General features: G+C 39.5%; 7 protein-coding genes and 1 long non-coding RNA gene across 8 annotated transcripts; 4 read left to right on the top strand and 4 right to left on the bottom strand.

The window, feature by feature from the left end:
* Positions 1-19,080: 19,080 nt before the first annotated feature.
* On the bottom strand, positions 19,081-43,471 carry ipmka (inositol polyphosphate multikinase a). The gene is made up of 6 exons (XM_056272464.1): positions 43,083-43,471; positions 40,920-41,005; positions 37,508-37,604; positions 35,341-35,513; positions 25,752-25,833; positions 19,081-20,219 (listed from the first exon to the last, which is right to left on the bottom strand). Exons 1-6 carry the CDS (start codon positions 43,303-43,305, stop codon positions 19,705-19,707), a joined length of 1,176 nt encoding a protein of 391 aa, XP_056128439.1. The 5' UTR covers positions 43,306-43,471; the 3' UTR covers positions 19,081-19,704.
* Positions 43,472-44,607: 1,136 nt separating this feature from the next.
* Positions 44,608-47,671, bottom strand: cisd1 (CDGSH iron sulfur domain 1). Its single transcript, XM_056272468.1, has 3 exons — positions 47,516-47,671; positions 46,657-46,862; positions 44,608-44,801 (listed from the first exon to the last, which is right to left on the bottom strand). The coding sequence occupies exons 1-3, from the start codon at positions 47,541-47,543 to the stop codon at positions 44,712-44,714; spliced, it is 324 nt and encodes a 107-aa protein (XP_056128443.1). The 5' UTR covers positions 47,544-47,671; the 3' UTR covers positions 44,608-44,711.
* A 569-nt stretch (positions 47,672-48,240) lies between these two features.
* polr1b (RNA polymerase I subunit B) lies at positions 48,241-64,543 on the top strand. The gene is made up of 15 exons (XM_056272436.1): positions 48,241-48,457; positions 48,571-48,738; positions 50,643-50,789; positions 50,882-51,014; positions 51,100-51,236; positions 52,600-52,823; positions 55,186-55,357; positions 56,070-56,238; positions 56,356-56,637; positions 57,971-58,104; positions 58,205-58,375; positions 60,656-60,812; positions 60,947-61,143; positions 61,226-61,476; positions 63,250-64,543. The coding sequence occupies exons 1-15, from the start codon at positions 48,284-48,286 to the stop codon at positions 64,130-64,132; spliced, it is 3,399 nt and encodes a 1,132-aa protein (XP_056128411.1). The 5' UTR covers positions 48,241-48,283; the 3' UTR covers positions 64,133-64,543.
* A 2,726-nt stretch (positions 64,544-67,269) lies between these two features.
* Positions 67,270-74,954, bottom strand: nanp (N-acetylneuraminic acid phosphatase). The gene is made up of 2 exons (XM_056272452.1): positions 74,798-74,954; positions 67,270-68,037 (listed from the first exon to the last, which is right to left on the bottom strand). The coding sequence occupies exons 1-2, from the start codon at positions 74,897-74,899 to the stop codon at positions 67,393-67,395; spliced, it is 747 nt and encodes a 248-aa protein (XP_056128427.1). The 5' UTR covers positions 74,900-74,954; the 3' UTR covers positions 67,270-67,392.
* A 60,766-nt stretch (positions 74,955-135,720) lies between these two features.
* On the top strand, positions 135,721-138,793 carry LOC130106379 (cytochrome P450 1B1). Its single transcript, XM_056272466.1, has 2 exons — positions 135,721-136,922; positions 138,148-138,793. The coding sequence occupies exons 1-2, from the start codon at positions 135,931-135,933 to the stop codon at positions 138,743-138,745; spliced, it is 1,590 nt and encodes a 529-aa protein (XP_056128441.1). The 5' UTR covers positions 135,721-135,930; the 3' UTR covers positions 138,746-138,793.
* A 25,298-nt stretch (positions 138,794-164,091) lies between these two features.
* Positions 164,092-207,927, bottom strand: LOC130106368 (regulator of microtubule dynamics protein 2). The gene is given in 13 exon segments (XM_056272453.1): positions 164,092-164,302; positions 164,399-164,479; positions 167,355-167,408; positions 173,452-173,550; positions 174,499-174,564; positions 174,566-174,577; positions 175,291-175,366; positions 190,473-190,533; positions 193,977-194,079; positions 195,315-195,489; positions 205,179-205,606; positions 207,163-207,250; positions 207,838-207,927. Coding segments are annotated over 11 exon segments (1,197 nt in total). The 5' UTR covers positions 205,601-205,606; positions 207,163-207,250; positions 207,838-207,927; the 3' UTR covers positions 164,092-164,254.
* A 22,358-nt stretch (positions 207,928-230,285) lies between these two features.
* On the top strand, positions 230,286-268,420 carry LOC130106369 (uncharacterized). Its single transcript, XR_008809710.1, has 2 exons — positions 230,286-230,495; positions 268,200-268,420. It is a non-coding gene; the product is annotated as an uncharacterized LOC130106369 (long non-coding RNA).
* Positions 268,421-268,519: 99 nt separating this feature from the next.
* Positions 268,520-279,589, top strand: cdc42ep3 (CDC42 effector protein (Rho GTPase binding) 3). Its single transcript, XM_056272465.1, has 2 exons — positions 268,520-268,699; positions 277,991-279,589. The coding sequence occupies exon 2, from the start codon at positions 278,192-278,194 to the stop codon at positions 279,095-279,097; it is 906 nt and encodes a 301-aa protein (XP_056128440.1). The 5' UTR covers positions 268,520-268,699; positions 277,991-278,191; the 3' UTR covers positions 279,098-279,589.
* The last annotated feature ends 8,769 nt before the right edge of the window (positions 279,590-288,358 follow it).

Here is a 288,358-nt window from a genome sequence, read left to right as displayed (position 1 = left end):
ATAAAGGCTGATGTGATCTTGCTTCAGGAAACGCACACAGATTTGCAGAACCAGTCACAGTGGTTTAGCGACTGGAAGTGGTTTAACGATTGGAAGGGCACAAATGTTAGTACAGGGGTTGCAATTTTTTTTTCAGAGTTTTTAGATAATACCAGGAAGAATATTACAAGTAGATGTTATTTTAGGTGACACAATTTTTTCTCTGTTTAATGCTCCAAATGATGGCCAGGAGCATATTACTCTTTTTGAAAAAGAGTATCAGATGCGTTATCGGACTGTCCCTGGGGGTAATATTATTATATTGGGGAGTGATTTTAAATGGCACTTTAAATCAGCAATTGGATAGGAATAATAATGAACCACATCCTCCTTCAGCTAAGACTAAGTATCAGGGACGTGCACAGGGGGGTTGCTCAGGTTGCCCGGGCAACTGCCCATATGCCCTTCTCACTCAAGTTGCCCTTCCGAGAAAAAAATTAAATCGTACAATGGATGCAGAATTTCACGTAGGCCTAGATTTAAAAAAAAATCGCAAAGCCTCATTCACTTCCATTCGGGCACCGAAAGTGAAAGTCAGTATGAAGGGCAAACGCTGCACGCGACCATAGACTGCACGCGACCCGCGTAGGGCCACGCAAATTACTTAAGGCCACGCCTCCATCTCGTGTCATAGTCATAGCGCGCCGTCAAATGTGTGGCTACAACATCCACGACAAAATGAAGCGAAACTATCCTTCTGGTCACGAAAAGAGGAAGAAGAAAAAAACCATGAGAGTGAATCGCGGGAACAACAATCAGGTAAACTTGTGTTCTCTCCTCTCTAAGTTTGATGTCAGCAAAGTTTGATGTTTTTCGGTCTTGCTAACCTAGCTGGGCAGGCAGTGCATCTCTTGGATCACTTTGTGGCTGACAAAAGTGAGAGTAAAATACAATTATTTATTACGTTTGATTTTGATAAACGACAAAGTGCAACAGTGTTTGTTTACTGCAGCTCGGAAAACATAACCGCGTCGCGTGTGTTATCGTGCGTTCATATGCGCGTGCACGAAATGAAACTCGCATTTTTCAAGCAGAAATATGTGGAGACCAGACATACTGTACCATACATGCACGTGAATGATGGCACTCCCAATCAAAGTACACATTATACTTTTAAAACAAGACACTGATTATCTAGTCTCAGTGTAGTTAAAAACTCTAAACAACTGCACTAATTATGCAAGATAGAAAGCAATGTATTGACAATTTGACATTGATTGACTATTGATTTATAGGCTATATTGAATTTAAAATGTTGATTAGCTGGACATACTGGTCAATATGGATGCACATCCCTCAGTAAATAATAACCATAAATCAAGAATTGCTTCAACATGCATAATAAAAAATAAAAAAATCATACTGATGCCGTAAATGCCCATGTAGAAAGAACCAAAGTTAATCCCAAAAGCCAAAGCTCAGGGTTATAATTTATTATTTTCTTCTTATTTATGTTTACGTTAATATTCACTTACTTAATAATATTCACTTATTATCTTAACATTCTATAGAAAATACTCTATTCAATAAATATTGTGTGTTTGAACCTCATTCTGTTCTATATTGTTGTACTTATTCTTTGACTGTTTTGTTTAAAGGAGGGAGGATTGTATTGGGAGCGCTGAAGTGTCAGGTGTGACTGTGGCAATGGCAAATGGTTTACATAGCTCACGACATCACAGGTCAGGTAGAGGGCCCCTTAGCAGAATTTTGCTTAGGGCCCCAGGGAGGTCAGGATCGGCACTGGGTGTAGCAGTCGATTCTGTTCCTTACCGGAATTCCTGTTCCCTTTACGCAATCATATTACAAATCATGCGTAGTTGCCCAGATTAGCAAAAAGCACAATTGAATGTACGGGAAGCCAAAAGGTTAAAAAAGGATTGTATTTTTTCCGAAATCTAAGCGTTTAAAAAAAAAAATTTATTAGAAGCGAGTTTTTCCCCATCTGTCAATTCAATCCAGATTATTTATTTAAAAAAAAAAAAATAATAATAATTAAAAAACAATAAACAATAATATGAGGAACTCTTTTTCTCATGTGTATTTTGGTGACATTTAACATATTGTTAATACATTTTGTATACTGTTTACAAAGTTGTATATCATAAACCTGTCATCTTTGACGTTTGCAATCTTTATAAATAATAATAAGACCATAATATGAGGCATTGCGTTTGGACATAAACACGATCAGATAAGGCAATTTGTATGGGTAAAATTCAACTGAATATATTCCTTCATATAGCCCGTGAGTTTTGGGGGCTAGTGCCCTTTTTTCAGGTCAGAGCAACTGCCCCACAAAATTCCTGTGCACGTCCCTGCTAAGTATACTACTTAAAAGTATAGTTGACCATTATAATTTTGTCAAGTTGTGAAGAGATGCATTTACTGGGCATAGACAGTATACTTGGATGAAACTGAACTCAAATAATACAGTATGTCTGGCGCTAGACTTAATAATTTTTCTACTGAAGCATGTAATAGGGGAACGTTTTTTTAAAATTCTATTTCGCCTACTTTTCTCTCAGAACATCATTATATTTCTATGGCTGTTTCTGTTGAGTCCACTAAATCTAATAAATCACTCTGGCACTTTGATAACATCAGGTTACTTCAGGACCACTGCTTTATTCATACAAGAGTGCATACCTATAGACTTAACATATAATATGCAAGTGCATGCCGTCACCGGTTTCACAAATTCACGTTTTTGAATTTTACACACAGATAACATTTTTCAAAAGTTTTCAAAACTTGCACCTTGGAACCTATTTCGAAGTTTGCGTTCTCGAGCCACCAAACACTGTTGTCATGCAAATGAACGGCCAGAACACATTAAACGTTTTCTGTTTTCAGTTAAAGCGGTGTTGTGTAAGCGGCCCTTAAGTTAATAACTAATAATCTTACAACGGAAGTGAATCAATCAAAAACTAACTTTAGCTGGACAATAACTTTATTCTAGAGCTGCTGTAAAGCCAAAACAATCTCTGTTACTTTAATTTCCTATTATCACTGTAAAGCTGCTTTGAAGCAATCTATACTGTTAAAAACGCTATATAAATGAAGGTGACTTGACTTTTCACCTTTTTTGGAATGCTTGGAGAGAGGAGAGAGTCAATTTCCCATCTTTAAGTCAATGGTAGTATGTGGGCAAGGTGCAGATTAAAACACTTTGTCAGCAGTTTACTGCACATACCAGAGGTGCCCTAGTAGAGAACATGAAAGCCTTTGAACAAGAAATCCTTGGACAAAGCAGACATAGTGCCACAGGATTCATTTCCCCTGAGTCTTTTGAAAGGAATACATTTCTACGCAGCTTAGTGGAAGAACAAGGCAAAACTGCCCTTTTAAGGGCAAGGTTCACCTGTCTAAATGATATGGATTCTCCTACTGCTTTTTTCTTTGGACTTGAAAAAAGCCAAGAGCGTATCAATCTTCATTAACTGAAACTCCCAGATGGAAGAGTATCAACAACACAAACTGAAATTAATGAATTTGCTATTTATTTTTATGAAGATATATCATTCAGAGCCATGTGATGGAGAAGAAACTGACGTACTTGTGAGTGATTTACCACAATTATCAAAGAAGGACAAGATGGATCTTGAGAGCCTTTTGACAACTGAACTTTCACCTGGTTTGGATGGTCTTTCAGAAGAGTTTTATAAGGCTTAATAATCTGGCAGATTCAATGCTTTGGCATAAGTTTACAGTGTTAGATCCCCCTAAAGAACTGCTTTTAAAGGTTAAAAATGCATTATTTGATTTCTTTTGGACTGGCCATCATTGGTTTTCTCATGGGGTGCTCTATCTTCCCGTTGCAGAGGGAGGTCAAGGCCTTTTACATGTTGAATAAAAAATTGCAGCAATGAGACTACACCCATCGTAACAACTGCTGCACTGCTCTGATGGTATGCCGTGTATATTCCTAAAGATCTTGGAGGAACAGACCTTGACAAAGAGTTATTTTTAAATGAGAAGCCTTATGTTGAAAATATGTAAACATTTTCTCTTTTAAAATTCTATGTATCAATTTTTCAATCACGGAGTTTGTTAAATTTCTCAAGAGTGGGTGATCAAAATTATGGATGTGCAGAACCTTTGTTTTTTAACCCTCGTTTTAAGCTAAAGCCTCCACTATCAGGTTCTGTAATTAAAATGTTTTTGAATTCTGGAATAACTAGAGTTATGCATCTGCATAATATAACAAAAGGTCAGTGGCGAATGGCTCAGTCACTTGCTGACCAGGTTGGGATTAGGTCAGTAAGAATAGTGGAAGGGGTAGTTAATAGCTTTAAAAGCCCAGTATTCACCTCCTTTATAGATTCTGTTCTAATTAATGACTTGTTATCCAAGAACTTTCCGGCATTAAAAGTTGTCCTATAAAAATGTGGAAATTGAAGAGAACAGTGAGGTTTTATTGTTAGTGCGGTTTGAATTTTGGGATTTCCAAAGTAAGAAAACGGTTTATCATAGTTTTGCTTAATCGGCACACTTTGGACAGTTGAAGAAAATGATATACACAAAATGGAGAACTTACATTTCTGTGCCCAGAGATGTGAATCCCTCATGGAGGCTGTTGTACAAGCCTCCTATTCCTTAATAATGTGAGGATCTTAAGTGGAGAATATACTTCCCAGAGTGTTGGCTACAAATGTTTTTTCTAAATTTAATGATGGTTTTGCCTGAATATTCTTTCTGTAAGGCTTCTGACGCTGCTTACTTTATTTCGTGAGTGTCCAAGACTGGTTCCACTTTTTGTACTTTTAGAAAAACGAATTATGAAATCGGAATTTTCTTTAACAGGTTGCTATTGAGTTTGCAAATTAGAAACAAACTGATAATGTACTTTTTTTTCTAAATGAGGTGGGGTGTGAGAGATGCTTTAGTGACATTGCGCGAGGAATATGTTTTTTAATTGGTAATTATTTATTTAGTTAGTTAGTTTTGTATATTAGCTCTGTAATGTTTTGGAAAATTGTGTAAATTAAAAGGGCTTTAAAAGTCAAGTCTCTCTCTCTCTCTTTCTCTTTCCATCCTATCTCACGTTCCCTCCTTCTCTCCCTCCAATCCATTTCCCATTTAAAGTGTCCTGGAATCATCCTGCAAATGTCAATTAATAGACAAATAGATTTCATCTCCTCTTTCGCACTCCTGCAGTCACGGTGAATGAATTTGACCTTTCCATCCTCTCCATGGTGATATAGTTTGATGTTTTGGTATTATTTTATTTTTTAGGACTTGCAGGGATGTTTAACAGTGTATGTTGCTTCAGGTTGTCCTTTCAGAATTTTACAGACATGAATGCTTTGAATTAAATATATAAACAGATGTGCTTCAACATCTTCAGATAACTTTACTTCAGAATAAATGTTATCCTTACTAGATGTTTATTACTCTAACAAAAAATAATGTCTTCATGTTTTTGTGACAGATGCCATTTCATGACAGAGATTTTCTTATATTTGCTCAGATTGATGCCAAAAATTAAATGTTATCCTCACTAGATGTTTATTACACTAACAAAAAATAATGTCTTCATGTTTTTGTGACAGATGCCATTTCATGACCGAGATTTTCTTATATTTGCTCAGATTGATGCCAAAAATTAAATGTTATCCTCACTAGATGTTTATTACTCTAACAAAAAAATAATGTCTTTATGTCTTTGTGACAGATGCCATTTCATGACAGATATTTTCTTATTTGCTCAGATTGATACCAAAAATTGCATTATTATAAACATGCAAGAAAAAAAAGCCAAATATTTAAATTGCCATAAGGACAAAATATACTCTTTACTAAAAAATATTGCAAAATAAATGAAATTATAGAAAAGAAAATTCATCCAAAAAGTGTACAAAAAGTTAATAATAAACGTGACCAGAATCCAAGGGAATGAAACTGAAAAATTCAAAGGGAGATGCTTGATGAATTGTTTGGGCATGGAATTAATTCGATTTCTTTCTTTTTTTTTTCAAATTAAATATAATTAGAGAACATTCAGGACATAACACCCATGGCGTGTGCCTTTCTTGAGTTACTGCTCTCTTCATGCTCTTGGTCTGTTCAATGATAAGAGCTGCTTTACAAACCACTCACTTGCATATTCGCGAATGACATCTAACTCACACCTAAACAAAGCTGCTCTGTAGAAATGAGGAAATGAAGTTCAACGTGAATCCGTCAATCTGAAAACATACAGACAAATGTTGGAACAAAATGACCATACCTTGTACAATAACAATCATATATATATATATATATATATAAATATATAAACTGATGAGCCAGAACATTATGACTAGTCCCAAGTAATGCGAATATGGCTGACCATCTCCTAACAATGTCACATATTAAGCTCTGGGTAGATTTGATGGTGAGCAAACAATCATTTCTCATAATCAACGTGTTTGATGTAGGAGAAATGGACAGGGATAAATATCTAAGCTACTTTGACATGAGCCAAATTATTATGGCAAGGCGACTGGGTGTGAATATCTCTGAAACGCCATGGATTGTGTGTTCCTCCCAGTCTGCTGTATTGAGAATTTACCAAGGAAGGAACAAACTACAAACCGGTGACAGGGTGTTGAGCACCCAAGGCTCATCAATGCACAAAGGCAACGAAAGCTATGCCGCCTGGTCCAAGTCAAGAGAAGGTCTTAGTCAGATAATGACCCCTGTCCACCGTCGAAAGTGCCCACAATGGGCACACGAGCCCATCGCTCGTGTGCCCATTGTGGGCACTTTCGACGGTGGACAGATGCTGGACCTTGGAGCTGTGGACAAAGGTAGTCTGGTCTGATGAGTCCCGTTTTCTTTTACATCACTTGGACAGCCGTATATGTGTGCGCCATTTACCTTGGTAAGTGATGGCACCCGGATGCACTGTGGGACGACAAGAAACCGGTGGAGGGAGTGTGATGCTCTGAGCAATGTTCTGCTGGGAAACCTTGGGTCCGGCCATTCATGTGGAAGTAAACTTGACACGTGCCACCCACCTAAACATTGTTACAGACCAGGTATACCCCTTCATGACAATGGTGTTCCCTGGTGGAAGTGGCCTCTTTCTGCAATATAATACACCCTGCCACACTGCATACATTGTTCAGGAATGGTTTGAGGAACATGATGAAGAGTTCAAGGTGTTGCCCTGGCCTCCAAATTCTCCAGATCTCAATCCAAATGAACATCTGTGGGATGTGCTGGAGCAACAAATTCGATCCACGGCGGCTCCACCTCTCAACCTACAGGACTTACAGCAACTAACATCTTGGTGCCAAATACCAGAGGACACCTTCAGGGGTCTTGTAGAGTCCATGCCTCGGTGGGTCGTGCTGTTTTGGCTTAGCTTTAAAACACAAGCTCTGTCATATTCTGGCAATGTTTCTGAAGATGTTTGCTTGCTGTTAACTTGGACATATCGCCTGCCTGATTCTCCTCCTTGCTTCTCCCTTGGACCAGACGCTTTATGAACTTATTATCTGGTTTTCGACTATTGCCTGGACTGTGATTATTCTCTATTCTAGTGAGTTGAGTCTGGGGCCCCGTCCACACTACTGCGTTTTCGTTTAAAAACGGAGACCTTTTGCTACGTTTGCACCTTCCGTCCACACTAAAACGGCAAATACGGAGATCCAAAACGGAGAAGTTTAGAAACGCTGCCGATCCGTTTTTCGTTTTGAATCTCCGGAGGGCGTTTTAGTGTAGACGGGTCAAAACGGAGGACTTTAGAAACGATGACGTAGTAGAGGCTCACGCTCGGCTCTATGATTGGGTGTCATCAGTCATGGCGTATATCTTTGCTAGCAGCTGTTGTACAAGTAAATTCTGCATTTTACAACGCTATAACTGCCTACATGCGCCGGAGTCAAGCTATTTATTCGAGCGATCTGTGACAATTCCCGTGTGCAGCGGCGGCGTTGACCGTACATGGAGCGTCGGTTTGGGGTTAACCCAGAGCATGGTGGGATAATTTTATCAATGAAGTTGTGTTTACACCGGCACGCGCATGCCCAGTGTTGGTGAATGGTCACGTGATCCGCGTTTTCAGTCGTTTTAATGTGGACGGAGATCAATTCTAATACGCAGCTAAAACGCTGGTGTGGACGGAGATCGTATTCGTTTTAATTATCAGTTTCTAAACTAAAACGCAGTAGTGTGGATGGGGCCTGGCCCTGAGCTCTACGGCTCGTTGTCAGTTCTTTGAACCTAATTAATAAAGATTATTGATTGGGTCCTTCATCACCAGAAACCTGACATCAGGTTCTTTAAATAGTTTGCCAGGTCTTCTTAGGTAAATGGAAAACCTAATAAAATAGGTTGTTCCACATTATTAAGCAAGTCAGTTATCATGCAATATGGGAAAGGATTTTTCTGAAGATAAAAAGCATGAAATAGTGCAATGTCTTGCAAAAGGCATAAAAACAACTAATATTTTACTAAAACTGAATCGAGATTATCGAACTGTCAAAAGATTTGATTTAGAGCACTAAATAACTCGGTCAGATAAAGGCTTATTAAGGAAAGTATCTGTCAAACAAATTAATTGTATTAAAAGGGCAGCTGTAAAAAGCCACTGTTGAGCAGAAAACATTTTGAAGCTACTGGTGTCTCTGTCTGGAGTCCCAAGAACCTCTCCATGCAGGCTGGAGGTTGTGCATAAAGTTGCATTTCAGCCAAAGCTCACAAATGTTCAACTATTTTCAAGAGATCGAGTTTCTCCACCTGTTCTGATACCTTGACCTCAGTTGACCTTAGTGACCTAAGAAAGTCAAAACAGCAGATCATCTCAGTAATTGAATTTCTTGCTTCCTTATCTTTCCTTTGCTTCATTCACCTTGGCTTTCCTCATTATTGTAATGTAGAAAAGAGAAATGCTTACATTTTGCTTCTTTCATGTTTACCCTTGCCCTGACTCTTCCAGTATAATAACCATAAAATCACATCATATGTAAAATCCATTAAGCTTCCATGTTTTACAGTCCTGAGTGGCATCTCAATCCGCAGAAGTCCGAGTCACTCACAATGCTCTGGTTGAAATGATTGACATATTTGACCTTTTTTGTTTTGTTTATGTTTGTCCTTGGAAGCAATAATGTAATTTGATTATGGAGACAGCCTATGAACAAAATGCAGAAATTGTAGCTTTTCTGCTGTGTGGTTATAATAACCCAACTAGTAAGATTTCTATCAAACACTGTTGAAAACCTCAAGGCTGTTCTGAAAATAAAAAAGGGCATTGAATTATATTTGTATAGTATGTTAAGGTTCAAGAGTTATTGAAAAGAAAATCCAAACAAGCATCTACATGAATATTATTCAATCCGAATGCAACTAGAATATAATATAGGACTATCAACGAGAGCTAATATTATTCAACCTCAGAACGACATTTATATAACTCAAAAGACTCAACAAAGAAGATACAGAACAGCACAAAACAGCTCTAATAAGTCATCCTTCATAATCTTTAACAAGAATTTCATGTGACAATGCCATTGAAATGCACTACAAAAAAAAAAAAAAAAACTGCCCTGGATTAAGCTGAGGTTAACTGTCTTGCTCAAGGGCGCATTGTCATTGCTAACAAATCACTCTTTTTAAAAATAATCAAACCACCAATGATCTGGTTTCCAACCCTGAGACTTAAAGGGTTAGTTCACCCAAAAAAATTAAAATTATTTCATTAATTACTAACCCTCATGTCGTTCCAAACCTGTGAGACTTTCGTTCATCTTCAGATCCACTTTATTGTGAACCACTTCATTTACAAAATATGAATCTCCAACGCACGTTCACACAATGCCTGCTCTAGAGTGAACACAACACGCTTGCATTATTAATATTTTCTAAATAATGTTGTAAATTATTAAATTTTTTTTTTATGCAAACAAAGTACTCGCTTTGCTTCATAAAATTGAGCTTTAACCACTGGAGTTACATGGATTACTTTAATGATGTCTTTACTACCTTTCTGGGGCTGGAAAGTGGTAGTTGCGTAGCTGTCAATGGAGGGACAGAAATCTCTCAGTTCTTTAAAAAACATCTTCATTTTGTTCTGAAGATGAACGAAAGTCATCGTTATACATTCATCAAACTGAAGATCTACAAATAATATCAATCCAGAGACCCGGAGAACCAAACATAAGCAAAGATGTCCACCGGCTTGTTAAGATTATGCATTGAGAAACTTTTCCATTGGTCTCATTCTCTATATAATAAAGACTAATAAAGATGCATTAAGAGCATGTCAAACCTCAGTGGTTATCATGCTTTTAAAAGCCTGTTTTTTTTTTTTTTTTTTTTTTTTTTTTTTAGTCAAACTCAATTCAGTTTAGATTTTTAAGAGCACTTCACAGCAGACAGCATTATGTGTTTTATATACTGGAACTAGTAAAGGTTTGTCTGAACCATAAAACATGAATCCTGTTGAACATACATTTACATTTACATTTTTACATTACATTTATTCATTTAGCTGACGCTTTTATCCAAAGCGACTTACAATTGCTATATATGTCAGAGGTCGCACGCCTCTGGAGCAACTAGGGGTTAAGTGTCTTGCTCAGGGACACATTGGTGTCTCATAGTGGATTCGAACCCGGGTCTCTCACACCAAAGGCATGTGTCTTATCCACTGCACCATCACCACCCCATACTGTATACTGTATCTGCTGAAAGTACAGGCAGAAATATATGTCTATATATTCTTTCTCTTTTTTTTTTTTACAGAAATTATCCAAATGCTATGTTTGCAAATCTTCAACGACAGGCATGTGCCACCTGTCACAGGCAAATAAACATGTAGGCTAAGTAAAAACACAAAAAAATATCCAAGGTAATTTAATGTGTTTATTAACTTAACATTAATTCATATATGTATTGCTCAAGATCATAAAGGCTACAGCACCATAGCGAATACTGTTGGACAAAATCATTTTTATTTATTTTTTATTAATCGTGATCTTCGACACTGATTCTTAAAATATGCCTACTAAAAAGTACACATTCTATAGAGTGGTGAATCTACATCCTCAAGATAAAATAAGACATTTACCGTCCTGAGTTTGCAGTGCGTATTGATTAAAAGGGTGTGTACCGTGTAATAACGGCAAGAAAATATATTTTTCCTATTGTGCTAACTTTGCGAGTCACTAACAAACAAATCTTAATAACGATTCAGGAACAACAGACTAATTAAAGTGTAATTTTGGCAATTTTCAACCTGCTTGGTATTGTTATTATGTCAGACGTATATGTAAATTAACAATGTTTACTCGTTTTCCATGTTACCTGAACCGAGAAATTCACTTTTATTTGTCAGCAAAAGTCTGCCGTGTGACTTTTGACAGCTCCAGGGTTTCCGTAAAAAAAGAATATACTTCCGCATTTTTCATTACATCTCCCACGGACAGTCAGATCGAAATGGTTTTCAACAGAAAGAACAATTATTGTAAGTAAGGGTAGGTTGACAATTGAAAATGGTATCTTCCCCCTTTAACTGCCTGCTCGACCAAATGGTTGAGCACATTTTGAGTCACTATATTTCATTGAGAGGAGTACCTAAATTAACTCAAGCTGATTGGGCCATCTCTACCATCTGGTTGAGGTATGTTATGCCAAAAAAATCCACTAGATGTCACAGTGTTAATCAAAAGGCACTTGTCACAACACTTCTTCTAACATGGATGTCAGAAACAAATAAATCAATCCTGCCATGTGAGCTGTTCTTGGTGAAATTTTGCAAGGTAAGCATATTTTTTGGACATATTACAATGTAAGAGCCCTAACTTTACACAATTATGTTACTTGGTGCCATGAAAAAACTTAAAAAGTATGTTTTTAATAATTTTTCAAAAACGTGCTCAACCAAAAGGTTTGTCACATTATGGTAAACGTAGAAAAGCTAAGCTAATGTTTTCAGATCATCCATTTCTGCAGTCAGAATGGACTATTTGCTGAGAAATATAAACTTCTGATCATTCATAGCTATGAATATGACACAGCTATTGTTATTTCTTCATGAATATACTGAGATATTTCTTAAGTATGTCTTTTTTGCCACTTTTGGATATTTTTTGAAGTAAATATAATGAATTCATAGAATTAATGTGTGGAAATCATAATTATCAGAGGCAATTACTTCTTAAATGCCAAATGCTGGTGTACGAACATTACTAAAATTGTAAAAGATCGTTATTTGTTTGTTTGTTGTTGTTTTTTTTTTGTTTTTTTTTACAATTACTAGATGGATGTCAACAGTATGCCAATATATTGGCAATAAACCAGACAAGTGGGGTTTTAAAGTCTTCTGCAGAGCCAGTTCATCTAGCATCATCCATGACCTGCTGATGTATCAAGGGGCATCCACATTCTTCAATGTCGCCCTCAGTGAGAAGGAGCAGATGCTACCTTTAGGAGCCAAAGTGGTGACAACACTATGTAAAACTATACAACAGCCACCTCTTTATGTTGTTTTCTTTGACAACTTTTTTACAAGCTTTAAATTGGCCAAGACCCTGCAAACCTCCGTCCGACCAAACCCCACTGGTGGAGCTCCTTTGATGACAGATCTGACAGAGCTGATTAAGAGAGGACGTGGGTCTTATGACTACAGGTCTGCTGAAGGGGTGATTGCAGTAAAATGGTTTGACAACAAATGTGTCAACCTTTTGAGCAATGCCAGTGGGATCATGCCTCTTTCAGCTGTCAAACGGTGGTGCAAAGAGTCCAAGGAACTCCCGTGTCCCATGTCCCGTGTCCATCACTCATCCCTGCTTACAATGAGCATATGGGAGCATATGGATGGGATTGATCTTTCTGACATGCTGGTACACTTGTACAAGACCTCAGCCAAGTCAAAGAGATGGCACATTCCCCTCTTTGGTTACATCATTGATCTGTCCATTGCAAACTCCTGGCTGGGGGGGGGGGGTGCACTCGTTCAGGAAGCACTCGTGCTGTTGCACCATTTCACATCTAAGAGATGTTGCTGAAATGTTTTACAATCCCTAGTGTTTTTTATTGTTTGAAGGATTGTTTCTAATGTTGGCTTACATCATTGCTGGTTTACAAAGAAATGTTAATTTATCTAAAAAAAGACAGAAAAATAAAATCCTGTTGCACTACCACACTTGACGGTGTGTTTCTTGAAACATAAAAGCTTAAAATGCCATTATATTACTATCTTTTGCTATTTTTATGTTTTTGTTTAAGAATGCAGAAAGAATGTAATTTCTTTGGTTTTGTTACTTTTAGTTATTTGTGTTATTTATTTTTGTTTATTGTTAAAAAACAAGAAAACGTCTCAGGTTACGACTGTAACCTCTGTTCCCTGAGAACAGGGAACGAGACACTGCGTTGATGACGCTTTGGGGAACGCCCAAAAGGCGTGACAGGTGTCTGAAATCACTATCAAATCACGGCAATCATGTTGACCGGCGACAGCCCGTGAATCATTAGCGTGAATGATTAACTTGGGACCTGGAAATATAAAAGGGCGCCTTGCAAACATGACAATCCTCTTCCGTCTGAATGGACTTTTTGGTAGGCAGGCCCCGAGGCATGGCAGGAAGACGCTGCCTCTTACAGTCGTAGAGGCCGTAACCTGAGACGTTCCCTTTCGAAAGGGAACTCGCACTGCGTCGATGAGTTGACGCTTTAGTGAACGATATACCCACGCCGCCATGCTAAGGGGAGTGCATGCCCACTGGCAGTGACACTGTCAGAAATAGCAAATTCAAATGAAAAGCCGGAACAATTCACCCAGTGGTGTAGTTTTTCAGTCGGCATTGCGTATACCCACTTCTAAATCCCCTCTGATGCGCATCATTTAGTTGCTAATCCAATCTCGTGAATAAAAAAAACACCCAGATCAGGGTCGTACCCCTAATATTAACTCTAATTTGTTGCTGCAATGATTCTCCCATCGCGACGGTAACTGACCTTTCTCATCTGATCTGCTGCAACACTCAAACACCCGCTCGTCAATGTCAAAATGTTTGAGACCAATCAAAGCATGCAGGATTTTTAGTTCACAGAAGCGCGAGCCGAGCGCGAATCCCAACGCGACGCTTGTCTTCAGTTAACGATCATACAGTGCGAGATAAGATGCAAGTAGCTAAAATATACGGCTGGTTTTCGATAGAAGTCTTAAATGACCGACAGAAATAATCAGTTTGATCAAAGACAGTGGAAATTATAAGCTCAATTTAACAACACAAGCACCCTATTAAATATATTGCCATTATTATTTTATAAATATATTTGTATAACGTTTCCTCGAATGTTTTCGACTTTTCAGTTTGTATCACTCCGCTTGTCTGTGTTTGCGCAACTTGCATCATTAAGCCAGAAGGCGGCGACAAGTGACTGTCTTTATGAGTGAGCAATTGAACCATTAATTAAATGAACAGATTAGTCCAAAAACATTGATTAATTTAGGAAAGAAAAGTAGCTGAAACTGGAACTGATTCTCTTAAGAATCTGATCAAATACTTCATGCTTTTAAAGCTACTGTTGTCCATTTTTTTGGCCATCAAAACACCTTAAAATGCTCATGTCGAGATCAGGAAAATCAAAATTTTCTCGGGGGGGGGGGCATGCCCCCCAACCCCCCTAGCAATATAATTTATGGGACCTGGGTATTTAGAAAACCCTACGTATGGCCCTGATATGCAAGAATACTAGTGATTCTACACTCACCGGCCACTTTATTAGGTACACCTGTCCAACTGCTCGTTAACACTTAATTTCTAAGCAGCCAATCACATGGCGGCAACTCAGTGCATTTAGGCATGTAGACATGGTCAAGACAATCTCCTGCAGTTCAAACCGAGCATCAGTATGGGGAAGAAAGTTGATTTGAGTGACTTTGAACGTGGCATGATTGTTGGTGCCAGAAGGGCTGGTCTGAGTATTTCAGAAACTGCTAATCTACTGGGATTTTCACGCACAACCATCTCTAGGGTTTACAGAGAATGGTCCGAAAAAGAAAAAACATCCAGTGAGCGGCAGTTCTGTGGGCGGAAATGCCTTGTTGATGCCAGAGGTCAGAGGAGAATGGCCAGACTGGTTCGAGCTGATAGAAGGGCAACAGTGACTGAAATAACCACTCGTTACAACCGAGGTATGCAGCAAAGCATTTGTGAAGCCACAACACGCACAACCTTGAGGCGGATGGGCTACAACAGCAGAAGACTCCACCGGGTACCACTCATCTCCACTACAAATAGGAAAAAGAGGCTACAATTTGCAAGAGCTCACCAAAATTGAACAGTTGAAGACTGGAAAAATGTTGCCTGGTCTGATGAGTCTCGATTTCTGTTAAGACATTCAGATGTTAGAGTCAGAATTTGGCGTAAACAGAATGAGAACATGGAACCATCATGCCTTGTTACCACTGTGCAGGCTGGTGGTGGTGGTGTAATGGTGTGGGGGATGTTTTCCTGGCACACTTTAGGCCCCTTAGTGCCAATTGGGCATCGTTTAAATGCCACGGCCTACCTGAGCATTGTTTCTGACCATGTCCATCCCTTTATGGCCACCATGTACCCATCCTCTGATGGCTACTTCCACCATGTCACAAAGCTCTAATCATTTCAAATTGGTTTCTTGAACATGACAATGAGTTCACTGTACTAAAATGGCCTCCACAGTCACCAGATCTCAACCCAATAGAGCATCTTTGGGATGTGGTGGAACGGGAGATTCGCATCATGGATGTGCAGCCGACAAATCTGCGGCAACTGTGTGATGCCATCATGTCAATATGGACCAAACTCCCTGAGGAATGCTTCCAGCACCTTGTTGAATCTATGCCACGAAGAATTGAGGCAGTTCTGAAGGCAAAAGGGGGTCCAACCCGTTACTAGCATGGGGTACCTAATAAAGTGGCCGGTGAGTGTATATGTTCTATTGTATTCATTATATTCTATATTCTATAGTCTTGCATATTCAATACTAATGCAAGACTAGTCTTACATGTCACTGTTTATTTTTTACAGTCTATGTTTATAACACAGAGTGTTCATCCTTTGCTGGGATGCTTAAAAAAATATTGGGGGCATAAATTAAGAGTATACCCACTTCTCCAGGCACCACTACATCACTGAATTCACCCTCAGGTCACACTGGGCTGTCAGTGACAGCATTCCCTATACGGTCATAGCCCAAGTTATATGTTCCACAGGAAAACCACCATAAACACTGTCGCCTCTGGCTTGCTTAGTTGGGGACACTTAACATTCAACAATATTGTTGATCTGATTGTACTGTTGCTATTTTATGAGAACTGAACTGAGCTGGACGATTACATATTTTTTTTTGCAGAACTGCTTCAGATGAAATTAAGTAATTTAGAAGCAAAATGTTCCTGTTGTTGTTGACTTTTTTTGTTTTATGTTGCAATGAGTTTCAACATGCGTACACACAAAGGACAAACAATGTACTGTACGTAAATATGACAACACAAAAACACACATTATGAAAAATCACAAAATCAAATGACAAATAAAAAAGGATGCCTAAGGTCTGATATGATTTTCATGGCTTTGCTAAGGCATCTGGTTTGGTAAATTTGTTCTAGACCTATCAGAAACTTTCCTGAGCAAACTATTTTGTTCCACTGTGACATTTCTAAAACCAACAGGTGGCAAAAACGTCTTGAAAGAGTCAGTTGATTGCATCTGAATCCTCCACTTACTGAATTTATCAGAGAGGTTATTTAATCAATCAACATCGTTATTCAATCAATATCAAGTAGCCTACTTATTACCTCCAGTAATAGATTATTTAATAGGCTATAGCCTATTATATGATGGATTGGGAAATATACATTAACCTTGATTAAAGTGTGGAGACTCCAAATCAAATCATGTCAGTAAATTTCTTAAGAGAAAACGCCAAATGATCGATAAATGCTTAGTAATGTCACTCTTCATTCCAGTCCACGAAGGAATAATATGCATTCAACATTGACCACTTTAAGAGCACATTTACTGTATATATGCTGCTTGTACAAACATCCAATAGGGGGAATGTCTATAGTGTTTCAGTAAAATAAGTCATACTTACTTATAAATGTTTACAAACATTTTGAAGAACTTGGGTGAAAGATCAAAATGAATTAGGGTTTGGCATTGCTTTGATTCACAGAATAAATTATTTGGATGCACATGTTTGAGCACTATGAGATAAAGCTTGTCATTTTAATAAATAATCAATTCCAGTTTTAATTAGTTTCTCTCTTTTCCTCCTGTCCTTAATCTCAATCCGCCATATATTGATTACCTTCATTACAAATCACACAAACGCTCCCAGCATGATCAATGGACATACCAACACACAATACTGAAATAATAAAGCCCGTCCAGAATATGTGCAAGTAAAACTGTTTTCTCAAGCCCGCCCCAGTCTCGTGTTCATCTCAACTAAACTCCCACAAGTGTCATAGACATAGATCCCAAAGCAAGAGCTCTTTCAGATCAACACATAGAAAGCAATATAATAACCACAACATCTGCACAGCTATGTCATGGAATGCTTTCGTTTTCCACTGAATTTCTTACCCAGATCTGATGCCAATGGATGGAGTTTTGAGTTTTCACCATTTCCAGTCTTTCAATCTGTGCGGCCACACAGGAGCCACAGCACCACCAAATGAAAATGTGGGGAAGTACACACAGACTATAACACAGGCAGAACATATAAACATCAAATGTATGTATGACATGTATGATTTATTAATTCAGAGCTGTGTGGAAAAACATATGAAATGCGTTCCATGTACACAAATGCGTTTCAAACACTTTGAACGTGCTTTGAGATCAAAAGGTGAAAAAAGAAATTAAAAAATATTGTCAGCTGCTAGAAAGTGAGATCTTAAGGCAATAATTTTTTTTTTTAAAAATGTTAAACCTATTTAATGGATGCCTCAGAGCTGAGCGTTTCTGGGGGCATTTGCTGGGAAATTGCTTCTTCCAATTATATTTCAAATTACACTCAAATTAGGAAAAATGAAAAATCCCTCCTGTTTAAAGAAGAACAGGAGGACAGAATGACACCGAGAAAACTGTAAATGAAGAACCGCAGCAGGACAGCAGCTCAATAACGGTGTGCTTATCCACATGACATGATGCACTTCACTTCAGATACTCATTTATTTGTCTGTTTTAATTATTTTTAAACAACATTATATAATTATTACGCCGCTAACGTCTTTGTCTTGACTTGCTTGATCAACTGTAAGTATTAAAAAGCAATGTGGTGTTTTTGCACATCACATCAGTACAAATAATGAGTTCAGAAGAGCATTAAAATAATAGTTTTTTGGTCCTGTAAACATTCACATAAGCAATCGGTTTCTCATTGTTGCTTCATCTACATTAAAACTGAAAGGATCTCAAGAAATAACACTCTGGGTTTGTCCAATCACGGAGCAGTTTGGGAGAAGTGTTGCTCATGTGAAAGACGGTTTATGGATAATAGCAAACTGTTACGGGAGAGATGAAAACCCAGAGCAACCATTAGAGAAAACTATAAGTCAGTGAAGAATCTGAAGCTTTCTGCAAAGCTAAATTCGTCCACCATAATTATTAAAGCATAAGAGAACAATCAAGTGTCGGTAGAACACTTTGGGCTACAGATATATTTATTCCAAATTTGACTTTTGAACAATTTACAAAGAGTTCTGATATTTTGGACATTTGGGGTAAAAAAAAAAAAGTCAAATGAAAAGTAGCTTTAAATGCTATTAAAAAGAAATTCAATTGGATCTTATCAACAAAGAATGTCAGCAGCATAAAATCAGTATGCGTCTGATATTTCTTTACGGTTCACATCATTTTGAGTTCTGCACTTTTAATGTCACTTAAAAAAATAGCAGAAGCTGCATGATTGCAGGCATAACCTACCTTAAAGCTGAAATATTAATGACTGCTCATTGCTTATTCTGTTTTATTCAGCAATACTGAAAGAATACCCATTTTCTCTGTTAACAAGCCTTAGCTGTGATTTAAAAAAAAAAAAACACACACATTTTGCATTTTGTTGTATGATTTCAACTTTATATGAAAAGCATTTAACATGTTCTTGGGAAGCTTTCTTATTTTTAAACAATACAAAAAAAACTATATATATATTAAGATTCATTGTTTTTACAGATTCAAAATGATTTGCACATATTTGTAAAAAATTAAATAAATTCCTTTTTTTAAAAGGTACACCAACGTGGATATTTTTGGCAGTAAGAGAAGGTAAACATACAATAAAATCGAACTAGAATTTACTTTGGAATTAGAAGAGCATTTTTAGAATAAAAACATCAAAAGTTGCATCAGAAGTATAGCGTCATCAGTAACTCACGTTGTGTGTTTTGATAAAATAATCATAATTGTTTATTTATGATTTTTTTTCCTGAGGTATATCTATAATTTTAGTAAATTATTTAGTTGTTGACAAACGTGACAGCCTTTTTTATCCAGAAGTTTTGAGCTCTGAAAGTTACAGTATGTTTTCATTGTACGATTAAATCTTATCTCAAAATAGAAAAAATGCCTCCAAATATATAACCCAATTTTCCAAATTCATTTAAAACAACAGATAGAAATATCAGACCAGCGAGAGAGAGAGAGAGAGAGAGAGATGGACTCTCTCAGGAGGTCAGATGTCAGTCTTTAGTATTTGTTCTAAAGTAGAGAGAAGGTTCCTCAGGCCGTACATGTATCCCTCATCCGGACTGTTGCTCGGAAATACATGAGCAAAATCGATCATCTTCACCTCCACTGCCTCCTCCTGTCCAAACTGTTTCTTCTCCCCTATTCCAATTTCCTCATGTTCCTCTTCTACACTTCCTGCACACATTCCGTTAGCGTTGGTCTCACAGCAGTACGGATGACTGTGTGTTAAACTGCCCTGAACGATCAGAGCCTCGTGGGGTTTGTTACAGTTGCTCTGTGGCTCCCCCTGCTGATGTCCAGTTCCTGTCTCAGCTCGCTTGTGTTTCCATCCGTTGACTGTGCGAGGAGAGCCTTCATACACCAGCAGCAGAGAGCTGGCGTAGAAATGCAGCTGAGTTTGACCCTCAAACCAGCGGAGAATGCTTCGGATTTTAGAGATGATCAGGCAAACTGCATGCCTCTGTAAGTCTTCACCATTATGGAAGAATCTAGTCAGGCCTGAGGGAAGAAAATTCATAGATTCATTTTTGAGTTTTGAGACTACATGATCATATACATTTTCCAGTCAAGTCACATCAAATCACTGGGAGCCAATTTTAGAGCTGAACATAATATTACATCCCAGGACATATTTTCTTTTGATTTGTGTAAATTAGTAATAATAATAAGAGTGTTCTGAAACTGATACAGGATATAAATTGTTATATTGTGTTTTTTTGGGGGGTGTTTTTCTCTCTCTCTTTCTCTCTCACTCTCTATCTTGCAGTGCTCCAAATTAACATCATCTGCCTTTCCTCAGTAAGCGCGTGGATTGGATCCTGAAAGAAGGAAGTGGGGATAAGAGTGGAGAGGAGCAAAGCACAAGGATTCCCACCTTTCGAGGGAACTCGAACTTGAGGAAACTCGAACTGCGTATGAAGCATGAATAAAACTATTCCAATCCTGATTGGCGTTGCGTCATGACATAACATGTGACGGCATACACAGAAGCTACAAAGGGACGCCGGCACACAACAGAGTTAGCTTTTTGCTCTTCAGCAAGCGCTCTGTGTCAAACTGTCTGTCCTATTTGGTGTTGTTTACTTACTTTAACTTACTTTATTTTATTTATAAAGCACTTTACAACTGCACCTGCAGACCAAAGTGCTGTACAATCATAATAATGTTTGTCCCGTAAGAACTTCAAATAAAGATTCTGTTTGCCGAGGCAGCGCATAGATTTAAGGTCTGCATTGCAATACAGAATCTGGCTCGGATCTCGCGTTTGCCAAGGCAGCGCGTAGATTACGGGTCTACTCTGGAATAAAGAATCGGTGTGTGATTGTGATACGGTTTGGGTGCCTGGCATGCACAGTCAGCTCCTGAGGGGGCTGGCTGCGTTCATTAAGAAATATCTTGACACGCACAGCCGTGTGTTTTCGGGTGTTTCAGCCTTGCGCCTGTTGACTTTTTTCTCGAGAGATGAAAGCCAAATATATTGTTGTGCCGAGGGGGGCGTGGTTCAACGAGGTCTGCAACGGGAGAGAGTAAGTAGGTCAAGTGCAAATGACAAACACCTGTGTCTTGTTTCATTAATTGGCATGGAGAGACAGGATAAAAGCCACCAGGAAATGGATACAGTAAGAGAGACTGGACTGGGACTTCGTGCGTGTCTGAGAACTGAGTGACTGGAAACCCAAGTGCTGCAGTGAAAGAGTTTATTTATTTTTATTTGTGCAGAGCGCAACCTTTTGTTGATGATTTCTTTGAATTACTTTAATAAAACGCAAAAGTCTCAGTCAGCTTACCCCGTCTTCTTCCTTCCTCACACTGAAATCATCACAATAGGCTATATGCACGCATAAGTTCCGCATTTGACGCAAGGCTGCTCTTCAGTTTCCGGTTGGGGAGATTTAAAGCGGAGGAAAACCGAGGAAAACGGGATTATGGCAGAGTCTTCAAAATTTACTGTCCTCTCGTCTTTGAAACGAAACTTTAATACGTTTAGATGTAATTTTATATATAGTTATGTTTATTTAATATAATAAACAAAGAAGCATAAACAAAATGAGGGGTGTCTGTTTTGTCTGTTTTTGTGACTAACGTTTCTTTAGTATAGCAATAGAGTATAAAAACCAATATAAATTCTCGGTATAGCATTGGACTCTACGATCGGCGGAAGTAATCCAGCATCCTTAGACCTTCACCAGAAATACCGTCGTGCATAGAGCCCATTGTGAACGACTTGAATCTCGCGTTTGCCGAGGCAGAACATAGATTACGGGTCTGCAATAAAAAGGTCACACGCAATCTGTGAAATAATACTGTTCGGCTCATGAGGGTGCTGGTTCTGTTCATTGAGAAATATCTTGACACGTACAGCCGTGAGCTGCCAGGTGTTTCAGCCTCGTGCCTGTTGACTTTCTTCTCGAGGGATGAAAGCCAAATATATTGTAATAGCTCGAATCTCGCGTTTGCCGAGGCAGCGTGTAGATTACGAGACTGTATAAATAAATATTAAAACAGTATTGTCTGGTGATTATGGCTGCCTTTAATTCTATGGAATTAAAATGATGGAAAATGATCTCTGACTTCGAGAAGTTCGATATTTCAATTCAGCCTACCATTCAGACCGTGTTTCACTTGTCTTTTGAATGACTGCATTTAATTCTGAGGAATTAAAATGATGGAATATTATCTGACTTTGATAAGTTAGATATTTTTATTTAGCCTACCATTCAGAACAGAAGGAGAGTGTCGCTTCTAGAAGTCCCCCTCAGAGAGCTTGGGACTCTAAGCGGCGCTCTCGCCCACAGCCTCCTGAGAAGACGGATCTGAGGACCGTCCTTCAGGCGAGGAAGGTGTCGGGAAAGAGGTCCTAACTTATGTGAGACCTTGGAGGGCCGCCAGAGAGAGAGCGATCGAGATCCCCTCTCTCGTCGGGCCCTCAGGAAACTGGTGTCAGCATCCCGCCGCCAGTGGCGCTTCGGGACACATCAGTTTCCAGCAAACACACGCTGCTCTGTCTGCCCCTCAAGCTTGCGGCCAGGCAGCACTCGCGTCCGCACACCGAGAGTCATTTTCGATTATCATGAAGTGTATCATGAAGGGCTCTTACAAGACACTCGACACCAGCCCCGAGGGTTGGTTCCCTTGCGGGATTTTGTCGAGGCATGGCAATGTCTCCCCAATGTATCTCCATGAGTCAGGGTCGGGTGTTAGAACAGGTAGTTCACTCCCTGCTGGTAAAAGAGGCCATATAACATGTTCCTCCACCAGACAGGGAGTTCGGGTTCTACAGCCGGTACTTCATAGTTCCAAAGAAGAATGGAGGGTTGTCCAATATTAGATCTAAGATATCTGAACCGGTCTCTGAGGAGATTCAGGTTCAAGATGCTCACTATTCCTATTATCCTAAGCCAAATCAGATCCGAGGACTGGTTTGTCACGATAGACCTAAAAGACGCATACTTCCACCTCTCAATCCTTCCATCTCACAGGAAGTTCCTGAGGTTCAATATCGGTACCAATATCGGGTTCTTCCATTCGGCCTAGCACTCTCCCCTCGCTGGCAGTTCGGCATCGAGATGTCGTCCTTTGCCACATCCAAGCTTGGGGTTGAGACTTAACACGAGAAAGAGCTGTGTTGACACCCGCCCAGCGGACTACATTCGGGGGTGGGGTGGGACTCGACTACGATGCGGGCACGAATGTCTCATGCACGTATCGAGTCCATCCTGGCCATGGTGACCAGGATAAAGCTAGGCTGCGCCATCACTGTAAAACAGTTTCAGAGACTGTTGGGGCTCATGGCAGCTGCATCCAACGTGATACCTTTTGGCCTGCTGCACATGAAGGCCCATCAGTGGTGGTTGAAAACCAAGGGGTTTTCCCCAAGGGAAAATCTCTGTATGATCAAGGTTACGTGCAGATGCCCTCATTTCCTGTCCATATGGAAGAAACCTTGGTTCCTGTCCGAAGGCCCAGTGTGGGGAGCGCCATGTCGCCGGAAAACCGTTTCGACAGACGCATCCCTCACTGTCTGGGGCGCGGTCATGGACAGACGCTTTTCGAGAGGTCTGTGGCAGGAATGGCACCATTCATGGCATATAAATTGCCTGGAAATGCTGGAGGTCTTCAGGGCTCTAAGGAGATTCCTCCCAGACCTCAGGGGTCACCACGTTCTGATACGGTCAGACAATGTGTCGGTGGTCTCCTACTTGATTCATCAGGGGGGGCTGAGATTGCACCCTCTATCCAGATTGGCGCATCAGATCCTTCTGTGGTCCCAGGGGACACTGTTATCTCTCAGAGCAATGCACGTCCCAGGGGACCAGAATCAGAGAGCAGACATCCTGTCGAGGCAGGGGCTGAGGCCCAGGAAATGGAGACTTCACACCGAGGTGGTGAAGTCGATATGCAAGAGGTTCGGCCCAGTGTAAGTGGATTTGTTCGCGTTTCGAGCGACGTCCCACTGTGGTTTTCTTTCAGCCACCCAGCCGGACTGGGGTTGAATGCCTATCAGGTGCGCAGCTTGCCTCCACCTTCGGCCGAAAGGGCTCATTCAACCAGAGGCATGGCGTCCTCTAGAGCCCTCCTTTCAGGGGCCCCGATCCAAGAAGTATGCGATGCAGCAGGATGGGCCAACCCTCATACTTTTATCAGATTCTTTAGCCTGGACATTCCTTCTACGGCAGGCACTCTAGTGCTCTCGTCCTAAGTGTGCCTGTGCGCAGCTTCAAACTGGGACATGCAGGGCTCGTTGTGGCATAATGGGTACTCGTTCCCCAAAGTGTCGTATCGACGCTGTTCGAGTTCCCTCGAAAGGGAACTTTGGGGAATGCCCCCAGCCTAGCGCGACTGAAGCATGAATGAAACTATTCCAATCCTGATTGGCATTGCGTCATGACGTAACATGTGACGGCATACACGGAAGCTACAAAGGAACGCCGGCACACAACAGAGTTAGCTTTTGCGATGAAGCAAGTTGCTCCCAGGCAGGGGAAGGCGTGGTGGAGGGACGCAGTGTCTCATTCCCTTCTCAGGGAACAAGGGTTAAAGTCGTAACCCGAGACGTTTTGTTCTTCCCTTAGTAAGATTTTGTCTTTTTTTGTTTGTTATGTTGGCGCAGCCCTCTCCTGAAGCTTTTTGTTGTTATAAAGTTTTTGTTAAGTATTTATCTGCTGTGGTTATTAGTGCTGGAAAAATCAAGATCAAAGATGGCTGTAAAAATAAATCTGAATTGTTTATCCTTTTGATCTCCCACACAGCAACACAGTGTCGGCCCAGGTCTGGGCCACATCTGGTACATGTAGATTCAATGCGTACCAGATGTCCAGATGTGGGCCGGATCTGGGGCCTCATTTATAACCATTGTGCATGCACAAAACAGGCCCTGAAAGAGGCTTACACCACTTCCGACGCATAAGTTGTGATTTATAAAAACAATCTTGACAGGAAAAGTTGCGCACCTGCATGCAAACTCTGACCCATGCGTAGGAACATTTTGGAGACAGAGCAGTTAGAAGTCCTAAGTCCTAATTTCCTAATAAATAGAAATATTTGTAGTGGATGCGATGCTTTTGAACACTTTTCCTGTGGCATGCTGTGTTTTAACTACAGCGACGATTGCTTAGCGCATGATAATAGCAGAACTCATTGTCTGAGAAAATATTTTCGCGCAAATAATGATCAATAATGCACAACTTAAGGCCTATCTGTTTCCATTAAAAATATAAAGCAACGAAAAATACCATTTGGCCAGTGGAAAAGATTGAGAAACACTTTCTCTTAATCTCTCTATATATAAACACAATATATACTGTATATATAATAATGAAAAAACAACCATGATATAGATAGATAGATAGATAGATAGATAGATAGATAGATAGATAGATAGATAGATAGATAGATAGATAGATAGATAGATAGATAGAGCTGAATTGTTATTTATTTGTTTGTTTGATATCCCAGGCCTGGAAATTTCCATGTGCTTTGCATACATAACATAAATAAAATAAAGTTAAAAACATGAAATTGGAGTCAGACCATTTTTAATGGTGTCCTTTCCAAGACTGCGTCCATAAAACTGGTCAAGAGTAATGTAACCGTCTGAATTGATCTGGTACACCTGAGGTGAGAAGATGAGAAAGAAGAAGATCAGAGGAGATCCATCAGAGATTTTACAATAAAGAAAAATATGAAAATATGCTTCAAAACATAGTGACCTGCCTTGCTGTCTAGACTTTAGCATTAATGCACCACAAATGTAAATGCTGTCTACATAGGCATCTCACTAGGTTTTAGAACAGCACTGGAGAAACTCGCATGCATACAGATTTAAAACTGTGATGAGCCTCACTGGATGGATCCTTACAGCCCGCCAACACTTCAAAACAAATGAAACAGACTGAAATAACATGGAAAGCAAGAACAAGAGAGAGAGCGAAAAGGAAGGAGAGGGTGACAGCAGCTGGCAAATATTTCCCAGCCTAGAGACACTGAAACCAATTAGGTGCAAAAAACCAAGTACGCAGAAACCAGAGAGAAAGGATGATAAACTGAGGGAGGGTCTGGAGGAAGGAAACACTGAACAGAGGAAACGAGATGGAGACTTCACACTTAATGGAACTCACAAAAACTGTCAATAATAAACATTGCAATCTAAAATGCATTGCAACAACAGCATCAATTCTACAATGGACTTGTTGACCTGACTCTTTTCCAGGGTCATTTTTCTGTCCTTGCTGTAAAAAGAATATGGCACAGTCAATCATACTGTATGGAGCTACCCGGTGTGACGTAATTGGCAAAATGTCATTTTGCTTTTCATTTATCATGGTTGGTTTAAACCTTGCAACACCTACTGGCTGTATATTATACCACACAATCTGATTGCCCAGGTCAGTGGGTTTTCTAAATTGTTGATGCCAAAGACCCCCAAATATGATGATCCAAAAATATAAAAGGCAACTATATTATATAGCTATATTTTCATGCATAAAGACCCACTTATACTGTGTGAGAAAATATTAAGTATTATATTATAAAGACAACGTTTTCAAATTTAATTTGCTTTTTTATTGTCATAGTACCACAATAAATTACACAAATATTATTTGGAAAATATTTAATTTGTATTAAGTTAAGTTTCAAACTGTTTCAATTAAACTAACTTTTATAGCACTATTCAGAATAGATAATTTTCACAAGCAGTTTTACAGAGAACAGTGGCAAGGAAAAACTATATCACACAGATATAACACTGTACAGACTATTGCCAGACTATTATCATTAATGACACAGACATGCAGTGAATGTGCTGTTGGTGTATGTCATGTACAGACAGACAGTAGCCTAATAATCGTGGTCTTTCCAATATAATAAAAAATATCACTGTATTTAAAGGATGTAATTTGAAGGAAATAACTTTCTTTGAAAAGTATTTTATACAAATTTGATGTAGCCTAATTATTCTAAACCAATACAAGGATACTGAATTATTTTTAGCAATGTAATGTGATGGAACAATATTAGTCCAGTCATTTTAAGCCAAAATGGGGGTCAACCTTGAACAAATTGCAACAGAAGCAAACTCAACTGATTTTGTATCCTCAATATGTCCTGAGTAAGGAAAAAAAAAGCCCCGAAGAATCCCATTAGGGGAAAGTTTAGAAAAAGACCCAAATATATCCCATTCATACGCCTATTCATTCTTTTTCTCACGTGAAAAGGGTACAAATTTTAACCGAAAATCACTGAGTTGATTACTTTGTTAACATTTGAAGTTAGATTTCATCCTAAAATTGTGTGTAGTGTGTACGCAAAAGTTTGCATACACACAAAAGTTTTCAGATTTATAAAACTATGTTCACACCAGAACCTGTGCAAAAAACCCAGTCAGCGAAAGATTGTGTGTATGCATCTCCACCACGTCTCCTCCCCGAAATAACCACATATTAGGCTTACTATGTCTAGTTTTACTATGCATAATATCATCTGCATATGCATATCCCCAGCCAAGAAGTGATACCATGTTTAACAGTAGTACAAGACATTTTGAAAATATGAGATACAGACTATAAATGTCAGTTGTTCCATCACATTACATTGCTAAAAATCATTCAGTATCCTTGTATTGTTTTAGAATAATTAGGCTACATCAAATTTGTATAAAATACTTTTCAAAGAAAGTTATTTCCTTCAAATTACATCATTTAAATACAGTGGTATTTTTCAATGTTGGAAAGACCACGATTATTAGGCTACTGTCTGTCTGACAGACACCAACTGCATGTCAACGGCACACTCGCTTCATTTCTGTGTTATTAATGATAATCAAAGAACAAAAGACAAAGTGAAAGTCACTCACTGCTCTTGACTGAATAGCGTTTTTTGCTTTAATTAGCTTTAAAGGATTAATCTATATTCAATTTATAATTTATGCAGCAAAGACTGTGTTTATTAAATGCAGTTAATGCACAGACAAAGGATATATTCAATTTCTGTATATTCACCTGTTAGACCTACCTTAAAGTCTTAAACATGGGTCAAAAACAATGAAAACAATAGCTTTTTTGTGCATTTTAGCAGGGCAGGTAAAGATCTAAACCAGCCTGCCTTAGAGTTGAACCCAGATGCTATATTAAAGGCTCAGCTAAATGTGACATTTGTTACAATGGGTAAAGTGAAGATTGTTTTAAGTTCACTTAAATTAAAGGTTGTTATATTTTTTAAGCCTATTAAATGTTAAAAATTATAGCTCGTAATTATACTGTAATGTTGAATGACTTTTAATGGCTAAAATTGAAGGAAAAAAAACTATCCATTTAATAGAGACATCAGTATGGGTTGGTATCAGTGATTCATAGTGCTTAGTAAAAAGATCCCATTAAACATTTTTAAATACTTTAATGTTGTTTCTACATTATTTTGGAGATTCTGGGCCCTATTTTAACGATCTAAGCGCTTGGTCTAAAGGGTGTGTGTGTGTGTGTGTGTGTGTGTGTGTGCAAGTGCACTTAAATATGAAAATATGCATGTAAATGCTATCTACATAGGCATCTCACTAGGTTTTTGAACAGCACTGGAGAAACTCTCATGGATACAGACTTAAAACTGTGATGAGCCTCACTGGAGCCTCACTGTGTGTGCAAGTGCACTTAGTCCGAATCCACTTTTGCTAGTTTAACGACGGGAAAAATGGTTGGCTAGCCCGGCGCATGGTCTAAAAGGGTTGTCCCTATTCTCTTAATGAGAAATGGGTGCGTTTTGGGCGTAACGTGCAATAAACCAATCAGAGTCTCATCTCCCATTCCCTTTAAAAGCCAGTTGCGCTCACGCCATGGCGGATTCGCTATTTCTGAATGCTTCTCCAGAGAGCAAACATATTGTACCATATTTTTATGTATACAATATTAATCTTTTACATTGTAATCCTTTTATTTTTAATATTTGGCATGTTTGTGTGCTGCTGCAAACCCTGTGTGTGTAATACGCAGAGTGTACGCGCGTTGTGCACCCGCCTATAGCACATTACTAACGTGCCCTTTAAATAAAAAAACATTAGACCAGGTTTTTGTTGGTCAATGGCGCAGTCTATTTCAGTTGCCTCAAAGTAGCAACGCGCCAACCAGAGCTGTAAAGTCCAGGTTCAGAAAGTAAAAGTCCTCCTCAGTATTTTGTTCCAATCCCCGGGATTTGCTAATTAGCACAATTTTTCAGCCAGGAGATAGAACTAATTGTTCAAAGAACTAAGAGTTCATGGGTGGAATAAACATATGGCAGGACTTTTATTTTCTGACCCCTGGACTTTATACCTCTGGCGCCAACAATGCGCCTGAACACACCTCGTTTTCAGACCAGCGCACACATGGGCGCAAATGCATTTGCTATTTAAACAACGTGGGGTAGGACGTGAAAATGCATCGGGCTGAAACTAGCAAAACACACTTGTGTCGCGCCGGGTGTATGATAGCGCCCTAAATGTTAAAGTATTACAATATAAAAATATATTAAAAACCTTAATGTTAAGTGTGATGAATCGCGATTGATTGCAGTAAATGCGCAATTAGTATTTTTTTTTAATCGATTGACAGCACTACAAAAAATAAACTGGCAAGGAAGCAGAGTTGAACTCTTTTTGTTTTTGTAAAATTATATTCAAATTTGCATTTATTTATTTATTTAAAAAATTGGGAAAGTCCACACAATTAAATAATCTCAATTAATCTCATGATTGCCAGTCTCTAGAAAGCATAGTGCCATTCTGCAAATGTTTTTTTTATAGATATTTTCCTCAGATCCACTAGCACTCAATACTAGAACATGAATATGTCACATTGGGCTAGGCAATTTAACTATTTATAAACAAATCAAAGATCGTAATCCACAAAACCCAGGAATCACAGGAGTACATACAAACATAACAGCTTTGACTTCAACTCAAAAGACAATGCAGGACAATGAACTGAACAAAACTCAGGGCTTAAATACACACGACTAATTGACAAACTTAACCAGTACCAGGTGTGCAACATAATTAGAAATCATGAAATGAAGAGCGGGAATGAGGGGAACAAAGGAAACCGGAACAGAACACAGGAAAACAAGGTGATACAAACTTAGAGGCTGTTTAGATGACACCGTTTTCAACTAAACACTTTTTATGCACTTTGGCTATTCATTTGTATGACAAAGTGCAAGTTTTTGAAAACGATACCATTATTGTCTCCGTGAAAACTACAAAAACGTCAATTTGTGAAAACGATTATGTCATGTGCATGCGTATTACCAAAATCCACTTGAAAGTCAAGCCTGCAAGGTTAGCAAACAAATGCATAATGCCTGCTAACGCTGTGGTACGCAGGGAAGTAGACAAGAGGCTGTTTGTTTGAATGGATGTCAATGGAGGAGAGGCTTCACTATGCTGTATAAACCACTTTTGTGTGGAAATAGCTTATTTAATAAATTGACAGCCCATCGGCTAATCTTCAACATGTTTGCTCTTATTAAAGATTAGTTTTAAATTGATCTATTTTAAGAGTTTACACTGAAAAAAAAAAAGCTGTTTTATGAGAAGTCATGGACAATTGTGCGACAGGTATGATTCAGTTTATTAATTTCATTCATTTCTCAGCACTTCTCACTCATTTTCGGTGTTTTACTGTCGCACAACTCTAAATGAAATTCAATAACATCAAGGCTGTAATGTGATTGGTTATCAAGTCACATGTGACCCAAGTTAGCCATTACGCTTTCTCCAATGGTAGAGCCACGGACCTTCATATCTCCCAATAAAAAGACCATCTCTGGTATTACCATAGACAGTATAAGAAGTGGACAGAGCCATCTCATTGGAACTCAGTTGAGACAGTTGAAGCCCATTTTTAGCGATTTTTGAGCACTTCCGTTCCTGACGCGCAGACTCAAACCGACTCAAACTAAGCTTGATGACGTGAGCAACCTGTCTGACAGACGTTAATCTTCTAGTAGCTGTGCGCAGTGGCGCCTCCAGAAATTTTTTATAGGGGTGGCCAGATGGGGCCACTTAAAATCTTGGGGTGGCACACCAACAATAAACCATAATTTCAGAATTGTATTCTACTGTTGTAGTAAACCGGCCTGTAGAAAACTATCAGAAAGACTTAAGGAAACTCCTACTGATATACTTTGGTTTATTGTGTTATATTCAATGTTAGCTTACTAATGATATTAGTAGGGCCCTACTAATATATATTATATTAGATATAATGATATATATATATATATATATATCATTATATATAATATAATATATATTAGTAGGGCCCTACTAATATCAGGGGTGGAACGGTACACAGAAGTCACGGTTCGGTTCATACCTCGGTTCAGACATCACGGTTCGGTACGATTTCGGTACAATGGAGGGAAAAGCAAAACAAAAATGCAGAAGGCATCGTATTTTTTAAATAAGTTTTATTAATAAAGGCATAGAACCAGTTTATTTGTAGTGCACTGACAATAGTCTTATATAATTAGTTTATTAATTAAATTAATAAAAAAACAAAAAGACCTTGCGATATGTTTGGTAATTGTACCAGAATTAATTTAAAATTAATTTGCTATATTTCAGATCAATATATTTGTTTTCCTTAATTTTAATTAACATTATTAATTAACAATGTAACATTATTCTCATCTGAATTATAAATAATTGATTTATGTATAAAATAATACTACCATTAAAAACACATTAGATTTTCTTTTTTAATCAATGTAGAATGTGTAAGATTAGTGCTCCGAGGACAAGAAATGAAAACCAATGCAATATGATGAATGTCCAAAAGATGATGGGACTCACACACTGTTTTGAAATGGAGTTGGATAAATATGTTTTACTTTTAAAACAGTGTGTGTGTGTGATTTTGGTTGGGTGACAGTTGTAGGTTACAGTTTGACAAGAGTTTACAGTGTGACAAAAGCACAATGCTGTGTTTTATTGCGAGTGTACACAAATATAAGTAAACACTTTGCAGGTTTAATGATCTGTATGAACAAAATGACGGAGTATGTTTTTTTATGTTTCCACTGTTCGATCTCTCTCTCTCTCTCTCTCTCTCTCTCTCTCTCTCTCTCTCTCTCTCTCTCTCTCTCTCTCTCTCTCTCTCTCTCTCTCTCTCTCTCTCTCTCTCTCTCTCTCTCACACACACACACACACACACACATAGTTCGATCGCGGCCGTGCCTCTACGCACACACACTCCAGCATTGCAATCTTGACATCGCAGCCTGTTCATTATGCGGTCACGCCAAACGCGAATAGAGCGTCAAATTCGCGTCTAGTTCGACGCTAGTCCAAAGCGAATAGGACGCGCGTATAAAGCCAACGTTTGAAGTGAACGCGCGTTCAGAGCTAAGCCGATGGTACAGATTATGTGTCCCTAAAGAACCCGCGTATCTAACAGTAGTTCCGCATTACATTAATTAATTTGCACGCGAGTTTTATTTATTTTTATACCGTGTATTCTCCGTGTAAATTCGTGCACCGAACCGTGACGCCCGTACCGTTTCGGTTCAATACGAATACATGTACCGTTCCACCCCTAATATATATATATATATATATAAGGGCCCTTGCCCCGTGGCAAATTTCCAGATACTTACATAATTGTGATGAATTTAATCCTTTTTAAGTTATTATTTTGCAGTGTAAGATTACAGTTAACACCTTTAAATATTACATAAATGTACTATGATTTTTTTAATAAACTTAATGAGTGTATAAATCAGCAGCAAAAAGTAATTCTTGAAAAAATCTGCACAGTAATTTTATAAAATCTAAACATGTTAATAAAAACTAATTACTATTAGTCCTCTTATAAAATTCAATCAGGCAATCATACATTTCACAATTTTATATTTATATATTAATGTCAAGAATTCAGAAGTGCATATATAGCCTACACTACAAAGAAATAATATACAATTAAATGATGCTTATTTCAAATGTATTGAGCAGGCTAGGTATAACAAAATATATTGGCTTTTAATAATATTTCAGTGCGCAAACCGATGATAACATGAAAAACAGAGCGCACACAGCGTGTATGCGCATCTCGGGTGCAGAATGATGTGCTCAAAGCAACATGGTGACTCTATGTGTGCAGCGCTGCGCTGCATAAGTGCGCATTTAAAAGTTCACGTCACAAAGCGAAGAAATGTCGAGCGCACAAATCCTAGTGCGATTTGTTCCTTTGTTTCAGTTTTATTCCAGTTATTGTGCGTTTGATGCCGATTCATAGTCCTTGTGATGTGTGTGTGATGATCTAGCAAGCACACGGTAGAGTCGTTTAAAAACAACAAACTCCAACAAAATAAAGTAATTTTATGCAAATCTACAGCCTTGTATCTACAGATCATGCATTATAATGAGAATATATAATTTGGAGAGAGTTTTACCGTGCATCCAAGAGGCGCGCGCGCTGTTTGAATATGAATGGAGAATGATTGACAGCCGCAGAGGAGGGAAAACTAGTTTCCGTATATACTTTAATGATGTAAATAGACTTCTGTCCCTCACATTAAGCTATGAAATGACTTCAGATGACTTTGTCACCCTGACGTAAAAAAAAGCGGGAGGCGCCGAAAAGCGCGCTGTTTGCATCCCTGCTTGTCAAAACGTGGCAAAGACGCATCAAAAAGCTGCTGTAACAGTAGCTATACTGTAACCATTTGGCACTTAAAAAGCACGTCACGACACATAATGCCCCGTCTTCTTTTACTAAAGAATATTTTTGACTTATTTATGAAATGCATAACTGATGCTACTAAAATTTATTCTGGCCGTTGGGGTGGCCAGGAGTCGGCCAGGGGTGGCCATGGCCACCCCTGGCCACCCCCTTGCGGCGCCATTGGCTGTGCGTGAAAATTGCCAACGTTAATCTTGCAGAGACGGGGAACTTGAGAAAAGAGTTCTTTGGCGTGAGTGAGCAGGAGTAAGTATTCCGTTGCTTTTATGGACTCTTTATATATGGGCTTCTCCCTTGACGGGACGTCCCCCCGATTGCCTGCGAGCTTCTCCTCCTGTCTGTACGGTAATTTCTGTACAGTGCGACAGAGAGTCGAGTGCTTATGACGCAATCGTTAGCCTATTTTTACTAAATCTGTTTCTACGGGGCCATAATGTAACATAGAAGGTAATGGAGCCCTTTATACATTGTCGTGTTTCTTTAGAAATAAATAATGGACAAATGGAGTCTTTAAACGCCTCAGATGTAAAGTTATTCGCTGTCAAAGTGACGCCAAAATGAATGGGAGTCAATGGAAATGCTAACGCAAGTGAAGTTCTGCTACAAGATGGCGGCACCCGGCCGGCTTCAACTTCCGGTCGATGGATTACCCCCTTGGGTATTACGTGTTCAGTCTATAGGCACATAGTGTTTCTTTACAAAGTGACATCGCCAACTACTGGACTGGCAGCATTTAATTGTTTTTGTGGATCCGTGTGAACAGGGAGCATTTTGACAACGTTGTCGTCTGTACAAAGAAAAACGCAATGGAAAAACATTTCCGTTTTTAGTATATTGTTGTCTTGTAAACGTTCCCTAATAGTCCATAAAACAGAACATAAACCTGACAGAATAATCCAATGAAAGGTCGGTCACTGACAATCCATGCAGTCAATGAGCATAAAATGTCACTGTTTGTATCATGATAAATGCATCAGGGCCAGAAGATCTTTAGACTCAATGATGGAATTAATTTGATCTCTCTATCTCTTCTAATGTGCCCTTCTTCACAGTGCAGCACAATGAGGTGCAGAGAGCAAAAGCAGAGGAGTGTGTGTAACTGACCACTGGTTTCATCAAAATCTTATCATCAAATGTCTTATCAGTATTCCTCAGAGGGAATTAACCGAGTGTCTGGATAAGCTCTGGATATCGATCATGCCTTAAGACAGCAGACGGGGATTTCTGTTCTGCAGCATTGAAAGCGAACCAAGAGCCCTCAGGTGATCTGAAGCTTAATATTGTGTTTATGAACTCTCACAGTTTGTAATAAGGAAATCAGATACTAAGGGGAGTATACGGAGATAAAACAAGAGCCTGCATAATGAGTATAAGGAAAGTTAACAAATCACACACGCATGCTGTCTCACCCTCATTCCCAGTAACAGGAATCCGATCTCTTCCATCAGAGGATACTTGCTAATCTGCTCTTCACGTTTTTCTAGTGACGCAAACGGGTCGTAACTTCTCTTCCCCATCTTCACATCCATGATGCAGGGCCGTAAGAACCTCTTCGTCACATCCTCCAGTTTCAGATACAGCTCTGAGATATGAGAGATAAAAAAGACACGGTTTTGTGCATTTGATGAGACAATGACAGCCAGTGTTGTTTTAGTACATCTATTCTTATGGTGGCAGACAAGTTTTCTGTTAAGTATTCTACATTGTTGTAGTAAATTCTGTTGATTTGTCACCAAGATGGCTAACACGGTTTAAAATGACAAATGACGTGTGATAGTCTTGAAACCATAATGTTAAACCGATATACATACATACACTAGGCCTACTGTTCAATACACAAAGGTCGATAAGACTATTTCATGTTTTTTTAAGGAACCCAAGAAGCTAATAAAAGTATATTCTAAGAAATTTCTGCTAATGTTCCCATTAAGTTATGAAAACGTTATTTCTGAATGTTCCCTGAATGTTCCGTTTTTTTTAAATGTTTTTTTTTTTTTTTAAATCTTCGTTACACGAATGTAAAGGGAACATTCTGTTTTATATTTTTGCAAACATTATGAGAACATTGCTTTTGAATGTAGTAGTAGTAGTAATATTTAAAAAATGTTTATGTTTTTGTGCTAACATTTAAAAAAAAATATTAAAGGCCTGATAACTTTGATCGAACATCACTGGAAGAACTTTCAGAGAACCTTGACAGAACGTTAGCCAGAGTAAGGCCGCATTTATTTGGTCAGTAATATACAGAAAAATGTGAAATATTATTACAGTTTAAAATAAATGTTTTCTATTTAATATATTGTAACATGCTATATAGTCCTGTGATTGCAAAGCTGAATTTTCAGCATCATTGACATCCAGTCTTCATTGTCACATGATCCTTCAGAAATCATTCTAATATGATGATTTGCTGCTCAAAAAACATTTCTTATTATTGTCATCAATGTTGAAAACAGTTGTGCTGCTTCATATTTTTGTGGAAACCATTTCATGATTAATTTATGAATAGAAAGTTTAAAAGAACAGCATTTATTTGAAACAGAAATATTTTGTTACAATGTAAAAGTCATTACTGTAAGTTTTGATCAATTTAAATGCACCATTGCTGAATAAAAGTAGGCTATTAATTTAAAAAAACAACATTTGAATATATGTTACGTAAAAATGTAAAAACGTAAAAAAAAAAAAATAAAAAAAAAAAAAAGATTATTGCTAAGTTATTATATAATTTAAACTGCAGGCCCAACTAGAGTTGCCGAGTCCAGGAAAACCATTAAAAAATATATTCTACTTCAGTGTCTGAATGCCTCAACTGATTTCTACAATCACACACTGTACCTTTAAGTGATGTTTCAGAGGCCAAGCCTCCACGATCAGTCAATTATTTCTGACAAGTTCTTTTTCAGTGCTGTCAACTGACACAGTATTTATGGTGTCATCACTGGGATGGCCACTCACAAACACAAGGAAGCAGACAGAGAGAACAGCAGTGTAAAGTCCAATGATAAACTGAACACTCCTTTAATGTTCATATACTACATACAGACTAAACAAACACTGTAAAGCACTTGTACTTTGGACACATGGCAAAATGCATAATGATGATAAGAGCATTTTAATAAGCTAACAAAAAAAAAATACCACTGCTGGATGACACCCCATATACCACATACCAAACCATCTATCAATTATTAACTCATTAGCAACCCTCTAAATTCGCCAAACATAGATAACACTAACTAGAGCTGACCTTCAAGCTTGACTGCTAAAGGAACCATTTTAATGGACATGATTGCTGAGTTCAACCGTGTGACACAACACGTCATTAGTAATTTAAAGTCAATATGAAATTGCATATGACCTTGCATTTGATCAATGTTCCTTGTGCATGATTCATCTGTGCATATTATTCCAAAATAAAACAAATGTTTGCCTTCATAATCTTATCAAAACGTAACAACTTGCTCCACCCCTGTTCAATATCCTATTTTGTTCTTAAATACATACGATTATGGAAGTAAAATGGGTTGCAGATGTTATTTCACATTGACATCTTGATATGAAAACTTATCTCACCATGTGGCGACTCCCGTGGCGCCCATGTGCCGTAGAACCTGGGAAGATGTTGTTGCAGGTCCAGTAGTCTTGTGTCTGTGCAGTCTTTGGCATATACCTGCAGGAAAAAAAAGTGACATGTGCCTTTACTCTGAAACCAGTAGTGTAACTATTAGTAAATTGGTAAGATTAGTTGGTAAGAATTTTTTTTTTGTTTTTAATGTTTTTAAAAAAGAAATTTATTTTGCCCACCAAGGCTGCATTCATTTGATTAAAAATACAGTAAAAACAATGCATTCTCATCCCAAGGCGTCATGCTGACGCTTTTTCCAAAGTGTCTACATCCGACGCACATGGCACCCTTTAGCGTCAATATAACACGCTTCGGTTATGGGTAGGTTTAGGTCTGGGGGGGTAGTGTTAGGGTTAGACCACTAGGAGGCGCCATATATCTGCGTCTCATATTGACGCTAAAGGTTGCCATGTGCGTTGGATATAGACGCTTTGGCAAAAGCGTCAGTATATGACGCCTTGGGATGAGACCGGGCTGGTAAAAACAGTATAATATTGTGAAATATTATTACAATTTAAAAGTTTTGTATTTGATTATACTTATATATATATATATATATATATACAGTATATACACTCACCGGCCACTTTATTAAGTACCCCATGCTAGTAACGGGTTGGACCCCCTTTTGCCTTCAGAACTGCCTCAATTCTTCGTGGCATAGATTCAACAAGGTGCTGGAAGCATTCCTCAGGGAGTTTGGTCCATATTGACATGATGGCATCACACAGTTGCCGCAGACTTGTCGGCTGCACATCCATGATGCGAATCTCCCGTTCCACCACATCCCAAAGATGCTCTATTGGGTTGAGATCTGGTGACTGTGGAGGCCATTTTAGTACAGTGAACTCATTGTCATGTTCAAGAAACCAATTTGAAATGATTAGAGCTTTGTGACATGGTGGAAGTAGCCATCAGAGGATGGGTACATGGTGGCCATAAAGGGATGGCCATGGTCAGAAACAATGCTCAGGTAGGCCATGGCATTTAAACGATGCCCAATTGGCACTAAGGGGCCTAAAGTGTGCCAGGAACACATCCCCCACACCATTACACCACCACCACCAGCCTGCACAGTGGTAACAAGGCATGATGGTTCCATGTTCTCATTCTGTTTACGCCAAATTCTGACTCTAACATCTGAATGCCTCAACAGAAATCGAGACTCATCAGACCAGGCAACATTTTTCCAGTCTTCAACTGTTCAATTTTGGTGAGCTCTTGCAAATTGTAGCCTCTTTTTCCTATTTGTAGTGGAGATGAGTGGTACCCGGTGGAGTCTTCTGCTGTTGTAGCCCATCCGCCTCAAGGTTGTGCGTGTTGTGGCTTCACAAATGCTTTGCTGCATACCTCGGTTGTAACGAGTGGTTATTTCAGTCACTGTTGCCCTTCTATCAGCTCGAACCAGTCTGGCCATTCTCCTCTGACCTCTGGCATCAACAAGGCATTTCCGCCCACAGAACTGCCGCTCACTGGATGTTTTTTCTTTTTCGGACCATTCTCTGTAAACCCTAGAGATGGTTGTGCGTGAAAATCCCAGTAGATTAGCAGTTTCTGAAATACTCAGACCAGCCCTTCTGGCACCAACAATCATGCCACGTTCAAAGTCACTCAAATCAACTTTCTTCCCCATACTGATGCTCGGTTTGAACTGCAGGAGATTGTCTTCTTCTTCTTCTTCTTTAAGAGTTTTATGGCGGTTGGCAAACCAGCTAAAAAGGTGCATTTACCGCCACCAACTGGACAGGAGTGTGAAGCGTCAATAGCGTTAAGCAACTTATCAAAAAAAAAAAAAAAAAAAAAAAAAAAAAAAAAAAAAAATCTATTTAACTATATCCTGTCAACCAATCCTGTTTCCCTTAGATATCTTATTAAAGCACTATACACCCTTTTAGGAGATTGTCTTGACCATGTCTACATGCCTAAATGCACTGAGTTGCCGCCATGTGATTGGCTGCTTAGAAATTAAGTGTTAACGAGCAGTTGGACAGGTGTACCTAATAAAGTGGCCGGTGAGTGTATATATTCCTATAATGTCAAAGCTGAATTTCCAGGATCATTACTCCAGGCTTCAGTGTCACATGATCCTTCAGAAATCATTCTAATGCTGATTTGCTGCTCAAAAAACCTTTCTTATTATTATCTATGTTGGAAAACAGTTGTGCTGCTTAACATTAACTATTCATTCAGGATTCTTTGATGATTAAATAGATATCCTTTGTAACTTTATAAATGTTTTTACTGTCACTTCTGATCAAGTAAATGCATCCTTGCTGAATAAAAGTAGGGCTGTCACAATTATTCCTCGATTAAATTAAGGTAGGCTACTTGATAAGACAAAAATTTATTGCAATTTACCTGTGTTGATTAACCGGGAAAGTACCGGAGGTGGCACATTCCAAGGATGAGAATCCATGAAAAGCATGATTAGACGGGTTTTATAAGCCTGCACAATATATTTAAATAGGGTTGGGTACCGAAAGCCGGTGCCAATAGGGAACCGGTTCCGACGTAAACGGTAGTAACCAGACCGAATAAGAAGGACAATTTCGGTGCCTGACTTAATTAGGCACACACGCGCACACACGCACAGTCTTCTGTCTCGCATGCGCGCTCTTGCTCGCAAGGTTTGGCTGCATTTCACGTGTAAAATTACGCGTCAGAACGCCCTCTGGGTGTGCCGATAGTCTGAATGAGTAAGAGTGAAGCACCATGATTTTATTTACATGCATGTAGGTTATGTGTTTCTCAGAGCCGCTTCGTTCACAGTAAATGCCGCTCAACACAAAACCAGTCTCTGCATGTGCTGTTTGTTTGGGTTTCCAATAACGTGCGTTTGGGAACACATACTTACTGGTGTGCTTTGAGTTTCATATTGAAGTGTTGCACCGTTATCATTTACATGCGTGGAGCGCGTCTCAGCAGCTTGGCTAACAGACTCCAGCATATGCTGTGAGTTTGGGTTGCTTATAACATTCATCTGGCAATGCAACGTGCACCATTTCACCAGATTTGTAACATAAACCTATGCCAACGCAGGAGAACATGTTGTACGTCTATTTATATTACCACAAAAAAAAAAATCCAATTGTCAAAATAATCGACCGATTACTTGATTATCTTCTTAGTGACAACCCTAAATAAAAGTATTAATATCTTTTTTAAAAATATTACTGACCTCAACCTTCGGGACAGTATTTATTTTAATGGAGTGAAACGTGTTAGTTACTGTATTGTGCTTGGCTGTCAAGAGTCTTTTCTAGTATTCAGGGTGTTATTTTGTTTTAGGTTTGTCCCTCTGACATTATTTGCATGCAACTGTCGCTGCTGTATAGATATTGGACTGTGGATTTAAATTACCTGTGTGTAGAAGTGCATCTCCCGTGGGCCTCTCGGAGGAGGTTGTAGCTGCTTCAGAATTGTTCCATCAGGATGCTGCAGAACACCTGTGCAATTATAGTGAACCAAACACTGAAAACCTGTCGGCACTTTATCATCATGACAACTTGTGACTATTTTGAGTGCGAATGCTTTTATGGCAGCCGGGAAAACATCTGAAGGCAAAAATTAGGAAAGAATAAAGCCACATAAATGACACTATAAGAATTAGCTATATTAAGTGCCAACAAACTCAGGATTTAATAAACAGGCTACCTAAAGGGGTGACAAGAAGTTGCAGCTGATAAGTGAACATTTTTGTTTTTGCTTTGAAGCATGTAACTAGGGTTGGGTTTCAAAAATCGATTCCAATTCTGAAATCAGATACTTAAGGTTAGGCATCGGATACTTGTAATGAAATTGAAATTTCGATTCTGCTTATCGATTCCTGTGTGCGCATTTTAAAGTGATTTCAAACCATTTTCAAGCAAGAAGACACGGAAGAGAAGTCAATTCGGCACTTGCTCCGCGTGCACATCCAAAGCAAGCGCATAAAGCTGCCTTTCATAGTGCGTGATACCGAATTGAGTTCTCGTACACGTCTTCTTGCACTTGAACGCACAAATACAACTACATTATGTCAAAGTATCCAAAATAAACACAGTCGGTTTTGTCCTAAGTGAACGTAAACAGTTGAGAAAGAAAACGCATGTGTAACAGTTAGGGACTACCAAAAAGTTTCAGCGGAAACAGCTATTTCCGGTTTCGGGCCGAAATGGTTTTGGAGTGACCGAAATAATTATATTATCTCACCAATTCATTCATTTTATTAAAATACAATAAAAAAACGTAATATTATGAAATATTATTACAATTTAAAATAACTGTTTTCTATTTTAATATATTTGAAAATTGTATTTATTCCAGTCATGGCAGGACCAATTTTTCAGCATCATTACTCCAGTCTTCAGTGTCACATGATCAGAAATAATTATATGTTGATTTGGTGCTCAAGATTCAAGAAACAGGTCTTATTATTATCCATGTTGAAAACAGTTGTGCTGATTAAAATGTTGGTGGAAACCTAATAAAATAAAATAAAATCAGGATTCTTTGATAAATAGAACTTTCAAAAGAACCGCATTTATTTAGAATACAATTATTTTGTAATAAAAAATAGGCCTATATATATTTTTTTTTTAATATATATTTTCTCCTTAAACAATATTGGAAAATGATGGTAGGTGATACAGAATTGTCATTTTGGAGTGATCTATTCCTTTAACACAAGAAAAGACAAAGTGCTGACCACTGGCAATCTGACAATCCATCAGATAACAGCTCACATCTCATTCAATCAGAAAATCCCCATGACAGAGCCACAAATGACACATAAGAGTTACTACAACAGAGGAAATGATGTCATCTGACTGTTAGCAGAGAGAAGGTTATTGTTTCTTTTCATAGAAATCACCATGACGATATCCCATGTTAAACAAATGTGACAACAAATCCTGTGACCCTTTAATAAACTATAATTAGTTATCTAATACTTTTAACACATATTACTCAACCAACTCTGTTAGGAAAACCTGTGCAAAGTCCTCCACAGGTCACAAGTAAATTTACTCTCAGAAAGAAAATGTTCTTTAAAGAAACGTGTACATGATTCCTATAGGAATTTATATAATAATTTATAGCAACAGTCCTACAAGATCCTAAAATGTCCTATATACCATTAGGAAAGTAATTCAAAGAAAATATTTTAGGATTGGAAAATTCCTATAGATCAATCTCCGGTTTCCTTTATTATTCCAACATTATTCCACAAAAGACTCATGTAGGAATTACAATTGATCCAGTAGGATGCCATTTGATTATTATAGGATTGGTGTATAAAATTATAAAATTGGTTTGATACTTATAGCCTAGGTCTTGTAAAAACTTTTTGATAATGGGTGTTCATAATCCAATCCAAACAGTAATTTAGCCTATATGATGATATCCAATAGTCCAAATATCAAACAACTTAAGACTCTGATATTCACATTCCTTCATCAATCCCTACAACCTAAAAAACATTAATACAGCATTTCTAAGAAACATGATGACTAAGAACTTTACAGAAGTTAATAATAAACTGACCAGTGTTATTGATCCCCCATTTATGCCCGGCCACCTGATGAGAAAAGGGCACGCATCCATCCAAGAGCACCTGCTTTACTGACTCTTTCTTTTTATTGTCTTTTTCCAGTTTTTCCAGCGTTCGAGCTGATGAGTCCATGATTTGACCATCTGCAGACACGTTCAGCGTGAACTTATCCAAGTTGAACGGAAACTGGAAAAACTTCTGTAAATGATTTTCCATATCTGACAGTTTTTCTATTAATTAAAAATCAAAACGTCTCTTTCATCTGATCAGATAGGCGTCTGGAGCCCCGAATGTTTTCGTTCATTCACTCGTCTTTAGTTTTTATCTACACTACCGGAGCGCGACGCGTCGTTCGGGTTGTTGAATGAGTCGTGACGTGAGCACGCAGTCCACCAATCAAAGTTGGCGTACTCACAGGTTGCGTTCTGGTTCCCGAATGGGACGTGACGTCAGCACGCAGTCCACCAATCAAAGTCGGTGTTCTCACAGGTTGCGTTCTAGCTTCCCGTCCGCGCTATTTTTAATTGTAGAAGTTTCTAATTTTGACTCCGCTAATGGCTTTAACTAAATTTCACACTTCAAACTCTTTATTTAAACATCAAAACCGCAATCTAAAGAGGGGATTTAAAAGAATGCAATGATTTCCAATTGCTTTAAGTCGTTGATCAGCAAGAATTGCATTTTATTCAAGCGATAAACTGAAAAAAAAAATCAGTCTCAGAAAGTCAGTTTGACATTGTTTATTAAACATCAAACTTGTGCAGTGTACTTTTCTGAGAGAGAGAGAGAGAGAGAGGGGGGGTGTGTGAGAGAGAGAGAGAGAGAGAGAGAGAGAGAGAGAGAGAGAGAGAGAGAGAGAGAGAGAGAGAGAGAGAGAGAGAGAGAGAGAGAGAGAGAAATACAACAGAAAATGTTCATCAAAACATGATTTTGCTTCATGTAACATTTTCTCTTCTGCTATAGAAATATATCTAGCCTTTCCACAAGCAGAGGCAAATATAGCCAAGTACCGAATTAGATTTTAAATGACATAAAATAGTACCTATCCGATTCAGTGACATCTGATTCAAAAATAGAGAGATTAGAGGAGAGTGTCACTTTAAATACATAAAATGTCAGTGATCAGTTAAGGTCACATCATGTGAAGTTTAACAGGCAACACACACACACACACAAAGCAAATGAGAAGGTGGGTATTTGGTTTCCATACACATTTCACATTCATATGTAAAACAAACAAAGATTCAGTTCAAACTCAGACTAATGTGTTTTTATTCAAGTTTTAATCTGTAGTGCATCTACAGTAATGTAACCAGTGTTCAAGCACATAAACATGTTTAGGAGATTTTGGCTAAGCCAGAAATCTGTACATCAGTCATCCCATAAAGTCTAAGCAGATAAAAAGAGAAAATAGATATGAAAATAGTATGTATTGCTCTATGGTATTGCTTAACAACAACCCCAGAAAGCTGGAATCTGTCAAGCATACACTATATGATTAAACACACAAACACGGGATAATATAATCACACTTTTAATCCCAGCAGCCCCGACCACACATGTAAAGCGAAGACACATAATCTCTATCGCGGAGAAGGGACTTTCATGAACAGTGGAATTGCTCAGGCCTCCTTGCGTTTTATGATCAGAGGACCAACGTTGTCTCCCGTTTCCTGATTGTGTTTCGCATGTGCGCCATCACAGTATGGAAACTGTAAGAAAGAGACCAGAGAAAACATTTCATTACAGATGTGTTACAACAAGTTTGATGTCACTGAATCTCACGGCTCGTGTGACCAAAATGTGACCATCACCACAAGGCTCGTTGCGTTAGTCTGTTACCGGTGTTACGCGGTGTTCGGCCGTACACCGATTACATTAGTTGGCCACTGCAGCACCGTCCCCACTGTCGTTTTGCCTTTCTTATAGAAATAAAAACCATTTCGTTTAGTTGGACAACGGACGGTACAATTATAAACTAAAAGTGAGATAACCGATAAGACGATGGCGGAGGATTTGGAGTGCAACTGTACCTGAGCATCATTGACAAATCTGTTATCTTGGAAAATGTTCAATCAGTCCCTTTCAGGCAAGTCATATCACTCAGCAGCCATTTTTGAAACGCCAGTTATTTCAGTCATACAAGTGCAGCTCCTGTCTCTTTAAATGGGAAAACATCAAATTCTCCAAAGCTGATCACCAAGCTTAATTCAATTTCATCTGACAACTGTCTCATAAATGTTGTTTCTTATGCTCATATAACATTAAAAAAGCTTATTTTTCAGGCTAGACTGGCCAATGCGCATGTGCAGTCATAAGCGCGCGTCTCAAAACACTGATGCTGCATCCGAAATCGAATACTTCCCTACTATATAGCATGCGAAAAACGGTACGCCAAAAGAGTAGTATGTGTGAATACATAGTATTGGATAAACAGTAGGCAAAAAGTCCCAGGATGACCTACTACTTCTGGCGAAATTCTGAAGTCACTTTACTGATTCTGGACACTTTACTATCCCACAGGAGAGGATTTGTGAATGGAGGAAAAGCAACTAGGGGTGTAACAATATATCGCGTCACAATATATCGCAATACAAAAATGCAACAATATGTATCGTGGATAGTGACAGTATTTATTGTGTATAGTTCACCCAAAATAAAAATTACTCTGTAATTTTTAAAATAATTTTAAAAAAAGTCAAGTTTTCAGTTTTAGTGTCAGTACTACATTAAACTATAATGTTGAATATAATGTATATGGGAATATTTGTGGGTCCTGATAATGCCAAATGTCTTGTTACCAGTAAAAGTGGCCTACATTATTTTAAATATATCTAGTCAGACAGTGACAGAGTGCAAGCATATTCGTCTAAAATAATTCTGTATTCATCTTCAGAATTATGAATATTTTGAATCTGGTGCAACCATTGTCCTGTGCATTGGGTTACCGGCACCAAGTCCAAGCCTATTCATTTACACCCACAATGTAATATCAAATTTAGCATTTTAATCAACAGTACATTTTTATATAGAACATATTTTCTAACAATTTTTACTTTAAAACATGACTTTTTTTCCCTTTAGATGAAATGGATGTTTTCCCCTCCTGCTGCCTTTGATGTTCCTGTGGCTCCAGAATAATGAGCTCGTGGAATTTAAGAATTTAAGATTCAGGTGACTGACAAAAAAAAAAGGATTCAGGAACCTAGTACTCATAAATAAAGACAATGACAGATTGCAAGTGACCTGTTGCAGGTGCAGGTTAATGGCAGTTGGACCCGCCCCGCCCCCCCGTATGATCAAAATGGGAATGCTAACAGACAGGTTCAAGATAAACACCTCCTTGAATCAATCACGCCCAGATGTACATGTATTATACGTATGTACATAATAAACATTTCTCCTTATTTCATGAAAGTTGGTTTCAGATGGCATCAGGAAGAGACATTTAATTTCAGTTTCTCCAGGAGGAACTTGCTTTTGAAAATGGGCAGAACCTCCACACTCACATTTCTGATTCTACTGTTTCTCTATTTTAACAGTCAATGGTTCAAAGTTCTTTCTCACCTTTTTGGATCTCCAGCACCGACAGTACACGGCTTTGTCGGCCAGGTCCTCAATATCAAACGCATGCACCACTTTGGGGTTGTCTTTTTGCAGATCAAGGTTCACTTTAGGTTTCACACATTTGGTTTTGTTGAAAAATGTTTGGTAGATGAGGATTCCCACTGCTGCAGCTCCAAACGTCACAGACACTGCAGTGATGATCTCAGCTAGAGGAGGACAGAATTAACAGATCTTACCATACAGACATTCTACTGCGATTATGCTTGCATAAGATTAAAGAATAATAATAATAAAATGTTACAAATATGTCCAAATACTTAAAAATAATATAAATAATGCATTAATATGGCTACTTACATTAATCATATAAAATGTAGGCTATAAAAAAAATCCACAGATTCTACAAGCCTTTTAGTCCAATAACAATATTATTATTGTTATTTAAACTTAACGTTACATAAAATTGCTACTAAATAGTGTACGTTGTTCTGTGACTCCAATAACATCACAATGACAAATCTAATGAATCTGTATTAAATAAATAGTCATTGTAACCAAATCCATGTTAGTCAAATTGAAACAATATATAGAAACCTGATACGAACAGAGATAACGTTAGTTTATTAGATTCTCAACTACACAGCGAGCAAAAGCAAACACAGATACATCCAGAGACGCTCAAAACAACTTCATGAAATGTGTTTGTGAATCACATCTTGAAAATGTCCGTTTATTCCATTAGTTTTTTTACTGCTAAATTCAGAAAATAAACAAACACGCACAGCATGAGCAAAATAGCACATTTCTACAACACTTCTACAAAAACACCTTTGTATAACATCTTCAATAAGATCTTTACCTTTATGGGAGGAGATTGACGCGCTCATGTTTAATTATTACTGTTTGTATTATTTATTATTATTGTTTGCTCATAATTTAAAGATCTTCAAGCGTCCTCAAGGCCAAGTGGAGAGTTCAATAAGCTTAACTGAGCGCTGTATTTACGCAAAATGTGAGTTACTGCGCATAAGTAGGACTTTTACTTTGACATCCCCTTCAGTTCGAGCATGTGCGCGGTGAAAGGTGATCACACGCCAAAACGAACCCTCATTCCAAAAGAAAAGTATCTGTGATTTCAATGTGAAATGATTTCAACAAAATTTCTATTACGTTTTATTTCGTTTTCTATATAAAATAATGGCAGTATTTTCATAGAATGAACATTGATAGTTTTAAAAGCCAAGCTCTGAAAAAGACAGAAAGTTAGTTATACTATTTATAATATAATATTTATGGTTAAACAATTAATTATAAAATACTCTTAATAAGAAAACAAAACACATATAATGTTTGATGATGTTGTGTACTACTGCATTTGAAAGAGAAGGAAGGAGTTTTAAGGAAGAATTGCGTTATGTAGGATATCGAGAATAAGTTATATCCTAAATCATGGTCCAAATGCGGGGGGGGGGGGGAAATAATGCAATCGTGAGATTTATTAGGATCAGGGGATTAAAATAGGAGAAATATATAATAAAATACTCTTATTTTGAAGTTGTGTAGCAGGAAGTTATGCGCTCTACAGCCGAGATCACGTTGACAAACACACACGTGTGTGCGCAGCAATATGGATCTCTCCAAGTGGTGTAATCTAAAGTCCGAACCGAGTTTAAAGAATTTGACAGAGGCAGGGTTCGGAGTCCCGAAAGACAAACAGCACGTTCCCGTGCAGGAGCTCGTGAAGGCGCACATTGAGTCATTTGATCAGGCAGTTACTGATGGATTATGTCGGGTTGTGGAGGTGAGGTGCAGACATATGCTTATGCATGTGTCTGCACATACAGTAGATGCATATTCTCTATAGACATTAACATGCAAGTGCTGGCTATACAGGTAACATATGTTTGTGTTTAGGCCATTCCTCCTTTGGAGTTCTTGTACAAGGGAAACAGAGTCAGCCTGTCTTTTGTGGAGGCCATCATTCACACGCCAGCGGTTCCTAAAGGAGGAATCAGTCGAGATCTGCGGATGTTCCCTGCCGAGTGCAGAGGCAGGCGCTGTACATACAGGGGGAAGCTAGTGGTAAGCCTGAGGGTTGAATATGAGTAAATATGGTGAATTGATTATAACACGATATATTGTTACACACACACACACACACACATACACATACATATATATATATATATATATATATATATATATATATATATATATATATATATATATATATATGTGTGTGTGTGTGTGTGCAACAATATATTGTGTCACAATATATCGCAATATAACAATATGTATTGTGGTATAGTATATAAAAAGTTTTAGTGTCAGTACTACATTAAACTACTATATATAATGTTGTATATAATGTATAATGCAATAGCCAGGGGAATATTTGTGGGTCCTGATAATGCCGAATGTCTTGTTACCAGTAAAAAGTGGCCTACATTATTTTAAATATATCTAGTCAGTGACAGAGTGCAAGCATATTCGTCTAAAATAATTATGTATTTTCAGCTTCAGAATAATTCCGAATGAACTTTTGACAGGAAAATACAACAGAGAATATAATTTACACGTAGTGCGTCACTTCTACGTGGTAATCATTAGGGGTGGAACGGTACACAGAAGTCACGGTTCGATTCATACCTCGGTTCAGACATCACGGTTCGGTACGATTTCGGTACAATGGAGGGAAAAGCAAAACAAAAATGCAGAAGGCATTGTATTTTTTAAATAAGTTTTATTAATAAAGGCATAGAACCAGTTTATTTGTAGTGCACTGACAATTGTTTTATATAATTAGTTTATTAATTAAATTAATAAAAAGACAAAAAGACATTGCGATATGTTTGGTAATTGTACCTGAATTAATTTAAAATTATTTTGCTATATTTCAGATCAATATATTTGTTTTCCTTAATTTTAATTAACATTATTAATTGACAATGTAACATTATTCTCATCTGAATTATAAATAATTGATTTCTGTATAAAATAATACTACCATTACACATTCGATTTTCTTTTTTTAATCAATGTGTAAGATTAGTGCTCCGAGGACAAGAAATGAAAACCAATGTAATATGACGAATGTCCAAAAGATGGGACCCACAGACTGTTTTGAAATGGAGTTGTATAAATATGTTTTGCTTTTAAAACTGTGTGTGTGTGTGTGTGTGTGTGATTTTGGTTGGGTGACAGTTGTAGGTTACAGTTTGACAAGAGTTTACAGTGTGACAAAAGCACAATGTTGTGTTTTGTTGCGAGTGTACACAAATATAAGTAAACACTTTGCAGGTTTAATGATCTGTATGAACAAAATGACGGAGTATGTTTTTTTATGTTTCCACTGTTCGATCGCGCGCCTCTCTCTCTCTCTCTCTCACACACACACACACACACACACACACACACACACACACTCCAGTATTGCAATCTTGACATCGCAGCCTGTCCATTATGCGGTCACGGTCACACCAAACGCGAATAGAGCGTCAAATTCGCGTCTAGTTCGACGCTAGTCCAAAGCGAATAGGACGCGCGTATAAAGCCAACGTTTGAAGTGAACGCGCGTTCAGAGCTAAGCCGATGGTACATATTATGTGTCCCTAAAGAACCCGCGTATCTAACAGTAGTTCCGCATTACAGTTTTATTTATTTTTATACCGTGTATTCTCCGTGTAAATTCGTGCACCGAACCGTGACGCCCGTACCGTTTCGGTTCGATACGAATACATGTACCGTTCCACCCCTAGTAATCATAGTAACTAAATCCATGTCATGATGGGGTTTGGCATCACGACGGTTTTGCTTCTAGGTGGACAGTTAAATCCTGGAAATCCTATAGAATTCAACCAATCAGATGTTCAGCCAACGGTTATTTCTAAGGCTGAGACTAGTTAGGTCACTGCTTGATATCCAGTCTGGGTCCTGGAGCCAAGCCAGTTGACGACCACTGATCTCAGTGTTTTGTGTTTTCACAGGCTGACGTGAGCTGGTCTGTTGATGGCGTTCCCAAAGGAATCATCAAACAGTCTTTGGGACAGGTGCCGATCATGGTCAAATCGAAACTCTGCAACCTTCACGGTCTCTCACCCAAAGAACTCATAAAGCATCACGAAGAAGCTGAGGTATAAATCACACGTCACAGAACTGCATGTAACGCCACCATCATACTGTTGTCTTTTGGGTAAAATAACACTTAGTCTTGTTTTACCGGTAGGAAATGGGTGGTTATTTTGTGGTGAATGGCATAGAGAAGGTGATTCGTCTTTTGATCATGCCGAGGAGGAACTATCCCATCGCTATATCAAGACCAAAGTTTAAGAGCAGAGGACAGGGCTACACTCAGTACGGTGAGTGCTGCATCTTTTCCAGAATGAATAATTGAAATAGGATGTATGAAATACGCAGATTGACTTCGGTATTAACTGTGTGCAGGTATTTCAATGCACTGTGTAAAGGACGAACACACAGCCATTAATATGAATCTACACTACCTGGAAAATGGAACAGTGATGGTGAATTTCATTTACCAGAAAGAGCTGTTCTTTCTTCCCTTGGGCTTTGCGCTGAAGGTAAAAGAAAATAGTTTTTTATTTTTTATAAACTCTCCAAATCATCCTAAAGGTGTTTATTTTGTGATAATAACCAGTTGACATTACCCTACTTATTACCATGTTTATTATTATATGACCTGATTTCACAGACAGGGCTTGGATTAAGCCAGGAATAAGGCCTTAGGTAAATTAGGGCATTTAAGTAGCTTTTATAAATGTGCCTTTAAAAAAAAACATTACTGGTGTGTCTCTTGAGACAAAACAACGGCCCTGATATATTTTAAGATGCGTCAATGAAGGCTTGAATTTTGGTGCAGGATTGTGGGTATTGAGCATAATTTTACTCATTCCCACAGGTTTCGCACTTATAAGGCGGGAAATTCGCACAATAATTTATCAATTAGCTTGTTGGTTGAATACGCAAATTAATCCACACAGTTTGTTAGATTCATTTAGTCATTTTTTGCGTTCTGTTCTTGTTTACTTGTCTTTTTTGTAAATTATATTCAAGGTTGAAATCAAGCTTCCTTGTGCTGTGTGTAAACCATAGACTGTAAAAAAATAGGTGTAAACCCATACACATCAAAATGACCTCATTGTAAACACACAAATACATAGTGAGCATACATTTAGGTGAGATAAATGTAACTACCCCCTCAAATGACACCCACCCTCCCCATTTCCAAATTGAAAATCAGGACCTGCATTAAAGGGATAGTTCACCCAAAAATGAAAATTAAGTCATTAATTACTCACCCTCATGTTGTTTCATCCCCGTAAGACCTTCGTTCATCTTCGGAACACAAATGAAGATATTTTTGATTAAATTTGAGAGCTGGATCACTCCTCCATAGGCTTCTTAAGGGATAGAAACTTGACGGCCCAGAAAGTCATTGAAGAAAATGTTAAAATAGTCCAAGTGACTACAGTGGCTCAACTAAAAGTTTATCAAGCGACGAGAATACTTTTTGTGCCGAAAAACAAACAAAAATAACGACTTTATTCGACTCTCCTTTTCTTCCTTGTGGGCCTGAGACGAGAGTTCAAGAGATTTCCACGACGCATGCGCGAGAACTGAGAAGAGGACGTTCTTCTTCTACTACTTCTTGTTCAGTTCTCGCGCATGCGTCGTGGAAATCCCCCCCCCCCCCCTTTCCCCCTCAAACAAAAAAAATTCCCCCCCCCCCCATGAGAATAATCTAAGGGGGATTTCCCCCCCATTTTCCAAAATGAAATTCAGGCCCGATTATACAAACATATTTGACCAGCTCGACTGACCAATCAGATTTTCCAGAGAGTGGTGTAATATTTAGGTACTGGTGCAGGTGCATAATCACTTTTGAATTTAATGTTTCAAATGCCTTTCCTTTCACCTCAAAAGGCTCTAGTGGAGTTCTCAGATTACCAGATCTACCAGGAGCTGATTAAAGGTCGAGAGGAGAACTCTTTCTTTAAGAGCTGTATCTCCGAAATTCTGCGTATGGTCATGGACCAGGGCTGCACAACTAAAGCCAAGGTGCTCAGTTACCTAGGCGAGCGTTTCCGGGTCAAACTCGACCTCCCAGAGTGGTTCACTCACGAGCAGTGTGCTCAGTTCCTGTTAGAGTAAGTCCTAGGTGTTACAGAACCTACACTTGTTTTTTGTTGTTTTTTGCCATTTTGTTGATGTACAGTGCTGGTCAGAATTATTTGCCCCCTTGGTAAATATGATCAAAGATGGCTGTAAAAAGTAAATCTGCATTGTTAATCTTTTTGATATTTTATATAAAAAAAAAAAAAGCAAAAATCTAAACTTTCATTGAAGTAAAATAATTGAAAGTGGGGGGAAAATCACATTATGAAATAAATGTTTTTCTCCAAAATATGTTGGGAACAATTATTTGCCCCCTTTTATTAAATACTTTTTGCAACCTCCTTTTTCCAAGATAACAGCTCTGAATCTTTTCCTATAATGCCAGTATTTTGGCAAACACTTAATATTGGTGTTGGTTCTGGTCCTAATATGATCCTGGACATCTTGTTCAGATATCATCATGGATTCGATCAAATACCAACAGATAAAAAATCAAAACCTGACAACCTCTGCTAGAAATCTTATAACGGGCCGTAGTTGGATCTTCCATCAGGACAGTGATCCAAAAACAAACATCGTAATCAAAACAAAAAGGGGTCACTGAGCACAAAACCAAGCATCTGCAATGGCCATCCCAGTCCTCTGACCTGGAGAGAAGAAGCGCCAACATGGATCTGGGAATCTGAAGGATCTGGAGAGATTCTGTATGGAGGAATGGTCTCTGATCTCTTGTCAGGTGTTCTCCAAACTCATCAGGCATTCTAGGAGAAGACTCAGAGGTGTTATCTTGGAAAAATTAGGTTGCAAAAAGTATGTAATAAAAGGGGGCAAATAATTGTTCCCAATGTGTTTTGGAGAAAAACATTTATTTCATAATGTGATTTTTTCCCCCCCACTTTCAATTATTTTACTTCAATGAAAGGTTAGATTTTTGCTATTTTTTAAAATAAAATATCAAAAGGATAAACAATGCAGATTTATTTTTTTACAGCCATCTTTGATCATATTTACCAAGGGGGCAAATAATTCTGTTAAAATAATATTTTTTACTTTAATAATATCAGTAAATTTAGTAGGGATGTCCCGATCAGGTTTTTTTGCCCTCGAGTCAGAGTCCGAGTCATTTGAAAACATTAAAACATAAAAAAAGAATAAAGAAGAGCGAAAAAAAAACAGATCCAGGATATTTCTTATTTTTTATTTAATTCACCTTATTTTAACATTCAACAACTGTTAACAAACCGAGCACTTCTGTGAGGTAGCTTGAACAATCAAGTAATAAATAACATAAAATCTTCACTTTTGGACTTTAGTGCAACAGTAAATATAGAAAAAGTCTAATATAAAAACAAATAGCACCTCAACTTAAAATACCCGGCAGGCATGTAAACAAAAAATAAAAAGTCTTTTTTTTTAATAATGAGAATATATATATATATACATTAGGGTTGTAACAGTTCACAAAATTCGCGGTTCGATACGATACAGCAAAAAGAAAGAAATGCCAGAGAAATTTCCTATTTATTAAAAGAAACTATTTTTAAATAAGTTTGAGTTTTCCTACATCTTGAAACTTTCAGGTTTATAAATGGGGGTAATCTTTGAAGGATGAACAAATAATGTTTTGGTAATCACATTAAAAATAACATTTAAATATATATTTATATAATATTTGAATTTTGAAGTGCAACATTAAATCTATGTTCATTCACGGCACAATGTTTCTCCTGGTTCCCACGTCAGCGCTTTTTGATCTGATAGAGATCTACGGTTAATAACGGAGAAATTTGAATGCTTCTCACTAGATCTCTCAGCGATGTTATTACTTCAGTGGCGAATTCAAATGTTTTCTTCACTGGATCTCTCAGCACAGTGTCGCCTGATCTCGCGCTGCACAGATGTTGCTGGTCCGAACTGATAAACGGTCCGTTAAGCACAATATAATGAGTAGCGCAGTTTCGTTCCGCTTTCATTACGTTCGCCATTTGATGTTGCGCAACGTTGCGCCAGCGCGGATTTTGTTAGCAGAAAAATGGTCCTAGGAATCGTTTGGTTTGTATGCGTACCGAACCGGAAGCCTCGTACCGAAACGGTTCAATAATTATGAATACATGTACCGTTACACCCCTAATTTACATATATCCGAGTCCTGATCAGGAGGTAACGTCCGATTCCGATCGAGTCTGAAACCACGTGATCGGGCCTGATTTCCGATCGCGTGATCAGATCGGGACATTCCTAAAATTTAGAATTTTTTTCGTGTTTTTTATGTGAGATCTGTTGGAAGTAGAGCTGCATGATATGGCAAAAGATAATAATTGCATTTCAAAATTTATACACATCAACAAATTCCATGAAATGTGGCATTTTACAGTGTTATTCTTCTGTTTGCAGTGAATGTCTGTGTATTCACCTAAAGTCAAATGTGGAGAAGTTCTACGTGTTGTGCATGATGACACGGAAGCTCTTCAGCTTTGCCAAACAGGAGTGTATGGAGGAGAACCCTGACAGTCTGATGTTCCAGGAAGTTCTCACACCAGGCCAGCTCTACCTCATGTTCATGAAAGTAAGATCACCTTTATCATCTGCTCACATGTCTTTCTTGCACACTCCTTTCATGAACGCTACCATTCAAATGTTTGGGGTTGGTGAGATTTTTCAAATGCTTTTGACTATGCTCAAGGCTGCATTTATTTGATCAAGAAATATTGTTACAATTCAAAATAGCTATTTTAAAATGTAATTTATTCATGTAATGGCAAAGCTGAATTTTCAGCACCATTACGCCAGTCTTCAGTGTCACATGATCCTTCTGTAATCGGTTAATACACTGATTTGGTGCTCAGGAAACATTTATTATCATCAATGTTAAAAACAGTTGTGATGCGTAATATTTTTGTGTAAACTGATGCATTTTTTTTTCTCCAGGATTCTTTGTTGAATAGAAAGTTTGAAAGAACATTTATTTCAAAAAGAAACCTTATAAATGTGACATTCTAACGGTGACTCCACATGCTCAATCGGGCAAAAACAAGCTCCGACAGATGCCAGCAAACTGATCCGACAAAACCAGACAGTGTCTATTGCCGTCTGTCATGTGTTGTGTGAAATTGGCCTTTACTGAATAAAAGCCTTAATTTGCCCTCCCCCCGAAAAAACTACCAACCCCAAACTTTTAAACAGCAGTGTGTATAGCTGCAAGTGCAAAATGCAGCACATTACAACAACAACAAAAAAACAAAATAAAAAATCCCAATGCTGTACTGAATGTTCCTTAGGAGAAAATGGCAGGCTGGCTGGTGTCGTTTAAACGGGTCTTGGAAAAGAAAAGTGAAAGACTGGGAGAGCTGACCACAAATGGTTTAACCAAAATCTTCAACATGGCTACAGATCTCACCAGTGCCTTCGAGTATATGTTAGCCACAGGAAACCTCCAGTCCAAGACAGGTATGAAACTGGTATTGTAAACTTGCCACATTAATACAGAATGAAGTCACAGAACTGATGTGCGGTCACAGGCTTTCCATGTGCATCAATAGATGACATTTGTCTTTTTAACCCCAGGTCTGGGCATGCTGCAGAACAGCGGACTGTGTGTCGTGGCGGATAAGCTGAACTACATCCGTTACCTGTCTCATTTTCGCTGTGTGCATAGAGGAGCCGCCTTCGCTAAGATGAGGACCACGAGTGTGCGGAAGCTGCTGCCAGAGTCTTGGGGTTTCCTGTGTCCGGTACACACTCCTGACGGAGAACCGTGCGGCCTCATGAACCACCTGACAGCCCAATGTGAGATTGTGGCACAGGTGTATCCCACAACCACCCTGCCTGCCCTGCTCTGCTCTCTGGGTAAATAACATCTTATCATTGTTAAACAAGATCCTCACTTGGCTCTAGCAAAATGCCTATAATTAGGACTGGCGGACTACATGGTTAGTCAAAATATAAAACCAAAATCTTAATATAGTTGGTGCAATTATCAATTTGCAAAGACTGTGATTTAATTAAATAAATAAGTGCGCTGCATGTTTCAGAGTGAAGCATGGCACTGTTTTTACAAGCGAGCAGCTCATAATCCAGTATTTTCAGTGTCTCAGAGTGGCTCTGTTCACAGTAAATGCAGCTCTGCACAAAATAAACTGCATCTCCTCTGAGTTTGGGTCATGCATAACATGCAATTTGGAACACATGTACCAACCATCTTCACAAAGAACTTCAAAATTTTGTCAACAAAAGAAAAAAAAAAGAAAAGCTCTATGGTTTAAAGTCTGAACATAAATAAATTAAGACCATAATTATTGTATTGTAATTTTAGTTACAATACAGTACTACAAAATAAAATTGTTTACTTTTTTTTTACTGTAAATTATTTATTATTTTGTCTATTTTTATTTAGTAAGATAGTTGGATAAGAATCATTGTAAAAAAATGTGTATATATATATATATATATATATATATATATATATATATACACATATTTGTGTGTGTGTGTGTATAGTTATTTAACAGCTTGAAAGGGCTTAAAAAAAAGCTTTTTAAACGCAATTGCAATTTTTAAACTATTACATTGTTTTCCCCAAATCGTGCAGCCCTATCTATAATATCCTGCGAAGACTTCAGATGACGCAAACTCTGAATCAACATGTACCAATGCTACATTTTTCTAAATGTCATAATGTAATAATTTAAGGCAGAAAAAATGAGCTCATTGAAGTAATGAATACTTGTTTTTTAACAAATGATTGTTTAATTTAATACATTTTTAGCTAACTGTGATTTTGTATATGTACATTTCTGAAATGCATAACTTAGACAGTTACCTCTGATAACAGATCACTCTAAATGTACATTTATTCATTTAGCTGACGCTTTTATCCAAAGCGACTTACAATTGCTATATATGTCAGAGGTCGCACGCCTCTGGAGCAACTAGGGGTTAAGTGTCTTGCTCAGGGACACATTGGTGTCTCACAGTGGATTTGAACCCGGGTCTCTCACACCAAAGACATGTGTCTTATCCACTGCGCCATCACCACCCCAAATTGTAATGTGGAATAATGCATTTTCTGTAAAGCTGCTTTTGAAACGATGTGTATTGTGAAAAGCGCTATACAAATAAATGTGAAGTGAATTGAATATCCAATTCAATTGGATATTAAAACTATTTTATCTATCACCAGGTGTGACTGCTGTAGATGGTAGCCCCAGTCAGCCTTATTCAGACTGTTATCCTGTCATACTGGACGGGGCCATGATTGGCTGGGTTGAAAAAGAAGTGGCGCCCTCCGTCATCGAATCTCTCCGCAGATTTAAGGTGGGAAATGATTTAGTTTCTTTTTGTATTTTTCTTATCCTTGATCAATTTATGTTGAGGGTTTTTATCATATAAATTTGAACATTTGTGTCATCTGCAGGTGCTGAGAGAGAAAAAAGTGCCACCCTGGACTGAGATTGTTCTGGTTCCTCAGACGGGTAAAGCCAGTTTGTACCCAGGCCTCCATCTGTTCACCACACCCTGTCGCATGGTGCGGCCTGTCCGAAACCTTGGCCTGGGCAAACAGGAGCTTATTGGCACTTTTGAACAGGTGAGAAAGTTGTTGTAGAAAAGTTGTTGAAACTCAAGTACCACTGATAATCAGTGGAAACCTGTGTGGTTGGCTTGAAGTAATGAATACTTGTTTGTTAACAAATGATTGTTTAAGTTAATACACTTTTAGCTAACTGTGATTTTGTATATGTACATTTCTGAAATACATAACTTAGACCAGGGGTCGGCAACCCAAAATGTTGAAAGAGCCATATTGGACCCAAAAAAAAAAAAAAAAATCTGTCTGGAGCCGCAAAAAATTAAAAGCTTTATATAAGCCTTATAATGAAGGCAACACATGCTGTAAGTGTTATATTATCTTTATTAGTATCAAAATGATAAGTAGGCTACAAATTAGAGCTTAGATCGGGCCCAAAAAATCAAGCCCGGCCCGGCCCGACACATTAAACGTAATTATGAGCCCGATTTTAACCCGACCATTTTTTAATGCGTGGGTCGTTATAACTGACGTTCTCAACTTTCTTTCTCCCGCCCGCAACATTTATGTTTTGTCCCGCTCCCGCCCGCAAATACACTTTTTTCTGTACCTCCAAATACTTTCAAGTTAGCCTACGTGTCGCCACCATACATCCTCCTGATAAATTATTTGTTATTAAAGCATTAAAACACAAACCACTGTTAATTTAACATAAAAGCAAGCAGTTTACTATGCGTGCATGGTTTGCCATGACTGAATGCGCGCAAAGCGCGCTCTCTTAATAATTCCTAAAAAGCTGACAGTTCATCGCGATCTCACACATCTCTGTTATTATCAATGAAGCTGACTGCACAATGAATCTTTCATAATATCCACACTTTGTTCGTTATAATTAAAGGATTTGCCAGCATACAGAATTCAGCACTGAACAAAAACGTCAGTTTTGAGCGGTGAGGGGAGTCTATCTTAAATGCTTCTGATTGGCCATTGCGTTCAAGAAATCAACACATATGTCTGTGATTGGCTATATCGCTCAACGCTGCAAACACGTTATGAATAGAAATTCTGGCCTATAAATCGTTTCTATTTTGTTTTAGTACAGTGAGTGCATTACCGCCCGCGCTCGCACTCGGCCATCAAATCTAGTCCCGCGCCGCACTCTATTGCGTTGGGAGTGCTCAGCTATCTTTCTCTTTTTCCGCTTGGGATCCATGGCCCATGACACACCCGCTGGTTTGTTTGTTTGTTTGTCAGCCACCGGTCTAGCATCACGCCGATCTGACAGACACGTGTGTCACAGTCTATGACGTAAATTCTTCGTTGACAGAAATGTTGAAATTAAATATTTATTATACACATTTTTACAACGTTGAAAAACTTTAAGAATATTTGTCAGGTTTTTCCTCCTACATAAATTATATTAAAACAAAAAATATTTTTTCCATTTTCAAATTTTTGAAAAAGCTCCAGGGAGCCACTAGGGCGGCGCTTATGAGCCGCGGGTTGCCGACCTATGACTTAGACAGTTACCTCTGATAACCTAGTATACAGTAACAGTACAGTAACCTAGTAACAGAAGTCCTATATACTTCCTTTGAACATTTTTTTTACTTGGCACATACCTTCAGCCTGTTCTGATTTAGCATGTCCTAGACCCCAAATAAATAAAAAATTGTGCTTGAATGTTTAAATTGACAAGGCTTAAAAACGTCCAAATGATAAACTTTCATGATGATGCAGCACTTGCCCAATCGGGACAGTGACAGTTCTGTCAACTCTTGGCCATCGGGCAGTCCTTATTGTCGAGACCTGCATTTAGATCTAGCGTGTCAGTTGTTCACGTGTTAGCCTCTTTCTTTCTCTCACAGTGAGTGTGAGAGAAAGCGATAGAGGGCGCTCTCAACCAAGCAAAGTAAAGCTCAGCAGGCAATGAAATTATATCTGAGCTAAACTCATTTTTTTTCTTCTAACTCAAACACAGATGACTGAAATCGTGCAATTTACTAGCCATTGGCTAATTAAATACAGTTTTTTGTCATCTAGAATGAAATTTGGTCGCCTATGCAAGTGATTTACTCGCATTGTAAAGGGTTGTTGTAGTTCTTTCCCTCACTAAAGCAGTTAAGTACCTTTGTCTTTTTGTCCAATTTTGAATGACTTTTTTGCTTCAAATCAACGTTTGTAATGTTGTGATTTACCTCGTAGCTGGTTGGTTTGTTTCTTCACTGATAACTCTAACTAAGACTCTTTTAAAATCCTCATGGGACAAATACTTCTGGAACCAAAGCCACTGGAAAAAAAAAAGTGGGCTTGCAGTTCATCACTCTTTACTGTTTTCAGGTGTACCTGAATGTGGGCATCTTTGAGGAAGAGTTAGAGGAGGGAGTGACCACACATCAAGAGCTGTTTCCTCACAGCATGTTGAGCGTGGTTGCAGAATTCATCCCTTACTCTGATCACAACCAGAGCCCCAGAAACATGTACCAGTGCCAGATGAGTAAGACTTCCTCACTTCCTTTTTGTTTTTGATGGATTATATCTAAATTACTACTTTCTGTCATAACATGTCTACAAATATCATAAAACAAATGAACTATGGGCTGCAACTTACTTGACATCATCCTGTCTTAGGTAAACAGACCATGGGCTTCCCACTGCATGCGTACCAGGAACGATCCGACAATAAACTGTACCGTCTCCAGACCCCCCAGAGTCCTCTGGTCAGACCCGCGATGTACGACCACTACAACATGGACAATTACCCTATTGGCACAAACGCAATAGTGGCTGTCATTTCTTACTCTGGCTACGATATGGAAGATGCTATGGTAAGCATAGTTTCCCATTGGTACATTCCGAAACGTTCTTTTGCATTTGTTAATATTGTTCATCCTTTTTAACTTTCTCCAGATCGTCAATAAGTCCTCATGGGAGCGTGGCTTTGCTCATGGTTTTATTTATAAGACCGATGTCATAGATCTGAACAAAAAGGTCAAAGGTGAAGACAGCATTGTGTTTGGGGTAAAGCCAGGGGACACCGCATTACTGGGCAAACTGGATGCAGATGGATTGCCATTTATTGGCTCCGTGCTGAAGTATGGAGACCCTTACTACAGCTACATCAATCTCAATACCGGCCAGAGTCGTGTTATCTTTTTCAAGTAAGACATCACTGTAGTTAATTTTACTCTATTTCAGGTGTATTTTAATATTGTTTTTTATACTTTTATAGCATGTATTAATATTTTGAATATAGCATTTATACTTATTTACAAATAATACAGATATATATTTTAATTTTTGGTTTTAGTAATTTTATTATGTGCTTTTGTAATTTTTATTAGTTTTTTATATATATAAATAATATATATATATATATATTTATATATATATATATAATTTTTTTTAGCTATAACTTATATAGTTTTAGTAATTTAGTACTTCAACTGAAAATTATTTTATATTAGTTAGTTGTCAAAGCAACCAAGTTTTTATTTATTTTTTAAAATATTTAAAATTTAATAAAAAAAACAGGGTTTAAAAGTTTAACAATAACAACACTTCTCTAATGTGACAGAAATACTATTAGTCGACAACGTGCGAAACAATTTCAATTATTAAAAAATATATATATATTTGCAATTGTTTATGGTAATATTGGTAACATTCGTTAAAAAAAAAACATTCACAAAATAATCAGTCACAAAAGAAATTCACCAAAAAACTACTTTCTAGTTTATCCTTCTGAAAAACTAATATTTTTGTCTTGTGGACAAGATTAACACTGCTTTACTGACATAGCCAAGTACTGCTCAAATTTTACTGAGGAAATGTTAAAAACTGTTATATTATTAGGGCTGGGATAAACGATTATCTTTTAAACCATTAATCTAGCGATTTTTTTTTTTTTTTGATGCATCGATTAATCTAACGATTTTTTTTTCCAGTCCGATTCGATTTCGATTCACTTTGATTATCGATTATCTCCCCATTAATTGACAAATAGCACTTTATACATGTTGATTTACATATCTGAATAAAAAAAAAAACATGAATTCCTTAACATTGCAATATATGTTTATTGCTCTTAAAATTCCAAAATAAAAGACTATATAAGTGCAAAGTAATGCATTCTTATTTTTGTAACATTCTCATTTTCCACTAGATATGTTCCTCTATATCTCATCAGCAATTTCGATTTCGGCACGCTCTGCGGCAGCTGAGCACTAAGGAGCGAATGTACAGTGAAGTGACATCACTGCCAGATTCAAACTGTGCTGAGCCAAAGACGGACGCGCTCAGCGCTTGTCATCATAGGCTGTATCACAACTGTTCAGTGTTTTTAACCACGTTTATTTTAGGTTTCAGACATTTAAATACATTTAATTTATAGTAAAACAATACATTTATAGTTTTTCCCAGTTCACCGGCCACTTACTTTCATGTATTTCGGGAGAAACTGATGAATTCACGTGCTGTAATAAATCCAACAGACAGGAATCTCGGAACTGCGGCCCAAACAAAAACATGACGGCGACATCTCTCGCATGCATTGTGCGTGCGTGCCGCCTTGCACTTCTGAAAGTCTGAGGAGCCACTCGTGTTGCTATACTACTCTCCGGCGCCGCCGTCTTTGTTTTGGGTCTGACGAATCGACGCGAATATTTTGCGTCGATGTATTTTTATTATATAATTTTATTTCAATCTACTTATTTGATATTTTGTATTATAATGTTTAGTGCAATGTAAAGACTACTGCAGATTTGTTTTCTCGTTTTTTTTTTTTTTGTCCTAGAATAAATTGTGAGAATATTTAATCAAAAACCCATTGACTTCAGGATAATGGAACCTGAAGTACTCAAATACTAACCTGGTTTTGGCCCATCATCCCTGCAGCATTGATTATTGATTTCTGAACACCTATTTCTCCTCAGGTACCAGGAGAGCAGCATAGTGGACAATATCAAGGTGTGCAGCAATGACACCGGCACTGGCCGTTTCAAGTACATTTGCATCACAAACCGCATTCCCAGGAACCCCACCATTGGTGATAAGTTCGCCAGCAGACACGGTCAGAAAGGAATCTTGAGCCGCCTGTGGCCCGCGGAGGACATGCCCTTCACCGAGAGCGGCATGAGCCCGGACATCCTGTTCAACCCTCATGGCTTCCCCTCCAGAATGACCATCGGGATGCTCATCGAGAGCATGGCTGGAAAATCTGCGTCTCTCCATGGCCTGTCTCACGACGCCACACCCTTCAAGTTCTCAGAGGAAAGCTCTGCGTTGGAGCACTTTGGCGAGATGCTGAAAGCCGCGGGATACAACTTCTACGGAACAGAGCGGCTCTACTCCGGCATCAGCGGCTTGGAGCTCGAGGCAGACATCTTCATCGGGGTGGTTTACTACCAGCGCTTGCGTCACATGGTCTCTGACAAGTTCCAGGTGAGAACTACGGGAGCGAGAGATAAAGTGACCAATCAGCCGCTGGGAGGGAGGAACGTGCAGGGAGGAATCCGGTTCGGAGAGATGGAACGGGATGCTTTGCTGGCTCACGGGACGTCGTTTCTGCTTCACGACCGGCTGTTTAACTGCTCAGATCGCTCCGTGGCGCAAGTTTGCATAGATTGCGGCAGCCTGCTGTCGCCGCTTCTGGAAAAACCCCCTCCTCATTGGTCAACTACACGGCATCGGGAAACATACTGCTTGTTGTGCAATAAGAGCGACTCTATTGAGACTGTGTCCGTTCCTTATGTGTTCAGATACTTCTTAGCAGAGCTTGCAGCAATGAACATTAAAGTCAAATTAGAAGTCAAGTAAAACTGTTGGACTGTATTCAGTTTCTCCGCATATGTGGAAAATAAAGTGCCTGACAGTATAATGTGAAGAAAAAGGGTAAAATGCTTTATTCGCTTGAGTGTTTGTCTCATTTGTATAATAAAATGCGTCTGTATGAGTGGCCATCAACAATATTTCCTTATCAATTGCAATTAGCACCAATGTGGACTGTTTTCATATCAATAGCAATAAGCACTTATGTGGACTATATTCATTTTTCAAGGTCATGCATATGTATTGGAGTTTATTTGGTTCTATTCACTTTTTTGTTTTTTTGAGGAAGCACAAACCCACCCCGATTAATTGTTCGTAATTACTAATATTACGATTTATTCGTTTTATTTAGTAACATTTTAATTATTTCATTAAAGTTTTCATGTCTGAATAATTACACTGATTTAAGTCTTGCATGCTTTAATTACCTTATGGGTTTGAAACTGATTCATTAAAAGAAAACACCAACAGAGTAATTTGTTAGTAAAGCAGACTACACTCCATTGTTGCTCTGTAGCAGTCGAGGTACACAGTTGTGATAGAATCTCTTGATCATGAAGTAAGGATGTGTTATATCTCCAATGTTTACGCCCAGAGGGAACAGAAAATGGGAGAAAAGGTAAAGTCACTGGGGAGTGGTCTGAAAGAAGAAGAGGTAATATATCAGCATTATCAATTAATGTGATACAAGGGATACGAGCAGATAATGAATGCATGAATAGGATTTGTGGCGAGCTGATCTCACTGTTCTCAATCGCCATATATCACACACGTTGACCTGTTTTATAAAATCATTTAACAACTTTGAAGAGGCTAAATCAGTGAGATATTTTAGACCTATCGACTATAATGCACAACATTGAAGTCAACGCCCATCACAAGCAGTGTTGGGGGTAACTCATTACAAGTAACTTGAGTTACGTAATCAGATTACTTTTTCAAGTAACTAGTAAAGTAACGCATTACTTTTAAAATGTACAACAAAATATCTGAGTTACTTTTTCTAATAAGTAACGCAAGTTACTTTGTTTTCCCCTTTATTGACTGACAGCTCTTCTGTCCTAATGTTGAGACAAATCGAAGTGCAGAGGCGTTGTGTGTAAACATGATGGTTATTATAGTTCTAGATTAAATGGATTTACTCATCTCACTTGCACAAAAAAGATTCAATATTCCTCAAAATGAATAAAATCAGTGAAATGCAGAATCAGAACACTATGCAAACCTCCAATACCTAAATATGTTAAATAAAACATAAATTTTTATAAATGTAATCTTTATTGACCAAAGTACTTGCTTCTGACTTCCGATTTTTCAGTTAAACCATAAGCAAAAATGACTATAGATTTTTTTATATGTTTTCATTGGTAAAGTAAGTGTTAAATTTGTTACTGAACACTACTGTACTCTACTGTACAGGAGTAAATCTGCATTTCCTTCAGTCTGAGGCTTATTATTTCACTTTTGGTGTGAAAGGGTCTTTACATTTGCCCAAAAATATATCTTTTTTGGTATAAAAAAACAAGCCCAGCCCAGGTGGAAAAAAAGTAACGCAAAAGTAACGTAACACATTACTTTTCTAAAAAAGTAACTAAGTAACGCAATAAGTTACTTTTTAAGGGAGTAACGCAATATTGTAACGCATTACTTTTCAAAGTAACTTTCCCCAACACTGATCACAAGATAGTCATTAAAACTTAGTATCATACGAACAAGCAGTTAATGGAACGCACTATCGTATTCATTAGGGGCATATACTCAGAAAAAAGCGCATTTAATATAGGACCATGTACAGAGGACACAAGTACTGTGACCATCTGCATCACTCTTAGAACAATGTATGGAAATGGGAAGGCGCCAATACCAATATCAGAACCCCCTTATTTTTCTGCCAGAAACTAGTTATTTTAGTTTATAAAGTTTTAAATAAGGATATTTTTTCTTACAAAAACCCATCGCTTTTATCAGAAGGTCTTTATTAACCCCCTGGTGTCGTATGGATTACTTTTATAATGGATGGATGCAATTTTTTGGACTTCAAAATCAGGACTGCCATTCACTACCACTATAAAGCTTGGAAGAACAATGATATTTCTTTTTTTATGTAACTCGGTGTTCATCTGAAAGAAGATAGACATATACACCTAAGATGTCTTGAGGGGATAATTTAAATTTTAGGGTGAACTATCCCTTTAAGTTCAGGAATCGGATACTTATAAAATTAAAATTCCTCTTATCGATTCCTTTGTGTGCATTTTAATATGATTTTAAACCATTCAAGTGCAAGAAGACCCGCACACTGTTTTCTGTGCTGCACATACAGCCAAAGCGTGTGCGCACAGAAAAAGTTATTTTAATGTGATTTTAAACCATTCAAGTGCAATAAGACTCGCGCTCTGTTTTCTGTGCTGTGCACACATCCAAAGCGCGCACACAGAAAGCCGCCTCTGAATAGTGCGCAATACTAGTTCTCTAGCACTTAAACGGACAAATACACAAAAATGTCAAAATATTCTCATAAACGCGTGCAGTTATGTCTTAAGATAACGTAAACGGTTCACAGAAAACGCATAACAGTATATTAATTGAATCCATCTTAAAGTGATAGCAGCCTAAAATTCTTGCTGCCATCTCTATAATAACGTTAATCAAACAACAAAAGATAAAGAGAAAACGTACATTTTATTTATTAAGTGCAGTGTTATTTTACATTTGATTACAGTGTCTGTACCTGAATAGCTGAAAATCTTAAAACACTTTATTTCAATCGTATCTCCATTCAGTTGTATTCATTTGTGCGCTTTTTTGAGTGTGTACTTGTATTTAAATAATGCTTGAAATTTATATTAGATAGTTGTTTTTTGCTACAATTAAATGTTTTTCAATAAGACAAAAAATAAATGTGAATGATTTTTTTTTACCTTATTGGAATTGAACTTAGAAATCGATAAGCAGAATCGGAAAGGGGAATCGCTAAAATACCCAACCCTAATTATAAATAGAGGCAGAACAACATTACTGTAAAAACAGCATGCTTCTTGTCATGTTAAATTTAAATTTGACTTCATTAAAAATATCTTCATTTGTGCTCCAAAGATGAATGAACGTCTTATGGGATTGGAATTAAATGAGAGTGAGTAATTGATGACAGGATTTTAATTTTGGAGTGAACTATCCTTTAAAAACTTTTTACCTCACATGAGTCATCACATTTTTCAAGTGCATCTTTAGGTCTACATTTGTAGACATCATTTCAACATCAGTTCAGCTAGAACATCATTCAGATTCAGTACACTAGGTATAGTGTAGTCTGGAGTCACAGAGCCCTGCGGGAGAGATTTACAGTCACTGTTTATCCATACGGTTGCTCGCACTCCTGCATTAACGCCTCCCTGGATGTCAGTACTGAGAGAATCTCCCACCATGATGCAGTCCTGTGGCAGAACTCCCACAGACTTGAAGCAGTGAGTGAAGATGGAGTGCGCCGGTTTCTGCTCAGGATGATCTCCTCCGACAACCACCACATTAAAGAGACCCTCGCATCTCACAGCTTCGATCTTCTCCCACTGCGTCTGACTATCGCCGTTGGTGAGCAGAAGCAGTTTGTAATTTTTCCGCAGTTCTTCCAGGAGAGATCGAATCTCAGGAGACAGAGTCAGCGCCTGTAAACGTGTGTTCTTCCATGTGTAGTAGCAACTGTTGGCCAGATCCGGATCAGGATCTGTGCCCTGCGTCTCCTGTAGGGCTTCATACCAGTGATGGATCCTCACACTATCTATTGTTTTTCCGTCTGATGGGTCGAACGATTCGTGATGAAGCTTTCGTGAATAGCATTCACAGATGTCTCTGATGTGGATTTCCTGCACAGGTGTCGACTTTAGCAGCTCATACACCTGAATAAAGAGCACAGCGTAAATCATAAAATCTACATCTTTTTTAAACAAAATAAGTACAATTTGAATATTATTTAGTTTCTTTTTTAATTAAAAGACATTACAGTCTTAAGTGTTGAGTAAGTGTCCAAATAATTTTTTAAAACAACATCATTAAAAAAAAAGTCCATATTTAGGTCCACATATGTAGACATAATTTCAACATCAGTCAGATTCAGTACACAAAAGGCCAAAAGAGCCTTTTAGAAACAGCTCTACTCAGCAAAGGTCTCACACTACTAGACCAGGGGCCTCATGTACAAAGACTTGCGTTGAATTCATACTAAAACATTGCGTACGGACAAAGCTGTAAATGTGCGTACGCACAAAAAAAAGCAGATGTAGGCTATGAATCTCTGCGTACGAAGGATCCCACGTATATTCTCTTTGTACATCCCAATTAACGTAAAATTAGCGCACATGCACGAGCACAACGCCCCACCCAGTCTCCTCCCCCAATTAAATTAATTTAAATATGGTAATTAGTCCAATTTGGTAAAAGAAACCTGCAAGAACATGGCTAAAGCAAGCAAGAAACGAAATTTCACTGAAAATGTCTTCTATGTGAATATATAGTAAAGTGTAATTTATTCCTGTGATCAAAGCTGAATTTTCAGCATCATTTCTCCAGTCTTCAGTGTCACATGATCCTTCAGAAATCACTCTAATATGATGATTTGATGATCAAGAAACATTTTTGAGTATTATCAGTGTTGAAAACAGGTGTGCTTCTGCTTCATATTTTCGTGGAAACCGTGATATAGTATTTTCAGGATTCTTTAATGAATAAAAACTTAAATCAAACAGATATAGAAATCTTATAATCTTTTGTAACATTATAAATGCATTTACTCTCACTTTTAAACTAATTCAATGTGTCCTTGCTGAATAAAAATATTACTTTCTTTTTTTATCTTTACTGACCGAATTAATGAAGTTTATTTTTTATTCCTTAAGCCAACGCTGCCATTGCTAGACGGGTTGTATCAATTTGGACATGCTTTATATATGTTCTTACTTAATTGCATAATAGAATATTTTAATAAAACTCGTGTGACAATAATATGTCAAATAATTTATCAATTACAAATTATAAGCAATATCTGACAGCTGGTGGTGCGATAGAACAATTCGTAGTGTAATGTTTGCCACTTCACTTTATTGCCTCTATGAGTCGCCAACGGACAAAAATCACGACAAATATGCGTACGCCAGACATGAAGTTTACTTGGAGGAACGCACATTCTTACGTTAATTTCACTGTTAGTACATCTGGCCGTGAACGTGAAAGCTGACGTACGCCATGTTTTTGTGCATACGCAGTGTTGATACATGAGGCCCCATGTGATTGAGTTTGTGTCCCAGCCTTCTTGATATTGGTCTTTCTGACCATTTTGCTGTATTTTTCAAACTGGGTTTATTATTTTTTAATCAATTGATTAGACCGTATATGCAACTGCAGTTGCTTCATCTTTCACTAAATTGGGCTAAAAATGTTTGGATGATGAAATTTCACAGCTTAATAAATTGGATTTATTTGCTCCTCTTACGTTTTAGTAAATTTATTCCCTCTTGGCCAACTTTTACAAGCTCTAGGTATTAAGTATCATTCTTATGCCGATGACACACTGATCTATTATTCATTGTAAACAAGGTCAAAGTGAGGCTGTCTTGGAGGGCTAATCATTTTCTTTGTCTAAACACAGTATAAAGAGTGATAAAACTGAGGTCCATAAGGCTGGCCAAACACCTCTTACCATTGAGCATTCTGGCATTGAGTAAAAATTGAGGTAATCTTTGATTCTTCATTGACATTTGACATCATGTACTGAATGTTGAAAAGACACTTTTTTTTCCTTAGACTATTGCAAAATTGCGTCCCATGCTATCCCTGTCAGTTGCAGTAAAGCTAATCAATATATTTGTTTTTTCCCCCGTATTGATTACTGTAATGTGCTTCGTACTGGAGTTTCTAGCATACTCTAAATAAGCTACAGTATGGTAGAAATTCTGCAGAGAGAATTTTAACTAGGACCAAAGTTAATCATATTATATGGAGACTAGAGATCATATTACTCCCATTTTGAAATCATTGCACTTGCTACCGGGTAAATTTAGAGTTGATTTTAAAGTTCTTATGCTCACAAATAAAGCACTTCACGGTCTGGCTCCGGTGTATTTATCTCAGCTTTTTACACCATATATCTCAAACCGAAATCTTCGCTCTTCTCAGCATTGTCTTTTGGTTGTCCATCAAACCATCAGAGACAAACCAGTTGTCCATCAGAGCTTTTTCTATATTTGCTCCCAGGTTTTGATTTTGCTTCCAGTTGAAATTCAGGAAGCACAGTCTCTTTGAATTTTTAAAACATATTTGGAAACATATTAAGTTGGCTTATTGTTGTTTGTGGTAAACATTGTTGATTTCTTGTTGTTTTAATACACCTATGAAGTATTGTTGATTTAGTATTGTTCCTTGTATTTCTACCTTGTAAAGCGCTTTGAGAAGCTCCTTTGTTTGGAGGCACTATAGAAAATAAAGTTATTATTATTATCATCACCCTCATAGTATTACCATGGTACGTGTCCAAAAAACATGGTAATGGTACTACTTTGATTGATATACTGTATACCAGAGCTCGAAAGTGAGGGGGGCTGGGGGGATCTCTCTTATAACATTGGACTGAATTTCCTGGACTGAAAATATATCCTATATATTTTTTTTTTTTATCAATAAAAACAGCTGTTCTTTTGAAGGCTGTGCTACGGGGAAAGCTAATAGCTATAACTGCACAACTTAACAGAGTTAGAAAAGAGAAGTATGAAAAATTTATGAATACTTTGAAAGAGTTAGAAAATAAATTTAAGAGTAAAAGAGAATTAAATACACAAAAACAGATAACTGAAGTAAAAACACAAATAGAAGATTTACTTAATCAAGAAGTAGAGAAAAAGGCAAGATACGTCAAGCAAAGTTATTATGAACTTGGTCCCAAGTCAGCAAAGTTACTTTGCTGGATACGGATACTGCAATTCACAAAATTAAAAACCCAATATCACAGAAAATTGAAACTAAGCCTGAGGAGATTGAAAAGATTTTTAGAGAATACTATCAAAAACTCTATTCACAAGAAGAGACCGTGAATAAGCCGTACATAAGGGATTTCCTGTATTAGATTTACCTAGCATTGGGGAGATAGATTTCACTAGAAGAATTAAATAAGACGCTGGGAAAAATGAAGACTAATAAAACTCCGGGTGGTGATGGGTTTCCTGCGGAGTGGTACAGAAAATTTCTTGACAAACTGAACCCAATTATATTAAGATCTTTCAACTGGACGATAAAGGAGGGTCGCATACCACCATCTTGAAAAGAGGCCATTGTGTCTTTGATTCCCAAGGAGGGGAAAGATCAGGGGCGTAATTTGTGGGGGGGATGGGGGGGATATAACCCCCCCAATATTTAAATCTATGCATTACAACCCCCCCATTATTTATACCATGATCACAATATCAGGAGGCATACCCAAACTTCAACCCCCCCAATGTTCAAACCAAATCTACGCCCTTGGGAAAGATAGAGACGATTGTGTGAATTACAGACCCATATCCATTTTGCACGTGGACTATAAATTGTATACTTAAATTATTGCTAAAAGACTGGAATCATTTGTTACACAATTGATTGATGAGGACCAAAGTGGGTTCATTCCAGGTAGACAGGATAATATTAGAAGAACTTTACACATACTCGGAAAAATGAATAGAGAAAAATCGAGTGCAGCTCTAATAAGCCTGGATGCTGAAAAGGCATTCGATAGGGTGGGGTGGGAATTCCTATACCAGACGCTGGAAAGATTTGGATTTAATCAAGATTCAATAAATTTTATTAGGGCAATTTACCAACAGCCTACCGCCAGAATCAAAGTGAATGGGTCTCTAATAGAGCGTTTCTATTTGAGCAGAGGAACGAGGCAAGGTTGTTGTTTAAGCCCCATCCTCTTTGCTCTGTATATTGAACCACTGGCACAGGCCATTAGACAAGAGGAGGGATTAAAGGGTATCACTATGGGACAAATGGAGCACAAAATTGGACTATTTGCTGACGATGTTATGCTATACTTGCATGATTTGGATTCCTCTCTCCCTAAACTTTTGGAGGTAATTGAACAGTTTCATGTTTGCTGCTCTGGTTATAAACTAAATATCACAAAAACTCAAATTATTCACTTTAATTACTCTCCAGGAGAAATAAATTACAAATAAATTAAATGTAAATTGGAAAACAAAAACACTGAAATATTTAGGTATAATCACAACAAAAAAAACCTGAGCTGCTATATAAAGCAAACTATAACCCAATAAATGATAACATAAAAAAAGATTTGGAGAGGTGGTCGACCTACCCGCTAGATTTTAGTAGCAGAATAAATGTAATAAAAATGAATATTCTGCCAAGGCTCCTGTATCTGTTCCAGTCGCTACCAGTGGAAATACCACTTCAACAATTTGCACAATGGGACAAAATGGTGTCAAGGTTCATATGGGGAGGAAAACGCCCCAGAATACGTTTCTCTACTTTGCATCTGCCAAAAGAGAAAGGAGGAATGGCTCTGCCAAACTTAAAACTGTACTTTCAAGCTGCACAACTACGACCTTTGTGCCTTTGGTGTGATAACTCTTATATTGCACGATGGAAAGATATTGAGACTTATGTACCAGATTATAATGTTCAAACCCTGATGGGAGAGGAAGGCCTAGATGACACTCTAAAGAAGGGTCTGAATCCTATAGTTATATTTTCCCTTGGGATCTGATTAAGCAATTGAAACTTAAAAATGATCAAAAAATACTGAGATGGATTGCACTGGATAACAGATTTAAGCTGGTTATTTATGACAGTACGTTTAAAGATTGGATGAATAAGGGCCTGACAGCTCTCTGCATAGCTATCGAAAACAACAAGATGAAGAGTTTTCAGAAGCTAAAGGATAGTTTTGATCTAAATAACCAGGATCTATTCAGATACTTACAGCTGAGAGATTACTACTGCAAAGAAATTAAGGGGTTTTCTTCTGACATGGTAAACCCTCTTATTGAAATAATGTGTGGGGCTTATCAACAAAAGACCAATAAGATTGTGTCTAAACTCTATCAGAGTCTGATGGAGAACTTGAAAAACACTACTATGTAAAAGCAAAATGGGAATGTGAATTAAAGGTCGTCCTCACGGTGGAGGAATGGTATCAAGCATGTTGCCTACTCCAGACCTCCACCAACTCCCAACAGTGGAGAGAATTTAATTGGAAGTGTTTTATGAGGTTTTTCATCACTCCTTATTTGAAGAGTAAACAACTTGGGATACCTCAAGACTGTTGGAGGGACTGTGGTAGTAGGGACGCAAACCACGCCCACATCTTCTGGACATGTCCTAAAATTCAACCATTTTGGTCTATCGTTAATAATCCTTTACAGAACGTGTTGGGGTACAATATCCCAAAGGAATGTAAAGTTATGTTTCTCGGAAACATCACAGAAAGTGTGCGGAAGGAGGACATTTATTTATCCAAGATTTTATTATCTGCGGCCCGAAAGGCTATTACTAAATTTTGGCTCAAATCGAACATCCCAGATCTACAGCAATGGATAAGTTTAATTCAAAGTATTTTTATAATGGAAAAATTACTATAAGGTTAAGAGAGTCAGCATTTAAAGAAAAATGGAGAAAATGGACCCATTTTCTGGCCCTAGAATCTGCATAACTGTTCTTCCCAATACAACTATATACTGTATGTTAAGTTTATGTGATTCTACTGATTGGGTTTCTGGTAAATGTATGCAAAAGATGGTAGACGTATTGTAAATGTAAGGTTTATTGAACAGTGATTCCGATGAGTAACTAGACTTATTTTTGTTTCAATTGTACAAGGTACCTCCTCCTTGGCCTCCTCTGATTTTGTTCAATGTATGTTATTTATTTTATTTTACTTTTTCCCTTTTTGTTTTAATGTTGTTGACATAAAACTCTAATAAAAATTGAAAGTATAAAAAAAAAGGCTGTTCTTTAAAGTCTCCCTGTGGTGAAAATCAAGATTTTAATATTGTTTATAATATGTCTAGTATTTAATGTAATTTAAGATAAACCATGTGTAAATTTACAAAGTCAATATCATTGCTGAGTATTTTCTCCTTAAAACTCCAGTGAATCAAAGACAGTTGAAATCGCAGGTGTTTCTGACGTCGCAAACTACTTTGTAACCAATCACGACCACCTGTGATCATCAACGAGTGGATCTCTGAGCTGGTGTGAGTGAGTGGAGGCGGGGCTAATTAGCATATTCATAGAAATGCGTATACTAAATGAGGCAAGGGTGTAGAGTTACATTTAAGGCATGAAGAATTTTTTTCCAAGGAAAACATAATTTTGATGATCAAAGATGAGTTTTAAGGGAGACAATAATTGACTACAAGAGGGACGTTAAGCCTTTTAAATAAATAGTTTGTTATACATGCATTCAAATAAATATGTATATTTTGTAAGCCTATAGATTTGCACCAAAACAAAAATCTTATGGTGGGGACTTGATCCAATTCAACCACTGCATACTTCGGAGTACATCAATGAATTACCTATGTCAAAAACATAGAAACAGTACCAGAAATATTGTCAGCTGTTCCTTAAAGGTGTCAGTTTGAGCATTATTCATATTCATGCATTTACCTTCTGAATGGCAATTCGTCCTGCGCCAGCTGTGTCGACCAGCGTATTATCCAAGTCGAATATAATCGATAAAACTCCTCGACTTTCCATCATATTAGACATAAACCTCCGATATTGACTACAGTCAGTTCCGAACACGCGGAACTCCGGCTACTGACGTCAGACATGTATTGTGACGCAGCACTCAATTTGCATCATGGGAGATGCAGTTCCCAAGGGGAAAAAATGTCGGTTGCATTTAAACCTCTATGATTTAAACTGGTAAGAATGTTAGTCATATTTTTTAAAGACTGTTTATAACTTATGCAAGTCAGTTACATAAAAACATTTAACTGGAAAAGGCATACAATCAGTATGTAGGCTATCTAGTATTGGTGGTGGTTTGTTTGTTTTTTCTTCATTTATTTATTTATTTATTTTTTACTAAATTGATCATTCAAATCATAGGCGGAGTTTGGGGGGGGCTAGGGGGGGCACTGCCCCCCCAGACCAGAGCCAATTAATGCCTGCCTTGTGCTTTGAAAAAAAAAAAAAATACTGTATTCATATTTTCTCATTTTATTTGTCTTATCTTATCATTTTTGCGGGTATAATGAGTAAGTTAAGGCTAAATTATTTTTAATTACTGTATTGAAAAAGAAGCTAATTTTCTCACGACTGGCGGATCTCAAAGTATCGCGGTAAGTGAGGAATTTCCTGTGTGTTTTTCGCGTACAGACACGTCCGTTCACATGGATCCCCAAAAAGGACTAAACCGCTGTATTATTCATGCCAGGCCGACTCTCCATGAGAGGATAAAGAACAGGCTGCGGTTGACGATGGGAGCAGCCAGGTTTTCTTCTCTTGCGATCCTTCACATCGAAAGCGACATTACGGCCAAGCTCTCACCTGAGACCATTATCGACGCAGGACGCAAAAAAACGAAAATTACTGTTGCACTAGTCTGAGCAATATCTAGGTCTGTAAGTTTTATTTCTCTGCCAAATAACTGCTTAAGATGGAGAAAAACTCAACACACTGCTTTCAATATGCTGTTCAATATGTTTCAAAAGTGGAGAGTAGGCTATGTGACCGTTAATTTTTCCCGTGTCTCAATGTTTTAAATGTTTCATGAAATGGCTACAACAAAATGCGAAATAACTTTTTTTTTTTTAATCGCTCTCATTGCCACAATTGTGTTTCAAACGTGGAGAGTAGGCTATTGTGTGACTGTTCATTTTTCCCGTGTCTCAAAATGTTTTAAATGTTTCATGAAGTACAATAAAATGCGAAATATAACTTTAATCACTCTCATTGCCACAATGTGTTTTGAAAAAAGGAAAGAAAAGAAAAACTAAAAATCTTTTTGTTTTGGTTGAAGATAATATTTTAACAGTGCAAAAGTGGTCCACATTTCATTTATCCTAATTGTGTCCGAACGACAATGATTGCTACATGAATGAATGAATGAATGCTACAATGATTTTTTTTTTTTTGCCCCCCCTGGCTCGAATGTCAAACTCCGCCTATGATTCAAATTACGGTATTTCGTGTGATTGAGATTTATTCGCCCGTTTTATAAAAATCATTGATGTTAAAATGACAAATGTAGGCTATAAGCTAGTAAAATTTAATTGCAAAAGCTGCATTCTGCAATATAAGTTAATATTTATATTTATCCTTGAGAAAAAAGACACATGGCAGTATGCTAATATAGCACAGGACAGTAATCAGGTGGAAAATCTGAGCGGCAGCTGAATCTCGCAAGACGTGCGAGTTGGCAACTATGAATGAGGTTACGTGAAAACTTTGGTTTGTTCTCAATAAACATGCTCTTTTTCAGGTTCTTATCAGATTACACGTGCTGGCATTTGAAGAAGAAAAAAGAACACACCTGTGTGTCTGAACGTAACCTAGCCTATGTAGCCTATCTGTCTAATGTAGTGTAGGCTACGTGTGAGTGAGCTATAGGCTTCAGTTGCCTTTCATCTTAACCATGTGACAAGTTACTGTTTTTTACGATGTAGCCTACTCTTAGCCAGGGCAGATATATAGGCCTACTAATTATAAAAGTCTAAAACCGTCGCACAAATGCAAATTGTCTACTAAAATCTTTTTTTTTTTTTTTTTTTTTTTTTTTTTTTTTAAAGAAAAAGAAACACTAAATATAATACAAATGTTTAAATATACATATTTTACTTCTCACAGTTGAAGACTTTTTGCCAATGTGTAGCCTATGTTTACTAATAACAAATATATTTTTCACTATAACACTTCTTTTCAACCCAAAATACAAAAAAAGGAAATAATTAAACATAATTTTGGAGCAATTGAGATGCAATCACAACCATGGCCACATGAGGGCATCATTATAGCGGAGTGAACACTTAAATTCAACCACATCACTACAACTCTGTCCAGGCTAGACTGAAACTTGTGGCTCTGTTAGTTATTGGATTGAAGGCTGTTCTCTACTGTAAAACAAAACTGAATGCCTTCCTATCACAACATCTGTATGTAGCAACCGTAGCGACCGTATCGTTGAGAATGAAAGCAGAAACTTTGGGAAATCATTCAGAAACTCTGAAATAGCACCTAAAGATGCATGAGAATCGTTTCATTATTTACTCGTCCTCAAGTTGTTCCAAAGTCATATATGCTGATATTGTTTTTGTGAAACACAAAATGGGAACATGAGGAATCATGAATATATATATATATATATATATATTTATTTACAAATTTATATAGGCTATTATTAATTTTGAGGACATTGAGGACAGCATGACACATTATATAATTTGCAATCATCTTGCAATATCTACATTGGTAAGAAATTAGGTATGTTTATCTATCACATTAGCTGCGTTAATTATACATTGTCGCATAATTATACGTTCAAAGCCACGTAATGTTCACAGAGAGAAGCAAGTTGCAGCCAGCAGTGCAGAATACCCATCATTCTATTTATCAGCATTTTCTCAGTGCAAACTCATCTCACCTCATATGGCCTCGCTACAATTTGACTTTCCCCCCTCTAGGCTCAGCATGCACACACCTTCAGGGCTCTTCACTCACCACGAGGAACGTTTACTGTTCTCACATTGAGTATTTGTGGTTTGTTCTTTATTTTACAAGGCTGAATTGCATGATCAGCCTTACATCATAAGCCGTGGCCCATGAAGTATTTAGAAACTTAAACCACAATTTAAAATAAATGCATTTCATTGCAGTAGAATATCAAACCACAATGGAATTCATTTTAAATGGTAAGTTCACCCAGAAATCTAAATTATGTCATTACTCACCCTCATGTCGTTCCAAACCCTTAAGCCCTTCGTTCATCTTCGGAACACGAATTAAGATTTCTGATGAAATCCGAGATGTTTCTGAACTATTTAAAGACAGCAATGTCATTGCAACTTTCAATGCCCAGAAAGGTTAGTAAAGACATCATTAAAATTGTCCATGTGACCACAGTGGACTAAAATTGTCCATGTAACCTTAAGCAACAATAATTATTTTTGGTTATATTTCTTTAACCCATTCAGACCCTGCGTTGTCAGCCCTTTTTTTTTTTTTTTTTTTTTTTTACTTCTGGAGCATTTCATCTAGTTTAAAGCCTGCAGTCCATTATATTGGACGTTTTTCATCCAATCAAATGGCAGTAAAGCTCTGTATGTAGTAACTATTACTACATTGAAGAGAAGCATGGCAGCACTTCACTCCAAACACAGAAGCAAGCTATTGGTTCTTGCATTTTCTATGGTTTTATTTACATTTTTTTAAAATTTTGTATTTCATAGTTTCTGTGTAAAATAGAAAGATTGAACTTATTAATTAAAGTTAAAAATCGATTGTAGAATTGCAAGTTTTAAATCAGGATTTTTTCAAATGTGTCTGTCCATTAGAATGGACAGTGGGTTCGAAAGCCTGTTACTGAAATCACATTTTCAGTAATGCTGATTGAAATTTCTTATATAAAAAAAAATCTATATCAAAGTACCGATACATTTTTAAAACTTTTTCATATGCAGAATATACAGTTCTTGAAATGCTTGAACACACTGTAAAAAAATTGCTGTAGTTATGCAGCTGTTTGCCAGTAACTTACTGTAGATTTAAATTGATGTATATTTACTGGCAACAGTTTGTTCAAAGTTAAATGAACATTAACAAGTCTTTGTCTTTACAGAATAAAATTATAAAATAACAATCTAATGCAAAGCATTCTGGGAACCAGAAATCTTCTTCAACCTTTTTCTGTTTTTTTTTTTCCTTCAGATTTTGGTTCCCAGAATGCTTTGCATGAGGCTGTTATTTTAGTTTTATTCTGTAAAGATAAAGACTCGTTAATGTTTAATGTTCATTTAACTTTGAACAAACTGTTACCAGTAAATAACATCAATTTAAAACTACAGTAAGTTACTGGCAAGCAGCTGCCAGTAATACTGTAATTTCTACAGATTTTTTTTACAGTGTATAGCTGATGGAAATATCTCAGATGTTGACTTTATGTGGAGTGATGAGAAAGATGGAGATGTAAGAAAAATATCTGTATTTAAAACTTTATAAAGTAAAGGCTTGAGGGTGAGTAAATCATGGGCTAATTTAAATTTTTGGGTGAACTATCCCTTTAAAGGTATAGTTCACCCAAAAATTATATTTGTCATCACTTACTCACCCTCATGTTGTTCCAAACCTGTATGAGTTTCTTTATTCTGCTGAACACAAAATAAGATATAAAGAACATTTGACAGTATCAGTGACTTCCATAGTATTTTTTTCCTATTATATATTTTCCTAATAACTACATATTATATTATTATTATATAATATTATCATTATTATTAATTATTTTGAAAATTACAATAATATTTAGCAGTAATGTAGCAATACAGATATTACAGTACAATACTGTATAATTAATTACAGCAGAACCGGACCAAATTACGAAATACAGTAAAAATACAGTAAAGTACTATTTTGTAGTTTACAGTACTGATCTTGTGCACTGTAAAGTGAATTACACTACAGTTACTTACTGGAAATCGAAATACAGTAACTTGCTGGCAACCGTGCTGCCAGTAATGTACTGTAAAAATACAAGAACACCGTTAACAGAGAAATTGTTTCAAAGATGCACACAGGAAATGACTCTAACGTGAATGCATTGATTGATTCCTATGTTTATTTTGTTATGAATAAACAAATGTGCGATCTATGAAGCAAAAACCTTACAATTAAAGTTGAAATGTTATAATGTTCAAGTTTTTGATCTAAAAAAAGAAAGATGCACACAGAAAATTACTCTAATATGACCATATCGATTGATTTGAATATATTTAGTTTGTTACAAATAATGTGCAATCTGTAAAACAAAAACCTCAAAATTAAAGTTGAAATGGTATACTGCTGAAACTTTTTTGACTTTGAGAAAAAGCTTAAAGTATAGACCAACAATTTTTATGTTTATTAATTTATTTCATGGTGGTACATTTTTGGGAAGTAGGCTACACCTGTTTTGACCTGACGTCCATTGAAATGGACAAAAAAAAAATTACAATTAAAGCCAACAATTTATTTATTTATTTTTTCATTTGATCTCATTTATTGAAGCCTCGTGAGCTGGGAAAATGTAATTTTATATTTTTCAGAAACTTGAAACATAATTCAGGTCTGAAGGGGTTAAGATTGTTATATTTCCCCTAAGGCAGGGACTTAATCAATGCGAGCTTATGACCCGCGCTTACTGGGAATTCCTTGTTGATATTGCATATTGTCATGCTGTTGTATCATGTGATATATAGCTGGTTACGAATTTCAAGTAGCTTGAAAGACTTTAAGAAAGACTTTAAGATTATTGTTTGGATTAATAATTATATTTGGCATTTGATTTTTCGTTCCTGGGACTGCCGAGGCCTGACCTGTAGACCTGTAATGATCCTTCCACAGGTTCACCTACAGAAACTTTGTTACGACTTTTACTATCTCCAGATGGTCAAGTTTGATCGAGCTTATGACCCGCGCTTACTGGGAATTCCTCGTTGATGGGAAACAGTTTCAATCCCCAGTACCGATCACAGAGCGGGGTTCAGCGGGTTACCCGCGCCTCTCGGCGCAGGGTAGGCACACGCTGATCCGCCCATTGTGGCGCGCGTGCAGCCCCGAAACATCTAAGGGCATCACAGACCTGTTATTGCTCCATCTCGCGTGGCTGAACGCCACTTGTCCCTCTAAGAAGTTGGACGCCGACCGCTCGGGGCCGCGTAACTAGTTAGCATGCAGGAGTCTTGTTCGTTATCGGAATGAACCAGACAAATTGCTCCACCAACTAAGAACAGCCATGAACCACCACCCACAGAATCGAGAAAGAGCTATCAATCTGTCAATTCTTTCCGTGTCCGGGCTGGGTGAGCTTTCCCGTGTTGAGTCAAATTAAGCCGCAGGCTCCACTCCTGTTGGTGCCCTTCCGTCAATTCCTTTAAGTTTCAGCTTTGCAACCATACTCCCCCCGGAACCCAAAGACTCGTGGTTTCCCGCACGCTGCCCGGCGGGTCATGGGAATAATTGGATCGCGGGTCGGCATCGTTTACAGTCGGAACTACAACGGTATCTGATCGTCTTCGAACCTCAGACTTTCATTCTTGAATAATGAAAACATTCTTGGCAAATGCTTTCGCTCTCGTCCGTCATTATATTACGACTTTATTCAACAATTTCTTCTCATCTGTGTCAGTCTCTTACGCTGTTGACTCAGTAAACACAGTGCAGCGCTTCCGGGTTCTACGTCAGAACGCCGGCTCACCATTGGCCAGCTCCTGCGTCAGCATCACACACATGTGTCGTGGTGCTCACCTGAACAGAGTTGGCCAATGGTGAGCCGGCGTTGCAATGAAGTTGCTGCCTAGGGATGGTTCAGAAAGCTCTCAGATTTCATCAAAAATATCTTAATTCGTGTTCCAAAGATGAAAGAAGGTCTTACGGGTTAGAAACGACATGAGAGCGAGTAATTAATGACAAAATTTAAATTTTGGGGTGAACTAACCCTTTAAAGCACACTTTTCAAACAAAATATTCCCTCCCTAACCAACCGAACAAACAAATGTATAAATAAATTAAGTTATTGATTAGCTACGTGACCTACCTCATAAATGAGCACTATTACTCACTAATTCGTTAATCAGAGTTTCTTTTTAGTTAATAGCGGTTATTAGAATGGTATTATAGAGAGCGGGGCACAACCTAACACTTTTTGACTTTCTCGGTTTGTGTAAATCCACTTGGGATTCAGAGAATTTTTTTCCCCCATAATTTCACACGTCTAGTACAATTATGTGGTTTTGTTTCATTAATACAGTGTATACTTTTTTCTTAATATACCCCAAAAGAATGGAAGTGAAATGTGACCCACATGTGTGCCCCATATGGGGCATGTTGTGACATATGAGGGGCATGTAACATGACCAAATGAAAGCTTAAAATGTTATCTGATCTAATAAAAAAAAATATACAAGACAAACTATGTTGTCAATAAAATACAATTATTAACTTTTTCATACAAAATAATGGCATTTTTTAATAATTAAAAATAAACAAATTTTTGTGTTTGACAACAAACACAGCAAAACACAGCTACACAGCTTAGTACACAACATAATAATAATGAATAATTTCTGAACATTTACAGAATTTACAGTCTTTATGCACATTGTTCTCAAGGTTTCTCAATAGAATTCAAAAAGTATAGAATAGAATAGCATAGTTCTAATAGGGGCACATTGTAACACAGTGTTACAATGTTCCCCACCTGTGCAACTGGGATTTAAACCCTGCCAGTGTCTTCTGATGGTTAGATCAGCATTAAAGAGCTATCTCAACTGTTAAATAACAGATATACGATTAAATAAAATAATATCAGATTTGTTTCATTTTAAATAAACACAAAAAACAGAGATGAAAAATTAACTTAAGTAAGAAATTGACTTTTTCTATGGCCAAATAAAAGATTTTTTAATTTTGGTGCAATTTTTTTCTCTGTATGGTGTTGATATGGCAATTAGTAAATACAACAAGTTTCGTCATGCTGGCATGTGTGGAAAGTTTGAGCCCGTCCTCATCCCAAGGTGTCATATATGACGCTTTTGCCAAAGCGTACATATCCTACGCACATGGCACCCTTTAGCGTAAATATGAGACGCAGAAGGCGCCTCCTAGTGGTCTAACCCTAACCCTACCCCAGACCTAAACCTACCCATACTCTGTGCGTGTTATATTGACGCTAAAGCCCAATTTATACTTCTGCATCGAACTCACGCCGTAGCTACGTCGTAGGCTGTGTGTAGCGCGCGTACCCTTCGGCGTACCCTGACGTGCACCTCTCCAAAAATGTTACAACGCGTCAATTCTATGCGTACCGCAAGCGCTGCGATTGGTCTGCTAGAACCGCTCCCCGGCTTTTACATGCTCCCTCTGCATGTGTAATTGCGCTTCAACGCGGACAACGACGCAGAAGTATAAATGAAAACCAACGCGTAGTCTAAAGCGTAGAGGCTCCAGCGTAGGTCCAACGCAGAAGTATAAATCAGCCTTAAAGGGTGCCATGTGCGTAGGATATGTACGCTTTGGCAAAATCGTCGTATATGACGCCTTGGGATGAGAACGCGTTGAAAGTTTTAAACCAACTAGCCCCGCGTTGTGCCCCGCTCACCCCTATTTCGTTACTCATTTGTTCCTGTGTGTACAGTAGTTATTCATTAATGATGAAACAGTATTCTAAAGAGTAACCCAACTATGTACTAAAAACGTAATTTTTTTCCCTTCGCGTTTTTCGCCTACAGACAACAACGTTGTCAAAACGATCTCCGTTCACACAGATCCGCAAAAACAATTAAAAACGCTGTATTATGCTGACAGGCCAGTAGTTGGCGATGTCACTTTGTAAAGAAACACTAAGCGCTTGTAGACTGAACACATAATACCAAGCGTGCCGCATAAGCCCTGAAAAGTGAAGCCAAAGCGTCTCGATCGCCCCACGGTGACTGGTCCTAGTGTAGGTCATAAACCCCGCCTCCCCATGTTATTTAACATATAAATTTGAGACCAACTAAACAGTTAAATTACACTTTTTTCCAAAGATGGTTTCTGTCATTTACTGTAGTTGTTATCACGCTGAAGTTCAAGTGTTTGTTTTTAAAATAAGTTTGTTTTTAGTTAGTTATTTGATGCGGTGGTGTGACGTCATGATTGACAGCTGTGATTGACAGGTTCTCTGAGCGAAGTAGTCACTGAAGCACCAACAGACTTTTTTTGGGGATCTTCGGAGGACCGAGGAGATTGGAGCTTTAAATTTAATGTCTAAACTAATTTTAAAAAGTGCAGGAGCGTGTGCTTGAGGGGCCTTGATTTCGCCGCTTTACTTCCACTGTGCAGACTCAGGTCCCAAGATGTCAGCTCCATATCGGGACACTGCCGGCTTCACTTCTGACCAATGGAAGAGAGCGAAGGGGCGTCGTCCATCTTTTTTTTGCATAATACGCATGAACATTATGTCGCTGTTTTTAGAAATGTGTGTTTTTGTAGTTTACACAAAGACAATAACGGTATTGTTTACAAAAACTTGCACTTTTACCGGATTTAAATTTTTTTGCGTTTTCAGGCCCCCAAAACGCTGTTGTCGCGTAAATGAACGGGCGAAATGCATAAAAAGTTTTTCATTTTTAGTGGGCAAGTGGTTTAGGTTTAATTAGTAGTTATGTCTTGCAGGGTTCTTGGTATCGAATCAAAACAACTGCATGTATTATGATAAAAAAAAGCCGTGCAAGCAGATCTGTTATCAGTTGATGATTACTGTGCAGGTTTCATGTAGAGGAAGACATTGAGAGCAGTTAGTGTATCCAGAGGAAGTGTCATGCATTGTTATTTCAAGCATTAAAATGACACTTCAAATGACACTTCTCACTCCCTCTCTCGTGTATCTCTCATTATGTAACCTTGCGTGCACTCACACCTGGCCGAGCGCCAAACGTTGACACGCAAAAATGTGTCACTGCATTCTGCTCTCGTTTCGGGCATGATCAGAAATTGGAGCATTTCTCACGCATGTAGATTCTGTTCATAGCACAGATGCCAGTCTCTGTTTCAACAATTCCTGTTCATGTAAAGTTCTTTTCAAAACTCGTTCTGTAAACAGAAGTTTCAGGGAGGGGAAGTGTGAGAGAGTTATGGCTACCAAAACAAACACTGCAGCAATTACAGCTACAAATCTCAGTTCACTGATTTAGCCTCCTTTTTAAGTCCTTCTGATGGTTCATGTCATTAGCAGTAGCTGAAATAATACAGCTTTGTTTAGGAATTAAAAAAGAAGCAAATGCAATTTCAGCTACTTCAACAATTAGACATATGAAATACAATTTTGACTAGTCAATTTATATTTTTTATTATTCGAATTGCAACTAGTATTTTGATTATTTACGACAGGGGGGCCAAAATATATATATATATATATATATTTTTTTTTTTCAAGGCTTGCACCGGAACCTATTTTAAGGTTTGCGTTCTCGAGCCACCAGGCACTGTTGTTGTGAATCGATCCAAACTAACTTTAGCTGGACAATAACTTTATTCCAGAGCTGATGTAAAGCCAAAACAATCTATGTTTCCTATTATCACTGTAGGCTGCTTTGAAACAGTCCATATTGTGAAAAGCGCTATATAAATGAAGGTGACTTGACTTGACCCAATCCTGTTCCTGGAGATCTACCTTACTGCACACACTGTAAACCTGAATAAGTTGGCAAAACTAAAAAAAAAAAACGACATAGAACATTTAAATACAGGGTAGGCATTTTGTTCCAGACATATATATATATATATATATATATATATATATATATATACATAGATTATGCTGGTTGAAAGTCTCTTCACATCCTGATAGCAATCACTAAGTTAAGTGGTCTAAATGTATTTATGTATCTCGTCTGTGGATCATAAAATGTTCGTCCAACCATTGTATTCGGTCTGAATGCAAGGATTCAAAGTCCTTCCTGCCACAGCAGCCATAGTTCTTCCTTAACCAAAACAATAAGCTTATGCTGCGTTCACACCATAACTACCGTAATTTGAAAGAGATGGAAACGTCATGGGTTCGTGTCACAGTCACAGTTCGTGACTTGAATTTATGCATTTCAATGGCAACACTATCAACGCCGAAACGAATCTGCAGCAGTCAGGTGGTACAGGGTGCTCTTTAAGTTGTTTATGTTCATTATTATTGTAATGTGCTTCGAGACATAAGGTACTATAACGTAGTCTCGCATTTGTTTGCTCCTTGCTGTACACGTTCATGTGTTTTAGAGGAGGAGTGGCTTTGTAGACACTCTGAAGGGATCTTATGCTTTCAAAGCTAACTCAATATTGCTAGCTTCTACGAAAATTACCTACTCTACTTTTAACTCATACCTATTCTCAAGCTAAGCTCATGCTACAATCGTCACCATGATGGTACATTTTGTGACGTCACCGCCCTGAGTGAGCTGTACATATTCCGCCATTTTCTCTACGCTGGAGCAGCTGTAGTGATAAGAAAAATGTCTCAGTTTCGTAGTAACAAGCCAGGTGTTTTGTTGTTGGATGTAAGAGTGAGCATACGACTCTTCATTTATGTCTGCTCTTATTATTTTCACTGCTTTGTGAACGAGGGTCATACAAAGCAGGTCTTGCTAAAAAGTTGTTACTCAAGGATGGATGGAGCAGTGCCAACTGTTCGTGAGACAGGTTCACATCCTGAAGATGTAAGTATCACACTTTATATTTTGTAAATGATTGAAAATCGCCTTTCCAAATGTGCTTGTTACCAAGTTCCGCGGCTAATGCGGCTGAAGTTCCCACTAATGTCTGTGATTATATTCACAGAGATAGCAACCAGCAAGAAATGTCGTCATTTCCATTTTAAACCCGAAAATGCTTGTATAATTTATAACCGCACATTTTGCAGTTAGGCGATTGACTTTTTAAATACTCTGTACATTTTCTGTATAGAGAAGAGACTAAAAGTGAAATGTTTTTTGCAACGACCAGCACAGCGACACATATCAGTAGCACATGGGTTGTTGTTTGCCAGGCAGACCCACCAGAGCTACATAGTGTTGGTACACAATTATCAGTGGTTCATTCACAAAGTTGTTGCTTCTGTCGGTCTCTCCTTCATCATTGTCCGACTCAGGTTCATATAGGGCTGAACACCTGTATTCACGTTGTCAGTCATATTGCTTCTCCTGATTAGTTATTGCCGTAGGATCGGCACAAGCTGCAAAGGCCACGCCCTCTTCTGGAAAAGGGGTGGGGAGCAACAGCTCATTTGCATTTAAAGAGACACACATGAAAACTTTGCTCACACCCAAATAGGGGCAAATTGGACAAGCTATAATAAATGATCTGCGGGGTATTTTGAGCTGAAATTACACAGACACATTCTGGGGACACTTGAGACTTACATTACATCTTGTAAAAAGGGCCATAAGGTCCCCTTTAAGATCTTCAGGATCACTTAATAATTACAGGTGTGTTGTATCAGGGTTAGATCTGAACTCTGCAGGTAAGTAGATATCCAGGAACAGGACTGGGCTCCCCTGATTTAGGATTTAAATACAAAGTTTTGTCATGAAACTCGAGATGGCCTTGCAATCACATCTTTCTCTATAGACACAGTTTATTGGTTCTTGCTGTATCAGCAGCCAATGAGCTTGCTGCTCAACTTTCAAATACTTGGTCAGTGTCTGCTGTAGCAGTGCAGCACGCTTTCAGAAACCTTCCACCTCCCCCAGCTCCACCTGTATATATCTGCTATGGGAAATTCATGTACACTATGTTGTGCAACAGCAGCGTGTCATGTATTGGCTGCAAGTCCTGTTACAGTAACCAACAGCAGCAGCAGTGTAGCAAATCTATAACGCCAAGACCAAACATATTAACATTGTCATATCCTTTTACATGCCAAACACACCAAGAGTTGTCATGACAAATATATGTCATTTCCAAAATAAATATCAGAAAATCATCATTTATTTTGGATCATTTTGAATACTAAAATTAAATTTAAACAAGTAAGAAAAACAATAAGTGAGATCTGCAATTTCATTAGTATTTTTGAATAGTTATAATTAATTTCCATCATGTCATAATATTCCATATTCAAGTCATAATTCAATTTTAACAAGCAAAATGCTTTATAATCAACAATAAAAAAAAACAAAGTTACATTTATATTGATTTGAATTATACAGTTGTATTACATGGCTGGAGAAATAAATATGCATTGTTTATCCTTCTAACCTTTCATTGAAGTAAAATAATTGGAAGTAGGGGGTAAATCACATTATAAAATAAATGTTTTTCTTCAAAACAAGTTGGCCATAATTATTGCACCCTTTTATTAAATATTATTTGCAACCTCCTTTTGCCAAGATAACAGCTCTGAGTATCCTTCAAATTGTGCTCAGTGACACATTTTTGTGTTGATTTTGATGTTTGTTTTGGATCGGTGTCCTGATGGAAGATCCAACCAAGAGATTTCTAGCAGAGGACCGATGTTTTGATATTGTATCTGTTGGTATTTGCTAGAATCCATGATACCATGTCTCTGAACAAGATGTCCTGGACCTCCAGCAAATAAATCTCCAGCTCACAACATTAAAGATCCAGCAGTATATTTAACTGTGGGCATGGTGTACTTTTTATCCCTGTTTGCATCAAACCCATCTGGTGGTTTTGCTGCCAAAAAGCTCCTTTTTTTGTTTCATCTGACCATAGAACCTGGTCCCTTTTGAAGTTACACTTGTGTCTGACAACTGAATATGTTGGAGTTTGTTTTTGGATGAGCGAGGAGGATTTTTCCTCCCAAACAACATGTGGTGATGTAGGGGTTGTTTGATTATTTTTTCAGGCTTTCTGACCCCAAGACTCAACTAATCTCTGCAATGCTCCAGCTGTGATCCTTAGAGAGTATTTGGCCACTCAAACTTTCCTCCTTGCTGTGCATTAAGACAATAAAGACACATGTCCTCTTCCAGGCAGATTTGTAACTTACTTATTTTCGTCCAGCCACTTTCTATTTCTATTTTGTGAAGCGTTATTTGTCTTTTTTATTAATCATATCATAAAAATTGAGTTATGACTTTTGCATGCAATAGCAAAATGCCATTTTGACTATTCATAAATACACAGATATCTCCAATTAATATGTACATTTTTACAAGTAAAAATGCAATAATAAGTGATACAATTAGTTATTATTAGAGATCATTACTGCATTTTTTTACAAGTAAGAATTCCATTTTTACTATTCAATACTGAATCTAGATATGAAGACTTGAAACTACTTCAACTACTCAAATTTGCATTAAAAGATTTCAAAAACTCAAACATTGAATGCATGTGTTAAAGGGCATGAGAAATGACACTGGAAACCTTTTAGCTGCTCTTCTCCACAGACACACAGCGCTCTGTTTTGCTTTTCATCTCAGTGGGTGGTCATGTCTGCAGTCTCACGCGATCTCTGTGTTCAGCACAAGCCTCCCCCACAGACAGCACGGCGTTTGGGTCACCTTATGTTTAAATATCTCAGATAACACCTGCGAAACAAGAGATCCAGCAAGTGGATGAAGGCACGGCTCCTTTATTCTTGCAGTATGAAGTCTTTTCTCTTCTAGATCAGAGCATCATGCAACGCGCATAAAAATATATTGAATGAGAAAAGCAAATGTTGTGTTCAGATGTTCCTAGTTTTGGAAAAAGTGTTTGAACTGTCAATTTTTTACAGTAATTTAAAAAAAAAAGGCACTGACAGCAGCAACTTGTCAACAGTATAGCGTGGCACTCTGGGTGCAACACAAGATCTGCTGATATTGAATCATTTTCAGCACCTTACACAAACACACCATGTGGTTTGGAAGAAATCTTTACACACCTGTTCTCAACCATGAAAAAAAAAAATGTATTGAGCAAATGTTGCCTCAGCTCACACCACTGTATGTTTGTTAACAGCAAGTCAAAACTTGTATTGCCATTGCATTTAATTGCCATTGCAAATAAATCATTAAATTGCATTGCTGAAATCTTGCATTACTGTTATCAGTAAAAGCCATATGATAGCATTAAGAATGAAATCAAACAGAGTCATCACACAAGAGCAAAAATAGTTTATTTTATTACTCACCTCCACTCAATTCTACACCGAAAGGCATTTATAGATTTGTTTTCATTTTTATAAATTAGCATAATATGCCAAACACTGTCAGTAATATGATCATGTTGTTTCATTTTGACACAAACACAGTATTTTTATCAATGCATTTCACTGGTTTGATTGCAATATATATATATATATATATATATATATATATATATATATATATATATATATATATATATATATGTATATTATTTTTTTTCAACAAATGTTGCAACTAAAAAAATCAATTGTAGCTACTTTTGAGAAATGGTCAAAATGATGTACACTCACATGATAGGAAAACTTCAGTCAAATAATGGACTTATTTGAAAGGATAATTGCTCCTTATGATTAATGATCATTTGCAACCAATGCATAATCACACACTTTCAGCTGGAGAATGAACGAATAACGAATAAATACATGTGCAACAGGTTTTTCAGCAAAGTTGAACCGTTGATAAATTATAATAAAGTCATGTATCGCATATTATTCAGTAGGATTTATAGGGTTAGGAACGTCAAAAAAGACTTGAGCCACCATAGCAAGATTATATAGCAACGTCCCAAGCATTTAGCCACTGGATACGATTCCATTGAACTGTGGCAGCACTGCTTATACCTTCGAAATTGGGCAAGCAGAAGTGATCGAGGCCCTCACTCAGAGATTGAGAATGTAGACAGGAAGTTCCTGCATGATTAATGATTGTATATCACTCAACACTGAAGTCATTCCAGCTGAACACTGGCTGTTTTCTCCCTCCTCATAGGCTGTTGATCACCTATCTCAAAGTTTCCATTAGAGTCATGGAGTAAGAGGGATACGGACACATATAAACCAGATGGGTTTATGGACATTAACTACACATTCCACACCCAACAACAATACATGCAATTACAAACATCAACACTGATCCTGATAAATAGACCAGCAAGAATTTCCATGCACACCACATATATCCTTCATAGAGAAAGCAACACCATGGTCAGTTATTAATATAGTTTATTTAGTACTGAAAATAATCTATAAAACACTAATAAATAAGTTTTAATATAATATTGTAGTTGTGGTCCTAAGGCTTTGGTCTGAGGACACAGGGGGGAAAGCTGTTAAAATGGCATATTAAAAGACTGTATAATTGCTATGATGAAGACATGCAGCTTAAATATAACTTTTGATTGTACTTCTCATATTATTGTGCGGATCAGGGGTCAAGTATATCAAGTGCCTATGCAAATGATGCTTCAGAAATCATTCTATAATGCTGATTTGGGCGCTCAAGAAACATTTTATTATATTACTATTATTGTTGTTAAAAATGTAATATACATAATATTTATATTTTGTGGAGTCATGCATTTGTTTTAGGATTATTTGATCAATTGAGAAAGCAGCTTTTATTTAAAATCGTTTTTTTGTAACAATTTAACAGTCTATACTGTCACTTTTGATAAATGTAATGCATCCTTGCTGAATAAAAGTAGTAATTTCAGTCACACTTTAATTTAGGGTCCAATACTCACTATTAAACTAACTATAAACTACAACTTTTGCCTCAATAAACTCCTAATTACTGCTTATTAATAGTTAGTAAGGTAGTTGTTAAGTTTGGGTTTTGGGATTAGGGATGTAGAATATGGTCATGCAGAATAAGGCATTAATATGTGCTTTATAAGTACTAATAAACAGTAAATTTCCTAATAATATACATACTAGGTATACTGCTTAATATAATTAACATAAGCAATTAATATGAGCAACTAGTTAATAGTGAGAATTGGACCCTAAATCAGTGTTACCATAATTTTTTTTCTAAGATAGAACAGTCATAGATGAACTTTCAACAATTAACAATTCATTTTACATTCAGCAAAATTATAAACTTTATGCACACACAACATGCTTTTTTAGTTTTTGTTTTTGGATGCTTGCTTGACCTATAATGGGCATGTCATTATGGTCATTGAGGTAATGGGAAATGCACCAGGAACATGTTGTTAGAGTTCTTATGGTCTCTCTCTGGTTCATGATGAGCGTTAGATGGTCATTAATGAGGTATCTAATGACAGATGTCTTCCTGAGTCCATTTTTGAGTGATAGAAACATGATCCTGATAAGAGGGGAACTCCTGCTGAACAATGAGCTCTTGTATCACACCACCAGCGCATTTCTGAAGAAACCGCATAGTAATGAGTGTGCTCAAATTAAAATGAAAAATATTTTGTTTTGTCAAAAGGTTTTACTTTATATGTCAAATAATGACGTCGGAGTGACATGTTACACTTGTGGAAATTTTTATGTGAATGTTATTTCCCTTAAAACAGTGATGTCAATACAAATCATATTCCCCTGAGGCATAAACTAGATGATTATCTTTACTCTGTTACAATGAACACATTTCCACCCAATATATATATATATATATATATATATATATATATATATATATATATATATATATATATATATATATATATATATATATATATATTGTTTTTTTATATAATAAAAAAAAATATATAGACTATATTATATTTTTTATGTTTTTGAAATAAGTCTTTTATGGTCACCATGCAGCATTTATTTGATCAAAAACACAGTAAAAACAGTTGTGAAATATTACTACAATTTAAAATAACTTTTCTATTTGAATATATTTAAAAATGGTATTTATACTTGTGATGGCAAAGCTGAATTTTCCACATGGTTACTCCAGTGTCACAGTGTCACATGATCCTTCAGAAATCATTCTATGATGATTTGATGCTCGAAACATTTATTACTGTTATGAATGTTATAAACAGTTGTGTTGCTTAATATTTTTGTGGAAACCATGATACATATGTGTGTGTGTGGGAGGGAGAGAGAGAGAGAGAGAGAGAGAGAGAGAGAGAGAGAGAGAGAGAGAGAGAGAGAGAGAGAGAGAGAGAGAGAGAGAGAGAGAGAGAGAGAGAGAGAGATTTTAACACCCCGTTTTTTTCACATTTGATAGAAATTTCTTAGAACTGTTTAATTGATCGTGCAAAAAAAAATATATGACTAACATCATTTTAAGTTACAAAAATACAACTCTGTGTACAATGAAACACCCCCAAAAGAGAGGGTATACAATGGAATTACAACATCTTTCATGATCTTCTGTGTAAATGAATATCGAAAAGACACGGGATCTTCAGTATACTGTTTATTTACCTCTTTTTTTCATAAACAGCTTTTTTTTCTTTGCTTTTGGGTGGATATCTTCCAAATACCAGGAAGTTGTAAATCACTTGATAATAGACACAGACAAAATGGCACCACAGTGATATCTAGCAACCATTAGTATAGGTGGCATTTTCTTACATCCAAAGCAAATTCACACCATCTGCCAGAAACATGTCCATGCAATATTCACCCCAAGATGAATGAGAATATCTGCCCAAAACAAACATATCTGCTGTTTTGGGTGAATAATAGGACATGTCACTGAAACTTAAGAGAGGATGAATGATAGACACCAGATAAATGAATGATGCAAGTCTGCAAATGTTTCCCATGAATTAAATGAAAGTTCAACAAATCTGATGATCTGATGGCATTTGGGTCTATATATAAGAGCTTTCTCTTTTAAAGCCATCTGTCCTTAGTTGCAAGGAAAATTAAGTATGAACAGCATATTATTAGATAGGGAGGTCGGGAGGGGGAGGGGGAGGGGACTGTACATTTTGCCTGCTGATTGCGTTATTTATTTGCATGCGTGGTCCGTGTTGTTTTAGAAGCCAATTCAGTGAGAGAATTATGCAAATTGGGTTAACAGAACAAAATCATAATCATTTGGTCGACATTTTATGTCTGCAGCCCTAATCAAAAGAGAATGTACACAAACATCTCTTATTTAACAAACACACAGGCCTATGTATTTGAGTCACTAAACATATTGCCTTGAAGTTTTAATTGTTTAGAAAAGGGCAGCTTTTACTGCTTTTGAGTTACATGAAAGAAGATTTTTTTTATTTTTGGGTGAACCGTTCCTTTAATGACAAATACATACTAATGGATACTGAAAACCATCTAGTTGACATCAAATAGCAACACACAAACACAACAATCCGTCACCAGGCTCAACTACAAGTGTTGAATTTATCAGCCTGCTGTAAATTAAAAGAGAGATTTGCCACTGTCATTACAGCAACTGCTGGCAAGAAAAGAAAAGTTTTAATACTAGAGGCAGGGCAGTATTATACAGTCGGAGGATAATAGGAAACATGTTGCAAGCCTGCAAACGTGATGCAAAGTAAATGGTAAACTGAGCAAGATGGTTAATGCACCTGTTTGCGGATGATCTTAAAAGGGCTATATGTACGTATTTTTATGTATTAATCGCTTTATTTAACAGCTAGTACGAAACACAAAAACTTTCAATGTTGTCCCAAAAAGCCTGTAGAATGAACGCGCCTCAAATCGCAACTTCAGACAAAACAGCTCAGACGATTTACAAGTTACGATTTGAGGAGTGTGTACAAATATTTTCAGCTCCATTCGTTTCCGTGGTGTATCAAGGACACGCCTAACCTGGCCCTAGCCAGATGAATTTCGCTCCGCCTAGCTTCAATCACATCCATCTGGAACCTCTTCCATTGAGAGTGATTTCTCCAACCAACTTTATGGTTTAGCCAATCAGGACGCAGGGCGGGAGTTTCATAGATGTGACGTAGTGGAGAAGCGACCGTGAGACTGTTTGATTCAGACAACAATGGCGGCTCGCATCGAGGAAACAAGCGTTAACATTGATGCTGTTAACATTGATTTCATCCGTGTTGTCCAATCTACCTAATATTGTTTCATTAAAAGAACATCAGAGAACGGCTCTTAAGGCTTTTGTTGGTGGAAACGATGTTATATAGATCAGTGCCTTCTCCCGACCGGATTGAATGAATGAATGAATGAATGAATGAAATGAATGAATGAAATCTTTATTTCGAACAATTAATAAAAATAATAATAAAATAAATAAATAAAGACAGCAATACGTATGAAGTATCCATACAAATAATTAAACACAAAAACAATAAAAAAAATATATATATATATTTTTTTTAGCATAATAATCAACCTGTTCGAAAAGGGATAGGTAGAAGCCCTAGGCTTATCAAGACCTACCCCCAGTAACTACCCAAACCAATTCACAATCAGACAAGATAAATCTAACATAACGTTTTAAATAATAAAAAATAAAAAAATACCTGCTAAATTAAAGTAATACTTTATCTTAATATTAAGATAATGAAAAAATAAAATAAAAGCATAAAAAAAAAAACATGATCAAACTGCATTTCCAACCATAATGAAATATCATTCACCCTCTTCACTTCTGTACTTATCAAAAATAAAACTTTTATACCGTTTTTTGAATTGCAACATATTAACACTTTGTTTGATCGAACTGCTCAGACCATTCCACAAAAGCACCCCACAAATCGAAATACACATACTTTTGAGTTTTGTCCGAATCCTATGTTGACTCAAATTTAAATCCCCTCTCAAGTTATAACCCCCAACCCTATCTGTAAATAACTGTTGTATGTTTCCAGGCAACTGTTTATTTATTGCTTTATAAATTAATTGAGCGGTCCTAAATTTAACGAGATCATTAAACTTTAGAGTGTGCAATTTTAAATATAGCAAATTAGTATGCTCATGATATCCTACCTTATTTACTATCCTAATTGCTCTTTTTTGTATTGTGCTTAATGTTTGTAAGGTGGTTTTGTAGGTGTTGCCCCATACTTCAACACAATAATTTAAATAAGGCAACACAAGGGAACAATACAAGATAAAAAGTGCTTTTTTACTCAATACATGACTTGCTTTCCCCATTACTCCAATACTCTGCGCTACTTTTGTTCTAACATATTTGATATGGGGTTTCCAACAAATTTTATGGTCAAGAATCACACCCAAAAATTTATTTTCATACACTCTTTCTATTTTAACATTATTAATCATAACTTTTACTTGTGTGTCGGTTTTACGATTACCAAACAGCATAAATTTGGTTTTATCTAAATTTAACGATAATTTATTTAAGTCAAACCATATTTTTAACTTATTAATTTCTGATGTGACCACCTCCAAAAGCTGCTTCAGATTTTCCCCTGAACAAAAAATATTGGTATCATCCGCAAAAATCACAAATTTTAAGAGGTCAGTCACCCTACATATGTCATTTATGTACATAATAAATAATTTTGGTCCCAATATTGACCCCTGTGGTACTCCACAGGTGATACCCAAGCACTCCGATCTGTACTCACCCATTTGCACAAATTGTAGTCTGTTACTTATGTAACTTTTCATCCAATCTAATGCAACTCCTCTGATACCATACTTTTCCAGTTTATTGATTAACAAACGATGATCGATTGTATCGAAAGCTTTTTTTAAATCAATAAATACTCCCACTGCATATTGTTTGTTATCTATAGCACTGGTTATGTCTTCAATTAACTCCATTAGTGCCATTGATGTAGATCTGTTTGTCCTAAATCCATACTGACTATCAACCAATAATTCATGCTTCTCAATAAAATTATCCAATCTAATTACATACAATTTTTCTAATATTTTAGAGAACTGCGAGAGTAAAGACAATGGCCTATAATTCGTGAATTGATTTCTCTCTCCAGATTTATATAGTGGAATGATTTTTGCAATTTTCATTTTGCTTGGGAATACACCTGTATTGAAAGACAAATTATAAATATGAGTTAACGGTTTAACGATTGCACCAATGACATCCTTAATTAAGACCATATCAAAATCATTCACGTCTGTTGACTTTTTATTCTTACAATTATTAACAATTTCAATAATCTCAATTTCCTCAGCTGGTTTCAAAAACATAGAGTTGGGGTTACTATATAAATAATCAACTGCCTTCACCTCACTTTCAATCTGTGGATTTTTAATAACATCAGCCAGCTTTGCTCCCACACTTACAAAGAAATTGTTAAACCCATTGACCACTTCTTCCATGTTGCTTAAAGTCCTCTCATTTTCTATATAATGCTGAGGGTATTTTTTATTCATTGGTCCATTCCTTATAATATTATTTAGCACTTTCCATATACCCTTGATATCATTTTTATTATCATTTAATATTTTATTATAATAATCTTTCTTACTTATCCTCATGATACTGGTCAATTTATTTTTATATCTTTTATATTTATTCTCAGCTTCTTTTGTTCTGTGTTTTATAAATTCTTTATACAAGGTGTTCTTTTTTTTACAAGCATTTTTTAATCCTTTTGTCATCCATGGGCTCTCTTTAAATTTGTGCTTTATGGTTAATTGTTTTAAAGGACAGTGTTCGTCATATAATGATTTAAAAGTGGACAGAAATGTTGCGTATGCATTATTGGTATCAGTCTCATCATACAATTTTTTCCAATTATATGTAAGTAATACACTTCTAAGTGTATTTATTGATTCAACAGTTCTGATTCTCCTGTAACTAACCTCATTAACTTCCTTATACTTCACATGATCACCAACACACATCGCAAAAACTGGCAAATGATCACTTATGTCATTTAGTAACAAACCACTCTTTAGACTATTGTCCATTCGGTTTGTAAATATGTTGTCAATTAGAGTTGCACAGTGTGATGAAATTCTGCTTGGTTTAGTTATAAGTGGGAAAAGACTCAAGCTAAACATTAAATCGATAAATTCATCTGTAAGTTTATGCTTATTGGGATTTAAAAGATCTATATTAAAATCCCCACAAATGAACACCACTTTTTGATTATTCTTAGTAAATAGAATTTCCATACTGTTCATGAACATTTCGATATTTGAACCAGGGGCTCTGTATACACAGCTTACAATTACATTTTTCTTTTTTTCCAAATTAATTTCAACCGTTATTATCTCCATTACATCATCAATATTAGTTGTCATATTTTTCACAATTTTATATTTTAATCTTCTATCTACATACAATGCCACTCCACCTCCTTTTTTATTCTCTCTATTAACATAATTCAATTCATATCCATTTAACTCATAATCAGCACCCTTCTCGGAAGTAAGCCAGGTCTCAGATATGGCTATCACCTGGAATGGGTTGTTTAAATGACTCAAGTAATCCTTGATGTAAAGAAAATTTGCATATAAGCTTCTACTATTAAAATGAATAATTGACAATCCATAATCAGATTTTATGTTCATGTTGAATTGATCATCAGAGTAATAACAACAGTTGTTGTTTATGTTGTTAAGAAAATTGTTTTCAGGGTCAATATCTTGTTCAAAACCATGTAGATTATGATCAGTGAATTTGAAAGTGTTTAAGTTCCAACCATCCCTCTCATCATTGTCACTCTCATTTCCAACTGTTGTTAAGTTTAAACAGTCAAGCTCTTCAAAAGAGTCCATAGCCATTATAATTCAAATCAGTCCCACACATTGATACAAGTTACATGATCATGATTCACAGGTACTTGTCCAGTTCCTCAATGAATCTAACAGACAGTACTCTTGCTTCCTCAGGTGACCCGGTAAGTTTAATGAACACCTTGCAGTTAGTTGTCCAGGTTGACTGGATTTTCCCCTGCTTCCTTAGGAAGCGTGCCTTTCTGGCTATGTCTGCATTTTTTTTCGTCAGGTGCTCGTTCACATAAACATCAGTCCCTCTAAGCTTTTTCCCTTGCCTGAGCAAAGAAATTTTGCTTTTTCTGTTCGTAAATCGAATTATTATTGCAGGCTTGTCGTTTTTGTTTTTCCTGGGTAAAGGATGACAAGCCTCAATATCGGTGTTGGATATTGATAAGCCTTTGCTGTGAAAAAAAGCAGTCACCTGTTGCTCCACTGAGTCCATGTCTGCCTCGATGAGCTCCCCACTGCCTGTCGTTGTCACCGCCCTGGCGTAAGAACGGGGCCTGATCTCCAATCCGCTGACAACAATGTCGTTCATGCGGGAATGCTGCTCCATGTCGGCCACACGGCCCTCCAGGCTGGTGATCCGCTTGTCCTTTTCCTCATTTTGTTTTTTCAGATCTTTAATTTCGCTCATCAAATCAATGATCGTTTTCTGCTGCTTAGAGACAGTCGAAATCTCCTCAGACAGAAAATCAAGCGATTTCTTTATTTCTTCGATCTCTTCATTCTTCTTTGGAGGCATTTTAGCTTCAAATCTCGTTGTGTTGACTAGTTCAGTGACGTTCAGTGCAGCGAAGCACTTGGGTGATTTTTTTTTTTGGGTGAAAAACAAGTGATTTTTTCCCCCCTGTCACTGTCTGTGTAACTGAGTGTAAACATTGCGAAATGTGATATTGTAGATGTATTGTTGCATAGGAGGCCGAGGTCATAAAAGTATAGAAAAAAAATAGTGTAAAACGAGTTAAAAAGTTAGAGACTACTTGCAAAAATGCTAACTATGAATAATTAATAGTGCCATATTTCTATATGTTATATTTATATTAGCCTATATAAATATAATTATATTATAATTATGTTTTTGAAAAGCAAGTAAAATGAATAAATGAACTAAATTAGACTGAGCATACAGAAATATTTCATTCATAATTAGTCAAGCCATTTAAGTAACAGATGTCATGTCAATAAAACATGCCACAATAAAAGAGGATCGGAAAGACAAAACTTTAAAATGATTTTGAAATTCTAAAATCCACAAAAGCCATGAGACTGCAAAGAGAATTTTTCCTTTCCTCTCGCTCCCTCTCTGGACCTTCCGTGAGAATATGGTTGTTAGGGAGTTGCTAGGGTGGACCAAACACAAGGAATGGCAGTACAGAGACAATAAGAACACAACAGAAACTCTAAATCAGCTTCCATGTCCACTGACAAAGAGCAATAACAATACCGTTTTTTCTGTCTGACTCACGACATGTACTTTCGCATACTTGAACTAAATAGAACGCTGCAGCTAATGTGCAAGCTCTCAGCTATTTCTTGCACATTGCATTGCTTTGTTTGCACGGTCACAGTGGCGAGCGCAGAAAAAATGAGAGAGAATTGCAGAGAGCGGTAACACAGGTGTATGTGTGCGTGTGAGCAAACTACCTCTTCCCCCTCATCTGGCCGATCCAGTTTGGTGTGTTCCATTCACACTGACACTGATTCTATTACACGATTGCATAAGTTAGTGTAAACTACAAAGAACTAAATGTGCTGCCTTGTAAAAACATCCACAGAGCTTACTGACTGACACACACACACACACAAACACACATACAGCTGTTTTCTCACACATCAGAAAATCCTTTCATCAATGGAAACAAGAGGAAGGTACTTCATGTGCCATTCATAAATTCACCGAGACTGTGGCTGCCGTACAAATATGATTTCGATTAATCAAATAGATAATTCACCCAACTTATATCGATTCAAAGCTCTTTCTTTAATCAGGAGGAATCTGGATTTTTTTGTATGTACTACATTTAAATAAATGCATTAATTAAAGAAAATGATTATATCAAAATTAAAATATTAAATTATTTTGAAATTATTAAAATTACAGTTTTTTCTAATTGCTTACACACAATTTCTGAAACTATGGTTTCATTTCTTGAAACTCTACACCACAAAACACGCACAACACATGCAAAACACCAGATATCTCTTGCAAAAGCAAACACTTCGTTCAAAACTATTTTAACTCTTCCAAAAATAGCGTGTTTGCATGGTAACTCTCAAACATAAAATGATTAGCCACATACACACCAAACTACCCACGGATGTGAAAAATGTAAAACACTACTATCTCGTGTCTTTTGCTTGTTCAGTGTGCAGTGGAGTAAGAGTTTCATGTATGTGCACAAATACACTGTAACAGTATGTATGCACAATTGATGAATTTTATTGAACTGAACTGAATCAATACTGAAGTGACTTGAGATGAATATTGACACTATTGGCTTGTTAGAGCTGGTTTACAGCAGAATTTGTTTTACTATTGTGAAGCTGCTGGGAAACAATATATTGTAGCTTGAATGCATATTCAGTATATATATATATATATATATATACACACACACACTGAATATGCATACAAGCCAAGTCTGAAAGTCAACTTTATTTTATAAAAATATGAATGTACGGTAATCATTTTGACAGCATACATTTAAAAATGTATTATTAAAATATTACAACAGAACAATTATTAAATTAACAAAAGTAAATTATTTGATTTGATTTAAATATGTATTAAAAATGTATTTAATTTTCAAATGTTTATTAAATATATTTAAAAAATATGTTAATTAGAAAAAAATACATCAAAATACATTAATTATTATTAAAATGATTACTAATTTAACAAAATTAAGTGATTAAATTAAATTCATAGTGTTTTGTCATTTTGAACCTGCACTTTGCCACCATTCAAATTATTTGAAAGGACATAAATACCAGGGTGAACTTTCTGCTTAATGTCTCAGCTAAATGAATCATACAGGTCTGGAACAGCTTTCTGCATGACAGCATGCAAATAGTTCATAGCTGTCTAATCTTTTCTAGTTTAAGAAAGTTTGTATAAACACACTCTCACACAGGCCAGCAGTGGAAGGAAGCAGTGTGTGTGCAGTGTTTTAGACAGTATGGCACATCAAAGTGCAGCGAGACACATATAATCCAGATTGACAGGCCAGCCATTCTCCTTTTCAGATTACCTGTGGCAACACCTCTCCTTTCTTGCTCATTGAAGCAACAAACTGCAACCAAATACAACTCCTATAGCAACCGTTACGGTGGTGACCAACCTTAAACATGCACGCTGTCAGAATTAAAGGATGTACTGCACTGAAATATATAGGGCAAAATAAATAAATATGGCAAAAAAGGCAAACTACAGTTACATGTTTTATTTTACTACGCAACAAAACAAAAAATGCATAGAAAAACAAAAAGCTCACAGGAAAAAGCATACATTGACTACAACATAATTACAGTTTTTTTTTCGATTGCTTAAACACATTTCTTGAAACTATATGCCTCATATTCTCAAAACAGTAAACACAAATCCATTACGTCTCACCCAATTCCCCAAACATCCTATTTTCAGGTCAAAATGAACTCTACACTCAAAACCATCCACTCTTGCTGAAACACCAAACATCACACACAAGCCCTCCACACACACTACAACATAGTCTTACACACTGGTGCAATAAATTCAAAACGACATTTCCAAAACTGGTAAGTAATGTTGCTTGTGGTCCTGGTAAATCCTGGTAAATGCCTGTTCCCCGCTGGCACGCATCAACTGCAACATTTGGCAGGCTTCTTCCATTTCATCGTCTCTGTGTCCTAGAAAAATAGAAACTGTAACACATCCTTTTTTTTACAAAATGGAAGTATTCATCTGCATGTGAGGTAATTTGATGCATTTCTTTTTATTACAGGAGTATAGGGCAACAGCTACAGTACATGTACAGTATGTGTTGTAACAGCACAGTATACTGCACTCAAAAGTTACAGAGAGCAGTCTGAAGTACATCTACTGTACCTGTTTTTCTCCATGAAGGTATTTATGATCGAAGCGACGGTGAAGCGACTCAAGTTTGGCTGTTCTCGTTGTCCAGCCTCCCTCATAGTCATACCATGGACAAAGACATGGGCAACTAGAGTGGCAATGCTTGTCTCTTTGGCCTTGTCCTTCCCCTTCACCTTCCTTCCTTCACCTCTTCCTCCAGTCCCATCTACTCTTCCTCCTCCTTGGTTTTGACATTTTAGTTCAAAAGCCTAGATATAGTGTTTAAGCAATCAAGAAAAACTGTAATAAATAATAAAACAATATATTATTTTGTTTGTTTGTATGTCCTTACATTTTTGACATGTTATATTGCATTATCACAAATAAAAAAATTGACAAATCACAATATACTTTTCAATATGCTTTTCAAAATGCTTTACCTTTTCAACCAAAATATTAAGCGGCACAGCTTTTATAACATTTATAATAATAAGAAATGTTTCTTGAGTACTAAATCAGCATATTAGAATGATTTCTGAAGGATAGTGTGACAATGAAGACGAGTAATAATGCTAAAAGTTCAGCTTTGCCATCAGAGCAAGTACATTTTAAAATATATTAAAATAGAAAACACTTTATTTCGATAGACCACTTTAGACATTCTACTAACTATAAGTAACTTTGCAACTACGTGTCAACTAACTGTCAATAGAGTATAAGTCGACTGTATGTTTAATATCTGATAATTTTCTATTGACTATATACTTGGCAACTACAAGTCAAGTTATTCTACTAACCCAAACCCTAACCTAACAGTCTACTGACATAATACTACTCTAAAGTTAGTTGACATGTAGTTGCAAAGTTACTTATAGTTAGTAGAATGTCTAAAGTGGACTATCGAAATAAAGTGGAACCTAAAATGGTAATATTTCATAATATTACTTTTTTGTATTTTTGCTCAAATAAATGCAGCCATGGTGAGCATAAGAGACTTCTTTCAAAAAACACAAAAGAATCATATCATGTATTTGTTTTTTTAGGTCCACCTATAATCTTAGTAGTTTTTACACCACAATTTTGTTTTACATCACTATAATTTTTTGTTTATTACTATATCAACTTTCTGGAGATTAGTTTCATTAAATGTTTTTTTTTTTTTTTTTTTTACTGAGGAAGAATTTTAAAATGTTTATAAATGAACATACATTTGATTCCTTATGATACAATGCCTTTAAAGCTTGACATCAAATCTGTTCTGTTTTTTTATAGAAAACATAATGGAACGAGGCATGTGTTTGTGTGCAGAGGATTTGTGATGAGGTGAAATCGGGTTTCTGTTTTTTGGGGCCGCTGTGGGGCAGCTTCTGTTCCACTGAGACCTTTTCATTTCACATCAGAAGGACTGGAATGCAGTCTACAGTGACAAAACAAATGGCCGATCTAATTAGAGAAATATCAGAATTAATAGAGCATATTATTTTTGGAGGACTCGGGAATGCAAAAACCCAAACAAAAGGGTCCAGTAATTATTTCCTCTCTTCTGTTTTAAAAACATGGGGCAATGACATTATCTAACCATAAGTATGAAATATTCTTGGATCATTCACATGAAACCTGCCATTTGTCCCTATACAAGTGATATAATAAATAACAAATAAAACAAAGTACTGGGGGGAAAACAGATAGGCCTACAAATTATACAAAAAAAATTTATATATAAAATCATAGTTTGGGGTCGATATAATTTTTTTATGTTTTTGAAAAAAGCTAACAATTATTTTGATATACATTATAATGCAATTCGTCACATGATCCTTCAGAAATCACTCTAATATGCTGATTTCAAGAAACATTTCTTATTATTAGCAATGTTGAAATCCGTAGTGCTGCTTGATATTGGAAACATGATACATTTTTCCGAATTCCTAAAAAGTGTTATTAGCCTATAGCCTATATCGGAATTTACCGTGTTTATAGTAGGATATATGTAGCCTACAGTGCAACAGCAAAGCTTGTTTACATTTTATACCACATGGAGATGCCAAAAAACTAAAAACAACGCGAATACAGCGAATACAACGTCCCAGCAAACATTTAGAAGTTTAATGACCTTTGAAAAAGAGATCCCTCGGACACGTCCCGTCATGGTTGAAAATTAGTTCCAAAATGAAAATTGAACCGACGTCTTTGACATTATCTGTTCTGCGTTACATATTTTTTTGGTTTCACTTTATTTTGATGGTCCCTTTAACACATTCTGTTGTCTATAAGTAACATTGCACCTACATGTCTACTAACTCTCATTAGAGTATTAGTAAAGTATTAGCAGACTGGTAGGGATAGAATAAGTTGACATGTAGTTGCAAAGTTACTTATAGTCAGTAGATTGTTTATTGGAGAAGGACCATCACAATAAAAAGTTAGCAGATATTAAGCAGATGTAAGCAAATACTCTAATGAGAGTTAGTTGACATGTAGTTGCAAAGTTACTTATAGTTAACAGAATGTTCAAAAGGGACCATCAAAATAAAGTGTTACCATTTTTTAACCGATTCATGCCAGCAATACGACGTTGACGACGGACCAATGTTTGCTGGGGTAGTTTGCGTACTATCAACTGGCCATACAGCGGTGGGATGTTTTGATGTTCCATTCCAACGCTGCTCGTGCAATCACAGCATATGACAGAGCTCGAAACATACACTGGAATGAATAATTCACTGAAAACGCAAAGTGAGTCTACTCTCTGCCATCTCTTATGTAATCAGCCTGGTTTTCTTTACATTGGCGCTGTTTTGGCCTGATTGTTTGAATAAATTCGTTTAAGCCAGGGACACACTTAGCGACTGTTAGGCCGATTACTTACGACTGATCATGCCCAAACTTGCAGTTTTGTTGGTATTCACAGTCAGTGTTTAAAATCTGCTCCAGTCGTTGGAAAAAGTATATACGTGTGTTCAGTTCAGTGTTAGAATGTATCAGCTAGCCGTTAAGTGTGTCCCCTTACTTGATCATGAACCTTGCCACTTTAGCGGTTTAAAATGATCTGATTGCAAATTTCCACGTACCATGATTACAGGTGCTTGCGCCATTGTAGATGCTCAGTGTGATACACAGTATATGTATGAAATCTTTGATCTAGCAGCCTGCAAATCCACCAGTTGACATCCAACAAGTATTTTACCTTTATCCCAATAAGACATCTGGCTGTTTATCACATGCTCTGAAATCCTGCTCGTCTGCAACGGGTTTAGATGAAGGTCACTGTCCTTGCAAAAAATCATCTTTTGCATTACTGTAATATTCATATTCACCGATTTCAGCATAAGCGCTCATGACATTCCTGCCATGTTCAACAGTGCGAGATGGTCTTGGTTGAGCAGTCTGGCTCCTGCTGTTAGAGCAGATTCATGTTTCCTTAACAGCTCAGTTGGACATGAGAAAGATTTTACAGCCAGTGAAGCCGAACGCTCATTAGTGCCTGTGTGTGCAGGTATATCAGTTCAGCTGCAGTGAATATCATCAACACAAACACAGGTCCAGATAGAATCAGTGCACTTGCTTCATATTTTCAGCTGTGATTGTGAAGGAAAACTTGTGGAATGGATAAGCAGAGGTGTAAAGAGTAGGCCTATAGGCTACCTGAAAACCATACTTAAAGGGGTCATATAATGGTACATGCACTTTTTTAAGTTGATTGTACTGAAATGTGTGTTGGCAGTGCCTGTACACAACCATCATGTAATGATAAAAATCCATCCAGTGGTTTTGTTTTAATCTCCTTATATGTTTTCCCCTGCCTCAAATCGAGCCGTTCGACCGTGTGACGTCACACGGTCGGACGCCCCTCCCGCGATTGTTGATTGATAGGCGCGTTTCAACACAGACCCGCCCTTGCTCGTGAGAGCTGTCAATCATAGGCCACGCGGACCGGCGCGGTCATTGTTGATATGCTGGAGCACTGTCTATGAGCAGAATGGTGTCTAAGCGATTGTGGTGTTCTGTTCTTGGGTGTAATAACGAACACAGTCATTTTAATGTTCCTAAATCCGAACCGCTGAAGACGCAGTGGCTGAGTTTGTTTTCGAAGGGAATATTCCCCACGAGCAATGTTGCTCTGCTCTCATGTTTGCGCGAATCATTTCTCACCAGACTGCTTTATAAACGAGGATCAGTATAAAGCTGGTTTTGCTAAGCAGCTGCTCCTGAATAAAGAATCGGTACCAGATATTCGTGTTCCTGCTGAACCTCTAGAACAACTGAAGTGAGTGTAACGTTTTATTAAATTTTATATTAATATTTATATCTTTGCAAATCGCTTCACGATGAATGAGTCTAAGGTTTACACTCAGGGTACATTACTGCATGTTTTCTATGTACGACGTTCTCCATATAATTCATAATCCCACGTTTATAATGAACAACACGTTATGGTATTGTGTTACAAACGTGTACGCACAGAACGGAGAGGCGGAGTCAGCAAAGCTCATGATCATTTAAAGTCATATACACTGAAACGGCGTGCTGAAAACAGAGCTGTTTTTGACCAGGTAAAATAAGTGTTTTCTTACAATACTAATGAGAATTTTTAATTAAAGTATATTACAAACTTTTAATTTAGACCCTAAAGAATCATATTAGCTTGTACAAAAATGGCATTATATGACCCCTTTAAGTAAAAGTAGAGATACAGCGAAAAAGACTTCATTATACGTTACAAGTTACAAATTCTAATACGACTTGAGTAAAAGTCTTATAGACCTGGTTTCACAGACAGGGTTTAGATTAAGCCAGGATTATGGCTTAGTTCGATTAGGACATTTAAGTAGCTTTTATAAACGTGCCTTAGAAGAAAAAAAAAACATTACTTTTGGTTGCTTTCAGTTAAAACAGCTCAAACTTGCATTTTAGTATAGGACAAGGCTTGAGCATTGTCTGTGAAACCGGGGGTTGGAGTATCTGATTTTAACAGTACTTAAGTATTTTACTCTTACTGGCTCAAAGATGCGCTAGTCCTCAACGCCTAAGAGACATGCCAGTGAAAAAAAAGAAACAGTTGATTTGTGAAGCCCGAATAAAACTGAACACCTCAATATTGCAATAGCTACCTGTAAATCAAGGTCAACACAACAGTTTCTTAAAGGGGTCATATAATGGTACATGCACTTTTACAAGTTGATTGTACTGAAATGTGTGTTGGCAGTGTCTGTACACAACCATCATATAATGATAAAAATCCATCCAGTGGTTTTGTTTTAATCTCCTTATATGTTTTCCCCTGCCTCAAATCGAGCCGTTCGAGCTTGTGACGTCACACGGTCGGACGCCCCTCCCACGATTGTTGATTGACAGGAGCGTTTCAACACAGACCCGCCCTCGCTCATGAGGGAGCTGTCAATCATAGTCTCCGTGGCGCGGACCGGCGCGGTCATTGTTGATATGCTGGAGCACTGTCTATGAGCAGAATGGCGTCTAAGCGATTGTGGTGTTCTGTTCTTGGGTGTAATAACGAACACAGCAGTCATATTAATGTACCTAAATCCGAACCGCTGAAGACGCAGTGGCTGTGTTTGTTTTCGAAGGGAATATTCCCCACGAGCAACGTCAATGCTCTCATGTTTGCGCGAATCATTTCACACACCAGACTGCTTTATAAACGAGGATCAGTTTTCATGTAGTCATGTAGTAATCAGGATTTGCTAAGAAGCTGCTCATGAAAAAAGGATCGGTACCAGATATTCGTGTTCCTGCTGAACCTCCAGAAGAACGGAAGTGAGTGTAACGTTTTATTAAACTTTATATTAATATATTAATCTTTGCAAATCGCTAGCTGCACGCTTCACAATGAATGCGTTTAAGGTTTACACTCAGGGTACATTACGGCATGTTTTCTATGTATGACATTCTCAATATAATTCATAATCCCACGTTTATACTGAACAACGCGTTATGGTTATTGTGTTATTGAGTTACAAATGGTGTATGCACAGAACAGAGAGGCGGGGTGAGCGAAGCTCATTATCATTTAAAGTCATACACTGAAACGGCGTGCTGAAAACAGAGCTGTTTTTGACCAGGTAAAATAAGTGTTTTCTTACAATACTAATGAGAATTTTTAATTAAAGTATATTACAAACTTTTAATTTAGAACCTAAAGAATCATATTAGCTTGTACAAAAATGGCATTATATGACCCCTTTAAATGTCTACAAACACTCGTCTCAGTTAACCTGAAGTGCTCAAAATGGCCATAAGTAAACCAATATCCTTCAAAAAAATATAACGGATACATAAAATAATGTTTAATAAAATAACTAAGCCTACTTATTTAATGCAATTTAGTGAAAATTATTTCTATGCAAGGACTGTAAAACCTGGCTCGATGTGCGCCATCAGATCAAGTCTTTTACCGTTTAATCCACATCTCCAAAAACTTAAAATTCAAATCAAAATGTTATACTGCCAAAAGTGAAATGCTTCCAAAAGTGTCTTATGCTCACCAGGGCTGCATTTATTTGATCAAAAGTACAGTAAAAATAGTAATATCGTTAAATGTTATTACAATTTAAATAACTGATTTCTATTTGAATGTATTTTAAAATGTTATTTATTCCTGATGGTAAAGCTGAATCTGGAAATACCAAGAATTTGTTGGTACCTGTACATGGTTTTGTCTATTCTGATGTCCTGTTGTAAAACTGTACATTCTTTATCTTGGAGCCAGATTGTATGGGTGGAGAGGAAGTGGCTCGTTTGTCTGGGATAGCGTGGACTCGTGCCAACTGGTTGTAGCATGTGTACGTGCGATTTCAGCACTCACCTTGAATTGTTCTTACAGGTTGTCGGAGGGGTACCACGCGCATGATTGTACCATAAACCTGGAGATACAAACACAATAAAACGGACAAGAGCATCAACAACAACAAGGTTAGCAACTGTTTTACACACAAAGGTCTGTGTAATTCTTAGTATGCATAACAAAGGTGATGAAACCTCTAAATCTTACCACTTATTCTGATGAAAAAAAAAAGAATGATGTATTAATTACAACAAAAAAGTCCAGAGGAAATGATACAAATTCCTCCCTGAAACAATACTGTGAGGGCAGGCAGAGCCTCAGATATTACTAGCTGCAGGGAAAATTCAGTAGCCGTGTCTTGCCAAGAGGGGATTTTTCTTCCTCCTCCCCACTCTGTACTATGTCACGCAAGTTCCTTGAAACAAAAGCTAGACAGAAATAACGAGAGAAGAAACGCTAGAAAACAGAATTCATGCCAGTGCAGAAGTAATTACAATGTTGAATAGTCACATCTCTGCCCTCTCTGCACGCGACGGACAGTCTTGTCTACGTAATGCTCTGGTACTTTTATAAGATTGATTTGTTGAAGTGTTTTCCAAGGGACAGCTTGTGTATGTACGTGTTACATATAATTCTTTAAAATAAGGTTTGGAACACTGGAATAAAAATAATAAAAAAATAATAATAATAAGAAAATCACAGAACATATTTTGTTCTCCATGGAAAGAAAGTCATAGGCTTGGAACACTAAATAAAATAAAATAAAATAAAATAAAATAAAATAAAATAAAATAATAAAATAAAATAAAATAAAATAAAATAAAATAAAATAAAATAAAATAAAATAAAATAAAATAATAAAATAAAATAAAATAATAAAATAAAATAAAATAAAATAAAATAAAATAAAATAAAATAAAATAAAATAAATAAATAAATAAATAAATAAATAAAATAAAATATTAAAACATAATTAATAAAATAAACTGATTATAACCAAAGTATAAATGACAACATAAAACAGCATAAATTTTTTTAACAACATAAAAAATAAACCTGCAAATAATTTGTAAAAAATACATTGCTTAATTTATTATTGTCCCAATGCATTGTAGGAACCTAAGTGCCAGCATAGTACCATGGGCTGTCTGATCTGTGATTTTTCAATTAATATTAATAAACTAATAAAAAAAATACTACTGTAAAACCCCATGTCAAAGTATGGTAGTAAAGTATGGCAACTAGTAACTAGTAGCCAAAAAAAATAAAATAAATGTATTTCAAGAATATGTGGAGGATAAATTTGGTCACTTCCCCATTTCATGGTGACTGGATTTCCTAGAAATATGTTTTTAGAAGCTCTTCGTGACAAAAATAAAAAAAACACTTTCATGGTGTGTCTTCCGTCTTTATACGCCTTGCGTGACTCTGCAGGCTGGTGTCACTCATGCATGACCGTCTGTCATCATTAACTGCTAATGAAAACACTGCCGTCATGTCTTGTGGTGGGGAGACAGAACATCTCTTTGAGCACTGGGTGACCTTTGACCTCTTCCAAGGCGGCTGGATAAAATAGAGGAGGTAAAGAGTTGAAGACCACTGACACGTAAAACCTCAGTTTGTTCAGGCTGAATCACAATAGGATTAGCATTTGGCAACTCAACACAGCTTGATATGAATGGCAAAACAGGTGTAAGCAACTGTTTGTTAGGCAACAGCATTAATGGGATATTTTACCCAAACACTATTTACCCTCATGTCGTTCCAAAATTTCCGTAGACTTCGTCAACTGAACACAAAATGAGTAGTAATTTACACTGTATGTAAAAAGATGCAAAGAAAGTTCATTGAGACTGAGGGGCCGTTTACACAATAACGGAATTTTTTTTAAGTGTTTTGGCTGTATTTACACGACAACAGCGTTTTGGGGGCCTGGAATTGAAAACGGGTTTCAAAGTGCATGTTTCAATTTATCATCTCCATGTAAACCATAAAAACGTGAATTATCGAAAATGGGGATGTGTATGTTCTGTCTATAGGTGTGTAGTGTTCCAAAGTGACATAGCCAACCACTGGCCTGGCGATCATTTGGAAAATTTTGGACAATGTAAAAAGAAAAACGTTTCCCTCTTTAGTACATCGTTGACATGTAAACATACCCTTAGCCTGTCTCTGCAACATTCTGCAAATATCTGTTGTGTTCCATGGAAAGAAAGTCGTAGCTTTGGAGCACAAAAAAAAAAAAAAAAAAAAAAAAAATTTTATATAAAAGTTAATATTTTAGTAATCTGCGATTGAAAACTCAATAAAGATTAACCACTAATCTAAGTACTATAAATAATTATATAGTGGTTACAGCCCTGTATATAAAGTATTGGACATTTTAGTCAATCTCAACATCACAAACTCACCAGATTCGCATGATAAGTGTTGTTTTTGTATAGATTCAGACCCACTAAATCACTGTTAACATAAACAAATATTGTCTATGCAATACACTTACTAATGATTTCTCAAAAAGTACATATTCACTTATTAATTAGCAATAATGTAAAGCTGCCGCAAGTCTGGATTATTTTATACTAACAACTTACTGTAATGATTTTTCAAAGCATACGTTGCTTACTGTATGTGTTGTCAAAAAAAAAAAAAAAACAGCATTGGGCAATCACACCCACTGAAAATAGTGTGGGATGACCTTAAAGCGCAGTCATGCGGCTGATCACGTACCACCATGTCGCTTCCTGCACATTCTCCCCAAAGAGCCCATTTTTAGATGTCGGCTGCAAACGTTTCCTCCACAAAAATAGAAAGGAGAGAAAAGAAACAAAAAGATTGTAAACCTGACATGGGTGACAGTTCAAAATTCTGGGGGAAAAATGCCCTCCTAGTGTCAGGAAGAGGGAGACGCCTTCACGGACTAGTGACTCGCTTTGGCAAGGGCCTCCGCAACAGTTGGCTAGACAAAAAAAGCCGCGCAGCCTGATGGAAGCTGTACCTCAATTGGTTGTTAATTTGCGGGGTCGTTAGGATACTTCGAAGACTCATTAGCATTGTTTGCCTTTTCAATCGTTTTAGTATGTTTTTGAGCTTTTGTAGGGGGAGGAAAGAAAGGGTTTTATCATTTTCCTGGGAAACTGAAGGTTGAGGAGAGTGTGGCGTCACGAGGGTCATTGTGCTGTAATGTGGGAAACAGGGCCGTTACACAGCGGCAGGGTGATGCTCTGGATTAAACTCTCTGACACCATCACACAGAGTGAAGCTGATAAATACAAATATCCTGCTTGCATGCGTTTGCAGATGTGTCTGTATGAGTGTGAGTGTAACATGGACAAACAAAGAGGGGAAATCAGACGGTCTGGCAACACAACTGTATCACAGGATGCAGAATGGGTAAATTCAGCAAATATTATTATAAAGTTACGGTCACACACAGTGGGGCCCCAAAAGAACACACTCTTTCCATTTCCAATATTTTCTTTCCAATATCCGATCGGCGAGAGGAGCTGAAAATGGAGAAGTGAAGTCGGACACTTCCAGTAGTGACACTTGCTTGCATACTTTACCACAGCTGAAGTGAAATAAATGCAATTTTTCTCAAATACACTTTTCAAAGACATTTTCATTCAATACTTTATGTACAGTACTGCTTCAACATAAGCCTATACTATCAATGAAGTGGGGTCTACATTGTTTTATCAGTTTTATTTTGATAAACATGGCACAATATAACATTGAGACTACATGAAAAGAGAATTTACTGTTATAAAAAAACAGATTAGTGAGCATTAGTGGAACTGAAGGTGCGAGAATAAACTTGAAACACACGTGATCGTTTTCATGCGGTGAATCCGGCCAATTGTGAAAAATCTGTGTCTTCATCAAAGCTCTTGCAGCCGAACTGTTATGGCGCGAAGTCACGCCTTCCTGGCACAAACTGCCTGTTTTTGTTTCATTTTCATTAACTTTCTATTTGTTTATATCAGTCATCTGTTTTCCTTTGTTCCAGTTTCCCGCTCCTCATTTGTAACTATGGTTTCTGATTAACGAGTCATCACCTGCTCGTCATTTAATTTCAATCACTTTGTGTATTTAAGTTCCTCCTTTTGTTTCAGTTGGTGTCTGGTATTGTTTGTTTATCACACACTGATATGCTGCCTTCCTGCTATTGGATTACCTAAATTTGTTTTATTAAAGAACCTTTTGTTTGTGGAAACTTGTTTGAACCTTTTTCATCATCTTCATCTGAACCAGATTGTGACACTGATACAAAGACAGACCAAGAGAGTGCACGCATACTATTAGGTTAGACCAGTGCGTTTGCGCATTTAGTGCACGCTTTCACTGCGTGATTTAGTCTACTAAAATGCATTTAGAATGCCCACAATATTCAAGATAAGGGGGCACAAATACCTCTGTATGTCTTTTATATTTATATAATTTAATACAGTTAATCAATCTCACACCAAGAGTGACGTTTTTTTCTCCAAATATCAGCATGATTACAAATGTTATATTGATTTCATACAACAGTTCAATAAACAAGAAGTTAATATTAAGTGACTTAAATTTTAGAAAGAAAATTGCCTATTTTGCAGACAAAAATAGTTCCAAACAAAACCACAGGACTGTTTTGCGTCTCTGAGTAACACAAGGTGGTGATTCAATAACTCAATAACTCACTCATTTAGACAGTCAAATGCTTTGTTCCTGAATGAATCAGCCATTTTAATGAATCGGTTGAAACGTCTCGGTTATGTATGGTAACCCTCGTTTCCTGAGGGGGGAACGGAGACGTCTCGTTGGAGGAGTTTCCAACGAATTGGGATCACGCTAGGGAGACCAAATGCCTTCGAGTGAATTAAAACGAGCCAATGAATATTGGCATGCAGGACTTGCATTCCGCGCCCCGCCTGCCAGTGCAGGTATAAAGCGGAAGCGAGCGCACACACATATGCTTTACGCTGAGGAGCCGGACGGTGTCCAGTCCTCCGCGAAGGTACAGGAAGCATGGTGACGGGACGAGATGTCTCCGTTCCCTCCTCAGGGAACGAGGGTTGCCATAGGTAACCGAGACGTTCCCTTTCGTTCGGGAACTCCTCCGTCTCGTCGGAGGAGTTTCCAACAAATTGGGATCCCTAATAACACACCATGGTGCTGGCCCCTTCCAGCGCCCAGCTTAGCTTCCCGCCAAAGCAGTTTCTTAGTTTTCTTTACGACGGGAGCTAGCTAGGAAGAATCACACTGCTGTTCCGCAAGACCCGCTAAGTGGATTTGGATAACACTGGGGAAGCGTGCCCAACCTGTAGGAGCCCCTGTCCGCCCGAAGGGAGGCACTGGAATACATGTATGTACTAGCCCGTAGGGTAGTGAAACATACGGCAGTCCTTGAGGTAGTCCCAGCCCGAGGGGTGGGAGCGTACTCAGCAAGGACGACAGAACGGGTCTGTCGAGGGAAGACACGGTGCTAACCCGGAGGTTAGCTGGAACGTGGAAGAAATGGGTCACCGTAGGGACCGGTGTTAAGGCCACCCAGTCAAACATCTTGCAAGAAGGAAAGCACGACTCTGATCGGGCAAGTTCGGGGGTCTTCCCGGCGGGAAGAGCACCAAACGACGAACAGGTTCCACTTCAATGCATAGAGGCGCCTCGTAGAGGGGGCTCTAGCGAAAGTGATGGTGTCTACCACAGCCTGTGGTAGGCCACCTAGAACCTCCGCGTCCCGTCCAGGGACCAGACATGGAGTCTCCAGAGGTCTGGACGCAGGTGCCATAGAGTGCCCCATCTCTGAGAAAGCAGGTCCTTCGTCAGAGGAATGGGCCAAGGAGGTGCTGTCGCGAGGAGCATAAGTTCTGGGAACCAGGTCCGGTTGGGCCAATACGGCGCAACTAGCAAGACCTGCTCCTCGTCCTCCCTGACTTTGCACAGTGTCTGTGCGAGAAGGCTCACTGGGGTAAACGCATATTTGCGAAGGCCCCAGGGCCAGATGTGCGCCAGTGCATCCGTGCCGAGGGATCCTCCGGCCAGGGAATAATACAACTGGCAAAGGGTCGTGTCCGGAGAGGCAAACAGATCTATCTGAGCGGCTCCGAAGATTCCCCATATCAGCTGAACCGCCTGGGGATGGAGTTGCATTCTCCCGGAAGGGGCGGCTGCCGTGAGAGCTCGTCTGCTGCACGGTTGAGCACACCAGGGATGTGAATGGCCCGAAGCGACCTCAGATGCTTCTGACTCCATAGAAGGGAAATGGCGGGCGAGTCGCGACATACGACGGGAGCGTAGACCACCTTGATGGTTGATGTACACCATGGTCGCAGTGCTGTCCGTACGGACCAGTACATGCCTGTGCAGGAGCAGCCCCTTGAGGCGGCACAAGGCTAAGCGTACTGCTTGCAACTCTAGGCAATTAATGTGCCAATGCAGTTGAGGCCCCGTCCACAGACCTGAGACTGCATGTCCGTTGTACGTGGCCCCCCCATCCGTTGGCAGAGGCATCCGTGAAAACCACAGCATACCTGGACACCTGGACTAAGGGCACTCCGGCCCGTAGAAAGGCAGGGTCCGACCAAGGACTGAAGGTTTGGCGACAGTGCGGGGTAATGTTGACCCGGAACGTGCCGCTCTGCCACGCCCATCTCGGGACTCGATCATGAAGCCATGCGCTGAGCGGTCTCATATGCAGCAGGCCGAGCGGCGTTACAGCGGCTGCGGCTGCCATATGCCCCAGGAGCCTCTGAAACTGTTTCAGTGGGACCGCTGACCTGCCTCGAAAAGACCTGAGGCAGTTGAGCACTGACTGGACGCGCTCCTTGGTGAGGCACACAGTCTGACTGACCGAGTCCAACTCCATACCGAGATAAGAGATCCCCTGCGTGGGGCAGAGTTTGCTCTTGTCCAAGTTGACCCGAAGCCCCAAACGGCTGAGGTGCCGAAGCACCAAGTCCCTGTGTTCGCACAACAGATCTCGCGAGTGAGCTATTATCAGCCAGTCGTCGAGATAGTTGAGAATGCGAACGCCATGTTCTCTCATGGGAACAATGGCCGCCTCCACGACTTTCGTGAACACGCAGGGCGACAGGGCCAAGCCGAAGGGTAGGACCTTGTACTGATATGCCCGACCCTCGAACGCAAACCGAAGAAACGACTGTGTCGAGGAAGAATCGAGACATGAAAGTACGCATCCTTCAGGTCGATCACTGCAAACCAATCCTGGGGACGGATGCACTCGAAGATGCGCTTCTGCGTGAGCATTTTGAACGGGAGCTTGTGTAGGGCCCGATTCAAAACTCGCAGGTCCAGGATCGGCCGTAACCCACCGCTCTTCTTGGGTACAATGAAGTAAGGGCTGTAAAACCCAGACCTCATCTCGGCTGGAGGGACCAGCTCGATCGCGTCCTTCGCCAGCAGGGCGTCGATCTCTTTCCTCAAGACAGGGGCATCGACACTCCGCACTTGGGTGAAGCGGTTGCCCCTGTACTTGAGGGGCCGGCGGGCAAACTGAAATGCATAGCCGAGCCAGATGGTACGGATGAGCCAGCGGGACGGCCTCGGAAGCGCTAGCCAGGCTTCGAGAGACCGTACCAACAAGCCATCCCGGACCACCGGCGTACCCGCGGAGGGGCAGCGAGGTGGAAGGCAGGGACCGGACTCCGGAGGCATTGCTGCGGCCGAGAGAGGGATCTGGGTGTGCGGGGCAACACCTACCTGCTTCCACCGAGGGACAGGCAGCAGGGTGTAGGCCCAACTGTCTCTGGGGCGTTCGGCTGCTGGCTGTCCCGAGGCGAAGGAAGGAGGGGAAACGAGGAGCGAGGCCCGGGGGCGTCGAGTCCTGGCTTTGCAGTCCTTGCCCAGCGAAAGACGAGAGTGATGAGGCCGTAGCGGCGTCACTGACATCTGAGCACTGGAAGAGGGGGAAAGGAGTGGCAAGGCATGGGAGCGTCGCTCACTGCAGTCCGCAACTCTTGTGACCCAGAGATGGTTAGAAATTGCTCTATTGAAAATGTGGGTACCACCGGACTCCGGGGAGCCAGTGCCGGAAAAGAAAATGAACAAAGATTCTCCACCCGGCCCTCCTCCGGGGGAGGGAGAGGTAAGGACACCATCTCCCGGAGAGCAACTTCCTCCAACTCTGTGTCGCCCGTGTCAGGGCTGCTGAGACAGGTGGCGCCGTCTTCCTGTGAAAGCTAGACGTCACAGTAGAGCTGGCTGTGACATCTATTCCACAGGGGACTGACACCCTTGGCAACAAACAGACTGAGGAGAAACCACGAGTGACTCGGTAGCACATCGGGTCAAGCTCTTGGTCTCCTCAACCTGCTTCTGAACTGTGGAGAGCCGCTGGGCACAGTCTTCAACAGTGTCGCCGAAAAAGCCAAACCTTGTGAGATAGGAGCACCGAGAAAGCGAACTTTGGCGATGTCTCGCACCTCTGCAAGGTTTAGCCTTGGGACGCTTCTGAACCACCAGTGTGGACATCGTCTGACCGAGGGCCAGTGCTGTGACTTAAACCATATTCTCGGTCAGTCACAATGCACAGCTCAACCCCGACTCAGAACTACCCTCGTGTACTGCGTGTTTTGGCCTCACACAGACTTGTAGTGGGGAAGAGGTGGTCTGCCATTAGCAAAGCCACCCCACCACCAAGGGTAGTGAGAGAGGAAAAAACGTTCTCAGCAGATTTTGGCATGTTTGGCTTTCCACATTGGCACCAATATGCTTCCATACTGCTAAAGTTTTTTCACACACATCCGGGCATTTCACCCCCAGAGTAGCCCGGGAAGTGTGGCTGTCAAGTCTGAATCTGATTCAGCATGAGTACACACACCATTACAGTGGGGACTCAGCATCATCATTTCCAGAGTGTAACAGCCCTCTCTCCGATAGAATAGAATAGAATAGAATAGAATAGAACTTTATTTGTCATTGTAGTTATACAACGAATTTTTTTTGGTAACTCACAGAGGACAGCAGCCATAAAAGACATAACACACATGACATAATAAATGTAATAAAAGTATAAAATATAAAATGCAAGAATAAATAATAATAAGTTAAAAAAGACACTTAGTATAAGAAATAGACAAGATAAATATGATAATTTAGTGTCAACATTAATGTCCAATAAGAATGTTTTTGTGCATTAGCAGCGAACATGAGAGAGGAAGGGTTCACTCTTTATGTGTTGGAGGGATGGCGCAGGCTACAGCTCTGGGGAAAAAGCTGTTCTTCAGTCTGTTTGTACAGGTCCTAAGTGTTCTATATCTTTTCCCTGATGGAAGGGATACAAAAGACTATGTCTAGGATGAGTTGAATCCTTGATAATATTGCTAGCTCGCTTTCGTAGGCGGCTATCATAGATCATATCAAGGGTAGGCAGCTCGGATCCTGTGATCCTCTGAGCAGTTTTGACTATCCGAGTCAAAGCTCGCCGGTTTTCTGCAGTGCAGCTGGAATACCACACTGTGATGCAGAAACAGAGGATGCTCTCTATTGTGCTCCTATACAAATTTACTAAAAGCTGGGTCGGCACTTTTGTTTTTTTGAGTTTTCTTAGGAAAAAGAGTCTCTGCTGCGCTTTCTTCACTAAGTATGATGTGTTAGTGGCCCATGTGAGATCTTTTGTTATGTGTATACCCAGGAATTTAATGTCATTCACCATTTCAACTTCCTCACCGTTTATGTAGAGGGGTGGTGGTGTTGTTTTCTTGACTCTCCTGTAGTCTACAACGATCTCCTTTGTTTTGGCAGTGTTCAGAACCAAACCATTATTCACACACCATTTGATTAGATGTTGGACATCCTCTCTGTAGGGAGACTCATTGTTTTCTGATATCCTTCCCACTATAGTGGTGTCATCCGCGAACTTCACTATGGTGTTACAAGAGGAATGGATGGATTTGCAGTCGTAAAAAGAGCTGGACTAAGAACGCATCCCTGCGGTGCTCCTGTGTTCGTGATGATAACAGATGAAGTATGACTGCCTATCCTGACATTCTGTGATCTGTTTGTGAGGAAATCCAAAATCCATGAACAGAGTGTGGTGTTTAGGCCCAAGTCATTCAGCTTATTTACAAGTTTGTAAGGCACGATGGTATTAAAAGCCGAGCTGAAATCTACAAATAGCATCCTAACATATGTATTTGGGTGCTCCAAATGAGTAAGACTGGTGTGAAGTGCGATTGAGATTGCATCCTCGGTAGATCTGTTCTTACAGTAAGCAAACTGTAGGTTGTCCAGGTCAGCAGGGATGTTGGCTTTGATGTATGAAAGAACCAATCTCTCGAAGCACTTCGTGATAATTGGAGTCAGAGCGACTGGGTGATAGTCATTCAGACATTTTACTGACCGTTTTTTAGGCACAGGAATAATTGTAATTGATTTTAGGCATCTTGGGACTACAGCCTGCTGCAGAGACAGATTGAAGATGCTGGTGAACACCCCCACCCATTGGTCAGCACATGACTTGAGTGTGCGACCTGGAACTTTATCTGGTCCTGCTGCTTTATTGACATTAATCCTCCTTAGTGTGGATCTCACTTGATGGCATTTGAAGACAGGAACCGGCTCTGCTATGGGTGATGGTGCTGTCTGGATTTCCATGCTATTGGAGTGACTTTCAAAGCGTGCAAAGAACTGGTTTAGGGTGTCAGGAAGTGTGGCATCCTGGCTGGGCAAGGAGGGGCTGTTCTTGTAGTCCGTTAGAGATTTAATACCTGTCCACATACTGCAGGGGTTATTATCTTTAAAATGGCCCTCAATGCGTTGTTGATACCTGTGTTTTGCTGCTTTTATGCCCTTTTTGAGATCTCTTCGAGCATTACTATAAGCCAACCTGTCCCCTGACCTGTAGGCAGCATTCCGTACTTTCATTAATGAGTGTGCCTTACCATCAAACCATGGTTTTTGATTTGGGTACACCATTCTGGTCTTGGTCGCTACCCCAACGTCAGTGCAGAAGGCTATGTATGCTAAAACAGATGAGCTATATTCTTCCAGGTCTGTGCTTGCAAACAGATCCCAGTCTGTATTTTGCAATCAATGCAGCAGCTGATGCAGCAATTGACATCTGATCCTCCCCTGGAGCCCCGAATGAAATAGCTGGTCCCTCATGAGAAGGACCAGAAATTCTACCCGAAAGCTGCCAGGCATGCAAAACAGTGAACGTGGCCATAACCTTGATGGCACACTGAGTGCTCAACCCCTCGTGAGAAAGGCAAGACGAACAACGTGCCGACATGGTCATGCTCTCATGAGAGAGCATAAACCACCCACGAACACAGTCTCAGCATGTTTGCATGCGCTAGAGGAGTGAGGGGTCTGAGGAGGTAGTCTCGTCGGAGAATGCTCACTGTAATCCTCAGATCACCAATGCTATTAACCAAAGAAGCACTTTTCCAGTGGCCACTAGAAGAGGAACTAGATCGGGGAATAGGCAAAGGGACTCCACCTCGTTTGAGGCACTTGTGTCTCGACCACGCATCTAGAGCGCCGAATGACGCGCGCTGGGTTGCCGTGACAACCCGCGCTGTCAGCCGGCAGCTCGACGGCACACGGCATGCTGAGCGGCTCAAGCCTTTACGAGAAAGGGGAGACGAACAACGTGCCAACGTGTTCATGCTCTCATGAGAGAACATAAACCACCCACGAACGCAGTCTCAACATGCTTAAGCCCAGGCACGTAATGGCCGTCAAATGAGGACAGGAAACGACCGCATCCAGAAAAACACGGGTGACACGTCATCCTGAAAAGGACGCGATCTTCACCCGTGTTGCTCTTTTCACAGAAAACGCTCTCTTATTGTGCTAAAGCACACAGGGATAAACACGGCAAAACAGCGGGGAAACTGCAAGCAGCAGCTGGTACCCGGGAGATTGCGAAGATCGCTGAAGCGCCGTCACACACCAACACAGAGAGGTCTCGGAGAAAACAGCAGACTCGTTGAGCGTGAAGATAAATTACTAATCTTGAAGCTCAGAGGACACAACCGGTCGGCTCCGAAGCTAAAAAGCATATGTGTGTGCGCTCGCTTCCGCTTTATACCAGCACTGGCAGGCGGGGCGCGGAATGCAAGTCCTGCATGCCAATATTCATTGGCTCGTTTTAATTCACTCGAAGGCAATTGGTCTCCCTAGCGGGATCCCAATTCGTTGGAAACTCCTCCGACGAGACGTAGCCATTATAAAATTAACCATTATTCCTAGTGAAGCATAAATTGTAATCTCTTAATGACTTTGGAATGTAGTGGTCAATATACTGAAAGGAAGCAGCCTCAATGACGTATGCGACCTCCGGAGGACGCAGCCTTCGTAATGAGACAGCTATAGACTCACTCATTAACAGTGACTTGCTGCCACCTACTGGCGGTAAAAAAAAAAAAAAAAACACATTTCAAATGTCAATTTTCAACATTTTGTTTAAAACATCAAAACATTTATGCATTTGTAACTGCAGGTTAAATGCACTCATGTACCCTCTGAGCTGCATTACACAGTCTGTATAAAATATATCTAAATCTCACTTCAGATGCAGCTTCTGTGTTTTCTCTGCATTGCAAAGATGAATTTTGTTGATACTGATTTCAGATGATTGATTGTAACATTATAACATCGTATACAGATTTATTATTCTAATTGAATTTATTGATTAAATGTATGAAATAAACACAAAATATGATGCATACATTTATTTAGGTTTTAAAAAAATGGCTTTATAAAAGTAAAAATGCCCATAAAGGTAAAAAACGATTTAAACTTATTGGAAATTATAATTTCTGTCACTGCTGCGACTGACTGACCACCACACAGAATATAAAGCATATCAAAATCTTTAGGAGTCAGCTGTCCACAGCAGTCCTAAACCTACCAAGGTACCAACATAATAAACACTGAGCAAAGTATTGTCGAATTATTGTTATCGATGAAATCCCAGAGAATATCGAGATATCATTTTTTTGTCAATATCGTACACCCCTAGGGCTTATACACTCATGATGGGGGAGGAGAGAGAGTGAGCAAGAGGGAGATTTGAAGAAAAACTGTAGAAAGAGAGATGGCTGAAAGACATTACAAATTAGAAAATATCAGAGGACTACCACTGAAAAAAAAGGGTTATGATCAGGCAAGAGCTTTATGACCCGTTTGAAAATAATTGTTAATATTAGAAAAGCTTTCCAGTGCTGGAGAAGGGGAGGCTGAGGTTGTGTTGATTTTGCTCCATACATAAGTAACATTGGTTTTGTTATGTTCCACAGAACCATGATATGCTGTTGTTGTAATGTTAGCTATAGTAACAAGATAGTTTTGAGTACTCTTGCTTGTATATACTCTGGTGTACTGTATGTCTATTTAATGTTCTTCATTGTCGGTCATTCGTTATCTTTGCTTTACTTTTTGCAAAGCATTATTTTGCTATTACTTCAGCTTTGATAAATAGACATCCACTCTTGCATTGCGTGTTTGTACATTTTAGGGGCGGAGCAATGAATGGAGGGGTGTGTGTCTGTCAAAAATCAACAGTGTTTCTCAGAAATCGCTAACTGCGCCTTTGAGATTCTGCATTATTTTTAGGACAATAATCAAATTAAAGCAAAGCAGATTTCGTAGCTTGAAGATCTTTGGGTTATTTTCAAATCATCAGTGGGGCTGTCAATTAAGCCAAAATGGACATATGAAATATTGAGAATGAAACAAATGTAAATGTTTCACTCACAATGTTATGCAATAATTTGCAATGAAAATTAATTATGTGTTAATTATTTTTTCACATATGGTCTCAGGCTCTAAAATCAGCTATGCAAAAAAAAAAAAAAGATCACCAATTGTCATTTTCTCCTGGTGCAAAACCACACTAAGTATTGTTGTTATAAGAGAGGAAGTAAAATATTCTTTACTAAATGAACTCCTATAACCTACTATTCAACAACACAACTACAATATCACATTTCACACTGTTTACAGTTACACTGACAGTGACAGGGAAAAGCATTTTCGCTTGTACAGGTAAAAATAATGAATTAGTATTTTAATATTGGTTTTGTTCTTAATGATTAATCTTAGCGTATTGCCGGTTATCATTTTATATTGACACTGTTCATTTTTTTTCTCTCAAATGCACAACTTTCCACTCAAATTTTTAGCTAACAAAATTATTTGAAAAATTTACAAAAAAAATACAAAACAGAAGCATTTTCTCTTCAATTACCATATGGTATGTTAGCATTCCTGTTAATTTACCCTGTTAATAACTCAGGTAAACCAGTCTTTAGGATCTACTTAATCAGCTAAGCCATTAGCAACACAGAAAAACGTTGTAAGCTTTAAACGGGCAGCTCCAGTTGTGTCTGATATCACCTCTCATGATAACATGCCTGTGCGTGACTGCAGCACTCAACTCAACGCCCCATGGCGATTTCTCCAGTTAGTCTGTTTCCTCCAGAAGTTGACTGTTCTGACTGAGCAAAGAAGATAAGCCAATCTCAAGCACGCACTTTTTTTTATCAATGTGCTCATAGTGTTTTATCAATGTGCTTCAGCAGTCATTGCAATTACTGAGTGAAATATTGTACATTTTCCTGATTTGTTACTTCAAATTAATTTATATAGTAAACTGGCCTGCCCTAGTCACTCTACTCAGCAGTTATCAATAAACATTTTCCATATACTATTTTTGTTCAATCAGAAAGGAGCAGGAATTATAAATATTTCGAATAAGAAAAGATGTCAGGTTTTTCCTGTTCCTATAGTGTTCTAGGGATTAGGTCATCATTACTTCACTCAAACATTTCACTACAATTTGCAACCATAGAGTGACTTCAATGACAAGACACTGTCATGTTAAATGCCTTAAATGTAAGTAACTTAAAAAAATTGCCTTATTTGCAAACATTAGTTAATGCATTAACTAACAATGATCAATATTGTTTCGGTGTTTATCAACATTTTCTTTTAGTTAAACAATTGTTGATATATTCACGATAATTCACAGTGCACTAACAAATATTAACAGATCTGAAAGGGGCTATATGAAAGATTGCAAAGAAAAGGGAACAGCCTAATTCAAACTATATTCTCACAGAGCCAGATCTGCATAGTCTATAGTCTAAACCAACGCTATCTCACAACCAATTCGTACGAATGAGTAAAAGGAGGCTAAAAGCCGAATTCGCATACGATTGTCGCATTTCGCCCCCTAGTGGCAGTTGCACGGAACTTTGAAAGTGAGCAGGGGACGGAGACGTTACGTCAGTGAATGACGAAATGGGGGTTTCGCTTAGAAGCCTATCACCTTCGAGTTCTACAAAACGAGGAATGGCAAGGAAATGCCATGGGTCTGTGGAATTTGCATAGCGCAACTCCGCCCCACCGCGTGGGTATAAAAGGAGCAACGCTGGCAATCTCGCATTATGATTTCTTGCTGAGGAGCCGAGACTGAACACCAGACCGTTCCAGCGGTACAGCGGTTGTGGCAGAGGGACAAAAACGTGAGATGTTCCCTTTCGTTCAGTCACAGCGAGTTATGTCAGCGAATGACGAAATGGGGGTCCCAATCTAATCACGCCACAGCGGCTGTCTTCCAGTGCCCTGCGCAAGACTGAGCTCCCTGTCGTGAAAGTAGCATGGACGAAGGGCAAGGAGGAATCCCAGGAGGAATATGTAACACAACGCCTACCCGTAGGGAGGACTTAGAATACACATATGACCCGAGTCCAGGACGCATATGGAGAACTCAGAGGTATCCAGCCTGCAGGGTGGAATGTTTTAACCTCAAGGCAAGGGAAAGACACGAGCTGGGAGGAGACTTACCGTGGAAATAGGCATGTGGGGGTTACCCAACAGGGGAACCATGCACAAGGAGGCACCTAGCCAATCACAAGGGCTGACCAATGCACTCTGGTGACGGCATCAACAGTGCAGGAGGAACTCAGGGTCTAAGAAGAACTCATCTGAGTGAAATAGCGCACGTATCCAGTCCATGGAGTGGAATGGCGCAGCAAGCGATGACACAGAACAAGTCCTACTTACTGGCTAGTGGAAGCGAGTACATGAGAGGACACTGGCTCTACCTGGAGATTATAGAAGCTCATGAATGTGTTGGGTGTCACCCAGCCTGCAGCTCTGCAGATGTCTGTTAGCAAGGCGCCATGCGCTAGAGCCCAGGAGGAAGCCACACTATCCAGTGAGACAACCTTTGCATGGAGAGAGTCTTTCCCTTCAGCTTCCCACATTAACAGACAAAGAGCTGGTCTGAGGTCCTTAAACACTACGTTCTGTCTACGAATGCACGGAGGCGCGTATTGGACAGAGCAGTGCCAAGGCTGGGTCTGCCTCCTCCGAGGGCAGCGCTTGCAGGTTCACCACCTGATCCCTGAAAGGAGTGGTGGGAACCTTGGGCACATATCCAGCCCAGGGTCTCAGGATCACGTGAGAGTTAGCCGCCCCGAATTCCAGGCACGCTTCGTCAACCGAAAATGATGGAGGCCAAAGCGACCAGGAGCACTGTCTTCATAGACAGGAACTTAAGCTCCACTGATCGCAATGGCTCGAAGGGAGCACTCTGCAGGCCAGATAAGACCACTGCGAGGTCCCAAGAGGGTATGAGAGGAGAGCAAGGAGGATTTAGTCTCCTCAACCCCCTCAGGAACCTGACTACCAGGTCGTGCTGTACTGTTTTCGACTCCACAAGGTCGTGGTGCGCAGAGATTGCAGATAAGTTAACATTCAGGGTGGTAGGAGACAGCCTTCGTTCCGAAAGGAGAGCACCAGCCCGATCAAACATTTTCTGGGGTCTTCTCTGTGAGAAGTACACCAGGTGACGAAGAGGTTCCACTTCAGAGCATAGGCGTGTCTCGTGGACAAGGCCCTAGCTGAAGTGATGGTAGCCACCACCTGAGGTGGTAGGGTACTCAAACCTGCCAGAGGGTGCCCCGTCTCTGAGAAAGGAGGTTCTTCCTCAGAGGAATTGGCCAGGGAGGGGCTGTCGCAAGGAGCACCAGTTCAGAGAACCAAGTCCGGTTGGGCCAATGAGGCACAACCAAAAGGACCTGAGCCCTATCCTCCCTGATCTTGCACAGGACTTGTGCAAGAAGGCTCACTGGGGGAAACGAATACTTGCGGAGGCCCCACGGCCAGCTGTGCGCTAGTGCATCCGTGCCGAGGGTCCCCTCGGTCAGGGAATAAAACAAGCGGCAGTGGGAAGAGTCTGGGGAGGCAAACAGATCTACCTGTGCATCGCCGAACTGTTCCCAAATCAGCTGAACCGACTGGGGATGGAGTCTCCATTCCCCAGGATGTGGCTGAAACCGTGAGAGCTCGTCGGCTGCACGATTCAACTCTACCGGGATGTGAATGGCTCGAAGCAACCTCGGATGCTTCTGACTCCATAAGAGGAGATGGCGGACGAGTTGCGACATATGGCGGGAGCATAGACCACTTTGTCGGTTGATGTACGCTACTGTCGCCGTGTTGTCTGAACGGACGTATTGGTCCTTGAGCAACGCCCGAAAGCGGTGCAGAGCCAAACGCACTGCCAGAGCCAAATGTACTGCCAGCAACTCGAGCCAATTGACATGTCAAAGGTGCTGGGGTCCTGTCCAGGAGCCCGCGGCAGCATGTCCATTGCACATGGCACCCCATCCCGTGGTGGAGGCATCTGTTGACACAACAACATGCCTGGAAACTTGTTCTAAGGGCACTCCGGCCCGTAGAAAGGAGAGGTTCGACCACGGGGTGAAGGTCTGACGGTAGTCCAGTAACTGGTACTCGGAGCGTGCCTAGTTGCCATGCCCATCTCGGGACTCGATCGCGAAGCCAGTGCTGAAGCGGTCTCATATGAAGCAGTCTGAGCGGCGTGGCAAATGTTGTGGACGCCATATGCCCCAGGAGCCTCTGAAATTACTTCAGAGGAAGTGCACTCTTGCCCTCGATTTGTCTCAGGCAAGTCAGCAGTGACTGTGCACGCTCGCTCGTAAGCTGCACGCACATAGCGTCCGAGTCGATTTCCATACCGAGAAAAGAGATCCTCTGCACGGGGGAGAGTTTGCTCTTTTCCCAGTTGACCCGAAGGCCCAAACGGGCGAGGTGCCAGAGCACCATGTCCCTGTTTTCACAAACCTGGTCTCGAGAGTGAGCTAGAATCAGCCTGTCGTCGAGATAGTTCAGGATGCAAACCGGTGGCACAAGGGCTGCCTTGACGGCTTTTGTGAAGATACGAGGGGACAGGGCTAACCCGAATGGGAGAACCGTGTACTGGTATGCCTGCCCCTCGAAAGCAAACCATAGAAACGGTCTGTGTAGAGGAAGAAGGCACAGAATGAAAGTACGCGTCCTTCAGGTCGATCGCTGCAAACCAATCCAGTGGACGAACACATTCGAAAATGCGTTTGGCTGTCAACATCTAGAATGGAAGCCCGTGAAGGGTTCGGTTCAAGACGCAAAGGTCCAGGATTGGTCATAACCCACCGGTTTTCTTGGGTACAATGAAGTAGGGGCTGTAGAAGCCGGACTGCATTTTGGCTGGAGGGACGGTCTCGATCACACCCTTCGCCAGTAGGGTGATGACCTCCGAACGCATGACAGGGGCATTGCCACCTACCATGGTATAGCGGACTCCCCGGAAACTGGGAGGAGATTGTGCAAACTGAATTGCTTAGCCGAGCCTGATGGTTCTCGCGAGCCAGCAGGACAGGTTGAAAAGCTCTAACCAGGCTCCCAAGAACTGAATCAGCGGGGTCATGCGATCCACAAACGTACCCTTGATGGGGCAGCGAGGCGGAATGACTGGCCCAGATGTGGGAGGCGGAGCGTCCCACTTTAGGGGCACGGTCATATGCCACCTCCTGACAGAGCAGGCCAGGGAAGGACGAGCATTCCACGGGGGCCTGCTCTGACAGGGTTCTGGCGACAGAGGGGGACGAGAGTGGCGAGGCGGAGCTTCGCACGCTGCCATCAGCGGCCTCTGGGAGCTCAGAGATGGGGATGTCAGTTCTTTCTTTAACCACATTAGGGTGCTGCCAGCCCTGAGACCAGCCGCAGGGTTGGGAGGACAAAATATTCCCCCCCGGCCCTGGGGAAGAAGTGGGCCTGCTACCATCTCCTGGAAAGAACTGCAGCCCATCTCTGAGCAGTCCGCACCAAGGACTGGGGTGCCTTACTACGGCCACCTCCATGGCGTAGCCCGGGTGAAGGCAGCTGCTGGGGCCGGGTGGGAGGGCACCCTCAGTGGCGAGCAGACTGAGGGATCTGAGCCGGCGGCTGGGTGGAGGCAGCAGCTGGCTGCCAGGGCAGAATATGTTTGATGGTCTCAGTCTGTTTCTGGGCTGCCGAGAACTGCTGGGCGAAGTCCTCGACCGCGCCGCCGAAGACGCCAGCCTGGGATATGGTAGAGTTGAGGAACTGGGTCCGCTCAGCCTCTCGCATATTGGCCAGGTTGAGCCAGATGTGTCTCTCCTGGACCACAGCTGTGGACATCACCTGACCCAGGGAGCGTGCGGTCACCTTCGTCGCCCAGAGAGCGAGGTCGGTGGCGGCACGCAGCTCTTCCATGAGCCCTGGATCAGCTCTACCCTCGTATATGTCGCCGAGCATCCGGGCCTGGTAGACCTGCAGGATGGCCATGGCATGCAGCGAGGCGAACCAAGGTAGACGAGAACCTACAGGCTTTGGAGGGGTGCTTAGGATCACCACGCCAGGTAGAAACGCTCTAAGGACACAATTGCATCGCAACAGAGCATTCCACCGGGGGGACCCCAGTATACCCTTTGGCCGTGGCCCCATCGAGGGTAGAGAAGGCAGAGGAGGGCGCCGAACGATCACAAGAAAACAATGGGCGATGCGGCCATGGACATCGTCTCATCATCTGGAGCGCAGAATGAGACGTGAGGAATGTCCAAAGAGCGTCCCGCAATCTCACTCTGCATGCTCGCGTTTTAAGTTTTAAGGTTTTATCGTAGTTTTTGTCCAAGTCAAGTCAATGGAGTTGGACAAAAGCTACGATAAAACCTCTTGGAAAGCATCTTTTGCAGCGAATTTTTGTGTGAGCATATCAGTGAACACCCCAGACCACTCGGTGAGTTTCACGTCTTTGTAAACTAAAGTCAAGTCAAGTCATCTTCATTTATATAGCGCTTTTAACAATGGAGATTGTTTCAAAGCAGCTTTACAGAGATAAACATACAATTTACGGTAACAGAGATTGTTTTGGCTTTATAGCGATTTTGAATAATGTTATTTCCAGCTAAAGTTGGTTTTGATTGATTCACTTCCAGCAAAATTATCATTTGTTATTACATTAGGGGCCACTAAGACAACGGCGTTCTCTCTAAACAGACTTTAAACGCGAACCTGTGACCTGATGGCGTTCACATGCGCATTAAAAATTGATTCTATAGTTATATTCGTTTGAATATGTGTGCGCAGGTTTGTAATTTCCCTACAAACCATGCCTAAACAAACTACTTGTCTTGCCTATAAATTTGATACCGAATTTTATTTTATCACTTCGGGGTACGCGAACCGGATTTTCAACAACGCTTTATCTGTAGAGTGGGAAAGGGATCCTCCATAGGGAGAGGATAGTTGACACTTCAGCACTGCATTGTCATCGGGTCCAGGCGAATCTCCTTCGTCAGATCTGGATACGGCCTGGATCCGGCAGGCTGCAGGAAAACCTTGGGATAAACAAAGACACTAAAGTTAGCGTAGATGCCATTCTTCTTATGATGTAACGAGTACATCTGGATTTAAGGGAAGTGTTCCCAGTTCCGGCTGACCTAATCTATGCAGCCTAACATTGAATTATCGAAGTCTATAATGTATTATGTGTATGCTAGGTCAAAGAGATGTGTTTTTAGTCTAGCTTTGAACTGACAGAGTGTGTCTGCTTCCCGGACAATGGTAGGAAGACTGTTCCAAAGTTTTGGTGCTAAATGGGAAAAGGATCTGCCGCCAGCAGTCGATTTTGATATTCTAGGTATTATCAACTGGCCGGAATTTTGAGATCGCAATAGACGTGAAGGACTATAATGGTTTAAAAGCTCACTCAAGTACTGCGGAGCTAAACCATTTAGTGCTTTGTAAGTAATCAACAATATTTTAAAATTTATACGATGTTTAATAGGCAGCCAATGCAGTGTTGACAGAACCGGGCTAATATGGTCATATTTCCTGGTTCTGGTAAGAACTCGAGCTGCTGCGTTTTGAACTAGCTGTAGTTTATTTATTAAGCGTGCAGGGCAACCACCCAGTAGAGCATTACAATAATCTAGCCTTGATGTCATGAACGCATGAACTTGTTCTGCATTTGTTAATGAGAGCATATGGCGTATTTAGATATGTTTTTAAGATGGAAAAATGCGGTTTTACAGATACTAGACACGTGACTTTCAAATGAGAGATTGGTACCAAAGAGCACACCCAGGTTCCTAACCGACGACGAAGACTTAACAGAGCAGCCATCAAGTGTTAGACAGTATTCTAGGTTATTACGTGTGGAAGTTTTTTGTCCAATAATTAGAATCTCTGTTTTTTCAGAATTTAGTAGTAGGAAATTACTAGTCATCCAATTTTTTATATCGGCTATGCATTCCGTTAATTTTGTGAATTGGTAAGTTTCGTCGGGGCGTGAAGAAATATAGAGCTGAGTATCATCAGCATAACAGTGAAAACTAATTCCATGTTCCCTAATGATATCTCCTAAGGGTAGCATGTACAGAGTGAACAGCAACGGTCCTAGTACTGAGCCTTGTGGTACGCCATACTGAACTTGTGATCGAAAAGACATATCTTCATTTATTGCTACAAACTGATAACGGTCAGATAAGTATGATTTAAACCATGGTAGTGCAACTCCACTAATGCCAACATAATTTTCGAGTCTATTGAAAAGAATGTTGTGGTCAATAGTATCAAATGCAGCACTAAGATCAAGTAACACTAATAGAGAGATTATACTAAAGTTTAATGCGTTTTATGAAGGATTGTTCCAATGCACCTATGCAACCATTGTGGAGGTGGTCAACCACAGAAACCGAAAATTATCGGGCCAGTAGCATGTGTCCAAATTTCAATCTTAACCTTTCTATTTCATCAGAAACGATCTTAAAACAGGGCTTTAAGTGTAAAATACCAAACTTGTCCTTTAATGGCCACTGGTGTCACTAATAACAATGGTTTCTGAATTCTACGTACATATAGCCCCTGTAAAAATGGATTAGTAAATGTTGAGATTAACATTAACAAAGATTAATGAATGCTGTAGAATCACTGTTCATTCTTAATTAACGTTAACTAATGTAGTTAATGTAGTTAAGGGTGTATTCACACCTGCCTTGTTTGGTTGGATTGAATCGAACTCTAGTTCGTTTCCCCCCTTGGTGCGGACCTTTTGGGCAGGTGTGAATACAGCAATCGAACTCGGGTGCGGACCAAACAACCGAACCGAGACCCAGCTGAAGAGGTGGTCTCGGTACGGTTCCAAACGAACTCTGGTACGGTTCGTTTACGGTGTGAACATGAACCGACCCAATTGCAAGAAAGCACTGCGCCTTTGAGTTAACAGGCTTCCGTAGTCGGAGTTGCGTTATGGGAAAGTGATCTGTTGTAGCCAACTACATTACATCTGTTGCGCGTCTTTCCGCGCGTCGTGTGTGCATCATTGGAATGGAATGAATGAATGAGTGTGTGCATCAGGACATTCACATTCAGAGCGTTCTCTTTAGTCAAATCGCGCATAGATGCAAAAAAAGCATTTACAGTTCATATAATGTAACGATAGTTACAATACAAGGATGATGCTGCGTTAATTTACGTTAAGCCTTTTTTGCACTTCCTGATTTCCCTACTTGACAATCCTTGTCCAATGAATGGACGACTTTAGCATACGTGTGGTTTTGTTTACAAATTTTGGTTCACTTGCAAAAAGAGCAGTGTGAAAACGAACCGTACCAAAAAAATAATAATATGTATTTGGTCCGGACCAAAGCAAGTGAACAATCGGACTTTCCTGGTGTGAATACACCCTAAGTAATGTTAACAAACAAAACATTATCGTAAAGTGTTACCAAATATTTGTATCATAATTGACTCATGCACCATATTTTTTTTCAAGTTATTAGATCATCTAAGATTTTAATCTTACTAGTTTTAAATCATGTTTTGGCCATATTGTTAATTATTTTAAATAATTTATTATTGTTGTTGTTATTATTGTTATTATTATTATCATTAAAGGGTCTATATATAACCCTTTACTAGTACTAGGGTTCTTGGCTGAGTTTTACAGAACCTTTATGCCAATAAGGTTGCATATGAGGAGAATTGTCTTAAATTATTGCATAATACATTCAAGTTTAATGGGTTTTTTATGTAATCTTTTCTAGTGATATATGTTTACATTCTCTTTAATTCATAAAATTCAATTAAAATGAAAAAATTAATTAAAACAAAATTAATTTGGCTAATTAAAACTAAATCCATAAAATAATCTCATTATTAGGACCCCTAAAAGGTTCTATATATGAAGCGCCTGGCAGAATCCTTTAAGGATATATATAGAACATGTATGTTTAGAGTTCCACAGGATGCAGTCTGTCAAACTGACACCAGCTCTATATAAAACATGGACATAAAAATGACAACAAACTGCTTTACAATTACCTGGAAACACCTGGACTGCAGCAAAGTGTTGCCTGCGTCTGTCAGGGCCTGTCTCAGCATGGCCAGCATTGGTCTTTGAGACAGTAAAGAGGCCTGGGGGTCCAGAGTTTGTTCGGAGGGTGACCATAAGTCAAAATTTTCCAATTTTCCCAAAAAGGTCAACTGTGCAGAGACTATAACTAAAAGAAACAGAAGCACTGAATCTAATTTATAAAATAAAATTAATCTCTACCTGGAATTATGTTGTTGCAAAAAGATAGCCTATGATACATCACAGCGATCAAAAACTATAAGTGTATGTTTAGCATAAATATAGTTCCCCAGATTTATTTGTAATAAAAGAAAAAAAGGTTAAAAGTATATTTTGAATGAATATGAATTGAATTAATGATGATTTTGATGAATAAATCAATGTGTGTGTGTGTGTGTGTGTCCGCGTCATGAGCAATATATGCTTACAGAATTTATTAACCTTTCTTATTGATATTAAATTGTTGATATCGATGTTAATTCACAGTGCATTAACTAATGTTAACAGATCGGAATGGGCCTATGGAAAATGTTCATGTATTAATCGCTTTTTTATTGCCAACGTGTGAACAGCTTCAAACAAAACTTAAAAAAGTAACCTTCCCCGACTTCCTTGTCTATGAAAGCCGGTTGTCTAGCAAATCGTGAAGGACTCGGGTTCGTTTTCACCGGGAAAATCAAAAAGATGTGACGTTTACGCGCGGTCCCGAAAGCCTCTCTTCCGCTCTGACACATAAAAAGGATAATGGATAGGCCACTGCCTGTCAGGTATGGTTTTCGATTCTTTCTTTTTTTCTTCTTTTCTTTTTAATGTTATAAAATTAAGGATTAAAGAATCCTTATCACCTTATCATGTTATCACTGGCCTACTACATCTGTTAAAACGTCAAATACAAATAACCAAATACAAAACGTCAATGATGTCACTGCCGCATTGACAGATAATTAACACAATATTTTAATAACAAAATGAAATAATAATTCAACCTTGCAATATTTGCGTATCAATATGCAGCATTTTAAAATGTGGAATGTAATGGAATGTAATAAGGTGTGTTGTGCACATAGCCACTTATTGATGCACATGTAGGCCTATAGGCCTACTATTTTATCGTATTTTATTATTTATAATAGCCCATTTGAAGTTGTCAAGTCCTGATTGCTGTAAAGAGTCAGCGTTCTTCTGGGGATCAATAAAACCTGTTAAGTGATTTGACGTGTCATGGCGTGATCAGTGCGCGCTGCACGCGCGCTGTCCGTGGTACTGAACTCTCGAGATTCCGCTGGACTAATTCGGCATACTTTTAGATAAGTATTTAGTTTTTTTTATGAATATATCTTTATATGAAATGTGTCTCTTTTATAATAATAATAATGATGTTATTATAATGTATATAATTATAATAATATTTTATAATAGGCATATTTATTTTTATATAGCACGTTTTAAACAAAAAACCTCAAAATAGTCCAAAAAAAAAGAAGAAGAAGCAATTCTGAATCGATTTTCAAAGATGATTCACTCGGAACACATTAACCGAGCTGTTTAAGCACACTTTGAAATTGTGCATCTGCTTTGTGAAAACAGTGGATCGTGATCATCATATTTTCATATCAAACATTGTGAAACGGAGTTTGCCCTCCTGTAAGAAAAATACATATACGATTTATTTGGACAAAAAAATCATAGTTTTTTATTGTAAATATGAATTAATTACATTTATAATAAGACATAAAGTTACAGGTATAGCCTTACATTTGTTGAAGTAGGCCTATAATGTTGCATCCCAAGTAAGACTTTAAATACAAAATACGGACGACACAAGTTGTAGAATTACAAACAAATAAATGGAGCTCTTTATTTTCCCTTCATTAGGCCTACTTAATTTAAGTGTCATATAATTTGGCTCTGGTTGGGAATGTGGTCCTCCTAGTGGCAACAGGTGGAAACAGAGAAAGAGGAAAATACTATCAAAAATCTCCACCATTGCATAATTTTCCATCACTTGTTATCTTTTCTATTGTATTTCCCACAGTGATGAAGGAAGTACACTATATTGTCCTGTCAAATATTAGTTTTGATCTACAGTTTCAGCATACATCATCATTCTTTATACGATCTGTTCTGACTTGCACGGTACTGAAGTTGCAAACACGAGAAAACTAAAGCATCCCCATTACAATTTTCAAAACATATAACTTCTTTGAATTAAGCAAAAAAAAAATATTAACCCATTTCAGTGGATAACTAGATTTAGACGATAAAATATAATTTATTTTGCCCTAGAAGTAAGCTACACGTGTTGCCTTGTTAAACAGTTTCACTGCAAATTTAGCCCAACATATGTAGGCCCACGTTTTTTCTTTGCAATATTCCGTAATTTCAGTAATTCTTTGGTGAATTAAAATGACTATTACAAGGTTGTGTTACTTTTTTTAAACAGCATGATGACATTTTTTCACGTTAGATAGATAGATAGATAGATAGATAGATAGATAGATAGATAGATAGATAGATAGATAGATAGATAGATAGATAGATAGATAGATAGATAGATAGATAGAGTTCAAAATACACAGCAGTTGAAGTCACGCATTCAGAGAGAGAGAGAGAGAGAGAGAGAGAGAGAGAGAGAGAGAGAGAGAGAGAGAGAGAGAGAGAGAGAGAGAGAGAGAGAGAGAGAGAGAGTGTGTGTGTGTGTGTGTGTGTGTGTGTGTGTGTGTGTAAAGGAGGAGACTCAGTGGTGTGATTTAGTCGTGGATCAATTCTTGGATAAACTCATTTCATCTTAGACCAACCATCCCAACACTTCTAACTTTATCCCAATCTATAATTTCACATGAATCACTCAGACACGCCGCAAGCGCTGGAAACTTCAGTGATCTGATGCTCAACAGGGTAAATTGTTTGACCACTTCAAAGTGATTCTGCCTTGATTTCGAGGCTTGCAAATATATCAAAAATGGATTTCCTTGCGACTGTAGGTGATTTCATTCAGCTTTCGTCGCGGAGTGCTTTGCTATCTCTGCTGGTGTGTTTAACGCTCATGTTCTGGCGGCGACCCGGTCGGTGTCAGTTACCGGGTCCGTTCCCATGGCCGGTCATCGGTAACGCCGCTCAGCTCGGTACCTGTCCTCACTTTTTCTTCACTCGGATGGCCCAGAAATACGGCGACGTGTTTCAGATCAAACTTGGCAGCCGAGACGTGGTGGTTCTGAACGGAGACTCGATTAAAGAGGCGCTTATAAAAAAAGCCGTCGATTTTGCCGGCAGACCCGACTTCGCTTCGTTCCGGTTCGTGTCCGGTGGGAAAAGTATGGCATTCGGTAACTACAGCCAGTGGTGGAAACTGCATCGAAAGATCGCCCAAAGCACCATGAGAAATTTCTCCACAGCCAACATCCACACCAAACAAACGTTTGAGAAGCACATCGTGTGCGAGATCGGAGAGCTCATCCGTTTGTTTCTGACTAAAACTCGCGAGCAGCAATTCTTCGAACCGCATCGGTATTTGGTGGTGTCGGTGGCGAACACCATGAGCGCCGTGTGCTTCGGGAACCGGTACTCGTTTGATGATGCGGAGTTCCAGCAGGTGGTGGGCAGAAATGATCAGTTTACCAAGACAGTCGGAGCTGGAAGCATCGTGGATGTGATGCCCTGGCTGCAGTACTTCCCAAACCCCATCAAAACTCTCTTTGCCCAGTTTAAAGCACTCAACACGGAGTTTTACGAGTTTATTCATTCCAAAGTGGTGGAGCACCGCAAGACTATTTCATTGAGCCTCGTCCGTGACATGACTGACGCGTTCATCGTAGCTCTGGATAAAGGGCTGTCAGGGGGGCCGGGGGTCTTTCTGGATAAGGAGTTCGTGCCATCGACCATGTCAGATATTTTTGGAGCCAGTCAAGACACTCTATCTACAGCTCTACAGTGGATCATTCTGTTACTAGTCAGGTAAATTATTTTTTTGTCTACCATAAATGTAATACTTAAAGGGATAGGTCACATGACGTAATTTACTCTTATTGCTACTTACAGTTTTTTTTTTTTTAGTTTTTATATATTGTTTTATTTTTAAATGAATAAAATTAACAAATTATATAATTAAATAAGTATAACATTATTTTTAAAATAACATCAAACTACTTTTGTGGGAACAAAAGAAGAAATATTGCTGGACGTTCAATCTGCTCAGTGGACAATAATTTATACTGTGAAGCTCCAAAAAGCAAAAAAAAAAGCAACATGATTTATTCAGTATAGTCTGCTTGACACTATATCAATCAATAACCACAATTATTGCATGAAAAAGAGCCGTTGCAATGCATCTCCTTATGTTGCCCAGAAAAAAGAAAAAGAAAATTATGGGTTTGTTATAGCATTGTTATTTATTTATTTAGCTGCAGCATTTTAAAAGGATAGTTCACCCAAAAATTATACATTTGTCATAATTTACTCACCCTCGTGTTGTTCAAAACCTGTATGAGTTTCTTTCTTCTGTTGAACACAAATGAAGATATTTTGAAGAATGTTGGTAACCAGACAGTTGACGACCGTAGCCATTGACTTCCATAGTATGTTTTTTTTTTCCTACTATGGAAGTCAATGGCTACCATCAACTCTTTGGTTACCAACATTCTTTAAAATATCTTCTTTTGTGTTCAACAGAAGAAAGAAACTCATACAGGTTCGGAACAACATGAAGATGTGTAAGTGATGACAGCATTTTTATTTTGGGGGGAACTATAGCTTTGCAGTGCGACAACCTACAGATTTACAAGAGTCCACAAGAGACAGGCGGATCTCAATAACACCCAACAGCTTTCGTGTGTTATGTAACTCTTCCGTGCAGGTACTGGCAGCAAATAATGAGGGCAGGTTACAGAAACACAAAATGAAATCTGACCCACCAACACTTTTAAACATGTAGGCCACTCTGTGAAACTCAACACAATGACTGCTTCATACAGGATACTAGATGCGATTTTAGGCTTAATTTATATATAAACAGATATGGGATATAAATTACATTTAAATCCTCAATGAAACAGATATTCTGCTTCGCAATACAAGCGTTTTCAAAATCGACATTCAATGTCCATAATATTTTCTGGTGACTGGGTGAACTCAAGCAGTAGAAAGTTGAAAATGCTGAAAGAGGTCTTCACTTATATTACAGGTATCCAGAAGTCCAGAAACGTCTTCAGGAGGATGTAGACAGAGTGGTGCATCGCAGTCGCCTTCCAACCATTGCAGACCAACCTCATCTTCCATACTTCACAGCCTTCATCTACGAAGTCATGCGATTCACCTCGTTCATCCCCATAACGATCCCCCACAGCACAACCACGGACACTTCCATCAATGGTTATGGCATCCCCAAAGACACCATCATTTTCATCAACCAATGGTCTTTGAACCATGACCCGACCAAATGGGATCAACCAGAGGTATTCAACCCACAGCGCTTCTTGGACGAGGATGGAGCGCTCAACAAAGACTTAACCACCAACGTGCTGATCTTCTCTCTGGGGAAGCGCAGATGCATTGGAGAAGACCTGTCCAAGATACAGCTCTTCCTCTTCACTTCCTTGCTGCTACATCAGTGTAGCTTTACAGCAGAAAGTATCCCCAGCATGGACTATGAGTATGGGCTCACGATTAAACCCAAAGCCTTTAAAGTGTCTGTCACACTCCGTGACAGCACAGAACTCCTGGACGGCTTGGTAGAAATGTCTCGGACTCCTACAGAACAAAGACAAAGACCTCAAGTTTGAAGTGAAATCAAAGCACACAACTTAAATACTCTGGCAAATGAAGGTTGGGACAATGAAGAATATCTTATCTGCATGGGTGAAAAAAATATCAATATATTTATAGACATCATATACTCAGGCAAAACATTTTCCTGGTCAAAACTAGCTAGAGGAATAAAACTACACAATGCACTGATTTATGGTATACTCTGCAAGAGCAGCAAAGCAAAAGCTACACAACAGAACATTACATGGTGGCTTATTTTATTCATACATGTTTGATTTCTAAGAGTTTTGAGACATTTACATGCATAGCATTATTTAGTCGAGAGATTTGTATGTTACCAATTCTAGTTCTCCTAGTCGTTATAGCATGCAGACACACAATTGCTTTTATCTATTTATGTTGATTTTAACAATTTTCTGTTAATATTTTACATGATTGCATTGAGCTTAAAGTACCTTTTCCTTGTTTGCTTAGGGTCCTTTAGCTCAAACTAGCCCTGTGCTGCATTGTAAACGTCACAATATATAAAATGAGAAATTTGTACTGTAGATTCTTACAGCACTTTATTGTTCCTCTTAATCCCTGTGTACCTTGATACTATTTCCTGATTCTCACTACAGCATTGTTGAGGTCGATGCCTTGTTATTACTGACTTCTTACCATTAATCTATAATTACCAAATAAACATAGGTGGGTTTAACGCAGTCCACTTCCATTGTGTTCCCCGCAGCCTCCTTCCCAGTCTGGAGAATCTTGCAGTGGGTCACAGGAAGTCTTCTATTAAATTATTCTGGACATCTATGTAATAAGTTGAATGTGATACACATTTTGTATCCCTTGGGTCCCTTTTTAGGGGAATCCTGAAGGGGAATTTCAGGGTTTGTTAACTAACTGTATAGTATGTGTTGTGACTCATGTGTTGTGACTTGTGCAGTGCTGCAATGCATTTTTGAATTGTAATAGTGATGTTAGACTGTTGAACTGTGTTAGATCTACTATATATTTTTTTGCAAAACATTAATATGTAAGTTTATTACTGAACTGCTAATATTTAGTTCCCAGGCCATGTGATACCAACATGAAATATATTTTTCTACTTCATTTAAGCTCTGTCATTTGAGATTCTAAACTATTTACACTTTTGTGATTAAATGTAGTGCGTATATATATATATATATATATATATATATATATATATATATATATATATATATATATATATATATATATATGTATATATATATGTATATATATATATATATATATATATATATATATATATATATATAAATGAATGTGTAAATCAAATTCTTACAGACTTGTATGATAGTAAATGCTTTATAAATGCTGTAAAACATTTTTTGAGTCTTTAATACAAAACTGCCTGATTTAATGTTGTATAAAAACAAGTGGCTCTCTACTACCCTAGGAAAATAGTGACTAGTAGTAAAAAATAACCATTCTAACTTTATTACACACATCATATCTGCACGCAGCCACTCAATTGGGAATTTAAAATAGAAGGAAAGTGTGTAGGATATACCCTTCCCTATGAAGTGCTTTATCTTGCTTTCCCAGCACATCCTGTTCTGATTTGCTGTTTGAGTGCGTGACAAGTCTAGATAAAGCCAGCTGATTACCGATACACCAACAGCCGCCTGTTCCCATCCAAGATCCCATCCCTGGTAAAGAAAAGAAAGCACGCTTCACTGTTGTAGGATCAAGAGTAGGACTGTGGCAGAAGTGCTTTTGCCAAGGAAACTACTACTACTACTACTACCACCACCGCCAACGACTTATATTTATTATTTACTATATCATAGTTGTTTTTGATATTTCAAATTATTTTTTTTATATTTTCTGTTTTCTTTTTAATTTGTTTAATTTTGTTATGCGCTTTTAGTATTAAGGTATTTTCTATATATATTCAATTAACAAAAAAGTTTTTAAGTTAACGTGATTGTCTTCCGTTTCTGTTCTCTCTATGATTACTTTCAATACGTCATAATGCTTACTTGAATTCTGAATGGCCATTTTTACAATACCTAATTTTTAAAATATGATGTAAATTGAATGCATTTTGATAACCCAAACAAAATCTAACTATAATGAAAACATCCAAACTATATTTGAAATACAGCAAGTATAGCAATGTAATGTATGCACTGATTCCTAAAAAGTGCTGCATCAGCAACTGTTCAATTCAATTTGGAAATACTTATGGTAGAACACAGCAATTGGTTGGCTTTTTTTCTCCAATTTGCATAAAGCTCAGAATTTACAGACTTTTTGACAGTCTCATTGCTTGCACTGCTGCCAGTTCTAAAAGTCTTCAGATCTAGAAGAGACCTCCAGGAATCCAGGTAATGGCCTTCAGGTATTATTTCTGTGCTGTAGTGAGAGGACCGACTTACAAACTTTAGGTAATGAGAGACTATGAGATGATTTTCAGTTCTGAGGATGAACAGTTGTCCTGTTATATGATACTTCCACTCCACACACGGAAGTGTTAAAATGTACAGAAAAATCACAATGAAGTTAAAGGATCCTATATGAAGACTTTGCCCTTTTCATCTGTGATGTGGCGACAAACAATGACGAACAATGAACGAATGACGAAGGATTTCATTGGCTGGTTTATGTAGTCCACAATCATCTCCTTATTTAATGAGCCTTCTTTCAAAAATATTATCAACCCACCCAAAAAGAAAGAAACAATAAAATGGATAATAATCAAGAGCATCATTAAATGGAGACTGCCTCAGTTCCCTAACAGTCAGTCACATGCGACATTACGTCAAGAACTAACTGTAACAAGGTTAGTTGATCAGGGAAGGAGGTGGGAACCGGTGAACGTTTAAACACGTTAATCATAAAATAAACAAACACAAAACCAAGTAAAGTGGCAGCCCCTCACGGACGACTGCGGGCACACACATAAACAAAATATAAGGTAAAGTCCCAGGCCTGGTCATCTCTCCTCCTTTTATTCATCTGGATCTCCTTCCGTGAGACTCAAGGCCTGGAGTGGGGCACGCAGGTGACGCTCATTAGCAATTGCCCCACCCTGCCTAGCTCATTTCCACGGCCCTCTGCCTTGTCATGCTTGCACTAGCTAGTGCTTCCCAGCCCATCTCGCTGGCTCACTCGAATGATCAGACTCGGGCTATGCGATTCAGTTTGCCCGGCGTCCCCCCAGGTTCAGCGTAGTCCAGTTTATCTCAGTGGCAGACAAAGATCCTCCTGTCCTGCTTATAGAGATCGCAGTCCTACTGCCGAAGGACGCGACAGAGTTGGCCCCTACAGCCGATATAAAGTTATGGTTTTACAGCCCTTACTTCATTGTACCCAAGAAAGGTGTTGGGTTACTACCGATCTTGATCTACGTGTCTTAAATCCGGTCCTTCACGCGCTTTCGGTCAAGATGCTAACACAGAAAGCATTTTTGAGTGCGTTCGCCCCCAATATAGCTTTGCATCGATCGACCTGAAGGATACGTACTTTCATGTCTCGATTCTCCCTCGACACGGACCATTCATACGCTTTGTGTCCAAGGGGCGGGCATATCAGTACAAGTTCCTCCCTTTCGGACTGTCCCTGTTGCTCCGTGTTTTCACGAAGGTCACAAAGGCTGCCTTTGCCCCGCTAAGGGAAGTGGGTGTTCGCATTCTCAACTATCTCGTTGACTGGGTCATCCTGTCCCACTCGCGAGAACAGTTGTGTGAACACAGGGACCTGGTGCTCAGGCACCTCAGCCATCTTGGGCTTCGGGTCAACTGGGAAAATAGAAAACTGTCCCCGTGCTGAGGATCTATTTTCTCGGTATGGAGTTGGACTCGATCAACGTGACGGCGCGTCTCATGAGAGAGTTCGCTCAGGCAGTGCTGCACTGCTTGAATTTATTTCAAGGGCAGGACGGCTGTTCCACTGAAAGTATTTCAGAGGCTTCTGGGGCATATGACATCCATGGCCGCTCGGATTGCTTCATATGAGACCGGCTGGGGTGCTGTATGCAATGGGCATGCAGCCTCGGGCTCCTGGACAGGACCTCGACTGCAGTGGCATATCAATTGCCTTGAACTGCTAGCAGTACTTGTCCGAACGGACAACACGTCGAGTGTTGCGTACATCATGTCGCAACTCGCCTGCCATCATCTCCTCTAGAGTCAGAAGTGTGGCAAGCAGGACGAGGGCCGTGAGAGAACGGCGCAAGGCTGGTGGCGTGATTGATGATGAGAGACACCTGGGCGACGCACCGGTCTTGTGTCTCTCACGGAGGAGCGGAAGCATAAAAAGAGGAGCGACGACAGTGGAGGACGAGACAGGACCAGGCCTGGGCTGTTTTATTTTATGTTTTGTTTATATGTGGCAGCAGTCGTCCGTGAGGGGCTGCAGTCTTTATTTTCATTTTGTATTTGTTTTATTTTGTTATTTAAAGTCTTTAAATGTTCACCGGTTCCCGCCTCCTCCTCCCGATTACAACAGCGAACTTTGCTACATTGGTGCCGAAACCCGGGAGGAAGGAGGGACACGCTGTCGGAGAGCCCTCGCTGCTGAGGGAGATCGTGGTGCTGAGGAGGTCGGGCAGCAAAGGAGCGGTGATGTTGATGGCTGCCTGAGGTGGTGTTGCTGGAGCAATTGAACAGCAAGTAGGATGGAGAGCTAGCTTGCAGTGTTTTTTTTCCCTCTCTCGTCTCTGTCGCTCCTCATGCTTCTGTCTCCTTTTCTCTCGCCTTACCCCAGATGCCACTGTGACTGGTCCCCCCGGAGGAGTGCAGTATCTGGAGTACCCCCAGGCCTGCGAGGGGCGATTGGGGTTCGTGGCGAGCAGAACGAGGCTGAGGGCCGTGAGAGAATGGAACGGTGGCGTGATTGATGATTAGCGACACCTGCGCGATACACCGGTCTCGTATCTCTCACGGAGGAGCGGAAGCATAAAAGGAGGAGCGACGACAGTGAAGGATGAGAGAGGACCAGGCATGGGCTGTAACGGACTTTGCTACAAAAAGCAACTCAGGTCGCCATTCACATTCCGGGCGAGCTCAATCATGCAGCCGACACACTCTCACAACAGCTCACGCTCCCAGGAGACTGGAGACTCCACCCCCAGGTGTTCCAGCTGATTTTGAGATTTTTTGGAGCCGCAAAGGTAGACCTGTTTGCCTCTCCGGACATTGTGCCACTGACACTGTTTTATTCCCTGACTCTGTGCAAGGTCAGGGAGGAAAAGGAGCAGGTCTGCAGTCAGTTGAGATTAAGATCCTGTCTCTTAAGACTGCCCTCCTGACTGCGCTCACCTCCATCAAGAGGGTCTGCAGGCATTTTCGGTCAGCGAAACATGCCTGGAATTCGGGCCCAAAGTTTCTACCACTTCCTTCAGGGACCAGACGGTGAACTTGCAAGCACTGTCAACAGAGGCGGCAGACCCAGTCCTGGCATTGCTGTGTCCCTTTCGCACACTGCGTTTGTGCTTGGACCACATATGGAGCTTCAGAACCTCTCTCTTTGTCTGCTTTGGAGGCCAGCAGCACCCTTCAGTAGACAGACGTGGCAGAGGCGTCTGATGCCAGGTCTAACACTTGTGTGTATGCCCGGGTGGTCAGCCCCTGTGCTAGACTAGGTCCATATGTTGTGATTCCCCTCTGGGTGATCCCATATGTGTATTTTCCATGATACGGCTTCCCTGTTGGAGAGCCCGTGTCTCTCCCTTGGCAGGGTCCACACTGCCGTCTCTGTAATGGTACTGACTTCATCCCTGACAAGGCAGAATCTACCACAGAGACTTTCAATATGTAGCACTTCCCTAGTGGCCAGTGTAACTCCACATGTTACCTCCTTACAGGCAGGATGTAGTATCTGTAGAATTCCTTTCCATTGGGAATAGTGTTATCCAATTAGTCTAGGGTAAGAAGGAACTGCAGTGATCAACATTGTGTAACAGCTTACACGGGGCATGTTAAAAGTCCGTGCCCTGACATAGACTACGTTACCCATAATGCATGCGTTCGTTGTAGTTCCGATCGCTCGTGGTTGCTCTAGGCGCTTTCACTTTGGTGTAGTCCAGTCAGTGCCATGAGAGCAGTATTCACGATGCAGAGAATTGCCATCCTTTGTTTATCCTGCGCAAATCTTGTGTGTATGAGTGCTGTGTGCGTCCTTAAGATGTAAGTACGGCTTTTGCATGAATGACTAGTTTATTGCAGAGTTATTAGCCCAGATGGCGAAGTTGTTATACTCGTGTTATTCACTACTGCTATACGGCTGTTGCCGTTACGGCGCTCCATATGCGCTACGGCGCACCATATGCGCTCATAAAAAATGGAAGAGAATGGAGGCAGCTTGGGGCAGTGTACTGAAAACGATGAATGAGATGCAAATCACTATGAAGGAGACCAGTGGTGCATTAACCAAGCGTGTGGAACAACTGGAGCGATCATGCGTGTCATGCAGCCCTCTACCAACTCAGAGTGATGCTCAACAGCAAGATAGAGCCGCTTCACTTCCTGCTCTACTCCAAACACCACAGCATAGCAGTGTGAGCATGAGCAACATCCATACTACTGATCAGCTACACGTACTGGCACCAGCAGTGAGGCAGGACATTAGAACGCCTGTGAACCTGTTAAGGCCAGTAGAACACATTGCATCTTCACCACTGCAAAATTCAAACCCCATTCTTCATTCAGCACCTAAGTCAGCTCCACTACCTTTAAGCCCTATTATTCAACCTATTTCAAATATTCAGCCAGGCCCGCTGTCACCGAATCCTGTAGCTCAACCTGCACAGCAACCAGGCGCAGTGCTAGTACCTCAACCTGTGCTTCAGCAACCGACAGTGACACCGCCTGTACTGCAGCCCAGGGTGAATACTGCATTTCAGCCTGCAGGTCAGTCTACACCTTGGTCCGTGCCACAACCTGCTCCCCAGTTGAGAATCCCTGTGGCCCATCCAGGTATTCAGCCGGCACCGCTACCTGCTCCGCCCCCCAGAATGAGTCATGTGATTCAGCCTGCTCTACAACCTGTCAATCAAGTAGCCCAATCAGTACAGTTTAGGAGGCTTGAACCACGTCAGGCTGAGCCCTTATACAGTCAGAGGTACCAACACTCGCAGCTTCCAGGCAGCTCCACCCAGGTACTCTCTGCACAATCCCACGACTTCCCTGTAGTCTCAGCGTCACTGTATCAGCCACCACCAGGGATATCAGCACAGCAGACTTATAGCCAGTTTTATGCAGCTCCTCCTCCTGATTCTGCCAGCTACTACTCTGCTGCCTATCCATCAGTCTCTGCCTATCCTTCACTGCCTGCTGCATTTACTGCACAAGACGCAGTACCTCCTGCAGCTGAAGTCACCCAGCCAAACCTGATGGAGATGCTCTTAGCATCTTCATATGGCATCCCGAAACCTAGACTAAGGACATTCAAATCAGGCAGAGATAGTGACTTTGTGTTACTGAAGAAAGGACTGGACAGCCTACTTGGGCCACATGCTCATCTCACAGAGGAGTATAAATATCACATTCTGATAGATCAGTTAGAGCATGCATGTGCGTTACAAGTGGCCAGACGCTATATTCATGACCGCACTCCCTACACTAGTGCAATGAAAGCTTTAGAGCAGAGATATGGGCAACCCAGGCAATTAGTCCAGAGTGAACTGAGTGCTATACTTAACTGCTCTCCTATTAAAGCAGGTGAACCTCAAGCCTTTGAAGATTTCTCCCTGGCAGTATCCAGCCTAGTGGGCCTCCTCAGTACTATGGATGGTGTAGCAGCCAGTGAGCTCCAGTGTGGTTCACACGTAGATAGGTTACTCACTAAGCTTCCGCCTAGCTACAGAGACAGTTTCATTGAGTACTGCATCACACGTGGCATCATACGCACTGGCAGCAGTCGCACCTACAATATGTACGACTTCTCCGGGTGGTTTGAGCGCAAGTCCCAAGTTCTACAGTTATCACGGCAAGCCATTCAGCCACAGCCCTCAGACAGACCACGCCCAGAGAGGGGCAACCCCAGAGCCTCTGCAGGGTCCAGGGCACAGTGTAAGTCTACATCCATATATTATGGCTCAGATCCTGCTCAAACACCGCCAAAGATAGACACTAAGGCACACATTACTAATCCTTATCCCTCCTCTAAGAAGAAGCAGTTTAAGCCATACTGCCAATACTGTGAAGGGACCGAGCACTACCTCAGTGGCTGTGTAGATTTTAAGAAGCTAGACCTCAAAGCTGTAGCTTCTTGGATAAAGGAAAAATCCAAATGTTGGCGCTGTGGCCGTAAACATACCCCCGAGCAGTGCACTCTGAAGATGTGTAGCACCTGTGGAGAACAGCACTTATTAGTGCTTCATGACCTGTCTGAAGCGAAGAGGAGGGACCCGAATATCCTAACAGTGAGCACCAGCCGAGTGTTTTTGGATCCTATCAGTCACTCTGGCCGTGTAATGCTTAAAGTTGTGCCTATCCAGTTACACTATCAAAGGAAATCTCTGGACACATATGCTCTTCTTGATGATGGCTCAGAGAAAACCATTATACTCCCTGCTGCTGTCAAGTCATTAGGCTTAATCCAGGAGGAGGAAACTCTGTCTCTGCGTACTATTCGTCAAGATGTGATCCATATTGAAGGAGGCTATGTTTCTTTCCACGTGTCCCCAAAGGCCAAGCCAGAAATACGTTACAAGATCACGCGTGCCTTCACCACCCAACAGCTCAGCTTAGCTGAACAGTCATGCCCAGTGGAGCTCTTAAAGGAGAAGTATCATCACCTACAGCGAGTGCAGCTTGAAGGATTCAATCAGATACAGCCACTTGTGTTAATCGGCTCTGACAATGCCCACCTCATAACTCCTGTAGGTTCTATCCTGCGAGGCTCAGCCCAAGGACCTGTCGCTGTCTTCACCAAGCTCGGGTGGGCCATCCAGGGTCCAAGCTGCAGTATGCCTACACAGCAGAGGGGAGGCGCACTGCCTGAACATATCATGCCTTTCTCCTGCCATTGCCCTTCAACAGGATGTACAGCGTCTATGGCAACTAGATGCTCCCCTTCATAGACCTGGTAAGGAGGTCACACGCTCAAAGGAGGACAGAGAGGCCATAGCCATGTTAGAGGCAAAGACCATCAGAGTACCTGTGGATGGTGTAGAGCGATATGCCACCCCCCTGCTCAGGAAGAAGGACTTCCCACAGATGCATGTCTCCTCTGAAGTAGTTAAAGGCCTTCTGAGGTCCACTGAGCGTAAGCTAACTAGGAATCCTGACCTGGCACTCACATATAACCAAGAGATCAAGAGGTTGATAGATTCTGGTTATGTTGTAAAGCTGACTCCCAAAGAGATTCATAGCTCTGCTGAATCTTGGTATGTACCACACCACATTGTACATCATAACAACAAAGCTCGGGTGGTCTTTAACTGCTCCTTTGAGTTCCAGGGGACCGTTCTTAACCACTACCTCCTGCCGGGACCTACCATGGGGCCTACACTGCTGGGTGTACTTCTGCGTTTCCGCCAGTATCCTGTAGCAGTGAGCGGAGACATAAAGGCCATGTTTCATCAGATCCGCCTGCTCCCTGAAGACTGCCCACTGCTGCGGTTCTTATGGAGAGACTGTGAAACAGAGAGGCCCCCAGATGTATATGAGTGGAGAGTCCTGCCCTTTGGGACAACGTGTAGCCCCTGCTGTGCTACCTTTGCCCTTCAGAGCCACGTAAGGGGGCACAGAGACACCTATAAAGACGTCTACGACTCTGTCCACACAGCTTTCTACGTGGACAACTGTCTGCAGTCCCTTTTTGACCCACAAGAGGCCAAGTTGCTCATTGACAGAATGAGAGAGCTGCTTATCCAAGGTGGATTTGAGATACGCCAGTGGGCAAGCAACATCCCTGAGGTGGTCGCTCATCTGCCAAGTACGGCCAGGTCAGATAGTTGTGAACTATGGCTAAACCTTAAAAGCCTTGATCCTCAGGAGTCAACACTGGGTCTCAGCTGGCACTGCACTACTGACGTCCTGGGATACAAGCACCGCCCTGTCTCCTACACAACTGTGACGCTGCGCAATGTTTACAAAGTACAGGCCAGTCAGTATGACCCATTGGGTTATATCTGCCCCTACACGACAAGAGCAAAGCTCATTGTGCAGGCCCTGTGGAGCACAGAGAGAGGATGGGATGAGCCCATAGAAGGAAACCTGCTTCAGTCCTGGCTCGAATGGGAAAAGGAATTGTCTCATCTCCAGTATATCACCATTCCCCGATGTTACGCTCCTCCTCACAACAGCAACAGTGCGACATATGAGGCTCACATCTTCTGTGACGCCTCAGAGAAGGCGTATGGAGCTGTGGCCTATCTCAGAGTCATAGAGCAGCAGGCTCACCTCTCCACCTCCTTCATCATGGCACGCTCACGAGTAGCGCCCCGCAAGCAGGTGTCGATACCCCGACTGGAGCTGTGTGCTGCACTCACTGGAGCCCAACTGGCCAAGGTACTCCAAACTGAGCTATCACTACCCCTTCACTCAGTCTACCTGTGGACAGATTCCACGACAGTGCTTCAGTGGATCCAGTCCAGTTCCTGCAGGTACAAAGTTTTTGTGGGGACTCGGATCTGTGAGATACAGGAGCTTACCTCTCCGGAACAGTGGGGGTATGTGAATTCTGATGATAATCCAGCCGATGACATCACAAGAGGGAAACCACTGTCAGAGCTCACGGTCTCCAGCCGATGGTCTCAGGGCCCACACTTTCTCACACAGACTCCTGACACCTGGCCGAAGTCCTCGACAGAGTTCCCAGAATGTAGCAGTGAAGAACTCAGAAAGACCGCCTTCTGTGGCCTTACAAATGTATCATCAAGTCTGCCAGATCCAGCACAGTACACATCTTTAGATTATTTGATTCTGGCCACTCACCAATCCCTGCAGGGGGCGGCTACCACCTCCTACACTGCAAGTGATCGCCTGGAGGCAGAGACCCAGCTGCTTCAATCTGCGCAGAAGGATAGCTTCCCAGAGGAGGTCCAAGCCCTACAAGCAGGTAACGCTGTTCGCTCGAGCAGTCGTCTCAGCGCCCTTTCCCCTGAGTATGACAGCCTCAGTGGACTAGTCAGAGTGGGAGGCCGCCTGCGTCAAGCAACAGATGTAGATCCTGACAGCATCCACCCAGTTGTGTTATCACCCGATCACCCTCTGACTCAGCTCATTATAAAGCACTATGATGTTCAGCTGTTTCACCCCGGTACAGAGAGACTCTATGCAGAGTTACGCCGCATCTACTGGATCCTCAGAGGTCGCCAGGCCATTAAGAAACATCAGTACCGGTGTGTGGACTGCAGGAGATGGCGTGCCTCACCCTCCACACCAAAGATGGCTGACCTTCCCTTATCTCGGTTGAGACTCTACAAACCGCCCTTCTGGTCTACAGGCGTAGACTGTTTCGGACCATACCTGATTAAGATGGGGCGTAGGAGAGAGAAACGCTGGGGAATCATCTACAAATGCCTCACCACTAGATGCATTCACTTAGATCTCATCCCTAGCCTTGATACTGACTCTTTCTCAATGTCATTACGCAGGTTTATTGCACGCCGGGGGAAGCCGTACGAGCTGTGGTCTGACCGGGGCACCAATTTCAGGGGCGGCCATAAAGAACTACAGAGTGCCTTTGAGAGTATGGCACCAAGTTGCAGCAGCAACTGGCTAATCAGACTATCAACTTCCACTTCAACCCACCATACTCTCCTCATTTCGGGGGAGCCTGGGAGAGGGAAATCCGATCCGTTAAGTCAGCCTTGCAAGGCGTCCTGAAAGACCAAGTTGTGGCAGAGGAAGTGCTCCTAACAGCTCTCATAGAAGTTGAAGGACTCCTTAATTCTAAACCTCTCGGATATGCTTCATCTGATGTGGCTGACCCGGACTCCATCACGCCAAACCTGCTGCTAATGGGGAGGCGCGACGCTGCCTTACCACAGGCAGTATACGGCCCTCATGATGCTCTTTCCAACAGAAGATGGAAACACAGTCAGGTAATCAGTGATCATTTCTGGAAACGCTTTGTCCAGAACTACCTCCCAGGGCTTCAGCTGAGACATAAATGGAGGAAATCCACTGATAATTCTACTGTGGGACAAATTGTGATGATCATTGACTCCAACCTTTCCAGAGGACTTTGGCTTGTTGGGACCATCACCAAGGTTTTCCCAGGGACAGATGGTGTTGTTCGAGCTGCGGAGGTGAAGGTTAAAGACCTTAAAGTATCTACATTCGCCCGGTAACCAAACTAGTGAAACTCCCTGAAATGCCTGAGGATTCAAGCGGCACTTCTTCAAACTAGTTGACTTTTGAATGAGTGTATTTGCTAGGCAAATACAGGGGCGGCTGTTAAAAGTCCGTGCCCTGACATAGACTACGTTACCCATAATGCATGCGTTCGTTGTAGTTCCGATCGCTCGTGGTTGCGCTAGGCGCTTTCACTTTGGTGTAGTCTAGTCAGTGCCATGAGAGCAGTATTCACGATGCAGAGAATTGCCATCCTTTGTTTATCCTGCGCAAATCTTGTGTGTAGTGCTGTGTGCGTCCTTAAGATGTAAGTACGGCTTTTGCATGAATGACTAGTTTATTGCAGAGTTATTAGCCCAGATGGCGAAGTTGTTATACTCGTGTTATTCACTACTGCTATACGGCTGTTGCCGTTACGGCGCTCCATATGCGCTACGGCGCTCCATATGCGCTCATAAAGTATCCATCTACTGTATTTACTTTAGTTATTGCCTTGCAAATAACCGTAAATATTATATTTAATGTATAGTTTGCCTATTTTGGCACTTTTCACTATGTGGAGATTTATGGCATCTATGCAAGTTAATTTATAGTGTTAGAGCTCCCACTAGTGGATTTTGGTCGTACTGCGGGTCATTTCTTTATGCAACTATATGTAACCATAGCCTACATGTTTATTAATATACATTTTATTGTATTTTCTGTTTCAGATAACCACACATACATACACACACACTTACAAACACACCTATTTTGTCATATTGATACCTGTAAACCATCATCATCTCCATGTACCTGACTTCTCCTCAATAAATACTAAAAACTGCATCATTGGATTTGCCTATTCCTTCTGACCGAGGAAGACTCAGTTGACGAGCAATCCACAATCAGCCGCAGACGCACACGGTCTCTTACAGGGCACTGGGAAGGCACATCGATTGTGTTTCTTAGGGATTCTAATTCGCCAGTCACTGACGTAACGTCAAACGTAACTAACTGATAAGGAACATCTAGGTTACTAATGTAAACCCCATTCCCTGAAGGAGGGAACGGAGATGTTACGTCCTGTCGCCAGAATCCCTGTAACCACAGCTGAGCAGCCAGGACACTGTCTCGGCTCCTCAGCGAAAACTTAATCAGCGAGTGCAGCATGCTTCCTTATATCCCCGTGTTACGGGGATTGGTTCGCGATGCAAATCTCACTCGCCAATGTCCGTTGGCTTGTTTTGTTACCACTCAAAGGTTATTGGGCTCTCAGGCGAGATCCCAAATGGTCAGTCACTGACGTAACATCTCCATTCACTCCTTCAGGGAACGGGGGTTACATTAGTAACCTAGACGTTACCTTTCATTACATGATGTCAATTCACATAAAACATGTCAGTACATAAGAGTCTCTAATCAGAAGCTGTTTGCTGCTGAAGACATTATTAACCCAGTGCTTGGTTCAGGTGTCCAGACATGAAAAGGTTATTTTTGTTTATAACTGATGGGTGAGTCAGTATGCGTGCCCTGTAATATCACCCGTGACACCTGAAAATCAGCCCTTTTTATCATGTCTTCCTGGCATTGCCTATGGTTGGCTGCTCTCTGGACAAGAGTGTACAGGCATGATACTTACTGAAAACTACCTGACCAACATTTATGAAGTTGAAAGTGAAGTAGTGAAGTATAACTTCTGTTCCACTAAACAGAATTGTACAAATAAAAATAATGGCAATTAATTAAGGTCCAAGCACACTGACCACAACGTGAAACAGAAAAAAAGTTGTCATCAGAAGTTTTGAACAAAGAAATTTGAAAAAATGACGGAAATGGAAGAGCACATGATCAATACTCCAATTCAACTTGATTCTAGACATTCGATTTGATTCTAGCCCATGTGGTTCCCAAGCAAAAATGTAAATGTAAATGCCTGAGTAGTGAGTGAACTTTGTGCATCATCATATGATGTTTGGTGTCTCTGTGCTTTACATTTTATGATGTCCAGGCACTTTTAGGGCAGTAAAAGAACAATATTACCTGTAATATCAGCACTAAGGTTATTATAGTTGACTAAAACTAAAAACAGAAACTAAAACCATTTTTTGTTTAATTATACTAGAAAAAAAGAACTGAAAATTAAAAAAAAGAAATATATAACAAATTAATTATTTTATTTCATCTAGTTGACAAAGGCAACATTTCTCATTTGAACATAGTTTAACTTGACGTACTAAAACAACTAAACCTAAAACTAAAACAAAAATAAATAAAACCAATACATACATATTTAAAAAAAGAAATAAATGACGAATAAAAATGACAAAAACAACAAAATGACTAAAACTTTAAAGTGCCCCATTGTGCCATTTTTAAGGTTTCTAATTTTGTTTTGGAAGTCTCCAACAACAGGTTTACATGCATCCAAGGTCAAAAACACTTCTCATCCATTGAAAGCGGTTTGTTTAAAGATTCAGTCTATCTAAACCCCTGCTTTCCGAGAGACTACTCTGCTCTGATTGGTCAGAAGGCCCAGTCTGTTGTGATTGGTCTACCGCTTACAGCGCACATCAGAAACAAAACGCCTATTACCATATCAAAGTGGATTTTCTGAGCAGAAAACAGCGTCTTCTCGACATGAACATTACTCTTCAAGGCCTCAGAATACAACTACAGTGTTTGAGGGTGGGGCAAAGGAGACATTGCTCGCGGGCAGCCAATGAAGACCAAAGGCTGGCATTATGCAAATGTGTTGTTACATACAACAATTATTTAACAGGAAGTGAGACTGGAATTGCTGACGACTCGTTTCGGCAAGTTCAGAATCAATTATTTCATTTAGGAGACAATAACTTTGTTGTGCACTTTGATCTTTAAACCTTTGCTGACCTTTTTACATTCACAAACAGCTATATTACAGACTGCATGAAAGGTAATATTCAAAAAAGCAAAATAATGGCACTTTAAAATTAAAATGAAAACGGAAAATGTAAAAAAACAAAACAAAAAAAAAACATTCAAAATATTAATGACAACAATAAAAAATATAGCTGCAAGCAGCAATTAACGGGGTTCAAGCATTTAAGGCCTTCATGCCAACTATGCTGTTGGGCTCTAGGCCGAATCAAAATGTAGGTCTGAAACCATAAAATATCCATGATGGAGAATACGCAAATGATATAAATCTATAGTTCCAGTCAAAATCAGTTGTTCTCCATATCTACACAGTTTTGTGAAGTTTCTACTTTGTGCACACAATATATAGACATGTTACTCACAATGTAATACAGGCAATTTACCATTTACCATGTTAAGCTTTTTAACAGTTATAGTGCCACCTATGGTCCGATCTACATAAAAATTGGCATGCTTGTTAAGGATGTTATGTCAGATATGCTCACCATTTTTTGAGTTTTCAAGTTCTGAGTTTTCATTTAGGATTCATAGGCTTTCTAGTGTATTTTGCCACACACATTTTCTAAATTACCCTGTTATAGCCAACCAAATGCAAAAGTTCAATGTTTTTTTTTTTTGATAATTATTAAATTAGAGATTCCAGAGAATTGTCCTAGACTGGTTTGGTTCCAATCGGGCGAAAAACCTAGGACTAGTTTGTAAAAGTAGGTTTTTAACATATTTGCAAATATTTAATGAACGATTTGATTGACAGCAGTCGTTCTTGAGGTAAAGTTGTTTAGTATGAGGAGATCTAACAAATTATATGAATATTATATGATCATAGATGAAAAAGACCATTTACAGCCAATACAGGGAATTTATCATATGAAATATATGGTTTTCAAAGCTTTTTGACAGTTATAGCACCATCTATTGTCTGATCCCCATGAAATGTTGCATGCTTGTTCAGAATGTTATGTCACATATTCTCAACCATTTTCATGAAGTTCTGAGTTTTTGTTTAGGATTCATAAGATTTTGAGTGTATTTTGCCACGCCCATTTTCTAAATGACCCTGTTATAGCCATCCATATACAAAAGTTAAACTTTGTTTGTAAACTTAGACTCCATAGAATTGTCCTAGACTGGTTTGGTTCCGATTGGGCAAAAAACCTAGGACTAGGTCGCAAAAGTAGGTTTTTAATATATTCATGAATATTTAATGAATGATTTGATTGACAGCAGTGGTTCTAGAGTTGATCAGTATGAGGAGATCTATCAAATGATAAGCATATTGTGTGGATGTGTAAAACACCACGTGATTACAGAGGGCATAAAACTCTTTAGCGCCAACTAGTGGCCGATTTCTTTCAAAATTTTTACAGATCTCTAGGGTTACGAGTCGAACATGTCCACCGAGTTTCGTTCCGATTGGCCTCCGTTAACCTTGTCTAATAGGTGCTCAAACTTAATTGGCTGATGGCGGCCATGTTTTTCGAGATACGCCAATGTCCTCATAGATATACATGGCACCTTGGACCAAGACACAGCATACCAATTTTCAGGTCAATCAGACTAACGGTCAGGTGGTTATAGCCTATAGCCTATGTTTATTTCTAGTTATAGCGCCACCATGAGGTCAATCGTCGCGATTGTTTTAACGTGACCAAAGTTTGAGCCCATATACATGTGTACCGAGTTTGGTGAAAAATTCTCAATTCGTTCACGAGTTATAACCATTTTAGTAAAACTGACTCCGCCTACTTCAAACATTTTACCGCCCCTTAGCAACCGTGAATCGAAATTTCTACTTTTTTTTAGATAATTATTAAAGCTGCCGTCTGCAACATTTTTTGATCATATTCAGTGAAATCGACACTATAATCCGACAGAACAACATAAATAAAGTGGTTTTAGAAAAAAACCCGAGCTTCTAACTCCACCTGGAGCGTGTTATTTGTTCTCTTACGAGAGGTTCTCTCGTACTGCGTAATATCTTACGCTAGGGGAAAACCTCTTTTCCACGAGATATTGAAGCCAAAAAATTATCCTTAATTTTGAATTAATGTAAAACGCGTTGCGGCAGCATACAGACATAGGCAAAGGCGGCTTGCGTGCCTATTGGCTGTCCTGCGGCAACTGCAGCAGCCTATCGAGAGAGGCCCTTTGGTGACGGTCCAATGGGGGCGCTTCGCGCCCACTGCGTCACCTTCCCGCCGAAGTAGGCGTGGCCTAGCCCTATAAATATAGCTCGATGGGCTGATATCACTGATCTTTCATCTCTTCAGCGAAGCGTTCGCACCGCTGGATCCAGAGTGAGAAGCCGCGCCGTCGAAACAGCTTTCTGCGGGACGAGCCTCTGCAACTGAAGTCGCTGGCCTTCACTTCGCCGCCTTCAGCCGCGGTTCCTGCTACGCTATCCGGCATACTATATATCCTTTACTCTACTCTGCTCTGTTCGCCCCGCGACTCACACGTCTATCATCTAAAAGAGCCGCGTCTTTTTAAAGATGCCATCCTCCTGTGGCTCGTGCCGAGCCCCACTCAGCGACGGGGACCGCCATGTGATATGCGTTTCCTGCCTGGGAGAGGATCATGCAGCTCTCGCGCTCGCCGACGGCGGCTGCCCTCACTGCGAGCTATTGCCTATGGTGACTCTGAGTACTCACCTGGCATACTTCAGCGAGACTGCACTTCCACCCGCTACAGTGCCGCGCCGTAAAAGCGCCGTACTCAGCTGGGCCCAGAGCCTTCTCCAGCCTGTGAAAGCTCGCCGGTTCGCCCGCCAGCTTCACCGGCTTCACTCGAGTCGCTCACTGACGGATAACGGCCGCCGCGCGCCGCCGCTTCCGCCATTAATGACGACGAGATAGCTGCATCTGTAGAAAAGGCCAGCTGCTCTATCCTGGCGTCGGACAGTGAGGATTGGGCGAGCCCTGTGGACCTCCCCCTTCTGTCCGCGAGTCGTCAGGGAAACGGGCCAGCATCAAGACCGCGGCTAGCTTTCTTTACGTTATAAGAAAGCTACCCGCCCCCGGCCCCCATGGACGTGCGTCACCGGCAAAATGAGGAAAGAGTGTGTTTTAGTCCCGCCGAGGCCGGACTAATCTCCATTTCTCAAACATTTCTCAGCTCCTCTTAGTTTGAGCGGCTGAAAATGTCAATATTGCAGCAATGAGCCTGTTGTATAACACGCAGACCTGCAAACAAACGCAGACACACACAAAACTGTGATGACACTCTCTTATCTGCTCAAGCTAATGTCGTTCCCCCCTGTGGCTCAGTGGCGGAACCCAACGCCTTCGCGCGTGAGACCCGTGTACGATCCCGGCTCTCGCAGCAGATACAAATTTAGTCTCGCCGCAGCCAGACTTCCACCGAAACTTTTCGCTCGTTCAGTTCCAGAAAATGTGACTGTTCCAGTGTATTTTGCAGTAAACAAGCCGGTACCACGGCCCACTTGCCTGCACACAAATGCCGTTTCCACGGCGACCCAGAAAAATCATTTAAGCATTTGTATTTTCTGGTATTCCGGCCACAGCCGATGGTGTTATGAGTGTAAAAAAATGCCCACAGCCCAGTGTTCATTTCTACACACAAACACAGCCCGCCACGGTACAGGGCTCGCACAAATGAAATTGACGCATGTCAATTGTGCATTAAATGTAGTGAATGTGCCCACAACCCAGTGCCCACAAACACACTGCATGTACCACGGTTTCTGTAAAACGAAACCAACACAAGTCTTCCTAGCCTCCTAGGAATATGACGGTGTTTCAGTCTCGCCGCGGCCAGATTTCCACCGAAACTTTTCGCTCGTTCAGTTCCAGAAAATGCGACTGTTCCAGTGTATTTTGCAGTAAGCAAGCCGGTACCATGGCCCGCTTGCCTGCACACAAATGCCGTTTCCACGGTGACCCAGATAAATCACATAAGCAGTGTATTTTCTGGTATTCCGGCCACAGACGATGGTGTTATGCGTGTAATAAAAATGCCCACAACCCAGTGCTCATTTCTACACATAAACACAGCCCGCAAAAATGCAGGGCTCGCACAAACAAAATCGCCTCATGTCGATTGTGCACTAAATGTAGTGAATGTGCCCACGTCTCAGTGCCCACAAACACTACACTCCACATGTCCCACGGTTTCTGTAAAAACGAAACCAACACACATTCAGTCAGCTCAGGCCGACGGTGTTTTCAGTGCAGTAAATGTGCCCGCTGTCCCGCGCCCACATTCACTCACAGACATGTTAAGCCCCACGGGGCTCACCCCGCTCTCTCTCTCTCAGCAAACTGCTATAAGGGAAACGAGCGCGGCCAGGCTGCCCGCCGCGATCGTCGCGCCCCCCGCCTCAGTCACTGCAAGCACGGTGTTTACATTACAGCACACCAGAGCTCCCTTGTCGCCACTATGTTGCGACCAGAGCCCAGATCTCATTCTACCCCTAGCTATTCATGCAAACGCGTGGGCACAGCTTACCGGGGTATCAGAATGGGTGCTGAACACTATAAAAAGAGGCTATTCGCTACAGTTCGCTCGACGGCCCCGCCGCTACATGGCGCGCGTCGAATCTACGGTAAAAACCGAAGTAGCCCATCTACTTCGAGCCGAAATAGCGACACTATTGAGCAAAGGGGCAATAGAGCCTTTATCTCAAGCTCAGAGCGAAGGGGGTCTGTACAGCAGATATTTTCTGGTACCGAAAAAAGACGGGGGTCTTAGACCCATTCTAGATCTAAGACAGCTGAACAAAGTGCTTATGAAACGCCAGTTCAGAATGCTCACAACCAGGAAAATCCTCGCGCAAATTCACCAAGGGGACTGGTTTATGTCAATAGATCTGAAGGACGCCTACTTCCAGATACAAGTAGCGTCACGTCACAGGCGATTCTTGAGATTCGCCTTCGAGGGCCAGTCATGTCAATACACAGTCCTAACGTTCGGCCTGTCTCTTGCACCCCATACATTTACAATATGCATGGACGCGGCTCTCGCACCCCTGAGACTTAGGGGCATGCGAGTTTTGAACTACTTGGACGATTGGCTGATTCTAGCTCGATCTCATTCAGAGCTCATAGAACACAGGACCATATTACTCGAGCACCTCGAGAATCTGGGTCTCACAGTCAATTGGGCGAAAAGTTCGCTGTCTCCCAGTCAGGAAATATCCTTCCTGGGCACACAACTGAACTCACTGTCTATGACAGCGCGACTGTCGCCAGAGCGCAGACTGAACGTTCAGCGCATCACGAAATCCTTCCGCTGCGGCACTATAGTCCCGCTCAAGAGGTTTCAGAAAATGCTGGGTCTCATGGCCTCAGCATCATCAGTACTCCAGCTGGGTCTGCTTCGCATGCGCCCACTGTAGTTATGGCTAATAGCACGAGTACCGCCTCGAGCTTGGGCCTCCGGTCTGTTTCACCTCAAGGTCGATCAGAAATGCGTCACAGCTCTGATACCTTGGAGATCGACCGACTGGTACCAGTCAGGTGTAAGCCTGGGGACTTCCTCGAGTGTGCAGCTGGTGTCCACGGACGCCTCCACCTCGGGATGGGGAGCGCTGCACAGGGGCAGACTGTTCTTTGGCCTGTGGTCAGAACGAGAGAAGCTCCTACACATAAACTGTCTGGAAATGATGGCAGTCGACAATGCGCTGAGGCGCTTTTGTCCCCGAATAAAAGGATACCACGTCTTAGTCCGCTCGGACAACATGTCGGTGGTAGCCTACATAAATCACCAGGGCGGCGTCAGATCCCGAAACCTTTCCAGGCTGACGGAACGCCTCCTGGTCTGGGCTCAGCACAATCTGCGCTCACTGAGAGCAGCACATGTGCCTGGTCACCTGAATTTGGGGCCAGACAGACTGTCCAGAAACAATGTTCCAGCAGGAGAATGGTCTCTGCACCCGCAGACGGTCCTTCTGCTGTGCGAGACATTCGGCAGAGCGCAGGTAGACCTATTTGTGTCCCGAGAGAACGCTCACTGTCCGAAGTTTTTCTCCAAGAGCAGGGATGGGTTGGCCCACGTCTGGCCCCGCTGCCCGCTCTATGCTTTTCCCCCAGTTTCGCTCCTGCCTCAGGTGCTGGAACGAATCAGGGAAAATGGATGCTCAGTGCTCCTTGTGGCTCCGCTCTGGACGAACCAAGCTTGGTTCCCAGTCCTGATGCAGCTGACGAGCACTGCCCCATGGCCAATACCGACGAGGAAAGACCTCCTCTCAGGCCAGGGGCTCGATTTGGCATCCTCGCCCGGAGCTGTGGTCCCTGCACGCATGGGCCATCAACGGGTACCCGCAAACCTCCCAGAGGGAGTATTAAACACGATCACGCAGGCTAGGGCGCCGTCTACTAGACGACTCTATGCCTCGAAATGGTCAGTGTTTGCTGGCTGGTGCAGAGCCCGAGGCTTTTCACCCCCAGACTGCGGGATTACGGAAGTGCTTTCCTTCCTTCAGGAGCTGCTGGATAAGGGTAGAACCCCATCCACGCTCAAAGTTTATGTGGCGGCCATAGCTGCGTTTACAAAACCCGCGACTGGCCAGTCACTTGGGAAAAATGATCTGGTCATCCGCTTCCTAAAAGGAGCTAAGAGACTAAATCCTCCCAGACCCCCCTCAATCCCCATGTGGGACCTTTCCACGGTTCTGGAAGGCATGAAAAGTGCCCCGTTTGAGCCGATCCATCTGTCGGACATGAAACACCTGTCGTTCAAGACAGCGTTTCTTATGGTTCTCGCTTCAGTGAAGCGTATAGGGGATTTGCAAACGCTCTCAGTGAGCGCGACGTGTTTGGAATTTGGGCCAAATGACTCGAAAGTCATACTCAAACCAAGACACGGATATGTGCCTAAATCCCTCAACACACCGTTCAGGGCCCAGGTTATTTCCCTGTCCCCCCTGCCGGTTTATAACGAGATGGACGCGAGCTTCCTTTGCCCAGTCAGAGCATTAAGAGCTTATGTGTCTCGCTCGTCCGTTTTCAGACAGACTGAGCAGCTTTTCGTTTCGTTCAGCGGCCGTGCTAAGGGACTAGCCGCGTCGAAACAGAGCCTATCCAGATGGATAGTTGACGCCATAGCGCTGGCATACACGTCAAAAGGCCTTAAATGCCCTTTAGGTGTTAGAGCGCACTCCACAAGAGGCATGGCCTCGTCGTGGGCTTGGTCTAGCGGGATTACCTTACAAGATATCAGTATGGCGGCAGGCTGGGCCTCCCCGTCTACATTTATAAGGTTTTATAACCTAGAGGTTCCCGCCTTACAGGCTAAACTACTATCGGTATAAAATCAAGTACTGTCTGCCCCGCTGCTTCGGCGCAGAATACTAAAATCGCTTGAGCACTGCTCGCTGACCGATAAAATTACCCCATGGGCAAAAGTAAGACCCATACTGTTACACAGTTCAGGCCGATTGTTTTCACCCTGACTGTGTGAAACACTGCAACAGTTATTAGCTCCCTTTGGATGCTAGCTTATTGGGAATGACGCTGTTAGCCTCTCTTCTCAGACTCTCTGTGAGTCCCTGGTGATTGTGCACTATATGAGCCCCGGGCACCTCCCCTTGGGACTTTGGTGTTGGATCCCAGCACGCACAGCGTTTTACACTGTGTTCCCCTAGCGTAAGATATTACGCAGTACGAGAGAACCTCTCGTAAGAGAACGTACTTGGTTCCTAACGTAACCTCGGTTCTCTCTAGAAGAGGGAACGAGTACTGCGTATCTTGCCGTGCCTGCAACACGCTCTGGTTCGCTTCGGCGATGAAAAACCAGTGATATCAGCCCATCGAGCTATATTTATAGGGCTAGGCCACGCCTACTTCGGTGGGAAGGTGACGGAGTGGGACCGTCACCAAAGGGCCTCTCTCGATAGGCTGCTGCAGTTGCCGCAGGACAGCCAATAGGCACGCAAGCCGCCTTTGCCCATGTCTGTATGCTGCCGCAACGTGTTTTACATTATTCAAAATTAAGGATAATTTTTTGGCTTCAATATCTCGTGGAAAAGAGGTTTTCCCCTAGCGTAAGATATTACGCAGTACCCGTTCCCTCTTCTAGAGAGAACCGAGGTTACGTTAGTAACAGAGTACGTTTTGCAAAAATCCACAGCTCCCGGATCATCAGGTCCAATCAGCGCAGGGGGGTGTGAGATCTGACTGTCAATCACAGATCGGGCACACGCCCCCCTCGCGCACGTTACAATCACATGCACACGCCTGAAGTTCGCGGAAGTTCGCGCAGTAACGAAGAGTGATGGCGGAAAATCAAGTAAGCTCATTTAGAGTATAAATGACGTTAGCAATTGCAATCTATCGGTAGATTACCCAGGACAGCATACCTCCAAATACTCCATGGTGTTGATGGATGCTGATGAGACGGGCGCGTTCACTGAAAATCTGGTGCACACGCACTGACGAGCATGAACTCGGTGGGAGGGTATCCGTTGATAGTGGGGGAGGGCCATGAGAGTTGTAAACATTCAAAATTTTGCCTAAATCCACTCAATCTGCCAGACTTGCCGACTGCAGCTTTAATACTCAGCCTCCAGAGAACATTTCGGCACTGGTTTGGTTCCGATCGGGCAAAAAACCAAGGACTAGATCGCAAAAGTAGATTTTTGACAATTCCAGGTGGAAATGAAATCGGAGATATACGTTTTGTCCGTCTTGAGCCAAGGATTACAGTGATACAAGATAAACGGTCTAGGAGTTATGCGCAATTTCATACTTTTGCTTGCTGTAGCGCCACCTATTGGCCAATCGGGGTCATACTTGTATAGGTTCTCCCCAAATTGAGGACTACCATCTGGCCGAGTTTCAAGTCTCTAGGCCTTACGGTTTGGGCTGCACGATGCGTTTTACGGCGGAATAATAATAATAAAAACCCTTACAAATACAATAGGGTTTCAGCACTTCGTGCTTGAACCCCTAAATATCTTGATGATCTTTCATTGCTCATAAAAACAGGCAGCCCAACCCTAAACGCACATCACTGGTTAATTTCTAAATTAGGCTCAAGACTGCAATCATGTTTGGTGTCGCTAATGCTGCTGAAATGACCAATTCACTTTTAACATGAAATATGACAAGATATAAATGAGTTGTAAATTATGCCACACCAATAACAAACAGTAAAACATAAAATAAATATGATCAACGTATACAACGCAGTCTGAATTCAGCTTATTGTATATTGTAATGAGCAGCAGATACAATCAAGTGATTATCTTCATATGCACGGTTACAGTATGAATGTTCTGTACAGATCACCAACAATCTAAAATGTACCATATATAGCAAGTGCAATCATGTAAACATACAAACAATTATTGCATTCTTAATGCTGGATCGTATAAACACTAAAAATGACATTAAAACAATATTAGCAATTACATAAGAGGAAAACTTATCTTCCACTAACATAGTCCCCATCATTTCTTAAATGTAGAGGTTTAGCGATTATCTTTGGTCAAAAAAAGGTATATTAATTAAAATTTACACAAGTCATCCAAGTTATCTGCTTATATATCATACTGAAAAACAAACAACAATACAGATTCCACAAAGAGAACTCAGATAAGTGATTTAATCCAGATTGAGCTGTTTGGGTAAAAAAAAAAAAAAAAACACCTGTAAAAGGAGATACATGCTATAAAAAGTTTTATATATATATATATGGCAGAATTTCAGCTTTCATGCAAAGTCTACTATCAGCGGCTTTTTGGACAAACTAATTATTGAATGTGCCAAAGTTCTTCGAAAGATATTCAAAGGTTTGTTTCAGACACTTATTAGGACGTAAACTAGATTCCACAAATATAACTTTATAGCCATGCTGTTTTATGAAATAATCTGTAGTACATTAATAATTTTGGATGAATTTGGTCAGAATATGTTGCAACAACAATTTGTTGTTGCAAAAACAACGGAGAGTCTGCAAGTGTCACTTCACCCAAATAATCCACAAAGTACTGTAATTATAAACATTTTTATCCTTTTTACAAAATCTAAAAGATTTTGTGGGTTTTGAAGATATCATTAATGTGAAATTCATTCTAACTGCAGCCACTGATAGTCATGGCGTTGCCAATAGATGACAGCCATGTTGTGTATTGCAACTATTACTGTTAATGTTTAAAATGTTCCCGGGAAAAAAACAAAACAATTAAAAGAAGTGTCCTGTAAAACACATACAGTAAATTGTGCATTTTAATGGATGCACAATAAATGCAAACATGTCCCGGCCAACATTAATAGTTCATATGTTGGTTTGTGGGTAAACAGCTACAGTCCAGTCACAGTCCAGTCTAAAGAGATGGAACACAAAGACAGAGAGCCTTTTTTCCCTTCTGTTGGAGACGTATTAAAGTGATGCAACAAGAGAGTCCAATTCCTTCTGTGCCTCCTCGTCCTTTTGAGAAAGTGCAAAAATAATTCAGTTACTGACAGAATTACAATGACAAGAGACTCAAACTATAAATCTGATTCATCCGAATAAGAAAAACACCTCTTTAATCACAATGCTCATCGCAGAAGCAGCGTCACACATCTGTCGGGCATGACTCCTCTGACCCAAGTCTTTGTAACACTGACAGGAGAAAAGTGATATACAGTAGGTGCAGTTACAGTCAACCATTCCAATGTTCTTCATTTCTTTTAAGGCTTTTCTGGCTCAGTTAAAAACCTAGTGAGCTGCCTATGTAGACGACATATGTGTGTTGCCTATGTAAAAGCTGTTCCAATTTTTTTTTTAATAAAATCATCTAAGATGGAGGAAGATATTGGAGAAATGTCAATTATCTACTATAATGTTCAAAAGTTTGGAGCCAGTATTATTTTTAAAATGGTTTTGAAAAAACTCTGTAGCAGCACTTATCACAAATACAGTAAAAACAACAGTAATGTAAATTATAACCATTTAAATAAATATTTCTATTTTTTACGTATTCATGTGATGGCAGAAGGTGAATTCTCCTCATTACTCCAGTCTTCAGTGGCACATGATCCTTCAGAAATCATTAGAATATGCTGATTTGGTGCTTAAGAAACATTTCTTATTATTATCAGTTGAATAGTTGTTGCTAGTTAATATTTTTGTGGAAACTGTGATCGTTTATGAATAGAAAGTTCAAATGTGCCCTTAATGAGTCCTAGCTGAGCAAAAGTATTAAAAACGTTTGAATGATAGTGCAAATCTATTTGTACTTCATTCATTACCAAAAACTGAAATCAGTTAAATAAAAATAGAAATTAGCACACATTAGCTGAACATGCCTAAAAATCAGTCAGATTCAACATATGCTATTAAAATGTAACCATTACAGATAGTTCAGGAGATTACAGTCTTTCTCTTCCTCTTTTTAAAGGGACAATGTGTACTTTTTTATGTATTTTATTATTTAAAATCAATATTTTTATTCATAAATATGTGCTCAATGGTGTACAAATACCTCTGCCAATTATCTGACTTATCCTCGTAAACGAAGAATTTATTATCTTTATATACATGGGACCGGTAGGTCCACGGAGGCTTCCATGTAGTTCCGCCATCTTGAATCAGATCGTAAAAGGAAACGTGACCGGAGATTACAAAAAACACGAGTTAATGTCGGGATAGCTTTTTCCAGGTGGAAAGAGCTAATGCAGGAGAAAGATTTCAAAAGAGACGCTGAAGTCCTGCTTTCTTCTCGACAGGTAAGTCGATGTTACGGTCTTAATTACAAGCTTGTTTTCATTGTTTGGTTGTGTACTTTATTTTATAAGGAAAACTCGACGAAGTGCTATTAGAAGGCGTCCTGTCATAGCTTTTTGGTACATAACGGCTACCGTAGATGCAACGCGCATTTGAAAAAGCGAGGCGCTGGAGAGCACAATTCGTTTGAATGCAAAATACATTTTCACCGCTAGATGGGAGAAATTCCTACACATTGTCCCTTTAAGTTCATGGCCATCATATTGTATGACAAGAGTTTCTGCCCAAGTAAGATATTGTAATGTTCAGTTTTGTTTCGGTTTCATTTCCCTGGACTTTTAGTTTGTAACTCTTTGTTTCCTGTTTCCTTGGTTTCTAAAAAGTTCTCATTTGTTGACATAGCTACTCATTGATTGATTGACTTGTTCCACCTGTTCCTTGTTCAGCATTTTGTTACTCTGAGTATATATATCCCCCAGTTTGAGTTGTTCTTGGTCTGTTCTCGTTCTAAAAACTGAAAGGTTTTTCCTTTGAGTTGTTCACGTACAGACGGAAATGTTCTCAAAACCATCTCCGTTCACATGGATCTGCGAAAACGACTAAAAACGCTCTATTATGCTGCCATACCAGTAGTTGGCGGTCACTTTGTAAAGAAAAACTACACGCCTATAGACTGAACACATAAAATGCATGCGCATGACGTCACTGTTTTTGCAAATTCGAGTTTTTGTGGTTTACATGGAGACGATAACGGTCTCTTTTATATATGCACTTTGACACCCACTTTCAAAAGTTTGCGTTTTCAGGCCCCCAAAATGCCATTGCTGTGCAAATGAACTGCCAAAATGCACAAAAGAAAATCTGTGCTTATTTAAAAATGGTGTTGTGTAAACATCATGCAATTCAGTTAGGATGCTGCCTTGGAAGGTACAGTAGCAATTAGGGGTTGAACAGACTAGTTGCTGATCTTTTTAATGGCCTATAGAGTGCGCAACAGGATAATAAATCCATTAATCCATAAAAAAAGTTCATTTTTTACACACCGTTTCAGTTAAAATGACAAATAAATGCTGATTATACCATCTGGATGCTCAAAATTGATCGCGTGAATGTACGTTTTACACAGCTTACTGTACAGCTAAGTTAATTGCGTTCAAAACTGCTGCTGCATTACGCACACACACACACACAAACAGACAGTAGCGAGCATATCACATGAAGATTGCGTGCACAGAATCATTCAGTAGCGCAGAAATGGACTGTAAACTCTGTTCTGTGATTTATCAATTAAATAGCTTAGAAACGGAAAGTTCTATATTTCTAAGTGACTAAAACCCACAGCCAGGTGCAAGTAAAACGCAAGCGCACACTCACACACTAATGCATTCATATAAATGTAATCTTTACTGTGCTACTTTATCTATATCTGATTTAGAACGAGCAAAGACACTCAAAGACAAAATAACTGATAAAAATAAGCTGTTATGTAGGAGCGCTGTGTCATATGCCATAGCTGTGCACAATCCGCGTTCAGTCTCAGCTCGAGGTTCAGGCTTAATTTGTTCATCAATGACGTCATCAGCGACTAGTCGACGTCGACTCGAATTTCATCAAATTGAAAGTCGTTCAACCCCTAGTAGCTATCCATGTAGGTGGTAAACAGCAAGACAGCTATCTAGGTTTGGAACAGAGCCAAAAAAAAACTAAAACTAATGTCATTAACTTAATATTGATCATAAATAGTCAAGACCTCAAACAAAAGAGTCATTACCTTGGCTAAAAACACATAGTTGAATTTCGAGTACTTGGGACTGATCTCCTCTGCCTGTAGAATCAAACACAGGACAAAGTAAGCAAACACAATCTGTCCTTCACAGTCAGACTGAATTTATTTATTGACTACAGACTGTTGAAATCTAAACCCCGCTGTTTATGTAAAAGGACTTTTTTTTTTTTGCATTTCAGGTGTAGTTACTTAAATGTGATCATGAAAAACACAATCTCTTTAAAGAAGGCTTGCACTGCTGCCAGGCAAACGTCTAGGGCGAATTCTCCAACATTTTGCATGTTAAATGAGGTATTAAACAATTACAATTGAAGGCTGTAAACCAACACTCTATAATCAGAGCAATAAATAACACTGTCAACATTTAAGAGACTTACACAATCACACAAAATATAAACACTGCACTAGCCACATATATGAGCTTCTGTTTTCTACAAATGTAAACTCCAGGGATCAAACACCTTTTGATAAACAGTTTTTCATGATTTTAGATTACGTTTTAGTTGTTCATGATTATTTATACATTTATATATATATATAAAATAGAGAAAATCTATTTTTAACTACAGATATTTACATGACTTTTCCAACATTTTAGGACAGTTCATTTCCATGATTCCCAGCACTTTAAATAAAAAAAAAAATTCATATTTTCAAGTTTTCCTTAGTTTTTAACCCACCATAGCAAACAAACACACAAAAAAAGACTTCCGTTTTAACATGGACATCTAATATTGTACCTTGCTTCTAGGGTTCATCCAGGACTGAAAACATTTTCTCAAAATCATAAACATGGCTATAAACAGCATGCCCAAAAGTGCGTGGACAGAAAAACATCATTCAAATTACTGTAAAAATGTTGAGGTTGATATGATATTTCAAATGTTTCTTAGAAGTCCACTAAGGCTGCATTTATTTGATCAGAAATACAGTTAAAAACAGTAATATTATGAAATATTTTTGTAATTGTTTTCTATTTCAATCTATTTTAAAATGTAATTTATTCCAGTGATGTTTGCCACTGTATTTTCAGCATCATTACTCCAGTCTTCAGTATCACATGATCCTTCAGAAATCATTCTAATATGCTGATTTGGTGGTCAAGAAATATTTCTTATTATTATCAATGTTCAAAGCAGTTGTGCTGCTTAATATTTTTGTGCAAACTGTGATAAAGAAAGTCAGGATTCCTTGAATAGAAAGTTAAAAAGAACACCATTTATTTGAAATAGAAATGTTTTCTAACATTATAAATATCTTTACTGACACTGTTTTGACCAATTTTATGTGTCCTTTCTGTGATACATTTTCAGAATTATTTGATGAACAAAGTTCAAACGAACAGCATTTATTTAAAATAGAAATCTTTTCTAACAATTTAAATGTCTTTACTGTCACTTTTGATCAAGTTAATGCACCCTTGCTTAATAAATATATTAATTTCAAAAGTATCTGACCGACCCCAACTTTTGCATGTGCTTGCTGAACCAATAGAATATGCAGGCTTTCCTCTAGAAGACATTTCTGTATGAAACTTGCTTTGTGAATTGTCATGCCTTACCAGGTATCTTAATTTCAACTAAATATATTTGTCTAAGGAGATGCACGGCTGTATCGATGCTTGATTGTATGCACGCTCTGCACTAGTAATAGGTGTAGCTGAAACCCATAACTGTGAAGGGGATTTCCACATACTTTTGGCCATGTAGCATATAATGCTGTATTCTGATAGATCATTCAGTGTGTGGATAAAGAGATATCATGTTATTTGGACATACGCTGCTGCTCCATTTTCCCCCCTATAATTATTGGATTATTAATGATTAATGATGAAGAACGATATATTTCTCTCCTTTAATCAGTCATGCTGTTGTATAACTCTCCAGAATGTTGTGTTGTCTTGGCAGGGTGCAACAAGTCTAAGCACAGACCCCTTAAATAAGAAGTGATGGGTGAGACACAAAGGACAGGAAAACATCAGAGGAGAGAGCAACGTAAAAACGGTGAATGAAGGAACACAGGTCATGCTCTTTCATAAATGAACATGGTTTGTTACTTAAACTGTGACCCCTTTGCAGAACATACTAAGGCTACGTTCAGACTGCAGGCAAAAGTGGACCAAATCTGAATTACAGTTTTTCTCAATTGCTTAAAGACTAAACCCTATTGTCTGAACCAAATGCTCAGTTGCCTGAACCCACTGATTGAATCAATCACTCTTTTGGCAAAACCATATAATAAGCACTTTTCACCTGTTTAGACACAATTTGCCAACACATTTTCATTGTGATGCACCCGTGCTGCATAATGGTGAGCACAGGTGACAAAAGTCAAACACAAAGCACAGGTGTCACCACTTGAACACAACAACTCAAAATTGATCACACTTGTGGCTAATGGTGTGAGGGAACATACACAGTAAGCCAGTTCAGAGAGCACTGGTTTGTGAGGCCCTACAATGGATAGAAATCTGAGAGGAAGAGCTCGTGTGAGAGGAGGTCGAGGTGGTCAGCGAAGACAAAGAACAGTAATATCTGATGAAAACAGAGCTACTGTGATTGACCATGTTCTTGTCCATGGTATGAGCATGAGGGAGGCTGGACAAAGGGTACAACCAAACATCAGTAGATTCACTGTGTCCACCATAATCCGAAGATTTAGAGAAGAGAACAGGTAATTACCTTTTTTTGACATGATAGTACAGTATGTAAATGTTGACAGCAATTACTGTATGACATACTATTTACTGTACAACAGTATACTGTAAGTAAATATATGTTTCAGTACATCACTGTACCAATGTACTGTAGTATTGTAATGGAGGGTTGGTCTAACTGTTTGTAGGCCTAGTATATTTTTTGTAACTCCATGTTCTCTTTTTGTAGAATTGAAGTTCTCCCCACACCAAGAGACCCTAATTGTTGATATGGTCCGTGAGAACAATGCCATTAAACTGAGTGAAATTCAGCAGAAGATCATTGAGGACCATGTCAATTTTGAGGGTATCAACAGTGTCAGCCTCTCTACTGTTGATCGTGTCCTCAAGCGCAACAGACTGCGCATGAAACAGCTATACAGAGTGCCCTTTGATCGCAACTCAGACAGAGTCAAAGAGCAAAGATTCCAGTATGTACAGGTTGGCATATATCCAGACACATTCAATGTTGATTACTCTAAGTAGTGATTTACTGTAGTGGCCTAAATCACTTTTTCCGTATCACTTACACAACTATATCTATTTCTACAGAGGGTTTTTCAACTGGATGCAATGGAAGGACCCCATGAATACATCTACATGGATGAAGCTGGGTTTAATCTCACCAAAAGGAGAAGGAGAGGCCATAATGTGATTGGCCATCGGGCCATTGTTGTTGTTCCTGGGCAGCGTGGTGGCAATGTCACATTATGTGCTGCCATCAGCAATCATGGGGTTGTCCACCATCATGCCAACCTGGGGCCCTACAACACTCACCAGCTCCTCATTTCCCTCAATCACATGCGAGATGCTCTGTTAGGGCAGCAGGATGAGCATCCCATCTATGTTGTTGTTTGGGACAATGTGAGTTTTCACAGAGCCCTTCAGCTTAGAGAGTGGTTCAATATGAACCAAGGTTTAATCAATCTTTGCCTTCCACCGTACTCCCCTTTCCTAAACCCCATTGAGGAATTCTTCTCCTCATGACGGTGGAAGGTATATAAACGCCAACCTTACACCAGGGTAAATCTCCTGCAAGCCATGGGACTTGCCTGTGGTGGAATAGGTGTGGAGGCATGCCAAGCCTGGATACGGCATGCCAGGGGTTTTTTCCCCCGTTGCCTGGCCAGACAAAATGTGGCCTGTGATGTGGATGAAGTCCTGTGGCCTGACCCAGTACGGAGACATGATGCTGTGGCTGAGTAATGCACTTATTTGTATATTTTTGTACTTTATTTTTACAAGTGCTACGTGTAAATGCACAAGATTTCTGTTTTGTCTTTTTGTACAAGTGCTAAATGCACAGGTTTTTGTTTTTTGTTTTGCAACATGCATTTAGCCTACAGTGAACAATAAACATTTATTTCTCCAGCTTCATGTCCTGAGCATTGTGTTTTCTATTTTTCTACGTAGTGTTTAGTGACTGTTCAGTAGTGTTTTTAATTTTGATTGACTCGGGGCACGATTTGACAACATAGTTCAGTTTTGAGCACAGATTGAACTGTTTTGAGGTGAAAGTTTGGTTTTGCAAGAAGAGTCTGAGGTTTTGTGAATGTAGCTTGAAAATTGGGTTTTGTGTTCACAGTTTAGAGAAAAGGAGAGCAGCTTTCAAGAAATGTGTCTTAGCAATCGAGAAACACTGTAATCTGAATAAAAAAAAAATGTCAGTGTAAACAGCACAAACAACATGAAATCTGTTTTTTTTTTTAGATTCTGATTTGGGCCACTTCTATATGTGGTACTAAATCAGATATAGGTCGGATGTTTTGCAAATCTTTTGTGGCACTCTTCAAATCTTCTCGACTTTTGTGGCACTCTAAATCGACATTTGTCACAATTCTGCACTGACAGGAGTCAGTCCAAAGAATTTACATACCAGTAGTTTTTTGGTCTCTCGGTTAATATGGAAGACAGTCGTGACGGTCAAGTATGTATCACTGCAGCTCGACACCTCCAAGTGGGAGGGACTTATGCCGAACAGACGGAAACCTCCAAGTGGTTCATCATGGAGGTGTGGCGATAGAAAGACGACAATAGTAGAAATAGCGACTATAAAGGAAGCTAGCACATAGCAATTAAAAACATAAGCCATGCTGACAGCGTGATGATATTTAATGGAAATCATTCTAATATAAAAAGAAAATTAATATAGCATATGCAATAGTCTTAGTCAAGTTGGTCTAATCACTTTCAGTGAATGAAAAAATGACCGCAGGGGAATCCTGGAGAGGGAATCCCTTGTTCTGCAGCACAGCACCATGATATAAAGTTAAGAAAACTAAACAACCGAGAGGTCTACTACCTCAGATTTAATGTTTTATCTGTACATCAGCATCGGGGAATAACATTATAATCTCGTTCACGGTAGAGAAAGCTGCTTACATGTGCAAAACTAACTTTGACTTACATGTAAACGCAGCTTTTGTGTCTTTATCAGCTTTTCCATATATTTACTGGCCCTGATAATCATCACAAATACTTAAGCTTGCTCAATTTCTGTAAATCTGTTTTTATGAATGAATGACTCGCATCCGTTGCTCTAGTGTTCATCACTGGTGAGGGAGACTAACAGCTATGGAGATTATCAATCGGCAATCTACTGAAATTCCTGTCGTTCTTGGATGTCAAATGTTGAATTTTCTGTCGAATTTGAACCACTCAATTTGTGGAAGCGAATTTGTAAAGCAAAATAAAATATATGGACTGAAAATTGCCTGTCGAATATTATAGGTTGTATTTTAAAAAAAAAATTGCGCATAAATTTGCAGGCTTCAACGGCACACTAGCTCATAAACGAAAGCGTAAATGCTGACTTCAGATACCTCTGTGTTTACCTTTTATCTTGTTATTGTTCTTTTGTGCATGCTTGTCAGTTCGGGGCCGTGATCAGTTCACACTCAAATCTGATATTGGCCACATTTAAAAAAAATAAAGTGAACAGCCAAACAAAACAAAAAATAAGATCTGAGCAACAAATTGAGAATTGAGCACTAAGGCTTGCGGTGTGAAAGTCTATGGTGGGAAAATCTGGAAATTGGATTGGTTGATTTCATTGCAGAGGTTGCTGGAGCTACAGAAGCAAGAGGTGAAAATCGGTCTACCTTAAAAACGGGTGAAAATTGGTGAAAATGTAACAAATGAATGAAATGAATACAAGAAGAAATGGCTACAATTGCTTAAAAAAATTATGGCATTCAGAAAATGATGACAATTTAAGATTTTTTTTATTTTTTTTTATCTTATTTCTTTGAGAGAACAGTCATACCAGCCATCTAAATATTAATGACATACACCTCATACATTTAATGGAATGCTTGGCTGTTGAATAGAGAGGCTTGTTTCACAGTCAATCACCGGTGTGTGCAGGTGATCAGAGGCACGTCTTACCTTGAGGAAGTTCTGCAGGGCGTCCTGGACGGTGGCACTGGGTGGCTCTCCAAACAGAGTAGCAGCGATTTTCCTCTCAATCCACGTACATTGGGACACCTGCACACACAACATGTTAATAAGATAATCATAAATAAGATCTCAGCTTATCAATGTGCAGATGAAAAATAAGGCCTATTCACTGCAACAACAACAACATATATATTAAGATACACCTAATTCAAGAAATTTGATTAATGTGAAAAGCTAATTATAAGGCAATTAATTATCTAATTTTAAGGATGCTTCCCAAAATATATATACTGAATTAAAAATGATCTTTGCAGCACTCATTTAGTCAGAATACAGCAGGGTTTACACATTTTTGATCATCAACTTCCAAGACTTTTTTCTCCAAATACTTTGTTTTTGTTTTTTTACAGATTACACTCACTATAAAAATGCACACTATCGCTCAAAAGTTTGAGGTCAGCATGACACTTTTATTCAGCAAGGAAGCATTGAATTGATCAAAGACATTTATAATGTAACAAAATATTTATTTTTCAAATAAAGGCTGTCCTTTTGAACTTTCAATTCATCCAAGAATCCTGACCAAATGAAACTTGATTTCAACAAAAAATGCAAAGCAGCACAACTGTTTTCAACATTGATGATAATAAGAAATGTTTCTTGAGCACCAAATCAGTATATTAGAATGATTTCTGAAGGATCATGTGACACTTTAGTAAGATAATGATAATAATAATGCTGAAAATGAAATTTTAAAATATATTAAAATATTTAACAAAAAGTTATTTTAAATTGTAATATTTCACAATATTACTTAAAAAAAAAAAAGCCTTACCAATCCCAAACTTTTGAACGGTAGTGTGTATTCACTACAGAACTGTTCCTTTATTACATAGTAATATTATTAAATATTGTTATATAAATGAAAGGAAAATGTTGTTATGTATGTTCCAGGATTTGTATGACTGTGGGAACCCTGATAATAGACTTTAACTATGACAATATCACAAATATGGAAAATGTTCTGTCACTCACAGCATAACACCAGCGGCCCAGCAGGTAATATGACAGAGGATCTCCAGGTTTCAACTCAATCGCTTTTATGCAGATGATCCTTGAGCCAGGGAGAGGGGAGAGGGAGAGGGAGAGGGAGAGAGAGAGAGAGAGAGAGAGAGAGAGAGAGAGAGAGAGAGAGGAGAGAGAGAGAGAGAGAGAGAGAGAAGAGAGAGAGAGGAGAGAGAGAGAGAGAGAGAGAGAGAGAGAGAAGAGAGAAGAGAGAGAGAGAGAGAGAGAGAGATTTCTTCATTGTGACACGACTTGTCTTTTTTGCTGATCTCTACAGCTGAGATGCCACAAATATTTCTCCTGAACCGTCTCGCACGAACATAGAAAAACCCACCACACGCATCTGTCATTCAGCTCCTCTCTCTCTCTCACTGCTAGCTCACCTGCCAGTGCTCTGCAGGTGTGTGGTGTTTGGAAATCTAGCTGACAGCGAAGATAAAATGCTACGTGTATCAGAGACTGATCTGCTCTCATGAAATGTGTGTGTGTGTGTGTGTGTGTGTTTGTGTGTGTGGTACCCTCATTCCATTTCCTCTTGTCTCAGATAAGATTATGAACACTAACTCTCACAGAAGCTGATGTTATGCTCCTATCAACATACAAGCAGTGAAATCAACTGAAATTACCTTATGCTGAGATCACTGTTTCGTTCACTGATTTTAAAGCTTTCGCTACATGTCTACATATTTGCAATCCAATTAAAACATAAGAACATCTAGAACACTGCCTAAAAAACACATATTCACAAACTCCTACACTCACCTTAAAAAGGTAGCCATTCTTAATTTTATTCTGAATAGATTCATATTCAGTCAGGAGTCCACAAAGAATAGCATACCTACACAGAGAAAACCAGACAGAAAAGAGAACAATTACTAATACATGAATAGGATTTATGCTTAATTTCATTAATTCATTATAATTATTATAAAACATGTGTTATATCCTGTTTTCCTCCCGCTCTGTTTAGTTGCCTTGGTTACTCATTACTCTCTTGTTTGTTTCTATGGTTAGCAATTGATTTGTGCACCTGTGTCTTCAGTTAATCGCAAGAAAGTATAATCGAAAACTGTAATCAAAAATACAGATTAAAACAACGCAACAACTTACAAGAACATAAAGACCAAAAACCGAAGACAGAGCAGTACAAACTGAGGGCGGCTAACAGGATAGTGATTAACTGAATCAGAGCCAGGATAGAAAGTTCTGTATATATGCACCACTTTCTGGTAAATAGGAATGTGCATTGATTACGACGCTGACTACGCTTTACAGTAGCATTTAATTCTGGGGAGAGATAAAGAGACAACATTATTATGTTTTTAAACCCGGAAATGGCAAAAAAAGCAACACACAAATTGTCAAAGACATCCAATGAATGAACTACATTCAAAGCCATTGTAAAATGCTAATTGTACACCCATGCCAAGCTTCTAGCTAAACCACATGCAATTACACTAATGTAAAAAACTGCAGAATAATTGTTCTGATTAATAATATGAATATATTTAACAAGGCTATTTGATACAGATTGGTGTATTTTATCATGTAGAAAGAAAGAAAGAAAGAAAGAAAGAAAGAAAGAAAGAAAGAAAGAAAGAAAGAAAGAAAGAAATTAGGTGAAAGGGCTGATGTGCGTGTGTACGTGTGCTGTGTAGTTAAAGTGTTTTGAGGGGCCCGTTGAGAGATGATCAAAGCTTTTCCGCCATAGCGATGTAAATCCTGCTGGTACTCACAGTCAGACAATGGAGCCAGGCACAAACACCTTTTATGTGCACGATCAAGGGGTGAAGAGGTCGAATTACTGTCACAGAAGGTGAGAGGGGCTCCGTTTGTCTGAGTTTGAGTGGGGGACTGTATCCAAAAGGCTTTGACCTTGAGCCCACCAGAGATAAACTCAATTCAAGCACAGATTAGGGGTGGAACGGTACATGTATTCGTACCGAACCGAAAGGTACGGGCGTCACGGTTCGGTGCACGAATTTACACGGAGAATACACGGTATAAAAATAAATAAAACTCGCGTGAAAATTAATTAATGTAATGCGGAACTACCGTTAGATACGCGGGTTCTTTAGGGACACACAATCTGTAGGCTACCATCGGCTTAGCTCTGAACGCGCGTTCACTTCAAACGTTGGCTTTATACGCGCGTCCTATTCGCTATGGACTAGCGTCGAACTAGACGCGATAGACGCGAATTTAACGCTCTATTCACGTTTGGTGTGACCGCATAATGAACAGGCTGCGATGTCAAGATTGCAATGCTGGAGTGTGTGTGTGTGAGAGAGAGAGGCGCGGCCTCGATCGAACAGTGGAAACATAAAAAACATACTCCGTCATTTTGTTCATACAGATCATTAAACCTGCAAAGTGTTTACTTATATTTGTGTACACTCGCAATAAAACACAACATTGTGCTTTTGTCACACTGTAACCTACAACTGTCACCCAACCAAAATCTCTCTCTCTCTCTCTCTCTCTCTCTCTCTCTCTCTCTCTCTCTCTCTCTCTCTCTCTCTCTCTCTCTCTCTCTCTCACACACACACACACACTGTTTTAAAAGCAAAACATATTTATCCAACTCCATTTCAAAACACTCTGTGGGTCCCATCTTTTAGACATTCATCATATCGCATTGGTTTTCATTTCTTGTCCTCGGAGCACTAATCTTACACATTCTACATTGATTAAAAAAGAAAATCGAATGCGTTTTTAATGGTAGTATTATTTTATACAGAAATCAATTATTTATAATTCAGATGAGAATAATGTTACATTGTTAATTAATAATGTTAATTAAAATTAAGGAAAACAAATATATTTATCTGAAATATAGCAAATTAATTTTAAATTAATTCAGGTACAATTACCAAACATATCGCAAGGTCTTTTTGTCTTTTTATTAATTTAATTAATAAACGAATTATATAAAACTATTGTCAGTGCACTACAAATAAACTGGTTCTATGCCTTTATTAATAAAACTTATTTAAAAAATACAATGCCTTCTGCATTTTTGTTTTGCTTTTCCCTCCATTGTACCGAAATCGTACCGAACCGTGATGTCTGAACCGAGGTATGAACCGAACCGTGACTTCTGTGTACCGTTCCACCCCTAGCACAGATGTAACATGATAAGATAGACTTACTGTACTCAGTTACACTGGTGTGTGTGTGTGTGTGTGTGTGTGTGTGTGTGTGTGTGTGTGTGTGTGTGTGTGTGTGTGTGTGTGTGTGTGTGTGTGTGTGCTGTGGGAAATAAGCTGTTTGGCTGTTTAGACTGCAATTCCATGACAAAATAAAGGAAGATTAAATGCATGCATAAAGGGATCCAAGTAACAAAAAGACTGCAAGAGCATTTATTTCAATATAAATTCCCTCTCAAGCATTTTAAATCATTGATGAAGTCAAGATTGTGCCGTTCTGAATAGCCTCAGAAACAGACCATGGACCACACACACAGTCTGACCATCTGAACATCTCAATCTAGCAAGATTTAATCTGATTGGCTGACTTTGTCCAACTTTCAAGAGTAAGGCCATACAGTTTATTTTTTATGCATAACTAAGAAACCAAATCAGATTTACTAAGGCTGAATCAATGAGAAGAGAAATGTAAAGTTTGCAGGCTATTTGTGCACTTAACAGCAATTAAACTATACTGTATATGCACAAACAAAATGGCAAATTCTGCTTTGATCTCCAAGTTGTCTGTTTGATCAGAAACTATGTCATCCAAATGTAAGAACTTTGCATTATTATAGAAAGTCTATACACAATTTCTGCTAAACGGCATGCAAACAATTTAATGAACTCACTCTATGCGTTGCTCAAACAGTCAAAGTGGGCAGTTCTTGGACTGAAAAAGCTGAAATGTTTTGTTCAAATTTTTCAAATTCTGACTATGTACCATCAGTTTATCTGTTTAGGAAAGAGGATGACTGAGAACGAATATTGCATCACCTTGTTGAGGAGCTAGTTCTCTGAACTTCTCTGAACTTGGCGTCGCTGCAGGCCAGACAGTTTAAGAACATATTTCACAAACTTCCTCCCAAAGCAAACAAAAACTTGGGCAAGTTTTAGCAATTTCTCTGTCTGGCTATTGGCTACTGTGGTGCAAAGAAGGACTGTTAAAGAAAACTCTCTACACCAAAACTAGAATGAGCAAATGCAACAGAACATCACAAAGTTTTCGATAAGATATATAGGGGGGTGAATACCTTAAAATCAACATATCTGTTACAAAACCAAATCTGCTGCCTACATACATAGACAGCATTTTAAAGTGATCATATTTCTAACATTATGCTGCTTTGGCCAAATTCTAAGACAGTATGAAATATATCCTTCACGGATAATGTAATCCCAAAATGCATTGCAACAAGCTAATTTAAATAAGCTACCCATGATGAAAGGGGTTTATAAAGATACATTGGTAACACTTTACAGGTTTTATTTGTTAGCATTAGTTAATGCATTAACTAACAAACTTTTTAAAGCATTTATTAATCTTTGGTAATGTTAGATACGACTTTGTATCTTAAAAAATGTTGTACATTTTGAGATTTACATGAACTAAGATTAATAAATGCTGTAGAAGTAGTGCATTCTTACTAGTCCATGTTAACTAACGTAGTTAACTAATTCTAACAAATGAAACCCTATTGTAAAGTGGTTTTACACTTTGGACCCATTTACACGATATCGTTTTCAACTAAAAATGGAAACTTTTTTTTTGCATTTTGGCCGTTCATTTACACGACAACAGCAAAACGCACCTGAAAACGCAAACTTTTGAAAACATGATTCAAAGTGTACGTTTTTTTTTTAAACGTTACCATTACCGTGTAAACTACAAAAACGTGAATTTGTGAAAACGGTGACGTCATGCTCATGCGTATTACATGTTCAGTCTATAGGCGCGTAGTGTTTCTTTACAAAGTGACATCGCCAACTACTGGCCTGGAATGCATAATACAGTGTTTTTAGTTGTTTTCACAGACAATGTTTGACATTGTTGTCGTCTGTGCGTAGAAAACGCAAAGAAAGAAAACTCTCCGTTTTTAGTACAACGTTGTAATGTAAAAGTGTATTTTACTGTTACTGTATAATTAAATGCTGAGTAATATAAAAAATTTGTACTTACTATAGGGTTAGGATTAGTTATGTGTAATTATGCAAAATTTATAGTTATTACTAATTCATTACATTTATATAGCGCTTTTCTCGGCACTCAAAGCGCTATACATAGAAGGGGGAATCTCCTCAACCACCACCAATGTGCAGCTCCACCTGGATGATGCGACGGCAGCCATACTGCGCCAGAACGCCCACCACACACCAGCTTACTGGTGGAGAGGAGACAGAGTGATGAAGCCAATAAGTATATATATGGGGATGATTAGGAGGCCATGATGGACAGAGGCCACTGGGCAAATTTGGCCAGGATGCCGGGGTTATACCTACTCTTTCGAAAGAAATCCTGGGATTTTTTTGTGACCACAGAGAGTCAGGACCTCGGTTTAACGTCTCATCCGAAGGACGGTGCTCTTTGACAGTATCGTGTCCCCGTCACTTTACTGGGGCGTTAGGACCCACACAGACCACAGGGTGAGCGCCCCCTGCTGGCCTCACTAACACCTGAAGGTTTTCCCAGAAGGTCTCCCATCCAGGTACTAACCAGGCTCAGCCCTGCTTAGCTTCAGTGGGCAACCAGTCTTGGGCTACAGGGTGATATGGCTGCTGGCAAATTCATCATGCTTTTCATTTCATCATGAAATCATAATTTCAATGCAAATCACCATGCAAATTCATATTACTATATTAACTATGTGTAACATATAACAGGGACATATGTAGTTAGGATGTCGCCTATGTAGACAGTAGACACAGGTTTTGGAACAGAGCTAACAAAGTGAAAACTAATAATACAATCATGATTACTTATTAAAAAAACGGCACTGCATGGACATGACGTTAGAGATCACCAAAATAACTTTTAATGTGTCTAAAGCATGATGAATTGCAAATAAATTTGAACTGAAGCAACATAAAGACATACCAGAAGTGATTACTAATAACAACTGCTGGCAGAGCGAGTACAGGTGGGGAGAAGATTGCTCAATGTTCCCGGGGCTAATTCTTTCCCCCTCCTTTCACAGATTGGTTTGTGAAGTGTTTATATTAATTGCTGTCATGTTCTGGCAATGTCTAGAGGCCTGAACATTTAACCACAGCTAAGCAATAGAAGCCAGTGGCAGAATGTCTGCTGTCACATACCTGACACATTACCCCAATCTAGGAATCTGGGGTTTCCCTCCACAGAGGCATTATGAATAAACATCCCGAAGAAAAAAATGTTTACCATAATACTTTGTGAACAAGAAAGTATCAATAAAATACTGTATGAAATGAATACCAGTAGACATAAACCAGCAACAGATGCGCTTGCAAGGCAGCGATTTATTGAAATTCCTATTATTTATTCTTCTCCAGAATTGTCCTGCAACAAATTCAGTTAAATTTCAATTTTTTTTATAAACTTGATACTTTTTTAATAAATGGTATCTCTTATTCAAGAACCGCTATAACGCCAAAACAATCTGTTACCTTAAATGATATGTTTATCTCTGTAAAGCTGCTTTGAAACAATCCATTGTTAAAAGTGCTATATAAATGAAGATGACTTGACTTGACTTGACTATATAAAATAAATGACACGCTCTACAGCTATTGGAATATTAAATCAACTTATTTATTCACAATAATTTTCACAGCAGTCTGCTATACTCAGAATGAGACACAGATATGACCAAATCTTTATATCTGTAAATGCAGTCATTGTAAACTACTGCAATATGTAATATACAATACTGTTCAAAGGTTTAGGGTCAGTAAGATTTTTGTTTTTAAAAGAAATCAATTCTTCTATTCAGCAAGGATGCAATAAATTGACAATTTGACAGTAAATACATTTATAAAGTTACAAAAAAATCTCTATTTTCAAATAAATGTATATTTTTCAAATTTCCATTCATTAAATAATCCTTGTAATGCTATTTTACAAGATTAATTTTTTTTTTTTTTACTGTATATTTGATCTATCTAATAAATGCAGCCTTGGTGAGCATAAGAGACATTAAAAAAATCTTACCAACCTCAAACTTTTGAATGGCAGTGTATATTGAATTATGCATCATAAATTGCTTGTGATGTTCCTCATTTTTAAGCCGCTTTGGATATGCATATTCTGGGGGGTGACAATACACTTACGTTTTACATTTTAATATTGCAAGATCTCGCCACACCCCTAGTATATGCATTTTTCGTACGCATTCTTTGTAGCATTTATTTGCATACTAACATGTGAGTGGTGCATTCATCCATCTATTTAACCCTTGATAACTTCCTTTAAAAATGGTATCTGTGAACCAAAGTCTATATCCTGGTACCTACAACTTTATTATTATGCTGTATCGCAAGCACTGATATTTCCTTCAGAAAATGCAAATCTAGTTTCATTATTAAAAAAACAATTTAAAGCAGATGAGTTCGAGTTCATTTAAGGACGGAATGCGTCTATAAAATCCATAAAAAGTGTTAAAGAAAACAAGCAGTTGGTTGTTACTCTATTAATGTAGTTCTTCATGCTTAGAACAGGTCGGGGAGGTTTCGTGAGCTTCAGGCAGTTTCAAATGTTCTAGTGAAACTTCTGTAAAGTTTATTCTATCTTGAAGTGTGTACGGTGGCCGAGAGAGCTCAACGCGCTGCAACTGAATAAAATACATGCAAATAGAAAAAAACACCTGAAAATTTAGAAAACATCTTCATCAGTTTCACAATACATGTGTGTTCCAAATACTCACGACACAACCAAATACAGAAACATGCTGCAAAAGTTCACAATACAACCAAATACAGAAACACGCTGCAAATAGCACAGACCACAACGGAAATGTTTCCAGGGGACCCCAATAAGTGACGAACCCGGCTGGGATATGCTTATTGCTCAAAGTCTACTTTATTTTATTTTATTATTTATTAAAATTGTTTGCAAAACATACAGGGATGACATGTTTATGACATACAACTTTGTATACAATATACACTCACCTAAAGGATTATTAGGAACACATGTTCAATTTCTCATTAATGCAATTATCTAATCAACCAATCACATGGCAGTTGCTTCAATGCATTTAGGGGTGTGGTCCTGGTCAAGGCAATCTCCTGAACTCCAAACTGAATGTCAGAATGGGAAAGAAAGGTGATTTAAGCAATTTTGAGCGTGGCATGGTTATTGGTGCCAGACGGGCCGGTCTGAGTATTTCACAATCTGCTCAGTTACTGGGATTTTCACGCACAACCATTTTTAGGGTTTACAAAGAATGGTGTGAAAAGGGAAAAACATCCAGTATGCGGCAGTCCTGTGGGTGAAAATGACTTGTTGATGCTAGAGGTCAGAGGAGAATTCAAGCTGATAGAAGAGCAATTTTGACTGAAATAACCACTCGTTACAACCGAGGTATGCAGCAAAGCATTTGTGAAGCCACAACACGCACAACCTTGAGGCAGATGGCCTACAACAGCAGAAGACCCCACCGGGTACCACTCATCTCCACTACAAATAGGAAAAAGAGGCTACAATTTGCAAGAGCTCACCAAAATTGGACAGTTGAAGACTGGAAAAATGTTGCCTGGTCTGATGAGTCTCGATTTCTGTTGAGACATTCAGATGGTAGAGTCAGAATTTGGCGTAAACAGAATGAGAACATGGATCCATCATGCCTTGTTACCACTGTGCAGGCTGGTGGTGGTGGTGTAATGGTGTGGGGGATGTTTTCTTGGCACACTTTAGGCCCCTTAGTGCCAATTGGGCATCGTTTAAATGCCACGGCCTACCTGAGCATTGTTTCTGACCATGTCCATCCCTTTATGGCCAGCATGTACCCATCCTCTGATGGCTACTTCCAGCAGGATAATGCACCATGTCACAAAGCTCGAATCATTTCAAATTGGTTTCTTGAACATGACAATGAGTTCACTGTACTAAAATGGCCCCCAGTCACCAGATGTCAACCCAATAGAGCATATTTGGGATGTGGTGGAACGGGAGCTTCGTGCCCTGGATGTGCATCCCACAAATCTCCATCAACTGCAAGATGCTATCCTATCAATATGGGCCACCATTTCTAAAGAATGCTTTCAGCACCTTGTTGAATCAATGCCACGTAGAATTAAGGAAGTTCTGAAGGCGAAAGGGGGTCAAACACAGTATTAGTATGGTGTTCCTAATAATCCTTTAGGTGAGTGTACAAAATGTATTAACAATATGTTCAATGTCATCAGAATACTAATGAGAAAAGAACAATGAGCTGAAAACTAAAATAAATAAATAAATAAATAAAAAAGATAGAGAAAAAGAACATGAGGGAAAGATATTAATCTATACAACAGTTACATTGTACAAATTGTGTCATGTTATGGTCAAACAAGCTTCATAATAAATGTTAGATAATGCAGGGTCCAAATATGAGACGGCAAGTTTTAAAGTTAAATAGTTAAAATGAAAATAATGTATATTTTAAAAACTTTTTTTTTATATAAAATGTATATTTATTTGCAACAGTTATGTTAAATAAGATATTTCGGGTAATAACAGCTATTCAGCTGATGGACACCGTGCTGCGTTGTCATGGGAACATCCCAGGAGAAAATAATGAGGGAATTATGTGGGGGCGGGTACAAATAAATGTGTGGTTTGGCCATAGGTTGTTCCTGACAGTTGCTTTGAGTACTTTCGGTAAGTTGAAATATTATACTCATACACACTCATGCATACACAAAAACGCACCACACAGAAAGAAAAGAAAAAAAACCCCAGCAGAACAGTAAGACTCGTGGCTGCCAGAAGCTTATGTAAGTTTAACCAGCATTTTCCTCATAGGCAGAGAAATCCCCTGAGCAACTGGCCACAAACAAAGAGGTCTAGAATTAAACTGATTCCTTTCACCTCTTGGCTCAGAACAGAAAGTTCTCTCTCGTCACCTTGGGCTGAGCATTCAGTAAAGTCTCAATGACAAGAGCTGCCATTGCCATGCAAGGTCAAACTGCCGCTCTGTGTGCGAGGAAAACCCGCTATGACGTGAAACTGAAGGATAAATGTCGCTCTTAAACCATGAGATACTGATGACAGAAACCTTCAGCTAAGGGAATCTGACAAAATCGTCAAACCCCATAAACTGAACTAATTACACATAAAAAGAAGAGCTAGACGGACACAAACTCTGCATTGCATCAGGACTTTCGGATACAGGTTAAAAAAAATACAAAAACTGCATAAATTACAGCTTTAAATTTTCTGGCTAGTGCACCAACATTATGCTAGAAAGTTGTGTGTGGTTGCCAGGGTGTTGCTATGTGGTTGCTAAGTCTCTATGAAGCCATACATAGTGTGCTATTACTTTTCTAAGGAATCATATTTATGATTTTCGACCAGTACTTAATAAAAACTATGAAAAATGGACTTAAGATATATCTAGCCACTATTAATTTAAAATGTTCCCCCTTTTTATCATACAGAAATCAAAATAAATAAATAAATATGTAACAAAGAAAAATAATAAGTTTCACCTTGTGAGGAATGATTTATTTTCGCTGGATAATGTATGAACATTTAATACTTGGGGTTAGTTGTTTGTTCAAATGTCTAATATACAATTGATTACCTGTGTACATCATTCTACTGTTCAAAAGATTAGGGTCAGCAAGGTTTTATGCCGCAAGAATACAGTAACTTGGTCAAAAATGACTGTAAAGACATTTATAATAAACTTTCTATTCATCAAAGAATACTGAAAAAGCATGTATCACAATCTCAACAAGAATATTACGCAGTTTTCAACATTGATAATAATAATAAATGTTTCTTGAGCAGCAAATCAGCATATTAGAATGATTTCTGAAGGATCATGTGACACTGAAGACTGGAGTAATGATAATGATGAAAATTCAGCTTCGCCGTCACAGAAATAAATTACCGGTACATTCTAAAATATAACAGAAAACAAATTATTATGAAAAAAAATATATTGAAAAAAATCTTACTGACTCCAAACTTTTGAAGAGTAGTGTACATCTATTTAAATAACTAAATGTAAAATGTTTGACTTCTGATTTGCACTGAAATTGGTTCTGCTCGTGAATACATGAATATGGCCACACAAAAAAATCATATAATACAACAAGCAGAGTCATGGCAGTGTGCTAAGGACAGAATTCAAATGAGCTGAAGGCTAGATCCTCAAAAGCAACTGTAATGCCAAGGACAGATAAAAGCAGCTGTGATGGAGATGTATGTGCGTACGCCACAATGACACTCCACTGGGCTCTATTTGATAATCCTGGCATCTGTGAGGTAACGGAAACATTGTGAAGGGATTTACACTGGCAAAACACAGAGAACAGTAAACATACCTTCATTAAGACACCCTATAACCAAACAAATACAAACACACAACGAATCACAAAGATTATGACCACAGCAACACTGAATATTACAGTATTTAATTGATTGGCCACTATAAACAGTCAAACCATTAAAGCTCACAAAGAATTAAACTAAAGGGAGCCAAACCTGATCTGATCTAAAGAAAGCTGTCTTGCAGTCAACTGCTTTCAAATGAGAGAAAATTAACAGGCAACTTGCCATCAGATGAAATTGTCATCACTGGACTTTCAATGTGAGGAAATATTTATATATATTAAACTATACATATACAGTTTAATGTATTCTAAGTGTAATTTATTCCTGTGATGGCAAAGCTTAATTTTCAGCATTGTTAAGGCCCCGGTACACTCACAGCGAAGTTCTTTTTTGTTCTTCGTTTAGGGGTAAAAAAAAGTTGGAAAAACCTTTGCAGCAGTTAACTGTTAGCGAACATCCCAACGCCGGCAACGCTGCTGAGAGCGGCGTTTAGATGAATATGTCAATATGAGCAAAATAACAAAATAAACACAACTAAAAATGACATCAGGGAGAAAACAGCAGTTAAGAAAGCATCTGATCATAGAGATGTGAATGTTTGCACAAGCTTGACACTCTTGTCCAGTAAAGTCACATCACTTTTATTTAGCAGTTTATACAAAAGATTGCTTTAAACGAAACAGCTTTACAGTATTAAACATGAAAAAACAGTGTCAGAGTTGCTTTCAATTAGAATTACACTTTAATTTCTACTTTAAAGCAGCTCTCTCCAGTGTTTATGTTTTCACTCGCGGATGTCTGTCCTTGACAGACTCATCAGAGGAAATGAACCGGAGAAGATTTCCACATCAAAGAAGACAGAGCCTCAGAGTTACCTATTACGTAATCGCCATGGACCAATGGTGGTATGAAGGCGTTTGCCAACCGGAGAAAACTTGTCTAGAAGCTGTTTCGAACTCCCTTAACAAACTCCAAAAGAACTTAGTTTTGGCTTGATTTTGTATAAAATGACACAACACCAGTTCGTTCTTCGATTCCACTTGAAGTATATCGGGGCCTTTACTGCAGTCTTCAGGGTCACATAATCCTTCAGAAATCATTCTGTTTTATTTTTATTTGTTGCGCAAGACACATTTGTGATATTACCAATGTTGAAAAACAACCCCATACTTTTAAACAGTAGTGTATAAAGAAATTTCAAGCAACTGCAATTAAGAAGGTCTGTGTGTCATGTCAGCTTGGGGCTATCTTTGCATGTGTTTACATTCCTGGGGTGTATGATGCTATCAAGAGAGTTTTGTAAGATGAGTATATCCAGAGGGACGAGCCTGAAAATCACCTCCGGTGCAGGACACCCACATACAAGGACACCCACACATATATTTTCAGATACCCACAAACACACACACAGGAGCCCAGGTGCTACAAACAAGTATGTAAATACACTCACCTAAAGGATTATTAGGGACACCATACGAATACTGTGTTTGACCCCCTTTCGCCTTCAGAACTTCCTTAATTCTACGTGGCATTGATTCAACAAGGTGCTGAAAGCATTCTTTAGAAATGTTGGCCCATATTGATAGGATAGCATTCTTGCAGTTGATGGAGATTTGTGGGATGCACATCCAGGGCACGAAGCTCCCGTTCCACCACATCCCAAAGATGCTCTATTGGGTTGAGATCTGGTGACTGTGGGGGCCATTTTAGTACAGTGAACTCATTGTCATGTTCAAGAAACCAATTTGAAATGATTCGAGCTTTGTGACATGGTGCATTATCCTGCTGGAAGTAGCCATCAGAGGACGGGTACATGGTGGCCATAAAGGGATGGACATGGTCAGAAACAATGCTCAGGTAGGCCGTGGCATTTAAACAATGCCCAATTGGCACTAAGGGGCCTAGAGTGTGCCAAGAAAACATCCCCCACACCATTACACCACCACCACCAGCCTGCACAGTGGTAACAAGGCAAGAAATTAGGGCTGTCGCGATAACCGCAATGTTGCAATACCGCGGTACTGACAGGCCAACCGCAGAGGAATGCAAGTAACCGCAGCAACCACGAACCGCGTTTTCTTTTTTCATAAGGCCACCCTTCCTAGTTCATACCATGTGTATTGAATGTTAAGTAAGTTAATAATGATAACAAGACTGTTTATCATGGTGATTTGTACAGAGGACTTCGTGGATTTGCCTAAACAGACAGTGAATGTGATCGACTGAGCGCGTGCGATTACCTGCGTCTGTCTTTGAAGTCATGTTCGTGAAAAGGTTGCCGTTTCCAAGGAAAGCGAAATATTTGTCATATCATCCTTTTAACGTGTAAGGGTATTTACCATGATTGGCGTCAGCGCTGGTCAGCAGCGCGAGGAAGTCGTGGGGGGAAAGCAGCGAGTCACGCATTGAATCAATGCCATTGGTTTATTTTGTGAAGCTTCAGCTTTGCCCAAAAGTGAAGCATTGCTGGCCAGCTGAGCCTTGCAAAGTGGAGCTCAAAGTTAAAAAATAACACCTTGTTTCATTACATATATCATTTAAGGAATCAGCTTTTTGAACGTTTTCGTTGATGAACGGTTTAATGACTCACTCAAAACAGACAGTCCGTTGGCGTAACAATGTGCGCGCTGAGTGACAGCCTTTCAATGCGCAGAAACGCTGTTTAGTTTCGGTCACATTGTATTTGTGTATGCTGACCACATCATAACACGTATTTATATAGCAACAAATAAATATAAATAAATAAATGGCGGTAATACCGCATACCGCGCTATTGAGTTACTCAAAATTACCGCAAGGGAAATTCCTTCACCGCGACAGCCCTACAAGAAATCGAGACTCATCAGACCAGGCAACATTTTTCCAGTCTTCAACTGTCCAATTTTAATGAGCTCTTGCAAATTGTAGCCTCTTTTTCCTATTTGTAGTGGAGATGAGTGGTACCCAGTGGGGTCTTCTGCTGTTGTAGCCCATCCGCCTCAAGGTTGTGTGTGTTGTGGCTTCACAAATGCTTTGCTGCATACCTCGGTTGTAACGAGTGGTTATTTCAGTCAAAGTTGCTCTTCTATCAGCTTGAATCAGTCGGCCCATTCTCCTCTGACCTCTAGCATCAACAAGGCATTTTCGCCCACAGGACTCCCGCATACTGGATGTTTTTCCCTTTTCAGACCATTCTTTGTAAAACCTAGAAATGGTTGTGCGTGAAAATCCCAGTAACTGAGCAGATTGTGAAATACTCAGACCAGCCCGTCTGGCACCAACAACCATGCCACACTCAAAATTGCTTAAATCACCTTTCTTTCCCATTCTGACATTCAGTTTGGAGTTCAGGAGATTGTCTTGACCAGGACCACACCCCTAAATGCATTGAAGCAACTGCCATGTGATTGGTTGATTAGATAATTGCATTATTGAGAAATTGAACAGGTGTTCCTAATAATCCTTTAGGTGAGTGTATATTTCACTTATTTGCAAACGTCTCGAATCCAACTTGAGGACATTGTTGAGAAAAAAAGGGCCATAGAATGGCACAGTAAAGTCTACAGTACACTATGCAAAAAGTTGTCAGTAAGAGGTATGGGAAGCACTGGGAATTAATTATTTAAAAATAGGTGAGATAAAGCCAAAAAACATAAACCACAGGCACCAGAGTTACAGCAGATGGGAAAAAAAAACAAGTATAAAGTTTCTAGTAGAGCTGCAACAACTACTCGATAAAAATCTATTATTATCGATAATAAAAATAATTTGATTAATGAAACTAATTTGATTAATGATTAGTCACATGATCTGCATGTGGTACCCGGGAAACCATCAGCCAGTCACGCCACTTTACATTACTAAATAACCCATTTCTCTGGACAAAACGCATATGGAAAAGAGTGAGCTGAAACGGTAAAGGTACATGATCCAAGTTGTCTGAATCATGCTCACTGCTGAGCCAATGGGGGGAGACGTCCAGCTCCCCTTCACTGGACGTAATGGGTCGATCTAGAGTCTAGACAGTCCAACCTTATCTATAAATCGCTAAATATAACTCCACCCATTAGGTCCACAGATGTGGATCTGGACTAGGTCAGGCTCCACCCATTCCGTCCAGAGAGGGGGAGATGGACATCATTTGGCTATGTAGTAAGCACCACTTAAAAAACAATGCCACTGAGCAATGAAGTCAACCTTGGCAACCTAATGACAAACACAAATGAGATTTTTGACAATAAAGATGACCATTGATAGGTTTTCATACATACAGCTATTGTACTGCTTCATATTGTTCACCCCTCTTATTTTTTCCCAAAATTTTCTTTGAGAATCATTCATAAATTGATAATAAAAAAAAAAGAGTAATCACTCATAATGCTACGAAACTTTAAAAAAATTCTTCAATCACGCAGTTGTAAAATTATTACGTAAAACTGCCTAATTGGACAACAAATTAATTCAATACATGAACTCACCACTGATGACCTTCTGCACACAGTGGACTGACGGATATTGCCTCTTCACCAACTTTTTTCCCTGAAATTAAAAATCAAACAAAATAAACAAGACGTGACACTCCAGCAGCATCCGATCTGTTATCACTCCTATAAGCCTAAATAAAACTAAATTAAAAGGTTATTTTTGCAGTCGATAATCACACACCTGCTCATTGATGGACTAATAAGACATACAGTACTTCATCTAAATGTTTAAATAGCAGTAATGATTGATCTGCTTCCAAACTCTTTGACATTAGCTATGTTTCCATCCACCTATTTTTATGAGCAGTTTGGGATATCGTATAAAAAAAATGCTGGATGGAAATGCCAAGATGCTCATGAATTCAAAAAATGCACGTAAAAAAGCATGAGCTAAATTAAGGCAGATACATTTTTTTATCCAATAAGAAGAAGTGCATAAACTACGATGGAAACACATTTACCAAATAAATCCCTCTATGTGCAACAAAAAACTCACACAGATGAGACTGGATAACTGGACTAACCAGCAGACCAATTTTTAATGGCACAGCATCTCAAATGTTGGTTTGATCATTCTGAAATACCTGAGCCATTGACAAATGATATCTCGATATTTTCTGGGATTTTATCGATAACGATAATTTGTCGATATTTTGCTGAATGTGTTTATTGTGTTGGTACCTTCCCTTGGCAGGTTTAGGACTGCTGTGGACAGCTGACTCCTAAAGTTTTTGATATTCTTCATATTCTGTGCAGTGGTGACATAAATGATCTTTTCCAATAAGTTTAAAGGGTTAGTTCACCCAAAAATGAAAATTACGTCAGTAATTACTCACCCTCATGTTGTTCCAACCCCGTAAGACTTTCGTTCATCTTCGAAACAAAAATTAAGATTTTTTTTATTAAATCTGAGAGCTGGATGGCTTCTTAAGGGATCGAAACTGGCCGGCCCAAAAGTTATGAAAGACATCGTTAAAATAGTCCGAGTGACTACAGTGGCCCAACCTTAAGTTTATCAAGCGATGAGAATACTTTTTGTGCGCAAAAAAACAAACAAAAATAACGACTTTATTCAACTAATCATTTCCTTCTCTGTGGGCCGTGATATTTCACGTAGTGAAACTACGCAAAGCTTCTAGGTTGTACGTCACGCATCACACACATGACCAGCGTCGGCCAATAGTGAGCCTACGTGTGACGTGCAACCTAGAAGCTTTGTGCAATATCACTACGTGAAATATCACGGCCGTACAGAGAAGGAAATGATTAGTTGAATAAAGTCGTTATTTTTTTTATTTTTTTTTGTGCACAAAAAGTATTCTCGTCGCTTGATAAACTTAAGGTTGAGCCACTGTAGTCACTCGGACTATTTTAACGATGCCTTTCATAACTTTTGGGCCGGTCAGTTTCGATCCCTTAAGAAGCCTATGTAGGAGTGATCCAGCTCTCAGATTTAATCAAAAATATCTTAATTTGTGTTCCGAAGATGAACGAAAGTCTTACAGGGTTGGAACAACATGAGGGCGAGTAATTACTGACAGAATTTTCATTTTTGGGTGAACTAACCCTTTAAATTGATTTTTAACTTTTACCTTTATAAAGCCATTTTTAAACCTATGCATCATATGTTGTGTCAAATTCTTAAATTTAATCAATAAATTCAATTATTATTCTGTATGCAATGTTATAATGTTACAAATTAAATGAAATCAGTATCAACAAAATTCATCTTTGCAATGCAGAGGAAACACAGAAGCTGCATCTGAAGTGAGATTTAGATGTATTTATACAGACTGTTTAATGCACCTCAGAGGGGACATGAGGGCATTTAACCTGCAGTTACAAATGCATAAATGTTTTGATGTTTTAAACATAATATTGATATTTGAAATGATTAAAAAAAATTTAAGTTTTCCAAATGAGTTTTCTAATGAGACTTCCTAATGAGACGCGTTCATTCAGGAACGAAGCATTTGACTGTCTAAATGAGTAAGTCATTGAATCATTCATTCAACTGATTCGTTCACGAAACATCGCCGTGTGTTACTCAAAAACGCAAAACAGACCTGTGCTTTTGTTTGAGCAAAAATAATAGAGCAAAAACAGGCAATACTGTGTCTAAACATAAGTCACTTAATATTAATTTCTTGTTTATTGAACTGTTGTATAAAATCAATACAACATCTAATGTAATCATGCTGATATTTGGAGAAAAAAAACGGCACTCTTCGTGTGATATTGATTAACTATATTAAATGATATAAATATAAAAGACATACAGAGGTGTTTTTGCCTTTTTGAATATTGGGGGCATTCTAAAATTTAAGTAGACTAAATCATGCAGTAGAAGCGTGGACTCTAATTGCACAAGCGCACTAGTCTAACCTACTTGTATGTGTGCACTCTCTAGGTGTGTCTTTGTAATGTGAGGGACATACTTAATACTATCAGATTGCACATCATTAAAAAAACAATCAAGATATTATCGTAGACTATGTGTATCGCACATCTCTATTACAGGCTATATGTCAGTGTCATTATAACAAAATAAATAGAAAAACAAACTTTATCACTTCACTATATGTAAAGAGCAAATCACAAGCATGCAATATTGTAGTTACGTTTAGTAAGTCATGAAATTAACAATAAATTATGTAACTGGTATGTCATGCTGGGAAGGATTTACATGCAGGTATGATGTTCATTCTATTCATCAGGATCAGTGTCTATATGTTAATTAACAGTTCATATTAGTATTGTGCATTTACCATCATGGTAAATGTAGTTTAGAAAATACCACTTTGTTTTCATTTATCACTGTTTTGTATTAGCAAATATTAGTTTGGGGCTGCTAATAATAGCCGTACCTTGTACTGTTATTCATCATTGTTAGAAATATTCTTACAATTTATGTTTATGTTAAGTAAAGCGGGACGGTACTTGTATGTATGTCAACCGTTTTTGAGAAATACATTTGCTTGGTTCAAATCTTTTTACACAAGTTAAATTTGCAACTTCGGATGGAAACATAGCTAATGAAGCTTTCATACAGAGAAGTGACTGGATTTAAAGACAGCAATTAAAGACACAATAGAAAAGAAGTATCAGAAACTGAACTAGTTGATCCTGTCCCTCCATACACACATGAACTGAGTTGATATTGTGTTACATTTAATAAGCAAGGAGAGAGGACAAAAAGGAACAGAAAGTGAAGGCAGAGATGGAGAGTCCACCCAAATTAAGAGTGTTTTCATGAATAAATCAAGATGGGCAATAAAGTAATTAGTTAATTATTTAACTATTTTAATCTACTTCAATCAAATAATTAATTAACTAATTTACTGAATGAGAAAAGCCACCAAATTATGATAAATTAATAACATTTAATGGTAATTGAAAGCAAGGACTCCAACATTATGTCATATGATTCAATTCTCAATTCAAATGTCTACAATGTATAAATACATATCAACCCGTAATCATGAAAGCGGTGATTACCGTTTTCAGCGTAGCTCTTCTTCTCTGCAAGGTCCATGGCAAAATCATGTGCATCTGCATAGGCTCTGGACAACCGCCAAAGGTACTGCCCCTTCTGATCAAACTGTAAGCACATACATGACGTGTGTGTAACTTAATAAACCAGAACACTACTATTACAAAGTTTGGTGTAAGTAAGAATTTTAATGTTTTTGAAAAAAAGTTCTCACCAATGCTCACCAAGACTGCATTTATTTGATTAAAAAAAAAAAACAGTAAAAATGTTAATATTGTGAAATATTATTTCAAATGTTAAAGAACTATGTCAAAATCGTCTTCAATATGCCACATTGACTGCAGCAGCTGGGGCCACTATGACCATGAACGATAACAGCCACATCCATGAGATTATTTACATTTAGATGAATTTCATGTTATAGGATGTTATAGGTCACTTTCAAATGAATGTTAAGTTCATTTTCATCATTTGCAGCAAAATATTTTTTTAAGATTTAATATATATACAGTATATATATATATATATATATATATATATATATATATTAAGTTTATTATTAAAGTAATTATATAAAAATATGTTGTCAGTGCACTACAAATAAACTGGTTCTATGCATTTATTTATCCTAACATAGAAACAGATCCTAAGTCTTAAGAGATTTCTTATTCTGTAATGCAGGCAAAACTACAAATGCGACTTGTGACTGCTTTTGTGACCCAGGGTCAGATATAAAAGGTTGCACACCAGAGCCTCCCCACGACCCCCTCATGTCAACTTGTGCCCGGGTCTGATGGCCGACGATTCCAAAGCGTGTTGTAAAGTTTCAGGAGTTTTTGAGTATGTTAAGGGCAACAAATATGCCCGAAAGGTAAAAAAAAAAAAAAATTACCTTAGGAAAACATGCAACATAACATGACCCATCACCCCTTAGGGCTTGGGCCCTAATAACTGTTTTCTATTTGAATTTATTTTAAAATGTAATTTATTTCTGTGATGGCGAAGCTTAATTTTCAAGTGTGACATGATCCTTCAGTAATCATTCTAATATGCTGATCTGGTGCTCAAGAAACATGTATTATTATTATTATTATCAATGTTGAAAACAGTTATGCTGCTTAATTTTTGGTGGAAACCGTGATATATGTTTTTTTTTCAAGATACTCAGATGAATAGAAAGTTTAAAAGAATAACATTTATTTGAAATGGAAATCTTTTGTAACGTTATAAATGTCTTTACTGTCACCTGTGATAAATTCAATGCACTTTTGCAGAATAAAAGCATTTTTTTCCCCCAAAAACATAAACCCTGAAACCCAACTTTCAAAAGGAAGTTTTCATACCTCTTCTTTCCTCTCCAGAAGAGCATTCAGGCCTTGTGCTTTCTCTGCCCCGGTACAGCTGTGCAGTCGGTCTGCTTTCTGCAACAGAGCCATGAGTTCATCCACTGGTTCCTGCAGTGGTTTTCGTTCATCGTCACTTTTCTCTTCCTCAGAGTCGGTCAGTGCGGTTATATATCTGTAGCACACGGTAAAGAGGAGAGTGATCATGCACCTGATGTTGTGATGACATTGGCTTCTTATGAGACTGAATAGCTGTTTTACAGGAATGTCAATTCTTGATAACAAGGATGTAACTTGGATGGTAACTGCGTTAAAAGTATTTTGGAGCTGAATTGAAACTGAAGTGACTTGCTTACATTCACAATACAGAGGCAAAGTGGGTTTCTAAAGGTTTCAAAAATGCTTTTAAGGCATCTTTAGGAAACAACATGCTTAAAAACAAGAAGTTAAAGATTTTGCTTTTTACTATGCTTTCAACCTCTGTTTTTATTTGTCCTTCTCAAGTGACAGAAAGTGAAGGAATTCCCTTTTGGAGGCCAAGCATAAATTTGGTAATAAACGTAAAAAAAGGGAGTTTTTGTTGGTCACTAATGCAGTCGGTAATGGATATGCATTCATAAAGTGTTTACATGCAAAATATCACACAGGGTTGTGTACATGTGAAGCAGGGTAATTAACTGTTTATTGGGATTGCTGGTTGCAGCGCCGACACCTAAAGGCTTTTGTGTAAAAGCACTGTGAGAGTTGTTTATTTTTCTTAAAACAAGGCATGCGATACCTGCCTAACTTTTACAGCTTTTGAAAAAACGTTGTTTTTCAATGACTGTAGGTGTGCAGTGTGCACTAACACTTTCAGCAGCTGACATGAGTGCGTAAAAACATTAATTACAGGTTAAGGTGCAAATGAAAGGCTTGACAAAAAGTGAAAACATAAAAGGCTTCCATTAAGAGCTGGCACCTACTGCATTTGCGTCATATGCTGTTCGTGAGAACATTTGAGACTGCGAGCGATAGTTTTGCAGGGATGTGTTGGAGCTGGAACCTCCGAGGGCACTTCAAAGTTACATACACGAAGGTCGCTCATGACATTCAAAGGAGATCACCTACAGCCCCAGGAATCAAAGATACACTTGATAGAGCTGTCTTCTAATCTAGTTCAGTGTTAACACTGCTAGGATGTTTTTGATTTCAGGGGCTAAAGTTACATGTTAACTGCCAGAGATCTGAGTCGTTTTAGCCATTCTTATCTGTCTGTCTGAGTGATGTGATGTCTTTCTCAGACCCTCATTATAGCTAAACGTACACTGGCAACTCTACCTCTGCAATGTCTTTCTTCTCTTCTTCTGCAGTGCAGACATAATTGTGAGTCGCATCCCAAAACTAACTCAAGTTGAGCAGCACAAACAATTAAACACCAAAATGCATCAAAACTTATTCAGACAAATAACGCTGACTGCTTTATTTCCAAGATGATGCATGGTAAACTTAGAATTTTATTACAATATAGTACAATATAATAACAGAGGCTTGCATTACGGTAATATGTATTGTATAGGCTATTCTAATTTATTTCTGCAGCTAAACACAGATATATGTTCATGTTTAATATTTCCTCCATAATTAGGTACATAAGGAAATATATTTGTGTAGGTCGCTTACCTGTGTCGGAAGTGTGCAGTAGACAGACCTACACTAACGATTTCAATATACGAGTTATCCTCTCCAAAAAGACCATAAACATTACAGATAACATCTGAAGTAACAATTCATTTACAATCCTGTGAGACTGAGATGTTGTAAATCGAGTGATTTTAGCTGAATGTTTTGGCTGTAAGTCAATGTCTGTCAGTAGGGAATAATAAGATGGCCGCTCGAACACTTCCGGTAGCTTCACTGCCTAACGGAAGTTTAGAACGCAATGAGCAATCCAGTCATTATACAGATCAGTGGTCTATGTGGTGTTTTTAATTGCAAATTTGTCAAAAGTATTTTCTCTTAAAAACTGCAGTGTACCAAAGACAGTCTCAAAAACAGTGATTTTAAACCGCCCCTGTTTCCTACCATGACAAACATGTAACCAATCCTGTCAATGTGTGGGGCGGGGCTTTTCTCCACTGACTTTCTATGATGTTTAAAACGTTTCTAAAGATACTGATTTTTATAAGGCAGCGGTCTGACTTGGAGACGGCGAATGAGAACATGGTTTGTGTAACAGTAGCAACACATTATTAGCTGTTTGATAATGTAGTCTGGCCAAAGGCTAATCATATTAATTACCGCTATGTGTCCGACGCTGTAGAAAGCGATACATAAAACGAATCACCATTCTGATACATCGACTTGTGGACGACCCTGTATAATTCTGGTGAGTCTTCCTCTTCTTCTCAATCAGTTTCTATTTCAAACATTTATGACTGAATTAAACCAATATTTCCACTCGCCATTGTGTAGCAGCGTTTACTAAAGTAGACCAGGATCAGTTAGTCCGAGCGGTGTGAGTGAGTGGAGGCAGGGACTAATTCGCATATTAATGGTTCCACGTATACTAAATGAAGGTGTAAAGATACAGTCAAGCTACTTTAAGGCATGCATAAATTATTTTCACAGGAATAAAACGTTTCAAAGATGAGTTTTAAGGGATAATGCTCTGATTTAAGACCTTTTTAAGGCCCTAATATGTGGAAGAGAGAATTAAAGGGATACTCCACTTTTTTGGAAATAGGCTCATTTTACAACTACCCAGAGTTAAACTGTTGAGTTTTACCGGTTTTGAATCCATTCAGCCGATCTCCGGGTTCTGGCGGTACCACTTTTAGCATACATCATTGAAGTGGACAAGACCATTAGAATTTCAAAAAAAAAAAAATGGCCAAAGAGTTTCAATATTTTTCCTATTTAAAACTTGACTCTTCTGTAGTTACATCGTGCACTAAACCCGACGGAAAATGTAAAGTTGCGATTTTCTAGGCAGATATGGGTAGGAACTATACTCTCATTCCTGCGTAATAATCAAGAAACTTTACTGCCGTACCATGAGAGCAGCAGGCGTAATCTCTATACTGTCTATGGGCGTAATGATATGACGCAGCGCCTGAAAATAGTTTCGTTGTGTTGACGGAAGGTAGCCTATTTTCAGGCGCTGCGTCATATCATTACGCCTGCTGCTCTCATGGTACGGCAGTAAAGTTTCTTGATTATTACGCAGGAATGAGAGTATAGTTCCTAGCCATATCAGCCTAGAAAATCGCAACTTTACATTTTCCGTCGGTCTTAGTGCACGATGTAACTACAGAAGAGTCGAGTTTTAAATAGGAAAAATATCGAAACTATTTGGTCTTTTTTTTTTTAGAAATGCCAATGGTCTTGTCCACTTCAATGGTGTATGCTAACTTGCTAAGCTATGCTAAAAGTGGTACCGCCAGAACCGGAGATCGGCTGAATGGATTCAAAAACGGTAAAACTCAACAGTTTAACTCTGGGGGAGTTGTAAAATGAGCCTATTTCCAAAAAAAGTGGAGTATCCCTTTAAGACCTGCAAAAACATTGCGAATATTGGCAAAACGTCTGAAAAATGTTGTTAATTTTTTTTTTTTTTTTTGCTATATTGCACAGCCAGAATCTGAATGAAGTTGTCTATCCTTTGGATTGAAGGATCCAGCCACACTCAGGAAAAACAGAATCTTCAACAAGGATTATTCCGATGCCAATCTTTTATCTCCCTCTTTGTGTGGCCACCATGAGCAGAACGGTGGGTTCAAGAGCACAATGTTTGTTCGAGAGCACGTCTCACAAAGATCAACAACTGTCAAGGATCTGGCTGTAGAATCAGATCTGACACATCATCTGGACAAACATTAACCAACATCCTGAGCGTTTGCCTTTGCATTACTTCTCTGCTTCTTAGGGAAATAACGAATGTTTTGCAACCCAAATTATTCAGCCGAATATAACTAAAAAAAGGCACTTTCGGACGAATAATTTCGATTGCCAAACATTCGGTGCGATCCCGAATTCACTTCTCTTTGCACCTGAATGGTCAAATACTGACACAGTTGTCAAAATGCCCATCAGTATCTCACGTAAATACAGTCGGTTATGGCTTAACCGCTCTGTGAAAACCGGATATACGTGTCAGTATTACTAGTAGATCCAAGCATTCGGCCTTAAAGACCCACTCCGATGAAAATAATGTTTTTCTAGGTGTTAACATGTTCTTGTGGCATTTTTCTGATGTTAGAGGACATATCTTGAGAAAAATAAGCTCAAAGTTGTATTTCTGAGTATTTCTACATTCAAATGGCAGTGAATCAGTAGCAGACGCTAAAATAGACTGGAGTTGTGACGTAGTAACTCCACTGGGCGTCTTCACACGCGACGTCTTGGAGTGAAATAATGATCGGTGATCGGTGATAACTTTGATTAACTTCGGATAATAATAATTAACGTGTATATAATACTGTTGCCCCACCGGTATTGGGGGTGTAAGCTAGCGGGAGAGACAGAGCTCTCAGCAACGGGCAGGTGGGAGGGTCGTCTCCGTGCCAATGGCTCCGCCCACAACGCAGAGGCGAATTGCTAATGAGCTACTGCCGCTCTGCTGAAGCGAAGTCCCAGAAAACGGCACAGGTTTTGTGATTTTGGCTAAAAATGGCATAATCATAATTTAAAGACCACTGGGAATGTTTAAAAATAGCTCAAAATATGATCGGAGTGGGACTTTAAAGTGACAGCAGCCTTTACTTTCTGCCAGTGTCATTAATGTTAATCAAGCAACAAAAGATGTTAAATAAATGTATACATGTTAAATTAACCTACTGTACCTGAAAAACATGGTTTATTTAATTTGTATTGGTATTTGTCAGTTGTTTGTAATTTGTTTCTTTCTTTTATAGGCCTAACAAAAAATTAAATAACAAAATGATATACTGTAGCCTAGGCCTATATTGCTAGTACAATCTTTTCAATGCACTTTTTGGTTGTAGGCAAACAAAGTACGTTACATTCTTTCAGCAGTCCGTTATAGGCCTAATATAGGCTCAAAGATGGCCAAATAAAAACATTTTTAGTTTAACAATTTATTTATTTTAAGTTAAGTTATATTGTGCTTTGTTGGTATAATGTCTGCTGGACAGTGTTAAATAAATATTTTTAAATGTTCAATGTTTCAACATTCAACATTTTTGACTAAATAAATGGGGGGGGGGGGGGGAAGCAAAAAAAACGTGTTCAGTATTCGGTTTTCGACCAAGAGTTTCATAATATAATCGGTTTCGGGTTCGGCCAAGAATTTTCATTTCGGTGTATCCCTATTGCTTCTGATTTGCTTATCTTTGCAAAGCAATGAAAACCACATCATATCATCACATCTTTGATGAACAAACACAAAAACACAAATTGAAATCGATATTTGCCAATGCTTTTGCATTTTACACACCCAAAACAAGTGCTTTGTTCACTATTCAGGCTAAACTATTTACTCTAAGCATATATAGAGTATGAATAGTAGTAAATGGGGTTGATTTTGATCACATTTTGATTTGCATATTAAGAATGAGTAATAAGTTATCTTCTCCTAGCCCTGATTAATATGAAATCAAAATAACCCTCCCAAATGATGACTCGCAAAAATATATGAATGACTTTCTAGTGTCCAACCTGCAGTTGAAGTGAATCCCAACATTTCCATCAGTCAAAGCTTTCAATGCAATTGTGAAAAGGGTGTATGGACCTTTCTGTATGTTTTCATTCATTGATCCTCCCATTCATCACCTAAAGTCTTCCGTTCTGTCTGCTGAGCATGTTCTTTTAGTGGAGGTGTTAATGAACGTTGCTGATCATGAGATAAATCAGCACATTCCAGCACTGAAGCTCATGGTTTCATTCCAGCGTGATCCACAATACTGTAGATCTATTTCAATGGGAGTTAGTGCCTACTCAAAGCATTTGAATGATAAAATAGGCTAATCAACAGCATTAAAATGAAATGACAAATATTGTGAAAAATAAGCTTGAAGTATGTAAGCAAATATTTTTTTCCAGCAGCAGCGCACAATGCAATATTTGCGACAAGATAATTGCTGCCAAGACCGGCAACACGATAAATCTGATGAAGCTTTTGTTGTGATGCAGATGTAAATTTATTTCTATTAACAAACGTAATTTTTTAGGGTACAATTTAAAGAACACTACTCTTATGACAATTACAGTTGGTCTTCTATTGTATCATTTAGATCATGACAAAAACAGTCAAAGACCACGCATAGCACCTCACTATCACGGTAAAAAGTAACAGTATGGTTTTTATGATATCTATGATGGCTTTAGATAGAGTAAAAGAGTGAAGGTTTGTACTGTAGTTATGTTTAACTGATTAAAACTCAAGCCTTTAAAATGAAAGACAAAGGAAAACACTTTCAAAAGAAGAGCAGTTCAGGGGGAACGCGGTTACCATCCCAACACTCACTGGCTGTGCACACATCCAGATGACTTCATCAGCTCCCACGGGAGTTTGAACCCACAAACAGTTCTTTATTCCTCTAACGTTTGAGGTCAGTAAAACTTTTTTTGGGAAAGAAATTATTTCTTTTATACAGAAAGGACACATTAAAATGGTCAAAACAGTGACAGTAAAGATATTTATAATGTTAGAAAACATTTCTATTTCAAATAAATGGTGTTCTTTTTGACTTTCTATTTATCACAGTTTGCACAAAAATATTAAGCAGCACAACTGCTTTGAACATTGATAATAATAAGAAATATTTCTTGACCACCAAATCAGCATATTAGAATGATTTCTGAAGGATCATGTGACACTGAAGACTGGAGTAATGATGCTGAAAATTTAGCTTTCCCATCACAAGCATAAAATCCATTCTAAAACATATTCAAATAGAAAACAGTTATTTTAAATTGTAATATTATTTCACAATTACTGTATTTTGATCAAATAAATGCAGCCTTGGTGGGCATAAGAGACTTCTTTTGAGCATCAAAAAATCGTAACGACCCCAAACCAAGTCGGCAAGTGAGACGCCACATTAAGTCACAAATAAATTATTATTTAAGTCCAAATACAAGGAAGTTATAGGTCTGAGCATCTGATGATTAAACTTCCAAACACAACGATGTGCATCTTCAAAAACATTTCCTTTCTAGAAATACTATACAGTCACAGATAAACGTCACAGTCCATTTAGCAGAACAGTTCATTAAAGTGCATTCATTCATTTCCATCCTATAAGAGCTGGAGTGATCTGACCTGTCTGCCTCTATGTAAACAATAACTTTTTCTAAACCTACAGCAATCAAACATAATAAATGGTATCGTTTTAAACATTCAAGTATTAAGATCCTTCAACAACTAAGGCGAGCTGTGACGTGATTTCATTCTAGCAATGTAGGAACGTTGACAGAATTGCAAGTTCCTACATGAGACAGCCGTGATAACTCATCAGCAGCCACTCTTTTAGACTGGTCGGCCGGTGCTTTAAAGAGAGACAGAAAGGAGGAAACTGTTTTGACAGATGAGCGGTCCTTTGAAGCCCAAGCGGCCCAAGGACCAAACTACACACACACGCTCTTGAATCAATTTTCTGCACTGCATTGTGGTGTTAAAACACATCCTTAGCTGCTCAAAACCATGATAACCGAGCATTGAGCACCGAGTTTTTTTCCACCGAGTATGTGGAGGCGAAATTGCACAAACCAAGCGGCTTAAAATAACAAATCCTTTTTTGGATATTTGAAGAACATAACGTGTTAAAAATAACAAGAACTAAAGTTTAATGCTATGGAAAACAAAACAGATTATTTCTGAATGGCTTCAGGAGCAGAATTTAGTGAGACTGGAACAGACTTGTAAAGTACTTAATGCTGAATTTAGTGAACAATCGTTCACTAAATGACTGGAGGCAGCGGAGTTCACCTCGTCTGTACAGACGACACATGATTTGGAACGCTCTCGTCTCTCTCCCTGAATCATGCCCCAGCTATGTGCACACCACTAATCCTCCTAAAACTCAAAATTATGTAACATTTGTCCAGTGCAGAGATGTCAAAAACCAATCAAAATCCAAAATGTTTTTAATTAAGAACGAACAATGCTCTACTAAAATCAGCATAATGGCATACAGGTTAAAAACAACCTGATTTTGTTATTTTCTAGGAATGCATTAGTTACCGGTATGTTTTTTGTTTTAAATGAGCAGTAAGCGATTTCTGAGAAACGTTGTTAAATGTGGATCGGACCGAGCATCACAACACGCTTGTAGGTTGTGGGCAAGCTTGAGTTGTTTCTGCTCCATACGCGAGTAACATTGGTTTTCACAGAACCAAGATATGGTGTTGTTGTAATGTTTTCTCTAATAACAGGACAGTTTTGAGTGTCATTGTTTTTCTGAAGCTTGTGTGCTTCTGGCGACTAACAACAAACTCTTGCTTGTTTATGTACTGTATGTTCGATCGTCATTTTCGCGAAGCACTATTTTGCTTTCGCTTCAGCTATGATAAAGAGACATCCACTCTTGAATTGCTTGTTTGTGCATTTTGGGGGCGGAGCAATGAAGGGAGGGGTGTGTTTGGGTTGATTTCGAATATCAACAGTGTTTCTAAGAAATTACTTACTGCCCCTTTAATTACTGGTTTATTAGCTATTAGTTAAAAAACAGAATTAGTCAAAATAATATTTAATCGAAAACAGTTATTTCTAGGCATAATCATTCCATTCATACTCTCATTATTTTGACCATATTTGTAGGCTTTAACATTTACTCTAATATCTAAAATGTCTATTCTCAACAACTATACTTTCTACACAATAATTTGCAGGCCTTGAGTAAATCATACGAGTAATTTGCTCTGAAAAAAAAAAAAATGCAATTCCCAACCTTAAATGTTAGCTGCTCTGGAACTTAGCCACTGAAGTCAACTATTTTCAAAACACTGTTCAACAAAAATACCATCATACCAGTAAGATGGTTGGACAGTACCAAAGTGGTGCTCTGTCAAGACAAACTGACACACTGCTTATGAATTTGAATGTTTTGAACACTTAATACGCTCTCCGCTTCCTGCTTCCACATTTGTGAAGCCCTGTTAATGCGTAAAATGATTGATAGACAGAAGGTGCATCGGTTAACCAAAGAATCTGACTGCGAGCGAGTCTAGGGCTGTCATAGAAACAAATGTGATATCATTAAATATAATTAAAGGCATAGGTTACTCAATGAAAATTCTGTCCTCATTTACTATCCCTCATGTCGTTCCAAACCCATAAGACTTTTGTTCGTCTTTGGAACGCAAATGAAGATATTTCAATGAATTTCTGTCCCCCCATTGAAAGTCTATTCACCCAAAACTTTGACGCTCCAAAAAATTAATAAAGAGTTGTAAAATAAATCCATATGAATCGAGTGGTTTAATCCAAGTCTTCTGAAGAGACACGATTGCTTTATGATGAACAGATGTTGGAGTGAATGTATTAATGCAAATGTACTCAATCCATATGGATTCATTTTGTAATCACTTTATGAATGTTTGGACCGAAAAATATCTTAATTTGTGTTTCGAAGAGCTACATCGACAACTTTGAGGGTGAGTAATCTCTCATATCATGCGAAATCCGACTAGCGAATCAGTTTCTAAAATTGTTGTCTCGTTTCTGAGAAAATGAATTTTATTAAAGTTTGGCCGCTAGTACACTTCGCTATAGAACGCGCTATGCGGAGGTAAAGACACTGGCTGAGATTCTACCGGAAATACATCAGCAGCATTCGTGCATAGAGCTTATTTCCTGCCATTATACCGGGGGGGGGTAGACGCACAATTGAAACACCTGGCAAGTTGGGATCTCCGTAAACTCACCCTCCTTCACTCTCTGCTTCTTCCGAGCTTTGTCCTTCAGTTCTATCTGGGACACCTGCTCTTTTTCTCCTGGCGGGAGTTCGATGAAGTGGACTTGCCTTGCGAGCACCAATTTCTTCCCTGCTTCGGCCCCTAAGCTGATCCCTGACGTTGTCCTGCAGGTGTGGAAGTGCCTCCTTCAGGGCTTTTACCTCCTCTTTGAGCTCAGACACACAATGGATCAGAGCACCCAGCCGATCCAGCACTTCAGCCTGGCCCGTCTGCAGACCCAGACGGCCTCCCGTGTGATCTGCATTGCTGCTGAGGTGTACGACTCTGTCCCCACCTGCTCCAACTTTCCGGAAGTAGGCGATCGCCAAGCTGATCCCAGCAGCCCCTGCTAGAACTCCCAAAGCCAGAGCCCTGCTGTCTGCTTGAGCCATCCTAAACTGCAGAGACAAGAAAGAAAGAAAAAGCCCAGTGATTAAACACTTCACATCCAATGCACAAGTATTCTGCTAATATTTATGCAAACAAACAAACACATGATCCTAAGGGACAGCTAATTACACAAGAAGATCATTTCATGGCTTGTTGAATAAATAATCAAAACTTTAGGTTAAAAATAATATGAATCACTGAGAGAAAGTTTGTATCATATTTCACCAAAATTTCACTTTTTTTGCAGTTCAATTAAATTGCTCTGCACTGCGTCTAATACATTTTTAATATTGTAAAGAGAGGAACAAACTGTATTTGTTTATTTATTTACACTGTATTTGTATAGTTTTTTTTTTGAGTGAATAAATATGTACAGGGTGAATAAAAAATAAATAACTACTAATATGGTAAGATTTTTTGGTTTTTAAAAGAAGTCTCTAGTCTCTTATGCCAACCAAGGCTGCATTTATTTGATTAAAATGAAGAAAAAAGAAAAAAACAGTAATATTGTGGAATATTAAATTTAACTTTTTTCTATTTAAATATATTTGTAAATGTAGTCTAGGCCTAATTTATTCCTCTGATGCAGAGCTGAATTTTTAGCATCATTACTTCAGTCTTCAGTGTCACGTGATCCTTTAGAAATCATTCTAATATGCTAATTTGATGCACAAAAAAAAACATTATTATCAATGTTGAAAACAGTTGTGATTTTTTTTCAGGGTTCTTTGATGAATAGAAAATTCATCATGTATTTGAAATAGAATATTTTGTAACATTGTTTATACATGTCTTTACTGTCACTTTTGATCAATTTAATGCATCCATGCTTAAAAGTATTAATTTATTTACAAAAAAAAAAAAATTCTTACTGACCCCAAACTTCTAAACAGTAGTGTATTGTGTTACAAAAGATTCCATTTCTGATAGCTACATGCTGGTATTTTATTATTATTATTTTTTACTTTCTGTTCATCAAAGAATCCTGAAAAAAAAATTGTACACAACTGTCCTCAACATTGACAACACATATCAAAATATGTTAAATACATCAAAATGAACAAGTTGAACTTGAAACCCTCATAAAGCTGTCAGTCAATAAAAAGTGTCTTATTTTAAGTCAGAACTCTTAATCAAGTTAGGTGTTTACCGTAATAACGTTTAGGTGTTTGGGCGTAACCACAGCATGTTTAGTAAACCTTTCCACATACTTTTTCCCAGGCAAGTGGCACATTATTTTCACATGAGAGCAAAAAAGAGCAGCTATAAAAGCAGCAGTAATAATGAAAGCACATAATTATTCTGGTACAGGCTCTAAATTCACCTTAAAGATAAGTTTCATAGTTCAGGGGAAAAAAGAGAGAGAGAAAGAAACATTTTAAATAGCAGCAGTGGTCATTAATCAGCTGCCAAGGTCTTTACGGGCAGTATGCGATCTGTCTATGTATATATATACACACACATGTAGCGGAGGAAAAAAAAATTCTACCATCCTCAGAACAAAGTAAGCCCCATCTGCAAAAGCATAATACAGCGATATTCTAATAAAAACAGCAGATTTTACCTGTTTAAATCCCCCTGAGCGCAGCGGTTCGTCTGCAAAAACAGTCCGTATCGCTCCAGTGCTCGATGGTTAAGGTTCCGCCCAGATACTGCAAGCATTTACAATATAACTTAAGTCGAACCTAAATGTTAAAACATCCCTTGCAATAACAACGAAAGATGCTACCATGCTATCATTTTACCATGGTATTTATTATTTACACGTTATTTATTTTTAAAATTACACTCTCAAAAAGCAATTTTGATGCAATATTACGTTTTTACATGGGAACTTGAAAAATGGTAGAAACATCTTGTTTGTTCTTATAGTTATCAGCAGCTACTGTATACATCTTTGTACTTTAAACTATATTGAACTATATATAAAGAGGCACCATCACCATCAATGTTAATGACCTGCCAAAAACAGTTGAAGCAAAGAATCAAAGTTCATTAAAATCACTCATTAACAGAATCACACTTGCACTGCCAACATACACTGATTTACAAATACAAAAACAGACTCCAAAACAGACCTGCAGAAAATGTACAACTAAGTTAGCTTACAACTAAGCTAAAAAAAACAAGCTGTTCTTGTCTTGCATTTAAATAACATGACATATGCGCACAAATAATCTCTTGAGCACAATCCTGTAATCATATTCCAAAAAATAAGACGGAGAAAACCCTGACTCACCGTCAAAGCAATGTTATAAGTTGACTAAAGTTTGGAAAACTTACTGTAATGGAGCAGGTCTGTGGCCTTCACTGCTGTGGAGTTCAGTGCTATGGTGTGTTTCTCTCTATGTATCTGATCAACCTTGAACTGTGGTTCAGAGTTTCAGCTGCTCTGATTAGCTTTTAGCATCTTCTCTCAGACATTTAGCCTACTTTAATGACACTGCACTCAGTTACACATTACACTGCATAGCCTATGTTAAAAATGCTTTTGAGAGATGTATCCTGTGCCCACCAAAGCTGCATTTAGTTGACTACAGTGAAAATAGAAATATTATTCCAGTTTAAATAACTGCAGAGAATATATTTTATTTGAATAAATTTTAAATCTGTATTTTCAGCATCATTACTCCAGTCTTCAGTCACATCCTTCAGAGATCATTTTATGCTGATTTAGTGCTCAAGAAACTGTGTGTGTGTGTGTGGGGGGGGGGGGGGGGTGTACAGAATATATATATATATTCAGTAAGGATGCATTCAATTGATCAAAAGTAAGAGAAAAAAAACCTGTTATACTCTCAAAAGTCAAAAGTTAGAAAAATATGTTCTTTGTTGCCTTTGATTATGGCTATGTAAAGCAACCTTTAGTTTTGGAGAAAGTTGTTATATAAATACGAATTATTGATAGACTTAAATGGGGAAAGATGCTTTTGGGTTCAGATGGTGTAGTTAAAGCATCTACCAGAAGGGGTCATGGGGTCAAGTTAACTAATCAAACTTTGACCCACTGGTCAGACCTTGCAATATTTTAATGTTTTCACACTCTTGAACTGTCCAGATTTGTTATGTATGTGCCCACTATAGTTCTTGCTGTATCCCATCCACTTCAATGATTCAAACTCCAGTGTGTTCAGAGGTGCTCTTCCTCATAGATTTGTTGTAATATTGTGAAATTTCAGCTGCTGTGAGACTGAAAAGTCCTGTCATTCTCCTCTGACCTTTATGCCCACAGAACTGTAACCAAATTCTGCACCCATTCTCTGTAAACTCTAGACACTGTCATGCATGAAAATCCCAGGAGATCAGCAGTTTCTGAGATACTCAGACCACCATTTCTTGTTCACACCACAACCTCAAAAGAACTCAGATCCCAGCTTTCTGTGAATTTTGCATGTACACACTTCCACATTCGACAACATCTGTCAAACGAGGACAAGTGCTTGCACCCACAATTTCATTGAGGTTGTCGTAGAAGGGACAGGAATCCATTCATCATTACACAATCATTACAAATACACAACATAATATACAAATTAAATAAACAGCAGTATTTAGCCACAGGTGTATATAACAGCACCATTCAAATAAGAAATTGAATAATGTAAATAATAAAACACTAGACTTCACTGTATAAATTATACGTTGATTCTTATTTAAGCTACTGAAGTTTTTCAGTGAAGAGCAGTGAGTGATTTTCTCTTTTGTTGATTTATTAAAGGGGTCATATAATGCCATTTTTGTACTAATATGATTCTTTAGGGTCTAAATTAAAAGTTTGTAATATACTTTAATTAAATATTCTCATTAGTATTGTAAGAAAACACTTATTTTACCTGGTAAAAAAACAGCTCTGTTTTCAGCACGCCGTTTCAGTGTATATGACTTTAACAACTTTAAGAGTTCAAGCAGCAGGGACGCATCCGATTTACTCCCAACTGTCTACTTTTACTTTAGATATAACCGACTGTGTTTAACCATGTAAACCTGATAGTTTAAGCACAATAAGATGCAAAAGATAACTTGGCACCAGAACAGCAAAAGATAGAATGCACTGTATACGATATTTCTTCAAAAGCAGTCCACATGTTGAAAAGAATCGCAAAGTGGACCAAGACCTCGTCGCTTTTACATAAGAAATCAAACCACGAACGGACCCACAAACGAACGGTCTGAGTACGGTCTGAGATCACTTGCTTTGTTCACAGCCAGCTGCTTTCCCTAAAGCAGAGCTACCATTTGGCTAAAGACGTGTATGACTGTTGTGGCAATGCTGGCTTGCTGAGGCCTAAATGATACGTACATCGGAGCTCAGGTCGCTGCTGCTTTACTGTATGTCTTCCTTCATTTCGGTTCTTAATTGCAGACGGAAGAGCAAAAGACTATATCACACTGGTGTTGACCTTGGTAATTTAATATCGCTGCCCTGCTCGGAGTGGAATTCCCGCTCTGCGGTACCTTTAACTTTTTAAACGCTGCATTACTTAATTTTACATCTTTTGAATGCCTTGCACTTAGTGTAACTGCTCCTCATGTTGCTGCTATTTCTATGCTCTATAGACCTCTAAAACCAAATGCAGAATTTCTGTCAGAGTTTGCTTATTTGCTGACAAAGTTGTGTTTTAATGCAGCTTTGTATGATGCGTTGACGTAATTTCCACTGAAACAGGAAGCTAAGGCGGGACATATTGAATGGCTCCTCCCCGTTTTCAAATAGCCATTAGGGTTTAGTGTTCCTCACAGACGGCAAGTCGTTGACAGCACCATGGAAGCGAACCTGAGCGCTGATGATATCTCCATATTGCTCTGTGATGTGTCAACGGTCGCTTTGGCCAGGTGGTATTTATGGCATAGGGGGTGGGACACTTCTAGAGAGGTTTTGATTGGACAGAAGATGTGATGAGAATCTGAAGTCTATGGTGATGTCATAAAAATCCGTGATCCATTTTAGAGGAAGTGAGAGACTGTAAGTTTTGAATACTTATATCTCCTAAAAGCGAATTTTGTCATTGTTTTGTAACACACCAGCTTAATAATCTTAAGGCTAACATATTCATACTAAAAGCTAAAAAAAACTTGAGAATAAAGGACTGCGCTGCCCCCGTATCTCACAGGAAGGATACAGGTCGGCCAGGTAAGACAGCTGAAAGAGACACAGAGCCAGTTACCAGGGTTGGTAGCCAGAATTCTGGAGCTGTGGAAATGAGTGGTCAGAGAAAGAACCAGTTTGAGCAAACCCAGCTAGAAATTTTACGTTCCCAGAACGTTCTGAGAACGTCCCCGCTGGTGTCAAGGACGTTGCCTGGTAACGTTCCCACAACGTTCCCAGACAGACACGATGTGGAGTTCTTTAAAGGGTTTGGGGACGTTATTTGGAGGACCTTTAGGGAACATTCGGGATGTTCTGGGAACGTTTAGAGGACAATATTTAATTCAGAAATCCAATGTTCCCAGAACATTCTGAGAACGCCCCCGCTGGTGTCAAGGACGTCGCCTGGTAACGTTCCCACAACGTTCCCAGACAGACACGATGTGGAGTTCTTTAAAGGGTTTGGGGACGTTATTTGGAGGACCTTCAGGGAACATTCGGGATGTTCTGGGAACGTTTAGAGGACAATATTTAATTCAGAAATCCAATGTTCCCAGAACATTCTGAGAACGTCCCTGCTGGTGTCAAGGACGTCGCCTGGTAACGTTCCCACAACGTTCCCAGAAAGACACGATGTGGAGTTCTTTAAAGGGTTTGGGGACGTTATTTGGAGGACCTTCAGGGAACATTCAGAATGTTCTGGGAACGTTTAGAGGACAATATTTAATTCAGAAATCCAATGTTCCCAGAACATTCTGAGAACGTCCCCACTGGTGTCAAGGACGCCGCCTGGTAACGTTCCCACAACGTTCCCAGACAGACACGATGTGGAGTTCTTTAAAGGGTTTGGGGACGTTATTTGGAGGACCTCCAGGGAACATTCAGGATGTTCTGGGAACATTTAGAGGACAATATTTAATTCAGAAATCCAATGTTTCCAAAACATTCTGAGAACGTCCCGCTGGTGTCAGGAACGTCGCTTGGTAATGTTCCCACAACGTTCCCAGACAGTCACAATGTGGAGTTCTTTAAAGGGTTTGGGGACGTTATTTGGAGGACTTTCGGGGAACACTCAGGATGTTCTGGAAACGTTTAGAGGACAATATTTAATTTAGAAATCCAATGTTTCCAAAACATTCTGAGAACGTCCCGATGGTGTCAAGAACGTCGCTTGGTAATTGTAATGATGCAGCGGACAGTACAGTAACAACTCTTTACATTAAGGTAGGACCCATTAAGGGTCCTACCTTAATGTAAAGAGTTGTTACTGTACTGTCTACATAAACTGATGAACTGAACTAAATACTTCAATAGCTTTAATGGATAACCCTTAACCATGGAGTCATATTACATAATAATATCTTCCTTAATAGAATGCCAATTCTACACTTACTTCATTTATATTTTTTAATTCATATTTATATTTATACATAATTGTTCAAATGATAGACAATGTCTATTTTTAGGTTAAACTTTTATGTACTGTCGTAACATCTGCTAATCATCAGTACAATCTTGTCTCTATGCCTTATGATCTGAAAGCACTTTCAATGGCAGCCTTTTTAAAAGCAGAACCATTGATGACCGTGTCTAAGCATGATTGATTTTAAACTGCCATTTCTCAGAAAGATTTCTTGCCCTAATCAAGAATGCTCTGTGATTTTCTTTCAGACAAGCAAGAGCATCATTTTAAAGAATTACTCACTCATAAACACAAATTATGTCATTTAATAATACTAATAAAAACATAGACATTTATATTGAATATGTGGAGCAGAGGGAAGAATTTCCACTTTATTGGATAACTCCATTGAATTCAGCCTTTTTCTCACACAAAGCAATCAGACAGAAGGCACACAATAAAGTGCAATAGAAGCTGTGTTCACTGCAAACTATCATTGTATGGAAAAACTGCATTAAATGTCCTCTTTTTGTGTTTCAAAGAAAATATAAAGCTTATGGGTTTAATACAACATAAGAAAGCTCTGGAGATACTGAATCAAAGAAAGAAGCAGATCAAATCTTCATGGAAAAGCAAGAACCTCAAGTTCAAAGAGCTAAAACTGAAGAAGGAAAAACTCAACAGGTCATCTACACACAAGAAATGGCTAAAAAACTAAAAGAACAGGACTTTGTGGCGAGGAACACCACTCTCATCGTTGAGGAGGAAAATATGCTCCAGAAATATGCCAAACTGATCATCGAAACAGCCAAGAAGGCAGGGAGAAACACCTACCCACTCCTCTCCATGAAGAGTGGGGTGTTCAGATGCCCAATTATGTGAGACCACTCAAAACATAAAAGAGCTGAATGAGACCTCTGACATGCAACATTCCAAGAAAAGTCTAGGATTCACCTGGTAATACTTTGCAACATCTAGTTGTTATAATGACTCTCTCTTGACTCTTCTATTGCATATAGAAGCTTGTTTCAGCTACGGAATAAAAACAATTATACTTCACAATTATAAATCAAATTTTTTTTCTTACTATTGTACGTTTATATCTCACAAGATATAAACTTTTTCTCAGCATTGTGACTATATTCTGACTTTTCTTGGAATTTCTCAGAATTGTGAAATAAAGTTTATATCTTGCAATTCTGTCTTCATTTCTCAGAATTGCGACTTCATATTCTGACTTTTCTCAGAATTGCAAGATACAAACTACAAGAACAAAAGTCAGAACTGTGAGATAAAAAGCCACCATATTCCTTAACTGTTCCTTAAAAGTGGCTCTTGGATGAATCTTTGCCAGTTGAAATCAAGGGAGGATGCAACATTCAGTCCAATTTCTTTATGTAACATGGACTATTTATGCAAAAACATGCAGTCAACCATGACCCTAGCCTGTACCGCCCCATTTAAACACAGTGTAGTGATGGTGAAGCCCACATGAAGGTGTGTGAGATGGAGCCTGCATGCATGGCTTCGATTGCTACGTGCAGTTTCACGGACGTGCTTCTTTTCATGAAAACACTTCATTGTTCCAAACCAACCTGTATTCGCTCAACCTATAAACACACAAACCAACCCCAACCCCAAAGCAAAGGTGCTGCTTCACATGAGATTGAATGATAGGTGTCAACCACCAAAGAACTCATTCTGATCCAGATTAATCACCAATGTCACGGCATGTTATTCAAAGACACACATGCTGAAAATACTGAAGTTATATATAAAGATCAACGGCTATCTAAGCATCAGACGCCTGTGTTATGAATGGAAGACTGATAGATACAGTAGATAAAGACTCTTACATAAAGTCATCCAAGATATTTTATGTAACTGGAATCTCTCATGGTGGTTTTGAAAGATGGTAGATATACAACCACAGCATAAAATATGCAACTCCACATATAGATTGTGTCACTATTAATATTTTATTGAGGTCATCAGAATTGTTTGCATGTTAATTCTCCTTTAGATACCAGCACATGTTTTAAAATGTGCTGAAAAGAGCTTGATATCTTAGCTCATAAATATTAAATAGGTTATGCAGACATGTTTAAACCATCAATCAATCTGCAAAAACTAATTTCTAATCAGAGATGTCAGTACTGTACTGTCATTGCAACACAATTAAATTATGATTCGCAAATAAATAAACAAATTTAAAGGGAAAGTCCACTCAAGAATTAAAATTCTGTCATTCAGTCAATGCTTGAAATATTTGTCCATGCAATTGGATCAGTTGGATCCATTGAAAAGTGTTCACAAATAAAGCCACATCCCATCAGGTTCTAAGAACAGACCGAGCTCTCTACTCTGCTATAACAGCCCGAGCAGTGGGGAAGGAACACTCGAACCCTAAATACTCACAATCCAGGGGGAGCTGGCAAATAGCTAGCTCCAACCACTCAAGCTGTCCTACGAGATCTCAGGACACCAGCACTCCCAAAGTTGCCCGATAATGAAAAGGGCTTTTAATTCTAGGTGAAAAAAACAATCTTCATCAGGTTCTCAGAGATCCGACCGAGCGTACCCACAAGGGAGTGGAGGACCCTACTTTAAGACCCTCAGCAGTGGAGGAGGGTTCTACTCTGCACTCAACCCTGAAGACTCGCTTCCCAAGGGGAGCTAGCAAAGTGCTAGCTATAACCACCTGAAATGCTGTCTTTATTCCAGACTGAAAGATATAAAGGGGAGAAAAGGGACCCCACTTTGAGACCCCAAAACCATGGGGATCTCTATACTCAACCTGGATTACTCACTTAATTACCAAGGGGAGCCCGCCAAGCACTAGCTACAACCTATCGATGATGCTGTCCCCAGGATACGTACTGGACTTCAGACTCCAACACTCCCTCGTGTCCTACAACGAGAAAGGTTTGCAAACATACATGACAAAAGACCATTCTTCGTTGGGTCCTAAAGATCAGTCGAGAAATCTCCAGTGGGGAGCAGAGGACCCTACTTAAACACCCTAAAAATGAGGGGCGGTTCTACTCAACACTCAACCCAGAGAACTCGCTAGTCAAGGGGAGCTCTCCAAGCGCCAGCTACAACCATTTAACATTGCTGTCCTCATTAAGAGCTTACAAGGGAGCTTCAAACTAAAAGAAACCCTGATATATGGGTGAGGCACCTCCACATTGAGCACTCATCTAGTCTGTAAGACTGGCACAACATTCTGGCCTGGCAAAAGTAGTGACAGAAACGAGGAGGGATGCCATTTTTGTACATCCTCGACTCTTGCATTGTACACCACTAAGACTAGGTGAGCTATTAAAAGAGGGCAGCAAGGGATCCTACTTTCTTAGCCATTCCAGATGGGGGAATCATTCCCATCCCATTCCTCACATGGGAGCGGAGGACACTACTTCAAAACCCTCAGCAATAAGGGAGGGTTATACTCTATACTCACTTACTAAGGGGAGCCTGCTACGTGCTAGCTATAACCACTTGATACTGCTGTCCTATAAGCAGCATCAACATGAACACTCACCTAGTCAACTGGCACAATTTTGGTTTTAGGCTCCAGCCAAAGTTGTGATGTTACCAACGCTATATCTCACGACCAATTCGTACGAATTCGTACGAGTGATTAAAAGGTGGCTAATTCGTACGAATTCGTACGACCTCACTCGTATGAATTCGTACGATTTGTCTAAACCCACGTGACGGGTAGGTTTAGGGGCGGGGTCAGGGCTAGGTCATTCGTACGAATTCATACAAACTTGGTTACTTGTAAAATATGTACGAATTAGGAAAAATCGTATGAATTTGTACGAGTGAGGTTGTATGAATTCGTACGAATTAGCCACCTCGTAAAATTCGTACGAATTGCCGTGAGATCAGGTTGGATGTTACACTCTCATGAGCTTTTGAAGGTTTTTGTATTCTTTGCACTGTTCTGAACATTTATATTTTGTTATGTATTAAGTGTTTATTAAGGACTTACAACTGATTTAAAATTCATACATTATTATTTAAATGGTGACTGACAATAACTGTTTCATCTCTGTAATAGCCTTTCCTTTCCATGTTGTTTTAATTTTAAAAAGCTAGCAGGCAAAATTAAAACTGTTGGATGATAGATGTTCTTCATTCTTTCTATTCTATTCTATTAAGCTACTGACACAAGCTGCATGTAGAATGACCACATTTACAGTAGCCTCCTGTTTGTGTAACAGGTTTTTGAAAGGTACATATAATCTGATGGACTGTTCATGCATGTAAGGGTAGTTAAATGCTTATCAGAACCATCAGAATTTTACTTGAACTTCACTGAACTTCCTGAGGATATTTTTCCAAAACAAAACAACAACAACAACAACAACAACAAAAAAAATGCTGCTTAGATGTATCCAGGTCAAGGAAAATGTTTCACATTCCAAAGTTGCACATTTTGAGATATAGTAAAATAACTGACAGACATACGTGTGCATAAACTGATCTTAGAAAAAGAAAAAAAAAAACATGCTATTTGCCTCACCATGACCTTGTTCCATTACCCAGTGCCCCCATGAATTCATAACTCGCTATAGGCTATAAAAGGGATTCCCGTTGGCAGTGGGCCCATACGGGAGTGAGAGAGAGATGAATCGATTGCTTCCTTTTCTCCTCTCCATCTTAAGTCTGTACGGGCTTCAGCTACATGTCAGTGGCCTCACACACCAGCAGAAGAAGATACACATCAGTGCAGCGTCTGTAAGCCTGGAACATGCTATCTCAAACTACTAAGTTTACTCTTTTAGTCAGGAAACTCTATGGTGTTCATAGAGTTCAGATTCAATTAATTTTCCACGTTGTCTAATTTATATTTTTCCTAACATTCATTGGGAGCAATAAAAATATACATAAATAAGACAATTTTTTTATATAAAGTAAGAGCATAACTTTGCAAATGAGCATTTAAATAAGTCTGATACTTTTCTCAAAAGTCTCAATTTGATCTCCATTTAATGTCTAAAAACTCATTAACAGCAGAATGTTTTTAGAATTTTGTGGTTCAAACATTGGTTTAAAATTTTTTTTAATTACATGCGTATGATAAGCGTATGATAAAATATACCAGGTTTCTTACAATTATTATTAAAATGTCTAATCAGAAATATGAATATGAATGTTTACGTTTGTAAAGCAACTTGCACAGTAATATAGAATGTATCTATTGCAACTCAACCAATCAGAATTCAGACTCAGAATTCCCCATTTTAGCCTTTAGCACTTGTTATTTATTTAAATTCAGTGTTTTTTTACCATAGATTCTAAACAGTGTATATAACTGACAGTAAAACACATTTTAGATTACAGAATGTAAAAAACTTGAGTGAAGGTGTGCACATGCAGACATATCCCAGCAGGAGGCGCTTGCATTACTGTCACAGACTATCATGTTAGACCGGCTGCCAAGGGATCCAACTGTGGTGTTTTTGTGGTGTGTGTTTTTTGTGACGTTTGACTGCATGCTCTTTCCTGTGGTCAGCTCAATTTAGCATTAAATGCTTCATCTGCCCACAAACAAGACAGAGATTCATCCAGCATGAGTGCGTATTTCTGTGTTAATGAGTATGACAAAGTTTTTCCGGCGGGAATTTGGTTAAAAACAGATGCTGACATTTGTAGAGGGTGTTTGTTCATATTTTTTAAGTTTGTCTACAGTTGTAGGAGGGACAGAGTCTATTAATAGAGATGTTATGACCAGCCCTGTGTTAGTTTTAATGTAATTTGGATTTCCAAGTCCAAACAACTCCAACGGTCAAGAAGAGCCAAGCTTTTGGTCCATCATTGGGTGGTGTTTTCACCTAAAATATCTCATAAAGAGTAAAATCATGTTTACTAAAAAAATTGGTAACACTTCATTAGTCATTAATCTACACATCATTAGTTAACATTTGTTAATGTATTAACCAAGAACGAACAATGAGCAATACATTTGTTACAGTATTTATTAATCTTTGTTAGAAATACACCTGTTCATTGTTTGTTCATGTTAGTTCACAGTGCATTAACTAATGTTAACAAATACAACCTTTAACTAAGATTAATAATTAAGGTAGTTAACTAACTAATGAACTTTATTGTAAAGTGTTACCAAAAAACAGTTTAAATAAACCGTTCAAAGCATTTGTTGCATTTACTGGTATTTTCTTATTTAACGTTTTACTCACCAGCAGTAATAGTGCCAGTATACTAAATTAAATGCACAAATTTCATTGGTGTATCTGAAATAAAGTAGCTTTTCCAGTAGGTTAACAAGTCACTTTTGCCTCTGTCCCAAATTTTTTGTGTTGCAGCCATCAAAATCTAAATTAGTTTATATTTACAAAATACAATTAATTTGGTCATCTTTTCTTTGTACTTTTTTTTTTTTTTTTTTTTTTTTGCAGAAGAGAATTCTTTTTTTTTATTTTTTTTTATTTAACAGTCAAACATACATACAAACCAACATAGTGCAGCAGTGAGCAATCTTGTAAATCCATAATTCCAGAAGTGACATAAAAGTGATTTAAGTGTTTGATCTAAGTGTGTATGTGAGCGGGTGTGAGTGTGGGTATGTGTATGTGTATGTGTGTGTATGCGTAAACAAAGTAACCATTTATTATCTATTACCATTGTCATTACCATCACCACCCTACTCCCCACTACCACCACACTGCCAATATTGTGTTGGTCGATTTTTATTTCCATCCTACCTCCTATGTAACAATTGCCATTGTCAATCCTGCACAAAATAAAAGATGATATAAGATATAAGATAACCTTCCCCCACATCTCATCAGTCCCTATCTTTTCCTAATTTTTTTTTTTTTTTTTTGTGTTATGTGCAATGTCTAAGGTGCATTAAAAGAGGGAGTACAGTGCGAGAGTGTCTCAAATTGGGACAGAGATGCTGTCCCGTTGAAACCACTTCTCGCCTGTCTTGCCTGCATTGGTGTTTGTTAGGTTTTCCATACATATTCCTTTTTTTTTATTTTTTTTTTTTATTCTATGTTGTGTTGCATTAAAAGCCCATGAAGAGATAAGGGGGGAGTTATTGCAGTAGTGATGACAATGACACTTAATTCCAATACAGCATTGACAATGGCAAGATTAATGATAATAATTATGATAATAATAATATTAATAATAAATGACAATGATGATGGCAGTGGCGACCGCAATGGTGAAAGCAAAAGACAGCAACAACAGCAATTACAACAATGAAAAAATAAAAGTGAAAATAGTAACTATAACAATAACAGTAAAGATAGTAATAACAATGATGACAAACAAGTTCCAACAACTAAAATGCATTAATATTCGTGGGTTGATTAAGAAGGTGGGAGGAGTCGGAGTTGAAAACAGAGATAGGCTTCATAGCTGTAAGAGATCAGAAAGTGTTGGATGGCAGAGGTCAGTTTCATATGCGTAATTATGAAGGGGAGATGCGTATTCCACTGCAATGAAGTCTGTAATAAGATTTTTCCAAATGTTAATGTGTAATTTATTTCTAGTTTTCCAGTTCATGAGGATAGTTTTCTTGGCGATGGTTAGAGCTATGAGGAGTATTTTAGAGTTTATAGTTTTATCAGTGATTATTGTGAGGTCCCCCAGCAAGCAAAGAGAAGGCGACAGTGGGATGTGGCAGCCAACTATAGTGGATAGTGACTGTGTGACCTCTTCCCAAAAGTGTTTGATTGGAGTGCAGTGCCAGGTTGCATGGATGTATGTATCTGTAGAATTTTGATTGCAATGTGTGCAAACTTCTGATGTGAAACCCATTTTAGCTAATCTGTTTCCCGTGTAATGTGTTCTGTGAAGTATTTTGTATTGTATTAACTGAAGATTCGCATTTTTGGACATGAGATAGATGTTTTTACAGATTTTATTTGTACTTTTGTCAGTTAAACAAAGATTTAAGAGAATTAACAAAACCAGAGATTCTTGAATTGATGGCATTTTATAAAATATCCCACCTTTTCTGGCAGTGCGGGGATATAGTGTAAAAGCACGAGGTTTCTGTTGTTACACTGTTGCAACATGATATGTGCAACTGTATGTGACCGGAACGCAGATGACAACAGAAAAGATGTATGACAGTGTCTTTTATGAATCTTATGAGTAATCACAACCATCTCTCTTTCTGTCAGGGAAGCAAACATATCCTCCTGCTGGAGAGAAGCCTGTTTCCTGCTGCATGCCAGTGGTTAGACCTTGGCTTACACACCCTCAGATATTTCTGTCTCTCCCTCACTTTGCTCCTCTCCAGCCTCAGGGAAGTAACAGCAAGAGCAGTGAGACACAAGATACAAAGTCATGTTCGAAAGCCACATGATATTCTTTTACACAAACCGTTTTTTTTATCTGAGGTTGAGCTTTCAGTCATGGTCAATACGGAAGTTGGCTTTGTTTACATATGGCAGCATAAATTTTACACAGTCTATGATTATTTTTTGTGAGTAAAAGAATCATAGTATTCAGTGGATTACTTGGGAATTGTCATCTGTTTCTGATTGTTGACTACAGAGACTAAATTTGTAGTCAGTAACTATCTCTAGATTACACATTTTTGATAATGTAACCTGACTACTTTAAATTTAGATTACTTTTGACATATGTTGATTTGATGTCACATTTAAAATGAGAGTTCACCCAAAAATGGGTGAAAAATGCTGTCTACCGTAAACCTCGGGATAAACAGAGAGACTAAGCCCACATCCACACGAAGCCAGAGCTTTCCCTATCCGATCTTTTTTTTTTCCTCGTTCGAAGTTTTTTTTCGTAAACGGTGTTGTCTCAAGAAATATACACACGAAACCACTGAAACCGGCTGAAACCGATGTTGTATATATGCCAGACCAGTATGTGGCGCTGTAATTCTGCCACAGAGATACACTAAACAAGGAGAAGAAGACAGGCGCATAACCTTGCACGCTCTATACAAACCCAACACGACAGCAAGGTGAAGACGAAGATTGCTCACCGTAGTAGCATAGGAGCAGAAGATTTTGCTTTAGTAAAGCTAATAGGCTCAGTAGCTTCTGCAGCACGAACACAAGCATATATTCCGCCATTGTTGTTGCTGTTTGTGTGACGTAACAGTGTGTGACTAATGCTGACACGTGGTGTGATGACATCATCATTTCACAAAATGTACGGATTGGCCGTACACACGAAAACGCAAGGGATTCATATTTAAAGTTTCATATTTATCCACTCTGGGACCCGGTTTAAAAAAAAAAGCTATTTCAGTGTCTCAAAACGCCGGATCTGTCTGGACGAAACGCCAATACGATACAAAATTTGTACGGATAACGCTAAACGCTTCTCCGTGTGGACAGGGCCTAATATTAGCGTTGATGCGATTCTTCTTCTGATCTAAAAAGTACATCAGGTGTTATGGGAAGTGTTCCCTGTTCTGGCTGACCTAATTTATGCAGCCTAATAATCATTAACATGATTTGAATTATAGAAATTGATAATGTGCTATGTGTATGCCAGCTTAAAGAGATGTTTTTTTAGTCTAGACTTAAACTGACAGAGTGTGTCCGTTTTCCGAACAATGCTATAGGAAGTCTGTTCCAGAGTTTAGGTGCTAAATAGGAAAATGATCTACTGCCTGCAGTTGATTTTTATATTCTAGGTATTATCAACTGGCCAGAATTTTGAGATTGCAATAGACATGAAGGACTTTAATGTGTTAAGAGCTTGCTCAAAAACTGGGGAGCTAAACAATTTAGTGCTTTGTAAGTAATTAGCAAGATTTTTAAATGTATACAATGTTTACAGGGGTGCCAATACAGTGTTGACAGAACCGGGCTGATATGGTCATACTTCCTGGTTCTGGTAAGAACGCGAGCTGCTGCGTTTTGGACCAGCTGGAGTTTGTTTATAAGCGTGCAGGGCAACCAGCCAGTAAAGCATTCCAATAATCTAGGCTTGAGGTCATGAACGCATGAACTAACTGTTCCTCATTTGTCATTGAGAGCATATGTCGTAATTTAGATAAATTTTTAAGATGGAAGAATACGGTTTTACAGATGCTAGAAACGTGGCATTCATATGAAAGATTGGTATCAAAGAGCACACCCAGGGTCTTAACTGACGACGAAGACTTGACAGAACATCCATCAAGTGTTAGACAGTATTCTAGGTTATTACATGCTGGGGTTTTTGGTCTAATAATTAGAATCTCTGTTTTTTCAGAATTAAGTAGCAGGAAATTACTAGTCATCCAATCTTTTATACCAGCTATGCATTCCGTTAATTTTGTGAATTGGTAATTTTTATCAGGGTGCAAAGAAATATAGAGCTGATCATCATCAGTGTCACAGTGAAAGCCAATGCCATGCTTCCTAATGATATCTCCCAAAGGTAGCATATACAGAGTAAACACCAACGGTCCTAGTACTGAGCCTTGAGGTACTATATACTGTACTTGTGATAATTATGACATCTCTTAATTTACTGCTACAAACTGATAACGGTCAGATAAGTATGATTTGAACCATGCCAATGCAATTCCACTAATGCAAACATAATTTTCGAGTCTATTCAAAAAGAATGTTGTGGTCGATAGTATCAAATGCAGCACTACCATCCAGTAACACTAAAAGAGAGATACGATCGAATGAATCATTTGTAACTTTAATAAGAGCAGTCTCAGTACTATGACACGGTCTAAATCCTGACTGGAAATCCTTGCAGCTCCAATTTCTTTCTAAAAAGGAACATAGTTGTGAGGATACTGTCTTTTCTATATCTTTTTAAATAAAAGGTAGATTCGAGATCGGCCTGTAATTGACTAATTCTGTAGGATCAAGTTGGGTTTTTTAATAAGCGGTTTAATAATAGCCAGCTTAAAAGTTTTCGGAATGTATCCTAATGAAAGAGGAATTAATGATATTAAGAAGAGGATCTATGACCTCTGGAATCATCTCTTTCAGCAGCTAGTCGGTATAGGCTCTAACATACATGTTGTTGATTTAGATGATTTAACGAGTTTAGACAATTCTTCCTCTCCTATAGCAATGAATGAATTGAATTTTTCCTCTGGGACGCTACAATGCACTGTCTGATGGGGTACTGTAGTAGTACAGTATAACTTGCATGGTTATAATTTTCTCTCTAATATTATCAATCTTGAAAGCAAAGAAGTTCATAAAGTCATTACTGCTGTGCTGTTTGGAAATGTCTGGGGTTGAAGCTTTATTTCTCGTTAATTTAGTCATTGTATCAAATAAATACCTATGGATGTGTTTGTTTTCCTCAAAGAGGGTAAAAAAAAGTAGATCTTGCAGAAAGGCTTTTCTGTATGCAATAGTGCTGTCTTTCCACAAAATGCGAAAAACCTCTAGTTTTGTTTTCTTCCAGCTCTGCTACATTTTTCCGACTGCTCTCTTAAGGCTGCTCCCTTTACCTCTGTACAGATAATCGTTGTCGGGATAATTCCGGTTCACGTGGCTACGCCGAAGTGATAAAATTCTGTATTATAAATTTAAGGCCAGACAAGTAGTTTGTTGAGGGTTGGTTTTTTAGGGAAGGACAACATGCCTGCTTACATACATTCAAACGTGCATACCTATAGAATGAACTCTTAATAACGCATGAGCACGCCATCAGCGTTCTCACAGGTTCGCATTTTTAAAGTTTGCGTAGAGAGAACTTAAGAGTTTTCGGTTAAAACGGTGTCGTGTTAGCGGCCCCTAAGTTAATAACTAATGATCGTTGCGACGGAAGTGAATCAATTAAAACTAACTTTAGCTGGAAAATAACTTTTCTAGAGCTGTCATAAAGCCAAATTAATCTCTGTTACTTTAATTTCCTATTATTACTGTAAAGCAGCTTTGCAACAATCTACATTGTTAAAAGCGCTATATAAATGAAGATGACTTGACTTGACTTGACTTAAGGGCACGAGAGTTTAGTATATGCCGATCCATGAATATGATAATTAGCACCGCTACCTCTCACACTCACCAGCTCAGAGATAAGGAGAGATCCACTCACTCAACTTACTGAGGTAAACGCTGCATAATGGTATTGCTCTTTACAACGCAGGACACATAACGGTAATTAATATCATTGGTCTTTTGCTTGACTACGTTATCCAACAGCTAATAATGTTTTCCCAATGTTACACAAACCATGTTCCCGTTCGCCATCTCAGATTCAGACAGCGGCCTTCTAACAATCAGCATCCTTAGAAACGCTCAGAACTTCAGAGGAGAAAGGCATGTAGTTCATCATAACATATACATCATACACCCGCTTGCTAAATCTACCCCGATTTTTCATATCCGGGATAACCTTGCTTCTCTTGAGACTCCACTGCTTCAGATTGGTCATAGTTAGAGATATGCTAAAGCCAGCCGGCACGTTGATGTGATTGGTTACAAGGTAGTTTGTCACGTCAGAAACACCAGCGATTTCAAACCACTCAAACTCTTAATTGTTTTAAAGAGAAAATACTCAGCAATGGTGTTGACTGATGAATTTGAACATGTTTAGCCTTAAAGCATATTAAAAACACCACAAATACATATAAACAACATTAAAAACTTGATTTTCACCACAGGGGGACTTTAATATTGTCTCTCTATAATGTCTTTTAAGCTGCATTTCCCTTTCAAGGTAACTCGGGCTTATGACGGGTGATGACATCTTGAAGCACATGTAAAATCAGTCCAATGGTGTGACAGAACGTCAGAGGCGGGTGACGTCATGAACCAGGAAACTATAAAGCCTGCCCAAAACAGAGCCGCGCTAGCTTCTGTGTCTTCAGTAACGCTCATTGTGAAACTGTCCTTGTCATATTTGGTGTTGTTTTGTCTTTATATCTGATATATATATATGTATATGTAAAGTCATGGCGAGCAAGCAGCAGTTCAGGATGTGTGTGAACCCCTGCCCACATTATTTAATTTTATTATGGGGACACACACATTCTTTGTGTAGCTTGTTTGGGTGAGGAGCATGCACAGTCAGCACTTGAGGGTGCTGGCTGTAAGAACTGTTATGTGCTTCCAATGCGGACACTCCGATCCTGCCTGGCGTTCTTTAGCGAGGACGCTCAGGCTCGCGTTCCCCATGGCTCTGCTCCCTCTGCTGCCGAGGCACAGCGGCGATCACAAACATGGGGTTCGCAAATGGATCTATAAGCAGGGTTAGAGACGGGCCCAGCCTTATCGCTGCCTTCACCTGATAGATCCAGTGCCTTCTCTCAGGGTTTGGAAGTATGCGCTTCCGCCGCCCAGATTGAGGGACAGACACTGCAATTATCTAGATCTGAGGAACTGGACGTTGTCAGTGTCGATGCAAGAGATTCTGAGGATTCGCCACCTCAGTCTCATGCATTTGAAGAGCTAGTTGAGGTTGTGATAAGAGCGGTTGAAAGACTGAGTATTGACTGGCCTGCAGATAAACAGGACGTTAGTTTCAAAAGTAAACTGGACGAATGCTTCCTACCATCACGGTCACAACCTGTGTGGTGAGAAACCGGTATCAGAGTGTATAGTGCACAAACATCCAATTATTCCTCTATATCTAACTATAAAGAGCACGGTTATGGGGAGATGCCAAAAGTGGAAGAGACGCTTGCAAGCTATCTTTCCCCCGCTGCGGCATCTTCCCTAAAGGCCCCGACATTACCCACTAAGCCAGTCAGTAGCACATCATCACTAGAGGGTAAAGCTTATTCAGCCGCTGGTCAGGCTGCAGTGTGCCTTCACACAATGTTGCTGCTGCAGGCCTACCAAGCTGAATTGTTAGGAGACATGGATGAGGGCGGGGAGTTGGTCCTGATGTAGTTTATGAACTACGTCGAGCCACAGATTTATCTCTAAGGGCCACCAAGGAGACGGCTAAATCCATTGGCCGCTCTATGGCAGCCCTGGTGGCCACTGAGAGGCATCTGTAGCTCAATCTGAGTAATATAAAAGAAAAGGACAAGAATTTTCTTATGGATGCGCCCCTGTCGCCTTCTGGCCTCTTTGGCGACGTTGTAAATTCAGTCGTCGAGAGGTTCCAGGAGGCAGCCAAGCAGGCGGCTGCTTTCCAAACTTCAAAAGCCAGCTCTTCATACCGTGCCACCCAGAAGCAGAGCGTTGCCTCCCGTGCTCCCCCACAGAAAGGAATCACCCGCAGTCCTCGAAGGGTAAGACAGATCTGAGGACCGTCATTATCTCTAAGAAGGCTGCGGGGAAGAGGTCCTGACCCCCGAGGGCTCAGGCCAATGAGGGCAGTCCCTCCCGAAGCGAAGCGGTCAACACCTCATTATACGGTGCCCATCTGCCACCTTGTGTGCTTCAGGGCGCAGCAGCCACCGGCGAGCACATATCTCAAGGACCACCCAGAAACGTGGTGGCCTTGGGATGCCCGTCCCCTCCGAGGAGGGCTCCAGAGCAGTCAGTTCGGTTGTTCCCTGCCGGTTCGCCGTTCGTAGGATGGGGGGCTGCGTCCCATTTTGGATCTTCGAGTGCTAAACGAGTCTGTCATGTAACTAAAGTTCAAAATGTTAAAACTGAGACAAATCGTGCCACAGATCAGATCCGAGGACTGGTTTGTCACTGTAGATCTCAAGGACGCGTACTTCCATATATCCATCCTTCCATATCACAGTTCGCTTTCGGGGGCAAAGCTTGCCAATATCGAGTTCTTCCGTTCGGCCTAGTACTATCAACCCCGCACTTTCATAAAATGTTTCATGACCATACATAATATTCAATCACAGATATACTGTATATCAGTGATATCTGTGATTGAATATTATGTATGGACATGATATGATATTACTTTTGCACAAGCAGATTTTAGAAAATGGTGATTTGCTATTTGCACAGCTCTTTGTGTAGCCTTAATGTTTTATTTACTTTTGTCTTTTAACTGTTTTAAACCTGTACCTCTGTTCTGTCTTGTTGTAATCTGTTTGTAGCAATCTCTTTATATCCAAAACAAATTTCTCCTCGGGGAGACAAATAAAGATACTTTGACTTTGGCGTAGATGCAGCTCTGGCGCCTATGTGCCTGCAGGGTATTCGCATCATGAACTACATCGACGATCGGTTGATTCTGGCTCATTCGCATCAGTTGGTCGGTTCGGCATTGAGATGTTGTTCTCGCCCACATGAACGAGTTGGGGTTACGGCTAAACGCCAAAAAGAGTGTGCTTTCTCCACTACAGAGGACCACTTTTCTAGGCGTGGTGTGGGACTCAATGTTAATGCAGGCACTCCTGTTACCGGCACACATAGAGTCTATCCTTTCAGCTGTTTAAAGAATAAAGCTAGGCCAGTCACTCACTGTCAAACAGTTTCAGAGGCTGTTGGGTCTGATTGCAGCAGCGTCCAACGTGATACCTTTTGGATTGTTGTACATGAGACCCCTGCAGTGGTGGCTGAGGACCAAAAGGTTTTCCTCCGAGGGGCAACCCCTTTCGCATGATCAAGGTTACGCGGCGATGCTTACGTGCCGTGGTTATGTGGAAGAAACCTTGATTCCTGTCCCAGGGTCCCGTGTTTGGAGCTTCATGTTGTCGCAAGATGCTGACGACAGATGCCTCTCTCACGGGCTGGGGAGGGATCCTAGAAGGATGCTCGACTCGGGGCCTGTGGAGGGACCACCATCTCTCATGGCACATTTCTTGCTCTATTTTTTATCTCTGTATTTCTTGCTCTAAAGAGTTTCCTCGCAGATCTCAGGGGCCATCATGTGCTTGTCCGCACAGACAACACATCGGTGGTCACCTATTTAAATCACCAGGGGGGTTTGCGCTCGCGTCCACTCTGCAAACTGGCGCACCAAATCCTCCTGTGGTCCCAGGAGAAACTGCTGTCACTCAGAGTGTCTTACATCCATGGGGCCCAGAATATAGGAGCAGACATCCTGTCGAGACATGGTCTGAGGCCCGGGGAATGGAGGCTCCACCCCGAGGTGGTGGAGCAGATATGGAGGGTGTTTGGCCAGGCACAAGTGGATCTGTTTGTGTCTCGAGAGACTTCTCACTGTACACTTTGGTTCTCCCTCACGTATCCAGCTCCTCTCGGACTGGATGCTATGTTACAAATGTGGCCGAGGCTACGTTTGTATGCATTTCCCCCGACCGCTCTGCTCCCGGGAGTTCTGGAAAGATTTCACCTACTTCTTACAGCCCTGCGGTGGCCATGCCGATTATGGTTCCCCGATCTAGTGTCTCTCCTCGATGGGCCTCCACTGGAGTTACCCGTCAGGAGGGACCTTCTGTCCGTTGGTATCTCGTTTCCTCCATGGTACTCTGAGGCTGAGGTCTGCAGCTCATACCAGGGTGCCGACATGGGATCTGGCCATTGTCCTTCAATGCCTTTCCCTGGCTCCCTTCAAGCCACTGAAGGAGGTTCCGGCTAAGTTCCTGACCCTAAAAGCTTTGTTCCTCCTCGCTATCACATCTCTTAAAAGGATAGGAGATTTGCAAGCACTGTCGATTGCACCCTCGTGCTTGGAATTTGCACCTGGCATGGTTAAAGCGTTTCTTCATCCTAGACCAGGTTATGTTCCAAAGGTCCCCACTAACGTGGCCAGATCGATCATGCTGCAGGCCTTTTGTCCTCCTCCATTCCAGAACTCAGACCGGGAAAAGAATAATCTGCTATGCCCAGTCAGGGTGCTTGATGCCTATGTCCACAGAGCTGCCCTGTGGTGTAAATCTGAAAAGTTGTTTGTATGTTTTGGGCCCCCTATCAAAGGGTCCCCTGCATCTAAGCAGAGAATGAGCAAGTGGGTGGTTGAGGCTATCTCACTTGCTTATGAATCGGTCGGACAGCCTTCACCTATGGCTGTCCGTTCCCATTCTACTAGGAGTATGACGGCCTCCAAGGCCCTTATAACAGGAGTTGCTCTCTCCAAGATGTTTGTGATGTGGCAGGTTGGTCCTCACCACACACATTTGTAAGGTTCTACTCTTTGAACTTGGACTCTACACCAGGATCCCAGGTGCTCTCGTCCTAGTGCTGCTCCTCGTGATTTCACACTGGACAGACACTTGTCGCTATGGTTGTGTTTGTATAGACGTTACCTTAGTGTCAATCGATGCAGCGCGAGTTCCCTTGAAAGGGAGCGCCTCGGTTGTGACTGTAATCTCGGTTCCCTGAAGAGTGAACGAGATGCTGTGTCACCTTGCCATATCTCCTACGTGCCTGTCAGCAACTACTTCAGACTTTTACGAAACTAGCACGGCTCTGTTTTGGGCAGGCTTTATAGTTTCCTGGTTCATGTCGTCACCGGCCTCTGACGTTCCGTCACACCATTGGACTGATTTTACATGTGCTTCAAGACGTCATCACGCGAAGCGTTCCCTTAGCGTCAATCGACACAGCGCCTTGTTCCCTCTTCAGGGTAACCGACTGTAACCGAGGCGTTATTATATCAATAATACATTAAAAACAGTAATATTGTAAAATATTATTACAATTTAAAAGAACTGTTTTCTATTTTAATATATGTTTAAATGTAATTTATTCCTGTGATCAAAGCTGAGTTTTCAGCATCATTCCTCAGTCTTCAGTGTCACATGATCCTTCAGAAATCATTCTAATATTCTGATCTGGTACTTTTTTTCATTATTATCAATTTTGAAAACAGTTGTGCTGCTAAATATTTTTGTGGAAACCAAGATACATTTTGTCAGTATTCTTTGATAAATGGAAATAAAAAAACAGCATTTATTTAAAATAGAAATCATTATGAATGTCTTCACTGAAACTTTTGATCAATTGAACGTGCCTGAATACAATTATTATAAACTTTATAATGTACTATATTTATAACTATATTTATAATGTAGATATCATTAAAGCCATTTCCAACTTTTACAACCTTCAATCACATGATTATCCAAAGATTTATATCCAGCACTTTGACAGAATTCTGTACAGATCTGTGTTTTGGCAGTGCATTGAAGTTGCTACAGCAGCTTTTACTTTATACGGTTGCCCTGCTCTGAAAGAGCTGCATGGATTTGCACATAGTAAAGCATCTGTTTTCTTTTACATGGGCACTGAATGACAGATCAGACGGAATGTGCTCCACACGCGCTGAGCAGCTGCAGACAAGACTCGACGCCATCTAGAATGCAGCTTCCTGATGATGTAACAGATGCAAAACAAAGCAAAAATTATGAGAAATCCTGGCTGAGCCGAGACTCAGACTGACCCTCTGGGGATTTTGTGAGTAGATTGCAAGATAACATGGCAAGAGTTTTGAGACAGTACGTCACAAGCATCTTCCCATTCCAATCATAAACGACAAACAAACCTTAAATCAAAACTAACAGGATTTTTTTTTTTTTTTTGAGGAGGCAACTAGGGAACCTCAGTTACGACTGAAATTGCATGGAAATACAACATGGGAGTGAGTAATTGATGATAGACTTTTCATTTTGGGCTGAGCTATCCCTGTATATTCCTGAACTATAAAGCACTGCTTTGTGAGTGCCCTTTTACAAAGTCTTGATTTAGTTTTCAGGGTCTACTAGAATCGATTTTCATGCTTGAATGTTCAAAAAACACATTATTTTTCACATATTTTACATCGGAATGCGTCCGAAAGCTTAGGCAGCTGACGTATTGCCTCGTGTTGCGTATTGCCTCTGCCCTATCATGCAGTGACTTTGCATACAGCATTTGGGCACAAAGATACCTCAAAAAAATGATTTTGGAAAGATTTCTGAAGCAGCATAACGATTTAATGATCTACAACAAACTAGAGAGAGCTTTGGTGATAACAAAGAAATATTTAACTTCTACAATACTAATTTATTGCTAGAAATGACATCAAAAGTGGAAAATGTTGATCAAAAATAGACATTTACACACAAACTTACCACTAACCGCAACTTTCAGATGCCATATTTATTTTTTGTCTTTTTACTTTTTGTAACAGACTGGAACGCACCGGATTGTAAGATATCAAAGGCAACGAGGAACACATCTATGCCTTCAAAAATCAATGAGATGAAGGTATTTCAGGAGAAAGGATGTGAAGCTAACATATGATTCGGACGTGCCTTTATGTCTTCCTTGGAATGCATCATCCGAAGGCAGCATTTTTAACTTTCGAACACATTGTAAGTAAGTCATTTTTATTTCCATAACACCTTTCTAGAGCAAACGTCACAAAGTGCATTACATCCAAAAAAAACAAGCAAACAGTCAGATAAAAGACAAAATAATAGAGAACAATTTAGACAAAAGCAAGTTTAAATGAGTTTTCAGCTGCTTTTTAAAAGTGTCCACAAAATCCAAAGATCTTAGATCCAAAGGAAGAGCATTCCAAAGTTTAGGAGTAACAACCTCAAAGGCACAGTCACCTTTAGTCTTTAATCTGGAACAAGGAACAGCTAACAAGACCTTTTTGGAGGATCTCAGATTCCTACTGGAGGAGTTATAAGGTTGCAACAACTCTTTTATATAAACAGGAGCTTGGCCCTGCAATGCTTTAAAAACAATCACAAGGATTTTTACATTGGTTCTGACTGGTAGCCAATGTAGGGAAATTAAAATTGGGGTTACATGTGATCTATTTGATGACTTAGTTAAAAGTTTAGTGGCAGCATTTAGAACCACTTGAAATCGTTTCAAGGATGAATTATAAGACAAGTAAAAAGAGAATTACAATAATCAAGGTGGGAGGAAATGAAAACATGTATGTTCATCTCCACTGTGGACACAACGTCTCAGGTTACTACTGTAACCATAGTTCCCTGAGAAAGGGAACGAGACGATGCGTCACTTGACGCTTTGGGAACGCCCCCAGCGTGCATGCGTCTGAGCATCAATGTCAACTAGTCCAATGGAAAGAATGAGCGTCACGGGCGGGTGACGTCATGACCAGGAAGGGATAAAGGCTCACCCGGTGAAACGCGGCATTAGCTTCAAAAAGTCGAAGCAAGCCGATCACAGGGAAGCAGGAAGTATGGCAGGGTGACGCATCGTCTCGTTCCCTTTCTCAGGGAACTATGGTTACAGTAGTAACCTGAGACGTTCCCTTTCGAGGGAACTCGCGATGCGTCACTTGACGCTTTGGGAACGAGAATACCCAAACCGCCAGAATTCCAAGTACCTGAGTGTCAGTCTGTTGGAACTAAGCACTAAGCACCTGAGAACCTGGGGCAGCATCCAGGTCCAAACTGTAAAACCTGACGAATGTGAGCGGTGAGGACCAGCCTGCCGCATCACAAACGTCTTGGAGGGAAACCCCAAATAACAAGGCTTTAGAGGCCGCCATACCCCTCGTTGAGTGAGCTCTGACCACCAAGGGACACGGATGGTCAGAGTACTCGTATGCAAGTGAAATAGCCTCGACTATCCACTTGCTAACCGTCTGTTTAGAAGCAGGAAGACCCTTCTTAGGTGATCCAAAGCAAATAAATAACTGGTCGGACTTCCTCATAGACGATGTCCGATGAACATAAGTATCCAGTGCTCGCACTGGACACAAGAGGTTCAGCCTTTCCTGGTCCGCAGATGTAAAAGGAGGAGGACAGAAAGCCTGCAGCACGATAGGCCTCGGAATCAAGGTCGGCACCTTAGGGACGTATCCCTGTTTTGGATATAAGAACGCCTTGACCATCCCCGGTGCAAATTCAAGGCAAGTGGGGGAAACCGAAAGGGCCTGAAGGTCTCCAACTCTCTTAAGGGACGAAATAGCTAGCAGAAAGATAGTCTTAAGGGTAAGAAATTTCTCTGAAACCGAATCTAAGGGCTCGAATGGAGCCCTAGACAGGCCTTCTAGTACTATTGCCAAATCCCAAGCTGGCACCCTAGTGCGAGTTGCAGGCCTCAGCCTCAATGTGCCACGAAGGAAACGTGTAATCAGGGGGTCTCGACCCAACGATGTACCCCCAACCAGGGCGTGGTAAGCCGCAATGGCCGCCACGTAAACCTTAAGTGTGGAAGGACATAAACCTGACGTAAAGCGCTCCTGCAAGAACTCGAGTACTGTGTTCACAGAACAGTTAACCGGATCCCACTGATGTCGGTGACACCATACAGAAAAAACTTTCCATTTCAGCGCATATAGTTTCCTAGTAGCTGGAGCTCTGGAGCTTAGGATGGTCTCAGCAGCCTCAGCTGAGAGACCACTCTCTATGAGTTGGGCCCCCTCAGAGGCCAAACCCACAGGTTCCAAATCTCTGGTCGAGGGTGAAATATTGTGCCCCCGGCCTGAGACAGAAGGTCTCTCCTGATCGGGATCTCCAAGGGAGGACCGTCTAAGAGATGGATCAGGTCCGCAAACCAGATCCGACTCGGCCAGCGTGGTGCTACAAGCAGTAGGCTTATTCCGTACTGGCGGACTCGTTCCAGAACTCCTGGGAGCAGAGCAACAGGGGGAAATGCGTACAGACGTAGCCTCGGCCACGTCTGCACCATAGCATCCAGCCCCAGGGGGGCTGGGTGAGTAAGGGAGAACCAAAGTGGACAGTGCGTCGTGTGCTGAGACGCAAACAGATCCACCTCTGCTTGGCCGTAAAACTCCCAAATTTTTTCCACCGCCTCGGGGTGGAGTCTCCAGTCCCCTGGCCTCAGCTCCTGCCTCGACAGGATGTCTGCCCCCACATTCTGGTCCCCAGGAATATACACTGCCCTCAGGGAGAGTACCTTCCCCAGAGACCACAGGAGGATCTGGTGCGCCAGTTTGCAGAGCGGACGCGACCGCAGACCCCCCTGACGGTTCAGATAAGAGACCACTGATGTGTTGTCTGTTCGTACAAGCACATGATGGCCCCTCAGGTCTGGGAGAAACTGTCTCAACGCATTGAAGACAGCCATCATCTCCAGGCAATTGATGTGCCACGAAAGATGATGACTTTTCCACAGACCCTGAACCGAGCGGCCTTCCATTACCGCTCCCCAGCCGGTGAGGGAAGCATCTGTCGAGATCGTAACTCGATGGCAGAGAGCTCCCAACACCGGACCCTGGGTTAAGAACCAGTGTTTTTTCCATATAACCAAGGCACGAAGGCATCGCCGCGTGATCTTGATCATACGAAGTGGGTTTCCCCTCGGGGAGAACCCCCTGGTCCTGAGCCACCACTGCAAAGGTCTCATGTACAGCAGGCCAAAAGGAATCACGTTGGACGCTGCCGCCAAGAGACCCAACAGTCTCTCGAACTGTTTCACAGTGCGTGACTGGCCTAGCTTTAGCTCTTTGGTGGCTGTCAGGATAGCAGCTACACGAACGGGCGATAGAGTGGCCCGCATCGTCACTGAATCCCATACCACACCAAGGAAAGTGGTTCTCTGTACTGGAGAAAGAACACTCTTCTTGGCGTTGAGCCTCAACCCCAACATCTGCATATGGGCGAGAACGACACCTCGGTGCCGAACCGCCAACTGCTCTGATTCCGCCAGAATCAGCCAGTCGTCGATGTAGTTCAGAATACGTATGCCCTGAAGCCTGAGAGGGGCTAGAGCTGCATCCACGCATTTCGTGAACGTGCGGGGTGATAAAGCTAGACCGAAAGGAAGAACCCGATATTGGTATTCTTTGCCCCCGAAAGAAAACCTTAGGAACTTCCTGTGCTGAGGGAGGATGGAGACATGGAAGTAGGCGTCCTTCAGATCTATCGTGACAAACCAGTCCTCGGATCTGATTTGAGTCACGATCTGTTTGAGTGTCAGCATCTTGAACTTGAGTTTCTGTACTGAACGATTCAACAGACGAAGATCTAAAATGGGACGCAACCCCCCATCCTTTTTTGGAACAATGAAATAACGGCTGTAAAAACCCGACTCTCTGTCGGGTGAGTACACCTGTTCTATAGCTTCCTTTGCTAACAGGGCCTTTACCTCTTGCTCCATTACCAGAGCCTGCTCGGGATGCACCACTGTGGGCAGCACCCCGTTGTAACGAGGAGGACGAGAACCAAACTGGATTCTGTATCCTTTCTCTACAATCTGCAGGACCCAATGAGAAATATTCGGCAGAAGCTTCCACGCTGCCAGAAAATTTACTAAGGGAACCAGCCTCTCGAGGCTGGTCTCTGGTGTTATCGAGACAGCCAATTCCGGAGCCTGAAACATAATGGCAGGAACTACCTGAACTGGCCGCTCTAAGGCCCCCCTCAGAGGGCGCGAAACCGATGCTGTGCCGCAGCATAGCATCAGCGACTCGCTGGAGACCGCTGCGCCCTGAAGCACCAAGGGTGGCAGGGTTGGCAGAACGGTCTCGTGAGGACCCCGAAATGGAACGGGCACCGTATAATGAGGTGTACACCGCTCCACTTCGGTCGGGGCTGTCCTCACAGGCCTGATGCATGAACATCAGGACCTTTTTTTTTTTTGAACCGAAGTCTTCTTCGCCTGAAGAACGGTCCTCAGATCCGGCTTCGACTTAGAAGACTTCGGTTGAGAGGGTTGCGTCCGTCTCCAGTCTCTACGTGGAGGTGCACGAGACGCAACACTCTCTTTCTGATGCACACGATATGATGAGCTCGACGGCTGGGGCTGCTCACGCCCAGCAGTCCCAGGGGGCTGGACCCGGCGAGGGAGAAACTTTTTAAAAACGTCCGCTTGCTTCTTTGACTCCTGAAATCTCTCGACGACCGCGTGGACTGCGTCGCCGAAGAGACCAGAAGGTTCAAGCGGAGCATCTAATAAAAAAGCTCGATCTTTTTCTTTAATATCAGACAGATTTAACCATAAATGTCTCTCAGTAGCTACCAAGGCTGCCATAGACCGCCCAATTGCTCTGGCGGTCTCCTTAGTAGCCCTGAGAGAAAGATCGGTAGCCCGACGAAGTTCACGAATATCGTCATGACTGACTCCCTCACTACTATCCAGATCCCCCAGCAGGTCAGCTTGATAAGCCTGGAGCACTGCCATAGTATGCAGACATGCTCCAGCTTGACCTGCTGCCGTATAAGCTTTGCCCACTAACACCGAAGTGGCTTTAAGCGGTCTAGTGGGCAAAGCCGAGGCTTTCAGAGACGATGCAGGACCAGGGGAAAGATAACTGGCTAAATTCTCTTCCGCCTGGGGCATCGCCTCATAACCATACTCTTTCAGCCCTCTTATTCTCGAATAAGTGTTAACATGAGGGCTGAAAAGACGTGATGAATATGGTTTATCCCACGATTTAGAAATTTCTTTGTGCAAATCGGGAAAAAATGGAAGCCCTCGTGGTGGAGATAATGTGGTGGAAGATAAAAAGCGCTCATCTAATTTGCTTTTGGGACGAGCGCCCTTCTTCTCAGATGGCCATTCAATATTTAACTTCTCTACAGCCCGCGACATAACATCCACCAGCTCATCATATGCTGGGGAAATAAATTGTGAATCTCTTTCCCCCATGTGTGTGCTTACACTCTCCACACTCATCGCATCAACCTCCTCGGAGGAAGAGCAATAAAGTAATGGAGGGCTCTCTCCCCGGGCGGAAGAAACCGCAGAGCGTGCTTCCGACACCGGGGAGAGAGCACTGGATCTCTCGGGTAAGGAAGGAGAAAGAGCCCTCGGACCCGTCTCCAACCCCTCCGAAAGATCCTTTTGCGATCCCCAGGAATGCATTCTCCGCGCTGCCTCAGCAGACGCGGGTCCTGATCCCTGTGGATCGCGAGCCTGCCCACTCTCTTTATCAAAGAGTGACAGGCGAGAGCGGAGCATGCGAAGCGGTAACATCTCACAATGCTGGCACTCAGCCCCCTCGAAGGCTGAGACCGCATGCTCCACTCCCAAACAAACGACACAAAGCTCGTGTGTGTCCCCACCCGTTAAATAACGCGGGCAGGGAGAAGCACACTGTTTGTACACTTGTTTAGTTTCCATCCTTTTCCGCAACAAACAACAGTAAATAGACAGAGACAAAATGACACAGATCGCTTGCTGAGACACAGAAGCTAATGCCGCGTTTCACCGGGTGAGCCTTTATCCCTTCCTGGTCATGACGTCACCCGCCCGTGACGCTCATTCTTTCCATTGGACTAGTTGACATTGATGCTCAGACGCATGCACGCTGGGGGCGTTCCCAAAGCGTCAAGTGACGCATCGCGAGTTCCCTCGAAAGGGAACTGGCCTCACGTGTCAGGACCTACTCATTGTCGTAATCATACTCTAGATCTAATATTATCACATGGAATAGATGTTGATGCCGTTGAAATTCTGCAGCAGAGCGATGACATCTCAGATCTTTATTTAGTCTCATGTAAACTTCACTTAGCCAAAGCAGCAAAGCCGACTCCGTGTTATAAATATGTTATAACTTATATAAATATAAATACCTATAACTTCTGCCACTAAAGATTGCTTTATCAATAATCTTCCTAATCAGTTTCATCATCTCAGCATCCCGGATAGCTTAGAAGAACTCGATATTGTGACAGAAACTTTTAACTCTCTCTTTTCCAGCACTTTAGACGCAGTTGCTCCGTTGCGCTTAAAGAAGATTAAAGAAAATAGTCCAACGCCGTGGTACAACGAGCACACCCAGGCCCTTAAGAGAGCAGCCAGAAAAATGGAGCGTAGCTGGAAGAAAACTAAACTAGAGGTATTTCGGATTTCATGGAAGGAGAGCTCGATTGCTTACAGAGAGGCCTTAAAAGCTGCTAGATCTGCTTATTTTTTAAACCCTATTAGAAGAAAATTAACATAATCCTAGGTATTTATTTGAAACAGTGGCTAAACTAACGAAAAAGAAAGCTTCAAGCCCAGAAGTGTCCAAGCAACACAGCAGTAATGACTTTATGAACTTCTTCACTTATAAGTGTTACGGGTGTGGTGCAGGTTGAAGGAGAGGCAGCAGTCAGCAGATCAAATACAATAATCTTTACTAAATAACTCAGACCAGGAATCCAGAAAACACTAACACACCATATACAAACGTACATACGAACGAGAACCGACAAGGAGTGAGGGAGAACACAGGGTTTACATACACAGAGAACAGATTAGGGAAACAAGGCACAGCTGGGACAAATTAACTAAACACAGGTGAAGGAACTGAACACAAACGAGGAGCGGGAAAACTGGGACACTGGACTGAACCAAAAATACTAAACAGGGGGAAACACAGGACATACATGTAACATTAGCCCCCCCTCCTGCAAGGCGCGTCCTCGCGCCGAGTAACATCAATAAGGGTGGGAGGGTGGGCGCCCTGGAGGCTGACGAGGGAGTGGCCTACCCGGAGCAGGAAGCCTCCAGGGCGGAGCAGGACGTGCAGGAGGCCAGGGCGGAGCAGGACGTGCAGGAGGCCAGGGCGGAGACTTTCCCTCGGGTGGCCAGGGTGGAGACTTTCCCTCGGGTGGCCAGGGTGGAGAGGCCACTTCAGGTGGCCAGGGTGGAGAGGCCACTTCAGGTGGCCAGGGTGGAGACTTTCCCTCGGGTGGCCAGGGTGGAGAGGCCACTTCAGGTGGCCAGGGTGGAGAGGCCACTTCAGGTGGCCAGGGTGGAGAGGCCACTTCAGGTGGCCAGGGTGGAGAGGCCACTTCAGGTGGCCAGGGTGGAGACTGTCCCTCGGGTGGCCATGGCGGAAAATCCCCTTCGGGCGGCCATGGCGGAGAATCCCCTTCGGGCGGCCATGGCGGAGAATCCCCTTCGGGCGGCCATGGCGGAGACGCACCTTCGGGCGGCCATGGCGGAGACGCACCTTCGGGCGGCCATGGCGGAGACGCACCTTCATGTGGCCTATATCCCCCCCCCCAAAACTTTCTTGGGGGGAATCACAGGCTCTGGGACAGGCTCTGGGACGTGGACAGTCTCTGGGTGGGCAGACGGGACGTGGAAAGTCTCTGGCTGGGCTAGCAGTGAAGGCCCGGCTATGCTGGATGGAACCAGCGGTGAAGGCTCAGAAGGGCTGGACGGGACCAGCAGAGAAGGCTCTGAAGGGCTGGACGGGACCAGCGGAGAAGGCTCTGAAGGGCTGGACGGGACCAGCGGAGAAGGCTCTGAAGGGCTGGACGGGACCAGCGGAGAAGGCTCTGAAGGGCTGGACGGGACCAGCGGAGAAGGCTCTGAAGGGCTGGACGGGACCAGCGGAGAAGGCTCTGAAGGGCTGGACGGGACCAGCGGAGAAGGCTCTGAAGGGCTGGACGGGACCAGCGGAGAAGGCTCTGGCTCGGCCGGCGTGACGCGAAGCTCCGGCCCGGCAGGCGTGACGCGAAACTCTGGCTCGGCAGGCGTGCAGGGAAGCCCAGGCTCGGCAGGCGTGCAGGGAAGCCCAGGCTCGGCAGGCGTGCAGGGAAGCCCAGGCTCGGCAGGCGTGCAGGAAAGCTCAGGCTCGGCAGGCGTGCAGGGAAGCTCAGGCTCGGCAGGGCTGCAGGGAAGCTCAGGCTCGGCAGGGCTCCAGGGAAGCTCAGGCTCGGCAGGGCTGCAGGGAAGCTCAGGCTCGGCAGGGCTGCAGGGAAGCTCAGGACTGGACGGAACCAGTGGCGAAGGAAGCTCGGGGCTGAGTTCATGGGCTGTAGATGTGTGTGCTGCCCACACACACAAAACAGCCACAGACACCACAATGAACTGGACGGTCTCTGGCGCAGGATCAGCGGGCTCTGGCGCAGGATCAGCGGGCTCTGGCGCAGGATCAGCGGGCTTTGCTGGATCCTGGGTGAGGATGGACGACGTGCCGAAGATGGCTGGAGCCATCACTGGAGTGACGGTGATGCGGAGACCTCTCTCACACATGATCCTGACGAGGTAGTCAGTCAGGTCATGGCCAGCCAAGTCCATCTCTGTTTAGGTCGGTTCTTCTGTTACGGGTGTGGTGCAGGTTGAAGGAGAGGCAGCAGTCAGCAGATCAAATACAATAATCTTTACTAAATAACTCAGACCAGGAATCCAGAAAACACTAACACACCATATACAAACGTACATACGAACGAGAACCGACAAGGAGTGAGGGAGAACACAGGGTTTACATACACAGAGAACAGATTAGGGAAACAAGGCACAGCTGGGACAAATTAACTAAACACAGGTGAAGGAACTGAACACAAACGAGGAGCGGGAAAACTGGGACACTGGACTGAACCAAAAATACTAAACAGGGGGAAACACAGGACATACATGTAACAATAAGATTGATAATATCAGGGACAAAATTATAACTATGCAACCGTCTACTACAGTATCGCATCAGGCAGTGCATTGTAGTCTCCCTGAGGAAACATTTGGTTCATTTGTTGCTATAGGAGAGGAAGAATTTTGCAAACTCGTTAATTCATCTAAATCAACAACTTGTATGTTAGACCCTATACCGACTAAGCTACTGAAAGAGATGCTTCCAGATGTCATAGATCCTCTTCTCAATATCATTAATTCGTCTTTGTCTCTAGGATATGTACCAAAAACCTTTAAGCTGGCTATGATAAAACAGCTTGTTAAAAAATTGTAACTTGATCATACAAAATTGGTCAATTGCAGGCCGATCTCGATCTCTGCCTTTTCTGTCAAAGATACTGGAAAAAGCAGTATCCTCACAACTGTGTTCCTTTCTTGAACGAAATGATATCTGCAAGGATTTTAAGTCAGGATTTAGACCGTACCATAGCACTGAGACAGCTCTCATTAGAGTCACAAATGATTTGCTCTTATCATCCGATCGCGGCTGTATCTCTCTATTAGTGTTACTTGATCTTAGTGCTGCATTTGACACAATTGACCACAACATTCTTTTAAATAGACTAGAAAACTATGTTGGCATTAGTGGAATTGCATTAGCATGGTTTAAATCATACTTATCTGACCGTTATCAGTTTGCAGCATTAAATGAAGAGATGTCTCATCGATCACAAGTTCAGTATGGCGTACCACAAGGCTCAGTACTAGGACCGCTGCTGTTCACTCTGTACATGCTACCATTAGAAGATATTATAAGGAAACATGGAATTAGCTTTCACTGTTATGCCGATGATACTCAGCTGTATATTTCTTCAAAACCTAACGAAACTTACCAATTCACAAAATTAACGGAATGCATAGCTGATATAAAAAATTGGACAACAAGTAATTTCCTACTACTAAATTCTGAAAAAAACAGAGATTCTAATTATTGGACAAAAAACTTCCACATGTAATAACCTAGAATACTGTCTAACACTTGATGGCTGCTCTGTCAAGTCCTCGTCGTCGGTTAGGAACCTGGGTGTGCTCTTTGATACCAATCTTTCATTTAAAAAACATGTGTTTAGTATCTGCAAAACCGCATTTTTCCATCTTAAAAATATATCTAAATTACGTCATATGCTCTCATTGACAAATGCGGAACAATTAGTTAATGCGTTCATGACATCAAGACTAGATTATTGTAATGCTCTACTGGGTGGTTGCCCTGCACGCTTAAAGGGATAGTTCACTTTGGAATTAATTTTTGGTATGTTTTAGCTTACCTCAAGGGCATCCAAGATGTAGGTGTCTTTGTTTCGGCAGTAGTTTCAATTTTGATATTTTTAGGTCAACCCGTTCTTGTCTGTTAGTCATATAATGCAGGTCTATGGTAACTTCCTCAAAGAGCATGCACAGAGAAGTCCAAATTAAACATGATTTAATGACTCGTAAATGTAAGTACACATTGATGGCCTAAGACACGAAACGAGCAGTTTGTGTGAGAAAACGAACAGTATTTATATCGTTTTTACCTCTTGTAAACACAGCCACGTCCAAGTGATCTGATGGCGCTGGCGCTTCGGTCTTTTCCGGCAAGCGCCGGAAAGCGCCGGAAGTGATCTCTCGCGCGTGTACGTCACTCATACAATTGTTTTATTTTTTATTTTTTTTAAATTGTTTTCTTTTACGACGGTTTAAACATCCCGGATAAGCGCAAATTAGTACAATTTTAATTAGCCGTCTTACCTACAATCTCTGTTCTGTGTAAACAATGAGTGACGTACACGCGCGAGAGATTACTTCCGGCGCTTTCCGGCGCTTGCCGGAAAACACCGAAGTGCCGGCACCATCAGATCACTTGGACGTGGCTATGTTTACAAGAGGTAAAAACGATATAAATACTGTTCATTTTCTCACACAAACCGCTCGTTTCGTGTCTTAGGCCATCAATGTGTACTTACATTTACGAGTCATTAAATCATGTTTAATTTGGACTTCTCTGTGCATGCTCTTTGAGGAAGTTACCATAGACCTGCATTATATGACTGACAGACAAGAACGATTTGACCTAAAAATATCAAAATTTAAACTACTGCGGAAACAAAGACACCTACATCTTGGATGCCCTTGAGGTAAGCTAAAACATACCAAAAATTAAGTTCAAAGTGAACTATCCCTTTAATAAACAAACTACAGCTAGTTCAAAACGCAGCAGCTCGAGTTCTTACCAGAACCAGGAAATATGACCATATTAGCCCGGTTCTGTCAACACTTCATTGGCTGCTTATTAAACATCGTATAAATTTTAAAATATTGCTGATTACTTACAAAGCACTAAATGGTTTAGCTCCCCAGTACTTGAGCGAGCTCTTAACGCATTATAGTCCGTCACGTCTATTGCGATCTCGAAATTCCGGCCAGTTGATAATACCTAGAATATCAAAATCGACTGCTGGCGGTAGATCCTTTTCCTATTTAGCACCAAAACTCTGGAACAATCTTCCTAACATTGTCCGGGAAGCAGACACACTCTGTCAGTTCAAATCTAGACTAAAAACACATCTCGTTGGCCTAGCATACACATAACACACTATAGACTTCTATAATTCAATGTTAGGCTGCATAGTTTAGATCAGCCGGAACCGGGAACACGTCCCGTAAATCCTGATTACTTGGTACATCATAAGAAGGATGGCGTCTCTTTCTTCTAGAAACAAACTTTGTTGTATTATTTTCATGTTATCACTGTGAAGCTGCTTTGATACAATATGTATTGTAAAAAGCGCTATATAAGTAAAGGTGACTTGACTTGACTTGACTGTTTTGCAATGTTTCTCAACTGATAAAAGCGGGTGCAAACCAGAGAGTTAACGTGTTGAGCAAAACTCAAGGCCTGTCCAATTATGAACACCTAAATGGTGAAGGGTAGGTTTAACAGAGAGAGATTAAGGGCCAAGACTTTCCATGACCTTAGGGAGAACACCAGCAGGAGCCGAAATAAGTACTTCTGTTTTTTTTCAGTATTTAATTGCAATTATTTTTTTCCCATCCAATCTTTCATAGAGTTTGTACAATTTAAAGGAATATACCATTTTGAAATTTCTTGGGGTTTAAAATAAATATATAATTGAATATCATCTGCATAGCAATGACAGTTAACACCCATATATGTGCTTATTAATTGCCCTAAAGGGAGCTAATATAATGCAAAAAGAAAAGGGGCCAAAACAGAACCATGGGAACACCACAGGACAAAGATGCTGTTGCTGAGTCATAATAACTATAACTGAAAAAGACCTATTTGATAAATATGAGGATGACTACTTCAAGGCTGTTCCAGAGATACCAACACACTGTCTGAGCCTCTCAACTAGTGTGCAGTGATCAAAAGGAGCAGTAAGATCTAAAAGAAGGCATACAGAACATTCACTTGCATCCCTTTGCATTAAAGACCCACTCCGATGAAAATAATGTTTTTCTAGGTGTTAACATGTTCTTGTGGCATTTTTCTGATGTTAGAGGACATATCTTGAGAAAAATAAGCTCAAAGTTGTATTTCTGAGTATTTCTACATTCAAATGGCTGTGAATCAGTAGCAGACGCTAAAATGCCGGTTAAAATAGACTGGAGTTGTGACGTAGTAACTCCACTGGGCGGGGCCACAAGCTCATACTCCCCTCCGCCCCGCCCGCTCGGCGCTCAGGTTCTGAGGAGCAACGTTAGAGAAGACGATGGCGGATCAACACATATGTGCGGTAGCGGGTTGCAATGCTAAGAGGAGAGATAGTGGTATTAGCTTTCATGCTTTACCAAAACATGTTGCTGTGAGAGATAGATGGATTACGTTCCTTGGTCACGGCAATGTTAAAAACCACACATCGGTTTGCGGTCAGCACTTCACAGAAGACTGTTTCACCAACTGGCAGGAGAAAAAAATGGGCTTCGTCAGTAAATAGTTTTTGAAGCCGGATGCAGTGCCTTCCATCAAGACACCATCAACTGGACAGCCTGTGTCTTTACCGGTAAGTTTATTTTTTTTCTGTCGGGAGCTAGTTCAACGATCCCGCCTGTTTGCTAGCACAGTGCGGCCAAAGTGGCGCTTTTCTGTCAGGAGCCAATCCAACGATCTCCGCCCACAACGCAGAGGCGAATTGCTAATGAGCTACTGCCGCTCTGCTGAAGCAAAGTCCCAGAAAACGGCACAGGTTTTGTGATTTTGGCTAAAAATGGCATAATCATAATTTAAAGACCACTGGGAGTGTTTAAAAATAGCTCAAAATATGATTGGAGTGGGACTTTAACAAATCATTAAAAACTCTAGAAGAGTAGTTTCAGTAGAATGCAGGTGACAGAAACCAGACTGAAATTTATCAAACAAATTATAATCATCTAAAACAGCTGTTTATAAACAATCCCTTTGTCCAAGACCTTGGCCATAAAAGGTCACTTAAAATTGGTCTATAATTTTGGGGCAAGGATGGATCAAGATTGTTGTTGCAGCACCTCTCTTCCCAGTCTGTCTGTAACGCTCTGTTTAGTTCCTGTCTCTACGAAGCCCCTCCTTCCGAAAAGTGCAATGTGCTCTGATTGGTCGACTGGACCAGTGTGTTGGGATTGGTCCACCTTTTTTTGCATTTGCCTTGGGCGGGAATTATTTGAGGGATATTGTGACATATGACACATTGCAGTGTGTCAGATTACAGGAATGCAATTTGTGTAAACCATAAACAGACTGCTAGACTCCTTTGGATCTTCTTTGGTTCATTTCGCATAATCCAACAGATAAACACGTACTTGCTTTCACGCAAATGTAGTTCCCTTTCAAAAGCTACTCTCAATGCTGCGCTGCTTAGCGCTATGGGAAAACATCTTTGTTTGACCGGTTGTGAACACGTGTGAGAAAACACGGCAACAATTTGGCTTAAATAACCTCTGATGATGAAGTCATCAGAATGCGCACGTTAGAGGCTATAAATTCATGTGTGACAGGTGCGTTCATCAGGTTCCTTTGTCTTCAGAACCGCACGTTAGAGGCTATAAATTCATGTGTGACAGGTGCGTTCATCAGGTTCCTTTGTCTTCAGAACCGCATGTGTGCCGTGTGTGCTGCTTCTTCTACTTCTGAAAACTATCAATTTTATTAGGAGTTAGTTTTGTCAGGCAGGAATAAAGCCTTTCTCTCTTTCTCTTACTCTACAACGAAAAGTAAAGAGAGACTAATTTTGAGAAAAAGTGCTTCGCGCTCATCTTGCATATCACGAGTCGATCTGGCTGAAGAGCGGAAGCCGGGTCCATCCCTGCTGAGTCAGCCAAAGCAACGCGCCGAGGCAACAAGCAGATTACGGGTCCGCTTTATATGTGTATAATGCGAGGGAACAGAGCAGACGGGAGATTCCCTTTCTCTCTTGTTCCTATGATGTGCAAATTAATTGTGTGTGTTTGAAAGCTATTATTTTATGATTCTTTGTTGAAAATGACTATATTCAGCCTTTCATCCGGGCCGTTTTTACTGTACTTGTCTGGCAGATATTTGGCTGCATTTAATTCTGATTTGAGAAGTTAGGTGCTTGTATTAATATCTTGTCTGGCTGTTCTTTGGCTACATTTAATTCTGAGGAATTAAATGGCAAAATAGCCATCTGGAGATGGACTATGAGATCGTCGCCTTTGAGCGCTCCTCCCGCATTGATAAAGTGCATGAGGAGTTACTCGAGGTGGTCTCTCGTGCAGTGGCCAGATTGCAGCTAGACTGGCCACAGGAGAAAGAGAAAGGGCTCAAAGTTGGAGTAGATTTCTGTCCGGTGGCCAGAGGAAGGGGCCTCAGTGACTGTCTCTTCCCTTCCCTTCTTCCCTTCTCCCGACTAAACTCATTCGTGAAGGAAACCTTTTTCTTCATGTGTCTTTGTGCCCTTGACGTCGACTTATTCGACTATAGTGGGTTATACGATGATGCCCCAGTTGGAAGAGATGCTCGTTGGCGTTTCAGTCAGAGGGGTCATGCTGGTGCTGCTAAGCACACTATGGCAGGCGTACCAGGCTGACCTGCTGGGGGGAAAAAAAAAGAAAAGAAGAAAGTCCCTCATGACAGGGCACTAAAAAATATATTAAAGCTCCTTCCCGACACCCTCATGACACCGATGTTCCATCCCTGCCACCGTTGGTGTTTCGGGGGCATTGGTTTCCAGCTAAATGTTAAATATTTAATTGCTTCCTACCGTTCCCCAGGACACGGTATATTTAGCATTCCCCCATCAAGACGTAGTGTCACAAGACATTGCGTCACAAGACGTAGAGTCACAAGGCGTTACGTCACAAGACATTGCGCCACAAGACGTTGCGTCAGAAAACATTGCGTAACCAGACTCTGCATCAAAATTAGTGCCACTTTCGGAGAAGTTGGCAGCGTGGAAACTACTGCCAAACCTACCTCCTTGGGCTTTGAGAACCGTAGGAAATGGCTACAGAAAACAGTTTGTGCACCGTCCTCCACATTTCAATGGCGTGGTCTTCACTACCGTGAAACTGGAACAGGCGCACTTGCCGATACCAGAACTGCAACTCTGTTGGACAAAGGGGCCATAGAACATGTTCCCCTCCCAGACAGACAGTCAGGTTATTACAGCCACTATTTTCTGGTTCCCAAAAAGATGGGGAGTTGCTTCTAGACCTTCACGGTCTGAACCGCTCTCAAGACATTCAAGTTCCAAATGTTGACAGTCAAATGAATGTGTCTCAAATTCAACACAAAGATTGGTTTGTCACAGTCAACCTCAAGGACGCATATTTCCATATAGAAATGCTGCCACAACACAGGAAGTTCCTGAGGTTTTGCTTTCGGTGGTGAGGCTTACCAATATCAGGTTCTTCCATTCCGCTTAGCCTTGTCACCCCGTACATACACAAAATGCATGGACGCAGTTCTGGCTCCGTTGTGACTCCAGGGCATCCGCATTTTAAATGGCATAGACGACTGGTTGATTTTGGCCCAGTCTCAAGAGCTTGCGCTTTGACATTGGATGTCGTCCTCACTCATCTTGCATCTCTGGGGTTGAGATTCCACACCAAGAAAACCGTTCTCTCTCCTGCCCAGAGGACAACGTATTTAGGGGTTGTATGGGACTCTGTCCCCCGCTCGTGTCGAGTCCATCTTAAACACCCTAACCGAAATTAGGCTTGGTCAGGAAATTACTTTCCATCACTTTCAAAGAGTTCTAGGTCTTATAGCAGCTGTGTCCATGGTGATACATTTGGGCCTTCTGCACATGAAACTGTTTCAGCTGTAGCTCAGAGTCAGGGGATCTCGTCCAAGGGCCAATCCCCAGAGGCAAATAAGGGTAAGGGCACAGGCCGAGTGCTCTGTGCCCTTTCTAAAATCCATGTTTATGGTAAGCGCACGCGCTGAGCACTTTGTGCACTTGCTAAAATCCATGTTTATGGTAAGGGTTATGCGCTGCTGGCTTCATACCCTTTCTATGTGGCTCAGACTCCGGTTCATAGAGATTAGATGGATGCCGAGGCTTTTTAGGTGTGGTAGAATGTGCGATCTCTGACCCAGTTTATTTGCCATGGCTGCAATACGCTGTGTTTTCTGCCAACTGGCAACCCAGGGTGTCGAAATACTATTGGGTAAATTGGCATGACACAGAATAAAACAAAAACAGACATTCCGACACGGAACACACATTTCAAAGTAAAATAACAGGGAAATAAATATGTGAACTTATGCTTTAATTCAAGATTTTGATTTCAAGTAAACAAGTAAACAAATTTCAAGTTTTATGCTTAGACATTTTTACTGGGAAACAGAAAAAATACTAATTAATTAAATGCTCAAATGTACTCTTAGGACTTGTTGATTGGTTAAAGTGCGGATTGACAGCTGTATGATATATAAGACATTATGATAACTTTTACAAACAGTGAAGGAATGTTAATGACGTCCTGGCCTGGCATATTTATTTACTTTCCACACACTGTTGGGCCAATATGCCAGACTATTTCATGTGCTATTTCAGTCAATGTAGAAACTCTCTCCCATAATTTTTCATTTAGACTTTTGGAGAATAAATCAGTATGTCATGCTGAGGCCGGAAGTACTTTAAATGATCTAACAATATCCCTATATGTAACAACAATTCAGCCATCGAAAGTTCTTAGCACTTGAATAAAGTACACATTGTGATGCAAAAGTCTCTCACAAGTCTTTTAGGGTTTTGAAATGTTAAACAAAGAAGCGTTATGACGTACAATAAAGACTAAATATTTAAGATATTTCACTATTTTAAGGTCTCTGAACAAATAAGCATTTTTGTGACATTGACCATATGACTCCTTTGTACAAATGGCCAGATGTTCTTATTCTTTTGACGCACAAGATGCTTCAGTATCCAGTGGTTGTGTGCAGTCACATGTTCAGTCCAACTGCACACGCTCCAAAGCAGCTGTCTAGCACGAGCTCCATAGCTCTGCGTGTGCTCCTGACAATCGCTTAGTGACCGCTGATACAGAGAATGTTCAAGTATCTGCGGCATGCAGCCTGCCCTCGGCCCCTCAGGCATTCACACACACATACAGAGAGAGAGAGAGAGAGAGAACACACACGCAAACGTTGGGTTTTCATGTTTCATGGGGTTTCAATGTCCCCACAAAGACAAGGATTTCGGATATTGCCATTTTTGTGGGGACATTTTGTCCCCATAACATAGGGTATACCTGACCCACACAAACACACTCTGACACACACATTTTACAAGTTAAGGTCTTGATCAGACACAGACACACTGAATGTATGGCTCAAGAGATTTGTGTCATAAGATTTTTACAGTGCAAGCATCTCTGTAACACTTTACAATAAGGTTCCGTTTGGTAACATTAGTTAACTACATTAGCAAATGAACAATACTTCTAAAGCATTTATTAATCTTAGTTAATGTGAATTTCAATATTCCGTTTGTTACCATTAGTTAACTACATTCGTTAAAATGAACTAACAATGAAAAATACTTCCGAAGCAATTAATAATCAAAAGTTGTATCTGTTTATATTATTTAATGGACATGGGCCTGTATGCATAAAACTTCTCAGAAATGCTCTTAAGAATAGTCTGGAGCTTTGCCATAAAGGATTAGTCCACTTTAAAATGAAAATTAGCCCATGATTTACGCACCCTCAAGCCATCCTTGGTGTATATGATTTTCTTCATTCAGACGAATACATAAACAAACTCCAAACGGCTTGTGTGGGCCTTCTGAAGCAAAATGATGAGTTTGTGTAAGAAAAATATTTAAGCTATTTATTTTACTTTATAAAGTTTTAAATATTAATATTTTTCTACTCAAACTCATAGTTTAGCTTCATAAGGCCTTAATTAACCCCCTGGAGCTATTTGGAGTTCGTTTACGATGGATGGATGGATGGATGGATGGATGCACGTTTTTGAGCTTCAATCTGTTGGTTGCAATCCACTGCAATTATAAAACTAGGAAGAGCCAGGATATTTTTTAATCTAACTCTGATTGTATTCGTCTGAAATAAGAAAGTCATATACACCTAGAATTACTTGAGGGTGAGTAAATCATGGGCTAATTTTTCATTTGAAAGTATAAAGGGGTCATATAATGGTACATGCACTTTTACAAGTTGATTGTACTGAAATGTGTGTTGGCAGTGCCTGTACACAACCATCATATAATGATAAAAATCCATTCAGTGTTTTTGTTTTAATCTCCTTATATGTTTTCCCCTGTCTCAAATCAAGCTGTTCGACCGTGTGACGTCACACGGTCGGACGCCCCTTGATTGACAGCAGCGATTCAACACAGACCCGCCCTCGCTCGTCCTGTCAATCATAGTCTGCGCGGACCGGCGCGGTCATTGTTGATATGCTGGAGCACTGTCTATGAGCAGAATGGCGTCTAAGCGATTGTGGTGTTCTGTTCTTGGGTATAATAACGAACACAGTCATTTTAATGTTCCTAAATCCGAACCGCTGAAGACGCAGTGGCTGAGTTTTGTTTTCGAAGGGAATATTCCCCACGAGCAACGTCAATGCTCTCATGTTTGCCGAATCATTTCTCAGTGGACTGCTTTATAAACGAGGGTCAGTATAAAGCTGGTTTTGCTAAGAAGCTGCACCTGATAAAGGATCGGTACCTATTCGTGTTCCTGCTGAACCTCCAGAAGAACTAAAGTGAGTGTAACGTTTTATTAGTCTTTATATTAATCTTTATATTAATCTTTGCAAATCGCTAGCTGCACGCTTCACGATGAATGCGTCGGTTTACACTCAGGGTACATTACAGCATCTTTTCTATGTACAACGTTCTCAATATAATTCATAATCCCACGTTTATAATGAACAACGCGTTATGGTTATTGTGTTATTGTGTTACGCACAGAACAGAGGGGCGGAGTCAGCACAGCTCATGATCATTTAAAGTCATATGCACTGAAACGGCGTGCTGAAAACAGAGCTGTTTTTGACCAGGTAAAATAAGTGTTTTCTTACAATACTAATGAGAATCTTTAATTAAAGTATATTACAAACTTTTAATTTAGACCCTAAATAATCATATTAGCTTGTACAAAAATGGCATTATATGACCCCTTTAAGTGTCAAAAAATTATTAGAAAAAATAGGACTTAAGAGTAGGAGACTTTTATAAAGAAGCTAAAAGCAACTTTCAGCAAAGTCTAAGACTGATTCTTAGGTGCTGACTGAAGTGGCACTTGAGTGTTGTGAACTAAGGACTACAATGATGTCAACCCAAAATGGCCGCCCTCAGCCACTGAATCATCCAATAGCGAGCCTTTAAGGGTGAACTCACAGCAGCATGGCACCGATCATTTCATGTAATCATAATAAAATAACTTAAATAAGACACTGAAACATTTATTTTAATTCTTAATTTAAAAAAAAGTAAAATAAATAAAAAAATTAAAAAGTGTTGATGCTACGGAATCCTTTTCTATTGATGCATGTCTCCTCACTTACAGTTGGAGTAATGATGCAAACACGAGTTCCATCAGTGGCTTCAACAACTCCAGGGAAGCTTGCAATCCTCATAAAATTGGCTTGATTGTGTCGCATGGTTTGAAGATCAGTTAGAAAGTCAATGAACTGCCATACAGTAGTGGCCAAAAGTGTTGAGCAGCCTAGGAAAATTGACATGTTCACCCTTTATCCAAATGTTATTAAAAATGTATTAAGGTTTTGTAAGCATATTGGTGCTTTGAGTCAATTGTTTTATTTGGACGCAATGAAACGTACCGAATCATGCAAATAACACAAGCAAAAACAAGAGAGAAGCAGTGAAATAGTAATAACTGATTATGTTGTTGTCAATGTATTCTTTTTCCTGGAGCTTTTTTTATTTTTCTAAAACCTCTAGCTTCCTTTTTTTTTGCCAAATCATTTTGCAGATAAAACCTTGACTAAGTTTGTTTTTTTGTTCTTCCTTCATATTTTGAAATATAAATATATATATATATATATATATTCCTAATATTTTGATGCGGTTTAAGGGAACTTGTAAGGTCATTAAAAAAAAATAAAAAATTTGCACTTTCATCACTTCTGGCCACTATTATGTTTGGTGTGTTAGTGCCATAGTGCTATATCAGACCCTGCTTACTGTGGACTTATTTGATTTTTTTATTTTTCCAGTTGCCAAAAGTCATGTCATTATTACTTTCATTACTGCAGTCAGAGCATTGATTAATAGAGTGAGAGAAGTTATTACATTTCTTCAGTTACAAAAATAATACCTTTACGATCAAGCCTGTTTTGTTTATTTAACATCATATCATAATATACAACATATAGCCTACATAACTCCAATACATTATATATTTGATTGAATGTGTGTTCCTCCTCTTCTCTGATGCCATCTGGTTAATTTTAACTACCTCTCCAGCACTCTTAAATAATTTAGGAGCTGAGACCTAGTCTTAACACTCAGGAACCTTTGTGAATCACACTTATTCTTAAGTCTAGGAATAAGACTAAAATTACATCATTCTTTGACACACTCCGCATATGGCCCCAGAGCTTGTATGAACTAACAATGAACAGTGCTTTTATTAACTTACAAAGATGAATAGATACTGTAACAAATCCATTGCTCGTTGTTAAGTTAGGTCATGCATTATCTAATGTTAACCAAAGGGACCTTATTGTAAAGTGTGACCAGCATCTCTACTATCATTCCTCAAGCTTACGGTTATAGTTCTTTGAACTAATCTCTGATAAACTCTGACATGCATAGTCCTGGACTGTTTGTACTAGACATGAATGATACCTTAAACTGTGTTCTGCATTGGTAGGCACCATTTATATTGACTTTAATTTTAACTTAATCTAATAACTATTTAATTAAGCATTTTATTTAATTCGATTTTCTTTCTTTTTAGGAGTGGGAGACATGCTTGGTTCTAAGGCGTGTTGACATGGATTTGACTAATCACTCTAGAAATCCTAAGAGCTTTAATATAAGTATGAAATCAGTGGGATGGGAGTTTTCTGATGGTCATCTGTTCGTCTTTGGAATGTTATTTACTGACTGTACTGATAAAGAGTGACTTTCCGGATATGCTGAAGGGAGTGACATGCCGTTTTCCTAAGGGACTAGGAAAAAGACTGGAATTTACAGATAAGGACTGCAAAATAATTAAGGAAAACAAATGATCTTTCTCAGCATACAAAGACGAGAAGAGCATCCCAAAATCAGCCTCATATCTGGCATCAACACATGGATAGAATGCAGGTAGAAATTCGCATGATATAATTTGAAATACTAATAGGTGGAAGTAATGTGTTATGAAATATTTTTACGTAAACATAGCTGCAATTCCATGGCCTCTGACCATAACCTGAACCCAGACCTGATCTAATGAAATCCAGACTATACCCTGAACCAACAGGGCATTTAATCTACGCGTCATTCCTATGCAGTACATTTTCATGTTCCCATCATATATATTAGATCAAATATTAGATTTAATATTTCTATTTGGAAGATGGATTATTGTGTTTTTCACTGTATAAAAATTAAGTGAACATAATTGTGAATTTTGTATAATTTTACTAATTTAAATTGAGTTGATATTGTAGTTTTGGCAAATTATTAAGAAATATTTTAAGAGTTTCTTATTTTTTCTCTATTCTCTGTTGTCTATTTTTTCTATTCCATTCTATTTCCTTTTGAATATTATTTTAATTATATTGTTTTAATATTCGTGTGAATACTTTCAATTATTTTTTTCCTTTATTTCTTCCTTTTCCTTAATTTCCCCTTCCATTTTGTCTTTTTTGTAATGTTTCATAAAATTGCAGAAATCGTTTTTTTAAGTTTAAAAAAAATCTACATTCACACCAAATAGTAAGCTGCACTAAATCTACAAAATAAATGTATATATTCATATTTTATAAACGGATATATTTTATAACGTTATACATTTATATTTGAGGCATCATGTTAATATCAAATAAGTAATCAATAATTAATTAATAATGAAGTTATAATAAATTAAGTTTACATGTCTGAGCATAAAAATAGCGTATTTCTTTTATTGAAATTCCTGCTTAAAGTACAACATGAAGTTTTTTTTACAGAGTTCAAAAGGCACTGCATTACAGGAATGATGACCCCAAAACACAAAGATGCAGAACAAAAATAAATCCACCCTGAAAGACATGTGTGACTGGCCACTAAGGTTTAGGTAACTTTAGAAACCTCAACTATACAATACGCCTATACTGTATTTATTATTCATCTACCCAAGAATGTGACCTGTGTAGATACTTTCACAGTCTGTATTTATTTATCTTTAACATACATTATATTCCAACTCTTTATTCTACAGTACAATGTTGAGTCCTCCTCTTGCAGAAGTGCATTCTGGGAACTGACAGCAGCCAGAGCCTTTAATCAGTGCGACTCCCACTCTGTGACCGCACACGCCCTGTAATAAACTCTGTGTGTGCAGCCTATTCTCATGAAATAAATAGATGCGTTCTGGGGTTGTTCTTTCTGGCCAGTTCTTTTCACCATACCACAATCTGATTACAAGACGAAATGCTCCTGGAAATGGCTACTGGAATTCTTTTGGGAATAGAGCACTGACTCCCTTCATTAGTCTCCATTGTTGAAGCGGAAGTGCCTAGTGCCCTGGAAAATTGAGAAACTAATTTAATGAGTGAGTTTCATACTTGTGTGATAAACAGTGTTGGTCAAGTTACTTGGAAATAGTAATTAGTTACTGATTACTGATTACTTCTCCAAGAAAGTAATTAGTTACTTTACTAGTTACCTACTAAGTTACTTTTCAAAAACATGATGCACGACCTGAATACGCTATAAAGCAAATAGACCTTTCAGCCTACTTCTATTCTTTCTGCATATTCCATCATCTAAAATTGTATCAAATGAAACACTCTCTTTTTTTAAACTTGTTTTATTAGTTTCAATATTTTAACTTTATGCGCATTGCATCAAGCAAAAAATAAATTAAATGCAACTGTCTCAGACTTTTGATGAACATTTAAACCTATTTTCTGCACATTCCACCATATTTTAATGAAATAAAGAAAGTCGTCCTTCTTCCTTCTTCTTGCTAGGTGCTTGCTCAGATTTGAGGTGGAATTTTGACATTCTCCAACGGGGGTCCTGTTTCTAGATCAGGATGCTCTCTACACACGCAAGGTCTCTCTCTCTCTCGCTCGCTCTGGCGCTCTCCCTCTTTGAGGGTGCGCGTGCGCTACGCGGCCTCTGTCTCGCATGCACGCTCGCTCTAGATTCCAGGAGATTTAAACTATTTTGCGGTATAACTAGTCGATCACGAGTGGCTCAACAGGTAGATCTATAGATAAACTCATCTTTCAGGCATTTGACCGACCGGGTTGACACTTCAGCGTGAGAAATCGGGGGTGTGGCGTGTGAGACCAATCAAATGCGTGTCTCTCTCCCGCGCTCCACGTTGTCTCTTGTTCAACACTACACATTTCGGTGTTTACCACTGACGTCGCGGCGCTCATACATGATTGTCACTCACGCACGACTCATGGCACGAGACAGTCTCACGAAACAAAATGACGGTTAACTAACGCAGTAACGCAGCCTGCTTACGGGAAGTAACAGTAATCTAATTACTGTTTTTGCAATTGTAATCCCTTACTTTACTCGTTACTTGAAAAAAGTAATTGGATTACAGTAACGCGTTACTTCTAACGCGTTACTGCCCATCAGTGGTGATAAAAGCTTTAATTTCACAATTAAAATATCAATGTCAATTTCTAGAAGTTTCAATCAAATTAAATACTGTAGAAAGGGAACGTTGAGTATTTTACAGTATAAGCAACTATATAATTATGTTTATATTATTATATAGTAAAAATAATAATAATGTTAGCATGTTGATGTTCAATTTAATTCAGTTTGATTTGAATTGAATTCTTTTGAACTGAATTACAAATTATGAGGCAACATCACATGTACAGTATCATTTGAGGATCGTTTCAGGTGAAGAGCAGGTTTCTTTTGATGCATGTATGATGTTGCACAGAAGAAAGAAATAGAGGTCAGAAATAACATGAGCGTGAGTAAAGGATGACAGAATTTTCCTCTTTGGGTGGACTATCCCTTTAAGAAAATTGTTTGGATTTGATCTGCCTTCATGAACTTCAACTTGGTGAATAGGAAACATTTCAGTTACAACATTATGCAAGTCTGCATGACATTTTTCTTCATAATGTTGTTTCTAACTATTTACAGTAATCTGACAATACAGCCATATTTGCTTTCCCTCTGTTTTTCATGTGTCCACTCTCAGCATGCTTAAAGGTGCTCTAAGCGATGTTGGGTGACGTCACTTCTTGTTGACGTTCGAAGTATTGTCAAACAAAACGGAGGCTAGCTCGACCCTCCCTCCTCCTCATCCCGTCCCCTCCCCCTCCCTTCCATTGCACGCACACTAACCCCCCACCCCAAAATCATTCTTGTCAGTTATTGGCTGGAAAACTGTTTGTTATGTTTCGTAGTCCAGGTTGGACCAGTTTGTTTTTGTTGCCGTTTGTGGAGCCTGGGTTGTCTACAGAGACTGATTTTTTTACAGTGTGTTCAGGGGACAGGCAGCTAGCGGATAGTGAGGAGATGTTTGCTGTTTGTGACAAAAACATTTTCAGCCTAAAAAACGTGACATCGCTTAGAGCACCTTTAAACAATTTATGTAAAGATCATCTGAGATGCTAAATGTTAATGGAGCATGCAACTATGGCAAGGTATGCTGCTGAAAAACAACTTAAACCAGCAAGGTCGGTTGCTGATCTTAGGTTTAAGTTGGTATTGGTGTGATCTACCAAAACCCCTCTAAAACCAGCAAAATAGACCAGCCGGACAAGACTGGAAGACCTACTTAGAAATTTTTAAGTAGGAAAGTGTTACACTGCGTGTGGGGCATGAATATGTGAATTAAAGAGAGTACAGAAAACATTACCCACCTGATCTTCGCAGTTTCTTTATGACTGTTTCTTTTCCTCTTTGAGAGGAAAGTGGAAAAATCATGACCCAAACATAACCTCAAACAATCCTTTACTCACTTTCAAAGGCTTTAGAAAGTTTTTGAAAGGTCTGGAAAATTAAAAGAGCATGTGTGATGGAACTGGTTGGAAATGCAGAAATTCAAAATTCATTTAAAGAAAAGGCTAAGATAGAAAGTTATGTAAATATTTGTCTGCTTGTCTGCCAAACCCACAGTAAAGGTTGAGCCGCACAGTAACAGGGCCAAATCAATATAAAATCCTAAAGTCCATTGAGGATTGTGCAGTGACATGGCTGACCCGAGTGGCTCAGATAGTCCCCCTCTAAAAAATATCATGAGGCACAAAGAATCCATTGAAGTTACATTTGCCAGTTCAATAAAGTCTCTCACGTACTCCTCTATGGGTCGGTCTCCCTGACGGAGACGCATGATCTGTACTGCTGGATCCATCTTTGGTGGGTTCTTCTGTAATGATGCAGAGCAGGAAGCAGGATCCAAGTGCAGCAGTGTTTTTATTAAATAGACTTAAACTTTGACCAAGACTCAGACTATGGAACAGGTCTCAGAAACAGAACAAACAACATTACAAAGTCAAGAACCCACAAACACTGATACAAGACACAGGGTTTAAATACAGAGATTAACAAGATAAACAAGATAACAAGGGGGAGGGCTAATTAGAAACAACTGGAGAGACTAATAAACATAATGGGGAACTGCTAACATGGGACAAGACAGGGGAACACAGACGTGAATCATGACATTGGGACCCTAAGGTTCATTGATGCATGAGGGCAGCGAAGGCTATCCGGTCTAGTCTGAGCCAACAGAAGATCTACTGTGGCACAGACAGGTCACAAAATTTTAATGATGGTTATGGGAGGAATGTGTCTCAACACACAGTGCATCACACTCTGCTGCATAAGGGGCTGTGTAGCCACAGACCAATCAGAGTGCCTATAATGACCCCTATCCCCCGTCAAAAGTGCCTACAATGGGTACATGAGCGTCTGAACTGGACTTTGGAGCAGTGGAAGAAGGTCGCCTGGTCTGATGAGTCCAATTTTCTTTTACGTCACGTGGCCGGCTGTGTACATGTGTGCCGTTTACCTTGAGAAATGATGGCACAAGGATGCACTGTGGGACGACAACAAGCCGTTGGAGGGAGTGTGATGCTCTGAGCAATGTTCTGCTGGGAAACCCTGGGTCTGGCCATTCATGTGGAAGTAAATTTGACACGTGCCACCCACATTGAGCGTCAGCCTCAGTTCTGGCAGGGCAAGTAGTCAAGACGCTGCTAACGCTATTGGCCAACAACACGGTCTCATCAGCGATCTGCTCAGCTGAGCTGCATAAGCTGATCTGCATCAGCGCATCAGCTGTTCAACTCCCCTCGCTGCTAATGATTACGCTCAAATCAGGGCGCCCTATTTAAGCAGATTCAGTTCGCTCCTAACTGCTTGCTGCTTGCTTCTCTGCAGCCCGCCACCTCCCCAGCTCCTCCTTGTCGTGTATAACGTGGAATTTGCTATTCTGTCATCATTGCTGCTCTGTTCATATGGGGGAATAGTTCAGCTCTCCCAGTCCTAAACTGTGTGAGTGTTCCCTAATGCTGCTGCTGCTCTGACTCTCTGCTACTTCATGGTGCTCATGAAAGGTCAGAGGACTCCCTGAACAGAGTCATACCACCAAAACTTTTATTCAGATTTATCAACTTGAATTGAATTTCCTAAATCATTTTTATTGTCATGTGTGTTCTTGACTTAATGGACCTGACAGAACTAAACATTGTTGCAGACCAGGTATACCCCTTCATGACAATGGTGTTCCCTGGTGTAAGTGGTCTTTTTCTGCAATATAATACACCCTGACACACTGCATACATTGTTCAGGAATGTTTTAAGGAACATGATGAAGAGTTCAAGGTGTTGCCCTGGCCTCCAAATTCCCCAGATCTCAATCCAAATGAGCATCTCTGGATTGTGCTGGACCAACAAATTATATCCACGATGCCTCCACCTCACAACCTACAGGACTTGAAGGATCTGCTGCACATCTTTCTGCCAGACACCACAGGACACCTTCAGTTTAAATTAGAAGTTTTTTTATGGTTATGAAATCCATATTAGCAGGTGTCTTCTGCTGTTTCTTTAAAAGTTCTTTAAAGGGGTCATATAATGGTACATGCACTTTTACAAGTTGATTGTACTGAAATGTGTGTTGGCAGTGCCTGTACACAACCATCATATAATAATAAAAATCCATCCAGTGTTTTTGTTTTAATCTCCTTATATGTTTTCCCCTGCCTCAAATTGAGCCGTTCGACCGTGTGACGTCACACGGTCGAACGTGGTGTTGTGTTCTTGGGTGTAATAACGAACACAGCAGTCATTTTGATGTTCCTAAATCCGAACCACTAAAGACACAGTGGCTGAGTTTTGTTTTCGAAGGGAATATTCCCCACGATCAACTTCAATGCGTTCATGTTTGCGCGAATCATTTCTCACCAGACTGCTTTATAAACGAGGGTCAGTATGAGCTGGTTTTGCTAAGAAGCTGCTCCTGAAAAAAGAATCGGTACCAACTATTTATGTTCCCTCTGTACCTCCAGAAGAAGTGAGTTTAAAGTTTTATTAACCTTTATATTAATCTTTGCAAATCGCGAAAAAAAGTTTTTCATGACCATTAGTTGTAACGTCAATCTGTCAATCTGTCAATGAACTAACGTATACATCAGTAAACACACAGCGTTCGTATCTCACTACTCTACCCTGCCAGTGCATACAAAAATAGATCAAAGTGACATTATGTTAACCAACCATTCAGAAACGTCCTGTTCGACCCTTAATTGTCGAACTTCTTTGCGGCCGTCATCTTGTTCCGGGTCCGACTCAAATTGAATACGGTTGCACAGATGTGTCCTCAGAGACTCCCGCTGCCATTCTTTCTCCAAAATATACCCTCAACTGTTGTCAAGGCAACACTCCACGTGCGTTGTGTCTAAACACCCGCAGAACAGAGGGGCGGAGTGAGCGAAGGTCATGATCATTTAAAGGCACTAGTGCAAAATGCCCAAGCTAAAGAATTTTTTTGTGTGTGTTTTTAGCAATTGTTGGTTTGGTGTGTTTGAGTGCTCATTGTTACAATTACACAGCAAAAGTTCAGTGACATTTTTATTTGTGCATGGTAGAAAGCATACTGATACTGACATAATGATGCATTGGAGGATATATTTAGAGTGGATACAGATACATGCCCGTGAAAGATAGCGATAATGTTAAGCATGACACAGTAATATATTTACATGGCCGTGAAAGATAGCGATAATGTTAAGCGCACCATAATTAAATAATATATTAAGAAGTAAAAACAGCTACGCTGTTTACTTCTTAATATCTATTTATAGATAGATAGATATTAAGAAGTAAACAGCGTAGCTTTAAATAAACATATTAAACTTTTACGCAGTTAATCTGTTTTGCAGTTCGTGCCTCTGTTGTTTTCGGTTGCAAATTGCTGTTCACAGGCTTGCAGTGCTTTTGGCCGCATTTGTGCGCAAAAACCGTGGCAAAAGTATAAGCGCGGAAAAATGAAAGTTTGAAGAATACAGATCCTATTTATTTTGCATTAGCATGAAGCTGCAGCTTAAAGGAACACTCCGACTTTTTGGGAATTTAGCCTATTCACCTTATCCCCCAGAGTTAGATAAGTCCATACATACCTTTTTCATCTCTGTGCGTGCTATAAGTCTGTTTGACGCACCCACCGCTAGCCTAGCTTAGCACAAAGACTGGATGTAAATGGTTGCAGCTAGCATACTAATCCAAATAAGTGACAAAATAACGCAAACATTTTCCTATTTACATGTTGTGATTTGTATAGTCACAGAGTGTACAAAAAACAAAGTCACATGAGACACAGACATATTTTAACCGTATAAATACTGGGAACTATATTCTCTGAAGGCGAAGCACTGCTACTTGGGCGGAGTGATAACCGCAGCACCTGAGACGCGCTCTCTGCTCCTCACCACGGCTCGTCTCAGGTGCTGCGGTTATCACTCCGCCCAAGTAGCAGTGCTTCGCCTTCAGAGAATATAGTTCCCAGTATTTATACGGTTAAAATATGTCTGTGTCTCATGTGACTTTGTTTTTTGTACACTCTGTGACTATACAAATCACAACATGTAAATAGGAAAATGTTTGCGTTATTTTGTCACTTATTTGGATTAGTATGCTAGCTGCAACCATTTACATCCAGTCTTTGTGCTAAGCTAGGCTAGCGGTGGGTGCGTCAAACAGACTTATAGCACGCACGGAGATGAAAAAGGTATGTATGGACTTATCTAACTCTGGGGGATAAGGTGAATAGGCTAAAGTCCCAAAAAGTCGGAGTGTTCCTTTAAAAATGCATGAATTACACTTACGAATAACAGTTAAATGCTGCAAATATTTATTTCTTACACTTGAAGGGCGATTTACACCTTTACAAATCTTCTCTTCCACATGCAAATTTAATTTACGCTTGCAATCTTATGTACGTGTAGTGGGACGTACAGAGTCTCGTTATTTTTAATTCAATGCTCGCGGGTAATGTACTGTCCAATCATATTCTGCGAGGCAGCGTTTAAAAGGAACCGAATGCACGTTTGTGGGTGTGTGGGTCACCGCCTGTGCGTCATTGCCGGGGACCGCCCATTCCGGTTTGTTTTCATCTCGTCCGCCTGAGCTATGGCAGATGGTTCGTTGCTGGGGGTTGTTGGCGGTGGCTATTTATATGCCCCTCCTGCCTTCCCGTGCCGTTGTTATGGCGACACCTTCGTCCGTGTGTGTGACTCCGATTTGCGACCCGCTATGAAGTAAAGGAATAATCTGTTCGCGGAAACGAGTGCGGACAATGAGGCCTGCGGGGCAACACTAGTTGAAGCTGCTGCTTTGTCTACCTTGGTTTCGTTTGGACAACTCGCTCATGAGCGTGTGTGCGCTCGGTACATGTGTTTGTGTATTTTGCTTTTGTACATTTTATTTTATTTTTCAGTGTTATTGCTTTATCTCGTTTGTTTGTCTACCCATGTATCAAACTGGCGTGGGCGCTCGTTTTAAGTGTATCGTAACATCTGCTTTCTAGCATCTTTTTATGTGATCGCCGGGTTGCTGGTGAAGCATGAAAGTGGAGTGAATATCCACCCAGTTTCGGTGCCCAAATTCTTATCCTCAGCGTGGTTTGATGCATGAACCTTTAGTGTGTAAATAACTGTTTTTTATTTGTTTTCTTTCTTTTGTAACTTGATTTAAATGTCAATTGTTATCTTATTATTTGGAAATTATACTGTTAATTGTGTTTTTGTTACAGGAGCCGAGGCTTTAGGGCAGGCCACTCATAGGCCCTCGTGTGCGGTGGTGGGATTCTGTCACGGAGTGCTGTGCTTGACCTTGTTGGTGTGCGTGTGTCGTGGTGAGATCGGTGCACAGGGTGGTACAGGAGCCTTGTGCTCATTAAGCTAGTTGTTTCTGCCATTGATAAGCCTCGGCTTCCTTCTCGTGTTTGGGGTATTTAATGTATGTGATAACCTGGTCCTTCAGTCGTGTAATGTGTCTTTTTAGATTGCTGCTTGATGATTGAAATAAAACTTTTTGTACTTTTGGTATCCACGTCTCAGACCCTCCTTCGATAACCACGCTCCTGTGTCCTTTTTCGTAGGTGGTTAAATAATAGTAATATTAATATTTCCCTGTTTAACAGGGTGGCGTAGTCAGCTACATGGGTTGAGGGAGTGATCGCCCCTCTCCTCGTCCCGCTACATACGCTTTCACAAATCTTAAGGCCATTGCACACAGAGTCCGAAATTTTCGTTTGCGTTTTTTCGTGATTAGGTGGCTCTGAATTGTCAAAACACCATTCAAACTGCTTGCTACGGATGCGAAAAACGCAGAAAATCGAACCCGATTCGATTTTTTTTATGACGGACGAAAGTTTCGGAGGCAGTGTGCAAGCGTGATTGACATAACATGAGGTCGTATTTTTTAACGTGCGAAAATTTCGGACACGAATTTCGGACTCAGTGTGCAATGACCTTACCTGTGCATGCGATTCTTTATGTCATAATTTTACCTTCATAGATTTGCTGTCACACGATCGGTAAGAGGATTACTAAACTCGTTAAAGCCTGCTATATACTGTTGAATAGGCAGGGCAACTATTACCATAGCATATTAAACATCACATAGTTAACATAGCACATTAAACATCACATAGTTAACATATACATGCTAACTTCAGCGCGCATGACACATAACGTTAATAGCATTTACTACAAATGATGGCCGTGAAAGAGACTGCGAACGCATTAAATATAATATTAAGAAGAAAACAGCGTAGCTGGCTTACAGATTCAGTTAACAAATGAATAAGCGCGACGATTCAGGGAGCAAATCTGCTTTCTTCGTCCCTCTGTCTCTGGTCCTGCGCTGTGCTCACTCAGTGTGCAGTGTGAGAGGGAGAGTGGCCAGCGGCTAGAGCGGCAAAAACCAATGTGTGCTTCTTTTAGCGATATATTTAGCGATTATCTTTTGCATTTCTAATCCAAACAACGTCAAACTCGGCACTGCACTTACTCGTGCCTGTAGCAAGACACCTGTCAAGTTTGAGATCCATCGGACTAACGTTTCGAGAGATATGCGATTAACAGACAGACAGACACACACACACACAGACAGACAGACATTCCTGTAATTTATAGATATATAAGATATAAGATATGCACCGAAACGGCGTGCTGAAAACAGAGCTGTTTTTGACCAGGTAAAATTAGTGTTTTTTTAAAATACTAATGAGAATTTTTAATAAAAGTATATTACAAAGTTTTCATTTAGACCCTAAACATTCATATTAACTTGTACAAAAATGGCATTATATGACCCCTTTAAAGGGAAGGCCTCCTTACCTTTACCTCTGTACAGATAATCATTGTTGGGATAATTCCGGTTCACTTGGCTACGCCGAAGCGATACAATTCTGTATTATACATTTTAAGGAGACAATAGTTTGTTGAGGGTTGGGTTTTTTTTTTTTTAGGGAAGGACAACATGCCTGCGCACATGTGATCAAACGGGCATACCTATAGAATTAACTCTTAATACGCATGTGCACGCCATCAGCGTTCTCACAGGTTCGTGTTTTTAAAGTTTGCGTAGAGAGAACTTAAGAGTTTTCTGTTAAAACGGTGTCGTGTTAGCACCCCCTAAGTTAATAACTAATTATCTTTGCGACGGAAGTGAATCAATCAAAACTAATTTTAGCTGGAAAATAACTTAGAGCTGCCATAAAGCCAAAACAATCTCTGTTACTTTAATGTCCTATTATCACTGTAAAGCCGCTTTGGAGCAATATACATTGTTAAAAGCGCTATATAAATGAAGATGACTTGACTTGACTTAAAGTCACTGTGAACCGGAAGTTGCTAACGACTTTATTTCAGTATTTTCCGTAATTTCCCTGTGAAACAAGGTGACGTCTTTAGAGAAGGAAGGCCTAGAGAGGATGTGCATATTCAGATTTCAAAGATTACAAAGACTTTTTTTGTGAATCAACTTGCACGAATGAATTGTTCACCACAAGACTATTAATGTGCACTAAAAGTAAATAGGGTCAATTTTGATTTAATGCCGTGATTAAATGATTTAATTTAAGTTGTGATGGTTGGAAGTGACTAGCAATCAACTTTGTACCTAGTTGTGATGGATAATCATGTTGTTAAATGTACTGTGAATTACTAACACAGATTAAAAGTGAACAGTGTGAAAGTAAGTGCTCCCATACATGATACATCCATCACATGCAATGTTTGATTTGGCTATAATAGTTACTTTTCCTTCTTTTTCTCACAGGATCATTGTCTGTGTAACACCTCAAAACACATTAGAGGAAGTGACTTCAACGGCAGCAGTTAGTCACCTCTCTAAGTTTTCAGCAACCAAACAAACCCTCACAGGCTCTGATTGTCATGAGGTCCAAAACAAGCTCATTTGAAACTTGGAAAATCAGGTAATTCTTTCATAAACAGCACAGCCTTTCCAATTCTGGACTTATGTGAACTCAAATAGTCTCTTTTGGTGGGAAGAACTGGAGGTGTTCCTCTCAGATTCCTCTAAACTGTAGAGTCTACAAGCACATTGATGGCATTTATATGGTGATTGCAGCTTGGCAAACATCAGGACAATACTCAGTATTCTTCCTGAGACCATGTGCTCTCCACATGTGACATCATGCCTACAAAACACAGAAAGACTTCATTCAGAAAGCTTGCTGTCCAATAGTGGCTGTTTTACTTAACTGAATGATTGTTCAAATTTAACAGACCATCCAGAAGTGTAAGATCCAGCCCTATTGAAAATATGGTTAGCTTCTCAGTGGGCGGTCAATAAAGGGTCAGATGTGTTACAGAGGAGCATGGCACTGGATCAAGAAGCAGATGTTCCTGGGGAACACACATACTGTATGTTTGACTTGAATACACTTTGGATAAAAACCACAAATATAAATGTAAATTTGACATCATGCATTTGATGTTTTAAGTGCCTGTAAAGCTCTGTTCAAAAAAAGACTTAATGAGTTAGATATTTGACCTTAAAAAAAAAGTTAAATAAATTTAAACTGCATATGAATTTAATTGAAGTTTCTCGAACAAGAAAAGATGCAGGGCAGGACTTGATTTTGTCCATTGGGAATTAATTGGATCATTGTCTTTTGTCAGTGGATGTGATCCCATGTGAGTGACAGGTTGCCGGAAGGGAATTTAAATGATTTTAAGTGACTTTAAATTGTTTATACTTAACACACATGAAAAAAACAACAACTGTAATATTTTTTAAGATATTTTACATGGAAAATTATACAGAAATTCTAAAATTCAGAAATTCTAAGTGTATTTTCTCCTTAAAACTCCAGTGAACCAACCCTGGTGAAAAAAGTATACTTTATTATATTTGAAATATATTCCCTTTTTCAATAGTACATTGCAAAAAAATTTACTATCTTTAAATATATTAAAAGTACATTAGCATCATGCTTTTACCTATTTTCACAATACAACTCTTAACAGACTTTAAAATAATTGTACTTTAGTATATTTTCTAAAAATATATTTTCTAAAAATAAACTTGAAGTGAAAATTCATTTTAATTTGTAAAAGTGTATTTATTTGCACTCTATTAAAAATATGTGTTAAGTATATTTTAACTGTGTTCTGGAAATGATCATCGTAACAATGCATTGAAAGTATACTTTTAAAAGACATTATAGTATACAATAGTATTTTGTGCAAACTATAAAGTTTTATTTAGATCTAATAATGTACATTTGTTTTTGAAGACAAAGTATGTCATTTGTAGTATTTGGAACAAGCCAAAGGTAATAGTATACTTGAAGTTTGTCCAATTTAGTACACAAAAGTACACTAAATACTCTTAAAGTTATGCTTTACTACAACTTAATTACAACTAAAATATCCTTAGGACAAATTAATTGTTTCAAAATAGCACACTTCAAGTTAACTAATCATTAACACACTTGAAGTATACTGATAGTTAGTCTGGCGGCAAGTATACTTAGCTTCTTTTTTTTTTCACCAGGGAAAGACAGTCTCAAAATTGCGGTTTGAAATCGCTGGCGCTTTTGACGTCACAAACTACCTTGTAACCAATCACGTCAATGTGTGATCGTCAACGAGTGGATCTCTGTGCTGGTGTGAGTGAGTGGACGCGGGGCTAATTTGCATATTCATTGAACCGCGTATACTAAATGAGGGTGTAGAGTTACGTTCAATCTATTTTAAGGCATGAAGAATTTTTTTTAAAGGAAAAACTTTTAAATATGTCATTTTGGTGATCAAATATGAGTTTTAAGGGATACAATTATTGACTACAGATAGGGATAATTCCGGTTCACGTGGCTACGCGGAAGCACTAAAAAATTCTGTATTATACATTTTTCAAGGCTTGTACCTTGGAACCTATTTCATGGTTTGCATTCTCAAGCCACCAGGCACTGTTTTGTGCAAATGAGCGGCCGGATTTTCAAATGAGCAGAATTAGCGGGCCCAAAGTTAGCTAATGATCGTTGCGACGGAAGTGAATCAATCAAAACTAACTTTAGCTGGACAATAACTTTGTTGTAGAGCTGCTGTAAAGCCAAAACAATCTCTGTTACTTTAATTTCCTATTATCACTGTAAAGCTGCTTTGAAACAATCTATATTGAAATGAAGTTGTCTTGACTACAGGGGGACTTTAAGAATATTACTTTTTTCAAAGTAGTGAGCTACATTGCTGCTTACTGCATAGCCGGCTTCCATCTAAGGCATCATTTAAACTGATCTGGAACCTCATAAGATACTTATTTGGAAAGCTCTATATAGCCAGCTATTCTGTGAACTACACAAATAGCTCTCGTCTGCAAAGCACACTTGTCTACAAATTAATTTCAGTTTGACGTGAGCATGTTGCTAATATATAACGTTGTGATACTCTGATAGTCTAATGAGCATAAAAATACATAACACAAAAAAAAATATTGGGTAAAGTGTAAGATTATATTATTATACTGTTTTAGTTCATTTTTTATTAAGTTATTTTGGGGTATTTTTGAGAAACATTTAACATTTACCTCAAATTTAACATTGCATGTAAATCTCTCTGCATCTTGGAATTACTATTATATCATTATTATTTTAAATGAATTCATTTTAGGATGTTTTCAAAGCATACATGTGATGTTCCCTTATAGGTTTCCCATATTGATGTCTCTTATTTTTAGGAACTTCCTTAAAATGCTGTCTAGGTAGGAAGCTCACTATAGATAGCTTTTGGAACAGAGCTAATTCACACACACACACACTCCCTGCACCCCCTCCTAATCCCTGTCAAGCGTGAGATCACTGCAGAGCACTGTACTGTATGTTGCCAAGGAAACCTATTTTAGGTTGAGGATGAAGTGACGAGAAGCTCTATAGAGGTTTACAGTGCAGCTGCAAAAAGAAACAGCTTTTTTCTATAAGTAGCCAATATTTATCTATCTGGCTGTCTGTCTATTATCTATCTATCTATCTATCTATCTATCTACACATCCATCCATTCATCCAGCAAGGTTGCATTGTATCTCTCGAATGTTGTAATGGTGTCTGGTAAATGCTGAGCAAACAAATGAGGTAGAGATGCTGAAGTCAGCAGAAATAAAATGCAGAATGAGAGAACAGAAAGGGAATCACCTTCTGAAGAGTGTGAGAGCTGAGATAGAAAGAAAAAAAAACGTGAGAAAAAGCACGAGAAGGGAGGTGGGCAGCGAGAAGACGAAAAAGAGAGAGAGGGGAGTTGTATTTCTTCCACTCTGTTTTGGAAGGGAAGGACTTTGACGTTCAGCAGCTGGGAAGCACAGTAGAGACACTTCATGTTCTTCCTCCCATGACTGAGCGCTGTCTGTCTGTATCTCCAGGAAATACTGCGGGTCGACACTACAGAGGACGAGAGAATTGGATTTCAACAGCGCTGTCCGCAGACAGGCAGGGACAGGTGCTGCAGGCGGAGAAAGGAGGAGCAAAGACACGCCGAACCGCTTCAGAGGAGGAATTCTGAAACAGCTGTCCAGCAGACGTCCTGCCTGCGAGAAGTAAACCCTCAAGGGCAGAGAGAGAGAGAGAGAGAGAGAGAGAGAGAGAGAGAGAGAGAGAGAGAGAGAGAGAGAGAGAGAGAGAGAGAGAGAGAGAGAGAGAGAGAGAGAGAGAGAGAGAGAGAGAGAGAGAGAGAGAGAGAGAGAGAGAGAGAGAGAGAGAGAGAGAGAGAGAGAGAGAGAGAGAGAGAGAGAGAGAGAGAAGACGAAAACTGCAATACGCTGCACCACCCAGAAGCTGACTAACAGTTTGGGTCAAGGCTCCTCTAGGACGGCAAACACAGCAAAGAAAACAGGGACATTAATCTGCAAAGACACTCGAGCAGGTAAACATAGATATTACTGAATTTTTGCAGGTGTGTGTGCTTGATCATTTATTTGTATTACATGTAGATGCTGTAGAGTGATTTCTTAAGGGTGTGTTGCTTGAGTGCAACCTCTGATAGATGACATAAGATTGAGAAATTGCTATATTCATGGAGCATGTGGCTGTTATTTGCTAGTTAGGCTTGTGAAACCTCTTTCCACTCGTGCACATGGCTGTCATTACGACATGTGAGATTTTGGTGCTGCAGAATATGTTGAGCAAATTCCTACACACCACAAAACAAGGTCTGAGAAGCGCAAAGCAACCCGACACCTGGCTCTTCTCCGTTCTTCAAGCGCATACTCAACTGTTTGACCAGAAGAGAGCTTCTATAAATTCCTCAGATACATTCCTCTGTCCAACAGAACTTGGGAAAGTCAACTTGACTCGTGCATGCATAAAGCCAAAGACAATAGCAGCTTGAGAACTGAAGCATTGGAGGTGGATTGCAGGGTGTAAAAAGCATGAAGTTGAGGCGAAAGAGACTTCGCTCCACCGCGGTTCCTCAAAAAGCAGCAGCAATCCCAGAGTGTAATTTAGGGTTGCTTTATGTAACACACTGGAAACCTCGAATTGGGCCGAGTGCAGTATTTGTCTTTAATCATTTAGAACATTGTCCAAAAGGGTCGTTTGTGGTTGGAGGAATTTGAAAAGATTGAAAGCTTAGGCCTGAAACACCCAAGAGAGGAGGAAAAAGCTGAACCACCCAAGAGAGGAGAGCTTGACCAGCTCAGATGAAATAGCCATGTATGCTGTGGGCGATTGCACATCTAAAAAGAACAGCCAAAAACATCCAAATTATGCAGATGTGCTTTAAATACAGCATCATCATCTGCAGCAGCAACTTCTTAGACGGGACCGGGTGATCGGGTTTTCAGCCAAAAAAGGCTATGGCTAAAATGGCTAAGAGGGAGAATCAAAAGTGGCACAGTTGCGGGGCTGAAGAGAGTCTTAACACATCTCTGTCTGCAGTGTGAATGTCATCATCGCACTTGTTTAGATCACCGCTCACACTAATAATAATGTGACCCACATAGGCTACTCACACGTGAGTTATTTCCTGAGTGCCAGCAGCATGCAATAAGATCCGTCTTCGGACCCCTGCTCTTACCTCTCACCCAATTTGGTCTTTTTCTGTCTCATTCTGGCATCCTCAGTCTTATTTTTTTTCACATTTTGTCATATGCTGTCTCATTAAATCTGCCTAGTTCAGTGTCAATCTTAAAATCTGCAGTGGTCAGGTGGTACAGTGGTCAGGCGGCACAAGTCACAGTTTACATGTTGTAATTACAAGTAATACAAGCACATGAAGGCTTTTTACATTTCAGAATTGTTACAAGACCTGAACTCACCTTCTGTCATTGCAAAACTCCACGTCTTTCTTCTGTATTCAGTCTCTTTTATTCGAACCAATTCAATCTCAGTCTGGCATTTTTAATGACATTAAGTCTTCTGACACTATTCTGGCACATTTAGCAACATTCAGTCTCATCTGTTTTCTTATTCAGTCTCATTAATTCCATTTAGTTCAGTCTTAAAGGTATATAGTCCACCCAAAAAATATATATTCTGTCATACTTGCTCACCTTCATGTTGTGCCAAAACTGTATGTCATTCTTTCTTCCGTGGAAGAAATAAGGTTTACACTAAGGTTTCATTTGTTAACATTAGTTGATGTATTAACTAAGATGAACTAACCATGAGCACTAATCATTTGTTACAGTATTTGTTAATCTTTGTTAATGTTAGTTAATAAAAATACAAGTGTTCATTCTTACTTCAAAGTGCATTAACTAATGTTGACAAATACAACTTTTGATTTTAATAATGTCAGTAAATGTTGAAATTAACATTAATGAAGATTAATAAATGCTGTAGAAGTGCAGTTCATTATTAATTAATGTTAACTCATGATGTTAACTAATGTTAAAGCTGCATTCCGTAGTTTTTCCTCTTTGTCGCCATCTCTGTTTGAAATCTGCAATTGCAGTTATTTGCGGAATTATCAACTTTACGTGGGTTGTGCCTCGGCATGGCACAGCTCGGATAAATTCAATGTTTTGAGGAGAATGTGAGGCTGTCAGTCACCCCGCCAGTGTGGATACTGTAATTCGGAATCACAGATTATATCAAATGACCAAAATAAGAATTTTCACCAGAAAACGTCATCTGAACAAGTAAGTAACATCCACTTTTGTTCTGACCAAATAAGGGGAAAAAAGCATTGCAGCAAATCGCGCTGCTTAAATCTAACGATCGCCTATCATATGCAAATTATACTTTGTTCTCAAATTGTTAATGTTAACAACATCAGCATTGCGTGACTACATTTAATGTGTATTAGGTCTACCTGTAGTTCAGTTTCCATTTCTGTGCAGTCTAATTTCTAATTGTCACACCAACAAATTAATGTTCCATAGAACTGGTTCTCTTTGAAACACAAACACAAGTATCTGTAATCAGATGCATATTTAAAACTGGAATGTAATCTAATTTCAGTCACATACATGTGTCATTACCATGGGCCCGGTTGCAGTCTCTTTTTTTCTGTATCCACTCCGAAATCCAAAGTCTTTTGCATTTTACAGCGGGTGAATGTCCAGTTGTCACTGGTGATTGTCGTTTGAACCTTTCTGGATCTGCCATCAAATTGATAAGTTTAATTATATCAAGTGCTGTGAGAAAATGCTATAAATCTCCATCTCCAACATCCTCACACGCAATATAGCCTTCAAGCCGCGACTTACGAGACAGATGTGACGTAATGACGCAAAGACATGCTCGAATCTCCCGTGGAAATCCACCATTAACACTGGAATTAAAAACATTATTACAAGCTTACCGTTTTGAATCGAGCTAAGGCAAGCAGAGAGTTTTGAACACTGGCTGGTTATGTACTTGCTCAAAAATGTATTTTGGATAATTTTTAACCTAAAAAAGTTACAGACTGCAGCTTTAACTAATAAAACATTGTAGTGTCACTGATATTTTGAGGACTTTTTTTCAGTAGACTCCAATGTTGTTTGGTTTCCAACGTTCTTCAAAATATCTTTTGTGTTTTGCAGAAGAACGAAATGGGGGTGAGTAAATTATGACAGAATTTTAATTTTTGGGTGGAATATCACATTAATATACCTTATTCAGTCCCAATTCACTCCTATTTTGTTCGTCTTCTGAATGGAGCTCAGGCTTCGGCTTATTCAGTCTGTCAGATGAGAGACATGCTTCCGACCTGCTGACGTGCACTTCTGAGGGGTGTGTGATGATACGTTCCCCCAGGGAAGGGGGGGTAGACATATCTATCTTAGCAGGGGCGTCAGGGCACTTGGAAGTGCAACATTTGCCCCTGGACTCATTCCAGATCTAAAATGAAGGCAGGATATGGCCCTGAGATAAATCCATATCAAGAGGGTGTGAGAGGCAGCTGCTCAACTTCTAAACCTCAGCGTGGTAGATTGTTGCACTGAATGGCATTGTTTGTTATTGTTTAACAAGTCATGGCATTGTACAATTTATTCAAAGGCATCTCACACCTGCCGGGGTTTAAGTTGAAGACTAACCATAGCTTTAACCCTAACCCCTTAACCTAACCTAAGCATTATTTAGGCTTCCCTCTGAGATTTATTCCACCCGGTCCAGGGGTTCACACGCCTGCTTGCTTTGATCATGCCATGACAGCAGGCCTTACGTGAACTTTTTCATCAGTGTAATCATCACGCACATTTCTAGACGTTGCTGTTTATGCATCTGCAACAACACAGATTCAAGTCAAATGGGTTTGATTCAGTGGTATATTAGTATGATTCATATTTTATTATAGTATTTATTCAAATTTTGTATTAGCCTTTTCATATTTTATATATTTTTTCACATTTTAATTCTAATTCTGTTGTTTTTACCATTTTTAATAGATTTTTTAAAACGTATTTCTTTTTTTATTTCTTTTTTATTAGTACTTCAGGTTAAACTTAATTATTTCAGTTAGTTGCAATATTTCAAATTCTTGTTTAAGTTTAACTTATATTTTTTTAACATTATTTCAGATTTATTTCAATTACAGAAAGACTGTTTTTAATAGTTTTAGTGTAAGACAAATATAACAGCACTGCTTTGATTTAAAGAATAAAGTACAGAGCGTGGGTTACTGGATATGAGATTATGAGAAATTTGCAAAGAGGAGGCTGGAGACACAAAAAGTACTGCAATGTTCCTTCTGTATTCTATCCCCTACCCATCACATAAAACTTTCTACATTTTTACATTTATAAAAAAAACAAAAAAAACTGTGATTTATAAAAGCTGTTTTTCAAATGGGGACCAGAAAATGTCCCCACAACGACAAGAATTTTGGATACTGCCATCTTTGAGGGGACTTCTTTACCAGGAACACACACACACACACACACACACACGTATACTTTCCTCTATCACTGACACACTCATGCAGTCACACATTCTTCAAGCCATCCCGATGATGCTTGTCAAAGTTAAAAATAGATTTCCGTTCAGTGCTCCAGTGAGGTTTATTTGTGTTTCACTGCATCAGTGTCCAAAAATGCTTTTAAAGCCCTGTTGAACTCGCACAGCAACCTCTGAGCTGGTGCAAAAAGTGCTAAAACACATAGATTGTAAGATGATCGGAATAATGCCATTTATCCAGACTAAAACAGACTACACCTTTGTCAAGGATTGTCCTGCTGCTCACCTTCACCTTGCTCCTGTTGTTTATCAGCTGTGATTTGTTAGGACGTTACCACAGGGGAGTCGTGTATTCCTATGAAATGGAATTTCTAGTGTTTTGTAAACAGTGTCCTCCCTCACTGTCTCTAACTGGGATCTTCAGGGGATGTGGAACATTGAGCTGTGACATCATTCAGACTGTCATCTTTAGTACTTTGCTGGCTCCATGTTATCAGATGGCAATGCCGTGGTATTTTAATATACAGTGGCCTCAAACCGTATTTGGACACAGATGATACGTATTTGGACACAGATGATGGTTTGATGTTGTAGATATTGGTTACACTTTATTTCGATGGTCCACAACTCTACTAAGTAGCTTTGCAACTACATGTTAACCAACTCTCATTAGAGTATTAGTTTACTGTAGTAGACTGTTCGGTTAGGGTTAGGTGTTAGGGTTCGGGTTAGTAGAATAAGTTCACCTGTAGTTGCAAAGTGATTGTCAGTAGAATGTCTGTTGGGGCAGCATAAAAGTAAATTGTTAGCAGATATTGAGCAGACAGTCTACTAATACTCTAGTAAGCGTTAGTTGACAATTACATGTAATTGCAAAGTTAATTATAGCTAGTAGAATGTCTAAAGTGGACCGTCAAAATGTATCTCTTTATATCTCTTTATTTTTCATGTAGACATTTCTAAATGTGACTGTCATAGGCATGTTTAACATTTAGCATATCAATTAGCATGAGCATGGATATATAAAGCATTATGCTGCTGAGCATGGATATAAATATATGGTTAAAATAATCATTCTAAATATAAAAGAATAGCAGTCCACGCCACAACTGATGATAACGGCACAGATAAATTATATAATTGGAATCACTTTCAATCTTTTTGAAGCATCTTTGGAACAATCTACATTGTTAAAAGCGCTACATAAATTAAGATGACTTGACTTGACTTGACTTTCAGAATGATTTTTCCAGCTGATCTGAGCCATTCAAATATTGACACCCAATCAGAATCTATTCTGCTTCAGCATTTAAAGCGGCAGATGATATCGTGCATTGGTTTGGACACTAATATTATCTTTATAGTTATCATTCTTGGTTTGAACAGGCCTTTAGGGCATGTATTAGACATTATAAAGTTATATTCATTATAATATATACATTATAATCCTACAGAATTAGTCAATTACAGGCAGCTCTCTGTCAAAGATAGTAGAAAAGGCAGGATCTTCACAACTATGTTCCTTTTTAGGAAGAAATGATATCTGCGAGGATTTTCAATCAGGGTTTAGTCCATATCATAGTACTGAGACAGCTCTCATTAGAGTCACAAATGATTTGCTCTTATCATATCTCTCTATTACTGTTACTCGATCTTAGTGCTGCATTTGACACTATCGACCACAACATTCTTTTAAATAGACTCGAAAATTATGTTGGCATTAGTGGGATTGCATTAACATGGTTTAAATCAAATTTATCTGACCGTTATCAGTTTGTGGTAGTAAATGAAGAGATGTCTTATTGGTCAAAAGTTCAGTATGGTGTACCACAAGGCTCAGTACTAGGACCGTTGCTGTTCACTCTTTACATGCTACCCTAAAATTAACGGAATGCATAGCTGATATAAAAAAAACGGATGACTAGCAATTTCCTACAACTTAATTCTAAAAAAAACAGAGATTCTAATTATTGGACAAAAAACTTCCTCACGTAATAACCTAGAATACTGTCTAACACTTGATGGCTGCTCTGTCAAGTCCTCGTCGTCGGTTAGGAACCTGGGTGTGCTCTTTGATACCAATCTCTCATTTGAAAGTCACGTTTCTAGTATCTGTAAAACCACATTTTTTCATCTTAAAAATATGTCTAAATTACGTCATATGCTCTCAATTAAAAATGCAGAACAATAAGTTCATACGTTCATGACATTAAGGCTAGATTATTGTAATGCTTTACTGGGTGGTTGCCCTGCACGTTTAATAAATAAACTACAGCTTGTCCAAAATAAAGCCGCTAGAGTTCTTACCAGAACCAGGAAGTATGACCATATTAGCCCAGTTCTGTCAACACTGCTGTGGCTCCCTATTAAACATCTTATACATTTTTAAATATTGCTGATTACTTACAAAACACTAAATGGTTTAGCTCCCCAGCACTTGAGCGAGCTCTTAACGCATTATAGTCCTTTGCATCTATTGCGATCTCAAAATTCCGGCAAGTTGATAATACTTAGAATATCAAAATCGACTACTGGCGGTAGATCCTTTTCCTATTTAGCACCAAAACTTTGGAACAATCTTCCTAACATTGTCTGGGAAGCAGACACACTCTGTCAGTTCAAATCTACATCTCTTTGGCCTAGCATACACATAACATATTATAGACTTCTATACTTCAATGTTAGGCTGCATAGTTTAGATCAGCCAGAACCGGGAACACTTCCCATAAATCCTGATGTACTTGGTACATCATAAGAAGGATGGCGTCTACGCTAATATTAGTCTCTCTGTCTATCCCGAGGTTTACCGCAGTCCGCCGGATCCAGGCCGTATCCAGATCTGATGAAGGACCATCGCCTGGACACGATGACAATGCATTCCTGAAGTGTCAACTAGTCTCTCCCCTGTGAAGGCCTCCTTACCTTCCCTTCACCTCTGTACAGATCAAACGTTGTCGGGATAATTCCGGTTCGCGTGGATATGCAGACGCGCAAAAAAATTCTGTATTATACATTTTTAAGACCAGACAAGTAGTTTGTTGAGGGTTGATTTGTGAAAAAGGACTACATGCCTGCGCACATATATATTCAAACGCGGATCCCTATGGACTGAACACGTGATGCGCATGTGCGCATGTGTGTCTATGTTTTCGCGGGTTTGCGTTTTTGAGGTTTGCGCAGAGATAACAGATAATTGTTTGCACCTTCGAACCTATTTCAGGGAGTGCGTTCTCGAGACACCAGGCACTGTTTTGTGCGGATGGGCGGCCGGAGCGCGTTAATAGTTTTCTGTTAGAACTGTGTCGTCTTAGCGGCCCCTAAGTTAATGATCTTTGCAATGGAAGTGAATCAATCAAAACTAACTTTAGCTGGACAATAACTTTATCCTAATGCTGTTGTAAAGCCTACACAATCTGTTACGGTAATTTCTATCATAACTGTAAAGCTGCTTTGAAACAATTCATACTGTTAAAAGCGCTTTATAAATGAAGGTGACTTGGCTTGACTATAAAATCACATGCCCTATCTCCAAATCCTGCCCTCCACTCCCATTTCAGAATAATAGTCAAAATGATTGACAGGCAGAGAACATTGCTGATTGGCTAAGTTTTCTAAAGGCCACTCTCTTGTTTTTCTAAGACTGAGATGGTTATGATTTCTAAAAGCACCTATTTCAGTGATATCTGTCACATAATAGGGATTTTTTTAAACATTTTATGTTATTTAAAAACAATTATTACATCACCTTTATTATGTTTTTGCATCACCATACTGTAAATACAGTTTCGCAAAAGGTTCTCTGATGAAATGAAAAAGGCCTCAGGTCTTGAACAGTTTAGAGAAGCAGGTCTTAAAGGAGTGAAAGGACATTGGGCTCTGCTGCCGAGAGAATGTGGATGTTTTTTCAGTCGTACATATTTGGCTAGCCGTGGCCCGGTCGCAGCTTTAGAGAGTGTTTGCAGTCTGTCGTTGAGGGTCAATGTTTAAAGGCCTCTCAAAAGGAAATATGTCCATAAATGGCAAGAAGTCTCTCTCTTTCTCTCTTATGATATGTGGTCGCCCTTCTCTCTCTCTCTCTCTCTCTCTCTCTCTCTCTCTCTCTCTCTCTCTCTCTCTCTCTCTCTCTCTCTCTCTCTCTCTCTATCCTTGCCCTCCTCTCTCCCAGCCTCTCTAAACTCTCTGCAATTCCTACTTAACTCTAGAAAAATCCTTTCTTATCTTTAAAGCTTCTTGACTCGTGTGGTGTTATTTAAAAACATGTTCTATCTATCTATCTATCTATCTATCTATCTATCTATCTATCTATCTATCTATCTATCTATCTTTCTATCTATCTATTATCAACCTTGTAGCAATGTTCTTTTAGTATTATATAATTATAGTATTTATTAATATATTTATTTACTTTTATTTTACTTTGTTGTCATTTTAATATTAGTTTAGTTTTTTTTTTGGTTTTGTCTGTCATTTTTATTAGTTTTTGTTTGTATTCTTTTTTTTTGTATATATATATATATATATACAAAAAATGTAATTAAAATGTAATTTTAAATTTAATTTTATATCAGTTTTAGTTTTAGTTTGACTAATTTTAGTATTTCAACTTCAACTTATTTTATTTCGTCTATATCCAAAAGACGGTTTCAGACAGAGATAAATATTTTCTTTGAACTCCCTTTGCACGTTCCACAGAAAGATTACAATCAGATACTTAAGATATATGTGAAATTTACTATAACATTTAAACAAATTAAATATTGGATTTATGACTGCAATAAAGCTCTTTGATGCTGACTACAAAGAAAACTAAATTATTTCTCCATCTATCCAGGTAAAGGACATTCATTCAAACATTGGAGCTGGATTATCTTTAATGAGGATTGAGGACACATTTAAAACAGCTGCTCTCTGAGAATGTAACCCCTGCCCTTTTACTTTGCAAGACTCCAGCAAGTTTATCACACAGCTGAGGAGATCTGAACTTCTAGAGCGGTCTCGGTTCCCTCCAATACACATTGGACTCAAAGCAGGGATGCCTGCCAAAACGCCAATCTACCTGAAGTCCAACTACAGTAAGAAGGGGAAGAAATGTCGTCTGAGGGATATTTTATCCCCAGATATGATCAGCCCACCTCTCGGAGACTTTCGACACACTATCCACATTGGAAAGGGTGGCGAGTGCGATGCCTTCGGTGACATGTCGTTCCTACAAGGAAAGTTTGAGCTTCTACCAGGGAAAGGTGGTCCTACTCGACCTCAATATGGCATCCACGGGGAGTTCACAAGAGCTAATAGTGCCTCCGATGCATCGTGTGTCGAAACTCCATCGCCGGTCCTGAAGAACGCAATCTCGCTCCCATCCATCGGGGGCAGCCAAGCACTGACACTTCCATTGATCTCCACCACCGTGTTTCCCATGAACCAGGACCACTTGTCTGAGCCATCTACTCCTCAAGCCAGTTCTGAAGATCTGGAAATCCTGCAGATGGAGACCCTGCTTCAGTCCATCAGCGTCTTCAGGAGTGACCCCAGCCCCGTCCCGGAGGAGGACGAACCTTCGATCGACCGCATGGAGATGCCTGAAAAATCTCTTGCAAAAAAGAAGATGCACAGCAGTGAAAACGAGCTTGAAACGTTTTTGTCCGTCTTTGTTAATGGAAACGGAGATGCCAATGGGAACTTTAACAATGGTAACAACGGCGATTCAGTCTTCCAGTACGAACAGGAGATGTTCGGCATCAAGGGCGACTGGGCGGACAGAGATAGCGGCGTAGAAGAGGGTCGTCTATGTGATTCGGACTTTGAAATCTCCAAAAGCAAAAGCCAATCACAGGAGTCGCTCACACAAATCACAGGATCCCTTTTCTCTCTCGAACTTGACTTGGGCCCATCCATTTTGGATGACGTACTCAATATCATGAATAAGCCGGTGTCTTAGGTCATGACTTTCACAGAGAACCAAAAGGGAATCTATTAGTTATGAGCCCATAAACATGATATGGCAATATTGAACTGAAGAGGCTGAACTTTCTTTCCCAGAGTAAGTTTTTTGTCTTTAGCTTCAGAGTCTCTTGCACACCTTGTTTTTCAAAAAATAATAATGCGACTGACACACAGCCTTTGTGCCTTTTAAGTTGCATAGACACTGATGTTGTATGCAGATCAAATGAGGCTTATTCTGTTTACTGTTCTTCATGCACGACATCCACATCATACAAAAATCAGTGTGATAATGTGTACATTTCTGCAAACATTTACAACGCTCCCATCACAACATCCTTCACGCACAGATGTGTTTAGACTGACAGTTTCATTAACCACACTACCAAGCCTTAAAGGCCTGTACCTACAGCATATATGTTTTGACGTTGTGAAGCTAAATACGAAATAAATAAATAAATAAATGAATAAACAAATCTCTTTTAGATTATTCATATTTTGTTTGGTTATTTTATTCTTTTTAAATTATTCTTAATAGGGAAGACTGGCGCTCGGTAACTAGAAGGTCAAAAGTTCAATCAGATGAATTTTAGTTGTATCTATTATTTTTGTATGTTGTTTTGTGCCTTATTCTGGGCCCTATTTTAACGATCTTAGTGCATGGTTTAAAGCGCACGGCGCAAGTGCACTTAGGGGTGTCTGAATCCACTTTTGCTAGTTTAACGACGGAAAAAATGGCTGGCTAGCCCGGCGCATTGTCTAAAAGGGTTGTCCCTATTCTCTTAATGAGTAATGGGTGTGTTTTGGGCGTAACGTGCAATAAACCAATCAGAGTCTCATCTCCCATTCCCTTTAAAAGCCAGTTGCGCACGCGCCATGGTGGAATTTGCAAGCGGAAAGACTGAGGGCCAGATGTACGTACATTTGCAAACGCAGCGTTAATAGCGCCATGGCCAAGACGCAGAAATCACTTGATATGAGACCGCAGTGTGCGTGTTATGTACCAAACCTGCATTTCATCAGGTAATCAGCGCCTGTCCCCACCCACTATACCGTAAATTGTGCGTATTTAAACGTGCAATTGAATGGGCCTCCTCCTCTCACAGCTGATGCTATGACTGTTTGAAATGATCCTGATGCCAATAATTGTAATGTAGCGAGGAGTTTAACAACTGCTGGAATGGAATGTGAATGCTGAGTCGGAGATCCGATGTCATCTTTGATTTCTTCCAGTACTAACTGTAATATTGTGTAGCTGCTTAATCTGTAACGCTTAATGATTTCATTTTCACTCAACTGAAAAAGTGTGATTCTTGTGGCAAAAATCTTTTCAGCCCATCTCCTTAGCCTATGTCTTCGTTTTGCTCGGATTACTGCTGCCATTTCACCAGGAGGCATATGCCAGGAAACCCGCTTCTTAAGTTACACCTGCTTTTAAGAGGCGGAGAATTTTCAGCGCAAAATAGAGGCGCGCTTTCACCGGCTTTTTCTGCACATAACGCGGAATACATAATTAGGCGCAGTTTACGCTTCCCCTCCCATCTCTTTATGTGACACTCCCACTGTCCCCTTGACCATCCCATGAATGCATATGCATGACACGAAAAGCGCATTTTGCCATTTTCAGTTCCCACGACAGGCAGTCTGCGCTTTCATCTCGGGGCGTCCCGTTCGTACATACCTCGCCATGGTTTTATGCGCACTTTGTGAAACAAATACGCCTGAAGTGGGCGCAAAAGCGTTAGTACATCTGGCCCTGAATGCGTCTCCAAAGAGGAAACGGATCTTCTCTTGCGCGAGGTTAAAGCGTGCAAGCAGACCATCTACAGGACAAGCCGGATTCCACCATATCTTTATGTACACAATATTAATTTCTACATTGTAATCCTTTTATTTTTTATATTTGGCATGTTTGTGTGCTGATGCGCATCCCTGTGTGTGTAATAAGCAAAGTGAGCACGCGTTGTGGACCCATAGGTTTACATTACTAACGCGCTCTATAAATAACAAAAAAAAATGTTGCACCAGACTTTAGACCAGGTTTTTGTTGGTCAATGGTGCAGTTTCAGCTGCCTCAAAATAGCAACGCGCCAACAATGCGCCTGAACACACCTCGTTTTCAGACCAGCACGCCCATGGGTGCACAAATGGGCGCAAATGCATTTGCTATTTAAACAACGTGGCGCAGGACGCGAAAATGATAACTGCGTTTGGCTGAAACTAGCAAAAAACACTTGCGCCGCCTGGCACTGCATCGCACCGGGTGTATGATAGGGCCCAAAGTGTTTACTATTTAAATGTAACTGTTTAATTTTTTTTTTTTATGATAGGTTCCAATTGTGACAACTTGCCCCATATAGTATGAGAACATGTCCTGCTATTTGGGCTTGTTGTCACAAAAGGTCAGCATGTGTTAAAAAAAGATATATGCCCATATAATGCTGGATGTGTGTTAGTTTAAAAAATCAGTCTGCTACTGCAGCAGATGAGCATGTAACTGTAGGTGGAGGGTGAAAAAAGAGGGAGATGGAGTAAAACAAAGAGAAATGGACTTTTCTTGTAAGCATCTTGCATTCCTCAAATTGTGTCCTGCTGTGGGAGTGGACGTGGGTGAGATTGTGTCTAAAAGGAGATGCCAGTACTATTCGTTTGTGTCTTGTTGAGACAGAGAGAGAATGGCCTTTAGCATTCCCAGCATTCCTATGAGAAAACAAAGAGCACGGCCATAAATAAAGCCATTGGACTGAGGCATGACCCTCTCATGCTCTACACGGTCGTAAAAGCTAACAGCCTGAAGACAAACTTTGTCCTGTACGAGGAGATCTGACTGCTGCAGTGTCTTGGCGACGCAGAGATTTGTATGTCTCAATGCTGAAGTTGAGTCAGAGTGCCAGACAGCTGCAACATAATTTAGCTTTGTCTTTGAAAAAGACGCTTTTTTATTCAGGTTGCAAACTTTCCATGGAATCATATGAACAGCCCCTGAGTTTGTGTTATGTTTGGATGGGTTTTGAATTGTATTCCAATTCTGTGCCACAGGGTACGTTTACACGACAACGATATGCTTAAAATGAAGAAGTTTTTCCTTTGAGTTTTCCGCGTAAAGACGACACCATTGTCAAAACGATCCCCATTCACAAAGATCTGCGGAAACTACTAAAAAGCCTGAATTCTGCTGTCAGGCCATTAGACGGTGATGAAACACTATAGATTGAACAAGTAATACGCATGTGCATGACGTCATCGTCTTCAGAGATTCGCGTTTGTGCTGTTTAGACGGAGACCGTTTTCAAAAGTTTGCGTTTTCAGGCACCCAAAACGCTCTTGTCGAGTAAACAAACGGCCAAAACGCATAAAACCTTTTACGTTTTTAGTTGAAAATGGTGTTGTGTAAACAGCCCCAAAGATGTTTCAAAATCAGCCGTTTCCCTGTCTGTCATTTGTTGTAAAAACAGATAGTCCCGCCCCCAAACTCTATGGTGTTGCACTGAATTCATCAGCTTTTGCGTAGTGCATTCATGCTTCATCCCTGTGTTTCTGTTTTAAAACTTATTTGTTTGCTTGTTGGTTGGTTCATTTTTTTCCCTGTGGTCTCTGATAATATGTGCTTATTCTAAGTTTATAATCATTAAGATTTTTTTTATGTTTTTGAAAGAAGTCTCTTATGCTCACCAAAACTACATTTTTATGATCAAAAGTACAGTAGAAACAGTAATATTGTGAAATTATATTATTTAAATATGTTTTAAAATGTAATTTATTCCTGTGATGGCAAAGCTGAATTTTCAGCAGGCATTCAGTGTCACTTCAGAAATCATTCTAATGCGTTCATGTGAAAACTGAAAATTCAGCTTTGTTATCACATGGATAAATCATTGTATTTTAGTTCAAATAAATGCAGCCTTGGTGAGCATAAGAGACTTCTTTCAAAAACATTAAAAGATCTTAATGATTCTAAACTTTCGACTAGTAGTATATTTATTTAGCTCTGTATGCAACTTAACCTTCAACAGGACCATTTTGTCTGAGAAAACAGACACCTGTTCTCTGACTGGACATGAAACCACTGGGAATTTCCAAGACGACCTGTGAAGATCATGCCTTAAGCAAAGACGTTTGAAGTTGAAGAAGAGATGAAGTCATCCACCTTGTAGTTTGTACCCTGGAGTCTGTGATGTGCTGTTAGGTGAATTACTGTCTTTACTAGCACTCAGTCAAACAGATTGTTTTCTTTTCATGTTTTCTACTTAGATATGGTAGATTGCTCAACATCAGTTTCATAAGCAGCATAAGCAGTTGCTCAACATACATTTCATTGAATACTTTCCTAAATATAAATGTGACCGTACGGATATCACGGTGAGGAAATGTTCACACAGGTAAATAAACTTGCCATAAACATCAAACTTTTTGGCACATACTGTAGTAATAAGACTTTTAGACTTTAAAACACTGTAAAAAAAAAGAAAAAAAAAAGAGTTGTAATTTTTAAAAGACAGGTTACAGATGGTTTTTAACAGTTTAAATTGTAGTCAACATGTCAGCACACACCTGTTGTTCATCATTTCACTTCTTTGCAGTTTATTATTTCAAATGCATAAAATGTAGATCTTAGATTCGTGAAGTTAGAAAGCATTCCCTTATGCAACTGGAAACACAATAAACCGGCGCAATCTCAGTGAGAGCTTGGATATATTGTGTCCTGTTGCATAACTTTCATTTCAAATGTAGTCATGTTAAAAATGTTCATTTTCATCAGGGTTGATTGTGCTCATAACTTCCTCCCATTGCTTTCTACTCTGCTTTGAAGAGGACGTAGAATACAAGACGGTTGCTTTTAAGCCCCACAGTTTTAAGATTAAGTGTGAGTTGGTGAAAACGTCATAAGTTTCCACTTTTAGCCAGATCACAAAACAGTGCTGTCATCGCCCAGGGATGCATTTCTCAAAAGCATCGTAAGTTTATCGTAGAACAACTGCAACCAATGGCCTCTACGAATAACTGAGGCTTACGATGCTTTTGGGAAACGCAGCCCAGCTCAGTTCACTTCTCATATAATGGTGTCAATGCAGGCAAATGTCCCCAGCTAAGCAAGCCAAAAGCCAAAGGCGACAGTTTTACCCAAAACTCATAATTCATAATTCTGTTCAAAAAATTTATACTTTAATACGTTTAACTTTAATAAATTACAAAAAGTTCTCACATTTCTCACATCTCTGTAAAATGTCTCACTATCTGCATCAGTTCTGCTGTTTCAGTCTCACTCAGACTGAACTAATAAAGGAAACATGGTGGCGAGAGACAGGCTTACTTTCTTTTCCCAGTCACACACACCTGAAAAGATTTGAATCCAAGCTAATATGGAGATAATGAAAAGCATCTCAGAAAGATTTTTTCCTCAAGAACAGCTTTTGATATGGTACAGGGGCTCATTTATAACTCACATGGAAATGACTGGAACTAAAAAAAAAACAATATTTGTGTGTGTGTGTGTGTGTGTGTGTGTGTGCACATATATATTGTATATATATACACTGTGTATGTACACACACACACACTGCCATTGACAAGTTTGGAGTCAGTAAGATTTTTTTTTTTACTTCATTTATTTGATCAAAATACATAAAAACAGTAATATTGTGAAGAACTGATTACTATTTTAATATACTTTTAAATTATGGAATTTATTCATTCAAATGATGTGAAAGCTGAATTTTAGCCCTCATTACTCCAGTCTTCAGTCACATGATCCTTCAGAAATCATTCTAATGTCCTGATTTGGTGCTCAAGAAACAATTTTTATTATCAGTGTTTAAAACAGTTGTCATATTTATATAATATATATATATATATTATTATTATTATTATTATTATTTGTATATTTTTTTTGGAAACTGATAAATTTTTTACATTTAATTAATCATTTTTATAATTAAAGTTTTATTTTGGTTAAACTTTGCACGATATCATAGAGTGTGTCCAACTTGTCAACTTGCCAAACGATACACTAAGAAGCGGAACAGCAGCAAACCTTGATTTCCTGGATAAGGTGAGACTGTCAGACTCTTGATAAATATACGTTGGCTCATGATACAGAGGTGCCAAAGAAAGCATAATTCAAACTGAAGGATTTTCCACCTGGTCCAGAGCAGCGCTGGCTATAAAGCCGCCAGTGTCTCTGACATGAGGGTGTTACACAGGGGAAACCTCTCATACAACTATTTTTCTCTGCTCCTGGCGTGGAAGTAAATAAAAAGACAGAACGTACTGTTGGCTCTTTTTTTTTTTACTGGCGGGAAGTGTTTTGAAACATGGCCATATTTGAAAGAATGAATGCAATTTCCTTTCCATAGTAACAAATGAGATGTGTTTTAAAACAGGGAAAGGTTTGGAATGGTGTTAGTGGATGTCTGGATAATGTTCCGCTTACAGGAAGGGCACGTTGGAAATGTGTTGTTATGATGGGGAGAGAGGACTGGAATCAAAAATATTTCAGAGTGTCACATACTACTTCAGCTGAAGAACTCTCAAATAATCTTTATTTCAGTGAATACATCTCAAATAAATGCTGTACTTTTAAACTTTCTATTCTAAGAATCCTGGGAAAAAATAAATCACGGTTTCAACAATATTGAACAGCACAACTGTTTTCAACATTGATAATAAATGTTTCTTGAGCAGCAAATCAGCATATTCAAATGATTTCTGAAGGATCATGTGACACTGAAGACTGGAGTAATGCCATCACAGCGACAATTATACACAAATAAAAAAAACAGCTAATTTAAATTGTAATAATATTTCAAAATATTTCTTTTTTCACTGTATTTTTGATTAAATAAATAAGAGACTTCTGTCAACTTACCAACATCAGACTTGAACAGTTCTGCACTACTACTTTATTACTGAAAGGCTGTAACTCTTAACGGCTGGATTTTCCAAACAATTCCTGGAAAGATTCCTGAAAAACAAAGAAGTGGAGTGTGATGTGCTGAACATGTAAAACAAAAAAAAGTAAACATTTACTGATGTTTGTTGACTGTTGCTTTAGAAACTATGTTTGTATCTCTGGCACATGGCAGCAGTTTTGAGCACAGGTCAAAGGTCACAGGGCTACAGGCACATCACAGTATGAAACAGACAAGACCGTTCTAGAGCTTCCACCAAGTCTCTTCTATACAGGAATCTTTTCACCTCTCCGTTATAACTGATGCCTTCTCTCTCTATTAGTGTTCCTCTCTCTAGTTTAATAAGCTGCAAATGGTTTGTTATACAGTCACGTTTCTGGATCGGCTGCCAGCATGTCACTTTATGTTTTGTTTAGAGGAGTTTCAGCCACTTTAATAAACCTGTGGCAGAGACCATGAACTACACAACTAAATAGGCCCATTTAAGGCAGAACTCCTTCCTCAAACACACATTCAGTGCATGCCATTCAAGTATGAATCAGTGAGACAATATTATTTGGAAAAAGTTTGTCTAGAGTATTGTACAAGCATTGTAACCTCAGATATATTTTTGCCCTTCATGCTTCGGGAGGTACAAGCATTTGGTAATATAACATTCTTTTCTATTATTGTTTAAATGTTGGTGTAATCTAGTATGAATCAAAATCCACTGAGACTAAGATCAGTTTTCGGTGTTTTACAATTGAAATCGTCAAACCTTTCATAATTGAGCTCATGAGCCCCCTGTGGGTTTAATATAGTATTGCACCAGCATCAGGATTTCACAGTCTCTCACTGCAACTTTCAAGGCTTTTCATAATTTAATTTCTACAAATGTACCCCTTTGGAAGTAAATCTGGGCAACACTTTACAATAAGGTTTCATTTGTTAAAACTACATAAGTAACCATGACCTAACAATGAATGACCAATACTTCTACAGCATTTTTTGGTAACACTTTACAATAAGGTTCATTACAACATTAGTTAATGTATGTAGCCTACATCAACTAACATGAACTAACAATGAGCAATACATTGGTTACAGTATTTATTAATCTTTGTTAATGTTAGTTAATAATACATCTATAGTCTTAGTCTATAGTTATAGTCTTCGTGTTAGTTCACAGTGCATTAAGTAATGTTAACAAATACAACATTTGATTTTAATAGCATACTAGTATGTTGAAAGTAATATTAACTAAGATTAATTAATGCTGAAGAAGTATTGTTCATTCTTAGTTCATGTTAACTAAGGTAGTTAACTAATGTTTACAAATGAAACCTTATTGTAAAGTGTTACCAAAATCTGCAATAAAATGATGAATGAAATATCAGTAGTTATGTTATTTGGTAATTTCACATTCATTCGATATATATATATATATATATATTTTATCTGCATATGTATATGTGTATAACCTAACTATCCAAATTGTTCAGATAAATGTATCCTTACTATTAGAATTACTATTGCTAATACTATTACTAAAAGAATTACAGTATTTTAGAATACCCTTATTGACTGACTGATAGATAGATGGATAGAGATAGATAGATAGATAGATAGATAGATAGATAGATAGATAGATAGATAGATAGATAGATAGATAGATAGATAGATAGATAGATAGATAGATAGATAGATAGATAGATAGATAGATAGATAGATAGATAGATAGATGCTTTGTCAGCCATTTTGGGCATCTCAATTTCATAGTTTGAGAAAACTGTCTTTTTAATTTTCAGAATATATTTTTAACATACATAGAATATTTCAATGTATATAAATCATCAGTCAGATAAAGAGCAGTCACTGCGTGCAGTCTTTTAATAATTTATTACAGGGAGGACCATGATCTTTAATCTTGGTTGACTTGTCCAGCTATTGGAATGTCTCCTGAGTTGGACACACCATGGAAAAAGTTGAACTCTGACCTTGGTGCCTCTATAGTTTAACCCTGGACAAATTTTCATGTTCAAAATTGCACTACATTCAGGCCCGTCTCAATATACAAACCTCAATATAAAAATATAACAATGTATAATGTCAATATAAACTAAAGCTTGAACTTTCAGATGGCCATGGGTTCAGTTGGTTTATAAACACTGCATGCCACATATTGTAGTGTTAAGCCTCTGTGAAAATCTGTGGCCAAAGATTTTGACATTCTCTGAAATGTTTTGTTTAGACTAATGAGATTATCTGATTCTGTGCCTCCCAGGAGAAAGAAAGTGTTTGAAAAGCAAGAAGGAAAGAAATCTTCGATTTGGCTCAAACTCAACACTTTTTGCATGCAACCTGCTAATTTA

The sequence above is a fragment of the Rhinichthys klamathensis genome, unplaced genomic scaffold, assembly GCF_029890125.1.
Source record: "Rhinichthys klamathensis goyatoka isolate OS25496 unplaced genomic scaffold, OSU_Roscu_1.1 h1tg000338l_1, whole genome shotgun sequence".
NCBI classification, from domain to species: domain Eukaryota; kingdom Metazoa; phylum Chordata; class Actinopteri; order Cypriniformes; family Leuciscidae; genus Rhinichthys; species Rhinichthys klamathensis.
The sequence above is the reverse complement of the archived record's forward strand: the minus strand, read 5'-3'. Positions and strand labels throughout refer to the sequence as shown.

Bases quoted from the DNA above. Each gene is read 5' to 3' on its own strand.
- LOC130106379 (XM_056272466.1), top strand. From the start codon at position 135,931: ATGGATTTCCTTGCGACTGTAGGTGATTTCATTCAGCTTTCGTCGCGG. The intron at 136,923-138,147 runs GTAAATTATTTT...CTTATATTACAG, and splicing joins ATCATTCTGTTACTAGTCAG to GTATCCAGAAGTCCAGAAAC.
- ipmka (XM_056272464.1), bottom strand. From the start codon at position 43,305: ATGGAAAATCATTTACAGAAGTTTTTCCAGTTTCCGTTCAACTTGGAT. The intron at 35,514-37,507 runs GTGAGATAAGTT...CTCATATCTCAG, and splicing joins GCCACGGGAGTCGCCACATG to AGCTGTATCTGAAACTGGAG. The intron at 20,220-25,751 runs GTCTGACTCCAA...TTCTTCCCTCAG, and splicing joins AAAGGACACCATTAAAAATG to GCCTGACTAGATTCTTCCAT.
- cisd1 (XM_056272468.1), bottom strand. From the start codon at position 47,543: ATGAGCGCGTCAATCTCCTCCCATAAAG. The intron at 46,863-47,515 runs GTAAAGATCTTA...GTCCTCCTCTAG, and splicing joins GTCAATCTCCTCCCATAAAG to CTGAGATCATCACTGCAGTG. The intron at 44,802-46,656 runs GTGAGAAAGAAC...TCTTTCTTACAG, and splicing joins GGTGCTGGAGATCCAAAAAG to TTTCCATACTGTGATGGCGC.
- polr1b (XM_056272436.1), top strand. From the start codon at position 48,284: ATGGATCTCTCCAAGTGGTGTAATCTAAAGTCCGAACCGAGTTTAAAG. The intron at 56,239-56,355 runs GTATGAAACTGG...TTTTAACCCCAG, and splicing joins AAACCTCCAGTCCAAGACAG to GTCTGGGCATGCTGCAGAAC. The intron at 58,105-58,204 runs GTGGGAAATGAT...TGTCATCTGCAG, and splicing joins AATCTCTCCGCAGATTTAAG to GTGCTGAGAGAGAAAAAAGT.
- nanp (XM_056272452.1), bottom strand. From the start codon at position 74,899: ATGTCTAATATGATGGAAAGTCGAGGAGTTTTATCGATTATATTCGAC. The intron at 68,038-74,797 runs GTAAATGCATGA...CTCTTTATTCAG, and splicing joins GACGAATTGCCATTCAGAAG to GTGTATGAGCTGCTAAAGTC.
- cdc42ep3 (XM_056272465.1), top strand. From the start codon at position 278,192: ATGCCTGCCAAAACGCCAATCTACCTGAAGTCCAACTACAGTAAGAAG.